The sequence below is a fragment of the Microcaecilia unicolor genome, chromosome 13 (genome assembly GCF_901765095.1).
Source record: "Microcaecilia unicolor chromosome 13, aMicUni1.1, whole genome shotgun sequence".
NCBI lineage: Eukaryota > Metazoa > Chordata > Amphibia > Gymnophiona > Siphonopidae > Microcaecilia > Microcaecilia unicolor.
Genome location: NC_044043.1, coordinates 48,510,381 through 48,754,173, shown reverse-complemented (window position 1 = coordinate 48,754,173; position 243,793 = coordinate 48,510,381). Strand labels below are relative to the sequence as shown.

Sequence of the window (243,793 nt, the reverse complement as noted above, 5' to 3'; positions counted from 1 at the left end):
TGCCTCTACGGTTTGATGTAAGCCACATTGAGCCTGCAAGTAGGTGGGAAAATGTGATGAATAAAATAAATAAATCTGCTATTGTTTTGGGTGTACTAAAATGGTGGCAAGCACTGCCTTACTGGCTTTAGCTTCCATAGTAGGCTTCTGCCGCCTCCTGTTCTCTAACCTTGAGCACCAAGGAGGTTGGATGAAAACAGGAGACCAGGTACGCCTATCTAGTCCATTATATGGGCTGGTCAGTAGGTGGAGCTTGCTACCGTTTGGTTTAGTATACCCAAAGCAGTCCAAAATAAGTAAAGTTAGAAACAACAGTTTATACCTAATTATTCAACCACTCTTATGATTCACCTTTGGGTTTAAGAAGCAAAACCATGTGCAGGTAAGGACTGGATAAATGAATTAAAACAAAGTTTAAAGAAAATTTCCTTAATATGTAATACTGGGGAGCAATAATGAAACAGAGATAGAATATTCACAAAACAAGCAGTCTCTGCCAACAGCTTTATTTTCTATTGAACATAATTAACTTTGAATGAACTTGGTGCTGATCTGGACAATGTTGGAACGTTTAGACTGACTGGACATTTTTCTTCTGATCTAGGCACAGGGAATTTTTTTTTTTTAATGCTCCGCCTCCCAGGTTTCAACCTCATTCATGTTTGATGTGAGACATAAGTGTCATAAATAAAAAGAAATTCTAAATGTTAAGCACCTGACTCACAAGATGATGTCTGTTGTAGTGGCCCTTTACAAGGAGAAAAAAAAAAATCTTTGCACGAATATATCACGTGCTATAATCAACCCCTCCACATGACAAACTGATTATGATTTATAACAAAAAGTTATTCCGTTATATTTCCTCTGTGTACCTCTAGCATGTTTGAAAATGTAAGATTAAAAAAAAATTGCTACCATAAGAAAGAACAACAACGTGGATGCAGCAGCTCGGTCAGGTAACTTTGCTTTGTTATAAGTCACTCTGGAAATGGAAAGACGGATGGACTGACCTAATTGGCTTCAACTTTTTGATGTCATCCTACTCCTGTTTGCATCCAACCTCCGTCCTTGTTGAGCACCACAGCGAGTCCACAGAGTACAGTACAGCAGGGGGTGGAGAAAGGGAAGGAGCATGCTGGACATATTGGAGTAGGGGTGGCTACTAGGCAAGGGGAGGTGCACGATACCTTGTTGTGGGAGGGGGAGAGTAAAGCAGAAAGATGCTAGCTATAGGGGTGGGCTGGGGGAACCTTGAGCGTACATTGAAGTTTCGTCGTTATGTTTGCGCCACTCCTACCGTGCTTTCACAATACATATCACACGAGCGGACGCGCCTCGTTTTCAGAAAACATCTGCAAAACGCATGCGCAGTACTATGACTTCGGAACTAGAAGCGTGGTGGTTGGGCTTGCAGGAGGTGACGTCTTGTGTCGATGCGCATGTGCGCAAGAGCGGTAATATTCCCAATTCTCTGGCAGTCGCGGGAAAATCAAATAAAATTTATATTTCTGTTGTCAAATTAATGCACAGTACAACAGATATGAATCACGTACCTTTTGAATACATATGAGTATTACATACTAAAAAAGACGAAAATGGTTTCCACATTGTCAGAATACACCGTTGGTGGGGTGAAGATTATGTTCCCTTGTAAAGCTTATCCGTCCCAGCTTTCTATGATGAATGCCGTAAGTATTACTTATAAAGGAGCAAGTTTGGTTGTACAGGACATTTAGCTCATTTTCACAGCACATAAGGAGGCATATTTTCAAAGCACTTAGCCTTCCAAAGTTCCATAATTTTCTATGGAACTTTGGAAGACTATCTATGTTCTGAGACTGCTGCTAACATAACGATTATATTGCTCATCATCACCTCTCCTTAGCATATTGCTGTAGCGCCGGCAGTGCGAGGTCGGGGTCGCTATCGCTGTCCCTGTGTCCACTTTACAGGGGTCATTGTTCTAAACGTCTCCACGATTTTGAACACTTCTGCCTACCGTAGTGTTTAATAATATATTTTAAACATTATTGAACAGAGAGCCCGCAATAATACTGAAAAAAGCTGAAACACTTAGAAGTCGAAATAAATGTTGTAAAGGTAGGAACTGTAGTTGTAGGATTCAACATGCCACATACTGTTATCAGAAACAGTGTTATTGAATGATGTAAACATGCCTCTGTAGTCTGATATTTATACATTTATGTTAAGTGTTTAGCATATTAGTCCAGTGAGCACTCCATAATATAAATTGCTTTGGTTTTTTTGTCTCTGTTTTAGTTGAAACATTAGCTCCTCCAAAATAAGTTAGAAAAATATATGCATGCTCTATCAGTCTGTAACACTGATATTTTACTTTGTAGATTGTAAAGGGATTGAATAATGGCCAGCATTGTCTCCTGGAGAGCCCCACAGGCAGTGGAAAAACTTTAGCACTCTTGTGCTCTGCACTGGCTTGGCAGCGATCTTTAAGGGGTAAGTAGCAGATAGCTTCTCATATCATTAAGTCTGATGGCAAAAGTCACTTTGAGGTTATACCTGCTTGGTTTATTAATTTGATTCCAGTTGATGGAAAAAATGGGACTCCTTATCTGTGGACATTGACCATAGGTGCTTAGTTTTGACTAATTCTCACAGGTTTAGAAGATAATATTGCCGAGTATATATCCGCTGATACAACTGAAAATCTTCCCATTAGAACAAAATTCTTATACCTCCTTCTTTGGTCTTTCTCTCCTCTTATGGTTTTGCTGTGGATAATACACCTTACCTTTGGACAAGTGTTCAATTATTTGTCCAACAGCAATTTAATAGCTTGTTTTCACATGTAAATTTCTTTTCTGTACTCTTTCTGCATATGTTAGAATAAGAAACTCAGAATTTACTCCAGAATCTGCGCCCTTATTCCAAATCTTTCTTTCAATTGAAAGACTTATCTACTACTACTACTACTATTTAGCATTTCTATAGCGCTACAAGGCGTACGCAGCGCTGCACAAACATAGAAGAAAGACAGTCCCTGCTCAAAGAGCTTACAATCTAATGGGAATATCTGGTGGGGATGGGAATATCTCTTTCAGTAATTCATTCTCCTGGAGTATAGGTTGTAGATCTACAACCTATACTCCAGGAGGATGAATTACTGAAAGAGATATTCCCATCCCCACCAGAACTGGCCTTCCGACAGCCACCCAACTTAAAATATAAGCTAATCAGAAGTAAACTTCCATCAGACTGAAAAGGAACAGAAGGGCACATTTCCCTGTAATTTATCCAGTTGCAAACTATGCCAAAATATTTCACAGGACCCCACAGTCATCCACAAAGGAAAGATATTCAACATAAAGGAATCTTTCACTTGCTCATCTTCCAATGTGGTATATATCATTCAGTGTAAAAAATGTAACGAAGGATGCTATATTGGAGAAACAGGCCAGAAGCTTAAGACAAGATTCAATTTACATAGACATCACATGAACAATACTGGTGCCAGTAGGGCTCCCACCCTTGTTGGTCAGCATTTTACAGGACCAGGACACTTTACCAGTGACTTCACAGTGAGAATCCTGAAAGGTAACTTTAAAACCATACAAGAACGTAAGACCTTTGAAGTCAGAATGATTGAATATTTTAACACCCAACAGAAAGGACTTAACAAGGATCTGGGGTTCCTAGCCCATTATAAACCATAAAGCTGTATTTCTCTGTTGATCACCCCACCCCACCCCTCACCTATCCACACCCATCCTGTTAGAATATCAATGATATGCTTTGATGTCCCCATGCATACCTCCTACCCACCCCCATCCTCCCACAGTCATAGTAATGCTTGAATGTTTTCACTTATATACACTGTCAGCTAGCACATTTGCTTATTTCCGATCTGCCGAAGAAGGGCAACCTTCGAAAGCTAATCAAGAAATGTATTAAGTTATGTCCAATAAAAAAGGTATCATCTTATTTTCTTTTCCATGTTTTATTTTGTTTGATTTCTATACAAATAAATGATAAACACAGTAATAATTATTAACCCATTTGGAGAAATTGCCCCCGAGAAAACCATTGTATCTGTCAAAATTACATATGCATTACAGCCAGTTTTCAGTTCTTTGCACCAAGGAATCCTTTCTTTGTAGTTAAGAAACTGTATATGCAAAGATGTTAGTTGACAAAAATTGTCCATATCTGCAAAAATCTGCACTATATTAAGGAAAAATAGTGCACATGATCTTCTGCAGATGTAGTGTTCTCATTTAGCTAGTTGGGGCTTTGGTTTCGTAGACAATGGGATGATTTTCCAAGAGGCACTGAGTGGTGATGGTGTCCATCTGTCAAGGAAGGGAAGGAGTGTCTTCAGCAACAAGCTGGCTAAAGTACTAAAGAGAGCTTTAACTAAAATTGATGGGGATGGGTATAAAAGGCGACGAAGCCATAATTAACCCCAAGGAAGGTGAGACATCTAATGCCTCTATAGAAGGAAATAAGAGTAAAATCTGGAGAGCCTTGTGTACCAATACCCTTAGTATGGGAAACAAACTTCTAGAACTTGAGGCTACAATGATGGAAGTGGACTTGGATTTAGTGGTGGTCACGGAGACGTGGTTCACGGAGAACCATGACTGGGATGTTGCTATACCTGGCTATAATCTATTCAGGAAGGACAGAGTAGGAAAAAAATGATATCCAAGTGACAGAACTGCAGGACATGTGGGGTATGGAAGAAGCGCTGTGGGTTAAACTGGAAAGAGGGAAAGGAAAACGTATCTATATCGGATTGATATACAGACCTCCCTCACTGTCGGAGGAAATGGACAGACTTAATTGAAGTCATCCTCAAGATAGCTAGGAAAGGGGAAGTATTACTGCTAGGTGACTTCAATATGCCGGATGTTGATTGGGGTGTTCCGGCTGTGGGGTAGTCTAGAAGCAAAGAGATCTTAGATTCCCTACAGGAAGAATTGTTCCGACAGTGGGTATCGGAACCAATGCAAGATGCAGCTGTTCTGGACCTGGTGCTTACGAATGGAGAGTACGTTTCTAACGTCAAGGTGGCAAACCATTTAGCATCTAGTGATCATCATATGGTATGGTTCAATATTAAAACAGAAGAGAGGGCTCACTCAAGATTGAAGGTCCTGGATTTCAAAGGAACTAACTTTGCCGAGATGGGGGAATTTCTCAAGGAACAGCGGGATGGGAACAGCTGAAGGATGTAGAACAGCAATGGACAAAACCGAAAGGAGCTATATTAAAGGCAACTAACCTTTATGTTAGAAAATTAAATAAAAGTAAGAGGAAAATAAGGCCTCTCTGGTACTCGACTGTAGTAGCTGAAAAGATAAGGGAAAGAAGGCTAGCCTTTGCACGTTATAAGACGACTCAGAAAGATGAAGACAGGAGAGAATACCTAAATAAGTGAAGAGAAGTTGGAAAAGCTATCAGGAAAGCGAAGCGGCAAATGGAGGAAAAGATAGCTAATACGGTAAAATTGGGGGACAAGACCTTTTTCAGATATGTAAGTGACAAGAGGAAGTGCCATAATAGCATTGTGAGGCTCAAAGCTGAGGGAGAGAAATATGTGGAAGATGATAAGGAAAAAGCTGAACTGCTTAATGATTATTTTAGCTCGGTGTTCACAAATGAAAGACCAGGGGTAAGGCTGCAGAAAACAAAGGCTAAAGGGGATGGATGTATGGTAGACCAAGACCCGTTTACGGAGGACTGTGTTCGTGAGGAGCTTGCCAAACTAAAAGTAGACAGAGCGATGGGGCCTGATGGGATACACCCGAGGTTGCTTAAGGAACTCGGAGAAGTTCTGTTGGCTCCGCTGACGGACTTCTTCAATGCTTCCTTAGAAACTGGAGTGGTTCCGGTGGACTGGAGAAGGGCCGATGTGGTTCCTTTGCACAAAAGTGGAAGTAAGGAAGAGGTTGGGAATTACAGACCTGTCAGTCTGACCTCGGTGGTGAGTAAGCTAATGGAAACGCTTCTAAAAAGGAAGATTATGACATTTCTTGAACTACATGAAATGCGAGACCCGAGGCAGCATGGCTTCACTAGTGGCAGGTCGTGTCAGACGAATCTGACTGTCTTCTTCGACTGGGTGACCAAACAGTTGGATGTGGGAGGGGCGCTTGATATGGTATACTTGAATTTCAGCAAAGCCTTTGACACGGTTCTGCTCAGGTGACTGATAAATAAATTGAGTGCCCTCGGTGCGGGACCTAGAGTAACTGATTGGGTAAAAAATTGGTTCAATGGTAGGAGACAGAGGGTGATGGTAAATGGAGCTTGCTCTGAGGAAAAGGAGGTCATCAGTGGAATACCGCAGGGATCGGTCCTGGGGCCGGCTCTTTTTAACGTCTGTGTGAGAGATATTGCGGAAGGGCTGTCTGGTAAGGTTTGTCTCTTTGCGGATGATACTAAACTCTGCAACAGGGTGGACACCCTGCAGGGTGTGAATTACATGAGGAAGGACCTAGCGAAGCTAGAGGATTGGACCTATATTTGGCAACTAAGGTTTAATCCCAAAAAATGCAGGGTCATGCACTTGGGTCGCAAAAATCTGAGGGAACGGTACAGTATAGGGGGTATAGTGCTTCAGTGTGCGAAGGAAGAGCGGGACTTGGGGGTGATTATGTCTGATGACCTTAAAGCTTTCAAACAGGTAGAAAAAGCGATGGCCAAAGCCAGAAGGATGCTTGGGTGCATAAAGAGAAGCATGACCAGCAGGAAAAAGGAGGTGATAGTGCCGTTGTATAAGTCTCTGGTGAGGCCTCATTTGGAGTACTGCATGCAGTTCTGGAGACCGCACCTACGGAAAGATATGAACAGGATGGAGTCGGTCCAGAGGGTGGCTACGAAATTAGTAAGCGGTCTTGAATGCAAAAATTATAGGGACAGGCTTATGAACCTCAACATGTATATGCTGGAAGAGAGGAGACATGATAGAAACATTTAAATATCTCAAGGGCATTAATGTACAGGAAGAGACCCTTTTTCAAATGGAGAGCTCTGGAATGAGAGGGCATATGACAAAGTTAAGAGGGAATATGCTTAGGAGTAACCTAAGGATTATTTCACAGAAAGGGTGGTGGAGTCGAGGACTGTTCCAGAATTTAAAAAGGCATGGGATAAGCATGTGGGATCGCTTAGGAACAGGAAGAATTAGGGGTTACAGAGGATGGGCAGACTGGATGGGTCATATGGCCTTTATCTGCCGTCATGTTTCTATGATAATGGTTTGAGTGGTATGTTACATTTTTCTAAATAAATATTCCATTACATAACTTCCCACTATTCCAGAACCTGTGGGATAGTTATGTCCATCAACCAGCATGTGTAAACTGAAAACTGAGCTGAGATAAGTACATAAGTACATAAGTAGTGCCATACTGGGAAAGACCAAAGGTCCATCTAGCCCAGCATCCTGTCACCGACAGTGGCCAATCCAGGTCAAGGGCACCTGGCACGCTCCCCAAACGTAAAAACATTCCAGACACGTTATACCTAAAAATGCGGAATTTTTCCAAGTCCATTTAATAGCGGTCTATGGACTTGTCCTTTAGGAATCTATCTAACCCCTTTTTAAACTCCGTCAAGCTAACCGCCCGTACCACGTTCTCCGGCAACGAATTCCAGAGTCTAATTACACGTTGGGTGAAGAAAAATTTTCTCCGGTTCGTTTTAAATTTACCACACTGTAGCTTCAACTCATGCCCTCTAGTCCTATTATTTTTGGATAGCGTGAACAGTCGCTTCACATCCACCCGATCCATTCCACTCATTATTTTATACACTTCTATCATATCTCCCCTCAGCCGTCTCTTCTCCAAGCTGAAAAGCCCTAGCCTTCTCAGCCTCTCTTCATAGGAAAGTCGTCCCATCCCCACTATCATTTTCGTCGCCCTTCGCTGTACCTTTTCCAATTCTACTATATCTTTTTTGAGATACGGAGACCAGTACTGAACACAATACTCCAGGTGCGGTCGCACCATGGAGCGATACAACGGCATTATAACATCCGCACACCTGGACTCCATACCCTTCCTAATAACACCCAACATTCTATTTGCTTTCCTAGCCGCAGCAGCACACTGAGCAGAAGGTTTCAGCGTATCATCGACGACGACACCCAGATCCCTTTCTTGATCCGTAACTCCTAACGCGGAACCTTGCAAGACGTAGCTATAATTCGGGTTCCTCTTACCCACATGCATCACTTTGCACTTGTCAACATTGAACTTCATCTGCCACTTGCACGCCCATTCTCCCAGTCTCGCAAGGTCCTCCTGTAATCGTTCACATTCCTCCTGCGACTTGACGACCCTGAATAATTTTGTGTCATCGGCGAATTTAATTACCTCACTAGTTATTCCCATCTCTAGGTCATTTATAAATACATTAAAAAGCAACGGACCCAGCACAGACCCCTGCGGGACCCCACTAACTACCCTCCTCCACTGAGAATACTGGCCACGCAATCCTACTCTCTGCTTCCTATCTTTCAACCAGTTCTTAATCCATAATAATACCCTACCTCCGATTCCATGACTCTGCAATTTCTTCAGGAGTCTTTCGTGCGGCACTTTGTCAAACGCCTTCTGAAAATCCAGATATACAATATCAACCGGCTCCCCATTGTCCACATGTTTGCTTACCCCCTCAAAAAAATGCATTAGATTGGTGAGGCAAGACTTCCCTTCACTAAATCCGTGCTGACTTTGTCTCATCAGTCCATGTTTTTGTATATGCTCTGCAATTTTATTCTTAATAATAGCCTCCACCATCTTGCCCGGCACCGACGTCAGACTCACCGGTCTATAATTTCCCGGATCTCCTCTGGAACCCTTCTTAAAAATCGGAGTAACATTGGCTACCCTCCAGTCTTCCGGTACTACACTCGATTTTAGGGACAGATTGCATATTTCTAACAGTAGCTCCGCAAGTTCATTTTTTAGTTCTATTAATACTCTGGGATGAATACCATCAGGTCCCGGTGATTTACTACTCTTCAGCTTGCTGAACTGACCCATTACATCCTCCAAGGTTACAGAGAATTTGTTTAGTTTCTCCGACTCCCCCGCTTCAAATATTCTTTCCGGCACCGGTGTCCCCCCCCAAATCCTCCTCGGTGAAGACCGAAGCAAAGAATTCATTTAATTTCTCCGCTACGGCTTTGTCCTCCTTGATCGCCCCTTTAACACCATTTTCGTCCAGCGGCCCAACCGACTCTTTGGCCGGTTTCCTGTTTTTAATGTATCTAAAAAAATACATCTCTCTTGGGATCCATTGAGTATGTTCTGCCTCCAGCAGGTGAATGGACACACTTTTCAGCCTCTGGATCTGAGTGATTTGCTCCTGTTCCAGTTGGACAGTTGAGCTTTGTGGGTGGCTTGCATCTGCAGAGTCATATCTGGATGTCTTCAGATCCTTGTCTCTGGTGTCCCATGAACTTACTTCTTCCTTCCCTTCACCTCTCACCTGTTTCCTGTGGAGCTCTCCTTTTCCAGCACAACAACCTTAAAAAACAAAAAGAGGTTTTCTGGAGTGTGTAGGACAGAGTATCAGTCTTGACCCTTTCTCATCTGTGGTAAGACTTATGGAGACTGTGAGCTTTGGGGGAGCAGCTAGCAATGATAAGTCTGACTCCAAACCGCTTGGTGGGCTGCAGGTTGTACTTGCTGCATGTGAGGATCCTGACACACTACTTGAGACATGCTGTGCTGGTGACAGTTGGGAGGCATGGAGGCAGCTAAGCATGTTCCCACCACGAAACCCGTCAGCCGGCATCTGGGTGTTGCAGTGCATGGAAGCTAGGAATCCCGCAGGACGCAGAGAAAACTTGGACAGTAGTTGGGACTAGCCCAAACTTGACAATGGTTTGAGTGGTGTGTTAAATTTTTGGAAATAAATATTCCATTATATAGCGTCCCACTATACCACAACCTGTGGGATGGTTGTTCCATCAATCAGCAGGTGGCAGCACATCTTCAGATTTGGAGTAGCATCCAACTATGCCAGGATCTTCAGGCTCTCTGGTAGGGCTGGTGCGCAGTTTGATGCAGGAGAGCGCAGGAACGGGTGCCATTTTGTTGGGTCCTGGCAGTGAAGAGCAGCCTCTGGCTGATCATGCATGGAGCACATCTGCCATTTTACAGCCTCGGGGCCCAGCAGAGTATTCAGCTCCATTGAACACCAGACCTGTTTACTGAAGCAGGAGCAGTCAGAGTTGTTGCAAGGTGCTTCAGTTTCTTGATCCACTGCCCCTACGGCTCCTAAGGGATCTCATTTAGACTTCAAGACTAGGTAGATGAGGCAAACTCTGCTTCTCCCTACTTATTTGGTGAGGTCTCGGTCTATTCAGAGGAGCCATCATTGAAGGAGCTCCCTCCTGAGGAAGGGGATGATTCAAAAGTAAGAACATAAGAATAGCCATGCTGGGTCAGACCAATGGTCCATCAATCCCAGTATCCTGCTTCCAACAGAGGCCAATCCAGGTCACAAGTACCTGGCAGAAACCCAATTAGTAGCAACATGCCATGCTACCAATCCCAATGCAAGCAATGGCTTGGCTCATGTCCATCTCGATAACATACTATGGACCTTCCCTCCAGGAACTTGTCCAAACCTTTTAAAACCCAGATATGCTAACCGCAGAGCCGTAGCGAGGGGAGCTGACACCCGGGGCGGGTCGCCGCTGCGCACCCCCCCCCCCCCCGGGTGCAGCACGGCACACCCTCCTCCCGCTGGAGCGCACCCCCCCCCCCCCCCCGGAGCGCATACCTGCGGCGAGGGACGGGCGGGAGGGCCGATCCGCCCCGACTGCACGTTGCTGGGGTGTGTCAGCTCCGCGCTGGTTCACTGCTCTCTCTGTCCCGGAACAGGAAGTAACCTGTTCCGGGGCAGAGAGGGCAGTGCACCAGCGCGGAGCTGACACCCCCCCAGCGGCGTGCACCCGGGGCGGACCCGCCCCCCCCCTCCTACGCCACTGGCTAACCGCTGTTACCACATCCTCCGGGAGCAAGTTCCAGAGCTTATTCTTTGCGTGAAAAATTATTTCCTCATTTGTTTTAAAAGTATTTCCATGTAACTTCATTGAGTGACTCCTGATCTTTGTACTTTTTGAAAAAGAGTGAAAATCTCCTCTCAGTTGTCTCTTTTCCAAGCAATAGAGCCCTAACCTCTTTAGCTTTTCCTGATACGGGAGGAGTTCCATCCCCTTTATCTTTCTGGTCGCTATATCTTTTTTGAGATACAGTGACTAGAATTGAATGCAATAGTCAAGGTGAGGTCACAACATAGAGCAATACAGAGGCATTATAATAATCTTGTTCTTATTTTGCATCCCTTTCCTAATAATTCCTAGCATCCTGTTTGCTTTTTTCATCCACCGCTGCACACTGGGCAGAAGATTCCAGCTGTCTACAATGACACCTAGATCTTTTTCTTGAGTCATGACCCCTAAGGTGGATCTTAGCATCAGGTAACTATGATTCGGATTATTCTTCCCAATGTGCATCACTTTCCATTTGTTTACATTAAATTTCATCTGTCATTTGGATGCTCAGTCTTCCAGTTTCCTAAGGTCTTCCTGCAATTTTTCACAATCAGCATGTGTTTTGACAACTTTGAATAGTTTTGTGTCATCTACAAATTTAATTACCTTAATCGTTGTTCCGATTTCTAGGTCATGTATACCAGCTTCATTTACCTTTATTTTGACATAAACTGAATGGATCTTGTTGAGTCTGCACCGATTAGTTGCGTGCTGGGTGTAGGGTGATTCATTTATAGCACTTATGTTTCCTGTTTCTGCACTGGTGCACACTTGTGTAAGCATCATCTCCAATCCGATCGTGTCAGAAATCTGTCTGTCCTCATACAATTTACACACATGAAAGCAAAATCGTAGCACGTCTGCTTTTTTACATGTATTCTTTTATTCTCTAGAGAACCCAGGGGAATGTGAAAAGGAGGCTAAAGGAACAGCAACTCCCATAGCATGTCTTTGTGGATGCCACTGTTGGACACCAAGTCATCACGCCTCTGGAGAGCCAAATCCTGGTAGTTCATCATCGTCAAATAATAACAGAGCATCATCTTCCATGAAAGCTGAATCCTCACTCGGAGGAAATGGTAACTTATAGTCTGTCTCCTAAAAAGTGTGTGCTGTTTGAGAAGAATTTTGGCAAGAATTTATGCAGTTTTACCAGAACACAATTGATGACACCTGTTAAAAATTCTAAACTTTGCCTGTTGAAGTAGACATTTTAGTACTAGTCCCAGGAAAAATATAAATTGCTGTTAAATTTATTACTGTTATTGAAATGAGGAAGTCTTGGTGTGTTTTGAGGACTTGGGACCTCAAAGCTAATTGGAGTGCGTTAAACATTTTAACAGTATCCTCTCTCAATTTTATAAATGGCGCACCCAATATGTGTGCACAGTTTAATTGAATAAGAAGCGAGGGGAGGGGACTGTTAGAACCTGTTTGTCTTCTTTTGAATTGCGCTCATCAGTATCCAAGTTGTTCAAATTGGTTATATATAGCTGTTATCAATAAAAAGGTGAAACATAGGGGCGGGGGTTGGGGTGGGGGAAGAAGAAATATAAAATATTGATGAAGAGAATGTTACTTTGCTCCTACGTGGTTGTTCTGGTTCCATTGCTTGGTACATTGAGCTTGTTGGCTGTTTAACTTGTTGCATCATCAATAAAAATTGTTGAAACATAATTGAATAAGAAGCAAATTAGCGCTGATAATTGGGCCCAATCGATTATCGGTGCTAATTTGCATTAACATTTACGTGTGATTCCAAAAAGGGGGCATGGCTATGGGAGTTTCATGGGCATATCGGGGGGGGGGGGGGAGATGTTCCCACAATTTATATGCATTGTTATGGAATAAAGGGGATCTGCGCCTAATTTAGGCCAGGGGAGATTTACACCAGGGTTTTGTTGGTACAAATGTTCTCATCGAAAAGTACTCGCTGTTCCCAGCATTAAGCACCATTCTATACACGACTCCTAACTATGAGCACTAAGTGCTATTTGGTTTTTTTTAGGCACCATTTATTGAACTTAGTCCTATATGTGGGACACACTTTCAGTTGGGGTAAACCGCTAAATCATGCAACCAGTCAAAGGCCCTAATCAACACCTATCCTAGCTGCTTTGATGACCATGGAGATTGCACTTTGATGCCATAAGCATCCAGAATTCCTTTACTTTTTTCTCTTTCCCTCTGATTATGAGGTCCTTGTGGATTGAGAAATTTTATCCTTTAACTGCATGTCGGGGAATGAGTCTGCATCATGCTGTCTTCTGAAAAGTAGTTGGAACCAAATTACATTAAAATATAGCATAACATTTCAAGCTGAATCTTTTGTTTTCAAGCCTGTCCGTTTTTTAGGTAATATCTGAATGGGGAACATTTATTCTGTTCATTTTAAATTTTGTTTTTTTTTCCTGCGGCAGACATGTCGTATGCACAGACTTTAGCATCAAAATTATTTGCCAAGAAACAGGCATCTGTACTCAGTGGAGACGATGATGATGATGATTTTCAAACAGAAAGGAAAAGGGTCCGTGTATTAGGATCTGATCAACAGGTGAGTGAAGGGTCAATAAATTAACATCTGGCTGTTTGCATCTACTTCATTTTTATGAGTAGGGAAAGGTTGTATAGAAAGTGAAATGAACTGAATTAAACTAAAATGAAAACTTTTTAATACTCGGTACAGAAGATGAAAAAATCCCATCACTTGTGCTTTTATTTTGATAGGACATTTTAAAAGCATCTAGGCATAGATGTTTAAAAATACCATCTTGGAAGCCTAGACCAGATGCATTCTATGTGTTTACAAAGGTGGAAAGAAGAGAAAATAGCCAGCCAGCATGATTAAAAGGTGAAGTGAAAGAGGGTATTAGAGCCAAAAAGAATGTCCTTCAAAGAATGGAAAAAGGACTCAAATGAAGAAAATAAGAAGCAACATAAGCAATGATAAGCTATATTCAAAAGTATTGATAAAGAATGCTAAAAGAGAATATGAAGAGAAACTTGCCGCAGAGGGAAAAACTCACAGTAACAACTTTTTCAGGTACATCAGAAGCAGAAAACCTGCGAGGGAATCTGTAGGACTGTTAAATCATGAAGGAGCAAAACGGGCACTTAGGGAGGACAAGGCCGTAGCTGAGAAATTTAATGAATTCTTTGCTTCAACCTTTACGGAAAAAGATGAAAGAGATCTACCTGTACCTTTCAAGGCTGATGATGCGGAGGAACCAAAATAAATTTTGGTGAACTTTGAAGACTTAGACAAATTAAAGAGTAGTAAATTACCTGGACCGGATGGCATGCATCCAAGGGTACTGAAAGAACTCAGACATGAAATTGCTAATTTGTAACCTTTGCCTGAATAATTTGAAGAGTAACAAAGGGACTTAGCAAAACAGAAACATACGGTTTGACTCCTGAGGAAGAACTGAAACAGAGACGCTCTGTTGAGCAAACCGACACTGAAGTTAAAGAAAATGAAAGCTAAGTAACTGAAACCTTGATATTGTGAATATATGCATAGACATGACGATATATCCTTCACGATTTCAAATAAAAACAGCAAAAACTGAAAAGAACATGTAAAAAAAGAGAGGCAGGAGGTTTTTTAAAAGGCTGATTTTTATTTTTGTTACATTTGTACCCCGCGCTTTCCCACTCATGGCAGGCTCAGTGCAGCTTACATGGGGCAATGGAGGGTTAAGTGACTTGCCCAGAGTCACAAGGAGCTGCCTGTGCCTGAAGTGAGAATTGAACTCAGTTCCCCAGGACCAAAGTCCACCACCCTAACCACTAGGCCACTCCTCCACTTCTGCCCGGTACAAGCAAAGTACATTTTGCAAAAAGTAAACAGAGCATCTGAAGCCTTTCTTCCTCTACTTAAGAGAGATCTCTATACAAAGCATACCACATTTAAGCAACTTGTTGACCAGTATTCGGATTAGATTTGTTCCTATTAAGTTGCAGCCATTTTAAGAAATCGTATAATCTGTAACCTATGAAAGTCGTCCATAGTACCTGAAGACTGGAGGGTGGCCAATGTGATTCCGATTTTTTAAAAGGGTTCCAGGGATGATCCGGGAAATTACAGACCGGTAAAGTGCTGTTTAAAATTAAGGAACACATAAATAAGCATGGTTTCAGCTAAGGGAAATCTTGTCTCACCAATTTGCTTCATTTCTTTGAAGACGGGAATTAACATGTGGATAAAGATGAGCCGGTTAGTGTAATGTATCTAGATTTTCAGAACGCTTTTGACAAAGTTCCCCATGAGAGACTCCTGAGAAAATTAAAGAGTCACGGGATAGGAGGCAATGTTCTGTTGTGGATTAGGAATTAGTTATTGGACAGAAAGCGGAGGATAGGGTTAAATGGCCATTTCTCTCAATGGAGGAGGATGACTAGTGGAGTGCCGCAGAGATATTTGTAAATGTTTTGGAAATTGGAACAACAATTGAGGTGATGAAATTTGCACACAAAACTAGTCAAGGTTGTTAAAATACGTGTGGACTGGGAAAAATTGCAGGAAGACCTTAGGAAATTGGAAGACTGGGCATCCAAATGTCAGATGAAATTTAATGTAGACAAATGCAAAGTGAGGCATATTGGTAAGAATAATCTGAATCATAGTTTTCTGATGCTAGGTCCCACCTTGGGGATCAGCACCCAAGAAAAAGATCAAAGTGTTGTAGACATACACTGAAATCTTCTGTCCAATGTGTGATGGCGGCCAAAAAAAGCAAACAGGATGCTTGGAATTATTAGGAAAGGGATGGTAAATAGATTGGGAATACTATAATGCCTCTATATCTCTCCATGGTGTGACCTCACCTTGAGTATTGTGTTCAGTTCTGCTCGCCGTATCTCATAAAAGAGATAGTGGAATTAGAAAAGATTCAAAGAAGTGTGACCAAAAAATTTCGAGACTACTGCTTTGTGTGTGTGTGTGTGTGGGGGGGGGGGGGGGTCAGAGGCACCATTTTGGACGTGGACTGAGAGAGGCCAGGAGCAACTGGGAATTGCTGCTGTCCTTTACTTGACACCCTTGATAAAAGGCTTGGTGGGATTTACTACAGATAGTGGGTCCAATTAGGGCTGCTGTCTATATCTTTGCAGGCAAGAACCTGCAGTTTTCTGGCTGCAGCAAAGCTACTTTAAGAGCTCAGAACATTCTCCTCTTGTATGTGTCTTTTGTAAAACATAGGGAAAATTGAGCACTTTCTGACCTGGACTTCTCGATTTCCCTCTCAAAAATGTATCTAAAATGGGCCTTTTTGTGTAGGTTTATACTGCTGTTTTAATTCAGTATATTTTTTTATTCATGTTTTGTTCATTCAGCTCTGCCTTATTGGTAGAAGCTTTTGGGGCTTCATAGTGAAGGAGGCAATTAAGGCTTCCAGCCTTTCTGCTGGATTTCTACACAACATTTTTGAGGACTTGCAGCAATTTCCTGTTCTCAGAGTTTTAACAAGTAACTTGCATTTGAATTTGCTTGCATCTCTGCAGTGTATACTCCTCTGTGAGTCATCTGTAGCCTGAGCTGTTTTATTGTTTATATAAGTTTCTCTTTTATTTTTACAGAGCAAAATGATTAACATTAAATAAAGCAAAAATATCTAATAGGCCTTTTTTAATGGCTAGATTCTGCTTCAGTGCTTCTCAATTTAGGAAACGCTTGGACATACATTTTTGGTGAGAAAAAGGCAATTTTCTCTTGTGTCATTTCTTGGCAAGTATTTAAAAACATAAAAGGGGTGGCTTTTTTTTTTTTTTTAATTGAATAGCAGGGTCATTTTTTTTCCAGGCGTGTCCATAGTGCTGGAAGGCAGACCTGACCTGGCTCACAAATATTAATCATTTCTCAGTGTCGCACTAATTTGTTGGGTCATGCCATTGTGCTGTTTTTATCTGAATTTTACTGTTCCTTGTTACAAATGAGTCCATTATTATTCACAATATATACACAATGAAATGCCACAATGATAAATCACTTGTTAAACAAACACTGGGGGAGGCCTTGTACCTTGTATCCTTACAGAGTAATTAAGAGCAAGGTTTTCATGTTTTGTTTTTTATTTGAGGGGGGGGTTCACTAGCAATTCCTAGGAAATCATGGAGAGGGGAGATCTGAATACATTTTATCAACAAACTAGAGAGATGCACAGGGACACAAATTTCAGCCGTTCCTGCCCGCCCCTACTGGAATTTAACCCATCCTTGCCCATCCCCACCCGACTTGTGGTAAAATAACCCAACTTAACAGTAGCCCATGTTGATAACTTCTCCTCTCACTGCTTATGGGGATTTCAATGCTATCAACCATACACATTAATTTTTTTAGTGATACTATGATTGCTAAGCTTGCTAAGAAAAACACGGAATGGATAGGTAGGTTGGTCTGGCACTACTCTTCCATGAGAACCCTGCAAGACGTGCGTCCATTCCCACAGACTTGGAGGGAAACCCTACTAACCCTGTTCTTGTGCAGCTCTCTACAAACTGAGCAGAGATTCATTTTTAAGTTTGGAATCTTAACGCCTGGTGGTCTTAATATGAAAACAAACTTATCAGTGTTTTTATAATTAATGTATTTATTCTGCTTTTATTTGTTGTTTTTGAATATCCATTTATTTATTGATCTATTTATCATGATGAATATCTGTTTATATTTCATGATTTTATGACTGTAATGGCTTCTCTGTTAATATGGTTTTTTATATTTGGATTTTATGCATAGCTTTTGGTTTGAGGTGGACTGTGCCTTCACTATCCTGCTTTTAGTTAGTTTTTTTTAGTTGACCACTATTTTTATGGGTTCTTAAGAGATTTTGAGGAGTTTTAAAGGTGTCCCAGCCATTATCTATTTTTCTAGTGCTCAATGTTTTGTTTTTAGAAGTTCCTTATGGTTTTTACACCATTCTTAGATTCTATTATGTGGTTTTTAGAGGTAGTCTAGGTATCACCTTATTTATCTTTCCCTGAGCTTTAAGTGCGCTCAGATGACAACCTAAGGACAGGCCTTTTGTTGACCACTCTATCTTTTGAAGTTTATAAATTTTATGTACAGCTATTTGCTTGCTTTCCCACATGCACAGATTTGACCACATCTCACCTCTTCTGGCCCAGCACCAGTGGCTTCTTGTCCCTTTCTGCATACAATTCAAGATCCTTACCTTGGTTCACCGAGAACTCCTCTTATTTGTCGGCTTTGATCTTGCCCCATACCTCATCCAGACCTCAGTGCTCTGTTCTAACTTTCTGTCTGTCTTCCTCCCATCCATTGCTCCTGTCTTGAGTGCACCCAGTGCTTCATATTGAATAATCTAACTGGAATCCTTCTACCTATTCTCTCAGGCCTTCTCCTCTCTCGTCTCTGTGTGATGTCTAGTCATTTTGCGCTGGAAGAATAATTTTTTTCCTACTCTGTGCTATCCCTGACTATGTTCTTTAATGGAGTTCCTTTCCATCTTCATGTGATTTTTTTTTTTCATTGTACACTGCTCTGATATATATTGAAGTGCGGTTTGTAAAGACCTTAATAAACTAAACAAAATGCTGTTTTTAGAAGTTCCTCCTGGATCTACATCTGTTTTTGTGTGGTTTTGCAGAGTCTTGGGGGTATCCCAGCAATCATCTACCTTTTCCTATGCCTTGTTGTTATTGTCCTCCTAAGTGCTGTTTTTAGAAGTTCCTCTTGGCTCCTACATCTGTGTTAACTGTTTGAGTGGTTTTGAGGAGTTTTATAGGTATCACAGCCATCTATCTACTTTTTCCTGTGCCCAGAGTGTCTGATTCATTGGAATGAATAGAATTGGAAAGCATGTGATTTTTAGCATTTTTAACATTTTTGGGGTAATTTGAGCATGGACAAATTGCATTTTGATGTGATTTTATTCAGCATGAGAAGATCTTTCCAAATGAGACCATCGGTTTTGAAAATGGTGCAGGTTTATAAGTTTTAGCATTTTTGAGCCAGCATGAGTGTTTTTACTCAAAATGGAATTTTTTAAAGCAAATGTAATGTTTAAATGCTTTCTGCATGAGAATCTTTTAGTTTTGAGCTGTTGCTTATGTTTTTATTCCAGTTTTTTAGGTTGTTTTAATTTAGTGACCTCTCATCTTTCTGGCAGCTGAGATATATGTGTGTGAGATAGCATGTGCAGCTTCACCATGTTCATATGCTGAGTGCTTGTAGGTATTTTCTTTAGAGATTTTTATCTGACCCACATATTAAGTATGGATGGCTAGTAGTTTCATGGTTTAAAGATGATATTCATCTGAGCACTTGAAAAGTATGGCTTATTGTCTATGTTATTTATTAGTTTTGAACTAAGTAGGTGATACCTCTAAGAAACACTGCATAGGTATGTTGGCTCTTCATTCCACCTCTTGGTCATATCATTTTTATGTGGAAGCATTTTATTTTGCATTCTAATTGATTTGGAATATATATATGTGCTATTGTCATTGGTTTTATTTATTATTTGTTTGATTTTATGATTTTGCTAAAGTGTTTGTTTATTAAGTTATTATTGAGCAGCCCAGAAGTGGGCGAAACATGCTTTGTTGGGCTATTTATGTGGTGAATAAATGTTTGTGGTGATGGACAATCTTCTGTTCCCTGCTGCTTTTTGGTGACTGATATCTTGTATTGATCTGTTTTCTTCTTTCTTTTACACACATATGACTTTTATAAAATTACCCTCCAGGTTGATACCGTACTATGGCTTCTACTCAGGAACTTGCCCATTAAGGACTAGATTCAGTAAATTATAGAATACCACTCAATGTATAATCACAAAGGATCCTAATCCACGCCTAACTTAAGTTGGCTGCATTTTGCTTGCTGAAAGCAGGTGTAAATACTGGTGACTAACTTAGGCACAGATTGGGCGTATTCTGTAAGAATGCGCGTAATTCATAGGAACACCCACCCCTCCCAAAATACGCATTCTAGGATTTAACGATCCCAATTAAGGACATTTAATGCCAATAATTGGTGCTGATTGGCTCAATCAATTAAGTTTTAATCAACTAAGGTTTAATCCCAAAAAATGCAGGGTCATGCACTTGGGTCGCAAAAATCTGAGGGAACGATACAGTATAGGGGGTGAAGTGCTTCAGTGTGCAAAAGAAGAGCGGGACTTGGGGGTGATTGTGTCTGATGACCTTAAAGCGTTCAAACAAAAAGCGACAGCCAAAGCAGGAAAAAGGAGGTGATAGTGCCGTTGTATAAGTCTCTGGTGAGGCCTCATTTGGAGTACTGCTTGCAGTTCTGGAGACCGCACCTAAGGAAAGATATGAACAGGATGGAGTCGGTCCAGAGGGCGGCTAAGAAATTAGTAAACGGTCTTGAATGCAAAAATTATAGGGACAGGCTTATGAACCTCAACATGTATATATGCTGGAAGAGAGGAGAGAGAGAGGAGACATGATAGAAACGTTTAAATAGCTCAAGGGCATTTTTGTATAGGAAGAGAGCCTTTTTCAAATGGAGAGCTCTGGAATGAGGGGGCATATGACAAACTTAAGAGGGAATAGGCTTAGGAGTAACCTAAGAAAGTATTATTTCACAGAAAGGGTGGTGGAGGCGTGGAATGGCCTTTTGGTGGAGGTGGTGGAGTCTAGGACTGTTCCAGAATTTAATGGCATGCACATTACCACCTGTTAAAAAGTGTACACTGTCAGAAAAAAAGAGCATACACCACAGCAATAATATTTATTTTAAAGCTATACTGCATAGGCCAAGAACTGGCTTCAAAGCAGTTTATAAAACAGGGAGGCTGCCAGAGAGAGACAACAACACAAACAAAAAAACCCAGAGCAACAGACGAGTCAGGCAGAGTTTAAGAAGGTGAGGGGAAGATGAGAGTGAAAAGATATGTTTTTATAGCCATCTTAAACTTAGGATGAGAAGATTCAGACCTAATGCATGCAGGCAAAGAATTCCGTAGCTTTGGACCAGTATAGCTTATAGCAGTGGCAGAAGAGGGAAAAAAAACCTACCCCCTTCCTGTCACTGCATGAGCAGTGATTATCTCGCACACTGAGACATTTAAAAAACAAAGCCTGTTGCCATGCAAGGGTTGCCTTCACCCCACCCAAACAAATATCTAGACCCCCCTCAAAAGTAGATTCCAGATATGCTAGTGGATCTCCTCCCACCTTTTTCCCAGTATGGTGGTACCTGACTCTGTATGGTGCATCCTGTGACAGACGATGTGGAGTCAGTCTGCCAAATAGCAGAGTTCTCCCTTATTTGGTAGTCTCCACCCAGACTGTCAAATAAGGGAAATATTTCCTTATTTGGCAGACTAACTCTGCGTGGTGTGTCCCAGGATTTACCACATGGTGTTAAGTGCTGCCATTTTGGAAGATGGCAGCATGGAGGCAAGAACAAGTAGAGTTTGCTCTTACCTCTTCAAGGTATGCGGGGGGAGGGGGTCCACTAAACTACCAGGGATCTACTTGTTGGGGTTTGGGGGGGGGGGAGGGGCAGGTTTCTCCATTTTTCATCTCTGATCTGCAAAACGCCAGTATGTTTGCACCATATCAACCACCAGTGGATGGCAAACCTGTTTGTATTCATTCCTTGGCCTCCAGATTCATAAAAGGATTCTTATACACCAAACCACCTATCCAACCTCCTCCTCCCCCCACAGTTCTTCCTTAGCATCTCAACATTTTTCTTATACAGATGACTCGAGACCCCTTTGAATCAATGTCCAAATAACATTTTTCTTGGAAGCTGCTTTTTATTATTGCCATCAACTTGGTCAGGTGAGTGAGAGAACGTTAGGCTCTCATCCACTATTTTCCATATACACATAGTTTTTTCCTGCTTGGCTCGTGCTACAGAAGTATCCTTCCTTCCTGCCGAAGGAGGTGTTTAGAGTTCCACCTTAACCAACTTATAGTCCTCCTAGCTTTTTCTTCCCCCAAAGCCACACCCCCACCCAAATGAAGCTACACTACACACACTAGATTGGAAAAAAAACCTCTCTTATAATCCTGACTGGAAACAAACAGTTGCTTTCCAGATGGTTTGCGGACCGTATTGACTTCTGCTATTGTTAGGCAAAACTGCCTCTAACAGAATGCATCTCCATTCGCTGACTGTTCAGAGTCAACAAGTGTGGCCAGTCTCAGATCAACTTCACTTATTGATGTGTATAAGGCAACTACGTGGTCTTCTGTTCACACCTTTGTGAATCACTGCTGCTTAGGTGTATTTCCCAGTGTCAGCATTTTTAGACAATCTCTCATCTATAATCTTTTTGCATGACTGCTACCATCCTTTACTACGCCAGGTCACTAAGCAATAAAACCAAGCAACCTTCAGCTTTAAAATCACCCACTATCCTGTCTTCATTGAGCCCTGCTTATCCACAGAGAAAGTGAGATTGTTTACGTGTAATGGACAGCAGGGGAATGGAGCCATGATGTATTCTCACCCTTCTTCCCCACTATTGAATATATCTTGAGCTATCAGAGCTATGTTATGAACTGACAGCGAGTTGGTACTTTTATAAGCATGGTAACATCTGCACATGCTCAGGATCATCCTTGGGGTTCTCCTTAGCTTTTGAAGAGAGCAATAAACTGACAAAGGTGCCAATGGATGATATTGCCCACTATCCTGGCTCCATTCCCCTGCTGTCTGCGAATAATTCCCATTATAGGTGAGCAGTTTCTCTTTTATTGTTTACAGATCTGTACAATAAATGTAAAGTAGTAGCTCACTATGCCAAAGAAAGCAGTGTCATTTAGCCCTCATGGCAATAATTATTAATAGTTTCTTTGTTGGTTGTAAGTACAAATGTCCCATTGTTTGTGTAAAATTAAGAAAATAGTTTTAAAAAGCTTATGTATCATGATTAAGGTATTCTAGCGCCAATACAAACTGCATTCTGTACCCTTCAGTGGTGGGGATGTGTGGAATTCTAGTATTTGGGAATTTTTTTTGAGTGGATGTTTTAGATGGGAGTCCAATGTCTTCATTGGGTTGTATGTTTTCAAATATGCATAAATTTTGTACCTCACTTAGGGCCCTATTTACTAAGCCACACTAGCATTTTTAGCACATTCTAAAATTAGCACATGCTAAACACTAGCGTCGCCCATATGTTCCTATGGGAGACTTAGCATTTAGCACTTCCTGATAGCGCGTGCTAAAAACGCTAACACGCCCTTAGCACTTGTATATAAGTTAAAGAAAAAGAAATCATGAGTTCTGGAAAAGAACAAGTTTGGCAATGGTGCAATAATGTCTGGTGATAAGATAAGAGTCATGAACATGTGAAAACAATGAACAACCCAAATGATTAACAGGGTGATGGAAAATAGAGATAGGATGGCTGTGAAAGGTGGAAAGAATGTAGCTGACATTTGCAAATTTAGCAAAAGAAGCCTTAAAGGATTATGAGAAATGACGTACAGAAACTAGGTGCAGGTAGCAAAAGTAGACTATATAAGAGGTATGACTGAGAATGTAACTTAAGCAAAATGAGCTAGCTTTCCTTCTGTGTATGCTGTTATTGTAAATATATACTTTGCTTCCTGTATAATGTTCTTATACAGCCTCTGTCCAAGGGAGGACAGTTGAAAAAAAAATAAAAGTTTTTTTATTCTTTCTTGCTGAATATTGTGAATGTGATTTGTATAACCTAAGAGAATAAGGAGGTTTTAAACAATTGGCGACCGCGGCAGGACGCTGCCAGCGGTGATATTTGCTTGCGGTGAATTGATAACTGATATTATATGATTTGACTCTCTTCCCTATGATCTCCAGAAATGACCAGTCTGGAATGAGTAGGTGTTAGGGTGTCGTTTAGAGTACTTTGTAAGTAGGTGATTAATAAATATGAAGATGAATATATTATCTGTTCTATAAACATGTTGTACTTGTTAGCCAAATATTTTTTAAAGTTATTAAAATAAGTCTGATCTCGACATTTAATATGTACAGCAACATAAAGCCCAAACTACTGGTAAGAACTGCAACTTGATCAAGATAATTTGAACAGTGATTTGAGGACTTTTATTTACGCCACATTTTGGCTAAATTCTCTCATTGCGTTTTCAGATTTTTTTTTTTTAAATACATTCTGCCATTTTCCTTGTCAAGCTCACTTTGAGCAGGACCTCTGATATAACAGTGTCCTCTTCATAGTCCTGGTTTCATAATGGTTCGCTTCCTTTCACAGGCTAAGAAGCGACCTTGTCTTGGCAGAGGAGTGCATTTTATTGATGATGATTCGGACATAGATTTAGAAGCTACAGAACAGCAGCAAAGAAAAGAAGAAGGGATATGCCAGTCAGAAAATTTCATTCCTCTCACACTGAAAACAGTGAGTACTGTCTGTTAATCACGTATTGCAACGCACAGTCTGCTGTATAGCAGGGAACGCTATCATAGCTCATTTAAAAAGAGCTGTGGCATGAGGGAAAGGTATCTGCTATTGAGGATAGTCTCTTCTTGCGTCGCAAAATAGTCAATGGAAAATATTGCAAGGAAAAAGAACTTGAGGTTCCTTAATTTCTCAATAACTCATTACCTTTCAGCAGAGATACTTACAAGGAAATATTTTAAAGAAATACTGGAATTATCAAATGCAGATTCTTTGGTCTTGGTTAAATGTTATTATATTCCTACTAAGAAGATATCCTTGGAAGGTCAGCAGGGTGATCTTACAGAGTTGGGTCCAGCAGAGAGGGCAGATTTAACTGCTCTTCTGGAGGATTCCACTGATCTTATCACTGAAAGATCTACCCTTCTGATTACATTCTTACATGAAAGGGAACATTTTTCAGTTTTAAAAGCTTATTTCAAGAAATCGATGATGATCTGCAGTAAAACTATTCAGATATTTCCAGATCTGTCATGTAGTACACAACTTCAGAGGAAGACTTTTTTTTAGTTCTGAAAGGCCAGATTTTGACCTTAGGGACTTCTTTTTTTTTTTCTTGCGGTTCTCTTGTAGGTGTTGAATCACTTAACAGGGGAGTCCAATATGTATTTTTTTGATACGTCACATCTCAAAGTTCTTGCAAGAGCATAACTCTAAATAATTTAGGTATGGAGGTGTAAAGAGTTCATACAGTTTATCTAGTTTCATTGATTAAGACTGTATTCTTGATTTTCCTAGCTTTTGTATTTTTATTTTCAATTTGTTCTTTATTCTCCTGTTGATGTGGGCTGAAATCATCTCTATTTCTTTGTATTGTTATTTGCTGCCTCACTTTGAGGATTTTCTAATTTATTTATTGGCATTTGTTAACCATCTTTATGAAGAGATTCATCCAATACGGGGTGTACAGCAGTAAGTGTTTAATATTTGAATGTCTTTGTAAGTGTTTAATGTTTGAATTTGAACACGTATATTTTAAACCTTCAATAAAAAAAAAATAGCTGTGGCACATCTAACACATTGTATAATGTAGTGAGGGCTGTGATGTAATAGGCGAACCCTATTTTTCCTTTTTCATCACACTCCTGACCTAAAGTTTGTCACTTCAGAATCAGTGTATTGCAAAAACTTCTGGTGATTCTAAGTGGCTGATTCTCTGCAGTGTGGTGTCTTCAGTGTGGAGAAATCTTATATTTCAACTTTTTCAAGAAAATTATGGAAATGAAGATATGTATAGGTAAAGAAACACTTGAGAGAGTTGTAAAATCTGAGGTCAAAACTAGTCTTTCGTGCATATGATAGTCGTATAAACAGAAAGGGACGTGACATTTAAAAAAAAATAGCAATTTTTGCTTCATCAGAACATGTTACAACTGAATGCCTCTAAGTTGGAGTTTCTTTGAATTGGGAAAGCACAAATGGACAAGAATTTAATGATTTGGGTGGATGGTGAGTCCTTGCCAGTTATTAAGACAAAGGTACAAAATTTAGGAATCTGGGCAATTTCTGCATTGATTATATTTATATTGCTAAACTTAGCTTTTTTTTTTTTTTTTTACCAGTTGAGGTTGATTAAGCAACTGAGATCATATTTGTCAGTTGATAATTTGAGACTAGCGGTTCAAGCCCAAGTCGTGACTAGGCTAAACTATGGAAATCCAGTGTTTCAGAGGGTTCTTTTTCTAGAAGAACCACAATGCATCCAGCTTCAAAATGCATTGACTTAATTGATCCAAGGATTGACTTTCAGGAATCACATCGCGCCAGCACTCCAAACGCTTCAAGTTTATTATAAGTCTACTACCCCGCCCTTTGGAATGCCTTCAGGGCGGTTTACAAAATATAAGTAAAAGGAGACAAAGTAAACAAAGAAGAAATTCAGATAGGACTATTAGGACAAGCGGGGGAACTACAATAATTGATAGGACAGCAAGGGAAGGAAAAAATCGAGAGGGAGAGCTACAGGTATCTTCATTAGCTCCAAATGAATGATATCTTACAGATTTGGTGCTAGTGCTTTAACAGTACTATCTATTAGAGTGGTTCACTTGAGGTTTTCAAGAACTAGGGCTTTATCTGTGACTGCCATTTTTCCTGAAGTGCATTGTAAGAAAGTTAAGGCATGGCTCTGGGGGCAGGTTTATGGGTGATTTGATAGTGTAGTGAGGATGACCTGCCTATATTAGTAAGTTTTAATTTTCTAATAAACTTGTATATTTTGTGTGTATGTTGTTGCAAATTTCTGTGATAATGTGATTAATAAAAAAATATGGTAATAATGGTATGAGGTAGCTTGATGCTTTCAGCTTATAGGAAGATGGAAAGTGAGAAACTGGTGAAGGAGACAATAATTGTATTTTTTAAAGAAAATTTGGACAGTCTCTTTGGTATTGAATCACAAGAAGGCAGCAGTGGAAAACGGATATAATAGTATGAGTGCTTGTGATGCTTAGGCCAAGCTGGTAGAATCTTAAAGTAGAGGCCGATCAAATTTCGGTTTTGGATTTGGTATCACAAAAGAACCAAAATCCGGGTTCAGGTTTCCTCAATAAATGCTTGTGCGTTTTTGACTGAAACTCAAAACTCCCCCCCCCCCCCCCCCCCCCCCCCGGCAATCATTTGCCCTCACCTGGCCTGCCTTAGGAATGCTTGGTGGTCTAGTGAAGTCTTCAGGGGAGCAGGAACAAACCCCATTAGCTCCTGCCTGTGCTGGTTCTCCAATCATAAAATGGCTGCTTGTACCTCCCATGGCAGTCTTGGCAACCATTGCAAATGGAGCAGCAGCATGGGGCAAGAGCGAATAGGGTTCGTTCCTACCCCCAAAGACTTCACTAGACCACCAGGCCTTGTTCCAGTTCTCATATTTTGGGATGTCAAAAATATTTAGTTGATTAGAGAATTTACTATACCACCATTACATATATGAGGGATTCTGTAGGGTGCTGCCATGTTCTCTTAAGGACATTCCCTCAAACTGTCAGAGCCACCTTAAAACCCCTAGTCCTGTCCCAGGAGGAAGTAACAGGAGGGGTGGAGCCTGGGCATGGTCCAGGAACTATAAAAGTTTGGGCCAGAATTAAGTTAAGGGGGGCCCAGAGGGAAGCAATGACACCCACTGCAGATGCTTTTACTTCAAAGCTGCAACCAGGTAAGCAGGTTCAACTCGGAACCTTGAACAGTTCTTTTGTTTTGACATGGCCGGCTGCAGGCCAGCCTCGTATATCTGCTAGAGTCTGTACTGTGGATCCGGGAACCAGACCAGAGACGAGGTAGAGTACTTGCTGAGTGGAGAAGAATCTATCTCCCCTCCTATGACGTGAACAGGAGCACTTCCTCAACACCTTTAATAGAATATTATTTGTTTTCACTGTAACTTGTAGAGTGTGTTTGGCTTGTCGAGCTCCATCGCCTGCCTTCGCTCATGGTACCACAACATCCTTAAAAAAAAAAAAAAAAAATCTGTAGCATAATGGTTCCAGCTTTGAGAGCCATAGCCTGAATTCCATTCTGGTCTAAAGTTGGTTTACTTCCCCTGATATGTGAGGGGCAGTAGCACTCCACTGCATGTTCTCATCTATTAATGGTGTTGCTTTGTCTGATGTCTCCCAGGCTGCCTTCCTCCCAGTCTGTTGTCCAGGACTGCCTGAGAATTATACAGCTGACTTTGGGGCCAATGCAGAAAGCTACTGTGGGCTTCAGCACACCCTTATAGAGCAGTTTACCTGCTCGTTAATAACTGCTCAATGTTAAAAGGGGTTCTGCGCTGAGGTGTACTCCCAAGGTAGACATCAGCGAACGGCATATTAAAATGGATGCTAAAGAGGCTATTATGTAGCCCACAACAATACAGGGCTGTGTGCTGCCGTCTAGCAGGAGCTGAATGCCAGAAATCTACCACCAGGTCTGAGGCTGGCATAGAGCCTCTGCAGTCAGCATTAACCCTCATCTCGCTCCACCCTTTGCCCCACTCTGGGCACCCTCCAGTCCCCTGACATCAGTGGCAACCCCCCCCCCCCCCCCCCCCCCACCACCACCACCAGGGATGGCTCCCTGACATGACTGCCACCAGCCCTACCCGACCTGATCTGACCTCACTTGAATTATTAAAAAAAGAAAAACACCCAATCTCTGCTAAGCTTCTGTGGATCCATTCCTTCTGAACAGGATTCCTTTGTTACCATTTTCATCTTCACCACCTCCCGCGGGAGGGCAGTATCCACTACCCTCTCTGTGAAAAAAAATATTTTTCCTGAGTCTGCCACTCTTCAACCTCAATTCATGTCCTCTAGTTCTACTGCTTTCCCATTTCCAGAAAAGGTTTGTTTACGGATTGATACCTTTCAAATATTTGAACGTCTGTATCATATCAACCCTGTTTCTCCTTTCCTCCAGGATATACATGTTCAGGTCAGTAAGTCTCTCCTTGTACGTCTTGTAATGCAAATCCCATACCGTTTTTGTAGCTTTTCTTCGTACCGCTTCAAGTCTTTTTACATCCTTGGCAAGATACGGCCTCCAAAACTGAACACAATACTCCAGGTGGGGCCTCACCAGCGACTTGTACAAGGGCATCAACACCTCCTTCTGCTGGTTACAACTCTTTCTATACAGCCTAGCATCCTTCTGGCTACAGCCACCGCCTTGTTGCACTGTTTCATTGCCTTCAGATCCTCAGATGTTATCACCCCAAGATCCCTCTCCCTGTCTGTGCATATCAGACTCTCACCGCACAATAAATACATCTCCCGTGGATTTCTACTTCCTAAGTGCATTACTTTGCACTTCTTTTCATTGAATTTTAATTGCCAAACATTAGACCATTCTTGTAGCTTCCTTTTTCATGTTTTCCACTCCTTCCAGGTTGTCCACTCTGTTACAAATCTTGGTATCATCCGCAAAAAGGCAAACTTTACCTTCTAACCCTTCGGCAATGTCACTCACAAATTTGTTGAACAGAGTCAGCCCCAGTACCGAACCTTGAGGCACTCTTCTACTCATCTTTTGCTCCTGCGAGTGAATTCCATTAACCTCCACCCTCTGGCATTTGTCCGTCAACACAGTTCCTAATCTTCAGCCTGTTGCTTATTCAAGAGCTTCCTATGAGGAACCATGTCAAGGCTTTGCTGAAATCTAAGTGGATTACATCTATTGCACGTTCTTTATCCAGTTCTCTGGTCACCCAGTCAAAGAATTCAATGAGATTTGTTTGGCACGATTTACCTTTGGTAAAACCATGTTGTCTCGGATCTTATAACTTATTGGATTCCAGGAAATTCACTTTCCTTTCCTTCAGCATCGCTTCCATTACTTTTCCAATAACTGAAATGAGGCTTACTGGTGTTTAGTTTACAGCTTCTTCTCTGTCACCACTTTTGTGAAGAGGGACCACATCTGCTCTTCTCCAATCCCAAGGAACCTCCCCCGTCTCCAAGGATTTATTAAACAAAACTTTAAGAGGACATGCCAGAACCTCTCTGCAATCTGTCAATATCCTGGGATGGATACCGTCCGGTCCCATGGCTTTGTCCACCTTTAGATTTTCAAGTTATTCATAAACACTCTCTTCTGTGAACAGTGCTATATCCACTCCATTCTCATATGTACTTTTGCCAGTCAATTGTGGTCCTTCTCCAGGATTTTCTTCCATGAAAACAGAAGTATTTGTTTAGCACATTTTCTTTTTCTTCATCATTTTCCACATAGTGGTTCACAGCATCTTTCAGTCTCACAGTTCCATTTTTAGTCTTCCTCCTTTCACTAATATACCTGAAAAAAAATTTTGTTGCCTCTTCTTACATTTCTAGCCACGTGTTCTGCTTGCACTTTCACCAGACGTATATCTCTCTTTGCTTCTTTCAGTTTCATCCTGTATTCCTCTCTGGGTTCCTCTTGAGTTTTTCTGTATTTCATGAACACCAACTCTTTAGCCTTTATTTTCTCAGCCACTTGCTTGGAGAACCATATCAGTTTCCTTTTTCTCTTGCTTTTATTTACTCTCCTTACATAAAGGTTTGTAGCCATATTTATAGCTTTTTTCAGCCTGGACCACTGCCTTTCCACTTCTCGTATGTCCTCCCAGCCCATCAGCTCTTTCTTCAGCTATTCCCCCATTTTACTAAAGTCAGCATGTTTGAAATCCAGGACTTTTGAGTTTTGAGTGGCTGCCCTCCACTTCAGCTGTTATATAAAACCAAACTATTTGATGGTCTCTGCTGCCCAGGTGAGCACCCACTCAGACATTAGACACACTTTCCCCATTTGTGAGCACCAGATATAGCATCGCTTCCTCCCTTGTGGGTTCTGTCATCATTTTTCTGAGCAGAGCACTTTGAAAAGCATCCACGATCTTTCTACTACTTTCCGATTCCGCAGATGGAACTTTCCAATCCACATCTGGCAGGTTGAAATGTCCCAGCAACAGCACCTCTCTTTTCTTTCCTAACTTTTGGATATCTGTAACCAGATCTTTATGTAGTTCCTTTGATTGTGTCGGAGGTTTGTAGACAACACTTCTTCTGTTCCCCAGGCCCCTGTCATTTCAGTCTCTGCAATATCATTTATCACATACAGAGCTACTCCTCCACCTTTATGACCATCTCTATCCTTCCTAAATAGATTATAGCCTGGTATGTTTGCATCCTATTCATGGGAATCATTGAACCATGTCTCTTTGATTGCAACAATGTCTAAGTCTGCCTCTAACTTCAGGGCTTGCAGATCATGAACTTTGTTGCTTAGACTTCGAGCATTTGTTGTCTGAAATTACATGAAAATACTTTTAAAACAAAATAGGAGGCAATATTTTTTCACTCAAAAAATAGTTAAGCTCTGGAACTTGCTGCTAGAGGATGTGGTAACATGTATTTCCTCCTATTTGTTTTAAAAGTTTTTCCATGTAATTTCATTGTCTGAAATTACATGGAAATACTTTTAAAACAAAATAGAAGGAAATATTTTTTCACTCAAAAAATAGTTAAGCTCTAGAACTTGCTGCCGGAAGATGTGGTAACAGCGGTTAGCTTATCTGGATTTAAAATTTGTACAAGTTCCTGGAGGAAAAGTTCATAGTCTGTTATTGAGTTGAGCATGGGGAAAGCCACTGCTTGCCCCAGGGTTGGTAGCATGGAATGTTTCTACTAATTAGGTTTCTTTTTGAAAGAGTGAAAAATTAATTCACTTCTACCTGTTCTACACTATTCCAGGATTTTGTGGACCTCAATCATATTCCTCCTCAGCCATCGCTTTTGAAGAGCCCTAACCTCTTTAGCCTTTCCTCATATGGGAAGAGTTCCATCTCCTTTATTATTATTATTATTACATTTGTACCCCGCGCTTTCCCACATAATGCAGGCTCAATGCGGCTTACATAGTAATTTGAAATACAAAGTTAATAGAATTTTAATAAAACAGTAGGAAACAATGTAAAGTTGGGCTTAGTAGTGTATGATAAGTTGAGCTAGATAATATATGACTAGGATAAAAGAGGGTAGACAGGATAGGATAGTGTAATTTGGGAGAAAGGGTAAGGAGGGTAAAATTAAGGAGAGATGGAAAGAGAAAGATGGGAGGTTGGTATTTAAGTCAGAACAGAACTGGGGGTGAACTGAGCTATCATTTTGGTAGCTCTTCTTTGAACCCTTTCTAATTATCTTTTTTTTTTAGATTTGCTGGCTACCTAAACCTGAGAAGCTGAACAACAGGAAGGGATGGTTGTGAAAGCTAACTAGGAGGGACTCTGAATTTAGGCTAATTACTTCTGGCGATAGGGAAATCAGGCAATATAGACTTCTTTAGAGGCTCCTATACTTTGTAACTGTTAAAAAAAAATAATGGGCTCTTAAAGTTTATTTCTAGGGAGGATTTGGTAATGCTTCCGGCTACCACTGGAGACGAAGTAATGCTGTGGTATCCGTAAACCACTAGAGGGTGATGTTGGTTTTAAAATTAAAATATTTTTGTTCTGTCACACTTGCTTCATCGAGTTTTTTTAAATTATGGATTTTTCTGATTTGTGAATTATCATTCATAAGTGTATTATGATTGTTAAAAATTATAAATAAAGAATTTAAAAAAATTATGGATTTAATAAACAAAAGCCACAGTAAGGCTTACAAAGTATAGGGTCTGTTTACTAAAGGAATGTAGATCAGCATTTTACTCATTCTGATAGGTGTCTATAAAATTGTCCTTGTGTATAAACATATCAATGCAGACACTATGAAAATACAGTTCTTACTTTTATGTGTCCTGGGGACAGAGAATAAGCAGAGTGGGGGTGGTATCAACACTTATGTGTATTCTATAACAGTGCTGCTTCAAATTTCTTCTGGAGGCATAACTAGACAGTCTAATTTTTGAGATTACCACAATAAATATTCATGAGATAGATTTGCATACATTAGGAGTATCACTGGCTAGGTGAGCCTTCAGGAAAGAGTTGAGAAGTACTGTTATAGAATACATACAAGTGCCAATTCTTGCTGGTGCATGCACGCAAAATATTGTGTCCGATTTGGAATAGGTGTAAGTTTGGCAACTTTGCACAGAGAAGGAAGATTTATTTTATAAATTCAGATAGGGTATATGTTGCCTTTTTATAAAAAATACTTTTGCACAGAAAGGGTAGTGGAGGCTGGAATGCTCTTCTGCAAGAGGTGGTGGAAACAAAAACAGTGAGAGAATTACAGAAGGCGTGGGATAAACGCAGGGGATCTCTATATGATAATAGGGTGGAATAAAAGTAGAGCATTTCCACTCTAAGCAAAATTTAAATGACTTTCACACTTTAAAAAATAAATGGCATAGAGTGGGGTAACCTGGGCAGACTGGATAGGCCATGCTGGTCTTTATCTACCGTGATTTACTGATTTACTAGGTTTCAATTAAAAAAATTTAATCAGTAAATATTTTTTTTTAATTATGTATTCTGACCAGTTGTAAAGATGATCAAAGGATCTGGCAGCAATGGAACCATGCTTCCTCAGATTTTGCAACTTGTTGGATTCTAGAAACTTCATTGTCCTTTCCTACAACAGTGTCTCCATTATGTTTCCAATAATACTTGCTACATAAGAAGTAATCCACTATCCTGGGACCGTCGGGGACTTCATTTGTAAAACTTGGCAGTCAAAAATTACTTCATAGAGAACAAAAGTAAAAGTGGGGGTTTTTTACCCATAGTTTGACTTTTTGAAGGTTCATCATAAATTTATTTTGCTACTCCAGGATGACTGAGCATCTGCCAGCTTGGATCCAGTGAATGGGAGGCCTCTGCTGCTATCTTTAGCCCAGGAGAAAGATGATGTGAGGCTGGAAAGAGGCACGGGAAGGGAATAGGCAGAGAGGTTTGAGAGGAGGCGATAAGGAAAATAAAGGCATGAAATTAAAAACTAAAATGATCAAAACAAAAAAGGCAAAAATTATTATTTTTTAAAAAATGTAGGGCCCTGTTTACTAAGAAGCACCCATAGGAATATAATGGGTGTCTCTATTGTTAACGTGCACTAAAAAGTTTGTGCTCCTACAACAGGGCTAAGTAAACAGGGTCTTCAGTCAAAACAAACTAATAGTGAAAAAACCTGTTTGTCGACTTCTCAGTAGGGGGTGAAGCTAGCTGTGGAGAACCAACACAAAGGATTTTGATGTGGCTGTTACTTTAAGTAGGGGGGAAAAACAGTAAAATAGTCAAATCAGTAGACTAAAAGGTAAAATAAAGGGTCCTAATGGATTTTTTTTCAGGGGGGGGGGGGGGGGGTGACAACTTGAGGCCTAAACTGGAGCAACTCAAAAGAGGCAAAAGGCACATGATGATCATATTTTCAAGTTCAATTTATTTGTTATACTTCCTATATAGTTAAAATCTAGGGGCAGGGGAGTGAAACGAACCAAATCACAGAAAGATGACAATACATGTAAACAATAAAGAAAAGGGGGGAAAAGAGAGGTTACAATATAATATACATGGAAAATATGGTGGAGGGAAAGCACAAAAGGAGAATGAAGACCGCTCTTGTGCAATCACAGTTGGCTAATCAAAGCAAAGAGTCAAGGATGAGAAATTCAATTGAATAATTCATTTTGAAAAGCTACTGAGAAGTAGTAAGCTTTGAGCAAAGATTTGAAATTGTTCAGAGAAAGTTCAGATATGATGTAGAGAGGTAGATTGTTTTACAGTGTGGGCGCTGAAATACTAAAACAAGAATGCCTAATAGTATCAAGATGGATTTGACGGAAGGAGGAGATGGCCAATAGATGATGCTGGAAGGATCTTGGGAGGAAAATAGGGTATGAGCTGATTAGCCAAGAATGCAAAAAAAAATCAGTGGACTGAATCTGATTTTGGGAAGACCAATAAGAAGGAAATTAGAATAATCCAGCTTGGAGATCACTAATGGTTTATTTTATGTAATATACCGCCTTTTATAAACTTACATTAAAGTGGTTTATATAAAATTTAAAATTTTTTACATTAAACACAAATGAATGCTATGGAGTAAAATAGAAAAGTAAGAGTTAAAAAGATGATTAATAATAAATTATAGTTACCCTGTGGCCTAGAACATCTGCGACTACTGAAAATTCTGTTGAAAGATGTAGATTTTAAGTGCTGCCTTGAATTTAATAAAGGATAGTTCTATACAAAGGGCTACTGGAAGAGTATTCCAAAGAAGGGCTTCACAAAAAGAAAAGCAGAATGATGGGTAGACTCCTGATCTTTAAACAAACTGTAAAATTAGACCAGGAGTACTCAACCCAATCCATAAGGACACACCAATCCAGTTGGGTTTTTAGGATATCCATAATGAATATGCATGAACGATTTGCATACAGTGGGTCCACTGCATGCAGATCTCTCATATGCATATTTATTGTGGCTATTCTGAAAACCTGACTGGCTTGGAGTGTTTCTAATTGGGTTTCTGCCGGGTACTTGTGACTTGGATTGGCCACTGTTGGAAGCAGGATATTGGGCTAGATGGAGCATTGGTCTGACCCAGTATGGCTATTCTTATGTCCTGAAGACTGAGTTAAGAACATCTTGTTTTAGACAAAGGGAACCTGAGTAAACACACAACAGTTTTCAAGTTACTGTTACATTTATTTATGGAACACCCATATCACCCTTGTAACTGCCCCTTAAACTTACTAACTGGTTGCACCACCTTAAGCAGCAATAATTGCAACCAAACACTTCCTATAATTTGATGTCAATTTTTCACATCACTGTTGGGGAATCTTAGCCCACTTTCCCTTGTGCTTTAATTCAAACACATTCATAGGTTTTCATGCATGAATTCATTTAAAATCCTGCCAGAGAATTTCTATTGGGTTCAAGTCAGGACTTTTGCTTAGATCAGTCCAAAACTTTAATTTTGTTTTTCCTCAGCCATTCAGATATAGACTTGCTTTTGTGTTTGGATCATTTTCTTGCTGCATAACCCAATTGTGCTTCTGCTTCAGCTCATGGACAGATGATCAGACAATTCTCTCTTATAGTGGAGTCATGAAAACTGACCTTAGCTGAGACTAGAGAGGCCTGCAGTTTTTTGTGTGATGATCTGGGATTTTTTGTGACTTGATGAGTTTTCGCTGTGCTCTTGAAGTAATTTTGACAGGCCAGCTACTCCTGTGAAGATTCAACACTGTTCCTGGTCTTCTCCATTTAGGGGTAATGGCTTTCACTGTGGTTCGGTGGCGTCCCAGAGCTTTAGGAATGGTTTTGCAACTCTTTCTAGATGTATTTAAAAAAAAGAAAATTATTTTGTGGAATTTCCTTTGATTGTAGCATTATGTTTTTGTAGAAACGTTGTGGTGAGGTTTAGATTCAGTAGAGCTGGTTGAAATAGGACGTTGCTGTTTTCAATCAGCTGAGTAATTATTAATTAAATTTGGTCGATGGAATAACTAAGGACGCAGTTACTTTTTCACATGGGTGTTTGCATAACTTAATTGGAATACTAAGGACGCAGTTACTTTTTCACATGGGTGTTTTTCATAACTTAATTTCATAAGTAAATGAAGTAATAATTTAAAAACTGTGTAATGTGTTTGATATACATTTTGTTTAAAGATCAGAAACCGTTCAAAGTGACATATATTCAATAATAGGGGAAATCGGGGGTGTGGGGCTGACCAAACTAAAAGCATCTGATAAACTGAGGGAAAGAGGCAACATCATCATCCCCCACCCAATCTAGAAGGTTGACATAATTTGTAAGACCAAGTAGGGTGTTCTAGGTTGAGTGATGGGCACAGAATCTAGTTTGGCTTGGTATAAAGCATTTGTTTGATCAAAGTAGTCAGGTAGCTGAGTTGTAATAATCTTCTCAATAATTTTAGACGCAGAAGGTAGGTTGGAAATGGGTCTATAATTATTATTATATTTTTATTGGTCAGAATGGGGAGGTCCCAGGTAATCGTTAAGCCTCTTCATTGTCCATAATTCTTGTTAGTGCTTTTCTGCTGCAGTGATGTAATGATTACAGAATTTCCAGTGAATGAGACATGCCATCTTATGCGTTTCTGTATAGAAATTCTCTACCATCAGAACTTTGCAGCCAACTATGAGATGAGTGACCATTTCCAGCTCTTTCTTATAAAACTGACAGATGTCTGTTGTACCAGTTTTTTCTGCACTTGCTGTAAAACCATCTTGTCCGTAATCTGCTGTCCTGAGATGTGAAAATTAATTGCTCATTCTTTAACCATTCATGTGTCCAGTTTGATCAATGAATGGTTCCTGGAGTTAACAGTTTGTATTTCCTGCTGCCCTATCTACTGCAAAAGGATTTATCCCAATATTGCAAAAAGAGTTCTAGGTGCTTTTTGCTTGAGCTAGAGCTCTCAACTTTTATTTATTTGACTTGAGCTCAGCCTTTTCAATAGTTACTCAAAGTAAGTTAAATTTGGGTACAATAGGTATTTCCCCTATCCCCAGAGGGCTTGCAGTCCATTTATACCTGAGGCAATGAAGAATTAAGTGACCAAGAAGCCTCCGTGGAATTTGAGGCCTGTTTTGCTCTGGTTCTTTGCCCCTGCTGTAACCACTTGATTACTTCTCTGCTCTAGTAGAACTGCTTCTACCCATGACAGTTGCTGGACAAAATAGTGCCAAGGGCAAGGATTGCTTTCAGTCCTCCCTTTCTTTTCAGGTTCGCTTACTTGTACACCAGCTCTTAAAAAAGGTGGTATGGCATACCATCCAGTTCTGCCCCCCAGCCTTGGCTTGGCGCTGAGAGAAGTTGTTTTTCTTGCCCATCTCTAGCATCAGCCTTGCTTTTACCCTAGGCCTTGAATAGATTCTTCATCTGCCATTTGTGTAATTTAACATCCTAGATCCTGAGGATCACAGCTGGTTCTTGAATTGCCAGCTCTTGAAAATGAGTATAGTTTTAGTTTAAATCTGGATGTAAAAGTGCAACATATCTTTTATTTTTCTGTAACAGGGTCAGTTAAAAAAAAAAAAAAAGTGGCGCAGCAGTGTCCAGTCATCCCAACTGACATCAGGAAAGCAAGTAAACAGTAAATGCAGAATAGTGTAACAAACACTTGCAGTATCAAAAAAACAGCTGTGAAAAGAATCTGTCTTAATGTGCGAGCCCAGTGCAGGTTTAACATATTGCTTACAACCTTCACAATAGGGTTTGAATAACTTCTCTTACACATTCCAGGAGACTGGCAGTCTGTTAGAATCAGAGTCCCAGCTCCAGAGCAGGGCTAATTTACAGCAATGGGATGAAGAAAGTTACGGATTTGTGTTACATACTCTCACCTGACACTGTATCTGATCCTATTCTTGCTGATTGACATCTTGAATAAGCTCTTTGAAGCAAGTTCCAGCTTAATTAAAACGTTTGCTTGGTTAGCAGTGATCTGTGAAAGGCTGTGATAAATATTGAATCGGGTTCACCTGCTGGTTACTGTGAGTGGATAAACAGCTGCTTTGTGTGGTTTAATCATGAGCCCATAGTGGTGGACTACAACAACGCCTGTTAAGAGTTTCAAGAAAGAGCAGTTGAAAAGCTTTAGCAATGTCACTTCTCATATCTCTGTAGGCCATGCTTGTGTGAGATTTCACACAACAGCTATTCAGTGTAGCACTGTGACAACGTTTATAAAGTTTTATACTGTTGTTATGGTAGTAATTTCTTAGCCTTTATTTTATTTTGTTTTGGCTATTATAGTCCCACTCCTAAATTGAAGGATTTTTGGGGTTTTTTTTTAATTTGGTGCTGTGTGTTTTGGTTCTCCTTCTGTGGTTTTTCTTATATTTACTGTAAGAGTTTCCTAAGTCAATCCTGGAGTACCCCCTTGCCAGTCAGGTTTTCAGGATATCTACATTGAATATGTATGAAGAGATTTACATACAATGGAGGCAGTGTATGCAAATCAATCTCACGCATATTCATTGTGGATTATCTGAAAACCTGACTGGCAAGGGGGTACTCCAGGCAGCAGCAGCGGCTAAGAAAGAAAATAGAATGTTGGGTATTATTAGGAAGGGAATGGAAAACAAAAGTGAGGACGTTATAATGCCTTTGTATCGGTCAATGGTGAGACCACAACTTGAATATTGTGTTCAATTCTGGTCGCCGCATCTCAAAAAAGATATAGTGGAACGACTTCCCTATGAGGAAAGGCTGAATTGGTTAGGGCTCTTCAGCTTGGAGAAAAGACAGCTGAGGGGAGATATGATAGAGGTCTATAAAATAATGAGTGGAGTGGAATGGGTAGACGTTAATTTTATTTACTCTTTCCAAAAATACTTATAGCTCTAGGCGGCATGCGATGAAGCTACAAAGTAGTAAATTTTTCTTCAACTCTGTAATTCGTTGCCATAGAATTTGGTAAAGGCAGTTAGCTTAGCAGGGTTTAAAAAAGGTCTGGACGGCTTCCTAAAAGAAAAGTCCATAGACTATTATTAAATTGACTTGGGGAAAATCCACTGCTTATTTCTGGGATAAGCAGTATAAAATGTATTGAAGTTTTCCGGACCTTGCCAGGTATTTGTGACCTGGACTGGCATCCTGTTTCCAACAGTGGCCAATTTAGATCACAAATACTTGGAGTGGAGGAGTGGCCTAGTGGTTAGGGTGGTGGACTTTGGTCCTGGGGAACTGAGGAACTGAGTTCAATTCCCACTTCAGGCACAGGCAGCTCCTTGTGACTCTGGGCAAGTCACTTAACCCTCCATTGCCCCAGGTACAACTAAGTACCTGTATACAATATGTAAGCCGCATTGAGCCTGCCATGAGTGGGAAAGCGCGGTGTACAAATGTAACAACAACAACAACAACAAAAAAGATCCCAAAAAGTACAAAACATTTTATACTGCTTATCCCAGAAATAGTGGATTTTCCCCAAGTCCATTTAATAACGGCCTATGGACTTTTCCTTGAGGAAGCCGTCCAAACCTTTTTTTAAAGTCCGCTAAGCTAACCGCCTTTACCACATTCTCTGGCTCTGGCAACGAATTCCAGAGTTTAATTACACGTTGAGTGAAGAAAAAGTTTCTCCGATTCGTTTTAAATTTACTACATTGTAGTTGCATTGCATGCCCGCTAGTCCTAGTATTTTTGAAAAGTGAACAGACGCTTCACATCTACCCGTTCAAGGAGGATGGTAAGCACCTAATTAGATCCAGGTGATTATATTTGATGCACCACATAGTATTTCAGCCACAGCAATTGCAACCTGGGGGCTGAGATGGTTGCATGCTTCATGACACTGCAAGGATGTACATCACAAACTGGCCAATACTTCCTATATAGGGGCTAATTTGCCAAGAAAGTCAGAGAAACACTAAAAAACAAAATGTGTCTGTCTGACAAGCTCTCAGCAGCAGCTGTGGTGGAGCAGATTCCAGTACACTTTGTACAAGCAGCAGTATCTATTGGCAAAGGGATAAATAGGCACAAAGGCAGGAAGCTCGAAATATGCCAAAGCAATATTGTCTTTTTGACTTACTACTGGTGAGCACAGTCACATCTTCTAGCTCAGAGCGATTTGTCCTGTCGGCAATCAGTTAACATTTTTTTTTTCAAGGAAAAGAGCCGAATCACCACAGAAGCAGAAGCAATAGAAGCTATTCCAGTTACTTTCCCCGAAGCTTGTAAGGTTGGAGATGTTCCCAGAATTGATCACTCAAAAACCACAGAGTACTGTTTCTTCCCAATTTGTGGAGTTTGGCTCTGATGGTGTAGATGTTGAGCACACCATGATAATGTGGATTTCGGTTTCAACAACAGAGCCTTCAACTAGAAGAACTTATGTTTTTAAATGGAGGAGATTGGAATAAAAATCCCTTTACCTATTTACTGATTGTTAATTCTACCTTTCCCAGCAAATTCTTGAGATTTTCTTAGTTAAAAGTGCTATTATGACTTATGATGAAGCCGTCAATGAGACCCCAATTGCAAAATATCCCATCACTGTAAGAATTAGGAGAGGTCTTAGTAAATGATCAGTTCCATGGGACCTCAAATGTGGTTTTAATGCAGTTGATGGAAATACCATCCAAATCAATGGAGTCAATGCTTTTAAACACCTTTCTTTTAAATTCTCTTTTCTAATAGCAGTTGCCTCAGCAAGAAGGGTGAGAGCTTCAAACACTTGGTCTCACCCATCTTATATGCATTTTTTAAAACAAAGTTACTCTAAGAACCCACCCTAAATTTCCTTCAAAAGTAGAATTGTCATTTTATCTGTCAGTTAATAAATTTACCAGTCTTCATTCCTAAACTCCATCTTCATATAAGAGAAAAGGCTCTTTATAAACTAGATGACAAAAGGTTCCTCAAATTTTATCTAACACATGCAGAGCCCAATAAGAATCTACTCAGCTCTGAAGAAGCCCAAGGTACAGCCTGTGGAACCATTGTGTATGGCTTCCATTTTGTCCTTGTATTTCCTCTTTCATCTCTCTCTTATAATAATTACTCTTACCTCTTTCTTAGTCTCTCCTCTGACCCAAGGATTGGTGCTACTATCTCTAGAACTGCTTCTGATCGCCTTATGAATATGATTTCTGTCCCCAATGTACTTCGAGTGGTTCTTGAAAACTTCAAATGCAGACAGGCTGAATAACCAGGAACCTTTTCTTGATCTAACTATTGTCTTATGTTTATTACCTGGGAACACAGTATGGCAGCTATAGAATTGTTTTGATAGTTGCTGTATACAATAATTTACTTGGGTTTCCTTCCTGTTAACTGTCAAGGCTTCTGTTAGATATGTTTATTTTGATTTATTTGGCAGCTCTCTTAATTCTCACCCTTCAATAATCCAAAAGTAAATGAGTTCCTAAAAACTGTTGTTTTAACACATGTACGATATTGGTGTTAATTTTCACCCACTAGTGTAAACTAACACAGTATGCTTGCCTCTCCTTTGCTGCTCATAAATTTTGCTATGATTTGTATATATTCTAGAGCCATAAGAGACTTGTCCCTCATTGTCACATTGCATCATACATCAACATTGCATTGTTAAGCCTTTTGAATGTGAAAGTTGGCATTTCTGTACTGTGGTGGTGGGCCCCTGAGAGTGCAGGTGTGCAGCCCTGTGTGTTCCCGATCTAGTTATCAGTGCATGTCATAGCCATGGATGATTCAGATTTATGGCAGAGAGTGCTGGAGTAAGCAGTACTGTATCATGTATGTTCGCTGCAGGAAGAGTACGGAGGCATTTAAAGAGCATGGGCTATATCTGACACCCACCGCATGTGCATACGATGCCTGGGGTGTCTCTCTCTCTCATCTTTTTTTTTTTTTACATTTGTACCCCGCGCTTTCCCACTCATGGCAGGCTCAATGCAGCTTACATATTGTATACAGGTACTTATTTGTACCTGGGGCAATGGAGGGTTAAGTGACTTGCCCAGAGTCACAAGGAGCTGCCTGTGCCTGAAGTGGGAATCGAACCCAGTTCCCAGGACCAAAGTCCACCACTCTAACCACGAGGCCACTCCTCCTTTAGCTTTTCTTTTGGTTTCTTTGAATTTTTGTCACTGGTCATGGTGAAAGTTGGTGGAGCAGAATCCATCTGGTAAGCACGAGCAGGTGAAGACAACTGGCAGGTGTATGTAACAATGGCAGTTACCTCTAGGTGGGCACACTGTGTTCAAGACTTTTCTGGATTTTAGAGAGCAAGACTGGGCTGGTGCTGTCATGTGATAACATCACCATGTATGGCTTTCTTATCCTGCTTGTACACAGAGAACTCTTTTTCTATCTTTAAAATGTTCGTAATTTAGAAGGTACTGTTATAGTTGAATGACAAATGTTTACAATTGTGTATATGAGTAAAACAAATATTTAGGATTTAAAAAAATGTTTTGAGTCCTATAAAGGATGTGCCTCTTACTACTGGGTTGGGGGCCCCCATTTGCGGTATTACTTTTGCAATGTGATCAAACATTGATTACAATGGCTTACTTTATTTTGAGGTCAGTACATTCCAATACAATACTAAAATTAAAGAAACCATGTAATAATACAGTGAAACAAATTGGAAAATGAAATAGTTATCCTTTCTAGCCTACATCATTGGGGAAAGATGAAGTGAATAGATTACTTTCTAAGGCAATCAATTAGATTCTTCATCAGTTTTCTTACTGATTGCTGTTAGCATGAAAAGGTCACATTTAATTCCAGTAAATATTACAAGAAGTTAGACGAAAGCTTAAAAGCATTACTTATTAGGGTTGAAATGAGAAGGGAGAGCTATAAAATTTATGCTCTGTTAATATTTATGTACTACAGAGATGTGATGGATTTTTTAAAATTAGTTTAACAAGGAAATCCGTATTAAGGCAAACCTTGAACTTTTATCTCTGATTTCTGCAGCCCAGTTCAATGCTCTAAATAAAAATAATAGGTACTGAATTATATACTATTAGTCACACAATGACATTGATGACATTTGGCCAACCCTTCCTCCTGTGGTATAATTTTGAAAAGCAAAGGTGGGCAGAATGGGTGATCATGTCACACACCAACCAAGGTTAAGAGTGATTAAAGAGCCTAGTGTCTGAAAGGTTTTGCAAGGAATTGTTTGATGGGAGTTCATGATCCCAGACCTTTATTATTCACAAAGAATATGTGATGCTGTAGCTGCTCGTCTCTGTGGTGTTACAAATGGATGTGGAGGCAGAGTTACATCATCTCCCTTTAGACCACCGGGTAGATCACTGAATGTATCTGTTCATTCTTCTGCCCTGGAAGACAGTAGAGGAGGTTGTTTCATTCAAGATGCCCTGACTGGAATGTGTTCAGTTTAGAGCCAGGGTAGGATAATAGGCTGGACTTGAGCATGTGATGATAGCTTGTGTGACCGGAAGAAAAAGGTTTAGTAGCAAAGCTGCTAATTTGCTTAATTTTACAAATCAAGTATAGCATATTTTATTTCTTTTAAAATCTTCTCAAGAGCTATGACATACAGTCTGCCGATTTCATAAATGCCATGTCTCCTGTTGTCCTTTGTTGATATTTCACAACTAGTTAAAATCCAGCCTAATTTACAGCTTTATGTTTTAAGTATAATACTAAGGTACATTTTGAAATGCAGTCGTAAACAAAATTCCTCTTCATGCTAAAAGAAAACAAGTTTATAGTTACCTGTAAATAAATATTTCTTCCTCACCTCTATGTTATTTTGTGGAAGGAGACCAACATTTTAACCTTTTTGTGTACACTGATGTGTCTGTATGTTCATGCACTATAGTTTTGTCATGGTGTGGAAGAAATATTAGCAAGCAAAGTGAATATATGCCATCAAAGTCCAGAGGAAGCAAATATTGTTTCAAATATATATATATATATATTAACTTTTGTTGATATTTTTTTCCTATTTAATCCCAGGCAAAAATTCATAATTTGTTTTTGAAAATAATAAAATTGAAACTTCAATCCCAGTACAAAACTGAACAGTTTGTATAATTGGTGAAAACATCAGATCTTATTAGGATGGTAAAAGCTCTACTGACACGTGAATTGTGAATTCTCTAATCAGTGTTATTGCTTATTGTTTTTTGTTAAAATACGGTGGTTAAATTGATGTGATCATTTGAGAAGTTGCAGAGGTTCTGTCGTATTCACATACAAACCCCCACAATGTTGCAAGAACTATATAATTTTTGTGTGCTTAGGGACAATTTTGTATGCTTGGTAGTAAAAGACTATTTTGTTGAACCAGGAGTACCATTTAATGAATGATAATGGTAGGCTTCTTAAATGTTATGTAGATTTCAGTGAAACAATTCTGTATTTTCAATTTTAAAAAGTATTGATTGTCTGTCACTACTAAAGCATCAGTTTAAGAAAATGAAAATAATGTGCTATAATTTACATTCCAGTTCTCCATGTGACTTTATAGCACGTTAGATATTGCCGTATATGTAACACACACCTTTATGTCAGCTGTTTCCTGACTAACCACTGACAAGAGCTCCATTCATAACTCTCTTTTTTATCCTTTCAGCAAATAAGTAATTATTCAATATAGAAGGCAGGATATTCAGAACTAGCTATTTAATGTGGCAGCACCTTGTAATAAAATCTTCCTGGACTGGCAACCTGAGAAGGGGGACTGTAACAATTTCAGTGTGGGCTGTAACCTTATCAGCTTAGAGGGTTGTTTATTTTGGCACATCAGTGAACCTTTTATCCTTGTGACTGACAGCTCCAAGAGGGTCACATTTACCTTCATTCTATCCTGTATTGTAATATTTAATGGCGGGCAAGGTTGAGTGGGACTGAGGGTAATTTGAACTTGGTTTTCCACAGCGCGGAAGCCAGGAGACAGCTTGATCCCTGCAGTTGTTCTGTAACACATGCCATGACTTAGCATTTGTTTATGGAGGATAGTCTTACTGATTACAATTATATATAAAAGGATAGCAAAAAAAAGTTGTACTGTCATGTGGAGTATGTGGCTGAATGTATCATTTGGCACAAAACTTTTAAAATATGTTCTTAAAATTATTTTTCTTGGTAATTAACTGAGGTTCAATGCATAATATTGATGGCCATGAGACATCTGAGATACATATTTTGAGCAAAAAGAACAGTGTTAGACTTATCTATCATTTCCGTATATGCATTCCAGCACTTTGTTCTTCCAGTTCAGTCAGAACTGGATCCTAGTTTGACTTAAGTTTAATTATTGCATTAATAGTGCTTGATCTTAGATTACTGATCTCTCTGGAACTCCTTATGCATGCACCATGAGTTTGGTCACTGGTGGTCTTGTTTACTAAGGTGTGCTAACTTATTTAGCATGTGCTAAACATTAGCACGAGCTAACTGTGTAGATGTCCATAGGAATACTATGGGCATCTACATGGTTATGCTAAAAATACTAACGCACCTCTAGCGCAGCTTAGTAAACAGGGCCCTACGTGTTGCTGTTTTGCAATTAATACAATCCTCTTTTTCATCAGTGACTGTGAATGCTTCTTCCAGACAACCGCAACCCTGCCTTACTGACCTCAGTAACTGACAAGTTCAGAAATCAACCCATATCTCTTGTATGACAGCTTGTAGCACTACTATTGTACCAGTGGATGATACATAGTTTAAATACAAAAAATTTTTATTTATTAGACTTGATACCCTATTCTACCAGAAACAGCCTTGGACAGCTTACAAATAAAAACGAAATAATATAAAACACAATCAACATTTCTAGAAGGCTCAACCTTGGACCTCATGTTAAAATATACTCACCTCAAAACTCAGCTATCTTGAAATGCTTGACTAAGCAGCCAAGCCGTCACATTTTTCTCCTAAATGACAGATAAATCTTATTGACCACAGCTTTAGTGGAACTAAATTCCTCTTTTGTACCCACATAAAAAAATGAATGTTCCCCATCCTTGTTGATTCTAACAGTCCCCTTTCCTGCCCCTTAAACATATCTGTTCTCTACTTGGCCACATTGCTTGCTTCCTAGCTCCTCTTTGAATTTAGAAATGTGTGAAAGATGTAGAAGGAGAGAGAATATAAGTTGGAAGGCTGTTTTTGTTATATAGTTCTGATGCTGAATTAAATTGATGGTTTGATGATTGCCAGCCAAAGAAGGTTTCATACAGGGTATCCTTGTTTAATGTTGTTTAGGAAGTTGAAAGAACCATTCCATCTTGCTTGATTTTTATAAACTTCTATCATATCCCCTTTGTCGTTCATCTCCTTTCCCATCTGAATTATTATTTTAAATCACTTATATCCTGCACTATCTCCAAATCTGACAGGTTGCAGAACATGCACAATCAAAATAAAACAATAATCACATAAAATCAAAATCTAAAATAAATGTAAGACATAATTTATACCAGTGTTTCCCAAGTTTGTCCTGGAGTACTCCCTTGCCAGTCAGGTTTTCAGGATATCCATAATGAATATGCATGAAAGAGATTTGCATACAATGGAGGCAGCATGATGGTAATCTCATTTTTGTTCTTCGTTCCTTTTTGAAAATCTCTATGTATTTGCTCTTTTTGCAGCCACAGCACATTCAACTGAAAATTTTCAGTGTGTTAGCCATGTCTCTGAGATGTTTTTCTTTGGTGGTGATTTCTGACTTGGCACCCACCAATTTTGTAACTGTTGTTGGGATTAATTTCCCTATGTTCATCACATTGCAGTGTCCACATTAAATTTGCCATTTAGATGTCCAGTCTCCTAATCTCACAAAATCAATTTGCAGTTTCTCACATTCCCCTGCCATTTTAATTACTTTGAATAATGTTGTGCTGTCTGCAAATTCAATCACCCTACTCGTTGCTCCTTTTTCTGAATCATTCATCAAGGTTGAACAACACAGATCCCAGTATAGACCCTTCAGGCATTTTACTACTGAGCCTTTTCCGTTTGGAAAACTGACCATTTAATCTTACCATTTTCTGTCTTTTAATCAGTTTCCAATACACAAAATAGGGCATTCCATCCTGTGACTTTTTAAATTTTCTGAGGAATCTCTCATGAGAGAGATTGTGAAATGTCTTCTAAAATTCTAAATACACTATATGAACCAGAGCACTTTTGTCTATATACAGCTGAACCCCATTATAACACAGTGCTTGGGGTCCAAAGAATCAGATCATGGTATAAGCGGATTGCGTTAGAAGTCTCAACCCAGTTTTCTGCATTCAACTTATACAGTACTATAGAATAAAATTAAAAAGAAAAGGGAAAACATAATGCACTCCGTATTTATCAAGGGTTGATTATTTTATTGCGTCTCTTTGCTTATTTTTGATGATCTCAATCAAGCGTTTTAATTGTGAAACTGAAAGAGAAACTACAGTACCTTATCTGTTTCAAGAAATTTAAATCCCGTTGCAAGTGCCTATGTGATCTTAGGTAGCAGTTCAGGTTCCTTATCTTCATCTTCTGTTGCATCCAAATCATGATTTTCGCCAGTATTGTTTTCGATTATCTCCAGATCGGTCATGTGACCCTACTCTCCTATCAGTGTACGCTTCCAGCAGTTATTCTGCATTGGTCATGTCATTTTTGGAGAGGCGTTCAGAAGTGTATCTTTCTCAGACCTGTTTGGCGGTGGTGACATCTTCCCCTTCAAAGCATTCAAAGTCACTCTCTTCATCGCTGTCACTGGCTACCTGTGAGTTGTCCAGGACTATACTTGCAACCAGTTAGGTTTCTCCAACATTTGAAAATGTAGATTTTTGTGATCGCATCCCAGGCTTCACTACCAATGTAAAAAAAAACCAAACTTGTTTTAGGTTTAGTTTCTTTTAAAAATGCAGTGACTGAATCCTCAGTTGTGATTATTAGCAGTATCTGCCTCTTTTGGAAGTTCAACTTGTTGCTTGAAGTTTTATAAAATGGTGGAAGTATCCATGCATTTTTGCTAAACTCATGGGGAAATGCATAGAAGTCATGTTCACATGGTGGAAGCCCAGAATAAATTCTAGTCCAGGGGTGTTCAACCTTGGCACTTGCCAGGTTGTGTTTTCAGGATTTCCCCAATGAATATGCATGAGATCTATTTGCATGCAGTGGAGGCAGTGCATACAAATAGATCTCATGCATATTCATTGGGATATCCTGAAAACCTGACTGGATTGCAGCCCTCGAGGACCAAAGTTGGACAACCCTGCTCTAGTCTATGCTATGGCCTGCTGGTTAGTACCTGACTGGTTGCTACTGTGACACAACAGACATATGTGTAATAATTCATTTTCTTTCATTGCTGTAAATATGTAGATATGAAGCATCTGTTTGCACATCTTCCAAGACCCTCAGCCATGATGCAAGGGAGCATGCAGAACAGAGAGTAAAGTATAGTCTAGGCACTGCCTATACGTACCAGATTGATATCTAGTGTGAGACAACACACCTCTCTACCCACTTGGGTTTGCTAGACTTCAGGTTTGATCCTATTGTCGTCTCCTGTTAATCAAATCGGGAGTCACACTTGCATTGTGTTAAAAGCAGATTCGCATTGTAACGGATCGCATTATAAAGGGGTTGAGCTGTATGTGTTTACACCTTCTAAAACAATTCAATAAATTAGTAAGACAAGACTTGCCTTTACTAAATGCGCACTGTGTCCATATTGTCAGTAATTTTGTTTTTTAGAGTAACGTCTACCAATTTTCCCTGTCTATAGCTTCCCAAATCACTGCAGGAGCCCTTTAAAAAAAAACTAATTGCCTTAGTCCTTAGGTATTATAGCCATTTAAAGCTGGGGTGAACAAACTAGGACCCAGGTCACATCTAGCCTGTGGTGGTGAGAGCAAGTCATGACAGGAAGTGTGTCTGTCCTTCACATATAACTCTGGGGAGTCCCTCTCATCCATTTGTCAACTCGAAACACCAGGGGAGGCCCTTCATTGTTCCCATCTCCTGAGTCAGCCTCCTAACATTGCATTTCAGACCAAATGTTTGCCCACACCTGGTTTAAATATGATTTCTTTGGAGGTTGAGTGGGCAAAATGGCTGTCTTGTTTTCAATCTGGAGAGCCAGTTATACATAAAGTATTTAGGAATGATTATAGTGGAATATGTGTATTAAGGCTGTGATTATTGGTTCCTACAGCACTGTTGACTCGTTACTGCTTTATTGGAAAATCTTTGTTAAACAAAGAAGCTGAGAATATTAAGGGTATTATCTCAGGCTGTGTATGTGGGGAAGAACCATTGATAAATCAGGTAATTTGTGTGTGATAGGTACAGTTATCTTTTTAGTCACTCTACAGTGTTTTTTTTTCATTTATACTGCTCATGATAGCCTAGCCAATAAGTGTATGAACCATTGCAGTATACAACATGGAGAATACTACTGTTGACTTTTCTGTCCAAAAATGAGTTCCTGACGTTTTTCATTTTTATCTTTTTGAGAGGGAAGGGGGATATAAATAGCAAGGAAGTTTATGACCGGAGACAGCATGAACCTATCTGGCCCATTCTGTGGGCTGAAGCCAGTAGGCTGAACTTGTCGCCATATTGTGTGACCCCAAATATTTGCAGATGCTATTGAAAACAATAGCAAACTTGTGAGGTTTATGATTGTGCCTATGTGTGGATTTTTTTTAATTTGAAAGCTTCCCATACTTAATGAGGTTTTTTTTTTTTAATTCTGGGGGGGCCTGGGGTGTGAGCCGCGGTCCATAGGTACGGGCGCTCGGGAGCGGCAGACTAGATTTTGGAGCTGCAGGGCCAAGTTGTGGGGATCCCCTATAGGTTAAAAAAAAGCAAACAAAAAAAAAATAACTGTGGGTTGCTTATGGGAAGCTGGCTGGCTGGGTTCACATCAGGCTCTGCAACTTAGACTATATAACTACATTTTCTGCTTATTTACAACCCAAACGTTTACTGACTTCTGCTCAGTCTGTGTTGAGGTACCAGTCCTCAATTTTACTCGGAACTTCTTCCATTTATTTTTGGCTAGAGAAAGGAAATTTTTATCTCCCCTAAATAACTCTCCTCATGCTCTGAGATTGGAGCTGGATCTTTACTTACATCTATCCTTCCTCTAGAACAATAAAGAAAAAGCCTACAGCAACCTGCATCAATTGGACCATCCAAGGATATCAGAACCAGAAACTCTAAAGTTCATACCTACAATTCGTGAGTTAAAAAAAAAAAGTATTTTAACTACATAATCTACTTCTATAACTCTGAATCTTTGTTTCTCTATTTGATGGAAGACTTTGATCTCACAGGCGTGGTCTGAATTTACAACTTTAAAAGGTCTGTTCTTTCAGCTATTAAAGCCTTAACCCTGCATTGCCAACTAGGAAGACTGCTGATCTACAGGGTGTACTCCAAAGAGTGGATTGCAGCGCCACCAAGTGAAATTTTGCCTAACTAGCTTCTGACACAAAAATGTGTCATGAAAGCATCCCAGTGGTGTGTGGGAGAAGGCAAAAGTGCAAGAGGTCAAACACCTACATAACAGTAGTTAAAAGATCACCTCATTGTCACACCAAAGCTACCCACAGCACCCCCAGACCACTCTTGGGAACTATAGGATTGGTGAATGCCAGATCAGCTGCAAAGAAATCCTTGGTGATCCATGATGCCATAATTGAACAGCATCTTGACATCCTAGGAGTAAGTGAAACCTGGCTAGATGAAAGTGGGGGTTTACCACTGGCTGAACTATGCCCAACAGGTTTCAATATCCAACATCAACCAAGACCAGGAAGACAGGGTGGAGGGGTAGCAGTATTGATTTGGGACACAATCAAACTGCGCAGAATATCCATCCCCCAGCTACATGGATCAGAATCTCTTTTAATCTAACTTGAAGAGGAGAAGCCAATCTGGCTGCTCATGATTTACAGAGCACCTCGTAACAACACATTATCTGTGCAAGAACTCCTAGACCTGATTACTCAAGTGACCCTGAATTACCCTAGGTTGGTGATCATGGGAGACTTCAATCTACACATCAAAACCCCAGATACCACCACAGCTGCCTTTCTGGACACGATGACAGCACTAGGATTTATAGAGGTGATCAATTCTCCAACCCACAAAAAGGGTCACATACTAGACCTGGTATTCTACAAAGGGGTGGATATCCCAGAATTCTGGGATAACAGTATTGAAATAACACCCCTATCATGGTCAGACCATTTTCTAATTAAATTCTCCCTAAGTGACCACCTGAAACAAATGGCACCTCCCAGAGTTTGGAAGGAGATCAGAGACAAAAAAAAAGCTGACTGCTGAGAATTTCCTAGAGGCCTTGGACTATCCGCATATAGATGAAAAGACAACAGTGGCAGAACAAGTTGACATCTGGAATACACACCTAGCCAAGACCTTAGAGAAAACAGCACCACTAAAATAGGTCTTATGCCCCACTCACAAACGCTCACCTTGATTTTCTCCAGAACTTCGGATCCTTAAATGTGAAGGATGAAAACTGGAAAGGAGATGGCGCAAATCTCACCTGGATGAAGACAGGTTAAACTGCAGGAAGCACATGGCAAAGAACCACCAAGCCTTAACAGCAACCAAAAAACAGTATTTCTCTCAATGCATTACACAGACTGCCAATTCAACCAAGCAGCTGTTCAGTATAGTAAACTGCCTACTGCAACCCCACAACAAAACCAGCGTGCCCAGTCTAAACTGAGCAATGATTTTGCTGCATACTTTGCCAACAAAATTAAAAGTCTCCACCAGGATTTACAGGCAATCCCACCCAGTGCCCAACCAGTCAACGAGGGGTGCACAAACTCGCCCCCTCCTAACAGAGACAGATGGAACACTTTTAATCTAATGACAGAGGAGAGCCTTGACAAATCCTAAGAGACCTTCAACCAACTACCTGCTCCCTCGATCCCTGCCCATCAAAGATAGTGCAGCAGGCAAGTAGGGCCTTATAGAAGGCGCCCTCTGATGAAGAAAAACAACCTTGACCAGGACAAACTTGAAAGTTACAGGCCAGTATCCAACATCCCGTTTCTAGGGAAACTCATAGAACAAACAGTCTGTGCTCAACTTAATGAATGGCTAGAAAAGAGTAACTGGCTAGATCCATGTCAATCTGGATTCAGACCTGGTTATGGAACAGAAACGGTCCTCGTATCCCTGCTAGATGATCTTCACAGAAACCGAGACAAGGGATTTGCCTCGATGTTAGTACTGCTAGATTTCTCAGCAGCTTTTGACACTGTGGATTATGATATCTTGCTAGTACGACTGACAGAAACAGGTATCAATGGAACAGTACTTGCCTGGTTCAGATCCTATCTATCAGACAGGCAGCAATCCATAATGATTGGCAGCAACTCATCACCACCATGGACACTGACTGACCTGCGGGGTACCACAAGGATCGATACTGTCACCTATTCTGTTCAATACCTACCTCAAGCCACTAGGATATCCACAATGAATATTGTTGGTGCAGGAGATAGATTTGCAAGCACTGCCTCCATGGTATGCAAATCTATCTCCTGCATATTCATTGTGGATATCCTGAAAACCTGACCTGCCTGCGGCTCTTGAGGACTGGAGTTGCCTACCCCTGTTCTAGTACATATTGTATCATTGCAAGTAGTATACCATGCCATACTTGTATTGTTGTTCGAATATTTTTACTTCTCTGCCTCCTGCTCATGTTTTGATCTATTGTTACTGTACACCGCCTTTAGTGAATTCCTTCAAAAAGGCGGTAAATAAATCCTAATTAATAAATAAATAAGCTATCAGCTAAAAAAAGAAAAACCCATGCATAGGCAGTCATAAACCTCACAAGTTTACTGTTGTTTTCAATTGCATCTGCAAATATTTGCGTTCACACAATATAGCAGCTCGACAGGAGAGATGGCTTCAACCTTTTGACATCATGCCATCTCCTGTCATAAAACTTCCTTGATAAATAGAAACTGTTTTGCGATTTGTAGTTTTGGGTCTGTGTATATTTCTCTACTCTCTACTTAAATGTGTTTACCTAATATTCTTCGCTGTTTTTATATATAATTTTTAGTTCCATAGTATGTGACCTGGATGTTTGTGCACATAAGTGACTGGGCTTTTTTTCAAAATCTGTAAGGCTATGCTGTGATCAGTGGTGTGATGGCTGATACGTTTGTTTTCTTTTTATTCTAGCAATCACCGGGTCCCTGCAGCCTATGTTACTGTGGCAGTAATAGTGGCAAGGATGGTGACCAAACAATGAAAAAGGAAAATGGAGAGAAGCTGCCTATTCCCAAAATATATTTTGGTACCAGAACACATAAGCAGATAGCTCAGATTACAAAGGAGCTTCGAAGAACAGCTTATTCCAGTGTCCCAATGACAATTCTTTCCAGCAGAGATCACACCTGTATCAATCCAGCCATATCCAGTCACAAGAATGAAAAATGCAGAGAACTGCTAGAAGAAAAAGATGTGAGTAATTGTGGTTGAGAATAAATATACTTCACCAAAAATAGTTATTTTTTCTGATTAGTAAATGACTAGTATTCAGGGGGCAGCCTGGTCACTAAAGTCCCTGGTTTGATTCCTGAATTGGGTCTTGCATTCCATGGATCAGCAGGGGATTCATTTTCTGTTCTGGAATATCTGCTGAGGACACCCAAGGAACTGTGAGTTCAGCCCCCCCCCCCCCCCCTATTTTATACTAAGACTCATTGCCTGAGTTTAGGTCATGAGGGTTTTTGGAAGGAAACGGGAGTTGGTGGCTAGTTTCTTTGCCATCTGAAAATGTGTTCGTTTAGATGGAATAGAAGGATTTAGAAGAGGGTATGGAAGGAATGTTAGGAAGGACGGTAAGTGTTTATTCATTAACATTCCAGTGCTTAAGAATTTGTTCGTCCATGGAACTTGGGACTATAAAGGAAGGGGGAAATAGGAGGAAATTGTTTTGGAAAGCAAGGTGTGAACCTTTTGATATTGTACATTTTACACCTCTGTAATAAATTGAAATGACATTGGTGTGATGTTTGATTTACTGCATTTGTGTTAGGGTTGCAAGATGTCTGTACATCAAGGTGTTGACCTTAATAAATAGTAAGTTAAAATAAAATTGGAAATCATCATGCACATTGAGTAATGTCTGATCTGCTAGAATTAATATAGTATTTCTGGATGTGATCATCTTGGTAGAACGATGCAGATACTGTTTCATTGAATCAGTTGTGCTCTATGGGTTTTATTGAGTTGAATAGAGTGGGGCAGTTTTTGATTGTGAGTAGTGCTAGTATTCTTTATTGTCCTTGGCAGGCTGTCCATAACCAGAATGTTATGTCTGACAACCAGCAGATAGACCAATCACTTATGAGCTCTGCCCTATAAAGAGCACTGAGCAGTCCTAGCTCAGCAGTATTTCCCCGTCTCCAGCAGATGGTGACGAGCATACCATGCAGTGATTCCTGGACTGGTGTCAACTTCTGAGCCAGTTGGAGAACAAATTGACTGGTAGATGTTGGAGGATGGGGTCAGAATATAGGGTCCACAGTGAGGGCAGCAGGTATGAAGATACCAAGAGGAGTCTTGAGTTCCTTTTTCCTGCAAATTTGGCTAGTGGTCTCAGGTTTGACTTTTCTTCGCTCCACCTCCCCTTCCCCTCCCCTTTCCTTTAAGTGATATTTGATTAAAAAGCATATATAGAAAAAGAGATCAAGAAGAGCACAGACGGAATGGAGGAGATTCAGGCTGAAAGCAGCTTGCAGTGTGAGGGTGATGATTTTGACTAGTGCTGGCCTGGAACCAGTGGAGCTTGGGTAGACAGCCGAGTAGTGAAGAGCTGGTGTTTGATTCATGCAGGCTGTGATGGTTGCAGCAGTAGCCTAATCAGAAGGCAATGCGATGATAGAAGCACCACTAGAAAAAGCAAAGCTCTGTTCCCCATCCACCTTTCTCCAGCTCACCACCCATGACACACACTGCATCCACCTGCCACTCTCCTATAGCACACACTGCATCCAGCCTTCTGCCAGTTCCCCATGGCACACATCCCATCCACTTTTCTCTTGCCACCCTCCATTGGGTTCAGCAAGAGGAAGAGGTGTGTGACTGTCCATTGGGCCACATACTCCTCCTTTGCTGTCCTGGGCCCAACTATTTCTTTGAACTGAGTGGGCCTCCGTATAGCCACATGGTGTTTATGAAAAACATTGTTATTGGCAATAAAACCATCAAGGAATATACCTTGCCAAAATATACAAAATCAAGTAGAACCATGATCTTACAGGCAATAAATACAAACAGGCAAAAGTGTCTTACCATAATTTTTGAAGTAACCCCCCCCCCCCCCCAATTAAATCACCAACCAAAGAGAAATATCCATCACCTTCTTTTGGCGTCCGGTGACCAAGAAAGTATGGTATAGCAATATAAGAAATGAGGCATTGTAAGCAGAAGAACAAAGCACCATTGATCCCTAAAGCAGATAGACTATAAGGTATTCAAGATAAGACTTCCCCGTGGTGTCGTGCTGAATATAACTATCCAAAACCATGAGAAAACAAGCAATTGATAGACCTGACCCCTCCGTTTGCAATATGTAGGCGGCTCAGCAACTGTCCATGACTGTAAAATACATTTGGAAGCCTCTTGGCATAGCTTCCGAATGAGTAGTGTATCACCCTTAGAATGTCCTCTATTAGTCCGCGCCTTATCCAAAATAAGATTCACTGGTGAATTCAATAGAGGTATACTGAATGATGGCAATCCAAAACTGGACATGCCCAAAAGGCATGTAATGTATGAAACTAACATTCCCTAAGATCAGCATTGGTTGTTAAACCCAGAATACCTTTAATATTATTAAGCATCTCCCAAGCCCTGGCCAATATCACATTCCCACCTGTGTGGTATCTCTTCCAGATTTTTAGCTACCTCCAATTTAGTAAGTGTTTTATGTAAACCTGAGATTGAAACCTTCTCCTCTGAGAGATCATGAAAAAAAGCCTGTACTTTATCTGTCATTCGGAGGTTGAGAGTGCCAGTCCAAAGAGAATACATAATGTTTGAGTTGGCAATATGCAGATCTGTTCCCCCACTGTTCTCCTATATGTACTTTAGGTCTTCAAAAGGGAGATTTATCTCCTAAAATTATATGTTCCAACAAGATAAGGCCTGCAGCTTCCCAGGCTAAGAAAGCTGTATTGTCTAGACCCAGATCAAAGGTGACATTACCTCTGATGGAGAGCAAATCAGTTATGGATGGTTCCTTTCTAGATGTGAGATCGAAACCTTCCAATCCTCTCTTAATAGGCATAACAGAAGATTGTTAAGCAAATGAGAGGGTAGTTTCTTAAGCGAAGCATGTAAAAAGGAAAATAAATTGTAAGGAGTATAATAAACTTGTTCAATATCTAGAGGGGTATAGCACTCATTCTCCAAGGACAAGCAGGCCAATAATTCTCACATGTGGGTGATGTGTCTCGCGTCGCCCAGTTCAGAACTTGAAAAAAGCTTTGTATAACTTTAAGAATGCACACAGTGCTCCTGTCACACATGTGCAATTACCTTCCCACCTGCTGCCAGAGCGCAGGTCCTCCAGTTCTCTTTTTTTCCGCGATGAGGAGAGGATGCCATTTTCATTGTTCTTCACAGCTCAGTTTGAGAGTTTTTTTTTTTTTTTTTCTGAGTGCCTGTTTTGTGCCTTCCCATCTTTGCCTTGTTTTATTTTGGGGCTGTTTTTTTGTCCCTTACCCTTGAGGTTTTAGTTTCTTTTTTTCCTCTTAAGTTTCCTTTATTTTTAATTTATCTTTAAAATCAAGCATGGTACCGGAAGCTTGGAGGGTGGCCAATGTAACACCGATTTTTTTTTCTTTTAACACTGTTGCTTTTAACATATTTATAAATGATCTAGAGATGGGAGTAACTAGTGAGGTAATTAAATTTGCTGACTACACAAAGTTATTCAAAGTTATTAAATCGCAAGAGAATTGTGAAAAATTACAAGAGGACCTTGGGAGACTGGGCGTCCAAATGGCAGATGACGTTTAATGTGAGCAAGTGCAAAGTGATTCATGTGGGAAAAAGGAACCCAAACTATCCTATATAATAAAACGCACCTCCAACATTCTGAAGCTGACTGCATGGCTGAGGCATTCCTGCTCTCTCTATCCATCTCCTCAAATTGACATCACGTACTTCCGGGTTCATCACAAGCAGAAGTGACCAACCACACGAGGTTTCTCGGCTTCAGAATGTTGGAGCTCAGCGTCCTGCATAGTAACGCTCAGACACCAGAGAGAGAGAGAGGGGGGGGGGCTGACACCAGAGAGAGGAGGGGAGGTATCTCTGTCACACACACTCTCTCTCTCTCTCACAGTCAATGTCTTTCTCTCTCTCACTCTCACACACTGTCTCTCACACACTCTATGTCTCACACTGTATAACATTCACTCTCTATGTGTCACACAGTCACTCACACACTCTCTTGGTCTCATACACTCAGTCTCACAGAGAGTCTGTGTCTCACACACACTCTCTCTCTCGCACACACTGTATCTGTGTGAAACACACTCTCTCTCACACTGTGTCTCACATACGCACTTGCACACACTCTCATTCTCACACTCACTCGCACCCAGACTCATTCACTCTCTCTCTCACATACACTCTCTCAAACATACACACTCTGAGGATAACCTTGCTAGCGCCCATTTCATTTGTGTCAGAAATGGGCCTTTTTTTACTAGTAGCTATATATTGCACGATTCCACATTAGGAGTCACCTACCAGGAAAGGGATCTAGGTGTCATCGTCGATGATACGTTGAAACCCTCTGCTCAGTGTGTGGCAGCGGCGGCTAAGAAAGCAAATAGAATGTTAGGTATCATTAGGAAAGGAATGGAAAACAAAAATGAGGGTGTAATATGCCTTTGTACGACTGTACATCGAATATTTTCAATTCTGGTACAGAGAAGGGTGACAAAAATGATAAAGGGGATGGGATGGCTTCACGATGAGGAAAGGCTAAAGCGGCTAGGGCTCTTTAGCTTGGAGAAGAGACCGCTGAGGAGAAAGACGCCAGAGGGTGGTGGTGAATGGAATTCGCTCGGAGGAGGGAAAGGTGAGTAGTGGAGTGCCTCAGGGATCGGTGCTGGGGCCGATTCTGTTCAATATATTTGTGAGTGACATTGCCGAAGTTTTAGAAGGTAAAGTTTGCCTATTTGCGGATGATAATAAGATCTGTAACAGAGTGGACACCCGGGAGTAATTTGCGGATGATACTAAGATCTGTAACAGAGTGGACACCTGGGAGGGAGTGGAAAACATGAAAAAGGATCTGAGGAAGCTAGAAGAATGGTCTAAGGTTTGGCAATTAAAATTCAATGCGAAGAAATGCAAAGTGATGCACTTAGGGAATAGAAATCCATGGGAGACGTATGTGTTAGGCGGGGAGAGTCTGATAGGTACGGACGGGGAGAGGGATCTTGGGGTGATAGTATCTGAGGATTTGAAGGCGACGAAACAGTGTGACAAGGCGGTGGCCGTAGCTAGAAGGTTGTTAGGCTGTATAGAGAGAGGTATGACCAGCAGAAGAAAGGGGGTGTTGATGCCCCTGTATAAGTCGTTGGTGAGGCCCCACCTGGAGTATTGTGTTCAGTTTTGGAGGCCGTATCTTGCTAAGGATGTAAAAAGAATTGAAGCGGTGCAAAGAAAAGCTACGAGAATGGTATGGGATTTGCGTTACAAGACGTATGAGGAGAGACTTGCTGAACTAAACATGTATACTCTGGAGGAAAGGAGAAACGGGTGATATGATACAGACGTTCAAATATTTGAAAGGTATTAATCCGCAAACGAACCTTTTGCGGAGATGCGAAGGCGGTAGAACGAGAGGACATGAAATGAGGTTGAAGGGGGGCAGACTCAAGAAAAATGTCAGGAAGTATTTTTTCACGGAGAGAGTAGTGGATGCTTGGAATGGCCTCCCGCGGGAGGTGGTGGAAATGAAAACGGTAACGGAATTCAAACATGCGTGGGATAAGCATAAAGGAATCCTGTGCAGAAGGAATGGATCCTCAGGAGCTTAGTCGAGATCGGGAGGCAGGGCTGGTGGTTGGGAGGCGGGGATAGTGCTGGGCAGACTTATACGGTCTGTGCCAGAGCCGGTGGTGGGAGGCGGGACTGGTGGGAGGCAGGGATAGTGCTGGGCAGACATACGGTCTGTGCCAGAGCCGGTGGTGGGAGGCAGGGATAGTGCTGGGCAGACATACGGTCTGTGCCAGAGCCGGTGGTGGGAGGCAGGGATAGTGCTGGGCAGACTTATACAGTCTGTGCCAGAGCCGGTGGTGGAAGGCGGGGCTGGTGGTTGGGAGGTGGGGATAGTGCGGGGCAGACTTATACAGTCTGTGCCAGAGCCGGTGGTTGGGAGACGGGGCTGGTGGTTGGGAGGCGGGGATTGTGCTGGGCAGACTTATACGGTCTGTACCCTGAAAGAGCATAGGTACAAATCAAAGTAGGGTATACACAAAAAGTAGCACATATGAGTTGTCTTGTTGGGCAGACTGGATGGACCGTGCAGGTCTTTTTCTGCTGTCATCTACTATGTTACTATGTTATATGATAGAGGTCTATAAAACGAATGGAATGGAACGGGTAGATATGAATCGCTTGTTTACTCTTTCCAAAAATACTAGGAATGGAAAACAGAAATGAGGGTGTTATTTATATGACTTTGTACGACTGTACCTCGAATATTGTTTTCAATTCTAGTACAGAGAAGGGCGACAAAATGATGATGGGGATGACTTCACGATGAGGAAAGGCTAAAGCGGCTAGGGCTCTTTAGCTTGGAAAAGAGACTGCTGAGGAGAAATATGATAGAGGTCTATAAAATGAATGGAATGGAACAGGTAGACATGAATCGCTTGTTTACTCTTTCCAAAAATACTAGGACTAGGAGGCTACAAAATAGTAAATTTAAAACGAATCGGAGAAAATATTTCTTCATTCAACATGTAATTAAACTCTGGAATTTGTTGTCAGAGAATGTAGTAAAAGCAGTTAGCGGGGTTTAAAAAAGGTTTGGATAACTTCCTAAAAGAAAAGTTCATAAACCATTATTAAAATGGACTTGGGGAAATTCACTGCTTATTTAAGCAGCATAAAATGTGTTGTACTGTTTTGGGATCTTGCCAGGTACTTGTGGCCTGGATTGGCCACTATGTATGCTCTTAAACCTATAAAAAGCTTTTTTCAAGTTCCAAACCAGGCAACGCAGGACATGTCACCAACATGTGAGAATACATGGCCTGCTCTTCTCGGAGAATACCTGCTACAGGTAAGTATCTTTGCTCTATCAAAAAGCCAATCTTTAATATGTCTGAGAAAGCAGGTGTTGTTGTAGGCGCTTAAATTGGGAAGACCCAATCCTCCTTGTCTCCAATCCCCTAGTATAAAAAATAATTTTATTTTAGGTGTCCTGTTAGCCCAGCAAAACTTAGAAAATAAAAGTTTATACGTCTCAAATCTTTCTACAGCAGTCGCAAAGGTAATGTCTGCAGTACATATATTCATTTAGGTAAAATAATCAGCTGGATACGATTTATTCTGCCTGTTAGAGATATTGATAGGTCCATCCACTGAATTAATTGGCGGTCCTTAGTAGTAAGTAATTTGGTAATATTTAAATTATAAAGGTTGCTGGTGGATATTGATAACTGAATACCCAAATATTTGAAAAATTGCTGTGTCCATTGTAAAGGGAAGACCCCCTCCCATTCCCGTTTCAGTGAAGTAGAAGAAGATAGTGCCTCTGATTTTTGAAGGTTTAATCGAAAACCCACATATTCATCGTATTCCTGAAAAAGTCTACAAACGCAGCCAATGAGCATTGTAGATTAGTTAAACGAACAAGAATGTTATCTGCGAAAGCCACCACTTTGAATTTTTCGGAACCTGTATCAAGTCCTCCAATCTCTGGGTGTAAATAAATCTCCCTAATCAAAGGATCTAATGTTAAAATAAAAAGTAGAGGTGAAAGTGGACAGCCCTACCACGTCCCTCTGCCTATGAAAACAGTAGCCGATCTTAAAACTCTTTACCAGAATTCTGGCCTGTGGCGATGTATAAAGTGTTTGAATCATGGAGACAAAACAGCCAGTAATACCATATTGAGAACAACATAAGTATAGCCGTACTGGATCAGACCAATAGTCCATCAAGCCCAGTATCCTGTTTCCAACAGTGGCCAATCCAGGTCACAAGTATCTGGCAGAAACCCAAATAGTAGCAGCATTCCATGCTACCAATCCCAGAGTTGTCTCAATAGCAAACTATGGCCTTTTCCTCCAGGTACTTGTCCAAACATTTTTTAACACAGATATGCAAACCTCTGTTACTACATCTTCCAGCAGAGAGTTCCAGAGCTTAACTATTCATTGAGTGAAAAAATATTTCCTCCTTTTTGTTTTAAAAGTATTTCCATGTAACTTCATTGAGTGTCCCCTAGTCTTTGTACTTTTTGAAAGAGTAATTGATTCACTTCTACTTGTTCTACACCAATCAGGATTTTGTAGACCTCAATCATATCTGCCCTCAGCTGTCTCTTTTCCAAGCTGAAGAGCCCTATCCTCTTTAGCTTTTCCTCATACAAGAGGAGTTCCATCCCCTTTATCATTTTGGTTGCTCTTCTTTGAACCTTTCTAATTCCACTATACTCAAGGTGAGGTCACACCATGAAGTGATACAGAGGCATTATAGTAATCTCAATCCTATTTACCATCCCTTTCCTAATAATTCCTAGCATCCTGTTTGCTTTTTTGGTCACCGCTGCACACTGGGCACGAGATTTCAGCGTATTGTGTACAACGATACCGAGTTCTTTCTTGGGTACTGACTTCCAAGGTGGACCCTAGCATCAGGTAACTATGATTCAGATTATTCTTCCCAATGTGCACCACTTTGCATTTGTTCACATTAAATTTCATCTGCCATTTGGATGCCCAGCCTTCCAGTTTCCTAAGGTCTTCCTGCAATTTTTCATAATCCGCTTGTTTTAAAAACCTTGAATAGTTTTGTGTCATCTGCAAATTTAATCACCTCACTTGTCGTTCCAATTTCCAGATCATTTATAAATATGTTAAATAGCACCGGTCCCAGTACATAGCTCTGTGGCACTCCATTATTCATCCTCTGTTTTCTGTCCAATGTAAAACAGCATACATAAAATCCCAGTGTACATAATCAAATGTTTTTTCTGCATTGAAACTGATTTATAGTGAGGGGCAGCCAGTGCAATGTCTATATTTCAGGGAGAAAAGTATTCTTCACTGATTTTTTGATATAGTGCAACCTTTGACAAAACCCACTAGAATCATGAATAGGTGAAGGTAAAATTTTCACCAGTCAATTGGTCATAACCTTAGCCAAAAGTTTAACCTCAAAATTCAAAAGAGAGATCGGAAGCTAGGACTCCAGGATGGCAGGGTCTCAACCCGATTTAGGTAGTACAATGATTTAGGCTGTATTGAGGTGGTTCAGCAACAATTTTGTGTCTACCACAGTGTCAGCCACATGGTTTAAAGAAACAGTGAGACCAAGATGGTAGAGGAATAGAATGTGCAGCTATGTGTCTTTTCTCGAATAATGGTAGAAGGGAGGGAGGCTGAGCTGTGCAGAGCCACTGAGCCAACGCCATTACCATTTACTTGTTTAAAATTCTGCAGGGGAAATGCAGGTTTCTGCATGGGTGGGGAATTCTGTGCAAATTCTACATTGTGCAGGAGTGCAGAATTCTCCCAGTAATAAGAACAGTGAATTGAGATTTGGGAGGTACTTGAGGGTGGGAGGGGGTGACTTTTTCCTTAGGATTGAGAAGTGGAAAGAAGGTGGTAAAGCTGATAATCAAATGTCTGCTGGTATGGGAGTTAGATTGTTATTTGTATTGTCATTTATTGCCATGTTGTTTGGTTTTGTTCTTAAGTTTTTAGATTTTTTTTTCCATTAGCTTGCTATGCATTCCACTTTGGATTGTCAGTTTCTGATTGGAGAAGTGGATTTAAACCTATTAAATTAAATTCATGTTTTTTTCTTGTTTCAGGGCATGTCCTGTTGTTATTACCATGGTGCTCATAAAGTACGTGAGCAGAGCTCCTGTTTAAATCAGGCTTGGGATATAGAAGAGCTGGTGAGGTTAGGGAGGAGGTTGAAGGCCTGTCCTTATTATGCAGCCCGAGATCTGATGCAGGATGCCTATATCATTTTCTGTCCCTACAACTACCTTCTGGACAAACAAATCAGAGAAAGTGTAAGTATTCCATTCATTAGATTGCTCTGTCTAAGTGGACTCAAACTGAAGAAGAAAACAGTACATATTTTTCAAATTCAATAGAGTTTAACTTCTAGATTTTTCTGAATCTTCAGTGCCAGAGACCTAATTAAATCAATTTGGTTACATAGCACCTAGTGACTCATACCTTGGGAGGAGGGGCAATTAAGAACATAAAACCAAGGACCAAGGGTCCATCAAGCCCAGCATCCTGTCTCCGACAGTGACCAATCCAGGCTGCAACTGTGTAGTTAGAGAAAAAAAAACCCCAGAACTTCACTTTACCTTGGGAGCTGTGAGCTACGCTGGGCTTTTTCAGAATTGGTTTGATTGGTAACTGAGGTTACCTGTGTCCTAAAATCTTTCTGATAAAACTGTTGACTCTATTATATCTCATCTAACAAAAAACAAACAAAAAAAAAACCTGTCCTTTCACTTGTTGAGGGTCTGGCCTCTCTAAACCTTTCAATCCTATTGCCTATAATTTACAATTATTGTTGCATTGTGATTTCATACTTTTATGCTGGTAGTTTCTTATTGAACTCTTTTGCACTTCTGTGCCAGTGATTTCATATTTTTATGCTGCAGTTGTCTTAAAGGTGCTCTCTAGAACTGTGTTTTGTGCCTGTGCCAAGTGACTCAATCCAATTAACTTGGTTACACAAGGTTTGGTGACTGGTTCTGGTATCTGTCTTAAAGTTGTGTTTGTTAGAATTGGGTTTTCAATCTTTTGTGAGACCTAATTAAATCAATTTGGTTACATAGCACCTAGTGACTCATACCTTGGGAGGAGGGGCAATTTGTGTACAACTGTGTAGTTAGAGAAAAAACCCACAGAACTTCACTTTACCTTGGGAGCTGTGAGCTACGCTGGGCTTTTTCAGAATTGGTTTGATTTGTAACTGAGGTTACCTGTGACCTAGTCCCCCCTCTCCCACCCTCCCCTAGGTGAACTCCCTTTTTATATAGGGCAATCAAGGGACAAGTATCTTCATTACACCATAATTGGTCAATCTTATACCTTGTTACCCCTAAACATTTTTTTACACTTGTGAATCACATCAATATGTCCTTTATTCAGTGCAATACATGTTCTGCTTTAATCCTAAGGCAAACTATCTGGAACCTTAGAGCTTGTCCTATCTGTCTCCAGTTATCAGCTTTGAAAGATGAGATCAACAAACTCAAGAAAGAATTAGCTTCAATTAAAAAAGCATCCATTCCCTAACAATTTACCACCACTGCCACAGAGAATTCAACAACAGAGGAATAGATGGGTCACAATATGCTCAGGTAGACTAAGATCTGTGACACAGAAGTTCCCACCTTCCCAACCTTTGCCCCTGTCAAATTCTTTTGCTGCGCTGCATCATTATGGAACCAGAGGCTATGAAAGTAGCATAACCCAAGAGTCATCCCCCCAAAAAATGGCAGATTGGTGAAAAGCAGAAAACTCTTACTGATCGGAGACTCCATTATCAAAGGCATTAACTTAGGAACATAGTTCAAGGGTTCCAACCTAGTGAAATGCCTTCCAGGATCTTCAGCTACGAGATGTACCGACCAGTTTTGGAGGCCATATCTGGCTAGAGATTTAAAAAGACTGGAAGCGGTGCAAAGCAAAGCTACAAAAATGGTATGGGATTTGCGTTGCAAACCGTATGAGGAGAGGCTTGCCGACCTGAACATGTATACCTTGGAGGAAAGGAGAAACAACAGACGTTCAAATATTTGAAAGGTATTAATCCGCATACGAACCTTTTCCGGAGACGGGAAGGTGGTTGAACTAGAGGATATGAATTGAGGTTGCAGGGGGGCAGACTCAGGAGTAATGTCGGGAAGGATTTTTTCACGGAGAGGGTGGTGGATACGTGGAATGTCCTCCCGCGGGAGGTGGTGGAGATGAAAACGGTAATGGAATTCAAACATGCGTGGGATAAACCCAAAGGAATCCTGTTTAGAAGGAATGGATCTATGGAATCTTAGCGGACATTGGGTGGCGACGCCAGTATTTGGAGAATAAAACCAGTGCAGGGCGGACTTCTACGGTCTGTGCTCTGAGAAAGGCAGGGACAAATCAAACTCGGATATACATATAAAGTATTACATACCATGTAAAATGAGTTTGTCTTGTTGGGCAGACTGGATGGGCTGTTCAGGTCTTTATCTGTCGTCATTTACTATGTTACTATGTTTTCAAACAAGAAATACTTTTTCTTTAACTTAAATTTTCATGTGGTGTCTTACTTTGCATAACTGTCAGATTTTGATTTCACAAATATTTTGCTAGACTTATTAAACAGCATACATCATAAATCTCATGTTAATACATTACTGCTCCAGGCCACTTCAGTGCAGTATTGTCCCCAGAGATTTTTGCTAACTGAGTATTAAGAAGGAGTAGCCAGGTAGTGGGGGGGGGGGGGGGGAATACTGCACAGTTATCCGTTCATCAGGTTGTTAGCTGGGCGGACAGTAAAATCCGCCGTTCAGTAGGTCCTTGGAAGAAAACTGCACTGAATTAGTGATTGATCACTATGTGGTAAGTCTAAACTTAAAAGTATACTGTATTTGCCACTGACTTTTGGCTTCTGTCTACTATGTTGCTATGATTTTGTTTTATAAAACTTATAAACTGCCTCCAAACTATACCACATTCAACGTAGTGTACAATACAAAATACTCAAAATATATAAATTCTGAGATTTGTGGTGCAGATGCTATTTTGCTTTGCCTGCATCCGGGCTCTGGCATTTATCCAGTTGCTTTGGAGTGCCTTTGAAAAACAGTTGTGTGAGCTGTCTTTTTATTTCAAGTTCAGTCTGCTCTACTAACCAAGGGTCTGGCATGTCTAATCTGTCAACCATTGTCCCAGTATTCAAAGGCACTGTGTATAGCAGCTGCCACTGTACAGTTAAGCACCCTAGCCATGAATTTTCAATGGCATTATATGCATAGTGTCCTTGAAAATTTTACTTACTCCTCTGACACTATCCATATAAAGGGAAATTCTATAAACCAGGAGCCCATATTTATGTGCCCCTTGCACACGTACATATATACTTGCCTGTGAGTGCCAGCAGGGCACCTGTGCAATATTCTGTAGTTCATAAATACAAGGAGGGCATAAAAGGGCAGGGCTCCCAGTTATGCACATAACTTATAGAATACTTTCCCTGCTGCATTTACATGCCTGTTGTTAATGCCAGGCCTATGGCTGGTGTAATTGCAGGTGTGTAAATGTTAAGCACATCAATACCCAGCTTATGCTAGCATTCTATAAAAGAATCTGGGCAGACAAGTACCATTATAGAATAGGCTCCCACCACGTGTCCTTGGAGTGCCTAAATGGAGGAGCCCAGCTGTAGAATTGCCCCTATAATGCCAGGTTGGAGTGAAGGTATTCAACTACTTGGCATAGTATAGCAGTTTAAGTTAGGACAGTGAAAAAGCTGCCTTAAACCACTTAGCTATTCAGATAATGGCTGAACATTGCTGCTTATATGTATGTATGTGTGTGTATATATATATATATATATATATATATATATATATATATATATATATATATATGTATATTTGTATGTATATATACACACATTAGCTTGATATTTAAATACTGTAGCTGGACACTTTAAAGAGTTGTTCCTTTAGGAAGACATAATAAGAAAATGACAAAAAAGCAGTAAATTACCTAGACCAGATGGTATAAACCCCAGACTACTGAAAGAATTCAAAAAATGAAATTACAAATCTATTGTTATTATTATTATTTGTTGCATTTGTATCCCACATTTTCCCACCTTTTTGCAGGCTCAATGTGCTTTGTATTATTAAAATCATCTACCTGAGGAATGGAGAGTGGCCAAGATAATTTTTAAGATGGGCTCTGGTGTGATCCAGAAAATGACAGAAATGTGAGCTAATATTTATAATGGGCAGAATGATAGAAATTGCTGAGCACATAGTCATGTGGTTTAATTGGACAAAACATGGATTTAGCCAAGGGAAATTTTTCTTTAGCGTGTTACATATTTTGAAGTCGTGAATATGGGGTATCTGAATTTTCAAAAAGCGTTTGACAAAGTCTCCCATGAGAGACAAATTGTGAAATTAAAAAGCCATGGGACAGGAGGCAGTGTTGTCTTGTGATTAGAAACTGGTTAAAAGAAAAGAAAGAGTAAGGTTAAGTGATCAATTTTCTCAGTAGAGAAAGATGAGTATTGAAGTGCTCCAGGATACTGGGTCTTGTGCTTTTTAGATTTAGAAATGATTTGGAGTTGAGAACAATGAGTAAAAAATATTCAAAAATTGTTAAATCGAATGCAGGTTATAAGAAATTGCTGGAAGATCTTGCAAGATTAGGAGACTGGGCTTCTAAAGGGTAGATTAAATTTAATGTGAACAAGTGCAAAGTGATGCACATAGGTAAGAATAACTCAAATTATAGCTATATGATTCTAGGTGACACACTAGAGGACACCATCTAGGAAAGGATCTAAGCTTCACTGGGGGAACACCTTGAAATCTTCTGATCAGCGCATAGCAACAGCCAAAAAGCAAACATAATGTTAGGCATTGTTAGGAAAGGAATAAAGTGACCAGAATTACACACAAATAGACCTTGAGTACTGTATGTAATTCTGGTCACTGCTTCTCAAAAGATATAACAAAATTAGAAAAGTACAGAGAAGAGGGTTGAATGACTCTCCTATGACAAAAGTCTAAAGAGGCTAGGGCTCTTTAGCTTAGAGAAGAACTGACTGAAGAGGGATGTGATTATAGAGGTCTCTACAACCCTGAGAGAGGTGAAACAGGTAAACATGAATCTATTGTTTACTCTTTCAAAAAGTACAGACTAGGAGACATGCAATGAAGTTACTAAGTAGTATATTTTAAACAAATAGAAAATATTTTTTCCCTCAGTGCTTAGTTAAGCTCTGGAATTTGTTTTTGGAGGATGTGGTAAAAGAACTTAGTGTAGGTGCAAGTTTCTGAGACAGTCTATAATAAACAATTATTAAGATAGACCTGAGTGAATGCTACTGCTTATCCCTGGGGGTGGCAGCATGGAGTCTTAATGCCTTTTGGGATTCTGTGAGGTGCTTGTGACCTGGATTGGCTTCTTTTGGAATAGAACACTAGGTTTGATAGACCTTTGGTCTGACCCAGTATGCCAATTCTTATGTTCTTGACACCCACTATACCAAGCAAACATACAGTTACACAGGGGATTGGAAAGCTGCATTGTGATAGGTTGAGAAGACCCTTTCCATGCAACCTATAATTTCATTGTTTAAAAACAAAACAAAAAAAACCCCTGTTTTTAAACTCTTTACAGTTTGTTCAAGTATAGTAGCAGTAACACAGCAAATGATGGCAAATAGACCTGCATAGTCCATACAGCCTGCCCAACAATTTGGCCAGAGCCACACCTGCCACTCTGTACAGGTTATAATCATTCATGCTTAAAACACTGGTTGGCAATTTGCCATCATGCCAGATATAGACAGATATGATGCAGTCTTGGGACAATATATGTGATACTGTTAGCAATACTTTTTGCTAATTTCAACATTAACATGTCTTCCCTTCCCCCTTGAAATGCACAGCACACTCGCTCGTAACATATGATAATTAGGTGACAATACAATATGCAGACTTGACCTTCATCTGTCTTTTGCCATTTGCAGAACACAGACTGTAGAGGTTCATCTGGCAGATAAGCATCTACCCCAGATCAAACATATTGATTTGATAGAGCTTCATTCAAGCCTTGCTTCTCTCTCCACTTTGTCACCTTCTTTGGTATTAGCCACCCAAAAATACTGCTCCCAGTTAATTGTTGTGTACTCAGTGACCTTTTTATGCATTTAGGACCAAATTCTGTAAACCGCCCCCCAAAAAATAATGCTCTAATTGCTGTTGTACAAATGGCACTGAAATATAGATGGTATTTATAGAATACGCTTAGTTCTTAACTTTAGACATGAGGATGTACACCAGGTAAATCCTGGTGTAAATCTTTGTGTCTAAATTAGGTGCAGATCCCCCTTATTTTGTAACAGTGTGCATAAATTCTAGGAATGCCCCTGATCCGCCCATGGACCCTCCCATGGCCGTGCACCTTTTTTGGAGCCACACTACTAAAAATGCCTCTGTATATTTCAATTAAGGCCAATTTATACCGATAATTATCACCCAATTATTGATGCTAATTGGCCCATTCAATTAAATTGCATTTGCAAATTGGGTGCTCGCCTCAATTTGTACACACAAGTTTAAGCACCATTTATAGAATTTTGGGGTTAGAGTGAAATTGAAACCCAGGTAATTCATGTAGCCATTCCATTGCAGACATATAAATGCCTTCTTTCCTATAGCCATGTGTGTTTGAAAATCATTCAAGACATTTTATGTAGCTGAGGCCTCCCATCTTGCTGGAAAGTTCTTTTCTTTTCCAGATGGATATTAATTTGAAAGACCAGGTGGTTATTTTGGACGAAGCTCACAATATTGAGGACTGTTGTCGGGAGTCAGCTAGTTTCACTGTGACAGAAGAACAGCTGAAGTCAGCTCGAGATGAAATTGATTACATGATACAGTGTGACATTAGGCGTGAGGACCACGAACCTTTATGGAGTATATGCTGCAGTTTGACAAAGTAAGTGCCCCAGTCTATTTCACCATCAGCAACTGGATATTTTTATAGATTTTGTTACTTTTTTATTGAAAATATAATTTTAAAAATTGGTGTCCCAACATTCGTAGAACAACATTTATTAAAGCTCAAACCCACAAATTCCAATAATCAAAACCCTGTACATCATACATTCAATTCACATTCAAAACAAGTGATGTGTATAGTTTTAATTGTTGGGATTTGTGGTTTTAATAAATCTTGTTTATGAACGTTGGGACACTATTTTTAAAATATATTTTCCTATTTCATATTGGTGGTTGGTTAGCCATTTGTTTGGTTCTGGCTTTTACTGATCCAGCATGATTATGGATGAGGGTTTCTTCTAAGCATTGGAGCTCCATTGGATAACTGTATGTTGTTAGAATTTAAAGTGAAATAAAAGTGGATGTGTGTGGCTTTTCCTGCAAGTCTTCTAAGAAGTGCTTGTTGTCATCCATAGGATGCTAAAGCCAATCAGTATCAGCAGTTCAGAGCTTTGTAACTGCTGATTAGTAGGCCACATTATCCACCAGTAGTCTCTCTCCAAGTTTTTCTGGTACTCATGTATATTAGTCATAAAAGCTGCCTTCCTGGTCTAAAGAACTGCCCGAAGCAATGAACAGAGAATTAGTCAATAAAAAATCATCCACATAAAATACAAAGCCAACGATTAAACTACCATCTTAAATTACCTGCTGACCACTCCTTTGTCCTATTCTGTTTCTCTTCCCTTTTGTGTCCCGTAGGTCTCAATTTAATAGATTTCTATTGTTATCATATACATTCTGGCCTTTTTAGTGTTAGTCATGTCTTTAGTTTTTAGTTTGGATTCTCTTTTGTGGTTTTGTTTTGCTCTCTTTGTTAGTTATTTTAGTTGAAATTGTATACTGCCATGATGTACCTCGCATGTGCAATCTATAAATCATGCAAATAAAAACAATACTCGCATATCAAACCATTACACAAATTTGCTAATTCAGAGCACATTGAATCTTGAAACCAATGAGAACCTCAAGGGTCCCTTTACGTGTTTCGGATAATCAGGTCCTTAACTTTATCTGAAACTGTAAATAGTTCATTACCAGTCTAATATCTTGTGGTAACTTGCTCCACAGTGAGGGGGCAATCACTGAAAACGTTTTTCCTCACAGCTTGAGCTTCTATACCTCTCTCACTGTAGGGACGTAATGCCTCCTGACTTGAAAGCAAGGTCTTCATTGCCATAACGTCTGTCCCTGAAACAGAGGGGACCAGCATCTCAGAGAACTAAAAAAAAAAACATGTGTTGGGATCTTAAATTGCACCCAAACTAATGGGCAACTTAGTGATGTAAGCCCAATAATGGTGCTGATGTGAGACCAAACTTCACCTGGGCAGCTGCATTTTGGATTACTTGTATTCTATCTATCAGTCTTTCTGGGAAACCCAAGAAGATGACATTACCATAATCCAAATGCAGTACCACAAATTCCTGAATACCTGTAATTCATAAAATACTGTCCATATCTAAAGACAGGGTACAATCAAAGTATTACCCTAGATCTCTACCTACATTGGCCACCAATATTGTTCACCAGTTTAGCTTTTAATTCTTTTGGGGGAGGGAGAGAACAGCAGTATTCGGATAGCCAGGTTTTGCTGTCTCACTTGTAAAGTTTCTGTCTTAATCATTTTAAGCACCAGGCTGGAACAGTTATTAAAGCCTGAGTCAATATAGATAATGCATTTGACAAATCTTTGCCTAGAGAGAGCACAATTTGTATGCCATATGCATACAGGAAACCCTTCAAATCCAACTGATATAATAAGTACCGCAATGGTTGTATTAAAATACTTAATATTAATAGTGAAATACAGGATCGTTGGGGGACCTCCATTTCATTGCTATTGGCTGCAAAATAGAATCACCGTTTCTTGCAGTAGCCTTATCAGTTAAAGAGAGTTAAATCATTTCTGCACTATGCTACCCAAACTTGACACTCTTTGCTTTTTGCATGGCAGTTAGCGATAGGTTAATGCACATTAAACCCAAATTGCTCTTTGATTGTATGGAATCGGATCTGTGTAGTAGTTCTCATGTGAAGCTTGTACATGGGTTAACTTAACGTCAATGTGATATTTTGTATGCAGTTGGATAAGAGAAAGCTCTGAGCTGCTTGTAGAACGGGCATATGAATCCTCCTCTAAAGTGTGGGAAGGAAAGGAGATGTTAACCATTTTGCATAGGATGGGCATCACTAATGCCTCATTTATTATTCTCCAGGTAAGTTAAGGCATTGATGGTTCATTGTAAATAATAATAAATTATTATCGAAATGAAAATGCACTGGGGACACTATGTAATTCACAGGATTGATGGAGGGTCTTTCATTTCTCTTTTAGTCAGTGCAGCTTTGATTTGGATTGCTGCAACCCTATGACTGTTTGGTGGCCATTATAAAGTATGTTGATAGGCTTATTCCATTCCTAGAAGATGACTGTCTACGTCGGGAAAACTGGCACCTCTGTCAATTATGGGCACTGAGTTGTTGCCATTTTATTGTTTTGAAAATGTAAAAATAAAAGTATGAATTTTGTTTTCAAAAGCTGGCTTGGTGATTTGGGAGCAGTAAGATGCACTGCCATATGAAAGATCACCAGTTGTATCGTCTGTTGGGTTTTTCCAGTCCTCAGGTCAGCTGAAGGATATAAAATAGGAGAGTATTCCCAGATAGTTGTGAATTGAAGGGTCATGGAAAAAGTCCCCAGTCCTAGTTTTAACTGAGCTGGAGAAAAAGCTGTTATGTATAGAATCCAAAAATGTTATTCTTTATAGACGTTAAGGAGGAATCTGCTTGCCTAACACTGGATTCCAAAGTTCTTCATTTATACACAAAATGCAACAGCATGAGTAGATATATACACGGTACAAATGTTCTCTACCATGCAGTACACTTCCATCCTGATTTTACACTTCAACCCACATACCCTACCCTCTCTGTCAGTAACAGGAAGGTAGATACTGGGCCAGTGTTCAGCTCTACACAGATTCAGTAAGACGGATCTAGTCACAGACTCCATGCCCTTCATTTATGATAGGAGTTTCCCATGCAACCATTGGTTAAAAGATTTCTAAATACTCTCAAATTTGCCCAAACCCTTCTGTCGTATTGCTGTCAACTAACTCTGAGGAGTGGCCTAGTGGTTGGGGTGGTGGACTTTGGTCCTGGGGAACTGAGGAACTGAGTTCGATTCCCAATTCAGGCACAGGCAGCTCCTTGTGACTCTGGGCAAGTCACTTAACCCTCCATTGCCCCATGTAAGCCGCATTGAGCCTGCCATGAGTGGGAAAGCACGGGGTACAAATGTAACAAAAATAAAATAGATACTATTGGAGATTCTACATGGAATGTTGCTACTATTGGAGGTTCTACATGGAATGTTGCTACTATTGGAGGGTCTACATGGAATGTTGCTATTCCACTAGCAACATTCCATGTAGAAGGCTGCGCAGGCTTCTGTTTCTGTGAGTCTGACGTCCTGCATGTATGTGCAGGACGTCAGACTCACAGAAGCAGAAGCCTGCGCGGCCACATTGGTGATCTGCAAGGGCCGACTTCTAAATGGAATGTTGCTAGTGGAATAGCAACATTCCATGTAGAATCTCAAATAGTAGCAACAGTGGAGGAGTGGCCTAGTGGTTAGGGTGGTGGACTTTGGTCCTGGGGAACTGAGTTCAATTCCCACTTCAGGCACAGGCAGCTCCTTGTGACTCTGGGCAAGTCACTTAACCCTCCATTGCCCCATGTAAGCCGCATTGAGCCTGCCATGAGTGGGAAAGCGCGGGGTACAAATGTAACAAAAACAAAAAAAAATAAATAAGTAGATAAAACCAGATTTTCAAGTGATGAGTGCTCGTGGAAGGTATATTAGGCTGCCTCATCAGCTTTGCATTCTCACATCTGGCTGCAGTCACATAACAGAATAATAATAATGCAGTTGTTTTGCTATCCATACCCTGTGCGCTTATAGTACCATAATAAAGACAATGGGTCTTTCTCTGTATGAGTGATGTTTCTCTAAAAAAAAATTAAAAAAAAAGTTGGAGGTGATGGCTGTGGTGAATGAAAGTGTTGAGTAGTATATATTTTATTTTGCTTGCTATTTTGTTTTGAGTTCTTCTCTAACATGAACTTTGAATTTTACAGAAACATCTTACTACAGTGGTTGAAAAGGAAGAAAAACTGACCTGGCGACACGGCAGAGAGCTAACAATTGAGTTGCCTACTGTCAGCCCCCAAACACAGTTCATGCTGAAAGGGCTCTTTATGGTGTTCACGTATCTCTTTAAAGAGAACAGTAGGTCAGTGGAAGAGCATATATTGTTACACTTAGGAAACTGCATCTGGTTCTAAATCTTCTTAGGTGCCGAGGCACATCCATCATTATCAGGCCACTTTCTGGAGCTAAAGTCGTGCTGCGGTTTTTTGCATTTGTGTGACCCCACAGTAGCAGGAGTAGCCTAATGGTTAGAACAGTGGGCTGAGATCAGTAGAAGCCAGAATTTAAATTCTGCTTCTCCCACTGATGATCGTTATGACCTTGGGCAAGTCACTCACCCTTCATTGCTTCACTTACAAACTTAGGGGCCCTTTGACTAAATGGTTTCTGCGGAGCAACCCAGAACTACCGTCGACCCAACATGGCCACCAGCGGTAGTTCCGCCTTGAGCGCGTGCCATTTCTGGTGCTACAGAAAATAATTCTGTAATTTCTAGCACAGAGGTAACCTAGTGGTAATCAGGCAGTTCCGGGTTACCACACGAACCTTTACCGCCACCTCAGTGGGTGGTGGTAAGTGTTCCCCACACACATGGCCACGCAGTAAGAATAATCTTACTGCATGGCCTTGTCTTTTTTTAGGGGCTTTTTACCTGCTGTGGTAAAAAGGGCCCTGGCGAGCAGCAAAAACAGCCCCCGCCGCTACCGTAAGGACCTTTTTACCACAACTTGGTAAAAGGACCCCTTAGATTGTAAGCCTTCTGGGGGCAGAGAAATATCTACTATACCTCAGTGTAATTTGCCTTGAGCTAGCACTGAGAAGGTGTAAGATAGTCCCCCCCCCCCCCCCCCCCCCCAAAAGAAAAGAAAAACAATTGCAGGCCTACAAGTTGTAATGGTTCCACTGCTTGCTTTGGTTCCCAAGGTAACAAGTCTATGCAAGAGGCAAGGCCATTCTAGGGTCCATTCGTGTATTATGCCCTTTGTGCTGAATTAATAAGTTGCAATTATTGCAAAATACTACAGCTAAATTGATTTATGTTTTGGCATCACTGTTTAGATGATAGCATTGGTTACCAGTTTCTGCTCGGATGGTTTTCAAGATTGACTGTATTGTGTTTAACATATTGCTGGGAAATTGTTCCTCATTGCTTCCGCAGTTGATAGTTAATCCAGTATTGCGAAGTAGCTCTCGTTTCTATTCTACTTTATTGTTGGGGTTTCCATCTGTTAGGAAAATTCACTGTAAAAGAATCCATGACAATTCTTTTTCTTTTCAGGCTCGTAAGTTATGGAATTCTCTACCTGTACAAGTTAGCAAGAGATTGAAAACTTCTCTTTGATAAATATTTGAATGACTAATTTTTGTAAGCTTTCCTAACTTTCCAGTTTGTTTTATACTTATGTATCCCGCTTAGACTCTTTATTGATTTTAGTGGGATATAAAAACCCTGAATAGAATAGAAAATATGGGTTAGAATTACAGGATATGAGGTAATGCTAAACACTTTTTGGTCATGTTAGGTTTGCAGATGACTACAGAGTTGCCTTACAGCAGTCCTACACCTGGACAAATCAAAAAGAGATTCCTGATAAAAATGGATTCTTTGCTCGACCTAAAAACAGAAAAAGTATCCGACAAAGAGCTGCAGTCCTGATGCTGAACTTCTGGTGTTTAAACCCAGCAGTGGTAAGTCAGGTTGTATAGCCAATATACAATGAGATGGTGGCCCTTAAGACATTCCTGGAAAAGAAACACTTTGTCACTATAAAAAAAAAAAATGTCTCCACACTACAGAACACAAACACATAAAATAACAAGTAAAGAGTCTTAATGTTTGTAAGTGCCTTGTTAAATGCTTATGTGAGAGGGTTTTATCTTAGTGTCTGGTCAGTTAAAACTGCCTAGTTTCACAGTTACACTTGTGGTTTGAGATGGCACCTTTTATGTCACAAAATGCAATGCTAGCTACAGTCAGTGGTGTGCTGGAGCCGGCTCGCTAGAGCCGGTTGTTAATCTTTCAACCGACTTGCGAGCTGGTTGTTAAATATAGCGAGCTGGCTCTGGCTCTCCTCCCTCCCTCCGGATCCTCACCGACGCCGTTCTTCTAATTCTTCAGGGCAGGCAGTCTTGCCTGCCCGCTGCCAGCTCACTCTCCCCCGCTGCCGATTCGTGCTTTAAAAATGGCCGCCGAGACTTCCAGAGGCGGCCTTGCGAGACTTCTGAAGTCTTGGCGGCCATTTTGAAACGCGAATCGGATGGCAGCGGGGGAGAGTCAGCTGGCAGCGGGCAGGCAAGACTGCCTGCCCCGAAGAATTAGAAGGACGAGGCAGGTAGACCCGAAGCATACTTGGGGTGAGAGTGAGGGTGCTGTCTATGTTTGGGGGGGGGGAAGTTGGGTGGAGGAATTGGAAGGGATTTTTGTGACATTTGGAGGGTAGGGGGGATTAGAAGGGGTTTGCATGATGTTTCTGGGTGTGGGAGAGAGGGAGATTGGAATCTTGGGGGAGGGGGACGTTGGGACCCAGCCAGATACTCTTAACAGGTCCCGACTGAATATCAGATGGTCAGTATTTAAAAAATAAAGTGCTAACTGCTGCAGGCTCAATATTGACTTTGAGCTTTTGGAAGTAGAAGTAAATAGCAGAGAGAGTGATCTCAGGGGCCTATGGAGGGCATGGGAGAGGAGGGTCGCTGGGTATGGGTGCATGCAGGGCAGGGGAGAGAAGGGTCCCTGGACATGGGTGGATGGAGGGCAGGGGAGAGGAGTTGAGAGAGAAGAAATGCTGGACATAGATGGAGGGAAGAGTGAGGAAGGAGATGAGTTGAGGGGAAAGGAAGAGAGGAGAAAAACTGCACATGGATGAAGAAAATAGGCAGAAGCTGAGGACCAGAAATGAAGAAGAAAGGAAAGGAAGCCCTGGAAACGGAGTTAAGAGGACAGATAGCAGCAGAATCGGATACTGGGCCAGCATGATCAGAAAAAGAGTCACCAGACAAAAAAGGTAGAAAAAAAATCATTTTATTTTCATTATAGTGTTTGGAATATGTTCACTTTGAGAATCAGGTGCTCAACATTAAAAGTTTATATTTATTTATGGCATTTTATCGCACATTAAACATGAATTAGATTGGAACCTGGGATAATTTAATTTTTTTTCCTGGAGGAATGCATTGCCACCCCCCCCCCCCCCCCCCCCCCCCGGCTCTCTCCCTGGCTATAGCCAGCTCTGCAATTTGGGGGGGGGGGGGCGCAGAGGGGGACCGGGGAGAGAGCCTGTTGTTAAACATTTACCAGCACACCACTGGCTACAGTCATTCACTTAGAATCTTGTTTTTATTCTGTCTGCAAAGATGGAAAGTGGTCATGGTGAAACTTGCAGTTGCATGTGTTTATTTGTCTGCCTCTGATCATTGTTCAGCTTGCAAATGTTTCCTAAAGCCCACTATTTGTATAATTTAAAATGTGCTTTTATAGCACTAAAATACTGTTGTCTTTAAAAGTTGGATCTATGAAGTTTTTCTAAAAAGAATCCAGAGTAAAAATAATTATACTAAGTATCTTCTTTGTCATATTGTTTCTGTTTTAAAATGACTTACTTCTCTGTCTTCCTGTCCATTTTTTCAAGGCTTTTTCTGAGGTTAGTGGTAATTTACGCTCGATTGTTCTGACATCTGGCACTCTGTCACCAATGGAGTCATTTTCTTCTGAACTTGGTGTAAAGTTTTCTATCCAGCTGGAAGCAAATCATGTCATTAATAAATCACAGGTAAGTGCTACAAGGCATAATATTCCTCTTATGCATCCTCATGATCAGCAGGCTTTTTAAAATGTTTATTTCCGTTAACATTTTCAGTTCGTCCAAGTTTGTGAGTACCTGTTAACCATGGTTTTTGTGTATAACTTTTCATCTTGAGACTTGTTGTGGATAGATGGTGGACTTTTGCACCTTTGTGTATATACTTTCTCTGTAAAAAAAAACAAAAAAATAACAACAACATGCATAGATTTCAAAATACAATCTGTATGCATTGTTACCCTCCACCAAAGTAAACATATCTCCAGGAATAACACTTCTAAATGTAGCTAAAAGTACAGGTGTTGTGGGACAACTTTCTCTGGAATGAAGTACATACTTTTATTGAGGGAGGACAATTTTCAGGTGACCAGTTTACAAAGGTAAATTGCTCTTTATCCTGTCAAGCCAATTCAACAAGTGGGTTTTGTCCCCCTTCCAGCAGATGGAGGCAGAGAAGACCACCTCTTTCCTAGTGGTTCAGGCACTGGTCTAACCAGTGATACAGTTGAGCAAGTCTGCTGGTACTCTCACCTGAAGATGGTGGACGAACTGTATTGGTGCAGCAGAATTTGGCCTTAGACCCTCTGAGCAGTCACAGTTAAGCTCTTCTGGTTGAGGCAGGTACAGGCAGAGAGGAAACAGGAGTAGATTCTTCAGCCCTCAAACCACCAGAACTTTTGACTAAGTAAACTATTTTTCCACTAGGGCATTCTCCTTCCCCTCTTTCTACATAACTTCTTTCTGTCCCTCCCTGTCTGACAGGAGAGAGATTAAGAACACCCAGGACAACAGGTTTGGTTGGTTGGTTTGCTTGCTTTCTTTGGGTGTGCATTACTGCAATGACTGTCACAGTCAGTGTTGTCAAATGGCAAAATGTTTTCCAGCCCAATATAAATATTAATAAGGTAAATATGAATATTAATAAAGTAAATATGACCATGAATGAGGTCAATATGAATATTAATAATGAAATCATCACAAACAGAATCATAATCAGCATAATTAGCACAATCAGCACCATAATCTGCAGCACCATTGTAATTAACACAAATTCATAATCCATCCATCCACAAAACAAAAGGAGCAAAGTTCCCACCTCAAACCATCTCTTTTGATTTAGGCAGAGGGAAAAAAAAAGATTTTACTTCTCCCCCAGGATTCAACCTAAATCATGTTTAATGTGGGATATAAATGTTGTAAATAAATAGATAGAAACTCTGAATGTTGAGGACCTGATTCTCATAACATGTCTGTTTTAGTGGCCCTTGACCAGGAGAAAAAAAAAATCTCTTCAAGATACAACACGTGCTAGCCTGGTGTCCCTATAACCACCCCCTCCGAATGCCACACTGATAACGATTTAAAACAAATTACTATATTACTATATTTCCTCTGTGAACATCTGTATTCTGCACAAGCCGGATGGTTTGGTGCTGGGGGAACCCCTCCCCTGAGTTCGTCCTCTTGCACCAGGCTTATTTTCTTAAGCGTTGTGGCACTAGCTCCTCACATTCATTAAAGAGGACGAGTGGGCCTGTGGAGTCTTGGAGCAGAACTCAGAATTGCCCATAGGGGAGGATCCTTTACTTGTCCAGCTTTTTTGCCAGCAGAAGCTCCCCTGGTTACCTTCCCAGGTGTTGCTCCATCTGGTGTTGTAGGTGGAGCAACCTGTGGTTACCGGCAATGGGGATCTGGTTCTCAAGGGTACCCGCCATCCTCCTAAGGTGTTCCCGTACAATGAAGATCTTAAGGAGCTCATGGAGGCTCAGTGGCAGCAGCCAGGTTCTCCGTTGTGCACAGCATGGGTGATGGCTCACTTGTATCACTTGCCAGTGGAGGAGCAAAGCCATTTTCGAGTACCCAAGAAGATGGCAGTGCCTGTGGGAAGCAGAAAGACTCTCAAGGATCCGGAAGATCGGTGCTTGGAAGCACTTCTTGAGGTGTCTGCCTTGGCTTTGTGGCGGTTATGTGGTGAGGGCCGGATCTCCAGCCCCTATGTCGCTGTCGGGGGGGGGGGGGCACTAGATCACCAGGGCCCTGATGGCGGGGGTCCCATGGACCTCCATCACCTGTGTTTGACAGGTACAGGCTTTTGATAGCCTGGAACTGTGAAACTAGCGCGGGATGATTGTGCCTGAGCGCATGCCTGCATTTTCATGCTATTAGCTCTGATCATAGGGGTGTTATTGCCCTGGACTGTTATGGTGCTAATGTTAGAGCACTGTTTGGAACAGCATGGGGCTTCTGATCATCGGTGCATCAGTTCTGCTCGTCAACAGAAAAAGCATTGTTGCTCACCTATAATAAATGCTTTTTGTAGACAATAGCATTGATCAAGCACACAATCCATCTCACCTTCCCAGTAGTTGCTTCAGTGTTTTAAACTTTAGGTCTAACTAGGGAGCTGAGGAGGAGACTGCAAATGCTCAGAGCTGTTCCATCCTGATGACATCCAATGACATTACACTCTTCTGTCATATGCCTGATCAATCCTGCTGTCTGTGGAAAGCATCTGTTCGAGGTGAGCAACAGTGCTTTCACACTGAAAGTATAGAATATGTTGTGTAGATTAATGAATCAATATCTTGAATGCATTTTGAATTCTGCTTTTTAGACTTCAAAAAATGTGCAATGGTGTATTTAATTTTATTTACGTGGATTTTTCTCTTGCCTTTTTAGTAGTAACTCAAGGTGAGTTACATTTGGGAACAGTAGGGTATTTCCTTGTCCCTAGAGGGCTTACAATGTAAATTTGTACCCGAGGCAAACAGATTAAGTGACAGAAGAGTTTAGCTTCTCTGGTTCTCAGTTTGCAGCTCTAACCATTAAAGATACTCCTGTACTCCAGTTGTGACTACTTTTACAGTGCACTGTAACTTTCACCTTTGCCTTCAGAAATGTTTTTGAAAATTATTCTCCCTGTTCTTATTAGAAGCAGGCTTCATTTTTGAGGAGTTAGTGATTTATTTTAGTCTCTTCTGTTATGTATAGTTCCTTTACCATTTGTAATGTTGAATAATAATTTTTCCTCTTTTTTTTTCCATTTATTACCTTATCTTTGCCAGGTCTATGGTCAAAAAGAACTTCTAGGATCTAAATAACCTATTTATTTTATGAGTTCATTGTAAGCTGCTTTGGGGCTGCACAACTGCGGCAAAAGGCGGGGTATAAATGACCTTAAATAAATAAATGGCAACTGTACTTCCATTGCATAGCTTCCCACTATTCCAGAACCTGTGAGATAGTGGCATCCATCAAAGAGTATGTATTTATTTGTTACATTTGTATCCCACATTTTCCCACCTATTTGAAGGCTCAGTGTGGCTTTCATAGTACCGTAGAGGCTCTGAAGTCTCCGGTGAACAAATACAAGGTAATGTATAGAGAACTGAGAGATATCTCTCTTGGGATCCATTCCAGTTCCTCAGTATTTTCTGTCTTCAGCAGGTGGATGGACACACTTTTCAACCTCTGGTTTTGAGTGATTTGCTCCTGGTCCAGTTGGTCAGCTGGTCCCCAGTTGAGCTTTGCTGGTGGCTTGAGTTTGCAGAGTCATATCTGGAGATTTTCAGATCCCTGTCTTTGGTGTCCTACAAATATACTTCTTTCCTCCCTTCCCTGTTTCCTATGGAGCTCTTTTTTTCCAACACAACAACCTTAAGAAAAAAGAAAGAGGGAGGAGCAGGAAGATAGGTTTATTGGAGAGTGTGGTCCAGAGTATTCTTTCTCATCTGTGGTAAGACTTATGGAGACTATGAACTTGGGGGGACTAGCCAACAGTGGTAATTCCAACTAAAGTTTGAGTCAAAACTGCTTGGAGGGCTGCAAGCTCTAATTTAGAGGAGGGATCCTGACTCACCACTTGGGACTGCATTGTGCTGCTCTTGTGCCAGTCAGGGTGAATGGCAACTCCCACGGAGGCAGTTAAGTGGTTTGTTTTCCAACTGTGGAACCCACTGGTGTTTGGGCATTTGAGGTATTTGCAAGCGGGACGTGGTGGAAATGTTTGGTATTAGCATGTTTTTTGATTTGGCGCAGCATCCGAATATGCCGGGGACTTAGAGCTCTCGCAGGAGCAGTGCGCAGTTTGATACAGGGGTGCACAGTATGATGCAGATGAGCGTGGCAATGAGTGCCATTTTGTTGAGACTGACTGGCAGTGAGGAACAGCTTCTGATCACATGCGGAGAACAGATGCCATTTTACAGTCTTGGGGCCCAACAGAGCACTCGGCTGCATTGGGATCTTTGTTTTCTCTGGAGTTTATATTGCTCTTACATCTGGCCTGCTTACTGAAGCAGAGGCAGAGTTCTCACAAGGTGCTTCAGTTTCTCGCTCAGTTTAGCCTCATCTGTCCACTCTTGGAGGTCTGTCTTTGCTTCTCCCTCCTTATCTGATGTGGCCTCTGTCTATTCAGAGGAGCCATCATTGAATGAGCTTTTAGAGCAAGGAGAGCTCCCTCCTCAGGAGAGAATGACACAAAAGTACTGAGGTTGTTTCATAAAGAGGAACTCAGTGCCTTTATTTCTTTATTTCTGAGGCATTGGCAGTGCTTTCCATTGAGGAGCCTTCTGCTTTTGCGTTGGGAGTTCCGGGGGTTAGAGGTCCTTCTTAGGCCTTTCCAGTACATCCAGATATTCAAGACCTGATGAGAGCAGAATGGGTCTCACCGGACGTGGGACTGAGAGTGGGAAAAGCCATGGCTTACTTCTACCCATTGGTTTGGAGGAGAAGGAGAAATTGCGGATTCCCAGGGTGAACTCCCTTATTACAGCAGTGACTAAGACAACCACCTTGCCGTTGGAGGGGGGCATTGCCTTAAACGACTTACATGATAGGAAGTTAGAATGCTTACTGAAACATGCCTTTGAAGTGGCCTCTTTGGGCTTTCAAGCGACAGTGTACATCAGAAGTCCGCAACACAAGACAGGTGCCGTAACGGCCAGCTGGAAGCGGGGTTGGCCTGCTTGGCAGATGCTGTTTATGACAGTGCAGGTCTTAACCTGTAACATATGTCTTTGTCACAGCACGTTGGCAACTCTGGCTGTGGCATTGGGCAGCGGATGCAGCATCAGTCATGTCTAGTTAAATTGCCCTTTTGGGGCATGTGGCTATTTGGCGAAAGAACTGGGGGAAACTAAGCCACAGCAGTTGCTGGACGATAAGCCAGAAGCCTCTGGTCATCCATTTTCAGCGGCTCTCAATCTCGATTTTGAGACAGCAGATGGTACTGGCCTGGTTGTCAGAAATATGGTCAGAAGTCCCGCTTTCAGGCACGCCAATCTTCCTTTCGTGTGGACAGGAAGTCCTCCTCTCAGTCAGCTCGAGTGCCCAATGCCTCCCGAGCTTCATAATGATGCGAGGCTAGTCCACTTTTCTTTTCCTCCATTGGGAGGATGTCTTCAAGAGTTTCTGGAGGAGTGGGCCAAATTCACACCAGACCATTGGGTTCTAGATATTCTTACAGAAGTTACAAGTTGGAGTTCTCTCACTCCTTTTTTTTCTTGAAGTTTCTTTGTCGAAAGGGAACCAAGGTGGGCTAGGTTCAGGCCACCATAGATTCCTTGCTGGCGCTGCCGGCCATTGTTCCAGATATTCTGTCTACATCATTGTCCCAAAGAAGTAAGGCACCTTTTGTCCGGTCATAAACTCAAAGGTCTAAGCCACTGCCTTCAAGTGTCCCACTTTTGCATGGAAACACTAAGAGTAGTGATGGCCTTGGTTCAAGCGAGAGAATTTCTTACCACTCCCTTGATCTGAAGGAGACATACTTGCATATGCCCTTATGGCCATTGCTTCAGAGGTTTCTATGTTTTGGGTGCTGGGCTGTCACTTCCAGTTCAGGGCTTTGCCCTTTGGTCTCACCATGGCTCCAAGAACGTTTACCAAGGTTATGGTGGTGATGATGGCCTTCAGTGCCAGGGAATCAGAGTTCACCCATATCTCAATGACTGGTTCATTCGTGCTTTATCCTATTTGAATAGCATAGCAGCAGCGCACAAAGTTGTCCATTTTCTGCAGTCATCGGGTTGGGTGATCAATTTGGAAAAGAGCAGACACTGGAGTATCTGGGCGTTCAGTTCGACATGGCACGGGAGAGGATCTTCCTCACAGAAAGCAGAAAGTCGAAGCCTCGGTCAAGGCAGGCCCAGGGTCTGGTACTACGCCCAGGTTTGGGGAAAATGACGGCGGTGATGGAAATGATGCCATGGTCAAGGGCTTGTATGCAGCCACAGGAATCTCTTCTCAGCCACTGGTCTCTGGTGTCGTAGAAGTATGACCTTCATCTTCTTTGGATGCAGTTTGCCACACGGAGTACGCAGTAATGGTTGTTGCCCAAGAATTTGACCAGAGCACCCTTTCCGATAACACAATGGGAGGTGGTGACAACGGACACCAGTAAGTTGGGTTGGGGAGCTCATTACAAGTTTCAACTGGCACAGGGCACCTGGACAGAGCAGGAGTCTCAGTGGTTGATAAATCTCTTGGAGCTCAGGGCAGTGTGGAATGCCTTATGGAACTTCGATCCCTTTCTGGCGGTGGCCCCAGTCTGAGTTTTCTCTGACAGTGCAATGATGGGCTATATCAACAAGCAAGGTGGGACACACAGCTGTTTGATGGCGATGGAGGCGGCCTCCCTCATGAGTTGGGTGAAGAAAAAATCTTCTCTGCTTGTCAGTAGCTCACATCGCTGACTCCTTGAATCTGGAGGTGAACTTTCTTAGCAGATGCTCCTTGGACCCACGAGAATGTGAGCTGTCCAGCCAGGGTTTTTCAGCAGGTAGTTGACTGATGGGGTTCTCTGCTTTTGAACTTGATGGTGACAAAAAGCAATGCCAAAGTGCCCAAGTTCTTCAGCTTTTGGAAACAGCTGGGCTCGATGAGGATCGATGCCTTACAGCAGCCCTGGGCGGAGACACATCTACTGTATGTCTTCCCTCCTTGCCCATGGTAGGCCATGTGTTGAAAAGGATTGCATTGCACCAGGGCTGAATAATTCTCATAGCCCCATATTGGCCAAAGAGACTGTGGTATCAACAAGCAGGGTCCCACCTTGCTTGTTGATATAACCCATCATTGCACTGTCAGAGAAAACTCAGACTGGGGCCACCGCCAGAAAGGGATCGAAGTTCCATAAGGCATTCCACACTGCCTGATTCAACTCTGGACTTGAATCCTCTCCCTCTTCTTCATGTACATGGCCTACTGAAACAAGGTCCAGTGCTCATGGAGGATCAGTGCCCCTTTGGTCTTACAGCTTGGTCATTGAAAGGGCTCAGTTGAGCTGAAAAGTTTATTCTGATTCCATCATTGCTACTATGCTTCAGGCTTGGAACAACTCTAAATCCATGGCTAATGTGAAGGCGTGGAGGACGTTTGAGGGTTGGTGTTCTGAGCGTGTACTTTCTCCCTTTTCGGATTGTACTCATCCTAGCACTCTCCAGGTAGTTATTCAGAAAAGATTGGCATTGGATTCTCTAAAAGTTCAGGTTGCAGCTTTGACTTGTTTCAGGGGCCTACTCAAGACGTCTCTTGCACCTCACCTGGTTATTGTTCGATTCTTGCGGGAAGTGAGCCTCTTGTGGCCTCCCTTTTGTACACTGTGTCCAGAGTGGAAACTTAATTTTGTCCTTTGGGCTCTTCAGAAGGCTCCTTTTGAGCACTCTGAAGGCCTAATTGAAAGATCTTACGCTAAAGATAGTGTTCTTGGTGGCTGCTGCATCAGCACCTAGGGTTTTGGAGCTTCAGGCTCTCTCTTGTCGGGATCCCTTTCTGTTTTTTGGAGGCATGGCTCTCCCTGTGCACGGTTCCTTCCTTCCGAAAGTGGTATCAGCTTTTCATCTCAACCAATCTGTAGAGCTTCTGTCCTTTCGCAGAGCAGATGAAGAGGCTCAGTATTCTTCTTTGAAGCTTCTTGATGTGCATAGAGTCCTCATTAAATATCTGGAATTCACAAATGAGTTTCTTAAATTGGATAGACTGTGCTTTTTGGTAAACAGAGGCTTGGCCACATGGCTTCCAAGCAAACAATTGTTAGGTAGCTGAAGAAGGTTATCACATCAGCTTATTTGCTTGTGAGGAAGCAGGTTCCTCAGGCCTTGTGGGCTCATTCTACAAGGCGTATAGCGAAATCCTGGGCGGAGACTACCTTACTGTCTCCGGTTGATATTTGCAAGGCAGCGATGCGGTCAACGCTGCATGCCTTTGCCAAGCACTACAGTCTGAATGTTGCAACATGCTTGGAAGCCAGTTTTGGGGCTTCAGTCCTTATGGCTGAAGTGCAAGGATCCTACCCACTCTGGAATGTTTAAAAGCAATCCCTAGGTTTTCTTTTCATTAGTCTTACCACTGTTCCAGAGACCCACCCGAGGTTTCAGAGATGGTTAGTCAGTGCAAAGTAATGGGTCAATAACGACTGTCATCTTGCATGGTGCTTTCTGCATATCTCTTGTTCTCTACAAGTTGTCTAGAGATGAGAGGTCCACACATGCTAGTGAGTTGTTTAAGGTTATTGTGTGTGTTATGTTCATCTTTATTGCTTGTCTACATAAATACTGAGGAACTGGACTGAATGCCAAGAGAAATATGTCTCAGCTCAGTTTTCAGTTCTCTCTCTTCATCTGCTGGTTGATGGACGCAGCTATCCCACAGGTTCTGGATTAGTAGGAAGGACTAGTGGAAAGAAAATGATCTCAGGTAAGACCTAATTTCTGTTTATATCTGGCAGGTTTGGGTTGGCACCATAGGGGCAGGCCCTAATGGTCGGAAACTTTGTGCTACGTTCCAGTATACAGAGACGTTTGAATTCCAGGATGAATTGGGAGAACTTTTGCTTTCTGTATGCCGTACTGTAAGCCGTGGGGTGCTCTGTTTTATGCCTTCATACAAGGTAAGGGAAGTCTCATGCAGACAATCAATCTTCCATCAGATACATGGTAAAAAATATTTTCCAGGTGTCAGATTGGGTTTTAAGTGAGCACTGAATATCTGGCTGTTAATTTGTCAGTGCTATTTAACATATTTATAAATGATCTAGAAAACAGAATGACGAGTGAGGTGATTAAATTTGTAGATGACACAAAACTATTCAAAGTTGTCAAAACACATGCGGATTGTGCAGGAAGACCTTAGGAAACCGGAAGACTGGGCATCCAAATGGCAGTTAACAAATGCAAAGTGATGCATATTGGGAAGCATAATCCGAATTAGTTACCTGATGCTAGGGTCCACCTTAGGAGTCAGCACTCAAGAAAACGATCTAGGTGTCATTGTAGATAGTACGCTGAAATCTTCTGCCCAGTGTGCAGCAGCAGCCAAAAAAGCAAACAGGATGCTGGGAATTATTGAATTATTAGGAAAGGGATGTAAAATAAGACCAAGAATATTATAATGCCTCTATATCACTTTGTGGTGTGACATCACCTTGAGTATTGCAATCAATTCTGGTTGCAGAATCTCAAAAAAGATATAGTGAAATTAGAAAAAGGAGTGACCAAAATAGTAAAGGGTATGGAACTCCTCTCATATGAAGAAAGGCTAAAGAGGTTAGGGCTCTTCAGCTTGGAAAAGAGACGGCTGAGGGGGGATACGATTGAGGTGTATAAAATCCTGAGTGGTGGTAGAAGGGGTAAAGTGAATCAATTTTTCACTCTTTCAAAAAGTACAAAGACTATGGGACACTCAATGAAATGACATGGAAATACTTTTAAGACAAATAGGAGGAAATATTTTTTCACTCAAAGAATAGTTAACATCTGAAACTTGCTGTCTGAGGATTTCGTATCAGTGGTTAGTGTATCTGAGTTTAAAAAAAGGTTTGGACAAGTTCCTGAAGGAAAGGTCCATAGTCTGTTATTGATAATGGACATGGGGGAAGCCCCTGCTTGCCCCAGGATTGGTAGCATGGAATATTGCTACTAATTGAGTTTCTGCCAGGTACTTGTGACCTCGATTGGCCACTATTGGAAGCAGGATACTGGGCTAGATGGACCATTGGTCTGACCCAGTATGGTTGTTTTTAATTTGAAGAGATCTACATACTTTAGAAGGAGCAACATCCAGAAAGCCATCTCCAGGAGAGCTTCCACCATATTGCACAATCTCCTATGCAAATATACTGCTATCATTCCCACCATGTGCTGGTTCTGTCACATTCCAGCATGTAGTCTCTTAGGACCAGCAGAGATTGTAAAGTATATTCCTGAAATCACACATCTGTTATCAAAGCCTGCAGCTTATTTTAAACATTTTCTGGATTTCTGCATTTCATCTTGAAAAACTTTAGCAGCTTAAAGAACATGGTTTGTGCCGATGATCAGTTTTATAGTATTTTAAAAATATTTTCCTCAGTAAAACTCTGCTGTATTATTTTTCTGTGACAGTCACTTTGCCTTCACATGTAAATTGCTTGTATGAGCCAGCACACTTCCAGTTTCATGGCCCTGATTTTATATTAAGTGGGAGGAAATTTGGCTGTCCTGTTTTTCGCAGTGTAGTTACAGACTGTGACCATTGGGTGACTATCCAGACCAGAATGGAGACTTGACAGAGTAATCACAAATGCTTTTTGATGGCCTGTTTCGTCCTTTATCTTAAGTTCTAGTTATCATTTAATTAATATACATAGGCAATAAACTTGTACTAAGATATATTCCAGAGTAGCAAGGATTACTAAGACTACTACCTTCAAATGTTGGTCTTGTCAGGAGACGGATGGATCCTTGGCGCATATGGTTTTTTTCTGCAAAAACGTTAGAGCATACTGGGGACTTATTTGGGCGAAATTGTGTATTATTTTTCATCTGCCTGAGACTGCAGCAATCTCCTATGAGGTTGTGATACTGCGTGCCTCTTCCCCTACTATTACCCTTCTTGAGCCAGATAAGAAACTGTTTAATATTCTGTTAGCTGTCGCTTTGCATTAATTGTTGCTCATCTGAATTATAACGAATGGTGGAGTTACGTATGTGTGATCCGAAAATATGAAGCACTTCTTGCCCATAAGCATCATAGAGTGCAGTCTGTCTTGAAGACCTGGGCTCGCCTAGACTTATTTTTTCAGGCATCTCGTAGCACTACTTGGAAGCCATGGTGTTTTGTTTTGTTTTTTTTCCCCCATTCTTTTTGTTATGTGTTGTTTGCTTTTGTGTATACTTTTCTGTTGTATTTTGAAAACCTTTAATAAAATGTGATACAAAAAAAAAAGAAATGTATTAAGTTATGTCCAATAAAAAAGGTATCATCTTAAAAAAAAGAAATATTCCAGTATTCAACAAATTTATTTATTTATTTATTTATTTGTTTGTTTGTTACTTATATCCCACATTTTCCCACTCATGCAGGCGCAATGTGGCTTACAGAGAATTAAATAAGAGTACAAACTTAAAAGCTTAGGCAAGCATAAAAGAAGCAAGTAGGAGGGGAGAAACTAACAGCGTGAACTAGGCAGGGTAAGGGACAAGGGATGCATCAATCAACATGGTAAGTTGAGGGGTAAGTCTTAGCAAAGAGGAATGTCTTTAACAACTTCTTAAAAAGGGCATGGTCCACTTGAGCTTTAAGGTGACGAGGTAACGTGTTCCAGTGTTTGGGACTCCAATAACGAAGGACGAGGCGAAGATTTTCTTGTACTTGACACCCTTACAATTCGGAAAATGGAGGTGGGAGATAGGACCGAGCAGCAGGGTTGGCATTTCTAGGCGGAAAGGTCGATCAAGGGGAGCATGTAATCCGGGGCAGCCCCATAGATGATTTTATGTGTTAGGGAGCAGATCTTAAAAGCAATGCGCTCCTGTACAGGCAGCCAATGAAGTTTAAAGCGCAGGGGTTCGGCGTGTGCAAAACGCCTTTCTCTAAGGATGAGCCTCGCCGCAGTGTTCTGAGCCGTTTGGAACGTTTTCAATAAGGAGGCCTGGCAACCCACATAAATACCACTACAATAATCCAGATGGGATAGGACAAGCCAGTGGACAAGGGTACACTTTAAATAAAGCTCAATTTCAGTTTCCCCAGGTTCTTATATTTGTTTGTATTTGCTGCTTGTAGGTTTTGTATATTTATAAACCATAACTAGTATTCAAGAAATGCAAGTTACATTTTCTATCACTAAGTCCAAATGTTTACTAAAATGATAAAAAAAAAGTAGTTAAAAGACTTCAAAAGCTCAGCAACTGCCCTATTATGAGTATTGGACTTTCGGCTGAGAGGATTCCTCATCAGTCTCAAAAAAACCTCCCTATAATATTTTAATCTTTATGTTCGTGATTTCAAATAAAACATCCATATATTTAATATTTTCATATTTTCTTTCTTAAAAACACTATCAGACACATTATCAGTTCTTCTGATCTAAAGCAATGAAGTTGGGCACATTGAAGATTCCTTCGAACCAATCTTCAATTTTCAGATAAGTATCATAAGTACATAAGTCTTGCCACGCTGGGACAGACCAAAGGTCCATCAAGCCCAGCATCCTGTTTCCAACAGTGGCCAATCCAGGTCACAAATACCTGGCAAGATCCCAAAAAAGTTCAATATATTTTATGCTGCTTATCCCAGAAATAAGCAGTGCATTTTCCCCAAGTAATTTTATGTTTCAACAATTTTTATTGATGATCAACAAATAAACAAAGACTTAACATTTCTATTAGCAACATTTGAGTGATTTCTCATTTGTATACACCTCGATACAAGTCTTCTGCTTTATCATCAAGAGTTTACATTTTCTCCCTCCCACCTCTGTACCTTTATATTTCTACATTTTTAATGAGGAAATTGTAGATAAGTACACAACAGATTTTTTGTCATGCGTTTAGTACAAATCTTGATTGTCAAACATGAACATTGAAACCAGCTGAACATCAACCATTTAACATTTTATTCCCCATCATACCCTACTACTCCCCCCCCCCCCCCCCCGGGGAGTGTAATCCTCCCAACTGAGTGTAAGTAGTAATGCTCTGCGTGTCCAGTCTTTAGTAGCCCATTGTTCTTCCCCATTGCTCCATTTATCTTCTACCCTCCCCTCCTCCCCTATTCCTTCGTCTTTTTCCCCAAGTAATTTTAATAATGGTCTATGGACTTTTCCTTTAGGATGCCGCCCAAACCTTTTTTAAACCCCGCTAAGCTAACTGCCTTTACCACATTCTCTGGCAACGAGTTCCAGAGTTTAATTACACATTGAGTGAAGAAAAACTTTCTCCGATTCATTTAAAATTTACTACTTTGCAGCTTCATCGCATGCCCCCTAGTCCTAGTATTTTTGGAAAGATTCATGTCTACCCGTTCCACTCCGCTCATTATTTTTTAGACCTCTATCATATCTCCCCTCAGCCATCTTTTCTCCAAGCTGACGAGCCCTAATTGTGTCAACCTTTCCTCATAGGGAAGTTGTCCCATCCCCTTCATCATTTTCGTCACCCTTCTCTGTACCTCTTCTAATTCCACTATATCTTTTTTGAGATGTGGTGACCAGAATTGAACTCAATATTCGAGGTGAGGTCACACCTTGGACCGATGCAAAGGCATAACATCCTCATTTTTGTTTTCCATTCCTTTCCTAATAATACTTAACATTCTAGTTACTTTCTTAGCCGCAGCAGCACACTGAGCAGAGGGTTTCAACGTATCATCGACGATGACACCTAGATCCCTTTCCTGGTAGGTGACTCCTAACGTGGAACCTTGCATTGCGTAGCTGTAATTCGGATTCCTCTTTCCCACATGCATCACTTTGCACTTGCTCACATTCAATGTCATCTTCCATTTAGACTCCCAGTCTCATAATTTTTCACAATCCTTTTGCGATTTAACAACTTTAAATAACTTTGTGTCATCAGCAAATTTAATTACCTCACTAGTTACTCCCATCTCTAGATCATTTATAAATGTTAAAAAGCAGCGGCCCCAGCACAGACCCCTGGAGAACCCCACTATCTACTCTTCTCCATTGAGAATACTAACCATTTAATCCTACTGTCTGTTTTCTATCTTTTAACCAGTTTTTAATCCACAATAGGACACTACCTCCTATCCCATGACTCTCCAATTTCCTGTGGAGTCTTTCATGAGGTACTTTGTCAAACGCCTTTTCAAAATCTAAATACATAATATCAATCGGCTCGATTCCATCAGCGATTAACACACATTTAGGATGATGGAGAATTAGAGGATGCAGGTGGGCTTGGAGGGGGAGGGGGCGAGGGAGAGTGTCCCAAAGAACCAAGGGGCATTCTCATATTGTGAAGGGGCTGGGAGAGGGGATGGTGCATAATATTGGCGCACAGTTTACTTGGGGTGTGGAAGTTGTTTGTAGGACTATTATAAACACATATACTTTAGAGGAGCTTATGTAGCTGATAAGCTTGTACAAGATGTCTTAGTCCAGTAATTGTTGGCCCCTGCGTGGGCTAGAGTGAGCAAGTTGTGTTCTTTGTGAAAGTTCACTGGTACAAAACTATTATAATAAAAAATTTAAAGTGGAAAAAAAATTACATATTACTAACAATAAATCCGCAAGTTTAATTTTCAATTCTATCGGTATTCTGGGATGAATGCCATCCGGTCCAGGAGATTTGCTACTCTTCAGTTTGTCAAATTGCCCCATTACATCCTCCAGGATTATGGAGATTTCAGTTTCTCCGACTCGTCAGCTTTGAGTACCATTTCTGGCACCGGCATCTCCCAAATCTTCCTCGGTGAAGACAGAAGCAAAGAATTCATTTAATCTCTCTGCTATGGCTTTGTCTTCCCTGATTGCCCCTTTACCCCTCTGTCATCTAGCGGTCAAATCGCTTCTTTTGCCGGCTTCTTGCTTTTAATATACCTAAAAAAAATTTACTATGTGTTTTTGCCTCCAGTGCAATCTTTTTTTCAAAGTCCCTCTTTGCCTTCCTTATCAGCACTTTGCATTTGGCTTGACATTCCTTATGCAGTTTCTTATTATTTTCAGTCTGTTCTTTCTTCCATTTTCTGAAGGATTTTCTTTTAGCTGTAATAGCTTCCTTCACCAAATTCATTTTAAGGCTGGTTCTATCCCACTTATTGAAAAAAAAATGTTAGTGCTTAGTATTGTTGTCTTAATCCATCATTCTATAGGAAATAGCTGATCTATCTTACACCATTCATGGTTTGTTGACCCGATCGAGAGTGAAACATGCCTTGATAGAACAGCTTGTGAAACCTTTAGTGCTTGTCAGTGATAGTACCTAGATTCATAATTTCATGTCTGCCTCATTCTCTGCCTTTCCTGCTTTCTGCATAGTATAATGCTCACCATTGACCTGACTTGCAGAAGATCATAAATGACTATGTTGCTAAAGTAAAGTTTTATTAATATTTTACATACAGCTTGCCAGGCGTGACATTCTTACTTAGCATTTCCTGTATAATATTTCCTTGTAAGTAGGTTTATAGGATCTGTTTGATGAATATTTTGCTGTCTGTATATGTTATGCATTTCATATGAATAATTTATTTGTTCAAGCTGTCCTTGGTCAGTAGCCTCTGTAGATTCTATTAACTTTCTCAAATAACTAATATGAATCTAATTTTACTTGCTCCCAGATGCAATGACATAAAAGGGAGGACTTATTAAATAGAAAACATATTTCCTAAGTATGCTATTCTATATTACAGTGAACATTATGTTTGACTTGTCATTTTATTTTATTAATGTTTTTGCTCCAATTTGTAACTGTGCAGAAGCTGTAGTAGGGACTAAGAATATTTATTTATTTATTTACTAAGACTATGAGTAAAATCTTTGAAATCTTTTCTCAAGAAGGAATGCTGCATGTTGGGGAAAGCTGAGAATTTGTAGCATTTCCTTTACTTTAATATTTGTTGATATTGCAAGCATTTACAAAGATGTCATTACTTGTCATTGCATCCAAGACTTTTCTCAGCTAACACTTTGAGATGACTTGGGACCTGCAGTAAATATTATTTCCTCTTTCTAATCAGGAACTAGATTGCAGCTCCCTCTTGCCATTGCTCCAGACAGAAGATCTTGGTTCATGTTCATTGTAAAGTAGATATGAAGTTGGGCAGATATGATACCAGGAAATTTTAAAATTATATTTAATGTTAAATGCTTAGTCATATACACTCACAAATTAGTTTTTTTGTCAGCTATATATTAAAGTTGAAAAAAATATAAACAAGCCATCTTATCAATGTACAGTATTTATATTTGACTATATAAGTATCTTTTTTATGTATTGAGAAGTACATTTTTCAAATTACTTTACATCTATAGCATTACTTAATGGATACTGCATGTCATAGGTAACAAGATTTAACATTACAATGCTTTCACAACATAACAAAACAGGAATAGAATATCAGTTTTATATTTGGAAATCAATTTTTTAACTCATTGTCTCGTTGCTGTGACAAAATGCAAGATTACAAATTATTTTGAGGTTTAGTAAATGACTTGGAAACAAACTGATGATCTGATGCAGTATCCGTGCATTTATGGTAAAATCAGTAGCTACTTCTAGCAAAAACACCTTATAAAAGAGGATGTCACAAAGTGAAAAAAGATTACTTGGAAATCTAAGATGCTTTTAAAGAAGATTAAGATAAGGACCATTAAGAGTCCATGTCGCCAACCTGTCTGCATTAAGATATATCTTCCCTGGCGTCTGAAACCTAGATGATTTGTTCAATACATGTCATATCAAAGTCAAAGTATTCAGTAAGGAAGACCATTCTACAGCCTATAACTTCTTGTGCTGATCCATCTAATTTTATTACTGCTTTTCATGAACTGTTACAGTTCTTAGACCTCCTTACCAATGCTTTGAGGTTGCTGTGCTATCTCCAGGAGCCATGCTGGTTAGTGCATTTACTGTTAAAACAAAATAGTAAAATTCAGTTGAACAGGAGAACATGAACTACCAAAGGAGGAAGTATTTTGAAGTTCAAAACTCCACTAGTAAAGAGGGGAAGTATATGTCTCACCATTAGTTGACAGGCCCACATCTTCACTTTGTTTCTCTTTCTCTCCCATTTATGATGAGTATTTTACCCTATTTCAGTGCAAATACTTTTTGCAGAATGCCTGAGTATCAGTTGCAGGCTTGAGAGGACACTTTTGGCACCATCCTTGTAATATATTTATGATAGAACATGTTTAAAATAGGACTCGGTAAAAATAGGTCTAATATTTTAAGGAAGATAATTGAATATGGCTCTTTGAACTGTGACTCATTGAGTTCTAAAGGTGCTGTGATTTTTAAAATAAACATAAAATTATGGCAGTGGAGAAAAATGGTCATAATTTGAGTATTGTTTGCTGTTGTGGTTGCCCCATGTCTGACGCATATAGCAGAACTAGAAAAGATTCAGAGAAGGGCAACAAAATGATAAAGGAAAAAGAAAACGTCCCTTATGAAACAGGATACAGTTCCTTAATCTGGAAAAAAGGACTGCTAGGAGGGGATACAATAGAAGTTTATAAAACCATGAGTGAGATGGACCCGTTAAATAGAGAACTAAAACAAGAGGACGCTCTATGAAACTACAAATCTGCAAATTGAAAACAAATCATACAAAGTATTTTTTCACACAGTATATAATTAAACTGTGAAATCTGTTGATGAAAGACATGGTCAAGGCAACTAATATAGCAGTATTCAAAAGAAGCTTAGACAGTTTACTGGAGGAAAGGTCTATTGAAATGATTAATCAAGTAGTCTTGGTAAAGCCATCGCTTTTACATGGAATGAGCAATAAGAAATAAATCTTTTTGGAATCCACCAGGTGCTTGTCACCTATACTGACCATTGTTAGAGAGAGGATGCTGAACTCGATAGATCTTGGTTTCAGCATGGCTTTGCTTCTATTCTCATGTTCCCATGTTCTATTAATCCAATAGGACTAACAATCTATAAAATGAAACTCAGAAAAATTTAAATCATAAAACTTCAAAGCTCATAATTATTGCTATTTTAAAGCCTTCTATAGATTTTTTAGTTTTGATATATTGTAGAGCCTGATTCAGAAGTATCTCCTTTAACTTGGAATGGGAAAACAGCCTTAAGGGGGCCCTTTTATAAAGCCGCGGAAGGGCAAACATGCGGTTAGCGCGCATCAAACCGGCACTACCGCCGGGGTAGTGTGTGCACCTGGCGGTAATTCCTAGTTTGGCATTCACAGAATCCTGTGGTAGAAAATATTTTTCTATTTTCTACCGCGGGGGGTGTTCCCGGCAGTAATCTGCAGCGTGTGTAGCGCATGAGCCTTTACTGCTAGGTTATTGTCTGGCGGTAAGGGCTCAGGCCATAAATAGGCATGCGCTAGTTTTAATTTTTGTGCACGCCCATTTCCCGGCCCATTAAAAAATGGCCTTTTCCCCAGCTGCGGTAAAAAGTGGTCCAGCACACACCAAAAAGACGCGCCCACACTACCGCAGGCCACTTTTTACTGCAGCTTTGTAAAAGGACTCCTTAGTGATTTGGCCCATTAATTTTCCAAATGTATTTTGTAATGGTCACAGAGTGGTTATGGTGAGGTACACATATGTGCACAGTAGTAAGCTTTTATGCAAAATTCATTATATTCAGCTGAGTCCATTACCCTTTTCTTTGGTTATTTTCACAGTGAAGAGTTCTGTAAAGTTACTAATGTTTATAGTTTAAAGTTCAATAAAAAATATTTAAAAATAAGTACTTCCCAGAAGATGATCTTAAGATAACTTGTAAGAGCTGCTGGCCACAACCACAGACTTGTCATTTTTTTGTGTTCTAGGTCATGGGATGGTGGTTAGGTATTAAAATGATAATCTGCTCTACAGATAGTTACTCTGAGATTTCTGAGCCACATGCAACTCTTTAGAATCACAGAATTTGTTTGGTCAAGCAGCTTTCTCTTACATCTTGGGCTTCTGGCTTAACTGGACCCAGGCAACACACCAAGTGAGGATGCCCAATTAAAGGTGGATCATGTAACCAAAGTTGTTTATAAAACAAATCTTTATTGTGAAAGAAGCACTAATTCTCAAAACAAAGACCAGGCACAACAATGTTTCAGCAAATATCTGCATTGTGAACAAAAACCAAAATATGAACTGGGTATCAAATATCAATTCATAAAATTTTACACAAACTAAGCTTGTATGTGGAAGACCTTGTAGAGAGATAACTGTAAATTTAAAATCAAGTGGACAACATTCTCTCATAAAAATAATTAAATATAAGCAGACTAAAGTTACTCAACTTTAATCCCCCCCAAAAATCATAAGATCAAGGGTGCTACATAAATCGCTTTACTTGCCTGCACACCTCATTGTCACTGGGATGACAAACTTTGAGGCAGCTTCTCCATCAACTTCCCTTCTAAATATGATGTTGACACACTGATTTTCAGTTTCATTTTCAGTTTTTCATTAGGTAATAATGACAGGCCTTTCTATTCATCATTAGCGTAAGTGTTACCTGATGTTCACAAATTCTTGGAACTAATAAGCTCCTGGATGTGGAAGTATAAACTAAAATTGAATGCCAAGAAAACTACATTATTGTTATTGGACTACAATCTAGATCCATTGGTTGATCATCTTGCCATAGGCCAATCAAAATACCCGCTATTACCTGTCGTCAAAATATTACATGTTCAAGTTGACCAATCTCTATCTTTGGACACTCATTAATTAAGAGTTCTTTTTTTCTTGCTGAGGAATCTCAGAAAAATTAGAAAGTTTTTTTTTTTTTTTTTGAAACTGTTCAGTTTAGACTTTTGGTGCAGTCATTACTGCTATCCAAGTTAGATTATTGCAGTCTTCTATTTTAAGTTGCAGTCTGTTCAGAATATTGCTGTTAGGTTAGTTTTTGGGGGTTTTTTTTTCTTTACCTAAATTTGATCACATCTCGAAATATGAAGAATTTCACTGGCTGCCTACTGAGACCATGGTGCTGTTTGAATTTTCTTGTGTATTATATAAGGTTCTGAATGGAGAATGCCCTTGATATCTTTTGGACTACTTGGTTTATACTACTTTTGCTAGACATAGGAAATTGCATAGCTATCAACCTTTTTTTATCACCATCTCCTAAGAGTGAAGAGATTTAATCTCTTTGAAAAATTGCTGACTTTTCAAGCTTCTAAAGTTTGGAAAAGTGTACTGATTGGTGTGGATGTGATGACTGATTATTTGTAGGGCTGCATTTGGATTAAAATTTTTAATTGATTGCACGATAATTTTAATCTTGCGATTAATCACACAATTAAAACAGAAAAGGAAGCTGTGAGCCGCTGGTTGTGGGAAGTGGGAACTAGGAAGGAATTTTGGAGGACTAGGGGGAGGACTGGATGGGAAAACAGATAGTCACTCACAGCCAGCCTGTGTGACTGCATCTGTCTTCCCCCTCCCCAGACTGTCACAGATCAGGCATGCAGCACACAGTCTAGGGAGGAGAGCCTGGAGGGAGACAGGTGCAGTTACACAGGCTCAGATTAGGCAGGCAGACACTCTGCAGGGGGGTGGAGGGTGGAGAAAGGACAGGAGGGAATAGATGCAGTCACACAGCTTGCAAGTGACTGAATCTCTTCCATCCTGTCCTTTCTCCACCCTCCCCCCTCCTCAACAGACTGCATGCCTGATATTGGTCACAGATCAGGCCGGAAGCAGTTGGGGGGGAGGGGGACCTGGACCGACGGCAGGTCCTTATGGGGGAGGAGGGAGGTCCGACCTCATATGGGGAAGCGGAGGAAGAGGACCGAGACTGCTGGACCATGTGGGGAAGAGGACCGGGACTGCTGGGCCATATTGAGGGAGGGAAGGGGACCAGGACTGTTGGGCCTCAGGGGAGGGGAGGAGAAGGGAACAGAGATCACTTACCAGTGGCGGCAGCAACAGATGGGCAGGTGGCCAGAAGCAGGACAGCAAACCAGGCAGCAGAAAGGTCTCAGAGACTGGAAACATGGCATACTGATATCCATCTGACTGCCCAATAGCGGCCCTCCTCATTGGTTCCTCAGCAGAGAGCCAATGAGGAGATCCCGGTAGACAACCAATCAGGGGATGGGATTGAGAGAAGCAGACAGTGGATGAAAGGGATAGAAAGGGCAGACAGTGAATGGAAGGGGGAGAGGGCAGACAGGGGCAGATGTGGATGGAAGGGGCAGGGAGAGAGGGCAGACATTGGATGGAGGGGGGACAGCAGAGAGGGCAGACACTGGATGGCAGAGAGAGACCGAAGACAGATGCTGGATGGAAGGAAGACAGTGAAAAGAAGTTGAGGAAAGCAGAAACCAGAGACAACAAACTGTAAATAAAATATATATTTTTATTTTTTTGCTTCAGGATAAAGTAGTATTTTAGCTGTGTTAATAAAGCGAATGCTACATACCTGTAGAAGGTATTCTCCGAGGACAGCAGGCTGATTGTTCTCACTGATGATGGGTGACGTTCACAGCAGCCCTTCCAATCGGAACTTCTCTAGCAAAGGCCTTTGCTAGTCCTCGCGCGCCGATGCGCACCGCGCATGCGCAGCCGTCTTCCCACCCGAACCGGCTCATGTTCGTCAGTCCCATATATAGCAAAACAAAGACAAGGGAAGACACAACTCCAAAGGGGAGGCGGGCGGGTTTGTGAGAACAATCAGCCTGTTGTCCTCGGAGAATACCTTCTACAGGTATGTAGCATTCGCTTTCTCCGAGGACAAGCAGGCTGCTTGTTCTCACTGATGGGGTATCCCTAGCCCCCAGGCTCACGCAAAACAACAAACATGGTCAATTGGGCCTCGCAACGGCGAGGACATAACTGAGATTGACCTAACAATTTTTCCAACTAACTGAGAGTGTAGCCTGGAACAGAATAAAACATGGGCCTAGGGGGGTGGAGTTGGATCCTAAACCCCGAACAGATTCTGAAGCACTGACTGCCCGAACCGACTGTCGCGTCGGGTATCCTGCTGCAGGCAGTAATGAGATGTGAATGTGTGGACAGATGACCACGTCGCAGCTTTGCAAATCTCTTCAATAGTGGCTGACTTCAAGTGGGCCACCGACGCTGCCATGGCTCTAACATTATGAGCCGTGACATGACCCTCAAGAGCCAGCCCATCCTGGGCGTAAGTGAAGGAAATGCAATCTGCTAGCCAATTGGATATGGTGCGTTTCCCCACAGCCACTCCCCTCCTGTTGGGATCAAAAGAAACAAACAATTGGGCGGACTGTCTGTTGGGCTGTGTCCGCTCCAGATAGAAGGCCAATGCTCTTTTGCAGTCCAATGTGTGCAGCTGACGTTCAGCAGGGCAGGAATGAGGACGGGGAAAGAATGTTGGCAAGACAATTGACTGGTTCAGATGGAACTCCGACACAACCTTTGGCAAGAACTTAGGGTGAGTACGGAGGACTACTCTGTTATGATGAAATTTGGTGTAAGGGGCCTGGGCTACCAGGGCCTGAAGCTCACTGACTCTACGAGCTGAAGTAACTGCCACCAAGAAAATGACCTTCCAGGTCAAGTACTTCAGATGGCAGGAGTTCAGTGGCTCAAAAGGAGGTTTCATCAGCTGGGTGAGAATGACATTGAGATCCCATGACACTGTAGGAGGTTTGACGGGGGGCTTTGACAAAAGCAAACCTCTCATGAAGCGAACAACTAAAGGCTGTCCTGAGATCGGCTTACCTTCCACACGGTAATGGTATGCACTGATTGCGCTAAGGTGAACCCTTACAGAGTTGGTCTTGAGACCAGACTCAGACAAGTGCAGAAGGTATTCAAGCAGGGTCTGTGTAGGACAAGAGTGAGGATCTAGGGCCTTGCTGTCACACCAGACGGCAAACCTCCTCCATAGAAAGAAGTAACTCCTCTTAGTGGAATCTTTCCTGGAAGCAAGCAAGATGCGGGAGACACCCTCTGACAGACCCAAAGAGGCAAAGTCTACGCTCTCAACATCCAGGCCATGAGAGCCAGAGACCGGAGGTTGGGATGCAGAAGCGCCCCTTCGTCCTGTGTGATGAGGGTCGGAAAACACTCCAATCTCCACGGTTCTTCGGTGGACAACTCCAGAAGAAGAGGAAACCAGATCTGACGCGGCCAAAACGGAGCAATCAGAATCATGGTGCCTCGGTCTTGCTTGAGTTTCAACAAAGTCTTCCCGACCAGAGGTATGGGAGGATAAGCATACAGGAGACCCTCCCCCCAGTCCAGGAGGAAGGCATCCGGTGCCAGTCTGCCGTTGGCCTGAAGCCTGGAACAGAACTGAGGGACCTTGTGGTTGGCTCGAGGTGCAAAGAGATCTACCAAGGGAGTGCCCCACACCTGGAAGATCTGTTGCACTACTCGGGAGTTGAGCGACCACTCGTGAGGTTGCATAATCCTGCTCAACCTGTTGGCCAGACTGTTGCTTACGCCTGCCAGGTATGTGGCTTGGAGCACCATGCCGTGACGGCGAGCCCAAAGCCACATGCTGACGGCTTCCTGACACAGGGGGCGAGATCCGGTGCCCCCCTGCTTGTTGATGTAATACATGGCAACCTGGTGTCTGTCCTGAATTTGGATGATTGGTGGGACAACCAATTTCTGAAGCCTTCAGAGCGTTTCCAGACTGCTCGTACTCCAGGAGATTGAATCTGCAGATCGCGTTCCTGGAGGACCAGCTTCCTTGGGTGTGAAGCCCATCGACATGAGCTCCCCACCCCAGGAGAGACGCATCCGTAGTCAGCACTTTTTGTGGCTGAGGAATTTGGAAGGACGTCCCAGAGTCAAATTGGACCAATTCGTCCACCAATACAGGGATTTGAGAAAACTCGGGGACAGGTGGATCACGTCTTCTAGATCCCCAGCAGCCTGAAAACCACTGGGAAGCTAGGTCCATTGAGCAGACTCGCATGTGAAGGCGGGCCATGGGATGTCACATGAACTGTGGAGGCCATGTGGCCCAGCAATCTCAACATCTGCCGAGCTGTGATTGCTGGACGCTCGCACCCGCGAGACGAGGGACAACAAGTTGTTGGCCTCGCCTCTGGGGATAGGCCGAGCCGTCCGAGAATCAGCAGAGCTCCTATGAATTCGAGTCTCTGTACTGGGAGAAGATGGGACTTTGGATAATTTATCACAAACCCCAGTAGCTCCAGGAGGCGAATAGTCATCTGCATGGACTGTAGAGCTCCTGCCTCGGATTGTTGTTCTTCACCAGCCAATCGTCGAGATAGGGGAACACGTGCACATCCCAGCCTGCGAAGGCCGCTGTTACTACAGCCAAGCACTTCGTGAACACTCTGGGCGCAGAGGCGAGCCCCAAAGGGGGTAGCCACACAGTACTGGAAGTGACGTGTGCCCAGCTGAAATCGTGAGATACTGTCTGTGAGCTGGCAGTATCGGGATGTGCGTGTAGGCGTCCTTCAAGTCCAGAGAGCATAGCCAGTCGTTTTCCTGAATCATGGGAAAAGGGTGCCCAGGGAAAGCTCCTGAACTTTCCTTGACCAGATATTTGTTCAGGGCCCTTAGGTCTAGGATGGGACGCACTCCCCCCTGTTTTCTTTTCCACAAGGAAGTACCTGGAATAGAATCCCAGCCCTTTCTTGCCCAGATGGCACGGGCTCGACCGCATTGGCGCTGAGAAGGGCGGAGAGTTCCTCTGCAAGTACCAGCTTGTGCTGGAAGCTGTAGGATTGAGCTCCGGTGGACATTGGAGTTTCAAGGCCAAATTGAGGGGTATCCTGCCGGACTATTTGAGAACCCACTGGTCGGAGGGTTAGTGAGAGGCCACCTTTGGTGAAAAAACTTTCAACCCTCCCCGACCGGCAGATCGCCCGGCACTGCCCACATTGATGTCGGCTATGCTCTGCTGGAAGCCAGTCAAAAGCTCGTCCCTTGCTTTTGCTGGGGAGCCGAGGGGCCTTGCAGAGGCGCACGCTGCTGACGAGCAGCGCGCACGCTGGGGCTTAGCCTGGGCCGCAGGCTGTCGAGAAGGAGGATTGTACCTACGCTTACCAGAGAGTAGGACAGTTCTTCCTTCCCCATAAAACGCTTACCTGTGGAGTAAAGCTGAAGGCTGCTGGGGGGAGAACTTGTCGAAAGCGGTATCCGCTGGTGGAGCGCTCTACCACCTGTTCGACCTTCCTCTACAAAAATATTTCCACTCAGCAAGGCGAGGTCGCAATCCGCTGCTGGATCCTATTCTCCAGGTCGGAGGCACCAAGCCATGAGAGTCTGCGCATCACACACCTTGAGCAGCGGCCCTGGACGCAACATCAAGGTTCATACATCCCTCTGGCCAGGAATTTTCTGCAACGCCCTTCAGCTGCCTGACCACCTCCTGAAATGGCTTGGCTTGCTCAGGAGGGAGCTTGTCCACCCAGCCCGCCACCTGCCGCACATTGTTCCGCATATGTATGCTCGTGTAGAGCTGGTAAGACTGGATTTTGGCCACGAGCATAGAAGAATGGTAGGCCTTCCTCCCAAAGGAGTCTAAGGTTTCTAGAGTCCTTGCCGGGGGGCGCCGAAGCATGCTCCCTAGAACTCTTAGCCTTCTTTAGGGCCAAATCCACAACTCCAGTCGTGAGGCAACTGAGTGCGCATCAGCTCTGGGTCCCCATGGATCCGGTACTGGGACTCGATCTTCTTGGGAATGTGGGGATTACTTAGAGGCTTGGTCCAGTTCGCCAGCAATGTCTTTTTTAGGACATGATGCATGGGTACTGTGGACGCTTCCTTAGGTGGAGAAGGATAGTCCAGGAGCTCAAACATTTCAGCCCTGGGCTCGTCCTCCACAGCCACCGGGAAGGGGATGGCCGTAGACATCTCCCGGACAAAGGCCGCAAAAGACAGACTCTCGGGAGAAGAAAGCTGCCTTTCAGGGGAGGGAGTGGGATCAGAAGGAAGGCCATCAGACTCCTCGTCAGAGAAATATTGAGTCCTCCTCCTCCTCCACGAGGCCTCACCATCGGTATCAGACACAAGTTCATGAACCTGTGTCTGAAGCCGTGTCCGGCTCGACTCCGTGGAAACACGGCCACGGTGTGAGCGTCGAGAGGTAGACTCCCGCGCCAGCACCGGCGAAGCTCCCTCCGCCGACGTCGTCGGGGAGCCTTCCTGGGAGGCGACCGCAGTCGGTACCGCAAGTGGCACCGATGCTGGAGACCTCACCCCGGGTAAGGGGCCAGCCGGCGCCTCACTCGACAGTACCGGTGGCACAAGCACCCCCGGTACCGGAGGGGAAGGGCGCAACAGCTCTCCCAGGATCTCTGGAAGGACGGCCCGGAGACTCTTGTGCAGGGCGGCTGTGGAGAAAGACATAGAAGCCGATGCAGGTGTCGAAGTCAGAGTCTGTTCCGGGCTGTCCAAGGTGGAGCACATCGACACCTCCTGAACAGAGGGTGAGTGGTCCTCCCGGTGCCGATGCCTACTGGGTGCCGACTCCCTCGGCGACCCAGAGCTCTCGGTACCGAGGCGGGAAGGAGACCGTTGTCGATGCTTCTTTGACTTTTTCAAACGAAGCATGTCACCGGAACTTTCCCGGTACCGGACGAGGAGGACGTAGAATCCAGCGTCGCTTCCGCGGGGCTGAGGCCGACGAAGAAGGTCGGTCTCGGGGGGGCTGTACCGCAGGAGCCTCAGGGTAGGGGGAGACCCACCCGAAGGCTCACGCCACCAGCAGGGGAATGGACAGCCCTCACCTGCACTCTGGTCGAAGCACCACCGTCCGACCGACATCAGCACTAGTGAGATCCCGGTACCACGACGCCGACGCAGCCTTCCGATGTCTCGGTACGACGATGCAGAGGGTCGATGCCTCGATGCAGCCGATTCCGCCGAGGTCGGAGGAGTCTTGACGCTGTCGACGTCGATGCACTCGATACCCCCGGTGCTGTTGCCGACGAAGAGCCCGAGAACAACACGTTCCACTGGGCCAATTTTGCTACCTGTCCTTTTCTGTAAAAGGGCGCAAAGACTACAGGCCTGCGGGCGGTTGCCCAGCCCCCAGACAATGAAGACACGAGCGTGCCTATCAGTGAGCGAGATTACCCTGGCGCACTGGGTGCACTTCTTGAAGCCGCTGGGAGACTTCGATGACATGGGCGGAAAAAATCACGCCGGCGAAATCAAAACTACCGTAATTGCGGTAAAGCACCAAAAAGAGGGTGAGAAAAAACTCGAACCGAGGCCTCAAAAGGGCCTACCCCGAAAATGAAGAAAACTTAACGGGGCAAAAAATGGAAATATGGGAAGGGAAAAAAGACTGAAAAGGTCCTCTCCAATTCCCTTTTTTTTTTTTTTTTTTTCTCGATAGCGAATGTCCAAAGACGCGCGAGGGTCAACTAAAGGAGCGCGAACGGCGTAAAATACGACTGTCCCGAGCGCGGACAAAAGAAGACTGACGAACACGAGCCGGTTCTGGGCGGAAGACGGCTGCGCAATGCGCGGTGCGCATCGGCGCGCGCGAGAACTAGCAAAGGCCTTTGCTAGTGAAGTTCCGATTGGAGGGGCTGCCGTGGACGTCATCCATCATCAGTGAGAACAAGCAGCCTGCTTGTCCTCGGAGAATAAATGTTTATAATAGAACATTGTAAACAAGGTAATCTTTTTATTGGACTCATTTTAATACATTTTGGCTAACTTTCGGAGAACAAAACCCCCTTCCTCAGGTCAGGATAGGATACTGTAACAGTACTATACTGTATTGACCTGAGGAAGGATGTTTTGTCCTCTGAAAGCTAAATGTATTTAGTCCAATAAAATGGTATTTTATTTTCTATATTTGTTTTATTTCTATTTGTTAATTTGTAAAGTGGTGATTGGTATTTCTTAGTTTTTTTCAAATTTACATCTGCTGTCTTTATATTTTGCACAGTACTAGGGACATTTTCTGTTTCTGTGTGTTGCATTGTATGCAGAGTCTGACATCTTGGGGGTTCAGTTTAATTTTGTCTAAATAGAAAGTTATTATTACTTATTCTATAGTGGATTAGGGTGTATCTGTGTGTTGTGAAAAAGACATGGCTTTCAGTTGGCATGACTGTGCAGGATCGACAAGCCCTGGAGCTGGGGGCCTTGGAGCTCGGAGGGAGGGGTGGCCGGCCCTGGAGCTAGGGTGGGGGTGGAGCGGAGTTAGGTGGGGGCGGGGCTAGGGTGGGCCCCATCAAATTGGTCTGCATAGGGCCCAGCACTTGCTAAGACCGGCCCTGTAATAGAATGCACCTCCAACATTCTGAAGCCGAGAAACCTCATGTGGTTGGTCACTTCTGCTTGTGACGAACCCGGAAGTACGTGATGTCAATTCAGGAGATGGATACAGAGAGCAGGAATGCCTCAGCCAAGCAGCCAGCTTCAGAACGTTGGAGGTGCGTTTAATTGTATAGGATTATATATATATATATATATATATATATATATATATAATTTTTTTTTTAATTTACAATAGAATGATGGGGAGCATATAAGATGTCATTTCTTATAAGAAAAAACAACAGTATTTACCCTGCTATATAAATTACAATAAAAAGACTACTAGTCTAGATGATAGTCTGTTTAGCTAGGCCTAATAAAAACATTAAGATGAGTATCTGGCTGTTAAACTAAGCAACAATATTAAAAAGTATTTTTTTTTTTTAAAGTTAAATACTAAAAAAACATTTTCCATAAGTATAGGAATGTTGCAATGCCATTAACGAGAGCAAAGAGGTTTTAATGTAATTTGCACATTCTAGAGTTTCAAAAAGAGGTTTTCAGTTAGTGCACTAATAATGTACGGAACATCTGGAACTGTGTACAAGCCATGGACATTGAGCAAGTGCAGGGTTTCCCCACAGGTACTGATGTGAACTGGCTTCCTCTATGGTGAAATGCTTCAAGAAGTCTGAGTCACTATACTGAAAATATCCAGATAGGATATAAACATTCCACAAAGTGTGTTTTGTTGGGAGAGATGTAAAAATTCTGTACTTTAAATAAGACTGAAGTGAAAGCTAAAGAGCAAGTTAAAGTTATTAAGACCTTTCCCTAAATATTTGCAAGCTGAGGAGTAATAATTAAACTTGTGGAGCTCATGGCTGTGGGATATACAATTCACTTTTTTCTGTATGATTTGTCTTGTCCATGTTTGATTTATTTCTGTTGTAAGCTTCTTTCTTCTTACTCTCCCTCAACATCCAAGCAGATATGTTTGTGCATTTTGCATACAACAAGATAGTCTTGCATAACTGGAGTTTTCATGAACAAAATGTAGCTGACATAATTTTGGTTGGGGTCTAAATATTTCCCAGTGGTTTAAAAATTGAAAAAATAATTATAAAACCTCAAAATCTGTGGTTCTCTTGCTTGTTTAGCTAGGGAAATTAAGGTTTTGTTTCTACAGCTTTGTTTTTAGTCAGAAAAATTAGGTGCGAATATCTGTAGGTACTTTTTCTTTAGTCGTTTTCTAAGTGAAAGTACTAGGGATATGCATCTGTTTGAAACAAACATGGAAGATATTCCATGTTGTTTTTAACCTGAATCTGTCATTAATAGTGCACACAGCTGAGCAATACGGCACTCTATTGATATTGCCCCAAAACAACAAAAAAATTTACAAGTCCAAACAAAAAGAAGAGTCTGATAAATGGCATGGAAAACTAAACAAAACAAAAAATTTTGGCCTAGAAAGTGCATGGAAAATCTTTGGGTAAAAAGTATCCACAAACAATTTGCCTCATAATTGATATGGGAGGCAGCAGTAAATGTATGTCTCTGTGCATTATCTGAAAATTGTGAAGATGCACCAAGCTCTTTTCTTTATTTGTGCTTCCTTTTTCTCCTGTTTGCCTTTGTGACTTGGAGTACCATCAATGCAATATTGTGTTTCCATTCATATGAACTGGCTGTGTAAAGGAAGTTTGCATCTGTTGAGGAAATTTTGCCCTTCAGGCAAGCATTGTTGAAATGGAAAATATTTCTGTGCTTACCACATCTTCACTGTGGATAAAGCTTTCTTGGAGTCCTTTTTATTTTTAATCTTAAAGAAGTTATGCTATTTAGGTGGGGGATAGAGTTATCAGTATTGGCTAATATTAAGACATGTTGTTTTACTTTTAACACCAGTTATTAGTAACTAGTTCTCATTGCATAAAATCAGACCAGTGCTAAAAGAGCACATGTTATGGTAAAATAACACTTTTTAATGGTAACCCACATTGATAGCTATGTCCCTTTTACTCCTGTCATTAAGTATAATGTCACAGTTTTTCCATTTTTTTTTTTTTTTTTGAAAAAAGCTAAAAATGAGATTAATAAAGCTGTGTTAATTCTCTTTAGAAAGTATTTTATATAACTAGTAAAATATATATATAAAAATATATATTTTTTTATGTATATAAATAAAGTGTATAGTTCTAAACGTATTTTAATCCTTTAGATGTTAGACAAATTAAAGGATCGGTGGATGCATACAGGCTTATGGGAAACGATCGAGAGCATTAAGATGGTTGTTGTGGAACCAAAAGGAGGAGACAAAACTGACTTTGATAAATTGTTGCAGCTGTACTACGATGGAGTGAGAAACAAAGGAGAAAAAGGTAAATGTGAAAGTCACTAAAGTATGGGTATTATTAGGAAAGGTATAGAAAACAGGTGTGAGGATGTTATAATGCCGTTGTATCGTTCCATGGTGCGACCGCACCTTGAGTATTGTGTCCAATTCTGGTCGCCGCATCTCAAGAAAGATATAGTGGAATTGGAAAAGGTGCAGCGAAGGGCGACTAAAATGATAGTGGGGATGGGACGACTTCCCTATGAAGAAAGGTTAAGGAGGCTAGGGCTATTCAGCTTGGAGAAGAGACGGCTGAGGGGAGACATGATAGAGGTATATAAAATAATGAGTGGAGTGGAACAGGTGGATGTGAAGTGTCTGTTCACGCTTTCCAAAAATACTAGGACTAGGGGGCATGTGATGAAACTACAGTGTAGTACGTTTAAAACAAATAGGAGAAATGTTTCTTCACCCAACACGTAATTAAACTCTGGAATTCGTTGTCGGAGAACGTGGTGAAGGCGGTTAGCTTGGCAGAGTTTTAAAAGGGTTTGGACGGTTTCCTAAAGGACAAGTCCATAGACCGCTTCTAAATGGACTTGGGAAAAATCCACAATTTCGGGAATAACGTATAGAATGTTTGTACGTTTGGGAAGCTGCCAGGTGCCCTTGACATGGATTGGCCACTGTCGGGGACAGGATGCTGGACTTGATGGGCCTTTGGTCTTTTCCCAGTATGGCATTACTTATGTACTTATGGAAGTCATTGACTGTTGCAGGCTAAAGAGCAAACCAGCAAGTGCAAAACTCAGTATTGTCTCATTCGATTCTCAATGAATTTCCTATGACAAAATTCCCAAGTTTGTCCCTTTCTCCTGCCCCTGGAAAGTGCTCCCCAAGTTTTGTACTTCTGCGCACAAAAGAGGGGCGGGACTTGGGTGTGATCATGTGTGATGATTTTGAGGTGGCCAAATACAAAAGGTGATGGAAATGCCAAAAGTATGCTTGGGTGCATAGGGAAAGGAATGGCCTGTAGGAAAATGGAGGTGCTGATGTCTCTGGTGAGACCTCATTTAGAGTACAGTTCTAGAGACTACAACTTCAGAAAGATATAAATAGGATGGAGTCAGTCCAGGTCTAATTTATTTCCAGTTCTATAAGTTTTGTTGCAATAGATCCAGCCATTCAAAAATTATGAGGAGGACTCATATACACAGTCTTCCACAAATAAGCCTTATGATGATTGCATTTAATTTGGAATTTATATTCTGTTTAAGCAGAAGTTCAAGGCAGATAATACATAAAGTTACAAAAATAAATTCAGGCTTTACAAGTGAAATAATAAACGTATCATTAAAGCAGTTATTATATAACAAGTCAAACTTGGAAAACAAACTTATATATTCATAAAATCAGCTTAATATTAATGGAAATGCCTTACTTTCAACCTCTGGAACTCAAAATCAAGTTCCAGGGTTAAAAAACAAGCCATGTCTTTTTTTTGAAATGCTTAATGAATGGATTGCATTCATAGTCCCAAAGGGAACTGAATCCAGTCTAAAAATGAACATGATATGTTAAACCTGACCTCTTTAACAGGGAATTTTTAGAGGAAGATCCCAGGTTGTCTCAATAGTGGTTTGGCTGTCCAAAGAATTTGAAACACTATAATGAGAAGCTTAAAATTGATTTAGTGAACAACCAATGTTGCTGAACAGGAAAAGTGGTCTTTCTGTCCTATCTCTTGCCTCTCAGGATTTACCTTAGCTGTTATATTGTATAATTCTGCAGGTGAGCTAGTGCTTTCATTGGCAATTCCAGGTAGATGATATCTCAGTAGTTCAGGTGGGAGTTCATGGTGGTTCGCACCCCACTTCTAAGATCACATTTCAATCAACAGGTCTAGGCCTTATACACCAAACAAAGGCCCATAAATTACTTTTTTACAATTGAGGATACGTGGGCTTCCATTCTCAAAGTGGAGTCAGTAATCACGCCCAAATAGTTCATGCTGGTACCCAGGGGAATAAAAATCCCCTCAAGGCATTTTGGATCATGGTAGCACCAAAGGCAGGTCCAGGGAGAGGAGAGGAGTATACTAGGGATTTTTTGTTAATGATGGGGAGGGGGGGGGGGGGACTGCAAGATTACCAGAGTTGTGTAGTGTTGGGGAATGCAGGCTTGATGACTTCAGTAAAATGACTCCTTCCTGTCCATGTAGGAGCCAATCACTGCTCATGCACTGACGATTAAAAAAAATATGTAATGGCTCAAATAGTCCACTATCTTCTACAGACAGTCACAACTCTAAAGTAGACTTATTATTCACTTGAACGTGTGATAACGGGGGAAAAGATCTCATTTGTCACTGGCATAGGTTACTAAATAGTAACGTCTGAAGCAAGAGAAATCCCATTTGTGACTCAAATCATGATTAACCAAAAAAAACTCTCCTACCTAAAAATGTGATCTGTGCAGACAATTTTTATTTAACTTTTTTTGTCCAATTTTAGCAGTGTCAATACTTTGTAGGATCTTAACAGAATTATCGGCAGTAAGGCATATAATGTTCTAAAGCAGTGTCACTTAACTGAAAGCTCAGCTGGTCACGAAAGGCACCCATTTCACTGCCGGCTCCTCAAGGGACCTGAGCCAGTGAATACTTCCTGCTCGTGTCCCTTTGATTCAGTGTCAGGAACCAAAAGCATATGAGCAGGAAGTATTCACTGGCTCAGGTCCCTTGAGAAAGTTGCAGCAAAACAGGTGCCTGAGCTGCATCAGCGCTGGAAGTTGGGGCTCCCTTCTCTGCATGGCCAAGGAGCAGAGTCTGGGAGTACAACTCACGGGAGCTGCTCAGCTCAATCACATGACCGCAGCTGGCAGAAATGGTCTCCACCCCCAAAACCTGCTCAAAAAGATTTGGATGCCCTATAACAGCAGGGTTGTCAGTGCATCACATGGCACAGAGGAGGTGAGTGAGGCCAGCTGCTGGAATACTATTACCATTAGCATTACCAAAGCCTAAGTAATTAACTATAATATTGCTGTTACTATAGGTAATTAGTAGTTAACAGATTAATTATTGGGAAAAAGTAGTTAACTACTATAATGCATTACTTGTAACGTGATACTGCACATCACTGAGTACATCACCTTTACTTTGTGTTAAACTGGTTGCCAGTGGAGGCTAGAATCTTATTTAAAATCTTGTCTTTATCATTTGAACTAATTCATGGATTAGGCCTAGATTATTTGGAATTTAAATAAGTACGAATATAGGCACTTTCCAGATACAGTCTCAGGGCTCTGGAATAAGCTCCCTGTTGATTTAAAGAACTTAAAGGATTATGGGAATTTTAGGAAAGAAATGAAAACTTGTATTTTGAAAATATTTTATTGTACCTTATTTAAAGGGTTAATTCATTTTAAATGAAATGGGTTAAGGGAAAGCTTATGGAGGTTGATTTTAAGTTGTATCCTACTTTATATAATTTTTATAATCTGTAACCTGCTCTGTACAGTACTTCAGCTGAAAGTGATGGGCTATAAGAAGTTGTATTAAATTAAGTTTGATATTAGTGCTAAGGCAGTGGTTCCTATTGCATGCAAATCTCTCTCATAAATATTTATTGTGGATATCCTGAAAACCTGACTGGCTAGGGTGCCTCCAGGACCAGGTTGGGAACCACAGTGCTAAGGCTATGAAACATTTTATTTTGTGCTATGTTGCCTTGACTGGTTTGTTTGCCAGGTAGACTTCTATGCTCTATGTCCCGTATATAACAAGATAGATCAGGATGGGCTGGAGTGGGTTTCAACAGCAACTCCAGCAGTTGAGAAGTACGGCCAGTGCAGGACAGAGATGGTCTGAGCCCTGAAAATGGCAAGGATGGCTCAGGATCATTCATACCATATTCTATGAGAGTGGGTGCTGTATATCGCATTGGGGGAGGGGAAGACATCATAAAATGAAACTTAGCGAGTAAAATGTTGTAATAGTACTATTGGATGTTGGTTCAATAATAACTTGATAATGAATGTGACTGTTCGGCACACTACATGGACCATGTATGTCTTTATTGGCCATCATTTACTATGTTGCATATTTTGTTTTATGCAGTTTCTTCTTTACTTACTTACCCCAAGAAACCCAAAACTGTTAAATGCTACCTTTATCTGGTTATTGCCTACCTTCTTGATCCAACCAAAAAATGTTACAAAGGGGAAATAATGGCGCAGAGAAGCCCAGGCAACCAACCCTATCTGTGAAGATGCTTAGGTTGCATTAGTTTTAAAGGGGCCCTTTTACTGAAGTTATTCTTTGCTAACAGACATTAGCATGCACAAAATGCCATGTGGCCCATAGGTATAAAATAAGATTTGCAGCATTTAGTGTGCACTAATGCCTGTTATCGCATGTAAGCTTTAGTAAAAGTGCCTTAGTGTTCAGTCATTCTAATTTCAAACGCTAGTCCAATAAAAATATACTACCTACAACTTGCTTGTTGACCCTTATTTCCGCATGTTCATCTGAATTAACATGGCAATCATAATTCTCTGCTCAAGACAAAACAGATATTGAAATATGGCTTGATAGTGTAGATTTTCTTTTCTGAAATAGTTGTACTGATGTATGCTCTATCTTGTTGCAGATGGTGCACTACTTATAGCAGTGTGCAGAGGGAAAGTGAGCGAAGGGCTGGACTTTTCCGATGACAATGCCCGGGCTGTTTTGACTATAGGCATTCCATTTCCAAATGTGAAAGATCTCCAGGTAGGATCTGAAGACTATTAAATGGGAGTTTTGCAGGTTGACAAGTTTATGATAGCTCAGTCCATTACACAGTAGTTTAGCCACATAGGAATAAGTGTGACCAGCCTATTTAACTGAGCTATAAAAATGAAATTTGGGTGTTAAAAATATATATGGGGAAAAGGTTTTCAGTTCTTTGTTTTTGAATATCACTTTTTCAAAATCAAGATGTTGTAGGTCAAATGCAAATGATAGTGGTAAATTTGTGGCATGCACATTTGCTTTCTTTTGACTCCGGCAGCTCATGAAAATGTGGGTTAAAGCCAAAAAAATGACTCTTTGATTGTAGCCAGGATTTCCTCTGTCCACTTTTGGGACCTGAAAACAGTGATAGGAAAACTTTTTTTTTAGATACGAGCATGACTTATTTCATTCACTTCGTAATTACTTTTGCCCACCACCGGGGGCTAAAAAAAATAGAAATTTGCTATGAAAAGTTGCTGATCACTGGCATCTCAAAAGTACTGACATGAAACTTACTTATGCAGAGAGGATTTCATGGTGACCCCTCCTGTGACTGAGTTTTCTTTAGCTTTCTTTACATTTTTAAATTATTTTCATTTGAAAACTGACATGGTCCGTCTGTTTCATGTGGTGATAGATAAGCAAGATATTGTGCAGCAACCAGTCAAAACCCAGAAGTCCCAGTCCATAGACCTTTACTAGGCAGGTTATAATTTGGGGGGGTGCAAGGGCAGGGCATTAAGTGATTATATGAATGTATTTGTATAGTGCTTGAATGTCCCCTCATGTTTTTATTCAAAGAAAATAAAGACAATCCTTCTATTTGCATAGACCTTTCAACTTGGTGGTAGGGGCTGTTTTTCCCGTGCACCAGGGTCCTTTTTACCGCAGTGGGTAAAAGAACCCACAGCACACATGGCCATGTGGTAAGAGAACGCCTACCACATGGCCACACGATGGGGAGCCCTTACTGCCACCCACTGAAGTGGCGATAAGGGCTCCTGCGCTAACCCAGCGGAAACTGGTCAGCTTGATGTGATGCCCAATTACTGCCGGGTTACTGCCGTGCATGCCATTTCTAGGGGTTTTCTTTTTCCCCCAGAAATGGTGCGCGCTTGGGGCGAGACTAGTGGCAGTCCTTAGTGCTGGTATAGCCCCTTAGTGCTGGTATAGCAAATATAATAAAACTTTACATATTTGAATCTGTTTTTAGATGTTGGGATTTCAAAAGTGAGCCCCTGAATACAAATATAGCTTAGTGAGGTCCAAGCCCCTTTTCTCTAATATCTATAGATATAGATCCAGCCCTCAGTGCTGCTACTTTTTGTACAGATTCTAAATGTATTTTTAATTAATTTTCTCTTATCAATCTAGAATCTTGCCTTCTACCCTACCCTAGTACTGCAAATCAAAATTCTTTTCTAGTACTTTTTTAAATTTACTTTTTATTATCCTGGAATATTCCACAGCAGATGTATTTATGTTTACTGCCAGAGTATGTAAAAGGTTGTAAATATGAAGCAATCCCTTAAGGGATTTATAAAGATAACTGACTCATCAGTTCACCTTAGTCGTCGCTGGCACAAAATGTATGTAGTGTAACTGTACCTAAAGGGAAACACTTTTATTTTTTTTCACTTCCGTTTTACTGCATGTGGATTTAATTTTCAGTAGTGTGTTTTCATTGCATTAGTTTTTAATCAAGTCACTTGTTCACAATTTTTCAAAGCCTATAAGGGCTTAGATGAATAGATGGGCTTCGAGTTATGATACAGCATTTGTCAAAATGTAAAACTTCAGAATCTCTAAGATGTCACATACTTGTTTGGCACAACTCTCAAGTGCTCAGCAGTTGCAATGTTATATAAGCTTTGCATGCTTTTTATTTTATTACTGGGATTAGGAGTGAAAGTGCTAGGGATGAACAAAGTTCTTTCAGTAATAAAAGCACTTTGCTGGCCTAACAATATTAGGGGAAATCTGTTATGCCTTTGTATATGGTTGATGTATACTGTTAAATTCTGGTAGAAAAATTATAAGCATGTGTGTTAACCTTCTGGAGAATATTTTCTTTCTTTTCTTTATCTCATGACATATTGTCCGTATTGGACAATTTATTTTTGACAAATAAATAACTGCTGAACACATACATTCAGTACATATTTCTAAATACAAAATGTTTGCCTTCTTTTATACTATATGTTTCTTTTAAACAATTCTAGTTTTAAAAAGCAAAAGTAGAGAGGTGTGGTAGCCGTGTTAGTCCACTTTTAAAGGTAATCAATAGAAATAAAACATGGAAATGAAAATAAGATGATACCTTTTTTATTGGACATATTTCCGATCTGACGAAGAAGGGCAACCATTGAAAGCTAATCAAGAAATGTATTAAGTTATGTCCAATAAAAAAGGTATCATCTTATTTTCTTTTCCATGTTTTAAAAAGCAGAAGGAATCTTAAACAGCAAAGATAACTTGTGAAGAATTGAAGGCCAATGATGAGATTTACCCACTGTAAACTGGATTTTTACCAGAAATGCAAGGTTGATAGGATGCTTGAGAGATGACTAGGATAGACACATTCTGACCATGCTCCTGCCACAGTGTTTTAAGATGTAGGTGATGTAATTGTATCAGTCTGAATCCCTGCCCAGGATATGCAGCACATATACTCACTGTCAAACATGTCAGGCATGATGAATAACAACGGAGAGGCTGTTCTGACCATCCATTCAGCATTTAAAAGGTCTAAACATGACCCATCAACCCCTGAAAAAGGTACATGTAAGGCCTTCGATGCAGCCATGGATGCAATGCTTATGAAACTGCAATCTCAGAGAAGTGATGCAAGCAAGTCCATTGTTGAGATTAAAGCAGAGGTTGGAGGACTTTTACAGCAACTCAAATGAAACAATGGCTCAAGAGAATTGAAGGACAGCTCAGTGTGCAGGATCAACGATTGGTAGGTGCTTTCTCATTCGCTACAAGAACCTAGATTTCCATCTCCAGTGGTGACAAAGTTCTCCGATACCCTCAGGTTGTAGAAATTTTATAATAGGCTAGATTGAGAGTTAGGCTAGATTAAGAGTGCCTATTTTATATGTTTGAAAGTAAAAAAGCTGCTATTTATGTCTGATCTTGCCAAGACTACACCTCTGCACAGGAAACAATTGTTATAACTTTCAACCTGAAGTGAAAGCTCTTGGAGCAAAGTATGGATGTTTATAGTTTATTAAAACTTGATATAACACCAGGCTTTTTACAGGTCACAGTGGTTTACAATAAATAAAATAGTTAAGAAAGGAGCTCCATGGAAATGATAGAAAGTATCTAACAGATATACAACAAGAGTAATCAATCAGTAAAAGCGTCTGTATACACAGATACCCCTGTAACAACTCTCTGCCATCATCCTAGAAACGCCACTCCAAATACATTCTGAAAGAAAGTTTAAATAATACTTCAAATTTCTTCAGGAAACTCAGCTCTAATAATAAATGGCAATTGGTTCCATAACATTGGTACAAGCCAAAAGAGGGCTTATCACATGGGACTACCGCATGTACGAGTTCTAAGAGCCAGGCCAGTGATTGCTAAAATCTTGAATTGGGCTGGCAAGGAGCGTCTAATGTGGGCATATCATTGTCACAGGCCATTGGATTACAGTGGCCATAAGATTTTGCTCTTTAATGATTATTCACCCCTTGTGGCACAGCAGCGCAAGGCCATGGCACCCATAAGTGTGGAACTTCACAATAGGAAAATTCCTTTCTCACTGTTTTCTGCCAAATTGCGGGTTCACCATGAGGGCAAAGTTCTATACTTGAACATAATAGAGGATTTCCTTCAATTAATGGAAAACATTTCTCTCCCCCACATATGTGGAGAATCTGTTGGAGTGTTTTTTTCCCCCTTGCTTCACTCCGGTCATCCTGGTTGGGAGTATTCTCTTTGCAGTGAGCAGCAAGTAGTATTAAATACTTAGGTGTACATCTTCCTGTGTGCTTGTCCCAATTATATTCCCTCAACAGTAACCCTTTATTGGAGGATACCAGGTCCAGGCTGAACAGCTGGAGGGATTATCCCCTCTCCTTGTTGGGGAGAATTAGCTTGTTTAATATGTTCCTTTCCCCGAGATGGTTGTATGTATTTCAAATGTTACCGTTATAATTGAGAATAAAAGAAGAAAAACTGTTAAACAACTTATGTCTAATGATTGTGTCCTGACTGAGGTAAGCCACTTTTGTTTCCTGATTTGAGACTAACAAGCCTTGTTCTGAGGTCTGGCTGGAGCCAGACCTGGAACTCGGATAGAACCGAGAAGAACTTGTGTTTTGGGCCTGCCAGCCAGAGGCCTGCTTGAGACTGTATTTACTTAACTACAGAGGCTTTTCACCTTGTGTTCCTAGCTCTGTAATGTAACAGGCCTCAGGATTCAGTTAGTAAACCACTTATTTTCATTTATATACCTTTGTCCAGCTGTGTTATTTTGCAGACCCACCGTCAAACCCCCGCTCGGGGTATCACACTGACTATCAGTTGTGGTATGAGACATATAAACAATTGGTTCCAGAAAACTGAATATTTTACTTCACAGCCTTGGAGTCTGAGATTCAGGGACCAGTTCATCTTAGCTATTACCTAAATGCACCTCCGACAGCTTTGTCTGAGATCCCTAAAGTATATGTCCATTATAGGCCATTAGGGGCGATGTGGCTCTGCTTTTGTTGACTTCATCAAATAGACCCTACTGCAACACCATTACTGCCTTTGTGACACAAGAAAGCTTTTCCTTCGGGCACCGACTCTAAGCTATTTGCAGTTTGGGACTCCAAGGGCATATACTTCCTGCACCAGGTTCTACAGGATGATGGCACGCTCAAAGGGATTGATTCTCTGCGGGAAGAGTTTCACTTGCCTAGTACAGCAACTTTTTCCTGCCTGCAACTTCAACATTATTGGACTACTTTAAATAAGGCCCATCTCACAAGCGACAAGTATGAGAGACTGGTTGAGGCTTTAACTCTGGAATCTCATCATAAAGTACCCCTGACATTCCATCACCGCCATTTAAAGGACTCTGCTGCTCCACTTTTTTGCTTGGTTGGAAAGGGCCTAGGCTTTCCCATTCCGGAGAGCAGCCTACTGTCAGGATTCAACACAGTTCCGGGGCCTTATGTACCATTTCTGCTGCATTTCTTTGAAGGGGTAAACAAACATGTGGACAAAGGTGAGCCGGTTGATATTGAGGCATATTTTCAAAGCACTTAGCCTTCCAAAGTTCCATAGGTTTCTATGGAACTTTGGAAGGCTAAGTGCTTTGAAAATATGCCTCATTGTGTATCTAGATTTTCAGAAGGCGTTTGATAAGGTCCCTCATGAAAGACTACAGAGGAAATTAGAGGGACAAGGGATTGGCGGTAGTGTGTTACTGTGGATTAAAAACTGGTTGAAAGATAGGAAACAGGGAGTAGGATTAAAAGGTCAATATTCGCAATGGAGAAGGGTAGTTAACGGGGTCCCTCAGGGATCAGTGCTGGGACCTCTGCTTTTTAACTTATTTATAAATGACCTAGAGATGGGGGTAACTAGTGAAGTAATCAAATTTGCCGATGACACAAAGTTATTCAAAGTAGTCAAATCGCGGGACAATTGTGGAAAAACTACAAGAGGACCTTACGAGACTGGGAGACTGGGCGTCTGAATGGCAGATGACGTTTAATGTGACCAAGTGCAAAGTGATGCATGTGGGAAAGAGGAACCCAAACTATAACTATGTCATGCAAGGTTCAGTGTTGGGAGTCACGGACCGAGAAAGGGATCTAGGAGTCGTCGTTGATGATATGTTGAAAACTTCTGCTCAATGTGCTGCTGCGGCTAAGAAGCAATAGAATGTTTGGGTATCAGGAAAGGGATGGAAAACAAAAATAAGGATATTATTCTGCCGTTGTATCGCTCCATGGTGCAACCGCACCTCGAGTATTGTGTTCAATTCTGGTCACCGCACCTCAAAAAAGACATAGTGGAATTGGAAAAGGTGCAGAGAAGGGCGACAAAGATGATACAAGGGATGGGACGACTTCCCTATCAGGATAGGCTGAAGAGGCTGGGGCTCTTCAGCTTGGAGAAAAGGCGGCTGAGGGGTGATATGATAGAGGTCTATAAGATAATGAGTGGAATGGAACGGGTCGATGTGGAGCGTCTGTTTACGCTTTCCAAAAATACTTGGACAAGGGGGCATGCGATGAAGCTGCAGTGTGGTAAATTTAAAACGAATCGGAGGAAAGTTTTCTTCACTCAACACGTAGTTAAACTCTGGAATTCACTGCCGGAAAAGGTGGTTAAGGCGGTTAACTTAGCGGACTTCAAAAAAGGGTTGTATGGCATCCTGGAGGAAAAAGCCATAGAATGTTATTGAATGGACGAGAGAATAATACAGTATTTCTAGGATGGGCTGGACAAATTGCTTGTTCTTTTGGCCGCTGTCTGTGACAGGGTGCTGGGCTCGATGGACCCTTCGTTTGTCCCAGCATGGCGATGCTTATGTACTTATGTTCCTTATTGGGAATTACAATATAAAATCAATTTCAGGCTCTATTATTCTCCCAAGCGTGCTTGTTTAATGAAAATCTTCTCAACTTCTGCTTGCCTTAAATGTGGTCTTTTTTTTTTTAATTAAATTTTTATTACTTATACAACTCAAAGAGAGATGAATGACTGGAAATTTGTAATATTAAATTCAGATAGTTCCCTTTACATACGGTGAAATAATCTAAATCTCATCAACCACAACATAGGAAAACAACCCTACCAGATCCAAGAAAGGAAAATAAAATAAAATCATATAATTATACAATTTTATTTTACAATTATATAATACTAGTAAAAAAAAGGCCCGTTTCTGACACAAATGAAAAGGGCGCTAGCAAGGTTTTCTTCGGCTCCCACCTATGTCCAGCGACCCTCCTCTCTCCCCTGTCACCCCTCCAGCCACCCATGTCCAGCAACCCTCCTCTGGACATGGTTCAGCTGTGAGGCATGTTTTTTTTCCCCCCCTTGGGTTCTGTAGTTGACATCATAATGGCTATGGTGATGTCAGCCTGATCTACAGAGCCTAGCAGACCAACTCGGAATGAGCCATGGTCCCAGGCAAGTCAGAACGTTGGAGGTGAGAATTATTATATAGGATATATAGTTAGACTAGTCTACACGGGAATTGCCACCACCCTATTTCATTCCTCCAAGCTACCTTATGCAGTGGCCTTTCTGTTAATCACATATTCATATTTACATTTACTTCTTCTTTAGAAACCAAAAATTCCTCAAGCTGTCTCAGGTCAAAGAATTGAAAATGTTTGGATTGATATAATAGTCGACATATACATGGAAATTTAAGGACAAAATTAGTTCCTAAAGCTAAAGTCCATTGATGCAATGCCAAAAAAGCCTTGCGCCTGTTCTGCGTCTCCCTAGATAGATCTGAGTAAATTTTTATCTTAGCACAAAAGAACAGCGAGTCCAAATATCTGAAGAATAGTCTCATACCGGCATCTCTATCCATCTCCAGGGCAAAAGTCACTACAGCAGTACTTCTTTGAGTAATAACTTCTATTGACGATTCCAAAAAGGATGTTAAGTTCATACCATCTCCCATTTGAGGTATATCTATTCCTTTTCCAGATTTTACATTCTGAAGATAATATACATGAACTATAGGAGGCAGTGATTCTCTCGACATCCCCAGGACCTCAACCATATATCTTTTAACCATATCCACAGGTGATATCAATGGAGATCTTGGAAAATTAGTTAGTCTCAAATTAAGTTTCCTTGATTGGTTTTCTAGATATTCTATCCTACGTAAGGTAAAGTTCTTTTCCTTAATTGAGACTTGACTTAAATTTTCCAATTTACAAAGCTTTTCCCCAATCTGTTTAACTTCAGAGTACTGTTGGGTGTTTATTCGTTCCTGGGTCAGGATTGCCTCAGACAAAACTTTAATTTCCAATGTATTTTTTTAAATCAGAGTTTGCAAAGAAGAATGCAAGTTGAATGTTAGATCCCAGAGTGACTCCATTGTCACTACGGCTGGTTTACTTGTTAAGCCCAATGTAAAGTCAGGAGGGGGGGGTTTTGAGGATCTGGGTCAAATTATTAACTATCATAGTAGAAAAATTAGAAAATTGTTGTCCTGCCAGACCCTCTCTCCACCTGTATACCAGGCATAGTCAGGTTCCCCCCCTGCTCAGTTGGCTCCTCTTCTTCTGAGAGCTGAACGGCAGGCTCTCCGATACCATGCCGCCTCCTGGCTGTGGGGGAGCCACACGTTCGACAGGGCTCAGAGAAACCCCATCTACAATGCCAGCTGACTCGACCAGGTCAGCACTAATAGCAGGGGAAGAGGTCAAAACAGGTTCGGTCGTCACTCTGAATCATTCCAGTGTTGACTGCTGTGAAGGGTGAGTCCCAGCAGGGGTTGAGGGAAACCCCCTTACTTTTCCTCTCCTCTTCCCCATTTCTCAATGGGGTTCTGGCATCCTCCCCAGCTCGAATTCCAGAGCGAATCTGAGGGCATCCGGTGTAGCAATTCACAACGACGCCATCTTGGATCTGTGATACCTTTTTTATCAATATATCTAAATGTGGTAAGTTGAATGCCTCCCTGGGTCATGTGCTTTGGCAGTTCTCATCTGTACAATCTCTCTGGCAATGGGTTCTGGCCTTTATCACCAAAATCTGACCCTTGTCGGTCCCCTTACATCCAAGTCTTCTTTTCGGTTTCTTCGCTGGGCAACCCTGATGATACTGAAAGTGAGCCTGCCTTCATGGTTGTCAGAGAAAGCCCCTTCAGAGCAATCATGGAGAGCAGCTATGATTCTTGCTCTCACGATGGAGCAGTGACAGGTGCAGAGCTTGGACTCACCGGAGGCCATATGGGAACCCTTTTGGTCTACCTTGACTCATCATGCAAGAACAGGATTTTGAATTGTTGTTTGGGGTTTTTTTTCTCTTTCTCTGTTCTTGGACAGCTCCCAGGGTAACATGGGGGGGGGGGGGGTGAGAAGAATGGGGGAAGAAATATCATAGAAAATGCTAACTTTATGATTTTCTTTTTATCACCTGTTGTATGATTTTCTTGGAATCATCCCACTCAGTTGTACTTGTTCTGTTGGTTTTTCCTGTTAACACACACTTGATAAAAATGATTTTCAAATAATGTGATGTGGACAAGATGTTGGAATGCATTAGCCAGTTGGTCGCATTCTTACTGTCATGGTGGAGACAGTTGAGCACCATTAATATTGGTGGCTCCTAAAATTACTTATATTTTGAGTGTGCTTCCCATTCAATTCCCCAGTTTCTTTTTGGCTAAAGTTGGTCTTTTCACTGACTTTTTATGATTTAGGTTAGTAAACTGAAAGCTAATAAAAATAATGTAAGTAAACCTTTCCAGATTTCACCCTACAACTTCAAGCTTTTATTATTCAGAAGGAATGCTGTTGGCTATTAATTGTAATACAAGCAAAAATAGAAGGCTATTAATTGTATACATTATCTTGTATTCTGCATAGCTTTTATGCTGAATCTAAGTGCAGTAAATAAATAAATCTTGTGACCAGAGAGTCTACAGCCCCAGCTGGTTAGATTTAGAATGGGCTTTGGTGGATGCAGTACCTCTATGGAAGTAGTTTGGAATTCAGCTGTCACCATCCCTAATGAATTAATGACTATACAGCATTAACACAAGTATTGTAGAAGTTTTGATAACAAACTCAAAGTTCTATGGGAAAAAAAATCATTAAAATTTAGTTTATGGAACAACCCCTTATTAACAATGAATAGTAAACAGGTCAGTTGGACAGATTAGGAAAACAAAGGTTTATGGGGGCTAGAGGATATTAGAGTATTCTCATTTGATTATTTTCACCAAGGCTGTGAGAAATTGAATATCCCCATAGCATAGTAACATAAAATATGATGGCAGATAAAGAAGCCTGACATCCATTTTCATGAAGTTATGGACGCAGACCGCGAGAGCATCACGGGTCCCTGAAGCAGAGATTGAAACAGGGCACTTCATCGGACTGTCGCTATTTGCTCCGCTTTGAGATAAGTTTTTCTTGACATCTCTACAATTTGTAAATGTTGGGTAATTCATTGTGGAGTATACATGTGAACTGAAACAGTTGGAAGTTTTAGAAATTTGAACTTGGAATTTTATACGGTGTGGACACGTGTTAAAGTAGCATTGAATCCCTCTTGGCACCCAATTAGGTTTTCACTATAGGAAGACTATGATGTGGTGTTTATATTAGACAAGTTTCTGTGTTTCCAGCCATTGTCAACATTCATATGCTGTCAGTTAAGATTTTGAGAAAAATAGGGTGAGAGCGTGGAGTCTTCCCCATTATAATTAAAAAAAAATCTTTTTTTAAAAAGTCAAATTTCAAAAACATTTTATAAATTTCTAAATGTGAAGTTAATTGAATAGCGCTAATTTTCAATGGTTGCCACAAGTGTTTTACTAAACCACGAGAGAGCTTTTTTTTTTATTTAGGTTGGGCAGATAAAGACCAGCATGATCCAAATAACACACAATCTACAAAGTCTCAAGCTCATTACAAACTTCCCAAAATCTTCATTTGGTTTGCAAGATGGTGAGGAAAATGGGCTATGATGCATCCAAACTTTCGAATCCAAGGTTTTGTTGTTGTTACATTTGTACCCCGCGCTTTCCCACTCATGGCAGGCTCAATGCGGCTTACATGGGGCAATGGAAGGTTAAGTGACTTGCCCAGAGTCACAAGGAGCTGCCTGTGCCTGAATTGGGAATCGAACTCAGTTCCCCAGGAACCAAGTCCACCACCCTAACCACTAGGCCACTCCTCCACTGTTGCTACTATTTGAGATTCTACATGGAATGTTGCTATTCCACTAGCATCATTCCATGTAGAAGTCGGCCCTTGCAGATCACCAATGTGGCCGCGCAGGCTTCTACATGGAATGTTGCTAGTGGAATAGCAACATTCCATGTAGAACCTCCAATAGTATCTATTTTATTTTTGTTACATTTGTACCCTGCACTTTCCCACTCATGGCAGGCTCAATGCGGCTTACCATGGGTCAATGGAGGGTTAAGTGACTTGCCCAGAGTCACAAGGAGCTGCCCTGTGCCTGAAGTGGGAATCGAACTCAGTTCCCCAGGACCAAAGTCCACCACCCTAACCACTAGGCCACTCCTCCACTGTTGCTACTATTTGAGATTCTACATGGAATGTTGCTAGTCCACTAGCATCATTCCATGTAGAAGTCGGCCCTTGCAGATCACCAATGTGGCCGCGCAGGCTTCTGCTTCTGCGAGTCTGACATCCTGCACGTATGTGCAGGACGTCAGACTCACAGAAACAGAAGCCTGCGCAGCCTTCTACATGGAATGTTGCTAGTGGAATAGCAACATTCCATGTAGAATGTCCAATAGTAGCAACATTCCATGTAGAATCTCCAATAGTAGCAACATTCCATGTAGAATCTCCAATAGTATCTATTTTATTTTTGTTACATTTGTACCCCGTGCTTTCCCACTCATGGCAGGCTCAATGCGGCTTACATGGGGCAATGGAGGGTTAAGTGACTTGCCCAGAGTCACAAGGAGCTGCCTGTGCCTGAAGTGGGAATCGAACTCAGTTCCTCAGTTCCCCAGGACCAAAGTCCACCACCCTAACCACTAGGCCACTCCTCCCATTGTATGTAGTTGACGGACTTTCAACTACATACAATGGGAGGAAGATTTAGATTGTCCTGATAGATCTGTAAATTGACTCCTTTCTCAGTGAGACCTATCCAGATGTCCAAAGCAGCAGGATTAGGCTTTCGATATATTTTTTGGCACACTGAGCTAGCTGGATCCTGGTTAAGCTTCACAAAATTGAAGATCATCAGCCTTATACTAAGCAAGTGGAGTGGAGAAACAAATAGTCAAACATATATTGTTTCTAACAATGTCCATTATTAGAATGAATATGGAGTCAAGAGTGGGATACGATTAAAGGCATATTTCAGTTAAAAAATGAAGTGTCACTGCATATAATGATATTGAAATCTCTTGCCTTTTCCCTCTTGAAGCAAAAAAGTTGAAAGCTGTCACACATTTTTTTAGCACTGGCTGTTGAAACTATCATGGAAAATTGGTGGAATACTGTGTGGTTAATTTATAACTATGAAATGGCAGCTGCTATTAAGGATAAGAAAGTGGAGAGGTTTATTTGCTTATTTATTTTCAGTATTTATATACCGCCTAGACCTAAGCGGTTTACAATTTTCTTTTGACACACACTTGGCATTTATTTGAAGCATTCTTAAATTCTAATTAGGTGGGTAGACATTTTTGGAATAGGTGATGGCAGTCTGTACCATAGCCTGTAGTATGTAGGTGGTCTGTTTTGTTTATTGACATGTTTCGTAAAAATTTGATGATCCAATGAATAAACTTGGAATAAAAAAAATCATGATTGATCAAAACATTTGCTAAAGTGTGTGTGTTCAGATTTAACCTTTGTACAATAAAGCTACATAATATATTTATGCAATTAATAGATATGTGCATATATAAGCTTTAATTGAAACTTTGCAGAAGGGGCTGTTGGGATTAATTGCCCAGATTCTGTCAAACATAGTAGTGAAATCCTTGTAAATATTTATGTTTTGAAAGGTAAAATTACGCCTTGTTGGTTACATTTATTTTTCTAAAATAGAAAAGAAGAGCTTAAATGAAACCCGATTGTGGATGTGCAAGAGAGAGTGCATGAATATAATCACTGGCATTTTGATGAGCAGTAAGTCTCAGAAATGAACTTATTAGAAAGCATTACTTTATATGATGTATTACGAGGTCAGACATTCTTTCCCCTTATTCGTATCTTCTGCTGTTGAATTAAAGAACCGAGCCGTGTTAAAATGTACCATATATTTCTGTGTCAGTCCAGAGAAATTGTGAACAATTGAAAAATAGGCTTTCGAATTCTGTTGGATGTAAACATCAGCACAGACTTGTTAACCCTTGGCGGCAGTAGCTTAATTTTATTGTTTATGGTTGAAGTGTGGTCTCTCTATATAGAAGAAAAGATTCCTTGAAAATCTGCCAGACAAAATACAAACTGCCTTGTTCTTTTTATCTCTTGAAATGATTTAAGGTACAAGCCCTTGTACTGTAGTCTAAGCCTTTAACTGCTGGAATTTATATTGTGATTCACACACTGATAAATGTGTTTACAGTATAATAATACTGGGCAGTAAATGCCCCTAATGCACATTCTCGCTTTCTTTCCAGTTTGACTTTGCTGTAAATTGTTTAGGTTTCATGCTCTGTCCTTTGGCTGAAGATTAAAAGTCCTTACTGAGTGTCTGCTGGAAAGTGTGTTTATCTCTGAGCAGCATTTTCTTAATAAAGACTTAGCAGATTTCTTGTTCTTTTTATGTTTTGTTAACTTTGTGACTCTAAGAGGTAGTCCTATGTTTTAATATGTGCCACATACATGAAACAGATTGTTCTAAAAATATCTTTTACATATTCTTCTGTGAGATGAAAAATCTGTTGTTCTTGCCTTAGTTCTTCATTCTAGTTCCCTCGTCATCAAAAGTGTTTTATGGTATTAACTCTTAAATGCACAAGATTTGAACCAATAAGATTTTGGAAGCACTAGTGGGAGGCTCAGATTGGATTCTTGGTTCTGGTTTCTTTTAGTAGGCTGATTTAGGTTAGGGTACCAAGAGGCAACCTCTAAGGTGGCATATGATGCCATGTTTGTACCAAGATACATCCCTACAGACTTGATAACAGTAACCAAGGGAAGCTGTTTCTCCATAATTCAGCCATAGTAAGTATCTTTCAGCTGTGTGGGTGATAGTAAGCACTAGAAGAAAAGTGTGAAGACCTAACAAAGTCTGTTGCCAATCAGTCTATAGGTGTTTCCTACCAGGCAAGGCTTGGATAATCCAAGATCGTCTGGAAGAAGTGGTAGAGGCTGCAATGAGTATTAGAAGGCAAACAAGGCAAAAAAAAATTGTGCCTTTTAAATGTATTGTTAACATCCTGAGTAAATTTTGATAGATTTTTTAAATGAAACTTGCAAACAAGCTGGGTTAATGCACATAATCTTAAATATCAGTGGTTCTCATCTCCCTCTCCCTTCTCTGGTTTTCAGCATACCATAATAAATATGCATGAGAGATTTGCAGGCATTGCTTTCAATGTGTGTAAATCTATCGCATACATATTCATTGTAGATATGCTAAAAACCTGATTGAGGGCTCAGTGTGTCCCCTGGACAAGTTTGAGAACCCCTGATTATATATTGGCTTAAAACAACCTCTGCAGCTTCTGCACAGCATAGTATTCTTATATATGGTGAAATGTATTTAAAATGTTATACCGCATAAGACAGCTTAACCTAAAATACTGTTTTTTAATTAATCGCTCTGATGTTTCTCTTAGTAAATATTTTTCTCTTGCACATGGTTACAGTCTCTGTAAAGAAATAATATTTTGTCTAAGCATTAAGAGAAATTATGGTTAACAGGCATTATGTTAGACTTCAGTCAATGTGAATGTGACTGACCTATCAGACAGAACAAAGACTAAACCTCTCCAATAGCTGCAAAATGGTTGTGTTTACCACATGCCCTACTGCTACCGCTGCTTGTCTGGAAAATATGTTGAACAGCAAAGAATATATTTTGAATGAAGATCAGGTACAAAGTTTTTATATAACTTGCCAAGTCCAGCCTATAGCATTGCACACATGTATGGTATTTGCTAGCAGGAGAAACTGACTTTCACAAATGCAGCATGTCATTTTGAATTGGTTATTGATTGGGTTCCCGGCATTGCAGATTTACACAATGAAATGCAATCTGATTATATCAAAATAACATAAAACGCCCTGATGAATGCTCAGTGCTCTTAAGTATTCTTATCATATATGAATTTGAATTATATTTGTTGGCATCTATTGCATCCTTTAGAATCTTAAGAGCATCAGTAATCTTAATGGAAACAGACCTGCTGTTTATCAGTATTTTCACAACTTTAACTGTTAATTTAATTTTTAACCAAAGCATATATCTATCCCCTTTGTCTATCGTAGTCAATTTGCCTCAGCCTGGCACGGTGCATTTTTTTTTACTTGCTACCTTCTCTTTGGAATTTCCTCCCACTGAATCTTTGAACTGAACTCTCATCCTAAATTCAAGGTGGGATTGAAGACCCACCTTTTAAATCAGGCTTTTCCAGGCTCTGCCAGTAGATGACTCTGTTTACTTCACTAAGGGCTCCTTTTACAAAGTGGCACTAATGATTAGTGACTTTGCATTCATCGTACGCTAATCAGTAGCGCCACTTTGTGAAAACAGTGCTAAATTCTTTCCTTTCCTTTTTGAAGAATTGTAGTTCTTTTCCTTTTCTGTGTTTAGTACGTACATTGCTTTGATGCCCCATTTGAAATGCGGTATAACAAGTACCTAAATAAACATAAACATATTATATTTAGGGCTTCTGTTTTATGTGTTTATTTTCTAACTATCTAAAAGTTCTTTCAGGGCTCAAAATAATCGTGTTTGGTGTTTTTGATGCATAGATGCTATTGCTAAATACCTTTTCTGGTTCAATCAAATATGTACTAGGGATGGGCAATCATTTGAAATGACTGTCATTTGCTGACAAGAATGCACACTTATTTTTTTTTTTAAAAGAGAATGCGTTGTTTGTATATAGTGCACATTTTTTCCAATAGTATGTGCCTAATATCTGGAAAGAGTGCACACTATGTGCAAATAGCATTCACTCTTTAAGAAAAGTTAATGTGTCTATAGTGTACATTCTTAATGACATTCATTCCCAACCAAAAAAAAAAAAGACATGAAACAAATTTCTGGATGCCCATCCCTAATATGTACACTTGTGCAACTGACAAGTCTGCAGTGCAAAAAAATGCACAAACACAAAGTGGAGGATCTAAGGCAGGCAAGGGGAAAGGTGATTAGACTATTAGAGAAAGTGGTGTTTTTCCACTGTTATGCATTGCTGGTAGATCATACCTTTTTTTCACATTAATATGACAGGAATGCACTGGGTATCATGATTATTCTTAGATATTTTGTGAAAGAAAAGTGAGTGGTGTGGGATTACACAAGCGTCGGCTCTGTCACTGGGAGCAAAAATCATGTAGCACTCGTGATCTCATTATGTTTAAAATTCAGTCTTGTTCCTCTAAAAAGGCATTACAGGAGACAAAAAAGAAGATTTTTCCGACTCCAATTGAAAAAGCACCTCACTCAGGGAAATTATAGAGCCTTTTAAGACAGTTTACTAATCTTCCCAAAATTGCTCTAATTCCTAGTTTGCACAAATACTTTGGCAGAGTTCATATTACAGCCCACTTTCAGTATATTATCTCTTTTGAGTCCAGCTTTTATTTATTTATTTATTTATTTATTTATTGCATTTGTATCCCACATTTTCCCACCTCTTTGCAGGCTCGATGTGGCTTACAATACATTATGAATGGTGGAAATATATAAGAGAATATACATTTAGTATTACATAAGGATATTGGGTAACATGATGATGATGAAACATGATAGTAGTGTAGCAAGCAAATATTATAAGACAAATTTTTTTGTTTTTGTTTTTTTTTGTTACATTTGAACCCCGCGCTTTCCCACTCATGGCAGGCTCAATGCAGCTTACATGGGGCAATGGAGGGTTAAGTGACTTGCCCAGAGTCACAAGGAGCTGCCTGTGCCTGAGGTGGGAATCGAACTCAGTTCCCCAGGACCAAAGTCCACCACCCTAACCATATATGTGTAGGACTTCACATTTGTTGATCTTTGTGGTATGCCTTGTTGAAGAGATGGGTCTTCAGTTGTTTGCGGAAGTTAGTTAATTCATAGTTAATTCAAATCTGAAAATGACATTGCATCTGCCATCTCTAATCTTAATTCAGTAAAAACTGTTTGGCTAACAACTGCCCTACGTGTTCCAAATGCCTTAATTATAACTGGAGTGGTAAAATTCGTACAGTTTGAAGTAATAGGATAATGTGGAAGGGGTATTGTTCATTTCTTAGTTCGATAGATGTGATGCATTGTTCATGAATTAGTTCGGGTCTGCTGGGTAGGCTTTCCGGAAGAGGTGAGTCTTGAGGTCTTTTTGGAATTTTAGATGGGTATTCACAGTTCTAATGTTTCTAGGTAATGCGTTCCAGAGCTGGGTGCAAATGTAGGACAATGAATATTCATGAGAGACATTTGCATGCACTGCCTCCATTGCATTCAAATCTCCCTCATGAATATTTCTTGTGGATATCCTGAAAACCTGACTGGCTGGGGTGCCTCCAGGACCAGGTTTGGGAACCACTGCTCTAGATGATGATTTTTCATTTAAGCAACATGTTTCTTACATATCTAAAAAATGCTTTTTCAAATTATAAGAAGTGTTGCCATACTGGAACAGACCGAAGGGGCATTAAGCCCAGTATCCTGTTTCCATCAGTGGCCAATTCAAGTCACAAGTATCTGGCAAGATCCCAAAACAGTACAATACATTTTATGCTGCTTATCCTAGAAATAAGTAGTGGATTTTCTCAAGTTCATCTTAAATCTTGTTGGGCAGACTGGATGGACCGTTCAGGTCTTTATCTGCCGTCATTTACTATGTTAATAATGGCTTATGGACTTTTCTTTTAGGAAATTATCTAAAGCTTTTTAAAAATACTTTTAAGCTTTTACCACATTCTCTGGCAATGAATTCCAGAGTTTAATTGCACATTGAGTGAAGAAATATTTTCTCTGATTTTCTTTTACATTTACTACTTATTAGCTTCATTGCGTGCCCCTAAGTCCCCTTGTATGTTTGGAAAGAGTAAACAAGCGATTCACATTTACCCGTTCCGTTCCACTCCACTCATTGTTTGATAGACCTCTGTCTTATCTTCTCTCAGCCATCTCTTCTCCATGTTGAAGAGCTGTAGTCTCTTTAGCCTTTCATCATAGGGAATTTGTCCCATTCCCTGTATCATTTTCATTGCTCTTCTCTGTAACTTTTCTAATTCCTCTATATCGCTTTTGAGATGTGGTGACCCGAATTGCACCATGGAGCAATGCAAGGCATTGCGATATTCTCATCTTTGTTCTCCATTCATTTCCTAGTAATTCCTACCATTCTATTTGCTTTCTTAGCCGTCACTGCACACCGAGCAGAGGGTTTCAACGATCTTTTTCCTAATATGGAACCTTGCATCATGATCCTCTCAGTCAAATCTTTATTTTCTGAAGGAACACTAAGGATATTAATTCATTCTACAGTTATTTATTTACTGGAATTTATGAGCAGCATAGATTTACTATAATTTATTACTGAAAGTAATTTGTTTGACTGAATATAGGTGCTTTCAAATTCTACAAAACACAATGATAAACCTTATTAAAGGCACACAAAAAGGAATCACTTCACTCCTTGATGTTTGGTGCTTTTATCACATTTGAACCTGAAAGGTTTATCCACCACACTTATACACATTCCAGAAATATTGGTTGGCAACCGAAGTATATGAATTTAAGTATGTCATAGAAAGCAAATCCATCACCTTTGGTATCTAATAACTTCTGTATCATTTATGTCAAGATGGCTGGCCACACTGATGTCCTCATTGTCTTTTATCATTGTGATTTGTTTGCCAAATAGCTTTTAGCAATCTAAAGTATATGACAAATGTCAGAAATAATGGGATAGTTTTCAAGTTTTCTGTCAAGTGTCCAACATTTTTCTTTTAGGTTGAGTTGAAAAGGAAATACAATGATCAGCATACAAAGATCCGGGGACTTTTACCAGGAAGCCAGTGGTATGAAATTCAAGCTTACAGGGCTCTCAACCAGGCACTGGGCAGGTAAGAACAATTCATGAAGTAATATATTTAAAAGCACTGGTGCGTCCAGTTTGATTCTTTGAAAGTGACTTCTCATGGGGAACCAAGCTGTCATTTCTATTGACTGTCATTGGTGGTTGTTTTTTTTTCCTGTTGTTCTGTACAGTGAAAGAATCAATATATTTATTTATTTTATTTTTGTTACATTTGTACCCCACACTTTCCCACTCATGGCAGGCTCAATGCGGCTTACATGGGGCAATGGAGGGTTAAGTGATTTGCCTAGAGTCACAAGGAGCTGCCTGTGCCTGAAGTGGGAATCGAACTCAGTTCCTCAGTTCCCCAGGACCAGAGTCCACCACCCTAACCACTAGGCCACTCCTTCACTCCACTCCACTCTATTTTTATTGTTCTCCTTTAACTGCAGTTTGAGTTGTTTTCATTAGTTGTAATTTTGCAAATATCTTTGGATTTGGTTTAGCTGGAGTGGTCTCATGATTATATTTTGTTGTATTAACTTTATAATACTTCACCAATTACAAAACCTTGAACATAAAACTAATATAGAAACTAAAATAAGAAAAACAGCAATACCTTCACTGCATTACAGGTAAAATAATAAATCTCCACGTCTACTATAAAAGAGTGGCAAGAGAAGAAAAAAATGGGGACAACAAAAGAAAATAATTAAAAAAGGAAACGTTAGCTCAACAATACCATTACAATGACCACTTACTAGTCCCACTAAAACCATCCCCACTCTAACTCAACCCAACTGTATGTGAATCCAAAAAAGAATGAAGATGTATAGGTTCATAGAAGACAAATGACAAATTTGCAAGGAATTTGCAAAAGAAAATATGCACTGAGAGCCAAAGCTTCTTGGTGCGTAGCAATAATTTTTTTCTCCACTCTTGAGAGGCCTTGCAGAGATCATGGAAAATCCAGATGTTTTGTCTAAAAGAAATTACAAGTTCTTCTCTGGAAATAGTCTCAAAATATGATCTCTATCAGAAAGAAGCATGAAGGACCCACGTAAGTAACATTGCTCTTCTAGACTTTTTTTTTTTTTTTTTTTTACAAGAGTCTTCCAAAAAGCCAGAAAGATCCAAACTATCCACAGAGACTTCTCCTGGTAGGGGAGAGCTTCCACAACCAGCCTTCTTCATTCTTGAGAGTGTTGAGAGTAACAAATAAGCCATACTAATAGATGGAATCATCTGCTTGGTCTCCAGAACCTCTTGAATATATTAAATCTCAGCCGGTTGTACCAATGAACTCTTTGGAAAATTCAGCACTCTCAAATATAAGGCGCTTGAATGAATTTCTAATCAACTATTAACATCTTGAATTAAACCAGTTTACACAGATGATACCTTTTCAATCTTATGGTCCAAAATCTGTACTTGTGCCTTACAATCCTCAAGTCCTTTCTCTTGATATTGTAAGTCAGTATGAGTCTCTGAGCGATCTTTAACTAAAGCATAAACAGAGGCATCCAAAGATGCCAATACAGTTCAGAAAGAGTCAAGTGTAAAGTGAGCAGGCTTTACCTATAGAGGGCTATCTACTCATAAGAGCCAGATCATACGAAGCTGCAGATGAAACAGCAAAACTTACCCCAGCTTGGGGCTCAATTGTGCCCTCAACTACCTCCTTCTGAGGCACAGCCATAATTGTTGTCAATTCTCTCTAAATCAGACTTAATATACTAGTGTCACCATCTCTTTAGGAACCAAGGGACCAGCAGGAGTCGCAGCACTGCTGTGACCATTTGGCTGGGGCGCTGTAATCCTTTCATCTCATGATTAAGTATTGAATTAATTCAGAAGTTCTGGGATACAAGTTTTAGATGTCCCTCTTCCATAATCTTTGGGCAACTCACTTTGTTTTCATGTGCTTCCAGGACTCTGTAGTCTAAATGTAGCTTTCTTTGTCAACAAATTAAAAGAAAAAATAAAGCTCTGAATTTGCAGAAATTTAACATTCAAATGTTTTTTTTTCTGTATTAAATATTTAGTAGTATCTTTAATGGATAGAAGCTTTCAATATCTAAAGTTAGTTTTGGGGAGTGGAAGGAATATGTGTATAGAGCTACAATACAACTTATCAGTGTTTAGCCAGAGAAAACAGAGCCTCACAGACAAATGTAACAAAATAAAAAATAAATTTTAGTTTTATATAGAAACACATTTTCAGATTTCTTTACTTTCAGGCCAGATTTTTATTGAATGTTTTATGCAGGGCTTTAGAATAATAAATCCACACAAGGGGGTTTTCACTGCATTTCTTCATAAAAGTGTTGTATACTTACCTCTTTCAAAGAGTGACTTTAAATAATATTAGCTTAAAAATTCATTTAAAATGCTTTGAAAGGAACCTTACTATGGCATTTAAATGGTTAAAATGACACATATGTTACTGGTCTGTAATGACAGAGTGACCTATTACTTGAATATAATGTATTGTGGCAGTGAGAGAAAGTGGTCCGTACATTTAGGGAATGACTTCTGGAAGGACAGGCTCCGTGGGGATCTAAGTGATTATGTGACACTGCCTTGTTCAGACAACACTTCTTTACTCTGCTCTACTCTAGAAACGTTATGTGATACTTTGTTCATGTAATTTGTTTCCACTGTGGCTCTCTGGTCCTTTGCCACTAGCATTTCTATTGTAGGGAGGCAGGCAAACATCTATTATAACTTTGGATCTTTCCCGTGCTTACAGCAATCCACTCATATACAGCAAAATATTTAACACTGCATGTTAGAACTAGATATATTTGTTTTTTGTTGTTTCCATTCTTTTATAGGTGTATTCGACACAAGAATGATTGGGGTGCAATCATTTTGGTTGATGACCGTTTCAGAAGCAACCCTAACAAATACATAGCTGGTAAGGTCCCTTTATAGAGTATAGGAAGAGACAGAATTTGTTATGGAATCCCCTATTCATGTTTTAGTTTTCTTTTGCATGGTAGTTTTCTCCTCCCAGTGGCAGAATTTCAAATTCAAGAAAATGTCAGAAAGGGGCCCCACAGTGGGAGGTTCCAGCTCAGAAGATCCAGAGGCAGCTGCAACCGGGCCCTCTGCACCCTTGGACCCAGCTGCACTGCAGGGACTACTTAGGCAGAATTTATGCTACTGTCTGCTCATTTGGGCTTTCAGCTCAACTGGAACTAGGTTTTGTTGGGCATCGGTTCCCTGAGCCTGAGCCTGCATTTGCAATTATTTAGGGCGTTTGCTTCTATTTTTATATCCCCCTTCCAATTCAGTTAAATCACTGCAGCAACTGTCCCTGGCCAGGAACCACAAACTGGGCTCCCTTTGTAACCTGACTATTATGACCCCTACGTCTGGGCATTAGGTGTCTTAAGTGACAGCCGAAGCTGTCTTCCTCCTCCAGTATCTCCAGCAGAAGCTTGGTCTAGTAATCAAGTCCAGATAGTCCACAGTAGCTGTGCATATTAACACTACTGATAAGTCACCTGCTGGCCTGCCTGCCTTCTTTCTCTCTCTCTAAACTCCAGTGTGTGATGAAAGGCTAGCTATGTGGTCTGATGTTTCACGTTCTAGGATTCCAATTAAAAACCCTTTAGTGTCCAGTGTTCCCATATGGCTTATTACGGGAACATTGGACACTAAAGGGTTGAGACATGCCAATTTTGAGGCCTAGCTTTGACTCCACTGATGCTCAGTATGAGCAGTTCTGGGAATGGACAGAGGAGCTGCACCTGGTGCCTCTTCCTGTAGTGAATAATTAGTGGATAGATTACACACGGAATCAGAGCAAGCTGCTCATCAAATGTTGATTTTGTGTGTTTCCCCATTAAGGGACCCTTTTACAAAGTGCCAAAATATTTCTATTTTTGTAGTGCCAGTGTGTACCCAGCAGTAATCAGGCAGTGCCACTCACTGCCCAGTTAGTACAGGAGCCCTTACCATCACCTCAATGGGTGGTGGTGATAAGGGCTCCCCCCTCCCCCCCTGAAATGGCCATGTGCAGGCCCACTTTTGCCACAGATTGGTAAAAGGGGCCCTAAGTCACTGCAGTGCAAACTGATACTGATTTACAATAACTATACCATTTCAAAATATCTCTGAACAAATTCATGCTGCAAAAACATTAGTCACCCATCCCAGACCATGACAGCAGACCTTGAAGTCTATATATTGCTTAGTAATTATTACATAACACATATATTACATGACAATTAGCCACAACTTAAAATACTTGAAATAGTTGATATCTGGGCTACAAGTGTGGGGGGGGGGAGAACTGTTACTTGGGCTCCTGTTCTTTGTATACTTTTTAAAATCTGTAATACACTTTAGCTATTGAGCTCAGAGTGAGGAGTAACCTCTACAATACTTTGTGATTCTGAGGATAGAAAACTAAAATGGTAATGACATTCAGGTAACCTGTAATAGCTGCTAGTTAGCCAGTAGGGGGAGCTCAGATTCTTTCTTAGAAACAGAGATGTGTGTCTTTGAAGCCAGGAAGGAAATAGAGCAGAGACACAAGTATTCAGATCATCTACTCTCAAGGAGCTGAACATTTTGAAATAAGCCTTCTAGGTATTAATTGTGGAAGAAAGAAGTATCTCCTGAGAGAGGAAAAAATATATAGGGCCCTATATTTAGCCCTTATACACAAGTATTCAGGTCATCTACTCTCAAGGAGCTGAACATTTTGAAATAAGCCTTCTAGGTATTAATTGTGGAAGAAAGAAGTATCTCCTGAGAGAGGAAAAAATATATAGGGCCCTATATTTAGCCCACAGCAATAAGGGACTTGTAAGTCATGGGCTGAATCAGCTCTGGATATTTAAAGTTGTGACATGTCCAGCCCCCCAGCATTGAATATCCGAGAGAGTACGGCAACAGCCAATATTCAGACCAGTGCCCGGTTAACTTGGCAGATAGGACAGCATTTTTACTGTTGTATCTTTATCTGCTTACTTAGCCAGTTAGCAGACTAAATATCGCTACTAAACAGCTAAGTAGCAGCTCTACCTAAACTCTAGACCAGTGGTTCCCAAACCTGGTCCTGGAGGCACCCCAGCCAGTCAGGTTTTCAGGATATCCACAATTAATATTCATGAGAGAGATTTGCATGCACTGCCTCCACTGCATGCAAATCTCACTCATGAATATTCATTGTAGATATCCTAAAAACCTGACTGGCTAGGGTGCCTCCAGGACCAGGTTTGGGAATCACTGCACTAGACAAATAAGGGAATGATCAGTTGTAAGCGATATTCAGCGGCACTAATGTTTAAGTGGCCACTGAATATTGGCAGCTGGCCAACTCAGTAGGGTAACTGACCTCATAAGCTTTAATGTACTTCAATGTTGAAATGGATAAAGTATTGTTTTGTAGTAGAATGTAATTACAAATCTAGCAGTTTTTGCAAAATAAAACTATTAGGCTGAATAGATGTAACCTTTATGCAATAGCACATAATTATTTCTACTTTCACTTTTTAATGTGAACATTTAGGGAGGAATTTTGTAAAGAACTTTCTGTAAAGAGTGTTTTACATGTGGGAAAGGCATTTGGTAGAATTGCAAAGCTGTATATGTACATAAAAATATGTACCAAAAGATTTTGCTTGCTTTTACATCGGTCATGCAAAGGTATTTCCAGGACCGTGTCCTCACACAAAATAAACCCAAATTTACACAATCTTCAGAGCAGGTGTAAATTTGTTCATGTGAATTTGTATACTGTTGAGGCTGGCTCTGGATGCCTATTGTATAAAGGCACAGAAGTGCCTTTGTTGCCGTTAGGACGTCACTTAGATGCCATGTTATAAAATTACCCTTCTTAGGGCTTTATGCTAGAAGAGTACACTAAGCTTCAGCCCACAGCATTTTAAGGCTTTCACAAAAAAAAATCTTTCACTCCTCATGTAGTAAACTAATGGCATGCAAATTACCTTAGCATTAAAAAAAAAACTTGCTCTGACAGTAAATACAGCACCCACCGCTGCGATAATATACAGCAATTTGCTGCCTCATGAGTAAAATTTCGCCCTTCCTCTCAATGAATGAGCTGAAAGAGGCTCATATGCATACAGGAAAGGAAACATTGAACAATTTTTTTTAACCCCAACTGGGATCCCTGATTTTCACCCATAAAGAGTCCTTGAACTTATATTCTCCATCCCCATCCCAGACTATTTGATCTAGGGATCCCAACACAGATAAGCTCACACTCCTTGAAACAAATACTTACCTGTTCTCAAGACTCATAATCCTTGTCCTGCCATCAACTTGAGAAATGACACCTGACCCCTAGAGATGAGTTGGGATGTGTCTCTAAGGGCTAGCCCCCCCCCCCCAAAAAAAAAATAAGGTATTGCCTCCATATTTGGCAAACAACCCTTAACAACGCATCCTGATGCACTGCTAGGAGTCAGATACTACCATTTTTCAAAGTGGCTGTAGGACATAGTAGATGCCACTGGATGTCTCCCTGGACAAGCTAAGTATTAGTCCAAGGATATTTGTGGGGGGGGGGGGGGTCAAGGTGCATTGTGAACCTCTCTAGTTTGAAGGCCTCCTGGTAACTTGATGAGGTGCTTTTCTTTCTTTTGGATTTGTTAATGTTCCCCCTACCCATTTATGGGAGGTCTGACTTCTCTTATGAGCAGGTGCGGTAGAAAACCCTTTCAGGGAGCTGTGCTTGTATGTACCCTTGCCTTTTAGAGCAGTGTCCATAAAATGGCACGGTGGGGAAATGAAGGCTACAGTAAAATGGTTGTTTTTGGAAGAAATATTTAACTGTAGTTATGAGAGATTTATCTATGTCTATGCACACTGGTACTTGAAAGTTAAATAAAAATTTAAATGACACAAAATAAAAGTGAGTTCAGTATTCAACAAACATTGTTTTCAAAGTGTTGAAGAGGGAATCAGATCCAAACAAAATGAACAGAGGGTAAACTTTGCATGGAAATATTTTCATGCTATTCTCTAATTAATCTGTTCAATATAACGCAACTACCAGCTGTTGGATGAATTGTTTCATAGCACTTCAGTTATTTCATTTTTTTTTCTAGGATTGTCGAAATGGGTTAGGCAACACGTTCAGCACCATGCAACCTTTTCTAAAGCATTACAGTCTTTAGATGGTTTTGCTAAGCGCTATCAGAAAAGCATTGACTCTGCACTGCATTGCAATGGTGATTCTCTGCATGAGCAGTCAAGTTTGAGAGACCTGTCACTAACTACTTCTGTACTGGAGGCAACCATTCACCCAACTCCTGATAATCAGCCTGATGCCCCTGTGGAATGTGAAATTTCTCAGGAAACTCCAGCTGCCCAGTCTTCTGCTGTCCCTACTGTGTCTTCATCTACATGCAGCCAAAGTCAAATCACCAGACCAAATAGCAAATGTATGTATTCTGCCAATTATTACAGCTGACTGGTAATTCTCTGTACAGTTCCCATATGGTGTTACAAAATAGAAGCACAGAACTTTGAAAGATGCTGCCTACAATTGTTTTTCAATTAATGTATTGTTTTAACTTAAACTTTGAGGGATGTACATTTTAAAACGCTTGTCCCCTCTTTTTACAACTTGGCACCTATTATTAGGTACCAACCCCCAGATTCTATATATGGTGCCTAAAATGGCACACCCAGCTTAATTGGTTAACAAGCCAGTTGGGGCTGATAATTGCCCACTAACAAGAAATTGTTTACACTAATTAGAATTTACGCTTGCAGCTTTCTAAATGTATTCTGTAAAGTGGTGCACATAAATTCTAATGTGAATGTGCGGATCTCAAAAGGGGGCGTGGCCACGGGAGGGTCATGAGCGGGTCTACACGCACTGTTATAGAATATGCCCGATCCGCACCTAAGTTAGGTGTGGGTATTTACACCAAGTTTTAGTTGGTGTAATGGTCGCACCTAAATTTTAGTTGCAGGAACGGGTGTTATGTGTATTTTATAAACAACGCGTAACTTTCAGCGAGGTTTATAGCGGTTTTTTCCTGAGCTGATTTTTTTTGGTGCCATATATAGAATTTATCCCCAAGTACATACATAGTTTATAAAATAGTAGCACTTAACGTGCGTCAGAGGCACCAATAGTTGCATTTACATCCATAAGTGCTGGGCTCTATTCTATAAAGTCAGCGCCAAAGTTGCTTAGCATGTAATTGCAAGGGGGGGGTTATAAATGTAGGCGGAGCATGGGCAAGCCATGGGCATGTTGCCAAGTGATGTGTGAAGAAACTTATAGAATACTATCAGTATTCTAGATTCTAGTATTATAGATACTATCAGTATCACTTTGGTGCACCAATTTACACCAGCCATTGAGCTGCCAGAAGTGGGTGCACCTATGCACTAGTATTTTATAACAGTTTAGGTATGCTTAAGTGCAGTTACAGAATTGGTACCAAGCACGTCCCATTGTGGCGTTTACATCTTGGTACCAAATTATAGAGTTGCCCCCTTGGTACATGCTTGGTTTATTGAAATTCAAATGCATGGTATCTGTAATTGCTATGTAAAGGAGCGAATGGTGTGGAGGAAAGTGAAGATGCAATGTGGAATTTGTTGTTTCAGGCATTCCTTTTTTTAAATTGTATGACAATATTACATCCATTCATGCAAGTAAGAAGAAATAATCCAAAAGTCACATACAAATAATATCTTCCCTGAAATCCACAATCCTAAGGAGAAAAAAAAAAAGGAGACCAAAGCAAACATAGCAACTAAGATATCAACCTAGAAATAAGAAAAAAGAAACCTTCCCAAAAGAGAGAATGGCTTCTTGTCACATTAAATCCACTACAACAAGATCATTTCTAAGGGCAGAAGTAAAAGATATGCGAGCTATACTTTTACTATCTAAGACATCATAAAGTAGAATACATTCTTGTGGGGGGAATCCGGTCTACCACCGGAGGAGGCTTGCTTCTAAAATATTCCCTGGTGGTCCAAGTGCACCCTCCTCTCCCCACCCATTTGCCTCCCCCTCTCCCCACCCATTTGCCTCCCCCTCTCCCCACCCATTTGCCTCCCCCTTTCCCCACCCATTTGCCTCTAATTGGGAGGAAGGAGTGATGCCTACTCGCTCCTGCCTCGTGTCATCATCTTCTAAAATGACACGGGACCTCTAGTGGGAAGCACTGCCTTATTTAATAGACTGATGCACTGCTACAGTTGTGGAGGAGTAGCCTAGTGGTTAGTGCAGCGGGCTTTGATCATGGGGAACTAAGTTTGATTCCCACTGCAGCTCCTTGTGACCCTGGACAAGTCACTTAACCCTCCATTGCCCCAGGTACAAAATACCCTATATAATATGTAAACCGCTTTGATTGTAACCACAGAAAGGAAGTATATCAAGTCCCATTTCCCCCCCCCCCCCCCCCCTCCCTTTACAATTCAGCTGCTGCCTTGTGGAAGATGGTGGTGCCAGAGGGATGAGCAAGTGGGTATCACTCCAGCCTCCCAACATTTAGTGGTTGGGGGTCCACTTGGACCACCAGGGACTATTTTTGTGGGGTTGGGGGGGATGGGGCTAGTGGCCTCTCTTGGGTCCACCATGGATCTTGCATGATCTAAGGTATAAAGTGCAGTACTTCAGCTTGGTTTACTTTTTTGCTCCCACACTATATCTTGACTCCAGCCCTGAGCTGGCATAAAGAAACAGCACTAGAAGTGTTAAATACCGCACTAGATTTTTTTGCATTGGAAGCAATTTCTTATTGAGCAGTGTGCATGCTCACTGTGGTAAACTTTAATGCAGTCATTTAATGCTGATTTCTTGCACTAAAATGTCTTATTGCATAGAGAATAAGAATACTGCAGGAAAATCAGGAATAAACCGCTACACTAAAGGCTAGCACAGCATACTGTACAGGAGCCCAATATGCTATGCCACATTTTGACTGTATAGAATTCTGCTTACCTAATAACTGTGCTAATTGTCTGGTTTAATATGTTAATAAAAGGAATAGATCACAACAGTGAAAAGGTAAAAATGTGTATCAAAACCCCCGACGTGGCCATGTTTCACCCACTACTGGGCTGCATCAGGGAATAAAAACTAACATAGTAAAGACTTAAAATCATAAATAAACATAAGAATATATACCATTAAAAATCAATAAATACATAATTAAAAAATAAAATGACACAATTAAAATACAGTTAACTTAGTTTTGTAACTGATAAAAAAAACCTATATTTATTCATTATTGATTTTTAATGGTATATATTTTTTTATCCCCTGATGCAGCCCAGTAGTGGGAAAAAATGTGACCACATCGGGCATTTTAATAAACCTTTTTACCCTTGTGATCCACTCCTTTTATTGATATTGACTGTAGATTTTTTGAGCCTCTCTTGTATTGGCATGTTTAATATATCAACAGGCCTTTTCTGTCTTCTGTGCATTTTCTCTTTCTGATTACAGATGGCCAGAAAATTGGTGCACAAATTATTTCCCTTTCCCACCCCAGAAGTTCAGCCATTAAAGGTTCCACTACCAAATATGAGAAGAAGAAAGGAAACAATCTGACAAATTGTAACTCCATAAAAAACTACTTAATCCATAAGCCTCTCACCTCCACCCCTCTGTCTTTTTCAGCAAGTAGTAGGAACCAAGATGACTGTTTTGCTGAAATTCCTTATGATGATGGGTGCCAAGAATCAACCTTAACCTCACAGACAGTAAATCCACTGCAGAACTCAGTAATTGATTTGACCATAGAGATGGACAGAGCCATCGACCATTCAGAAGCAACACCGGAGAAGAGGACATTTCCTCCCACACATGAAGTCATAGAGGCGGACATTGATCTTACTATGGTGAGGGAAAAAGCTGAAATGTTGGTAACTGTTGAAGACAAAACTGAAGATGAAATCATGTATTTCACACCTGAACTTTATGATGATGATTCTGAAAATGGGCTGGATTCAGAGACCGAAAAGAATGAATCAGTACTTCAGAATGTTACTGGAAAAGAATGGGCTGGAGAGGATAAGAATGCAGTTGGAGGCTCTGTTCTCTCAGAAGATCTTTCTGAAGCCTGTTCCTTAAATGTTATACACTCGGATAAAGAGCTGGAAACGTGTAATGCCAACATGAATGCAGGAATGGATAAACTGGTGATTTGTGAAGAAATTCAGAGGGGCTTAGGTAGCCATAATGGCAGTGATTCTACTGCAGTTGAACCAGATCAAACACAACTTCAGAAAAAGGAGACCACAAAGAAATGTAGCCTTTCCAGATCAAAAAACAAAGGTGTGTCTTCCATCCTGTTTAAGTAATGATAACCATATACAACTTCATGAGGGATCAAATTGAAAATAATTATGGCAAGAACTTTTTTTGTCTATTTGGGAGGAGTTTCTGAGATCAGCCAGGGTGTACTGATCTTTGGGCACTTGTTCAGTTCAAAGTGTTCATGGTTGTTTGGTTGCTTTAGTTCTGCACTGCCTAGAAGATATCCAAGTGTGTCCTACCCAAATAATTTGAATTGTAGTTTGTTTTTAATGAGGGTCTTCAATATTGGCGCACAATACTCAAATAATAAGAAAACTAAATGAATCACCTGCTTTTGGGTAAACAATGCTCTTCTGTACCTCAAAGTGTTTTGTTTTAACATACAGTACGGCTTTAATTTTCCTTTCTAAAATAGAACCCAGGGCAATAAAAACAACACTGCACAGTTTAACATTTTAGCATATTTTGAGCACATTAGGGGGTCTTTTACTAAAGCTTTAGCCCAAGTTATCTGCAGCAGGACCTATAGGAATAAAATGGGCCCTGCTGCAGATAACTTGAGCTAAGCTTTAGTAAAAGACCCCCTCAAATACAAAAACACACATTATCATTATACCAACAGTGATTTCATTGGGATAAAATTCTTTTAAAAAGTTATCAAGTCTTTCAATAACTTTTAAGACTTTTTATCTTGGAATAGTGTGTTTTCACCTTCAAATTTTAAAATAGGGAACCTTCTTAGCATCTTGTGATTACATAGCCTGGGCATTCTAAATAGGTTAAGGAAGCAGTCCCTTGAGGACATATCAAAGTAAACATCTCTACCATACTGGAGAAGGAGAGTTATTAATTTCTAGATCCATGCTGACAGGTTATTATGTGTTTTGAATCAGTTTTGTATGGAACTTAAAGTTTTGAGCATATTAATGACGTTTCTGTTAACATGTAATAATTGTGTTGAAATATTTCCTTACATATGGTGGCAGGTACTGTATTTGCTTTTTATCATGACGGTTCGTTTGTAGTACTATTTTTGGCCATATTTTTCTTCCCTTAAACAATGGTGTTTCAAATTGTACAAACCACTTGAGGCAGCAGTTCTTCCAAATCGTGCTGTATTTTTTTTTTAATATCAAAAATCTTTCATAAAACTAAATCCGTTATTCTCAGTTTGCTTCCTTTTAATTCTCCGCTCGGTGTGTGTTTCTGCATGGTTTACAGCAGGTTAGTTGGAAAGAGACCTAGGGTTGGATTGCAGAACATTTTCACCACAGGCATAAAATGAAAGAAACCCATTTATTAGCTTAACCTATAGGTTTCTTCAAATGCAAAAGAAATCTTTTGGCACAGAAGACTTGTGGCTTTCAAGTCTTTTGGTAAAAGGAATCGATGTACTTTTGTAAAAGTTTATTCTGTAAATAGATGAGAGAAATGTTGGTATCATCAGCATCGTTTCTTATGTTTTCTTTCTGTTTGCAGAATGGTTAGGTCTAGAGTCCAACCAATAAGGACAGTAAAAGAATAAACTGTTCAGAGAGGCCAAAGAAACAGCAGAAACCAATCAGTATGTCAAAAATATTTTATTCACTAATCAATGTTTGAAGTTACTGCTTGCATCAGGGGTACAACATCCAGCATACTTGGAAGATGATATGCATTACTGTGAATCCAATATTCAATCTGGGTGTGTAAAGCAACAAAATTCAAGCTAAAAATAGGTACCCCTGATGCAGGCAGTTGCTGAAATGTGCCTGCATCAGGCATCTCTTTGTGACTAATTTATTTTTGCCATACTAGTTAGTTTCCGTTATTTATTTGACCTCTCTGGTGTCTGCTGACCAGGTTGTTCTTTTACTATCCCTAGAGATCTCAGTGACAGAGTGGACAAATAAGTTTTAAGAAGTACAAGGTCTCATAGAGTGTATTTTTCTCCACTTTGGTTTTAAGATGATTGTTGTAAATATAAAGTATAGACATGGATGATAATGTGATAGCTATAACATTCCTTGGCTTTCTATGTATATCTATACCAAAAGCAAAGGGAACCAATCCCCACTTCACAAAACTTGTGTACTAACAACCAAAAACAGAAAGCGGAAAAGCTGTCACTTTATACAAAAAGAATCTAAGTGGAGTTAAAACCTCATATGCCCGAGCAGTGATGTTGCAAAACCATTTCTGACACTGCTTATATCATCTGGGCTGTAGCATAATCATTGGTCTTTTTTGGGGGGGGCTCAAAAAGAACTACGGGGAAGAGGTTTTGTTATAATTGAAACAACACTGATACAATGATCCCCTGATGAAACCGATGGTGAAACGAGCTCCCGTTGGGATCTTCTTCATATAAGTGCAGTTTCACACCATTCATGAATGTTGAGTGCCTGTAAAATTTATATACACACATTTTTCATGGTTGCATTGTTCTCTTAGTGCAGGTTTTTTGACCAATGATTATGCTAAAACCCAGATGATATAAGCAGTGTCAACAATTGTTTTGCAACATCACTGCTCGGGCATATGAGGTTTTTCCTCCTTTTAGATTATTTTTGTATAAAGTGACAGCTTTCCCACTTTTTCTTTTTGGTATCTAAGTGAATTGCCCATAAACACTTCCTCATCCAAACCTGATTGGCTTTAGGGGCATCCAACCTACAAAAGCTACTTTGTGCTTTTGTGTATATACTTTTAATAGCCAGTCCTGATCTGAATCATAAACAAAATCACCAATAGTGTCTCCTTTTCTGATCCTTAAAACTACTTGATCACTCACTGTTTAATAAAGATTCTCTTTTGATTGTGTTGTTTTCATCAGACTAGCATAAGAATTATGCAATGATGGTTTTATATGCCAGCTCTAAAGACCACATCTGTCCCTCCTTCCTTCTCCAGCTGCACTTTATGATATATTAGTTATTTTATTATTTGTTTTTTCCCTTTGAACTATACCAAATAATCAACACAAAAATATGGTGTCACTTTTTTTCACTATAACAAATTTAAACATTACTGACTTACAATGAGGCTTGAAGAATTCTGGAAATTATTAAAGTTTAACTGTGTGGTTTTTATAGCAAATAAAATATTTACAAAACTTTAAAAACTAAAAATGATATAAAATTAGTAGTGTGGTTATTACAGTAATTTTATTCCAAATTCTTTGCTTTTCTTCATATTTTTGAATGTTGTATTTTGTTTTTATTCATTTTAATTTGTTTTAATCTATATGTATAGCAAATATCATGTAGATCTTGGCATTGGTATTTTAAAATAAGTTTTTCTTTATCCTAAATGCACTGAAGGATTGAAAGTCCGGAGAGTGTATAAAAGAAGAGGAACCAGGAAAGCTAGTAATTAAGAAAATAACATCAATATAGGAGACAGGTAATATGCATTGTATAAGCATAGAGAATGTCTTAATATTTGTTAATGACATTAAAGTACTGGGACTAGCCCAGTACAGGAGAGTCAAGGTTTATCTTTAAAGCAATCTCCTGCTCAGGGCTTTGTTGAACACCAACATCCAGAAATCACTAAAAAGTAACCTATTCAAAAAGGCATACCCTACTGATCCAACTTAAATGGCCGAACACAGTAACACAACAAAACCAAAGCTCATACTAGACATAACCTAATCTATTCTCCCCTACAATTCCCTAATGTGTCTGTTACAATGATCTTTATTCTACCACTAAATCACTTTGTATTTGTTCATACCGGAATTGATGATCGCCTTTACGGTACTATGTAAGCCACATTGAGCCTGCAATTAGGTGGGAAAATGTGGGATACAAATGTAATAAATAAATAAATAAGTCTCTTGGAAAATCACAGGTATTTGGGTCTGCTATAAGAAGTTATAAGTGTGAGAGAAAAGGAACATAGAGCTATATATGAATAAAGGCCCACAACACCTTGGCTTTTTCCCCCCTCTCATCTAGGCTCTCATTAAGGCTGGAGAAGGCTACAGCTGAGCTAGAAGTTTAGGAATTGAAGATTAGCTATTCTAAAGGATGCCACAGCATTTCAGTACTTGTCATTTCTTTTAGGTATGTAAATATTTATATGTCCTATGGGTTAAAAAAAGACACTATTGTAATCAGTTTCTAATCTAACTTTGTTTACACTGGATGTTTTAAACAGTAGAGGCATGAAGCATGACAGAATATGTGAATGCTCATGCCTCAGTTGTGCTTGAGGCATGAGACTGGGTGACTTTAACCACTTGAGAATAATATGGGCCCTGGAATGAGCATGGTTCTCTTTATAAAATGGATTTTAATTGTTAAAAGTCTTTGTTTACCCAATGTGATGTGTAAACTCTGACAGTCCAGCTGTTTAAAACAAAAAAAAAAGCCTTCTGGTCATAAAAATCCCTTTGTGAAAGTGAGACATAGGATCTTCAGTTTAGAGACGTTTCATTAAAAAAAAATAAAAGGCTGTACAATATTTCAAAGATTAAAAAAAATGACTTGATGTAACGTCTATAGTTACTTTACTTGCAGATTTAGTACCAAGTATAAAAGACAAAGTATGCATTAAGGGGCTCTTCTACTAAAATCCATCAAGTTTGGGGCTTAATATGCTATAACAGAATTTTAGTGCCCAACAAGCCCAAAATTAATGTTGCATCAAAAAGGGTCGTTCCCAGTATTCTTTTTTATTTTTTTTATTGCAGATTGTATGTTAACATTCAGATTAACATGGAAGCACTTAATGCCTATTTAGAAGAGAATTAATGGTCCCATGTTAACTCGGCATTAGCACACAGTAAGTGCAGCATGGTAACTGCCAAATGCCTTCCATGTTCATTCTCCGCCCATGCTATGCGCAGTAACAGGCAAACTACTACAAAACGCCTAATGTGGTCATGCAGTAACTTGTTTCCACACATTAAGTACTTAACACTCTTTAGTAAAAGGGCCTTTTAATTTTCCTTTTGAAAATTGCCACAAGTACAAAGTACCCATGGGCATTTGACCCTGATTTTAGTGTGTGCAGAACTGTGCTTGAAAATAATGGTTAGGTTTGAAATTTCATACCGTGTACATTATTTTTGGAATCTGCTCCTGAGGATGACTCCCTCCAGTCAAACTGCGGAACCCTGCATATACTGTCAAGCAAATACAAGAAGACATTTTTCAGATGCCCCGTTTAACTGGGAAAATGACTTTGAAATTTCCCTGTAAGAACAATTTTCTTTAAAACATTGGAATTTGACCTTTTGTTTTGCAATAATATGAAACTGCTTTCAAGTTTATATATATATATATATTTTTTTTTTTTACTTCCAGATATAAGTTTATAATCCCATCTTGTGTTTCACCACTTTTAAAAATAAAATCAGTTCTTATATGGTGACGGACAAAGCTCTGGGTCAGGGGTTCTCAACCCAGTCTTCAGGACACACCTAGCCAGTCAGGCTTTCAGGATACCAGCACAATGAAAATGCATGAAATAGATTTGTATGCCCTACCCACAATGAAATATGCAAATTTATCTCATGCATATTCATTGAGAGTATCCTGAAACCCTGACTGGTTAGATGTGTCCCAAGGACTGGGTTGAGAATCTGCTGTGGATAATGCCATTTGACAGTGATTGGATTGTTGCTGCCTAGTGCCATAAGGAAATTGTATGACAACTGGAGAGAGAACACCATCTTGAAACAAGAGCTGAATGTTTTAGCTAGAGATTTCTATCCAGAATTACCTGCTGTTAAATGCAGTTGTTGGAAGCTGAAATAAGAATATAAGAATAGCCATACTGGGCCAGACCAGTAGTTCATCTAGCCCAGTTCCTGCTTCCAGCAATGGCCAATCCAGGTCACAAGTACCTGAGTAGCTACATTCCCAAAACTTGGATATTTTTCTGCCATTATGGAATAAAACAAAAATATCCTGGTTTGGTCTAGACCTGTTTCAGTCATGACTAAGTCACAAAAAGGTGCCCTTGATCACCAAATGACTTTAAGGCATGAACCCCCCCTACTCCCCCAGTGGTCACTAGCCCCCCCCCCTCCCACCCCACCCCCAAAAGATGTGAATGAAGCAGTACATACCAGCCTCATGACAACTTCAGATGTTATGGCCAGTCCTATTAGAGCAGCAAGCAGGTCCCTGGAGTAACCTAGTGGTCGGTTCAGTGGACTGTAGAAAAGGGGGGACCCAAGCCCATATCTTACTCAACTGGCACACTTGTGGAAAGTGTGAGCTCTCTAATACCCGCCAAAAACCTGTTGTACACCACTGCAATAGCCCTTATGTCTGCAGGTGAAAACATACACAAACATTAAGTGCCTTCATCTTTTGCTATTTTTTTTTTTTGCATGAAGTCTGTGAACAAAGAATAAAGTGCACTTTTGTGAAATTATTTTTCATTTTAGTACATAGAGCACTTTGAAATTACTTTGCAGCTGGATATAGGAGGGGGCACTGGATGTGGTGTACTTGGATTTTAGCAAAGCCTTTGACACAGTTCTGCACAGACAACTGATAAACTGAGTGACCTCGGTATGGGTCCTAAAGTGAATGACTGGGTTAAAAACTGGTTAAGTGGAAAAAGAGAGAGGGTAGTAGTAAATGGAGCTTTCTCCGAGAAAAAGGATGTTATCAGTGGTGTAGCACAGGGATTGATCCTTGGGCTGGTTCTTTTTAACATCTTTGTGAGTGATATTGCAGAAGGACTGTCTGGTAAGGTTTGTCTCTTTGTAAATGATATCAAACTCTGTAATAGGGTAGACACCCCGGAGGGTGTGGATAACATGCGGAGGGATCTAGCGAAGCTTGACAATGGTCAATTGGTAAATCAGATTTAATGCTACAAAAAAAAAAGCAGGGTCATACACTTAGGTTGCAAAAATCCAGGGGAATAGTATAGTATAGGGGGTGAAGTACTTCTGTGTACGAAAAAAGAGCGAGACTTGGGGGTGATTATGTCTGATGATCTCAAGGTCACCAAACAGAAAAGGTGACTGTCAAAGCCAGAAGGATACTCAGGTGCATAGGGAGAGGAATGGCCAGCAGAAGAAAAGAGGTTATAGTGCCCTTGTATTTAAGTCCCTGGTGAGGCCCCATTTAGAATACTGTGCAATTCTGGAGCCCACATCTACAAAAAGATACAGGATGGAGTCAGTCCAGAGGGCGGCTACAAAATTGGTCAATGGTTTCTGTCGTAAAGCGTATGAGGACAGACTTAAGGCTCTCAATATGTATACATTGGAAGAAAGGTGGGATAGAGGGGATATGATAGAGATGTTTAAATACCTCTGTGGATTAATGTACAGAGGTGAGCATCTTTCAAATGGAGGAAAAGTCTGGAATGAGAGGGCCTAGGATGAAGTTAAGAGGTTATAGGCTCAGGAGTAATCTAAGGACATACATTTTCACAGAAAGGGTGGCGGATGTGTGGAATCGCCTCCCATGAAGGTGGTGGAGACAAGGACTGTGAATGTAAGAAAGAATGGCATCTCTTAGGGAAAGGAGGAGATAGTTATTGCTGTGGATGGACCATTTGGTTCTTATCTGCTGTTATGTTTCTATGTTTCTAAAGTACACTTTGTAGCTGTAAAGTTTTGTATGAAGCATGTGCCATGCAAAGTTTTAAGAAATTTTACATTAATGAGCTGTTGTGATGCAAAATAATGCAAAGCAGCTCACTATTAAAAAAAAAAGTGAAAACAAGCATGCAAAAAAGCACTTGATCAGAAAAGAACCATGCATCTCTGTTTTGCTAGTATGACTTATTTAGCAAAACTACTAGTGAAGATCCGCTTTACATAGAATGTACAGATCAAAATTAAGATGTCCAGGTTGGGATGCAGAACCTTTTGTAAAATACCTGTAAGGACGTTCCGGAATGCATGCATGCATTTACCTGCACATAGAGCAGGAGAAGCCATTTTACAAATATACATGTGGAAAAAATAAGTGGCATGACCCTGGCAGCTTCAACATGGATGTGTCAGCACTGCCACATGGAAATGTTGATTTTGCAACTTCTACTACGTGTAGCTTCCAACACTTACAGATGTAGCTGTCGTGGTTTGCAAACCTAGAGCCCTGTTTACTAAGGTGCACAAAATTAGGAATATGGGCGCCTACACAGCACACGCTAAAAATGCTAACGCGCCTCTAGCACGTCTTAGTAAACTAGGCCCCTAGAAATGTAAGCACCAGTAATTAAGTAGTGAGGCTGCAATTTTTCTTCCTTTGGGAGGTAGAATAGACAATTGAGGGACTAGAAAGAATTATTCCTTAATCCCCTGTGTAAAGACCAGGCCAAATCAAGCACTTTTTTCAAAAATGTATGCATGCCTTTCAGCTGCTGCAAGATCCAATGGAGAAATATTTTTCTCATAAACGTGTATTCCCTTTGTAAAGTGGGGAATACAAGTGTACATTTTTGGCCCAGCCATACCAGATCCCCTTGAAATCTCTGTGTGGTGTGATCTCCATGTGTTTTAAAAGTGGCTTTCTGAAATCACCCTTAAAACGTGTATGTGATCTACATATGTAAATACTACCATTTATACCTGGAGGTGCTTCTAAAATAACCCCACTCTAATTTTATATATTTTGAAAAGACACTTGTAGCCAGCAGCCTTGCAAGCCTAGACTATATTTTATGGGTTGTGGAAATGAATTATTACCAAGAGCACAAGGTAAGGGTTACATTGGTAATGTGAGACAGAAGTCAAATGCATTCTGCTTTTCAGTCCAGATCATAAATCCACTACTCCTGCAAAGCTTCTCTGGTAGAACTTCCAAATACCAGTCATAGATCTGGAGATGTGACATTGACCATTACTTCAGATCATTTTGAGTTCTATTACTATCTGTGTCTTGTATTCTGTATTTTGTTCCTAATACATTGATGTATGTTACATAGAATAGCCAATAATCATATTCTTATGATAGCCTCAAAGCCAAAGTAAGGAAATTTGGTGCTAGACCCCAGATCTGGTTCAACCAGGATCTTGCATAACATTTGTTGTCAGAGGATATGGTAAAAGCAGTTATTGCTAGATTTAAAAAAAAAAAGGTTTGGACTAGAAGAAACGTCCTTAATTCACTATTAACCTGGTAGACTTAGGGAAAGCCACTGTTTATCCCTGGGTGTAAGCAGCATGGGAGCTGTCTACTTTTTGGGATACTGCCAAGTACTTTTGATTTAGATTGGGCCGTTTGCTAAGGTACACTAGCATTTTTAGCATTCTTTAAACACTAGAGACACCCATATATTCCTATGGGTGTCTAGAGTTAGCGCATGCTAAAAATGCTAGCTCAGCTTAGTAAACAGGGCCCTTGGTGTGATGGACCTTTGGTCTCAGTATCACTTATGAATTTCCACTTGCTGATGTGTGCTATTTAATGATAATTGTAGTTGGGCTAAATTAAACTTTTAAGTAATGATTAATTTAGGTGGAGAGCCAGCCTTGCAAGTTTTTTTTTAATCAAGATGGAAAAAAATTAGGTTTTGTTATAGAGATCAATAAACAAATAAGTTTGTAGACTAAACGAATGCATTCAATAAAGTGAGCCTTTGCCTCTTGTTTGTTGATCTTTATTTCTGTCCAAGTGCATTTTTTATTGTGTAAAATGTAAACAGTCACGCAGACTGTGTCCCTATGTCATTTAATGGGAGCTGAAACAACTGGTTTGAGAACTCGTGCTAAGCCTTGGATAAGTGGTGTGTCAGGCAAGACTCATTGTACGAGGACATATATGTTAGAATCTAGAACTATAAGCTGATAGATATCATGGAATAAAGCTAGTCATCACTCTGCCTGTCTCATATAGTGTAGAGCTGGTTGATTAATGTAGTATGAATAGACCTGCTGGACAAGTTACTTGATCTCACTGGACTTAAGTTTGCCAGTGCTTCTGGTTGTCCACAATGCCACAGGAAGGCTGCAAAGTCCATTCCTTCTCTGGAATTCTTGTAGGACTGTTGTTTTGGTTTAAGCAGCACTGGTTATGGTGACCATACACATTTGACACCATCAGATCTTCTTTAAACAGAGAGCTTAATAGCAGTGCTGTTTCTTGGGCAGCTTCCTCTTCTGTGCAGGACTGAAGTGTCACTCTTTGAATTGTGTAACACTATGGTGTCCCTAGCAAGTCAAAGTGTGCACTCCAACCAGCGTTCTATAAAGTGACCTGAGCTACAATATTGTTCTTAATATTTTACACTTAAGAAAACACAAGCATGCTATGGGGGTGGGGAGAGAAATTAAATATCGATGCAAGTGAGGTGATCGTAGGGAACATGGAGGCGAGAATGATGGAGGGATGAGTAGATCGGTAAGGGGGGAGGGGAATGGAATAAGGGAGAAAATTGTGGAGGTGTGAAAACCTGGCTTTTGGGCAAGTATTTTGTTGAATATAATGTGCATCTGCTGAAGAGGAAGAAGGAAAGTGAACCTGCTTGAACACTACAAGAGGAGGAGGAGTGAGATTTGCTGTCCAACTAGGCCTGTGTTCATTGTTATGATTTTACATAGGTGCGATGTCAATGCAGGCACATGCACAACGGCCCCTTTGGAGCCTCTTCAGGGTAACTTTGGCCCCTCCCTACCCATCTTCAAATCTTTGCTGACAGCCCACCTCTTCAATGTTGCTTTCGGCACCTAACCTTTATACCTTTCAGGAAATCTAGACTGCCCCTATTTCACTGACTGTACATTTGTCCTTTAGATTGTAAGCTTCTTTGAGCAGGGACTGTCCTATGTTAAATTGTACAGCGCTGCGTAACCCTAGTAGTGCTTTAGAAATGTCTAGTAGTAGTAAATTCGGAGCTCTCTTGATGGAATATTTAGAAGGCCCTTTAGTATGGTTAACTGGAAATATTGGGCTGGGGCCTGAATGCTGGTGAGAGTTCCCTTTTATCTCTTGTTTTTACAATGGACGAGCAAAGTTAAATCTAACGTTTTAGTGTCTTCTACATTAGCGATTGGCACTATGGTCAAACAGATAACTGTTGTGAAATCTAATTGGGATAGTTGTTTCTAGAGCCTCCCTCAGTTCAAGCGGTAGAACTCCCCCCCCCCCCCCCCCCAACTTTAGGTTTTGAATTCTGGCCAGTCGTCTTTGTGATTTCATCTCCTTCCTTGGATGCAAGTAAGCCTGGCCAGGTATTTGAGTCTTCTGAAGTGTTTGCATCTGTTGGGCTGCCTAGGATTGTAGCTATACCCCCATTGGGAGAGGGGGCTCAGTGGGAAGTTTCTGCTGACTGATGTTTTCATCCTGGATATACGGCAAGTGGTAATAAGAACTGAGGTACTGCTGCAAGATGTAGTAATGCAAGTATGTGGGTTTACTTCATAAGCTGTGGAGGATTTTAAGGAACTAGACCAGAAGACTGATGTTAAGGAATGCCTTATGTTGAAACCCCAAGTTCAGTCCCTTCAGGCTATTGGGATATCTGGAAGTAAAGATATCGTTAATATCTATTTTAAAGTGGAACATTCTTTGAGGTAGAAGAATCTGTGGTTTCTTAATTTCCCTATGAGATATCAGCTCTCAACAGATATTCGCATGAAAAAAAAACATTTCTGAAATGAAGTATTCTTAACTCTGATGCTGTTAACATGTCTAATTTTTAGTATTTACCAAGGTTGGCTCGTATGGAGGTTGAGGCTCATTTATTAAATCTGTTAAAAGAACCAGTCCCAGTACAGATCTCTGTGGCACTCCATTGTTTACCTTTCCTCAGTGAAAAAAACTGAAAATTTGGTCCTCCGTTTCTTATCTTTTAACCAGTTTTCAGGCCATAAGAGGCAGGACTGACTTTAGGTGGGATCAAACAGGGCAATTATCCTGAGCCCCCCATGCTATAGTGACCTACAGCCCCCCTAAACTGAAAAAGGCACAGTCTGCTGGTAGGCTTTGGGGCCCCCAGCATGTCTAACATCATCCCTGACAAGAGGACATTGCCTCCTGTCCTATACACTATTTCAGCTGGCTCAACTTGTAGGCATATTTACTAACCCCTTAAAAATATATAATAAGAAGATTGGTAAGATAGGATGCAATTTTGCTAATTCGGTGTTGGTTCTGCCCCATTAAGCTACGTCTGTTCATAAGACTAATACTGTAGTTTTGGTTTTCACAATTACTTCTAGCATTTTGGTTAGCACTGATCTGTTGTCAGGCTCGCTGGTCTGTAGTTTCCCAGATCAACTGGAGCCCTTTTAAAAAATTGGCATTACATTGGCCACCCTCCAATCCTTAGGTGCTATAACTGATCCTTTCCGCCCTCCTCACCCCTCCAAAAAAAGAACAAACCAAAATAATATTTTGGAACCACATGAAATATACTGTACAAAACAGGAGTTTTTTTTTTTCTAATAACACAACATGATTTAATATGCATAGCTATGCAAATGTACCAGCTACGTACTTCAGGGTTTTGAAAAATCGGCTACAGGGAACTGGGGCTGATTAATATAATGTTGCCTAACTAAACAGAAATTCTTTGCATGGCTCATAATCAATAGAGAAATAATTTCTGTCCTGATGCCTTTAGTTATTTTGGGGTCTAGGCTAGATAGTTTCCTCCAAAGATCACTGGAAAACAATGTCTGTGTTGTCTAGAAAGGGTGTGCTTTGATCGGGGCAGTCTGCTTTGAATTTATGCTTGTTTTCAAACAAGTCATTTGCAAACTTGGGAAGTTCCTTCACAGGAAATATGAAGGACTGCGTGCAAATGAAAGTGGCTGTTTTATCCATGTATTATGTGGAGCCCGTGTTTCGTTTATCCAGCTAATGTCAGAGTCTCATTGAAGATGGAAAATAAAGTAGGTGAGCTCAGGAGGTGTTGATTGTTGTTCCACCAGGTGCATCATGCCTCACTGTTTAATCAGCTGCTGCTAGATTTACATACTTATTTTTCTGGCTGTGTAAAATAAGCAAACCAGGCATTCTTGTCTCCCAGTAGGTCTTAAGCTTTACCTTTTAAATGCAAAAGCATTTATTATTATTATTTTATTTTCAATATAAATATAGATTAATGTCCTCAATTTAATTCCTAAATAATATACATTGGCACTGGAACGATAATGTACCATTAGTACTATGGCCAGCAAGGTGAAGACCTGTATAGCCTTCCCAGCTCAGCACCTGCCCTCGGAATTCGTTGGAATACGGAGTACTGATGTAGGAGAAGATGGGAAAAAAAAGAGATCTTTCTGAGGTCAGTGGTGAATGGAAACTCAGGGATCCTTTTACAAAGCGTGTACAGCACGCAACAAATGGGCACTACCACCTGGAATTTGGCACGCGCCAAATCCCACGGTAGAAAATAATTTTCTAACGCGGGACATTTGCTCGGTGATAAACTGCAGTTGGTACGTGCTGCATGCTTACTGCATGGGTAGCGCATGAGACCTTACCGCTAGGTCAGTGGGTGGCGGTAAGGTCTCAGGCTGAAAATGGACATGCACTGGTTTCAATTTTAGCGCACGTCCATTTTACGGCCCCTTAAAAAAAAGGCCCTTTTTCCTAGATGCAGTAAAAATTGTGCTCCCAAAAGATGCACTTGCCCTACTGCAGGCCACTTTTTACCACGGCTTAGTAAAAGGACCCCTCAGTGCGACAAATTTTCACCATGATGAAGGGAAGCACTGCCCATAAAAGTCTTTTTCATAGTAAGGTTATTGGTGTCTAAAAATACTTCCATTTACAAATGACATTAACTATTTTGCTATTTTTTTACTTCCTTCTGCAACAAGGTAGTATCTTCATTTTATAAGTCTGACACAGTTGATGATTCCTTCTTTCTTTTTCAACTTTAACTTTTTATTGAAAATATTAATACTGTGCAGCAAAACAAACAAATAACAGTCCATTGACTCAAATTGTCCTCAGCTGCCCCCAATGGAGTCATCTCTTACAACAGCCCATAACAGACTCGCAGTATCCAATAATAGTAACAGTAACAATACACATAACCCAATCTCTCTCCGAAGCTTAATACAGTTGCAAACTTTAAATAAGATGCATTTCACACATAAGAAGAAAACACATTTGCATACATTCAGTTAGGTCAGTTTTCACTGGTCCGTGAACAGTGTAGTTTTACACATTTAAGATATCCTTTTAAGTTATGGGGATTTTCACAGTTGCTGTCTGTCCTAGTAGTGCTGCTAAAAATTCATATATAGTTTGAAATGGATTATCTTATCCATTTAAACACTACAGTCATTGTTTGTGTTAAACGCCAATCACAGCATTTGGCGCTGAATATTTTCAGCGCAGGCTACACCATCATTATCAAGATGGGGGCAATATCTAGATTTATTTATTTGTTACATTTGTACCCCACGTTTTCCCACCTATGTTCAGGCTCAATGAGGCTTACATAGTACCGTAGAGGCGTTTGCCAATTCGGTTGATAACAGATACAAAGTTAAATTGTGGTCAGATGAGGTAGGTGTGGATCAGGCATCAAGGGGTCGAAGGAAGTGAAGATTATAAATTGTCCAGTACGATCATTAGTTATGCTGTGTTGCTGGGTGCTGGGATTTATGTTGGATCGGTGGGATAGGCCTTTTTGAAGAGGTATGTTTTAAGTGATTTCCTGAAGTTTAAGTTTGATCTCACAGCATTTGGGAGTCCGTTCCATAGTTGTGCGCTTATGTGGGAGAAACTGGATGCGTAAGTTGTTTCGTATTTTAGTCCTTTACAATTTGGATAATGTAGGTTTAGGTATGATCGTGATGATCTGATTCTGTTTCTGGTTGGTAGATCTATTAGGTCTGTCATGTATCCTGGTACTATGCCGTAGATGATTTTGTGTACCAAGGTGCAGATTTTTAAGATGGTCCGTTCTTTGATTGGGAGCCAGTGCAACTTTTCTCGTAGGGGTTTTGCTATCCAGATAAACTTATGACAGCGTTTTTACCCATTCTAAATTTATTCCATTGGTTACCTGGCTAGCAAGCTGAATATCACCACTATCTGAATAATTTGCAGCACTAAACAGGTAACAGGCAATTCTATAAATTGGGTGCTATCATTGATGTACCCACTGTACATATAACTACTAGCATATGTGCACATATATACCAGTATACCATGAAGATGCATATTTTCAAAGCACTTTAGACTTACAAAGTTACAGAGAGGGGCATTTTTGATAGTCCATCTAAGTCGGACTTTAGATGTTTTGCACTAAATGAATCAAATCTGAATAGGAAATACACCTTTTTTTTTTTAAGTCTATCTTTTTTTTCAAAAATACCATTTTGAATAAGGTTTTGTACTTTGTGTGTTTACCTTTTAGGCCATTAAAAAAAACACACACAAATTACAAATGTACAAAATCAAGCCATTGGGAGATAGGAGGGGCCAGCATTTGTAGGAGACTGGTCCCCCAGCCATTCCCAGGAGAGCAATGGAGCACCCTAGGAGGCACTGCTATGGACTTCAAATAAATGCTCCCAGGTACACATCTCACCATGGCTCCCTTATCTGCTGAGGCCCTCCAAAACCTACAACCCCCACCTGTACACCACTACAGTCACCCTTATGGGTGAAGTGGACACCTATATAGCAAGGCAAGATAGATGACAGGTGGGAACAGTGAGTTGTTGGTGAATTTTGGAGGGCTCATAGTTTCCACCACAAGTATAACAGGTAAGAGGACGTTTGTGCCTGGGTCCACCTGGCTATGGTGCACTGCACCACCATTACAGTACTCCAAGGACCTTCATCCTGCTCTTTTGGACTTGTCTATAACATCAGAGGCTGTCATAGAGGCTGATGAGTACTACTTTTATTCATTTTTGGGGGGTGGGATGGGGATCAGCGACAACTGGGCGAGTAAAGGGGGGTCATCCCTGAATCCCTCCAGTAGTAATTTAGGGCATCTTTTTGTGTATTATTTGTTAGAAAAACAGGTCTAGACCAAAACGTTGAAGTTTTCACCCTAGATGTTTTGTTTTTTCCCATCATGGCTGTAAAACATCCAAGTGTTAGGCACACACTATTCCCACCTTCAAAATGCCCCCTTGTGATTTGAACAAATGAAATGCATAGACATCTGCAAAATAGGCTTTGAAAATACGAATTTGGACATTTTGAGAGAAATCTGTCCAAATGGTGCTTTATGACACTTTTTAACGATTTGCTCTTTTGAAAATGAGCCCCATGGTGTTGTAGTCCATGACTTGTATAGTGCATATTTGCAAGGGGGTGGAGCGTGGATGGGACATAGGTGGGCTCCCAACTAAGTTGCCCTTGATGGTAAATCCTAATAATTAAAGCTGTGTGATTTGAACTGCTGTCCTCCATGCTGCAGAAGGATGCAAACTCTGAGAAAAACATCTTGTTTATAACGATAGATACTTTGTTTGCTTTGACCAGTGAACAGGAGAGTTGTAAGTGAAGTTTAGCTAAGTGAGAACACAGCAGAGAACCCCCACCCCCACACATCTTATTTCAATGCTTAACCACAGATCTGTAGATTGACTGGCTTGGATGAACTGGTTGACTGGGTAGACTTGACTGACTTGGTGAACTAGATTGACTTGGTTGACTAAGTTCACTCAGCTAATTCAGCTGACTGCGTTGGCTCTGCTGACTGACTTGACTGCTGAATCAGCTGACTGAGTTCATTTAACTGCCTGGGTTAACTGGATTTATTATGATGACTGGGTTGACAGGATTGACTGGGATAATTTGCCTGACTTAGCTGACTGGGTTGATTCAGCAAACTGGGTTTGACTTGGCTGACTGGGTTCACTTGACTGACTCAACTGACTGGGTTGACTTGGCTTATTGGGTTGATTCGGCTAACTGGGTTGACTATCAAATGAGAGGGTGTAATACGGAGTGGGTCTCCATTGGGTTGATCCTGTTCCAGAGACAAAAGCTACAAGAAAGATTTATTGCCAGGGAGGTACGATGAGTTTGAGACATGAAAAATCCCTCAGAATCTTCTGGATGATCTTGGATGCCAAGGGAAAAGGAGCAAATGCATACATGAGACCTGGCTTCCAAGCTATGGAGAAAGCATCTGGAGCTAAAGTTCTCACTGATGCTCATTTCTACCTCAAACCCCACTACCTGAGTTGATTTGATTGATGGATACTCAGTTCTACATTTACGTGGATGACGTACAACTACTCAAATCCATTGAACCAGACTAACCTACCAACCTGAATCGTCTGACTACCTTTTTAACAGCAATTCAAGAACGGACTAAAAACAACAAACTTTGCCTGAACCCAAGTAAAACTGAGCTGCTGTGAGTCCATTACACAAATGGGCATATATCTGACATCAAAATCTCTTTTGGGAGATCTGAACTTGTTAAATCACAAGTCAGGAACCTTGGGTTATGGCTAGATGCAACACTAATACTAATCCCCCAAATCCAAGTAACCTTCAGGAGCTGTTTTTATCATCTGTGTCAACTACGAAGTCTTTCTTTCTACATTGAGAAGGCAAGTCTTGTCACAGTGGTCCATGCCATAATAACAGCAAGGCTGGATTGCTGTAATGCACCCTACATTAGTCTAACAACAAAGGGTTTGTACCAGCCCCATTTCATTCAGAATGCTGCAGCAAGACCCATAGAAGGTTGTTGACATGCTCACACCACACTATTTGCAAAAATGTCACTGGCTATCAATACAATACAGGGCTAAATTTACAACTCTGGCTGACCTTCAAGGCCTTTAAAGGAAAAGGGCCAGAGTACTTGAAGGACAGGATCTCTACACACATCTAAGGTTGCTAAGGTCCTTCTAAGGGGTATCCCTAACCACACCCTTTCCAAAGGACATCACTCAATATGACACCCACCAACAGGTTCTCTGGAGTATCCCTCACACTCTGGGTTGGCTCAGCTGACTGGGTTGGAGCAATGGATGCTTTTGATGACAAATTTATCACTGTAGAAAGGTATGGTTTCTCTGAAATTAAAGCAAGCTATTTATTTGGATTTATTAACTGCCTGTATGAAGAGATTCACCTAAGGCAGTGTACAGCAGGTACAGTTTAACAAAAACTTACATTGTATTCACAGCATAACAATAGTAAAAATGACCAAATATAAAAACACTAAGAACGGAACTAGGAAGGGGGTGTGGGGATGGTTACAGGCAGTAGGTGAATGGATCTCTCTAGTAATCGTACCTACAACAGAATCTAATGGTATCTGAGGTGAGGTCAGGAAATGGCCACAGGTAAAGTAATCTGTGAAAAAGAAATTATCCTTGATGCTCTGCGGATGTGGGGAGCTTCTATCTGTTCGGCCCCGTGCACCCTCCACTGGGAGCAGGAGGAACGAGTCTGTCAGATAAACCCCAGGGAGGGTGTGATGAGGGGGAGAGGGATAACTCAGCCTCAATAAGCATCAAATTACATAGTGAAACATAAAAAATCCCTCATGCTGCCAGTCACACAACCCCCACTCTCACTAGCTACTTCGTACCTAGCTATTTGAATACTAATTTCTTTACGGCATAATCTGAATAGTCATTTTTTTTAACGTGGTTGGATAAAATTTGAGTTAACTGTTTTACTGTGAAAGTGTCATGATGCAAACAAGTACCAAAACATCTTTAAAACAATAATACAATTAAAACAAAGATAACAGGAGCAGGTCTGCAACATGGTAGGTTAAAATTGTAATTTGGCATCTCCTGTGCTGATGCTTGAAATTTTAAATTTGTCCTAAGTAGAGGAGTGTGGTAGCCGTGTTGGTCCACTCTTAAGGTTATCAATAGAAATCAAACAAAATAAAACATGGAAAAGAAAATAAGATGATACCTTTTTTATTGGACATAACTTAATACATTTCTTGATTAGCTTTCGAAGGTCGCCCTTCGTCAGATTGGAAATAAGCAAATGTGCTAGCTGACAGTGTATATAAGTGAAAACATTCAAGCGTTACTATGACAGTCTGGCAGGGTGGGAGGATGGGGTGGGTAGGAGGTATGCATGGGGACATCAAAGCATATCATTGATATTCTAACAGGATGGGTGTGGATAGGTGAGGGGTGGAGAGAAATACAGCTTTATGGTTTATAAATGACCACAAGTCACTCAAAGGGCTCAATCACTTGTCCATTATAAGGGGCTTCATGCAGTATACAATATAAATCATATTCTAAAATTTCAAAATTTAGGAAAACAAAATGATAAAATCACAATACTATATCATAATAAAACATACACAATAAAAATATCTACATAGTAGGATAATAAAAACAACATTCCAGAGTGATCACATTTTACTTCGCTAAAAGCTAAGTAATCACTAATTAATCTCATTTTCAGGAAGAGCCAGATGAGTAAATTGGATTGAGTACAGCTTTATCATTGGAAACGCCTTTATTTATGGCCAGTAAGCTAGTGTTAAATTTTGCCCCTCTGTTTGTTGTGACGCAATTGGATTAGAAGAACCCAATCAAAATTCAGTGTCAGTTCTGGTTCCAAAATTGACTCAAAAAGCTGTTTTCAGCAAGTTTCTGTTTCTGCAAAAAAAAACCACAACCTTTCTGCAGGGTATCTGTTACTGCCGAAACTGGTCTCTTGCAAGGTTGCCAGGTGGAAAATTTTTTTCCCACCCAAAACAGCCTAAATCCAGGCCAAAACCCGCCCAAACTCAAACCCCGCCCCCGACACCCCCGCCCCCGCCGTCATCAACCCCGCCCCTGCCGTCATCGGCCCCGCCTCCCATGTCATCGGCCCCGCCTCCACCATCATCGGCCCCGCCCAGAACGTCATCGGCCCCGTCTCCCACGTCATCGGCCCCGCCCAGAATGTCATCGGCCCCGCCCAAAACGTCACTAACCCCGCCCCCCGTGGCCGAAAAAACCGCCAAAAAAACCGCCCAAGAACCAAAAAAGAAGCCCAAAAAACCGCAACCCGCCGCGGGCAAAAATTTCCCGCTGCGGGTCGCGGAAAACCACCCAATTGGGCGGTAAAACCGCCCACCTGGCAACACTGGTCTCTTGTTTACTGTGGTTGCTGAAACCCCGCCCCAGCCCCGAAAGAGGAGCTCACTTCCGGCAGTAAAAAGAAAAGCAGAGCCACCACACCTGCTCTTGTAGCAGGGCAGCTCAACTCCAGTTGGAAAAGAAGCTCACTCTGGATGGAAGCAAAAAAAAAAAGTGTGCTTTAACTGCTGCTATGGGTAAGACACTAACTTTTAGTAAATGGCCCCTAGAGTGTAATCAGTATATCGGATTAATACCAAATAGAGCTCGGATCCAAAGAGATTCAGGTTCTATTTACTAGCAAATGTTTGCACATGTGAACAACTTAAGGCTCTGAGACTGCATTAAAATAGCATGCATAGTATAACTTCCCTTCAAGCAGCCTATTTATCTTGGCAGTCTCTCCAATGCATTTCAGCTTCAAGCAGTTAATTTGTGCTCTAACTGCTGCTGCTATGGGTAATAGGGGTAGTATTAATAAATTTGTTCACATCCACACAATTGACAACAATTCTTAAGAAAGCTGGTGTTGATGCAACCAGGAAGGATAGTTACTGACGGCTTCCTATAGTAAAAGTCCATAGACCATTATTAAATTGACTTGCTTATTTCAGAGATACCGTAGTAGTGGCCTCACTCAGGTATAGACATATAGAATAATCATGTGCAAGGTATGAGACTCTAATCCACCTAGTTATTTCAACAGCTCTTATTTTAAGGTTACTCATCTATATACACTCAGTGTCATTTTTTTTGTGATATATTTCAGAGATAAGCAGCATAAAATATATTGAACTTTTTCAGGATCTTGCCAAGTATTTGTGACCTGGCACTGTTGGAAACAAGATGCTGGGCTTGATGGACCTTTGGTCTGTCCCAGTGTGGCAATACTTATGTACTTATCATCTGATATTAGGACTTCATGACAATATTCAGACATTTCATCCTTACCAGTTGATTTTGTTCAGCCCATGGGACAAAATCAATGTTATTGGCTCTTACAGGAGAAGCATGAAGCCAGTTGGATAGAGGTCAAGATATTTTTCTTGTGCTTGGGTGTAATCTGTCATTCTTATGCAGATGACATTCGAGTAATCATTCCTATATTAGCATCAATTATGCAGACTTCAAATTTACTGGAATGTTGTTTTCTGGTAATTCATAATTGGATATTAGAAAATTGTTTAAAAATTAACCCAGAATAAACAAAAATGCTTTGATGACGGGGGAGGGGGAGGAAGCTAAAGACCGTCATCTCACTATTAATTACTCCACCCACCAGCAGATTATCTTGGTGTCCAGGAGCATTCAAAACAGTGGGAGTTATCTGAGTAGAAGCTATTCCTACCCAGTTAAGTCCTGCTGAATACTGACGCCAATGGGTTTTATTTTACTCACTTATTACCTGATTAGGTTATTAAATAATGTAGCCTATTAATTTATTGTACTATTACTATTTATATTTAACTTTAGCAATTCCACTGATCAATGTGGATTACACATAAGCACATTATTCATCGACAAACAATATTAAAAGAACAAATAAGAGTTCATCAAGAATGTTGACAATATTCCATTAAACAGTGGCACGACCCCTCAACCATGTTTGGTTATCCTTTGTAATAACTTTGATGTAGTTTTATTTTAAAGGATTAATTTAGGGGCTCTTTTACTGAGGTATGCTAGTGGGTTTAAGAAGCCTATTTTATACCTATGGGCTTCTAAGCATTTAGCGTGCACTAAACCTGTTAGCGCACCTTAGTAAAATGACCCCTGTTAGATAATATCATCATAAAAAAATTAATATTTCTTATTTTATTTTGCTTTGCATATGTATTATTTTCTCCTTATTTAATGTATTACGCTTAAAAATAAACCACTTTGGGGTCCTTTTACTAAGACAGCAGATTTAGCACAGTAAGTGCTGCCTCCCAAAAAACAATGGCCGCGCAGCATGTGCTTTACTTGCCGCAAGGCCATTTCTTTAAAAGAAACCCAGCTTTTTACCTCCTTACTGTGTGCTAAATCTGTTAGCGTGGCTTAGTAAAAGGACCCCTTTGTGATTTTATGCGTGAGGACGTATATAAAGTTTGAAAAATAAAATAAATAGGTTTTTAGCATAGAGCTTCATTATATGCTTGAAAAATCTCATTCTGGGAAATACATAATCTGGGGGGGGGGGGGGGGTCAATAAAAGTTCAGTGGCATCCAGCAGAATGTCAGTGTGCAGTAATTCATCTTGGACTTTTAACAGTTAAACAACACAGTTTCTATTAGCTCTATTTCATCTAAAATTGAATCCTAAATATAAATTAGGGGTGCAATCTAATTTCCCAGCCTTAGTTTCTTTTATTCTGTGTTTTATGTTCAAAAGTCAAGATGCTACAGTAATTCAAGGTCTGATGCTCAAGTTATGTGGTTACTGTTGAACTAGAAACCTTTATATATTTCCACAGGTTGAAATGACTTCACAGTTATTGTTGCAGAAAGTTTAATTGACTGAAAGTGTTCCAAAGAACTTCTTTCATAAAGTAGGCAAATGTTTAAAAGATAGGTGTTCTTGAAAGCACACTGGAAATCTCCTAATAACCTAAGTGTGGAGCAAATCATGTTTCCTGCATTGAGGTCCAGTCCAGCTAATGTAATACATTATTTTTTCTCTATAATTAAATGTTAAACGAAGCTTCTTTAATTTAGAGAACTTTGTCTTAAAATAAAATGATTATATAGTATGGTTGTTACCATAACCAATCAGACAGCTCTGTAGCTTTCATATAAGAGGATGTTGTGTTAGCTCTTCATGTTACTCCATTTGGCAAACTTTTGTCTTAATGTGCCTTTTGAAATTCCAGTGACCATGAGGGTTCCTTGCAGGAGGTAGCAGCAGCACAGTCGTACCCGTTATATATTTGTCATCACATGTTAATCAGAGTTGTCATTGTATTTAGTAAAGATTTCATCTGCATGTATAATCAGCTATGTCTGGGTGACTGTCTTTGTCTTGAGCAGATTGCCAAAACTGCATTGTAATTAAGAAAAATGATGCCCTTTTGAATTTATCCTTAATGTGTTTTCTGGCAGATTGGATCTCATAATGATGCAAGCACAGTACACGAAGTAGCTCAATAATGTTTTAATTCCCAAGTGCACAGAAGACTTGTATTGTGAAGCCTTCATGAAATAATTAGTAATTACTGTATCTGCATCAGATTGTACAATGGGAGATTTTTTTAATTTTTTTACTGCTTTTTTTTCCCTTTTTAGTAGAATAATACTGTTGAAAAGCTGGGAGTTTTCAGACTGTTTTGCAGAAGATGTTAGAAACTCATTTACACACACACACATTCAAACTCTTTATTCTCCAACGTTTTTTTTTATTAGTAGTAACAAGAAAAATATACAGCCTGTTGGCTAAATGCATAAGTGGTATGTTGTTTGTTGCTTTATTGCCTTCAACACCTGCCATTTGTCTGCTTAAGGTAAATAGGTACTCATTACTTCAGGTATCAAAGCACCTTCACAAGAAACCTCCATGAGTAGGTAAACACAGGCATGCCTGTGTAAACTCAGAGCTGGATCATACTTCAGGAAGGTATCGATCTGGTTAAAAACAATTCTTCGTTTTTTAACATACAGAATGTCACAGTAATACATGCAACCTCATGGTTATATTACTTTTTCAGGCTTGATTATAGTTCCTTACCCTGAAACTACTACTAACAAACATTTCTAAAGCGCTACTAGGGTTACACAGCGCTGTACAATTTAAACATAGAAGGACAGAAGGACTGCATGTACTTAGATCTTGATAGCACTAAATATAATTTGATCACTTTGAATCCTTGAAAAACTAGTTATTTGGGAGGTTTTCACATAAGAACTGGATTGATGCACTGAAAGCATCTCCACTTACAAGCCCTCAGCTATAGATCCCAAAGTGTGGTGGTTAATTGGGGGTGTGCAGGCCATTTTCATTTTGCTTAGTTTCCCATATTTATAGGATTTTTTCAGTAATGTTTGTGTCCTATTACTCAAATAGTGAGCACCATTGCACAGTAGGGAAAGCTTGACATAAAGTTTAAAATTTTGTTAACAGCATAGCAATAATAAAATGACTAAGTATAAATGCAATCAAGTAAAATTGGAGTGAGGCAAACTGAATCTTAATAATAGGACTAAATGATACAGTGTCAGAAATATACACATTAAAACAGCCCAGTAGAGCAATCATATAACAGAAATATGATAAATGTCGGCAGAATGCAAATGATACATCATAACAGGCAGCATGGAGGAACATTCATGGAGGTGCCCGGATTGGGATCTTTTGTATTTGCATTTGGATTTGATTCTGATTTTATCTTTGAATTTTTACTCTGATTTTGATTTTGAGTTTGGTTTTTGTTTTTGATATGGAAAGCGTGGGCGTTTGGCATCGTATGATGTCATGACGCTACGATCCGCTCCTTCGGGATTGTTGGAGCGTTAAATAGCAGAGGCGCCATTTTGCCCGTCGGCTTCATGTTAATTTGTATTTGCAGCTCCTAGGGTACAGGAGGATTTTTTTTTTTTGCACCGTACTACTGTGTTCTAGTTTCAGAGTGCTGATTGTGTTTTTTGTTTTTCCAGCTCCCAAGGTCAGATGGTGAGGACCCTTGAAAAAGCAGCAGCAAAACGGATCCGTCGGGACCTCACTCTCACAGAGTATCTATGGAGCAACGAAGCACTGACAAAATACAGATCATGTAAAGATAAGTGGTTTTGGATTATTACACCACATCGACAGATGAGATAAATGAGAGTTTTTTTCACCCATAATTACTTTTTCACTGTGGGCCAACAGTATTTTTTCGGTTAAAGGTAACCAAGTGGGGCCACAGTAGTATGAGGTTTTTCCTAAAAGTATAAGTGCAGACACAGTGGTTGCGAGTGTGCATGTGAGATTCACTGAGTGGATAGTTTTGGAATATTCATATAACACAGATGATATCTTCATTTGCATTATGAGCAATTGAGTATACTATTGACGACACATGAAAACAAATCTGAAATTTCATTTTTCCTGTTGTTTTGGCTTAAAAATGACATAAACAGAATTTCCATGTTATTTTGTATTTCCCATGTCATTTCAAATGATTGCATATCCCTAGTAGTTAATGATTGTTAATATGTCAAATGGAGTATAACTTCCTAGCAATTGTCCCTTTTAAAGAATTTGAAAAATGAAGGATTCTGTGTAACATACTGCTGTTGTGTGGGGTATAAGGAGAGTCGATGTAAGTAGAAAGAGAGAGAAAATGTTGAATGTAAAGCTTATAGTGAAATATGTTTATAGACATGGATTGTAATAGGAATCGCCGCATATCATGCTGTTTTATGTTACAGTTCTTAAAACCAATATCAAAGCATTCACTTTTCTATTGTTTTCATAGCATCAGAAGTTTTTCATTTAATTGTGTATGTGATTAAGTTGGCTCCTCTGAACATGCATATTTGTCAATGTGGAGGAAATTGCATCTTTGATTTATGGCATTTGTCTTTTGCTTATCAACTTTGTACTGAACATCCATTTGTTGTAACCAAAGGCACTTTATACTGATCATTTGCAGTTCTGTAATCTGTCTACCACTGCAGTTGATAAGTCTTGGCTCCAGCTGAAGATTTTGCAGAGCTAGGGGAAAAAAAACCCTGGTCCATTAAGGGTTTAGAAATTTGAGTAGTCAAGAAGGAAAGGAGGAATGGGCTAGTGGTTAGAACATCAGTCTTGACATCCAGAGGTGGCCAGCAAATCCCGCTGCTGCTCCTTGTGATCTTGGGCAAGTCACTTAACCCTCCATTGCCTCAGGTACAAAATTAGATTGTGAGCCTCCCAGGGACAGTGTACCTGAATGTAACTCACCTTGAGCTACTACTGAAAAAGATGTGAGCAAAATCCAATAAATAATTTCTTACTAATCTCTCTTTGCCTGGAGAACATTTTATATTTAGAACTCTCATTACAAAAGTTCAAAGTTGATTTGAAGACATTCTTATTCCAGGGTACCTTCAAATGGAAAATTGTAGAAAGTTTGATAGATCCCATGGTTGTGTTGACTCCACAGGACTAAATCTGGAGGCACACCTACTGAACCTGTGATGTATTTTATCTTTGAAACTTACTTTACTATGTGAGAATGTCTTTCTTATTTCTAATTTTCTTTTAGATGACTCATGTACACCTCTCAGATTTATAATTGGCAGTTAAATAAGCACCAAATAAACTTGAAACTTTGTAGAAATAACAAGTATTCTATTCTCTTATACCATTACTTTTAAGTAAACTCATCAGAAGTGAGGTTATGTTCTCGTATATAATTTATAAAAGGTCAACTCAGTTTGACCTGAAATATTGTGCACTGACCATGTTAATGTTTTGTAATGTTGCAAAAGGTATCCAAACAAGCCACAATGTGCAAAATGACCAAAGTTTATTCTTGAATCAGAAAATGATGACAGAATAACCCAACACATGGTAACTAAAGACTCGACATGGCACCTAATAGTAAAGACTATTTCATCGTTGCCCTTTTTGACATTTCCCTTGTGAGACTCCTGAGGCAGGCACGTTTAGCCGAAACACGGTGCTATGTCGAGTCTTTAGTTACCATCAATAAAGAAGTGTTGTTCTAATATTTTGATGTTCAATGGTTTGTCCGTGAAGAGCTGTCATCTGTTTCCCGCTTCTTCTTTCTATTATGCATATGCACTGGCATTTAGGCGTGAATACTTATAAGTGTTTACACCCTGCTGCACCCTGAGCCTTTAGAGAGGCGGATTTTTTTAGTTCTTCTACAGAACTATTGGAGCAGCAATCGTCAGCCAGGTTTTTGGCATCCTTATCCCTTGAAGAAGCCCCATGGCGAAATGGGTCCGTCGGGTGCAGATGCCTGCCCAAGACGCTGCATACAATTTTGCCTAGCCAGCTAAGTTGCTTTTTTCTCTTTTTTTTCATACTGCAATTTATCTTGCAACTATGGTTTTTAAGCACACTTAAAGCAAATGTAAAAAAGAAATAAAAAGTAGTAACGCTGTTAAATTCACACATAGGTTGGATCGGGGGGTTTTCAGACCAATGATTAAAGAATTTGTATCGTGACGTCCAAGTTTGGAGGAATTCCAGCAATGTTGCTGTGTGTCACGTTTTTCTGAGGTCGTTTCCCCCGTTTTTTCCCTTTTTTTTTTGCCGAACCTCTACTGTTAATAGGCTCGTTTCTGGACTATTGTGCAACTTTCTAAACAAATTCTTATACCTCTTGAGTTCTATAAAGTGGTGCATATTTCTAACACGCAGATCTCAAAAGGGGAATGGGTGGGCTGTGGGCTTTTCTAAAAATTACATGTACTGTTATAGAATATGTTCGATCCATGCCTCAGCTAGGCGTGGACATTTACACCAGGTTTTAGTTGGCATAATTGGTCGTGCCTAAATTTTAGTCATGGGAATGGGTGCTAAATGTATTCATAAAACGTGCCTAAATTTAGGTGAGGTTTATAGAATAGTGCTCGTTGTGGAGTTTTTTGGCGTCATATATAGAGTTCACTACATAGTGCTTATATGCGCCAGGTGCCATTAGCATTGATGTAACTTCTTCAGCACAATGTCTCATGGAAAAAACGTCATCTTCTATGGGGCAGGGCTTTAGGCTGTCATTTCCTCAAACGCACCTCAGACTTTGAAGTTTGTAAATACAAAACCACAAAACCACTTGTAGTTATGGTGGCAGATGAATCTTCCCCATCAATGTTACTACCTTTACTGGGACTCACACAATAAAAAATCTGACCAAATTCACCCAATCAACACAACCCCATTAATGTAAGATTGAATTGTAAGAAAGATGCAGTCACAGAATCTTTTTCAGTATGTGCAGGAACTGCCTGTACTGCTCGGAGGGAAGCTTATGGCTACTAGGTAAAAGGTGAAGACAGAAAGACACTGAAAAAATATCAAGCATTGTTAAAAAAAACCACTAAGTTTATCCACAGGCAGGTTTCAGTTTATTCCTGAAACTAAGAATCTATTAACGAGTGGAAGATTTAAACTACTGCTCACGCATCCATTTTCATACTGTGAAATGTTATATGCTGGAACCTTTTTCATGTCAAATTTCAACATTGTTTCATAATCTTAAATTACACCAGCCAACTGAAATAAAGGTTTAGATACAAGAATGACATTTTTATGGCTTTGATGAACCATGTTACTAAAATAACAACGGATGAATGCCAACTGTGGCTCTTTCCAAAATAAGAACAAAAGCTAGTGTTGGTGCCTTTATTATCATCTCTACACTTACATGCTGCTTTTCTAGTCCAAAAGGACTGGGGCTCAGTCAAGGTCAAGAAGCTTGTGACAAATTAAAACATAGACTGTTTGAAACGATTCCAAGAGCTTTCCAGTAATTTAAGGATTAAAATGTTTGGTCATCTTCTTCCCAGTTGGAAAAGGATACTTTGGAAGTTGTAGAGAATATATTTATTGGGATTTATTAGCCTCCTTTATGAAGAGATTCATTCAAGGCGGTGTGAAGCAGGTACAGCTTGACATAAAACTTACAATATAACAATAGTAAAATGATCAAACAAGCAGAAATACAATCAATGAGCTAATTGAACCCTAGTAATAGACCAACATTATACAGTATCAGAAATATAAACATTTAACAACACCGTAAGAAATCATATAACAGAAATATGATAAATATCAGCAGAATGTGAAAACATTTATAAAATATACAGATGATACTCATATCAGCTCAATATAAATTTTACACCTTAATAGGCACACATTAGAACATTCAAATAACAGAGATATAATGCTAATGATGCTTGCACAATACAATGACACATCTTAAAGATGGCTGAGGGGGGCAAGTGCAGTGGAGATAGGACTAGATGTGTAGTACAAAGTAGTTGGCATAAATGGGTGGATAAACTGAAAGCAAATTATACGCACAGTTGAATAATATATGAGGAGAGGGTATATAGCAAGCAAGTTCAGGAGCAGAGTGAGTGGATAGTCAGTTGTCACACATATTAAAGTCTTGGGAGAAGAGCCAGGCTTTCACCTGCGTCTTGAAATAGAGCTAGTCTTGAGTTAGACATAGCCCCTCTGGGAGCAAGTTCCAGAGTGTGGGGGCTACTCCTAAGAAGGCTCACTGGTGCATATACATTTTGCGATTTCTTTGACGAGGGTACAGATAGTGATGAGAAGATCTTATAGGCCTCAAACATGTGCAGAGGACTAACATATTCTTTAAATATACTGGGCCATTCTGTCTCAAAACCTTGAAAATCAAAGATAGAGTTTTAAATTTGGCCTTGTAAGGTACTGGTGGTCAATATAGTTTTTGCAGGAAGAGTGTAATGTGGTCGCACTGCTTGTAGGTCTCTTATCAGTCGTGCTGCAACATTCTGAATTAGCTATTGCTGGTGCAAACTCTTTTTGGTTTGACCACTGTACAGGCTATTAAAATAGCCCAGTCATGACATTTTTACAGCTTGTACCACTGTAGTCAGATTCGTCTTTTCAATATATGGAGAGAGATTTCATAGTTACCGCAGATGATAGAAACGGTTTTTAACGGTGTAACATGATATGAGTTTAATCGTAATTAAATGTGTGGCATAATATTGATTATGCTGAATCAGATATAAAAATGCAGCTTTTAAAAGACATATTGAAACTGCAACAGAGAAACTGGCTTTCATTTCAAGTCCCTCTTTCTCCCCCCCCCTTTCCTGGGAACTTCTGATAGCAGGGCTAGTCAATTACAAACACTTAACAGAGACAAAAGGTACTGGGATATAGCTTCCTTCTCCTCCCACTTGAAGGACTAGTAACAAAAGCATGACTAAGGTGGGTACCTGAAGGCTCATCAAGACATCTCCACCAGCAGACAGAGAATCTGGAAAAGTGTAAATCCAGATACTGAAAACAAAGGAAAACATAAACAAGGCATTTGCTTGTCAAACCATTTGCTAGTTACCTCAGATATGTATATCTGCCCCCTCCCATCAGCTATCAGACATTAAGACGCCAGGACATGTGCAAAAAGGAAAGACTTATAATGTGATCGTGTGAACAGACTACAATAACCATAATGCCTTGCATAATATCCAATGCAAACCAGGAAGCAAATTATCCAGGACATGCACCCACCATGCTTCTCTGCTAACTATAAAAAGCCTGGAAATAGCCAGCTCACGCTCTTGGGACCTGCCTCTTTCTTTGGGATCTGCTGCTCTGGGAACCTGCAGCTTGTCTCCCTGCTGGGAAGACATCCCTGCAACCATGTGCTCATCAATCTGCTGGACCACAGCATGCTCTGTAACAAAGACTCTCCTGTAAGTTAAATTATAACCTTAACTTTTAAACCGGCTACCTTACTTAAGCCCAGATTCTCTGTAAGATCTCTTAAGACTCTTATCTTGCTGCAACATTAATCGCTAAAATTGTAACTTAATAAACCCTTTTGAATCTAAATATAGTGCTCCTGTTCTTTCTTAAACCTGGTAATGCAGGTTAATGTAATCCAATAACTGTACTTAATGCTTAATTCATTGCAATTGTGAATCTTGTTGCTTTAATCGGCAACTGGTGGAGAATTTAAAAAAAGAATATATATATATAAACATTAGTGAGTGCTCTAGAGCTATTCCCAAGTATAAGGATCAAAGTGACTAATCTAGCAGTATCCCAAGATTCCTGACCTGTGATTTTAGGGAAAGTCCATACTTCCAAAATGGTATTTTGAAGTGAGGTACCAGTCCATTTGTCTTAGGAACCAATAGACTATCTGTTTTGCTTGGGTTCAGGTAAAGATGGTTGTTTGTTTGCCCATTCCTGAGTTGTTCTTAGGCAGGCAGTCAATTTACTCACAGCTATGGGTAGATCTTTTTCAATGGGTATAAATAGTTGCACATCATTGGCATAAATATAGAATTTTGTGTCCGTCAATTGAAGAAGCTCATCTAAATTTGCAATTTAGGGGCAGATCTACTAAAGGGTGATAGGAAATGAGCTTAGTGCATGCTAATATGAGAATTTCCTATGTGCTAAGCCCCATTCTAGCACACCCAGGAAATAGGGCATTTCCAAGTATTTCTTTTTCAGGTCATTTGCTAATATTCACACTAGCATATGTTCTGATGTGCTGACCAGTTAACGCACAGAAATGTTGAGCCGTTAGCTGAAGCACACATTCATGCCTATTCTCCTCCCCTGATGCTCCCTCCAAAAAATAAGTACAAAAATGAAAATAATGCATGCTTAGTGCGTGTCACTTATAGAAAAATACTTTGCCGTAAGTACTTTCTTGTGCAGGAAGCATAAGTTAGGGCTTAACGCCTTTTAGTAGAAATTCCCCTTAGCCACTGTGATAGGACTTGTGTTTATTCTATAATCAATGTTCCCTCTACGTTTTGCTGGCCCATAAGCACCGTTTATAAAAATGCACTAAGTGCTGTTTTTTTAGGCGCCGTTTATTGAACTTAGAGGCTCTTTGACTAAACTGCAGTAAAGGGGGCCTTGCACTAGCAGTGGTGGCCATTTTTGCCATGCGTCAGGGCTCCTTTTACCACATTGGGGTGAAAATAACCAAAAATGAAATGGCCATGCGGTAAGTTCCCACTTGCCATGTGGCCATTTTGGGGAGAGGAGGGCGCATTTACCGCCACACATTGAGGTGGTAAGGGTTCCCACATTAACCCAGTGGTTACCAGGCAGCACGCGATGCTGCCCGATTACTGCCAGTTAATCCCATGTGGAAATATCTATATAAATAATTCTAACCTCTTAAGCTCACTCCGTGCCACTGAAGCAAGCCCCCCTGAAGCCTGCCCCTGAAGCCCCCCCCCCCGTAGTGTTCGTTGGGTGCCCCGCCCTCAGTCCCGCCCACCCCCGCCAAAATTCGCAACTCCAACGTTCTGAAGCTCACTCCGTGGCTTCAGTACAGGTACCAGGGTTCGTGGGGTTCGTCGTGGTGTAGATTTCCGACTCTGGCCATCTGTCTCAGCCCCGCCCTCGCGTCACAACGTCATGACATCAAGGGCGGGCCCCGCCCCCGCGTTACAATGTTATGACGTCGTGGGCGGGCCGGGTAAGCAGACGACCCGAGAATCGCTGGTGCTAGACGGACTATGCTTCAGGGCTGCCAAAACGCCAGACTGGGAGGTGGGGGGGGGGAAGAGGGAGGGAGTGGGGCCCCCTGGAACTGCGAGGGAGGGAGGGAAGGAAGGAGGGAAAACCTTACTAGCACCCATTTCGTTTGTGTCTGAAACGGGCCTTTTCTTCCTAGTTTTTCAATATTTCTGCTAGTGCCAGAAATGCTGTGTTCTGGGGGGTGGAACTACCGCTGGCATCCATGTTGGGCTGGCAACAGTTCCAGGTTGCCGCACTGCAAGCCTGTTGCTATTCAGCAACCCTTTAGTAAAGGCTTTTAGTCCTTTGTGCACAAGTTTTCAGCCTTGTCTCGATGTGTGTGGTATAGCCAATGTTCTCAATAAAGAAAGCCAGCAAAACATTTATGTGCGCAGTTATGTTTAAATCATTTTTTATTATCAAATACCGTTATGTTTGTAACATATCTCTCGTCTCATTAACGTAATAACACATATTCTTTTACAATAGTAGCCACTTTCAGGTTTCATTTTTCCCCCCCCCCCCCTCTATCGCTCCCCCTTTCCCCCCCCTTTCCCCCCCCTTTCCCCCCCCCCTTCCCCCCCCCCTTTTTCTCTTCTAACTTATCATGGTCTTAGTAGTGTCCAGAACAGTCTGTTTTGTCTGAAATCCATATTTCTCCAGCTTTCTTAGTCTGATGTGTAGCCGCTGATAAATCCTCTTTTGGGTGCTTGGATGCAAAGTACACAAAAATCTTCTCCATATCTTTTTAAAAAGATTGATCTCTTGTGCTGTAGCCTCCATCAGCCCACATATTTCAGTGTGCATGAGTTCTATCATCTTAGACCTCCATAAGTCTTTAGTTGGAGAATTCGCCTCTCTCCATAGTAGTAATATTACTTTCTTCCCAGTCATGGAGGCTCTCTGTAAAAACCCAGATAAGCCCGCTGGGGCAGGTTGTTGTATACTAAATGTATCAAATAGAATTAGGGGTTCTGCCACTATCTGTCTACTCAAGTGTCGCGTAATTTCTTTTAGAATTAAAGTCCAAAAGTGACAAATGTGAGGACATGTCCAGAACATATGGCCTAGAGTAGCTTTGGCAGCACCACATTTCATACATTCTCCCGTACCAAATCCAGCTTTCTTTGCCCGGGCTGGCGCAATGTAAAATCGCACCGCAAACTTATATTGTTGTTCCCAGTCTCTAACATATTTTGATCTATGTAAGATTGAATTAAGATAGCCCTGTATTGTGTCTGCTGTAATCTCTCCTCCAATCTCATTCTGCCATTTACTGGCTAGGCCACCATAGTCTATATCCTCCGTGGAGTCAAGTAGGTATCTGTGATGGTAGCGTAGGGGTACCACATTCTGTGACCCTAGCGTTAATGCCGTGGCTAAAACCTCCTGGACATCTTCACATAAGTTTACTGCTCCTAGAGACGCCGCATAGTGCCGTACCTGTAAATAGGCATAGAAGTCTTTTTGTGTCCACTTGAATTCTTGTTGTAATTCCATAAACGTCTTTATTTGTCCTTCCTCATTTAAAAGTTGCGAAAGATAATGTATCTCCTGCTGTCTCCACCGTACAAAGGTCTTTTGCAGTGTTCCTGCTGGAAAGTCTGGGTTCAAGTTTAAAGACAAATAGGGAGTGGCTCTCGCCGAGAATCCGTGCCTACGGCACAACCATCTCCACATTGCCCGAAGCGAGTTTACAAACAGGTTGTTTCTTGGGCGTTTATCAGGTTTTGTTCCGGTTGTGTGCAGCAACCAGCTGGGGTGTACATTAGGATGCATGGAGTTCTCAAGCTGTACATTTGTAAATTGTTGGCTTCCTACCAACCAGTCCCTCGCATGGCGCATGGCACATGCCACAGTCAGATATCTTAAATTAAGCAGTCCCATTCCTCCATGTGTTTTTGGTTTATACATAATGTTTAAAGCTAGTCGGGGGCGTCTATTGTTCCAAAAAAATTTCCTTAGCACAGCCTGTAGCTTCCTCTCTTCCCGTTTTCCCAAGTAGATAGGCAACATTTGAAATTTGTATAGCCACTTGGGCACCACCACCATATTATAAAGTGCTATTCTCCCTGTTAGGGACAACAGGCTGGATTCCCACAAACCCAATATCCTCGCCGTTTCTGCCAACAGGGGAGTCACATTTTCTTCATATATTTTATTTAACTGAGTCGTTATTATGACTCCTAGATATTTTATTTTCCCTGCGGCCCACTCAAATGGAAACAATCCTTTCCATTGTGTCTTTGTGTTGTCCGATATTGGGAGTGCCAGAGACTTGTTATAATTTAGTTTAAACCCCGATATTCCACCATATCTTTTTATTTCATTTAGCAAATGTCTTACCGATACCTGTGGCTTATCTACTAATAGTAACAGATCATCTGCATAGGCCAATATTTTCAGTATCTCTTTTCCCGTCCCTATGCCCTGGATACCCGGGTGTTCTCTTATTATGTTTATTAAGGGTTCTAGTGTTATCACAAACAGCAAAGGGGACAGTGGGCACCCCTGTCTCGTGCCTCTTTCTATTTTAAAGCCTTGTGTTTTTATCCCATTTACCAACAGGCACGCTATCGGGTCTGAATAAAGTATCTGCACTGCATTTAAATACCATCCCTTCAAGCCAATCCAGTTTAGTGTTTCCCACATGAAAGACCATAGCACCCTGTCAAATGCGCGCTCCGCATCCAAGCTTACCACCATACCCACGGGCGCTCTATAGGGAGCTTCTGTTAAGGCCGCCACTAATCTTCTCACATTCATCACGGATTGTCTACCACGGACAAATCCCACTTGTTCCGCCCCCACTATAGACGGCAGTATCTGCGCCAAGCGTTCCGCCAAAATCCGTGATAGTATCTTGACATCTGTGTTTATGAGCGATATGGGCCTGTACGAGGCTGGGTCTAATATATCCCTCCCTGGTTTTGGTATCAAGCTAATCATTGCTTCATTGGTATATCTAGGGAATCTGCCTTCTTCCACCGCCCCTTCATAGAGATTTACCAAGGGTCCCACTATTTTATCTTTTAGGATCTTATAAAACTCACTAGAAAACCCATCTGGGCCGGGCGCCGAGTGTAGTTTTAAATTCTGTATTGCCACCCCCACCTCTTTCGCCTTTAAAGGTAGATTAATTTCTTGCAGTTGTGCCTCTGTGAACTTTGGCATTTTGGATTTTGATAAGTACCTCCTAATTTCTTCTGTCAAATCTCTTTCAGATTCTCCCTTGTACAACTCCTCAAAATGTTTCCTAAACACTTCTGCTATGTCTGCTGGGCGGGTGACCTTCGTTCCCGCCCTCTCCCGAATTTGTGTTATGTAATGTGTTTTCCGGGCTCCTTTCACCATGCGTGCCAGCATTCCCCCAGGCCTATCTCCGTATCGCTTTAGGGCATATTTCCTCATTATTGTGGATCTCATAGTTCGTTCATGCAGTAAACTATTTAACTCAGTTCTTGCACTCATTAGATTTTCAAATGACCCCTGTTGGGAATCCCTACTATATTGTCTTCTCAGGAACCTAACCCGTCTTTCTAATACTATAATTTTTTGCGCCATTTTCCTATTCCTGAAACTAGTGTAGGCTATCACGTCCCCTCTAATCACTGCCTTTGCCGTCGACCAAAATAGGCCAGGCTCTTCCTCATGTTGTATATGTGCGCAGTTATTAGACATGTGCACTCCCTTTCTGGCCCGGGTGCGCATGCATAAATGCACAGTTTAGAGGGAGCACTGACTATAACGTGTGCAGAGAAAAGGGTTCATTGTTGAAGAGCTGTTCACTAGTTATTAGGACGCTACAGTTCTGAGGACTACCAGGACAGTTGTATAGTATGACTATCATAATAATTATGAGAATTTGCTGCCTTCTTATTTCATAAGCACAATACAAATACAACACATGTTCCTGGAGTGCATATTTCAATTGTCTCTGTGGTGCACGGACAATTTGTGATGTGCAGAACAATTAAACGTTTGTGTTCTTTTCTTTTGTTTTTATACAGTGGGGTATATTGAAGCCACTATGAAAAAAATGACTTCTCTGTTCCCCTGTCCTCCCCTTTCCTTTTCCATTCCTTTTACTGTTCTCCATCCTATTCCCTCCCCTTTCCTCCTTTTTTTTGTCCCTTGTTTTTCTTCTCCTCCCCTTCTTCAAAACAGAAGCCTGAAACAGCTTTACATATTTTTCCCAAACATGGTTTCTCAGGAAAGGTTAGAGCCCCTGGAAATTCTGTATCATGTGAGATTAGTTTTTCCTGCTTTTTGTCCTTTTAGGATTTTATTGTTAAAAGCCATTTTAGCTGTAGTATTGCTACATAATGAAGGATCCAGTTAATCTGTAATCCAGTATTTTTTATGGCCGAGCGTGCTTCATTTTATAAAAAGATATCAGGAGAATGCATTTTTCTTAAAATATCGTATGGAAATTCTCTTAAAAACCACTCTGAAATGTTATTGTTTGATACCAATACTTACAGAATGTTCTTGTAAAGAGACCTAACTCACATGTGTTTTCTATTTTCAGATGCTTGACTGCCGTGGTTTTGCACAATGCTGTATTTAGTGTCTCTCTTGTAAATTATATTATACTCTTCCAGCAAAGATTTTTTTTCTGTGACGATTAACTGTTACATTCAAGGTGGTAAATACGAGTGTAATATCCCTATTTGTACACACATTTACAAGGATTTTGCATGTAAGCAGACAACAGGGCAAGAAAACCCTCATTAAATCTCTAATTACTGCTAAATGCTGATGTTATATGTCTTTACTGGAACTCATTAAGAGACTGGAAAAACCAGGAAGGTTGGAAAAGAGGCAGACAGTATAGTTGTATCTTTAATTATTGCTGTTATTATTACTACAGTCTTATAAACCACAAAACATCACAAAGTTCGTTGCAACTAACAACAGACAAAAACAGAACAAATATCAGGAATTAAAATACAATACTTTCCAAAAGAACCTCGGGGGTCCTTTTACTAAGGTGTACCGAAAAATGGCCTGCACTGTTGTAGGCTAACCTTTAGCGCACGCTAAAAATGCTGGCGTGCCTATAGCACGGCTTCGTAAACAGGGCCCATAGCTTGGAGTTAGGGTCCATATTTTGTAATGTTTCAAGTATCAAATTAGTTTGCTTTAGATCCTTATGTGACTTTTTGGTTTTAATTATTTATTGTTTTACTGATAATGCATGTATATTTTGTGATCTACCAAGAATTTTAGGGATTTAGCAGAATAGAAAATGTTTTTTTCAATAAATAAACTGGGACTTCCCATTCATTTTGCAACTGCGACACCTAGTGGCTGGGTTTTAGGCCCATGATTGCACGGCCACCAGGCCTGGACTGTCACTGAACTGATTGGACTAAAGTAACTTGAATAGGACGTAAAATATAAGGAAAAATTTCTGGTTAGCTGTGAAAATGAAGGATCATGGTACTACATCCCAGCCTCAGTTCTAAAGTAGGATGAAACTCTGGGCCTATTCATACTCCTCCTTACCTCCACCCCCCCCCCCCCTCCCAAAAGAGCAATCAATCTGTTATGTTTTAATTTAACTTTTCTGCCTTAATGTGGTCTGGGTTTAGCTGTGTTCATTCTTTACTGCTACTAATATCTTCTGGGATAAGCAGTATAAAATGTTTTGTACTTTTTGGGGATCTTGCCAGGTATTTGTGACCTGGATTGGCCACTGTTGGAAACAGGAAGCTGGGCTTGATGGACCTTTGGTCTGTCCCAGTATGGCAATACTTATGTACTTATGTACAATAACTTGTATAGCCTGGGTCCACTGAGGGTGGCAGTTTAGGCTGCCAAACTCATGGGGTGCACAAAAAGATTTATAAAACTGGGTTCTGATATGCAGAGTGAGTCACAACTGCCCCAAGATCCTCGCTAGGAGCAGACCAAGAGAGCAGCAGATGCCGGAAGGTAACGGGGCAGGGGGGCCAGTGGCCTGAGTGGGAGTAGCAGCAGAGGCCCGGGGGGGGGGGGGGCGGTGGCAGCTGCGGCGGCCCTGCACCAGGCCCAACTCTGTCTCTCTGTGGCCCTGGGTGGAGGCAGTGTGGCCTAACAATCTCAACATCTGCCAAACTGATATCTGCTGACTCTGACAAACCTCCCAAACCACAAAGGTGAGAGCCTCTATTTGTTGGGTTGGGGGGGGGGGGGAAGTTCTGGCTCAAGTTGTGTGTAGCAGGGCTTCAATGAACTCCACTTGCTGGGACAGGCTGAAGTTGGACTTGGGATAGTATGAGGCAGACCGATATTCTGCCAGGGCCATACAACTAATTGGTTGAATTTAAGACAGCTTTGACATTGTCCTAAATTCGCCCAGTTAGCTATGTGGGTGCCGGCACTGAATAATGTTGCTTCCTCTGCCCTCTGTACCACCTCTGACTCACCCAACTTTAAACATGGCTGGTCAGAGTCAGTATTCATAAGCACATAAGCACTGTCACGCTGGGAAAAGACCAAAGGTCCATCAAGCCCAGCACTCTGTCCCCGACAGCGGTCAATCCAGGCCCCAAGAACCTGGCAAAAACCCAAAATTTAATAATGATCAATGGACTTTTCCTTCAGGAATCTGTCCAGACCCCCTTTAAACTCAGCAAGGCCAGCTGCCGTCACTACCTTCTCCGGCAATTCAACACCTCTGCTTGGTTAAATGCCGCTGAATATCAGTGGTTGAGCAGCCCCAAGCGATTTAAGAGGGCAGCGTGATTGTAAATCAATGTTTAGTAACTATAGCTTTTCAGCAAACTGTTTTGCATGTACCCGACCATTTCTATTATTCTGTCTTTTCAGTAGGACATGGTCATTGTTGTTTTAATATTCATGTATGATAAAATTATCTAAACATTGCAACTTCCTTTCCTCTGATTCATTAAAATATCAAATCAATATTTGGTCACCGGGTCAGCGTTTTTAAAAATGCTGGCTGCAGAGGTAAAAAAAATATCTAAATATTCAGCACCACTCTCCTGATAGTGGCAGTGCTGCATATCTGAATATTGAAGTCAGTGCAGAACTTACCTGGACAGTGGCAATATTCAATCTGCAACATGGATTTATTTTTGTTACATTTGTACCCCACGCTTTCCCACTCATGGCAGGCTCGCGGCTTACATGGGGCAATGGAGGGTTAAGTGACTTGCCCAGAGTCACAAGGAGCTGCCTGTGCCTGAAGTGGGAATTGAACTCAGTTTCTCAGGACCAAAGTCCACCACCCTAACCACTAGGCCACTCCTCCACTAACTTAGGACTGCCTTGCATCTGTTCCAAATTATCCAGAGAGCAGACGATATTGCTATTACTTGGATATGTTCAGGAACTTTCCTGGTTCTGCCCACGCTCTGCCCCAGCACTATCCACATAGGGCCAGATTCTATAAAATGGCACCGCAGATCTATAAAGGTCATGAAGAACACTTTTTATAGAATAGCGTTGAATGCCAAATTCAGCACTTAGCTTTGGGCACTGCATTTGACCTTAACTTTGGGCACGAGGAATTATGCCAGCTGAAATCTGGTGTAAATTCTGGTGCGCAAATTGGGCACAGATCCCCACTATTCTGTTACCCTGCACGCATCTTTTGTGAACTCCCCTGACCCACCCATGCCCATCCTATGGCCATGCCCACTTTTCGGTTGCACACATTCCAGTTTAGGTGCCCATTGTTACAGAATGTCGCATAGCCAGATCAGCGCCCAAATCATAATTAGTGCCAATTAAGTGCTTCCTAGCTCCAATAATTAAGGAGCACTTTTACTAAGGCGTGCTGAAAAATGGCCTGCACTAGTGTAGGCATATGTTTTGGACGCACTCTGGTCCATTTGTCAGCGCACCTGCAAAATAGGCCTTTGGGGGGGGGGGCAAAAATGGACATACGGCAAAATTAAAACCAGTGCGCGTCCATTTTCAGCCTGAGACCTTAGCACTACATGACTTAGCAGTAAGGTCTCATGCGTTAACAGGCGGTAATCATCAGTGCGCGTTGTGACATGGCAAGCCCCAGAGACTCCCCAGTGAAGCAGTTGAGCCCAGAACTACGGGCCCCAGAAGTCTTTGCAAGGATGAGTGAGGAGAGTAGTCCTAAAAAGATGGAATGGATTCCCAGGCCCAGCAGGGGGAGCAATGGATCGAGGCAGGGTCAGCCTGTTACTCCCTTCCCCACTAGAGGGTGAGGGAAGGATGAAGCTCAGTTTCCCTGGCTTCACCATCAGTATATAATTCCCCCCAGCTGTGAGAAGGGAAGAGCAGATTTCCTGGAGGCTCTCAGTCACCAGGGAGAAGGAGAGACGAAGGGAGAGAGAGATTCCATGGAGTATGTGGAGGAAGGAAGTAGCCTGCCACTAGAGCTGCCCAAGGGAGAGGAGCCAGCTACCATGGAGTGGGAGAATTCAAAGGTTGCCCTGCCCAGCACATGAAGGCAGTGGAGGAGGCCACACCGGGCGTGGTGCTGAGAGGTGGGAGAAACTTCCAACCCTGCTCCTTACAGGGTTCCCCCTGTGCTGTGTAAAAGCAGGTGATTTGTGGCATTGATTTGATGTGCAAAGATTGTCAATGAAGAGTTTTTCTGAACTATTGTGCCCTATTGGAAGTATGCTGGACTCTTACTGAACCCTTCTGAAGGAGGGGGGGGAAGAAGGGAAACTAAGGCCTAGTAGAGGACCTGAACTCAGGAGGAGCTGAACATTTGCGGAGGAATTTTGGGACCTGGACTGTACTGTTTTCTTTTGAAAATTCTTATGAGGACTGTACCTTTTTCTTTTGAGGCTTATCTTACGAGGACTGTACCTTTTGTTTTCAGGAATATATTATGATTTTTCGTATCAGTGAAATTGCCTTGATAATAAAATACTTTGGCCCAGTATCAGCAGTATTCTGTCCTGGAACCCTGGGAGCCCGCAGGCTTGCCGGCTCCACCCAAGAGGAGGAAGCAGACCCCCATTACAGTGTACACTGCCGATCACTGCTAATCTATGATCCACACCCAATTTTGTGCACCCAAATTAGAATCCGGGGGATAATGCAGAGGTGGTCTATAAGGATATTCAGAGACATTACCCAGACAGTTACCTCTGAATGCCCCAGTCAGTAGCACTTACCAAGAAAGCAGGTTCTGTTAACCCAGAGACGTTCTTTTGAATATGGGGGGGGGGGGGGGGGGGGGGGGGGAGGAGAGGCTTTGGCTTGGTCAAAATGTTCTGTTAGAATACTTTTCAAAAACTCATGAAATAGAATAATTTTCAACTCTAAACAATTGTGAAGATCAAAAATCAATTCACTGACAGTGAGTGTAGCCCAGGCTTGCAGGTCTTGCTGGTCTTGTTGTTTACTTAGCCCAGATGTTTGTTAAATGGGAAGAACATCTAGGATGTGATGAGAGATATAGTTTGCCTGGAGCTGGTTTGACAAGCCCCAAACTGAGCTGCTTTGTTTTGTTATAAACCTTCACTTACAAATGTTTTAAGTGGCAGCTTTGAGAGTTTCTACTGATTTCCCTCCATGATGAACACCAAGGAAGAACTCAGCATAAACAATTCAGATACAGAGATGCCAAGTTACCCCTTCCAGGAAGGAGACTTTTTGGCTGGTCTTGGTTTTAAACTTACATCCCAAAGCAATGTAGTAATTGTAGTCCATGAGTTCTATCCATTGAAATCAGTGCTGCAGATCCCATAATGCACCAGGATTAGGGTAGAAATCCAGGACCAGCCAAAAAGTCTCCCTCCTGGAATGGGTAACTTAGCAGCTGTGCGGATAGGTAGAGGATTTTTAGATCACAATTGACCCATATTTTGTAACTGCCGTGCCAAAGCCAGAATGCTAGGAGGAAAAAAAAAAAAAGCCATAGATGCACTTTGTCAAGACTGTTTTTATGTCTTGTAGAATGAGTTTTTCTACATCTTTGGAGATTAAAAAATACAGCAGGTTTCTTAAATCTGCTTCTGTTGTCATAATCACTGTGATGAAAATACTGTTTTTTTAAGAAAAAAAGGGTATGTGTGTTGAGAGATCAATTCTATGCAAAAATTACCAAAGTCGGAGTGAAATCATTTGTGAGCAGATGGGAAATCATTGCCATGATAGGCCATACATTGCCATTGTAAATATTGAAATATCCTCTCAAAGCATAGAAATGCCCTTGACGTTTCTTGCTTGCCTGGGGAAATTTGGTGAAACATGGACCCTGTACCCTATGGACAAAAAAGGCAGCTGCCCTGGGCCCCTGCATAACAAATGCCATACAATCAGCTGGCTTCTTGATAGATCTTGCACCTATGCATTTTATATCAATAAAAGGGGGCCTATCTGCATAGGTTTGCTCAGGGTCCTGTCACTAGTTAAAGCAGTCTTCCTCAAATCTTCAACACAAGCAATACATATTTTACCAGAGAGGCACACCATCATATATTCATATTGTTATAAAAGAAAATATGGCGTTTTATAAGGGTGAAAATAGAAAGTATGAAACTGGCAGGACAGATGTATCATGCAGATCTGCCTACCAACTGAAAGTACACTTACTGTTTCCAACTTTTATTGTTTCCTTTTTTTTTTTCTTTTGTTTCTTGTTTCCCCACCCACCCCCCTTCAGTTCAAATATGTTTTTAATGCTCATTCTCCAGTTCAAACATTTTTTTAATGCTGATTCTATTCAGAAAAACCCAAGTTGCATACCTGTAACAGGTGTTTTCCATCAACAAGCAGGATTGAATCAGGCACCTAAGTAGGTGAATCCCAAGGTTAGGGCTGCTCAGTCTTACATCGTCTTGGTCTTTTGAGTCACCTACTGTGAAGTACAAAAGTTTGCAGCTCATGGAGACAGATTGGCAAGTACCACTTGACCAAAGACACTGTCCTTGGGCCATACAATAATGTTAAAGTAGGAAGAAGGACCATGAACATGCTTTTTACATTACAGATCATATGCAGCAAGGCAGACTTCAAGAGGGCCACCTTAGCTGCAGTAGCTTTAATTTGCTGAGACCAGAACTGAGAGGAGTATCCACGTCATTGCAGAATTGTGTACAAGAAGCCAGCCCACTTGCATGAGTTCCGTTTGCAACAGACATACTAGTATTATTAGAATTGATGGGATGCAAAGTTGATCTATAGAAACAAGGAGCCAACCTACCATGACATTCCTTCAAAAAGGAGGGAAAAGGGATTAGCATACAGTAGGCTCAAGGATTTGAAATAGCTTTGTGCTATAGGAGATCCAATAGCCTAGCCACTGACATATGATGTGTCCATGTCCTTTTTCCTTCCTTTTTTGAAGAAATGTCACAGTAGATTTGGCTCCTTGTTTCTATAAATCTATTTCAGTGGAGCTTTGTTGTTTACATTAATTTCCCCTTTGCATTTTTGTGGGATGAAAAGTTGAGTCATTTTACAGTTCCGTTCTTTTAAATAGAAGGCAAGATGCTACACACAATCTAAAGTACGGAGGGCTTTATCATGAGAATTTGAATGCAGGTTTAAGTTGTAAGTAGAAAACAGTTTCCTCATTCTTTTCGGATGTGTTAGAAGAACAGGCTTGAAAGTATTCTTATTTACGGGATGCTTACAATTGTTGGGCCTGCTGTCTCGCTGCCCTGGGACGGCCAGTCTTGGATGGCACTGTCTTGCAGATTTTATTTATCTGTCTTATAATATGATGTAAAATGTCCTTTTTATTTCTATTTTATAATATTCATTTTATACTGTAATGTGTATTTTTCTTTTTACCTCCTATATACATGTAATCATTTTTTTTTTCTAAATTGCTCTGAAAGTTTACTATGGGGTATATCAAGTCTCAATAAAACTTGAAACTTGAATTACATGTAGGGTTCATATGTTATCATTGCCTGAAGACCATTTACTGCCCTAGCTGAAATGATTACTACTAGGGAGAGAGCTTTCCAAGTTAAGAATCTTATAGCCTTCATTAGCAAAGCTGTAGCACACACACTACAAAAAAAAACCCTCTACGTATCTGTATTTTTATGCTGAGTTCTTCCTTGGTGCTCTTCATGGAGTGAAATCAGTAGAAAGTCTTAAAGCTTCCTCTTAAAGCATTTGTAGGTCAAGTTTTATAACAAAACAAAGCAGTTGAGTGCCACCTCCACAGCAAACTACATCTCTCATCATGGCACTGGGGCTTCCATAATGGGAGCTGTATATGAAGAAGACCTTTCATGAAATGAGCCACTATATAGGCTCATTAAGAGAGCGGTTTCCAATAAGTTTTTAATAAACAAATCAGGATGTCCTGGATGCACTGTGGAACTTGGGAGCAGAAAGTAGAGACTATTTAATTTGTAGGCTATAAGAGCTAAAGACCAGGTGTGGATGAAGAAAACCACCATCCTGTTAAATGAGGAGTGCTTGGAGATGGAGCAGCGGGTAGAACTGAGACGAGAGAACCAGTTTGTCAAGGCCAGTAAGGCAACATTCCCTGAATTCTATAAAGAGCACTACAAATTTTGTGTGCAAATTTGGGCATGTGCCCAATTTGCACATGCAATGTAATTGAATCATGAGCTAATTAGCACCAATAATTGTCTTTTTAACAATTAAAATGTACATGTGTAAATTTATGTGCAGGATCCTCACCTAAAGTTTATATGCAAGTCAAAAAAGGGGGTGTGGAAATGGGAGGGTCTTAGGCAGATTGGGGACTTTCAGTTGCATACATAATTATAGAATAAGGTGGGATCTATGTCTAATGTAGGCATGAGCATTTGCTTCATGTTTCCATTATTATAAATGGCCATGTGGTCATGGTTCCCAGGCATAAGCACTATTCTATAATCTGCAGCTGCCTTTAAGCGCAGTTTATAGAACAGCGCTGAGCAGGATTTTTTGCACCAATTGTTTAGGTGCCATATATAGAATTAAGTCCTATGGGGGTAAGTCAGTTGAATGGGCACTATTTGCATACTGATCATGCATGTAAATGATTAGAATAATGACATATATGCATATAAATGCCAAAATGTTACCTTAGTGGTATTCTGAAAATATGTGCATATCTTACATAGTTCGTATTTTACAGGTATACGTACACATAGGTGAAGTCTGGGCAGGGAATTGCGATAAGTTACACACTTGTGTCCAGCAGTTAGGCATGAGCAGTTGCACCAACTGTATTACTCTAGTATTCAATAAAGGAAAGACAGATGTAGACACACTCTTTTTATGACCCCTCATATTCCTTCCTCGTCCCTCAAGTCATCACAAGAAAATCGGTTGACAATCCCCTTTTTCCACATCATACATTTTGAGACTATTCGAGCTCAAGTCTTTAGTGTGACTACAATCTTTCCATTCTACATTCAAATCAGAATTGAAAACCTTTGTGTTTCGTGATGCATATCATGACTGACCAATAGTCAGTGTGAGCATGATTATAACAGCTCTCCCGCCGTTGCTCCTCCTGGAGAGTGGGCTCTAGGTCACTACTGATGCGATCTTTTAACCCTGCCTATAGTGGGGGGGTTTTCTCTATTCTTCCTCTTTCTTTTCTCTCTGTCTCTTTCCTGTCGATATTTGTAGTTTCTTTCCACACTGTAATAGTAGTATTTATTGCAAACTGCCTAGATAGTATGCTCAGAGGCAGTGTATCAAGATATAAATAAACTTAAAATGGTTGTAGAATTACAACTGCCCCTCCCACACACCCCCCCCCCCCCAAGAGAATCATGGTGCTTTGGCCTTGCTGAAACTTCTACAGAACATTTGGGTTAAGAGGAACTGGAGGACAAGTCTAGAGGAACAGCCAGGTCTGTAGAGTTGCCAGGGAATCCGGAGCTAGACTTTAGGGAGAAGAAAGAATCAAACAGTAGAGAAGAATTTTTGCATTTTCTTCACTAGCAAAGAAGTTGATCTGAGACATTCCCCATTCCTAAAAGAGGAAATTCAAAAGAATTCCATGCAGGTATCATTTGTGAGGACAAAGCCCTCCGCTGAGTTTGTCAGGTAACTGATTCTGTGGCCTGCATATATAAGTGGCCTGTATCTGTATGTGGTTGGCTACAGAGAGCATGTGTCCTCTTGTACTGATGGTCTGGAAAATCTGTCTGAGACATTGCTGCTTGATTGTCCATCTGAATAAGTATAGAGAAAGTGTGAACAAGGAGAAGGAACACTCATAAAGCACAGAATAATGCCTTGAGTTCCAAATGGTTGATGTGAAGAGTTGTCTCATATCTTAACCACATTCCCTGTGATGGTTGATTGTCAACAAGTGCTCTCCATACTTCGGTCAAAGCATCTGTAGTCACAACTGACTCATGTTGACAATGCAAAAGAGCACCCACTGCTAGATTGGGTCAGTGAGTCAACCAATGTAACATAAGTGAAGTAGAGAAGGTAGGTAAAGTAGTTAGAAAAGAGCTTGGGAGTGCTGATCCCTTTGGAGTTTGAGATTCCACTTAGGATATTGTTGTTCAAATGGATAAGGGAGCAATATGAACTGCCATACCTAAATACACTAGCACTGGCAAGTACGCTCTGGGCACTGCCTGTATAGTACGAACATAACAGGACCTATGAAAGTCTGGACTGGATAGTGGTCTAGACTACCCCTAGAACCAAGATGATGTTAGTTGGATGCAGTGTGGAATTTTGAAAGTTGAGAAGATATCTGAGAGACTGAAGATTGATTATTTTGTTCCAGGAGAGTTAAGGCCTGAGATTCTCACTGACTCATGTGGTCAGTCATCAAGGTATAGTAATTCTAAATATAATTTTTTGTTAAGGTGTGCAGCTGCCTCTACAGGGGAGGATTTTGTACTGGTAGTAGTTAGATTTAAAGGGTAAATCTGAGAGATTTCTTCTAAAAAAGATGGATTGAAATATGTGTATATGCATCTTTGAGATCCAATCTCCTTTGCCGAGCAGAGGAAGAATGGATGGGACAGTGGGCATTTTGAATTTCTCCTTGAGAAGGAAACTGTTGAGATCTCTGAAAATAAGTATAGGTCACAAGCCTCCTGTCTTTTTTTTTTTTCCTGAAACATAAGGTTGAGTAGAAACCTTAGTTCATCTTCTGGGGCAGAACATGTCATATGGCTTCGCTCTGGGAAAGAAGATGAACTGCCTCCTGCAACAAAATGTCATGATCAGCTGAGTTGTAGCTCATGAGCTGAACTCCGCTATTTTCTTTTGAAAGTCCATTTACCTGTACCTTATGTCTAAAAGGAGGGCAAAGCAGTGTGTCTTGCCCACGGAGACTGATGCTTCTGTTGTTGGCCTGATGGATTGCTTCACAGTATTGGGCATATTTGGGCTGGAAGCCTTGCTGCAGGATGGTGTGAAGAGCAGTTAGCTACCCCTCCCCCTTGAGGCAGACGTCAACCAGAGCCCAGGGGTGTGGATCCCACCTTTGATGCTGGCATCGAGAGACCAAGAGCAAGAGGGTCTCTCTCCTCCCATAAAGGGTTGTAGGAGCTCTGGATTGGGTCATGCAATGGTCAAAAGCAACAATAGCCATGTTGCCAGCTGCGGCACAACCTGAAGTCCAGGGGATAGAAGCAGCACATTAAGGCAACTGATGTACACACTGACAACGTTCCCCAAATTTAAAGTGGAATTAAGTCAGTCTGTTTTTCTTGTTAAGCCTGTGGTCTTCACATTAGAAACACTATGGGATGCTATGGTGAGATTTAAGTCTTCTTATAGCCATAAATTCCTTGCTTTGTGTTCACAAATTCAAGGATTTTAATACTCAAATGAATATTCTAGAACGGAAAGTGAAAGCTTCAGATCAACTGGTACAGGCCTTGAACATGCACACATTTTCAAGCCTGCCAAGTCCCATCCCCTTCAAAATGGAAAGTTTGGAGAGAGGCAGAACTTGGCAGGCCTTGCGCATGTGCAGGTTTTACTTGCATAAGCATCTCCTATATTTCTTCTTTGTTTTCATTGTTTTAAATGGGTTTTTTTCCAGCAACATATCAATAAAGTTACAAAGAAACCAGGCCTGGACTTGAATTTTATAAGGAAGGAGCTGAATTCTTATAAGGCCTGAGAGGTGTTGGCAGCTCCCTCCCTTCAGCCCTAACTACGGCTCCCTGACTTTCTTTCCTCAGTAAACACTGTGACTTCCCTCACCTCAGGGGCGTAGCCAGACACCCAATTTTGGGTGGGCCTGGGCCCAAGATGGGTGGGCAGAAGAACCCCACCCAGTCCTATAGGTGATTTGGTGTCTCCTTCTCTCGCCTGCATGCCATATGGTCTCAAACATCCCCCTCTCCCGCATACCTTTTAAATAGCAGATTTTCACTGGCAGTGAGAAGCAACTAAGACACACTGGTCATGTTGGCCCTACAGCCTTCCCACTGCTGCAACTTCCTGTTTCCACATAGGCAGGAAATACATCAGAGGGGAGGCTATGGGTCCGGTGTGAGCAGTATGTATCAGTCACTGCTTGCTGCAGGTGAAGATCTGCTATTTACAAGGTATAGGGACAGTTATTGGGAGTTTTCAGCTAGTGGGGCTTCGGAATCCCTGCCAACTACATCATAGATGTGCTGCTACTGGGTGGGCCTGAGTCCAAAGTGGGTGGGCCTAGGCCCACCCAGGCCCACCCTTGGCTACGCCACTGCCTCACCTGCAGAGAGTTGCTGCCATTGTTGTCTCTAGAGCATCTGTTCTGTTTTCATTTGGTCCCACACAGCTCAGTTCGTGAGATTGAAAACAGTACAAGAGTTCAGGCATCTTGCTGCTCAAACTGGAAACAATCTTAACATCCATTCTGGAGGTGGCACTGGCAGCAAGACTCTGGAGTGTGATTATCAAACTCTAGGTGTGGACAATTAGGAGTACAATGAGGGCAATTGCCCTGGCCTCCATGACTAAACCTGCCCAAAGCTGAAGAAGACACAGCAGACTTTGGAGTTCTCCTTCCAAATTTCTGTCCTGGGCCTCAAACTCTGTAACACTAATTCTGGCTGAAGAAAAAGCCAGCTTGTAGGAATGAGGCTGAATACCGGATGATGGCGACTGACCACTAGGAGAAACGTGTGGTTTGAAATTGGCCGGGATGGAGCTTAGGGAGATTATGCATTGGGGAAACAGTGCATTTGTGAGCAGGCCTGAGGTAGAAGATATTGTTGAGAGGAAGAGTGTGTTGGGGGGCAAGATGAGGGAAGATGGAATAAAGAGAGCAGGATGAAGATGGCTTAAGGGGGAAAAAATGAGTGTGGGAAGAGCAAACTCCGTTTTAGTTACATAAGTAACTCTGAGTATATCTGAGCAGCCAGGTCAACCACATCAGAAGGGAATCTCTCTGGGCTGGCTCTGCTTTGAGGGTGTCTCTTCTTAACCATGGTGCCAGACTCTTTGCCACCAACATTCTTGGCTCTCACATCGAAGATTTTTTTGCCAAAGTGGTTCCTGCTTGTAAATTAGTGAGTATCACGGACAGAAAGCATTAGCTTGTTTGCCCATTATTCCAGCTCCCATCAGACTGGTTAAGTATTCCATTGTTCAATGCAGAAAATGCAACTATTGTAGGTCAAACGTTTGAGCAGTGTAATGCCTGAACTGTAATGCAAGGACTGTAAAATACAGACCCTTCCCTCTATCCAATTTACTGTACATTTTTTAAACACTATTCAAAAGTAATTTGATAATTACATTTTCATCTCCTGTGTTTTTGATCATATTTTAACACCTCATAGCCACATCCTGCAAGGAAAGACACATGAGTAAATACATGTAATCCATTTGCATCTTGCTATATGAAAGCCTCTTAACTTATTGATTTCAGATTTAAATAAAGTCTGCTTTCAATTCCTCTTTATGTGATTGTTGTGTGCTTAAGTGCTGTAAAAATGGAAAAAAAAAAAAGGTAATTGCTAGTAATTGGATCCCTGTGCATTAGAACTTTGTGTGCCATTCATTTAGAAGGGATTATGGTAGGTATGAGCTCCCAGAGCAGAAGGTACTACACAATATAAGAGCAAATATAATTATTGATAGGACAGACAATAGGGGGTTTAAGTGTGTCTGTGCTGAAAATGGGAATTGGTTATTCACACACCAACCAGGGAGGGACCAACTATTTTGTAAAGAGTGACCTAGTTGAAATACAGAACAAAACCAATGATCAAATGCCACACCAGCCTAGGGATTAGCACAAGTGTTTACTTTCAGCAGTCTTTATGTTGGGGTGGGGTGTGGGGGTCAGAATGAATGGCATGTTTGAAGCTACAAAAGTAAATGTGTGTATAAAGAACAAAAAAAACAACAACTTAGTGTTTCTAAGTCGCCACATAAATCTTAGCCAAACTAAAAACACATCTATTCCTTACTCAAGATCTATGTTGCACTTAAATCATGAGTAGGGCGAAGGGGTGGCAAAAGTAATACCTATCAAGCAAAATGTGACCTTGCATGCTTAGGTTACGGTTGAGGAAACACTTATTGCTTGAGTCATGGGTTTCAAGACTGTGTTAGAGGTCAAAAGCAGTTATCACAGAATTCATTACCAAGTGGACTGTTGCTTTCATGTAACTATAACTTTCAAACAAATACCTTTTCATTTTTCTCATTTGTTTTATTTAATTTCTGTTTATCTGCAAATTCCAGGGGACTTCTGTATAGCACTATATACACCTTTTAGCACTATATAGATGTGTAGTAATAGTTGCATGATAGTTTGGGTGTGTTCTTTGGTTGAGATTTAGTAATGCAGTTTTATTCTTTCGAAAACTGAACTGTTACTTTGTAGCTCCATTAAAATAAATCAGATAGCTAGAATGAAAAAGTTCCAGTTTTTGGTTAATAGTTAAACATTAAGGTTCAAATTTTATAAATGGCACCTAAAAAAGTGGCGCCAAAAACCCCATGCTTAGCGCTATTCTATAAACCTCACCTAAAGTTAGGTGCAGTTCATAGAATATGCATAGTACCCGTCCCCACAACTAAAATGTAGGTACAACCATTTACACCAACTAAAACCTGGTGTAAATGCCCCCCCCCCCGCCTAACTTAGGCATAGATCGTGCATATTCTATAACAGTGCGCATAATTTTAGGAACACCCATGACTCCCCCATGCCTCTCCTATGGCTATACCCCCTTTTGTGATCCATGCATTAGAATTTACACACACCACTTTACTGAATACGCTTAGAAAGTTACACGCATAAATCCTAATTAGTGCCAATTAGTACTGATAATTGTTTGCTATAGTGGCCAATTATCAGTGCTGATTAGCTTCTTAAGCAATTAAGTTGTGTGTGCAAATCAGATACATGCGCTGATTTGCGCATGCAACTTCATTTGCTATTTATAGAATCAGGGGGTAATTGTCAAAAGGATGCTTAAAGTTAGGCAATGGGATAGATTCCGTTCATTGTTCAGCATTCTTTGCCCTTAACCGTATTTGTTCACTTCGCTTTTACCTGGACTCTACACTCTTGTGCACTCTTCTCCTCTTCATTGTTATATCCCGGCTTGACTACTGCAACTTGCTGTATGCAGGCCTTCCTCTTTACTCTATATAGCGCCTCCAACTAATTCAAGCCACCGCCATAAAATTCCTTTACTCCGCTCATTGTTTTCATCATGTGACTCTGCTCCTATGCTCTGAACATTGGTTTCCTATCACCTCATGCATAAAGTTCAACATTCTTTGCTTAGTATTCAAGTCATGTCTCTCTTCTGCTCCTTCCTACCTTCAATAGTTCTTCTCCCTTACAATCCTACTTCTCTCTTCGTTGTTTGGGGACCAGTCTTCTAGTTGTACCCTCTCTTCCTGCATTTCACCTGACAATTTCACATGAATCTTCCTTCAGCTTCCTTGGCCCCTCCTTCTGGAATTCGCTTCCTTCAGTTCTTCACTTAGAAACTTCCTACTCAAAGTTCTTGCTTAAGACTCATTTCTTCACTGAAGCCTTTGGCTAATCTGTATTGTGTTGTCTAACCCCCTTCCTTCTGTCTCACCTCCCTAGTCTGATTTTATTGTAAACCGCGTAATTACCATGTTTGGACCCTGTGCAGTATATCAAGCACCTGAAAAACAAATGTGCTAAGTGTGAATTCTATATCGGCAATTTGCACGTGCAATTGCCATTATAGAATACTAGCGTAAGAACGCATTTGCATGCCTAACTTTAGGCATGAGCATTTATGCTAACTCAATAGCTGGTGTAAATACTTGTGCCCTAACTGATATAGAATATCCCACCCATGCCCTTCCAGGTCCTGCCCTTTGCTGTTGTGCATGATAGATTTTGCACTTGCAGTTTATAGAATACCAACTAATGGTAGTTACATGCGTAACTGCTAATTAGTGGCAATTAGTGCTGATCAACACTAGTTTTAGCCAATAATTGGTTGTTAATGCTGATTAGCAATGCTGAACACAGAAAAAAAACAAGCCTGTTGTTGATTAACAAATCAGGAGGGCCTATGAAGTCCAGTATTGTAATTGGTCAACAAGTTTATTCTTGTTCTCACCTTAGTGAGGGATTTTGGGGGTGATGCTGGACTCTACGGGCACTTTGGACCCTCAGATTAATAAAGTGGTGCAAAAATACTTTTTTCTTATGCGAAAATTACATTGTATTTGTAAATTTTTTTCATGACTATCAGTTTTAGCTACTGGTTCAGTCTTTGTTGTTGAGCACATTAGATTATAGTAATGTTATTTACCAAGGCTGTTCTCAAGTCTTAATGCGTAAGTTACAGATAATTCAAAATACTGCGCTAAGGTTGATATTTTCTTTAAAACACTCTGATCATTTGTCAGAGTATTATTCTAAAGTTCACTGGTTGCCAGTAGCTGCAAGGATCATATTCAAATTATCCTGTTCGATGTATGAGGTTTCTTATGGTCTAGCTCCAGTTTATCTGATTTGATGTTTTGCTTTGTTAAACCCTGCTTGTGCTTCCAGGTTTAGAAATTCATTTTCCTTTCTATAAATGAAGGGTAAAGTTAGAAAGAAATGTATAGATTCTCTGTTTTCTTATCAAGCAGCTAAATTAGGCAGAGAAGTTTCCCTTTTGATAGTTCAGGTGTCGAATTATGTACATTTTTGACAATTGCTTAAGACTTATTTGTTTAGGAACTATGGAAGGAGATGAATGTATTAGACTTTTTTGATTAATTACTTTTGTTAATTTATTTCCTGGATGTCCAGTCTCTTTATTTGTAATTCATATTGAACTGCAAGGTATTGCAGGCTATAAGAATAAAACGTTATGTTAATTATGCATGCAACTAACAGTATTCTATAACTTGCATGTAGTGGTGTTTCTATGGCGGCAACCACCCGGGACGGATTGCTACTGTGCACCTCCCCTGGCGCATCACCCCCCCCCCCCCCCCGGTGCATCACCTCCATTCCCCCGGCGCATCACCTCCTGGGGGTGCAGGGAGCAGTTGCATGGCTGTTGGCTTCATCGGTTCCCTGCCCCGGAACAGGAAGTAACGTCAGAGGGAGCAGGGAACCATTGGAGCTGGCAGACATGTAGCTGCTCCCTGCACCTCCTTGCAGCATGCACCTGGGGTGGACCGTGCCCACTGCCCAGCCCTTGATATGCCACTGCTTGCATGCACAACTCAGCATGTTAAACATAAATTGGACATGCAAGTTTGTAGAATTATTTTCCCTGCAGTAAGCCCTAGATCAAGTTTCTTGCAAGAATGGAGGAAAACAAACATTGTTTTTTTTTCCTTTTTAATTGATTAGAGTTTTATTTTTGTAAGATTCTAAGGCTGCTTTTGTTCTCTGAATCCTCCCTCCTGACCCCATCCCCAGCTGCCTTCTTTGGTTTCTGGACAATAAAACTATAATGCAAGAAACATTTATTTTTGTAAAACAGATTTCCATGGAGTGCAGTTATCACTGAAGCCAGTCAGTTTGTACCCTCCATATTTAAAATGTATTCGTTCTCCTGTTTATCTTCCACGTCCATTTCGGCAACAAAATAAATACATATCTTAATGCCAAAGGTACATCTAGATATATGCTTTTGTTTATTAGTAGATAAATTTAAAAACATAAAAGAAAAGAACTCTAAGATAGGAAAGCAAGCATATATCATAGAACCAAACACACCTCAACACAGTGCAGAACAAAACTCAGAGACAAGCACAAACAATAGTATCTTAAGGTAAAGGCACGTAGAGTATGTATTTATTTATTTATTTATTAAGCTATACTGACTGACTTAATGAAGAAATCTGGAGGTGTGGCACAGGGGAATAGTTCATAGTCACTGAAGCAAAGCTCCTTGCAATATTCTGTAATGGAAGGCAAGTGGCTTCATTGGTTGAGTAAGCAAATAATGTCAGAACACAGGATATAAATGAGTAGTGATATCAGAACTTAATCTATAAACAAACATACTCCTAATTTGTGGTCACAATTGAAATATGGCAATTTACCACATAGTGAAGTTATATACCATGTGTTACGATTAGGGCTGAGGAGTCAGGGGCGGAAGCAATCTTGGGTGGAGCTTGAGTCGGTAGAAATGTACCGACTCGGAATCTAGCTTCAAAATAAAAAAACTTTATAATATATGGTAAACTTATCATTTTATGCTTGTATATACATATCTTTGTCCTGGATCTGTAGTTTTATTCATCAGTGCTTTAGATCCAGAACAAACATTTTAAAGCCTAATATTAGTAGGAGTTGGTGTCAGAGCTGGAGTCAGACAGTAGAAAAATAGAGGAATTGGAGTTGGAGCCGAAGGTTTAGTGTAACGACTCCACAGCCCTGCTTAAAATCACTGTTCCCTCTAGGTGAAGCAGGAGTCCTACATCTACAGTCCTTCCAGTTGGGGGTGCTGTTTCACTATCAGTAATGAAGGACAGTCAGGCTCTGCAGGACTCCAAGGAACCTGCCTGACCCTAGCAATTGAAAACACAATATTGAAGCACCCCCCCCCCCCACCAATAGCTGCAATGCAGTTGGAGGACTCCTGTTCAGCTTAGAGGGAACAGTGGTATGATTATTCATAGTTACACAAGTGGAGGTGTTACATGTGGCTGTGCTGACTGTACAAGTGATAGCACACAGTAAATGCTAAGCACTAACTGCAGTGTGCATTCTATGCTCATTTTCCACCTACAAGCCGCCCAGTTTCCAAACCTTAGCATAGTATGCAGTTAAAATTGTATTTATTTAGGTTTTGCTCAGACCTTTTTCAGTAGTAGCTCAGGGAGAGTTACGTTCAGGTACACTGGGTATTTCCCTGTTCCTGGAGGGCTCACAATCTAAGTTTGTACCTGAGGCAATGGAGGGTTAAGTGACTTGCCCAAGATCACAAGGAGGAGCAGCAGCGGGATTTGAACCGGCTACCTCTGGATTGCAAGACTGGTGCTCTAACCACTAGGCTACCCCTCCACTAGCAACATTCCATGTAGAAGCCTGCCCTTGCAGATCAGCAACGCGGCTGCGCAGGCTTCTGTTTCTGTGAGTCTGACGTCCTGCCTCGGAATCAGCTGTCACCCCCCTGCGCTACGGCCCCCTCGACCCCTCCCCTCCGCGAACCCATCACCCCCCCCCCCGTGAACCCGTCGCCCCCCCCCGACTGCCGAAAACCACCCCCCCACCGCCATTGTATACTACCTGTGCTGATAGGGGACCCAAACCCCGACAGCCGAAGTGTTGTTCTGCCCTTTGCATTCCTTCCTCATCTTCTCTGGAAGTTCCTCTGCGTGCATCTGACGTCAGACGCACGCACAGGAACTTCCAGAGAAGATGAGGAAGGAACGCAAAGGGCACAACAACACTTCAGCTGTCGGGGGTTTGGGTCCCCCGTCAGCACAGGTAGTACACAACGGTGGCAGGGGGGCGGTTTACGGCGGTCCTGGGGGGGTAACAGGTTCGCTGAAGGGGGGTGAGGGGGCCGTAGCGCGGGGGGGGGGGGGGGGAATTGCCTGCCTAGGGCCCGCTTCCTTGCCTACAGAAATGGGCCTTTTTTACTAGTATTTTATATTTCCTACCACACGTGGCATTTCTGGTGTTAATCGGCAGTTGCCAGATGCCGACTGGTCATCGCGCATGTAGCAAGTGAGCCCTTGCTGCTAGCTCAATGGGTGGCATTAAGGGCTCAGGTCGTAAATAGGCATGCACTGATTTCAATTTTAGCGCAGGCCCTTTTCTCGATCCGTTGAAAAAAAGCCCTTTTCCCAGATGCGGTAAAAACTGGCCCAGCACATGCCCAAAAGACACGCTCACACTACTGCAGGCCACTTTTTACTGTGGCTTAGTAAAAGGACCCCTGAAACTTTAAACCAGGGGTGGGCAACCTTTATAAACAGAGGGCCACATGAATGTCAGTACTGGCAGGCCACAACATTACATAATGTCAGAACCAGAAATGCACAGAGCTACTTCTGTGATAAGTAAGTAAAAGTGTAATTTAAAATGATGGGAACAAACTGCTAGAGTGACTTTTCTGAAAATGTTTGCAAAATACAGAATTTAAAATCGCCAAAACTCTGGTTATTGATGTTTTCTGTGTGTACTTCCAATAGTCTCGCAGGCTGTATAAAATTCAATGACAGGCCACTCACCCCTGCTTGAAACCATTAGAAATGAACTAAGTCTAAGGAAGGCCTGTTCTGTGGTCTCGACTATGTCTTCAGTTATTTCAACATTCTTATTGAAAAAAAATTATTTCTTGATCAATAATGAATGAAAAAGTCTGAAAACAGCATGTATGGGGCCCATTTATTAAAAGTATGTTTTAACACCATAATAGTGCAATTCCTACCTCGGGTACATTTTATTCCTATGGGCCCTGGGACAGGTAATGCATGGTTATGCTGTTAGCATGCATTATTAGTAAACAAGCCCTGTAATACTTAAGAGTAGTTGTTTTAAATCTTTTACATTATTAAAAAAAAAAAAAGAAAGCACTGACTTTGGAATCTTGATGCAATTAGATCTTTAGAAAAAAGTCAGTAGGAAAATGATTGGAGCAGGCAGGAAGCAGCAGAGGTTAAAAAGGTGGATAACCCTTCTTACCAAGAACTGGTGGCTCTCTATGGTAACAGTGATTTATAGTTTCTAAAAATATTTTGCATAGTTTGTGGTGACAAGAAAACCATTAGCAACTGTGACAAGTGCGTTTGCAGTGTTATTAGAAGCATGAACAAGATTTATGCTGACAGGTTGAATAGATTGCGTGGTCAGGAAAAGCTGGCACTAAGAGCAAGTAGCTGGTGTAATTTTTCATTTGAATCAATTTCCATGGTGTTAATAGCTGTAAACTTAATATATTTGCTCATGCTTAGTTTCTCTGTTTGCTCATCTTGTGGTGGTATTTAATATGCACTGAGGAAAATAAAATTCAGTTCACAGAAAATCCATTTATATTTACCACTCACATTGTAATGTGCCTGTGTTCATTTTAAAAGTTTCACTATCTGAACATTGTGCATTTTTATTGCTGGTACTGTACTTTAACATAATACTGTTTGCATGCACACAGTAATCAAGGAAATTAGAAAACAGAATATTAAAACAGAACTTGTTTATATTTCTATATATTTTTTTCTCTTAATCTTCTGCAACTGGTGTCATGGGTTCTACAGCTGTCTGGGTGGTACTGCATCCAAGTTTGCTTGATCGATGTTTCAGCCATCTTCCTGTCACTTTCTTCAGGTTGAAGCTTTGTGGTAGGTAGGTTTGTTTGCTGGTTATTCTTATCCAGATTGGTTGATGCCTGTCCAAACACATTTAAACACTTGAAAGTTGGAAAAGTCAGTCATTGGTCTCTGTCTAATCAATTTTTAAATGTATCAAAATGGGATACAACACACCCAGAAACTATTACATACACTAGCAAAGTGAAGGATCTGCTCCCCCCCCCCCCCCTCTTCCCCTCCAAGCTGCTGGGGTCTACATAATACCTTGCAGCTTTGGCCCCTAATTCATCGGTGAAACCAGCTGCACCATGGAAAAAAGACTGTAAGAATATGAGGCACCATGAACACAACACAGACAAATTAGCTATTGCTCTCCATGCAATGAAAACTGGTCATACTATCAGATTTGACAACACAAGGATCCTGGAAAAAGAAGACCATTGGTGGCCCAGCAAGATTTGAAAAAGCAGTAGAAATAGCAAGATATCCCCACAACCTCAACAGAGACAAAGGCCTCCCTCACCATAAACAAATTTGGCAACCGCTCATTCAAGGTAAATTTAGCTTCCAAAACATCGGCACTGTGGAGCAATTACTTTTTTCACTTTCAAGAATTTAAATTGGTTGGACAGACAGACATCAACTAATCTGGGTTGATATTGCATTTGGGGGCCAATGCCCAAAACCACGGCTGTCGATAACATGTGGTTAATGCCAGGTTTGCATGCACATTGTGCAGGGAATGCACAAATGTTTTCAGTGTGGGTGCTGAAACCATTACTGCAGACTGCATTAAAATGCAGTTAAATGCATGTTAATGTCATTAAGCAGCCTGCAGCCATGCACAAAAAGAAAGTTTCTCACGCATTTAGCACAGGAAACGTTACGCCAGGACTGGGGCAGTGTTGAAAGGTTGGGAGAAGCGAGTGTCTAGTAACACCCCATCTCTCCCTCTAACCTGACTGCCCTGCCCTGGATTGCTTCCTGCTTCACCCCCCCCCCCCCCCCCCAGAGCCCAGCCTGACCTTGAACCAACATGACCAGCCCCTCCTCCCTCCCGATATAAGATGAAAAATATTCCCAGGTGCTATATTGGCCCCCAGGTCCTTCCACCCACCCACCAACACAGAAATCCCTGGTAGTGTAGTAGTAGTCTTTCTCCCCAGCAAGTTCTATAAAAATCCTCCCTGGTACTCTAGTGCTCCCCCTCATTCCCTAATAAAAACTCACTGGTAGTCTAGTGCCTCCCTACCCGCGATCCCAACCAAAGATCTCCCCTGATTCTGTACCTGAAAGAGAACAGGAGTGATGCTCACTCGCTCCTGCCTCCAGGTGCTGTCATCTTGAAAATGGTGGCTCATCACTCTGCACAGTGCATCCTGGGATGCACTGGGTGGGGCCTATCTACCATACAAGTAGAAGTCATGACGCTGCTGGTAAACTGACATGAGTGGATCAGGTCGAGTTGCAGTGGCGTTCCTAGGGGGGGCGGGTCCTTCCTGTTACTTCCTGTTCTGGGGCAGAGGGAGCATGGAACGAACGACGGACAGGCGCGCGCGGCCCCCCCCGCAGCGGTGTGCACCTGGGCGGGTGGGTTCTTTCGCGGGGGGGGGGGGTGTCCTTTCGCCGGGGGGGGAGTGTCGTACTGCACCCGGGGGGCAGGGCGCATCGGCGATCCGCCCCGGGTGTCAGCCCCCCTAGGAACGCCACTGTCGAGTTGAGAAGTGTGTTAAGTGGAAGTGTGTTAAGTGGTTTGATATGTTAAAGATAAGGGGTATGCCTAATTTTAACCGCTTTTAGTTTTTTTTTACCCCTGACACAGCCTGAGGACAAAACGTGGCCACATCGGGTAACTGTTTGAATAAAGCCACTTCTCTTTTATTTATTTGTTTTTGTTTTTTTACTTGATCTGCTTTTATATTATTTTATTTTAGCAGGCAGATCGGTGCCTCTTGTTTTGTTGTTCTAATCATTAGCATATACTCTACAGAGCTGCCCTCCACATGCTTTCAGGATAGCACAGTTTGTTAACAAATGGTCTAGGAGGATTACAATCAGAAACTGAGAACACAACAAGGCAAGTGGTCCACAAAGTCCAATGTGGAGAATAAAAGAGGCGCAGACCATATGAAAAACACAATCTTTATGTTTAGGGTTACCATATGGCTCCAGAAAAAGGAGGACAGATTGATCCAGTCCAGGTTTTGCTTCCATTGAATGCAATGGAAGTAAAACCTAGACTGCCTCAATCTGTCCTCTGTTTTTTTCTGGAGCCATATGGTAACCCTATTTATGTACCACTTTCCCACTCTCAGGTCTACACTAGGTTAACCGCCCAACAAGGCCATGTTGTGCCAAACGGCTGCCTCGGGGCGGATGAATACCAGCTGGTGTGAAATCTAAGCCTCACCAAATTGATAAAAAACAGTGGGCCCGATATTCAGCCAGTGAAGAGCAGAGCTTTTGTTGTCCGCCACCAGTGTTAAACCTGGATATTCAATGCAGGGCCACTGGCATTGAATATCTGTTGTTGTGTTTTGTTTTGTTTTTTGTTGTAACTGCTATAAAAGTTAAGTGGAGGAGTAACCTAGTGGTTAGTGCAGCAGACTTGGTGGGAGGGTGAGGGGGGGAATGAGTTCAATTCCCATTGCAAGTCTCTTAACCTTCATTGCCCCAGGTACAAATAAGTATCTGTATATACTATGTAAACCACTTTGACTATAGTTGCAAAATAAAATAAAAACACAGGCAGTAAATCAATTCCTTTTCCTTAACCAGCTATGACATATTCAGCACTAACCACTAACTTTTTAGTGGTTAAACATAGGACCTTACAGTTACCTTTTTAGCGGTTAATATTTGGTCCTATTTGACTGCTAAACTTATCCGGTTAGTTACTGAATATCGGCCCTAACCAGGTAAGTTGCATGTAGTCATTACCGTCTTGGTTACCATGTGAGACTTTACCACTAGGTCAATGGCTGGTGGTAAGATCTCAGACACCAAATGGGCGCACAGCAATTTTGTTTTTGCCGCATGTCCATTTTCGGCAAAAATTTAAAATTTTTTTACTGGCACGCTGAGAAATGGATTGGCATGTGTCCAAAACCCACGCCTACACTACTGCAATCCATTTTCAGCACACCTTAGTAAAAGGACCCTTAGTTTTTCATGTGGTCTGCTACTCTTTTGTTCTTACTATTAGACATGTCAGTAATATGTCAGTAATAAGAACATAAATCTGATTACATCGGAATGTGTAGAACTAGGTGTATTTTTACTTTATCCAAGTGAGCCAACAAGACAGCCTCACTGCTTTATTCATAAATTGCTTAAAACTGTCTGTAGATGGCAGCAGAATCCTAAACCTAGCATTTTGTATGACTAGAAAAAGACATGTTATGAATACAATAGGTCAGAAATGATTGTATTTTAGATCTGTGAAGGACCCTTTTACTAAAGTGTGGTAAGTTTTGAACTTACTGTATGTTTAACACACAAATGTATGTGCACTGAGTTCAAAACTTGCATCTGCCCTGCATTACCAAAAAGTAACATGCAATGCCAGATAATGCAGGAGTATCCGCATTTGTTTATTTATTTGAAACATTTCTATCCTGCTCTATCCAACATGTGGGCACAGACTTGAAATAAACATACAAAGAGCGGCAAGCTGCAATGGCATAACTCTCCTGCACATATTCCATCTTCCTGATTGCCCCATGAGGTCATATTATCCCTGCCCCGCATCCCCCCTCTCAATCCATATTCCATATAAGGAAGGACCTAGTCATAGCATGAGAGACTCCTGCTTGGGGCAGGTGCCATTTTGGAGGCTGGGACCACTGCTTCACCAGTGATAACCCCTGGGTGCGGGGAGGGGAGGACTCAGGAGGCATGATGTTTCTATCAGGGGTGAGATTTCTATTGGAACAGAGCTTTTATTTTGGGGGGGGGGGCTGGATGATGGCATCAGGGTGGCTCTTGGGTGATCAGGGGGTTAAATGATAGCTTAAGGAAGTCTGTCTGATGATGATGGGGAGGGGGCAGGCGTCTGTTGAGATGATGGATATCAGGGATTGGAGGAAGGGAGCTGTGAACCACTGTCATTTTGTTTGTGGCTACCTTAACAGACTACCAGTAACGCAGCTACATTTACTGCCTCGTCTTGAGGGGTGGTAATTTCAGCTGCACTATGGGCAGTTATGAAGCTAGTACACAGTACCAATGCATGCACTATAGCGCAGTTTTGTAAAAAGGGGGGGGGGGGGATTTGTTAGCAAACAGCATGTTCTGTGCTCTTTAACACCTGACCTAATTTTATAAAATATCCTTAAAGTACATGCCATGGCATATAGTGTAGTGTTGATGAGAGCTTGGTTTGGGTGGACCATGAGTAGATTCACTTTAGTATGCGTGTTGATTATAACTTGCATTAATCTGCATGCATGCTTCTGAACTTTACACACAAATATTTATACCTGCTCCAGAGCAGCTGTACATGTGTGCACTCCATTCAAGGCACAGGTTCTGCCACTTGTGCTAGTATTGTATAAAGACATGTGGAAGGGCTTTTTTGAAAGGATGTCCAAGTCAGAATATCACAAATGGATGTCCATCTTGCACGTATTTTCAAACAGCATGTTCTAAAATACATATGAGATGGACGTCCATGCGCTAGTAATGTCCAGCATGAACATCCATTTTACAAACTTAAATGTCCAAATTGTGAAGAATGAAAACAAGGGACATGGACGTCTGTATAGCAGCAATCTTAGAATATGGCCACACAGGCATCCACGCAGAGCACAGGGTCAGTCTGGTGTTTTGTGCAGTGGATTGTAAAGCTTCAAATCCCATTTTTTTGTAATTGTCAGCCCTCTGGGAACAGAAAAATATGTACAATACCTGAATACACATCATTTGAATAGCCTTCAGGTTTGTAGGTGTCTTATATATTTAGATACTTGTAGGTATTTTTCTGTTTGTTTAAAAAAACAAAAGAAGTTTTGAAGTGGGATTTGAACCTGAGTCCCTTGGTGCCTAATCCACTGCACTAACCACTAGGCTACTACTCCCTAGACTTGTTTCTTCCTTTGCTAAGAAAGCCCAAAATACCTGAAGCAGTCATAGAACCTGGTATCTCCTTCTGGTTTCAATTTCAGGTGAGTGGGAGGGGGACAGCAATCACTGGGGGATTCAGGAGCTGTCATGCCTTAATCCCTCCAATGGACAGCTGCTCAATCAGAGCTCCTTTCTGTAACCTGGATGTTTCTGAAACACATCTAAAAAAAAAAAGACATGGACGTTTCTTCTCCTTCTGTAATTGCTGTTGGACTTCCAGATTTCAGGCCCCCTCTAGTCCCGCCCAAAACATGCTCAGAACATGCCTCCTTGCTATTTGGATGTACTGTACTGTTGGACATCCCTAATCTGCTTTTGCAAAATTGGGATTTGGACATTTCAAGCACATGGATGTCCATTTTGGCCTTTTGAGACATCCATAAGCTTTGAAAACATAACATACGAACATAAGAATAGCCATACTGGGTCAGACCAATGGTCCATTTAGCCCAGTATCCTGCTTCCAACTGTGGCCAATCCAGGTCACAAGTACTTGCCAGAAACCCTGTTAGTAGCAACATTCCATGCTACCAATCCTGGGGCAAGCAGTGGCTTCCTCTATGTCCATCTCAATAAGACTATGGATTTTTCCTCCAGAAACTTGTCCAAATTTTTTAAAACCCAGATACGCTGACAGCTGTTACTACATCCTCTGGCAGTGAGTTCCAGAGCGTAACTATTTGTTGAGTGAAAAATATTTCCTCCTTTTTGTTTTAAAATATTTCCATGTAACTTCTTTGAGCACCATAGAACCTATGTGCCTTTTTAAAATAGCATCTAACTAGGCACCTACAGTACTTGGCTTCTCAATCTAGGCACCCTATTATAAAATTACCCTCTTTAAAGGTAATGCAATAAAGGGACACATGCATTAAGTGGTAAAACACGCACCCATTTTGTCGTATTTTAGCATATTTACATGTCAATGTGGTCACATATGCACCTGAATTACCTCTATAATACCCAGTGTACCTGAATGTAAGTCACCTTGAGCTACTACTGAATAAGGTGTGAGCAAATTCCAAGTATAAAAGAGCAACTAATGAAAAAGTGCACGCCATGCCATGATTGGCTTGCACATTGCTGCTGAGTGTGCACAGGGGTGAAGTTTGGGTACATAAGTACATAAGTAATGCCACACTGGGAAAAGACCAAGGGTCCATCGAGCCCAGCATCCTGTCCACGACAGCGGCCAATCCAGGCCAAGGGCACCTGGCAAGCTTCCCAAACGTACAAACATTCTATACATGTTATTCCTGGGATTTTGGATTTTTCCAAGTCCGTTTAGTAGCAGTTTATGGACTTGTCCTTTAGGAAACCGTCCAACCCCTTTTTAAACTCTGCTAAGCTAACCGCCTTCACCACATTTTCCGGCAATGAATTCCAGAGTTTAATTACACGTTGGGTGAAGAAAATTTTCTCTGATTTGTTTTAAATGTACTACACTGTAGTTTCACGCATGCCCCCTAGTCCTAGTATTTTTGGAAAGCGTGAACAGACGCTTCACATCCACCTGTTCCACTCCACTCATTATTTTATATACCTCTATCATGTCTCCCCTCAGCCGTCTCTTCTCCAAGCTGTATAGCCCTAGCCTCCTTAGTCTTTCTTCATAGGGAAGTCGTCCCATCCCCGCTATCATTTTAGTCGCCCTTCGCTGCACCTTTTCCAATTCTACTATATCTTTCTTGAGATGCGGCGACCAGAATTGAACACAAAGGTGAAACACGCAAGTGTGTATGTAGATTATAACATACTATTATTTATGTGCAAACGTGACTGGTGTAAATGTCTGCATTTGCCACTTACACTAGTATTTTATCTAGAAAAGCGTGTACCCGTTTGTATTTGTAAAATAAACTGAACATGGCTGCCGTAAATGGTGCTTTTGCTAGGTGCCCACTTCTAGGATTTACCCTCATTGTGTGTTCCTGACTGACATGTGAATTGTGTGGGAGATGTTAGCAATGAAAGGAACTGAAAACTGGTTTTTGTGGGTAAATCCAGATAGTTCACAGTTCACCTACTGTACGTGCGAGGATGAACAAGCAGTGTTGACTTTTGTCCCAGTTTTCGCTCTTTTTTTGCTAGCATTGTTATCACTTCAGTGAACAGATAAATGATTTTAGCTTTATGATACCTTGATCTTTAAAGGGTTTTCTCAGTTTGAGCTGAAAACTCTTGATGTGTATTCAATCTATTTATACAATGCAGTCATAATACATAAAAGCAAGTATTCATCCACCCTATTTGCAGGTACACCCATTAACATAAAAGTTGTAATGTTTTTTTGAGTTACTTCCATTTAATCACCAGCTCTGTTGAACTTTTCACAGCTTGAATCATTAGTACATTACTAACAACACAGACATTGCCTATCACAAAACCGAACAATAGGCCAAAACCCAAGCACAGATCAATAGGCGAACGTTGAATCTTCAAACAGCACAAATAAAATATTCCTTTGTCTGTGTGCCTTTTGAGGAGGTTCCAGGTTTCCAGCAAACAATAGAGAAGCAATATTATTTCTGCAGGTGTGCTTGTTTCTGTTCAAGTGACTTCCTTCTTTTCACTGGTAACCTCTATTGCACAGTTTATCTGTTCAAAATGGTGGAAATGTAGCTTGTTCGGACGCTCTATTCTATTCATTAGTCTTATACACCCAGTTCGCTTTTTCTGGCAAAAAAAGGTGTCAGTACTCAAATGCTAGGCCACCCTTCAAGGGTATGTTGATCACTGAGGGACCCCACCCCACAATAGCCAGCCCCCCTGTGACCAGTCACAGAACCTATGACAAGGCAGAATTGGTGTGTAGAGCCTGAGCTCTTTCATTAAAACTTGGGGTCCATGGGTCAATTTTAGCAGACAATGGAAAAGGTGCCGGTACTCAGTACCCCCAAGTACCCCCTAAAAAAAAGCCCTGTATATACCACTTCTACCCTTAAAAAATGGTCCTGAAGTGGGTTACAAAAAAAATAGACTATACAATATCTAAAGAACCAGAAAGAAAAGAGAGAAATACTCATGTATCAGTGAAATGGAGCCATTGTTTTCCAGGGTCTTGGTTTTGTTTTGCTTATAAATGTCCAATGTACTCCTTTAAGTTTGAAGGCTTTTTTTTTCTTACATCATAATAGGACTTCTTTTATTGAGCAGGTTGCTTCCAAAACAATGTGAACCTACAGCTTCTCCATGGTCAAATAGTCAGCACATCTTAAAGACAAAATGTTATTTCTTACACCAACTCTTAGAAAGTAGTGGATGCTTTTTATATGCTAAAGTGCCACCACACCTTCTGTTTCAGGTGTTGAGAAATTTGTAACTTGGTGGCACAGATATTAAAGAATTTTTCTTATTTTGGGGTTGATACTCAAAGCGATTTAAGTGGCCAGGAGAGGCTCCTGGCCGCTTAAATAGCCTGTCCAGGGCTAACTGGGGATATTCGGCGGCACTTAACTGGGCAGTGCTGCTGAAAATCTCCTCTGATTGCCCATGCTGAAACCGGCTAGTTTGTTGGTAGTGCGGAGGCGGAGTTAGGGCGGAGACAGGGCAGTGCGGAAAGCTAGTTGGTTAGCAGAGATGTTCAATCTGCTAACCGGCTGAGCAACCATATAAAGTTAGGATAAAAAAAAGGCTGTCATAACTTTATAGGGTAAAAGCAACTGGACACTGGTCTGAATATTGGCCAATGCCTGGTTACCTTTGCAGGGTCATTAGCAACTATCGAAGCCCCCTCGAGCCTCCCTCCATCCTTCCCCCTTCCCCTGGCCTGCAAACATAGGTACCTTCCTTCATTCCCCCCACAAGGACCCCACCCCCATCTCAGTAGGTTCCCCTCCCCTGTCTACTTTTAAGTCCTGGTGGTCTAGTGGAGGCAATGGGGGTAGGAGTGAACCCCTCCTGTTCCTGCCTCTAGCTGCAGCATCCAGAAAATTGGTGTTGTACCTCTCGCTCCTGTCCCCATTGCCTCCACTAAACCACCAGAACTTGACGGTAGGTCCAGGGAGGGCCTACCAAGACGGCAGATGGGGAGTTGTTGCGGGAGGGAGGGAGGTACTTATCTTCAAAGGCTGGGGGGAAGGGGAAGGATGCAGGGGGCTTTTTTGAGGGGGCCCATGGAAGCTCAGATGGCTGCTAATGGCCCTGCAAAGGTATGCGAATCCCAGCCGATATTCAGTCGGGAATAAGCTCTTGTGTCCAGTGTGGCAACATTTAGCTTTGGATATTCAGTACCAGGGCCCACATATGACCCGACTCTGAATATTAGGGGCTAATCTAATATAAGAACATAAGAATAGCTATTTATTTATTTGTTACATTTGTATCCCACATGTTCCCACCTATTTGCAGGCTCAATGTGGCTTACATAGTACCGGAGAGGCGTTCGCCAACTCCAGTATGAACAAATACAAAGTGATGTTGTGGTAGAATAAGGTTCATGTGGAACAGACACATTAGGGAATCGTAGAGCGGAAGAGTTATGTTAAGTCCATTATGTGCTTTGGTTTTGTTGTGTTGCGGGGTTCAGGCATTTAAGTTGGGTCGGTAGGGTATGCCTTTTTGAACAGGTTAGTTTTTATTAATTTCCGGAAGTTTAGGTGGTTATATGTTGTTCTCACGGCTTTTGGTAGTGCGTTCCACAGTTGTGTGCTTATGTAGAAAAAGCTGGATGCATATGTTGATTTATATTTGAGGCCTTTGCAGCTTGGGTAGTGGAGATTTAGATATGTTCGTGTTGATCTGGATGTGTTTCTGGTTGGTAGGTCTATGAGGTCTGTCATGTATCCAGGGGCTTCGCCATAGATAATTTTATGAACCAGGGTGCAGATTTTGAAAGCAATATGTTCTTTGATTGGGAGGCAGTGCAGTTTTTCATGGAGGGGTTTGGCGCTTTCGAATCACGTTTTTCCAAATATAAGCCTGGCTGCCATGTTTTGAGCCGTCTGAAGTTTCTTTATGATTTGTTCTTTGCATCCTGCATAAATTCCGTTGCAGTAGTCTACATGGCTTAGTACCATTGATTTGTATTAAGTTGTGAAATGTTTCCCTCAGGAAGAATGGTTTCACGCATTTGAGTTTCCACATTGAGTGGAACATTTTATTTGTTGTGGATTTCACTTGGCTCTCTAATGTAAGCTATACTGGGTCAGACCAGTATCCTGCTTCCAGCAGTGGCCAATCCAGGTCACAAGTACCTAGCAGAAACCCAGCTGAATATCGACCGGTTTGTGTCTAAGAAGAGAAAAGGCTCAGTCCCTCTGGCAGATTGTTGATAAACCTGCTTAGTTAAGGGCATAGTTATCAATGTGGGCGACCATTAAGTTGCGTTATTTTACCACGAAATACTGCTATTTTAGCACAAGGCCCATTTTATGCAATGAGATCTAGTTACTAACAACTGGGGTTAACAGTAAAATAATGTGTTAATTAAGTAATTAATTTATAGTGTTTATACCCCACATTATCCCAAACAAGTTTGAGTTTAGTGTGGCTTACATCAAACTTTAAAGCAAAGTACAATAAGGATTAAACAAAAGTACAAGACAATAAGAGGTATGACATCATAGTAGCAGAATGACTCATTTGAAAATTAACTAGCTAAGAGAATTACAATGGTCAACAGTGGCAAGCAATTCACTAAATAAAAATGCTTTCAACAATTTACGAAATTTTAGGTAATCAGGAACACACCTAATTAACTTTGGGAGGGAATTCCATTGGTAATCCATGTTGATAACTTCCCCCTGAAGTGATGCACTTGCCTCTTAAATTCAGTTCACCTATGTAATTTTTTTGTCTTAAGTCATGTCCCATTTCATGGTGATTTTTCTCATTTTCTGTTTAAGAAACAGAATGGCAGGACTTCTGTCCCACCCCACTTCATGTGGGTGATTTTTGACTCACTCATCATACTTGTGGTTATAGCTTTATTCCTTTCTGATTACGTTTCTGAAAATATTTTAGCCTCTCTGATCTGTGTTCTCAAAATTAATTTCTCTCTCTTTATTTTTTTCTGGAATATGCAAGCTTTTGGATTTTGTACCTGCATTGTAGTGATCCTGCCAAGACATGTGGATGTAAAAGATTCTTTTGTATCCACGAAGCTAGAAATTGAATACCCATGAATTGTACAGAATGAAATTACTGAAAAAGATGGATACTTTAGAAGGAAATTGGTCTTCTGGGAGTTAAAAATGAGCCTTCAAATTTAGCCCTCTCCAATGAAATGAAGGTTTAAATTTTTATTTATGGAGATAGAAAATGCTCTTTCTGAGCCTTGCTTGAGTGTACAATGAAATACCACTGCAGGTTTATGATTAATCCAGAATTGCACATAAGATATACATACACTTAAACCATACAGTCAGAGTATGGTTACTTGCCTTAGACAAGTCAAGGTACTGAATAAAGGAAGTAATGTAATTTATTAGATACATTGCAGCAGCTGTTCATGTTTTGTGAAGTTTTGGTCAGTGACTCTCTAGTTGATGGATCCTTCTGCCTGATTAGGATTGTAGAAATCAGACTGAGCTTTTCCAGACTCAAGAGCAGTCTCATTTTTCTTAGCTTAGCTATAAATCATTTTTCTGTGAGAAGATTTGGAGACAGGCAGAGGAGCTAAATCTTGTAACTTGCATCCTTAACTGTGGCTAGCTGAAGTTGCCAGCCTAGGCCTACAGGACTAGATCAAAGGTTTGGTAAAGTTCACCAAGGTCCTGATGGACTAAGGTCCCCCTCTTATTCTGCGTCTGTGGGAAAAAGCTTCAGTGAATCGGATCCTTGGACGAATGCCACTGCAGTTATACTTGAAACCTGTCCTGGAGTGATTCATGTAGCATTTAGCCAGAAAGAAGAGGAAACCCTGCAGGGTAATGCATGTACAGCTTTTCTTTCATAGGCAAATGTAAATTATTCAGGTAATGCTGCATGCACAAATAAAAAGTACATACACAGCATCATTCTGTGCAGATTTTCAAAGTGAAAGTACACACGCTCTTCCAGTTTGAAAATTACTCCAGGGAAACTATGCCCTTGCTTTTTTTTACACCTCCTGTTTGAGGTGAGCTATTTTTCTGGGTTAATTTGTGTGCATATGCTTTAATTTTCAGAAGTGTGCTTATAAATGCATACTTTGTCCCCGTGATCGCCTTGCATGTACAGGCTGCATGTGTGCACTTTTACTTGCTTATAGGGTGGGCAAGCTCATTTCCGCAGATAAAGCGCCGATAGAGCTAAAGAGTCTTTGTTAAAGTGACATGTCTCCTACAATATAATCTGTACTTTTCCAGAGCTTCTGAACTGTAGCTGAGTTTCATTATATTGATTTCATATACAGCAAATGGAAGGTGAGAACATGTAGAGAGCATCACCGTTACAGGGGCGGGCACTTTTACTAAGGTGCGCTACAAAATGGCCTGCGCCGGTGTAGACATGTGGATTGTACGCTTGCAGGTCCATTTTTCAGCGGGCCTGCAAAAAGGCCTTTTTTGCAAAAAATGGACGTGTGGCAAAATTAAAATCAACTGCGTCCATTTTAGGCCTGAGACCTTACCGCCACCCATTGACTTAGTGGTAAGGTCTCACGCGTTGACCGGGCGGTAATCGGCAGTGTGTGTACACTGCTGATTACCGCCCGGTTAGCGCCATGTGGTAGAAAATAGAACTTATTTTCTGCTGCACATTTTGGACGCACGTCAAAATTAGAATTGCCTCCCAGGCCACTCGGTAGCCAGGTGGTAGTTCTGATTTGACATGTGTTGTATGCACGTAGGTGCCTACGCGTCTTAGTAAAAGGGCCCCATAGTGAACAGCATGAAGGTTATGTTAGTGTGCCAGAACTGAAATGTTAAATGTGATGTCCTAGTTGAAATTCTGAAGAGAGGATTTTTAGATGCCAAAGACATTGGATTGGGAACACTGTTCCCTCTAAGCTGAGCGGGAGTCCTCCAAATTCATTGCTGCCAATAGGTGGTGGTGCTTCAATATTGTGCTTTCAATTGCTAGGGACAGGTAGGTTCCCTGGAGTCCTGCAGCGCTTGCCTGTCCTTCAGTATTGACAATGTGATAGTGAAACAGCACCACCCACTGGCAGGACTGTAGGTGGATGACTCCCACTCAGCTTAGAGAGGATACACATTATATATATTAAACTTAAAATGTGTTCATTTGTCCCTCCTCCCCCCCCCCCCCCCCTCAACCTGGTTAGTGTTCAATGGTCACATGAGGGAGGCTAGACAGGTTCCACAGCTGAATCTTTTGTCATATACAGTGGTGGAAATAAGTATTTGATCCCTTGCTGATTTTGTAAGTTTGCCCACTGACAAAGACATGAGCAGCCCATAATTGAAGGGTAGGTTATTGGTAACAGTGAGAGATAGCACAACACAAATTAAATCCGGAAAATCACATTGTGGAAAGTATATGAATTTATTTGCATTCTGTAGAGGGAAATAAGTATTTAATCCCTCTGGCAAACAAGACCTAATACTTGGTGGCAAAACCCTTGTTGGCAAGCACAGCGGTCAGACGTCTTCTGTAGTTGATGATGAGGTTTGCACACATGTCAGGAGGAATTTTGGTCCACTCCTCTTTGCAGATCATCTCTAAATCATTAAGAGTTCTGGGCTGTCGCTTGGCAACTCGCAGCTTCAGCTCCCTCCATAAGTTTTCAATGGATTAAGGTCTGGTGACTGGCTAGGGCCACTCCATGACCTATTGCTTCTTCCTGATCCACTCCTTTGTGCCTTGGCTGTATGTTTTGGGTCATTGTCGTGCTGGAAGACCCCAGCCACGACCCATTTTTAAGGGCCCTGGCGGAGGGAAGGAGGTTGTCACTCAGAATTGTACGGTACATGGCCCCATCCATTCTCCCATTGATGCGGTGAAGTAGTCCTGTGCCCTTAGCAGAGAAACACCCCCAAAACATAACATTTTCCACCTCCATGGCTTGACAGTGGGGACGGTGTTCTTTGGGTCATAGGCAGCATTTCTCTTCCTCCAAACACGGCGAGTTGAGTTCATGCCAAAGAGCTCAATTTTTGTCTCATCTGACCACAGCACCTTCTCCCCAATCACTCTCGGCATCATCCAGGTGTTCACTGGCAAACTTCAGACGGGCCGTCACATGTGCCTTCCGGAGCAGGGGGACCTTGCGGGCACTGCAGGATTGCAATCCGTTATGTCGTAATGTGTTACCAATGGTTTTCGTGGTGACAGTGGTCCCAGCTGCCTTGAGATCATTGACAAGTTCCCCCCTTGTAGTTGTAGGCTGATTTCTAACCTTCCTCATGATCAAGGATACCCCACGAGGTGAGATTTTGCGTGGAGCCCCAGATCTTTGTCGATTGACAGTCATTTTGTACTTCTTCCATTTTCTTACTATGGCACCAACAGTTGTCTCCTTCTCGCCCAGCGTCTTACTGATGGTTTTGTAGCCATTCCAGCCTTGTGCAGGTGTATGATCTTGTCCCTGACATCCTAGACAGCTCCTTGCTCTTGGCCATTTTGTAGAGGTTAGAGTCTGACTGATTCACTGAGTCTGTGGACAGGTGTCTTTCATACAGGTGACCATTGCCGACAGCTGTCTGTCATGCAGGTAACGAGTTGATTTGGAGCATCTACCTGGTCTGTAGGGGCCAGATCTCTTACTGGTTGGTGGGGGATCAAATACTTATTTCCCTCTGCAGAATGCAAATAAATTCATATACTTTCCACAATGTGATTTTCCGGATTTAATTTGTGATGTGCTATCTCTCACTGTTACCAATAACCTACCCTTCAATTATGGGCTGCTCATGTCTTTGTCAGTGGGCAAACTTACAAAATCAGCAAGGGATCAAATACTTATTTCCACCACTGTAGCAGCTCCCAGCTGTAGCTTTGAATTCCAAGTTACCATATATTGTTTGAGTAAAGGGAAGTGTTTGGGAAGAAGTCACATTTTCACTGTGTTTATTCTTTCCATCTGCTTCTCTTAATTTTGCTTTATGTGCTTTTGTTGCCTTTTTGGAACAGGGACACATCAGCCCTCATGTGGTATCCTGGGTGAGTGTGCAGTGTTTCTAGAAATTAAAGGGGAAGTAGCATGGCAAAATCAAGAAATGACTGCTGATTCAGTAACACAACAATGAACAGTTCTCCCTCTCTCTCCCCATGAATGCAAAGCTCCCCCTACCATGGGGAGAGGGAAGAGGTGAGAGCAGCCATACCGGTTAGGCCTGACCTCATCTCTTTTCCTGTATATTTTTTGTTTGTTTTTTGTCTTCTTGTTACTTTCAATACTATTTTGTAAGAGTAAAGAGTTTCCTTTCTACAAACAGCCTAGGTATTTTTGATACCATTGGCTGTATATTAAAATTATTTTTAAAGTAAATTACATTTTATGCTAGGAGTCTGTGCTTTACTTTACACATGCAGCAGAAATGTTTCTCTCTAATTGATTTCACAAAGCTCCTGTGATGTCATTTATGACATTTGCCAGCATGGCTTCTGCAGAAAAACTCCTGAAAGAAATAATGAAGTTCCTTATTTTGGAAAGGTATTTTTTGTCTGAACGTCAGAAAACACTGGCCTAGTTTTCTTTAGAGATGTTTAAAAAATGACCTTTACTGCACCTCATTGCCATTATATGGTACTTCCAGCTTTATCTAAGAGCTCAGTTTTATCTCCAAATGTTTCATTGATTGATTGCTTGAATGCTTTCTACATCTGGTCTGAATGTTGAAAATGTCATCCTCTAGAATAAATTAATATGTTCTGTTGAGATGTCTCTTATAGAAGTAAGAGAAGCATCTTGTGTAGCTTGGGCAAGACCGCTGGTTCTGTTTGGCTCCAATTCTGATATGAGACATCTTGACATCCCGTATTAACTAATGATGGTAACTCCCTGGAGCCTGCCCTTCCCACTAGGCCTAGTACCTTTTGCAAGCCATAAAATTATAACTAAAAAGCACCAATCAGGAAAAGTACAACAGCAATGAATCTTTGCATTTGTGGTTGTTTTATGCTTGTTATCGTTAGCAAAACAAAATCATTTAAATAACATCAACTTGTCAGAGAGCAGTAAAACGATTCGCCGCTAGCTTAGCCTGTGTGAGATTGTAGTGTAACAAGGTAGTTCACTGAAGCCATCATCCTATTGTAATAAGAAACATGGAATGAACTAGTCACTGACTTTGGGCTACTGTGGGTTTTATACATGGTAGAGCTGGAGGATCCCCGTCCAGCAATACTTACATTTACAATAGATTTGGTTTCAAGCTAAGGCTAAAATATAGAGTGAGGTATTATTTGATGTTCTATGGTATTAATTGTAGCCTTTGATGATGGAATCCTGGCCTAGGTGGACAAGAGCTACAAAGTACAAACACTTGATCTTACCCCAGGGGCGTAGCCAGACTTCAGTGGGAGGGGGGGTCCAGAGCCCGAGGTGAGGGGGCACATTTTAGCACCTCCGACCCCCCCCCCATTTTAGCCCCCGCCGCCGCCACCACCTTTGACCCCCCCCCCCCGGCGCTAACCCTTTCGACCCTCCTTCCTGCTGCCACCAACCCTCCCCCGTTGTCGCCGTCGGGTACCTTTGCTGGTGGTGGTCCCCAACCCCCGCCAGCCGAAGTCATCTTCTCCGGCACGGCCGTGTTGCTGATCTGCAAGGCTTCTGATTCTGTGAGCTAATTTCTACCGTGAGCTAAAAATGCTACTGCAGCTTAGGGGGAAAAAAAAACCCTAAACCAGAAACCGTTTTTCAGTAGAATAACTTAAAAGAAATGTTGTAGATTTATTGTCATAATTTATTCTCTTGGCACCTATCTAGGCACCTTCTCCCTAAGCAAATATGGCAGTGTAATGTGTTTGAAAGCAGCTTTTGTTTTATTTTTGATAGTACGGAAGCTCTTAGTCTTATGAGTTTTGTCTGATTAAGTGTGTGCAATGACAAACAAGTTTGCCCTGTGCTCATAATCTCCCTCCTCTAGGCAGATAATCACCTTTTAGGAGCCTAGATCCCTTCAGCTATTCTCAGTCAGCAATACCCAGATCCCAATTAACCGCATTTATCATCTGTATCAGCACATCATCTGGAGGCAAGGTCTAAGACCCGAGATGAAAGTTGCAGTTAGGATTTAGAAGGACACTTTATTATGTGAGATTTGATATAGATTTTCTTAGCTAATCCTAACATTTTCCACCCTGATATTTTGATAGAGTCCTTCTGCTTATGTTTGTCAGCTTAAGTGGGAACTGTGATGGATATTGCAAGGATCTAGTGCCTGAAGAGTATAAGCTGGTCAAGGGCAGGGCATCTTTAGGATACTAATAAAGAAAAATGTTCAACCAATACTGGCAATAATATTCCTAAAGTGTTCCTGCTAAACTTAGCATTTTTTTTTCTGGCAACTAGACTTGTTCAGAATTTTTGTATGTTTATGTGTGAATGATCACCAGTCTCTTTGTCCCATTTGAAACTATTTCTGTTTTTATTCATGTTTACATTTTTGTTAAATCACAATACGATTCAAAGCAGTATATTATCTCCTCTGAGTACCACATAGTAACATAGTAGGTGACGGCAGAAAAAGACCTGTATGGTCCATCCAGTCTGCCCAACAAGATAAACTCATATGTGCTATTTTATATGTATACCTGACCTTGATTTGTACCTACCATTTTCAGGGCACAGACCGTAGAAGTCTACCCTGTACTAGCCCCGCCTCCCAACCACCGGGTGCTGCCACCCAATCTCCGCTAAGCTTCTGGGAATCCATTCCTGCTGAACAGGATTCCAGTAAGTTTATCCCACACATTTTTGAATTCCATTACCGTTTTCATCTCCACCACCTCCTGCGGGAGGACATTCCAAGTATTCACCACTCTCTCCGTGAAAAATTACTTCCTGACGTTTTTCTTCAGTCTGCCCTCCTTCAACCTCATTTCATGTCCTCTAGTTCTACTGCCTTCCCGTCTCCAGAACAGGTTCATTTGCATGTGTAGAGCCAATATAGAAGACAGTTATTTCTGTACTTACAAACCAATAAACAAAAGAGAGAGAATCTAAGCAATTCTGTGCTGTTAAACGTGTATATTTTTTGATACTGTTTCATGGTAGTTCTATTATTAGGTTTCAATCTACTTTTTTCAAATTTACCTAATTTATTGTATTTATATTTATTCTTGGTTATTTTACTATTGTTATGCTGTTAACAATAGTACACCTGCTATACAGTACCTTGGGTGAATCTCTTCATAAAGGCGGTTAATAAATCCCAATAAATAAAAGTTTCTCATTCATGGTTAGATTCGTCTGTACGCCTGGTATAAAGGGAACTGTAGTTTCTTCAAGAAGAAACAGGATATGTTCCCTATTACCACAGTCCATATTAATACAGTCGGGGACGAGCAAATCTCAACATTTAGGTCGACCTTAGAGATGGTCATCCTTGGAGATGGTCGTCCCCGGTTTTCAGCGATAATGGAAACAAAGGACACACATCTCAGAAAACGACCAATCCAGGCATTTGGTCGTGGGAGGAGCCAGCATTCATAGTGCATTGGTCCCCCTGACATGCCAGAACACCAACCGGGCACTCTAGTGGGCACTGCAGTGGACTTCACAAATTGCTCCCAGGTGCATAACTCCCTTACCTTATGTGCTGAGCCCCCCCAAAACCCACTCCCCACAACTGTACACCACTACCATAGCCCTAAGGGGTGAAGTGGGGCACCTACATGTGGGTACATTAGGTTTGTGGTGGGTTTTGAAGGCTCACATTTACCACCACAAGTGTAACAGGTAGGGGGGGATGGGGCTGGGTCCACCTGCCTGAAGTGCACTGCACCCGCTAAAACTGCTCCAGGGACCTGCATACTGCTGTCATGGAGCTGGGTATGACATTTGAGGCTGGCCAAAAAAAATTTTAAGTTTTTTTTTTTTTTAGGATGGGAGGGGGTTGGTGACCACTGGGGGAGTAAGGGGAGGTCATCCCTGATTCCCTGCAGTGGTCATCTGGTCAGTTCGGGCACCTTTTTGAGGGTTGGTTTGCAAGAAAACAGTGGACCAAGTAAAGTCGACCAAGTGCTTGTCAGGGACGCCCTTCTCTTTTCCATTATCGCCGAGGATGCCCATCTCTTAAGCACGCCCAGTGCCGCCTTCGCTATGCTGCCGACACGCCCCCGTGAACTTAGGTCGTCCCCGCGACAGAAAGCAGTTCAGGGCGCCTAAAATCGGCTTTCGATTATGCCGATTTGGGCGACCCTGAGAGAAGGACTCCCATCTCCCGATTTGTGTCTGAAGATGGGCGCCTTTCTCTTTCAAAAATAAGCCTGATAGTAACTTATGGAACTTTGTAATGAGCCTCATAGTATTTGTAGTAATCAACTTAATAAACCTGGTGAGTGAATGGTGGTCAAGAAGCAAACTACTAAACAGCATTTAAACAGTGCTCTTGAAATCAGTTAGTCTCTTTACCAATGTGACAGCTTTTAAACGTACCTCCCTGCTCTTTCATTAGGTGGCAGTATTACCTATGTCCCCCTTGCTCCTTCACTTTCTCCTTGTCCATTCCCATTACCAGATCTCCCAGATCTCACCCTCCTGCTGGAGCCTGCTGGCCAGTGGCTGCTGGATGTTCTCAAGGAGCTGAGTCAGTCTCTGCTGCTGAGCTCTGAACACCAATTACGCTCCCAGGATCCTCTGCCTCCTCTGGGCTCTGAACACTGATTGTGCTTCCGGGAGCCACTCAGCCAATGGGCCTTGGAGACTGAGGCCTTCTACCTCTTCTTGAGCTTGTTCCCAAAAGCCACTCTGCTGCTGGGCCTCGGACACTGACTGTGTTCCCAGTGGCTTTTCACCTTGCCTTGAAGCTTACTCCCAAGGACCTCCCTGCCATGAGCCTGCTCCAAAGGGCTGCTCTGCTGCTGGGTCTCGGACTCCAACTGCTTCACTCTGAGCCTACTTCCAAGGCATAGGTGCCCTATATAAAGGCCTCAACCACTACTTTCCCTTCCCTACTTTTTTTTTTAGCTACCGTTCTGTATATGGTACCTAAAGTGAAGCTTGAGACAGTCAGAGATCCCATATCATCTGAAAGAGAATTAACTACCTCTGCCTTTGGGCTGGTAGTCCTATTGCTTTCTGTATATACATACATATATCACTTTAGGTACCATATACAGAGCAGTGGCTAAAAAATAGTCTTGTGATCCCTGAAGCAGGTGGCCAGTCTGCCGAAACACAGCCCTGTGTCTGGTCTTACTTTGGTGCCTTAATAAAGACTTTTCATCTGCTACTCCCATCTTAAGTCATGAGTCACCCTCTACTCTGTGTTGCATCTTGATTCTTTATAGAGGTTTCTCCCTGTTTTCCTTGTGGATTCAGTTTTACAGTGCAAATATTTCTGAGCACATGAAAATCGCTGGGTGGTCACACTAAAAAGTCTGTAACTTTGCCATGTTTAAAGATAACCTCATTTCACTTGGCACATAACTGTAGATAGTAACAGCAAATATAGCTGTAAAATTTTACTTTGAAATTTCAAGCAGTTGCTGAGAAAACAGCAAAAACCTCTGGGGGGGGGTACTTTTTTTTGCCTCACCCTGTACATAGAGATTTCAAAGGGACATGGTTTGGGCCTGGGTGGGACTAAAATCTGGGCCTGATATTCAACTGGTGGTGATCAGCATTTAGTTGACTGCTGCTGGCGTTATCCCCAGAAATTCAATGCCGGGCACTGTCTGGGATCTGGCATTGAATTTCTGGGCACATGGAGCCAGCAAAAGCATAGCCGGATAAGTATAGCTATGGTAAATCATATAAAGATATTACTGACTTCTATGCAATTCTATTTATGTGGTTACGTTGGCTGGTTAAGTGCCGACCAAGTACTGACTCCATCTCTGGAATGCCCCAAGATAGCTGATTTAGAGTTGAGCGTTAACTGGACATTTTCAGTGGCACTATCCTGATATGTGCCACTGATGTCACAGGTCAAACCAAAAAGAGTTTGTATCAGCTCCAACTAATTCAGAATGCTACAGCACGACTGATAGAAGGCTGCAAATGGCATGACCACATCACTACACTGGCTACTAGTACCTTACAGGACTAAATTTGAAACTCTATGTTTGATTTTCAAGGCCCTCAGACAAAATGGGCCACCTTCTCACGGATCACCACTATCTGTCCCCTCATCAAAAGAAATTGTACGACGTGATACCTGCCAGCAAGCCTTCTCAGGAGTATCCCCCACGCTCTGGAATTTACTCTCAGAAAGGCTATGTATAACTCGAGACTACCTGTACTTCAGGAAGCAGGTAAAAGCCTGGCTTTTCTCCCAAGCCTTTAATACTTAGGGTGACTGACTATACACCCATTCTGTACCTGGACTAGCTTAGACCAGTTCCTTATATCCAGTGCATTTTATTTAGCGAGAAAGGTGCCGGTACTCAAATGCCAGGCCACCCTTCAGGGGTGGGGTGATCACTGAGGGACCCTCCCCACAATAGCCAGGCCCCCTGCAACCACTCACAGAATCTGTGAGAAGGCAGAATTGGTGTGTAGAGCCTGAGGTTTTTCATTAAAACTTGGGGACCTGGGGTCAATTTTAGCAGACAATGGAAAAGGTGCCGGTACTCAGTACCCCCAAGTACCCCCTCAAAAAAAGCCCTGCTTATATCTTGATTAACTATAAAAACAACTTGCCTTTAGTTTAGCCACCCATTTATTTATCCCAACTGACTCAGTACCACGCATCTTCTCCCCATGTACATATTTGCATTTTGGCCCCTATCTGGTAAGCTGTATTGTAAAAAAGCATTAGTATCATAGCAATGTTATTTGAATGTTCTAATTGTGTGCTTATTAGATACTCCATCATTGTTATGCTTACATCATATTATATCTCTGTTATTTGAATGTCAGTACTGTTAAATGTGTATATTTTTGATCCTGTTTCGTGGTAATCCTATTATTAGGTCTCAATTTGCTGCTTTTAAGTTTTCCTCTTTCATTCTGTCTATGTCTTTACTTGTTCATTTTACTATTGTTATGCTGTTAACAAAATTGTAAATTTGATGTTAAAGTGTACCTACTGTACACCACCTTGGGTGAATCTCTTCATACAGGCAGTTAATAAATCCCAAACAGCTGATTTAACCAGCTAGGAGCTGTTGTTTCTGCCAGTTTAAATTGCATATGTGCATTCCCTGTTTCACAAAGAGAATACATAATACATGTGTAAGGGGAAAACCTTTCCACATTTTACGCCTGATCAATGGCACACACATAAGTTTAACAAATGTGTTAATTTCAGCTAGGGATCTACAAGAGGGGATTACAGGAGTCATTCTCCTTAATCCCCTATAGTTTATGTCTATCTGCAAAATGAAACCATTTAGTCGGATTTTGCTCACACCTTTTTCAGTAGTAGCTCAAAGTGAGTTATATTCAGGTACACTGGGTATTTTCCTGTACCTGGAGGGCTCACAATCTAAGGGGCCCTTTTACTAAGCCGCATAAGCATCTACGTGCGCCCAACGTGCGCCAAAATGGAGTTACTGCATGGCTACCACATAACTCTTATGGTAATTTAATTTTTGGCACATGTCCAATACGTGCAGCCAAAAAAATAATTTTTATTTTTTGCCACGTGTATCAGATGCGCGTCAAATGCCATTTGGCGCATGTAGGTCATTACTGCCCAGTTACAGTGTGAGACTTTACTGCTAGGTCAATGGCTGGCGGTAAGGTCTCAGACCCAAAATGGATGAGTGGCAATTTTGATTTTGCCGCATATTCGTTTTCGGCAAAAATTTTTAAAAAGGCCTTTTTTACAGGTGCACTGAAAAATGATTCTACGCGAGCCCAAAACCCGCACCTACACTACCGCAGGCCATTTTTCAGTGCACCTTAGTAAATGGATGTCTAAGTTTGTACCTGAAGCAATGGAAGGTTAAATGACTTGTCCAAGATCACAAGGAGCAGCAGTGGCATTTGAACCGGACACCTCTGGATTTCAAGACCGTTGCTCTAACCACTAGGTCACAAAATCACATTAAAACTGTAGCTTCACTACTTAATTGGCAGCACTTTCACATATAGGTTTGTAAAATGGGGCAACTACATGTGGAAGCTGCCTGATCTGTGCATTCATTGGCTGTGCATTCAAAATGGTTGCTCTGGCTGCACATGCAGGCAAATACATGTGCACTTCTGCAGGTATTTCAGGTAGTGGCGTCGCGAGGGCAGCTGACACCCGGGGCGAGTCGCTGCTGCGCCCCCCCCGGGTGCAGCGCGGTGCAACCCCCCCCCCGAGAACATACCTGGAAGGTGGTGAGGGGCGGGCGGGAGAGCCAATCCGCCGAGTGCACGCCGCTGGGGGGGTGTCGGCGCCTCACTGGTTCCCTGCTCTTTCTGCCCCGGAACAGGAAGTAACCTGTTCTAGGGCACAGAGAGCAAGGAACCAGTGAGGCGCCGACACCCCCCAGTGGCGTGCACCCGGGGCGGACCGCCCCACCGCCCCCCCTTCCTACGCCACTGATTTCAGGAAAGGCTCTGAGTCAGTAAATCCTTTTCTATGATACCATCAGAATTGAACACATCCAGATCTGGGTATCTCAATTCTGATCTAAAAGAAATTCAGATTGTTGAGTGTGTCAGGTACTTTCTGAAATACTAACACTAACACAGTTCTTTCAGCAACTCTACAGGAAATTCACAATGCAAATTTAATCTGATAAGACTGCTAAAATGGACTACATATTTAAATATTTTCTGATTAGTATTAAAGCAGGCCCACTGATCACTCTTACCTCGAACGAGTTGAATTTTACTTCTGTTGATTCAAACCCATTTATGTATATATCTCCCTAGTGGGAAATTTCTCTCATTTGCTGCAGTCTACAATCTGAACACTAGAGGTCCTCAAGACCCTAATTCTTCATCAGGGATGCCAAATGATTTGATCTCAGAAAAATCTAACAGTATGTTCTGTATTACAATACATTGGGGGTGAAGCATGGGATTTATATTGATTCTAATTCAATGAATTCCCTGCTTATATTAGTACAGTGCATAATTTAAGTGTTTTCTGTGGTAAAGATATAAATCCTGTTCTGTATATGTATTTTTGAGTGTGTCTTTTACCCATAGGTGTAGTTTGGGGTGGGCATGAGGTGGCAGCATCCCCAAAATGTTGTATGGGTTGATGCTGAATTGGTTCTCCTCCAACCCCCAGCCAATATGACATCTTTACCCTTTGCTCCTCCAAACATAGTAACATAGGAAATGACGGCAGATAAAGACCTGTTCGGTCCATCCAGTCTACCCAACAAGATAAACTCATTTTAAAAGCAGGCTCACAAGCTGCACCTATGCTTGTACTTTTCCACTGAAGGTCAGGTCATGTCATGCCATCCCATGGATAAAATCACTTTTATCAGGGAAGAATGCTCAGCTGAACTCCCATTAATGCAGTGTTGCAAAAAATAAAAAATTGAATGCTATCCATAATGGAGGTAATTTTGTGAATCATTTTCCACATTTTTAAACATTAAAATTGCTTGTATAAAATTATGGGGCATGACCTTACTAGATGGTGCATACAGGTTTCTGAAGGTTGATTTTTGGCAAAGTTGCAACGTATACATATATTTTATAATATATCTTTGTACACCCTTAATACACACAAACCCCTTTTTTGGAACAGGTGAATTTTGCACTGCTGGGTACCTCTGTAGCCCTTGTAAAATATGCATCTTTTTGGAACTTTGACATAAACACTCTAAATTACCCCCATATACAATTATTTTGCCCTCATACCGCAGGTGTGCAGAGGAAATAGAATGTATGTTCTTAAGGTTGCTGAATTTCTATATTGCCAGTTATCTGTATGCACGAATTACATTGATATACATAGCAGCTGAGAGCATATGTTAATTTGTAAACTGTGGTGGCAGTTAGCAGACTAATTTAAATGCCAAATGCAGCATTTTAATTAATATATATGGGTCCAATATTGAAAATGATTTAACCAGGAAGGAGAAGCTCCTGCCCGGTTAAATCAAGCTGACTGGCTGCTGAATATCTACTCTAACCACTGCAACAATATCCGGGTAGTGGTGGTTGGGTGTGGAGTTGGATTGGACCCAGAAGTTTTACGGTAACCATCCGAATAACTCTCTCCGGATAGTGGCAGTTGGGTGTGGAGTTGGAGTGGACCCAGAAATTTTATGTTAACCATCCAAATAACTCTCTGGACAAGTAGGACTACAGAAATAGCAGTCCTAACTTGCCTGGGTAGTTATCCGGGTACTGGCATTGAAAATGGGCTGACATCTGGATAGCTTCCAGCAGCCAGACAAGACTTGGATATTAAGTGCCAGTGCCTGGATAAGTTCCGGCATTGAATATCTGAGTCAAACTCCACCCAGTGACCACCACAGGCTGAAAATCAGACCCTATATAATGGGGTTAATTCTATGAAGAAGGCACCAAGAACTCACCTAAATGATCAGAATGCCAAGATTTACAAAAATTAGAAGAATGGTCAAATGTTTGGCACTTAAAATTTAATGTAAAGAAGTACAAAGTGATGCACTTGGGGTATAGAAATCCAGAAGAGCAGCATGTGCTAGGCTAGGGGATGAGAGACTGACACACATGAATCAGGAGAGAGACCTTGGAGTGATAGTGTCTGAGGGGTCTCAAGGTGTTGAAACAATGTGACAGGGTGGTGGCTGTTGCCCGAAAATGGGATCTACATGAGGCATAACCAGCAGAAGAAGGAAGGTGTTGATGCCCCTGTACAACTGATTGGTGAGGCCCCACTTGGAGTATTGTGTCCAGTTTTGGAGGCTGTATCTCTTCAAGGACATAAGACTTGAGGCGGTTCAGAGGAAGGTGACAAAAATGGTTCAGGTTTTGTGCTAGAAGACGTATGAGAAGAGACTGGAGGACTTGAATGTGTATGTGCTAGAGAAAAGGAGTGAGAGGTGATATGATACAGACATTTAAGTACTTGAAAGGTATTAATATACAAACAAACCTCTTTCAGAGAGTAGGGGTGGTAAAACTAGAGGATATCAATGGAGGTTGCAAGGAGGTAGACTTAGGAATAATGTCAGGAAATACTGGACACCTGGATCTCCCTTCCAAAAGAGGTGGTAGAGACAAAAATGGTGAGAAAATTTAAAAAGTGTGTTGGATAGACACAGGGGATGCCTAAATAGAAAGAGGATGGAAATGCAACATGGCTATTGAGGTGTTGTGTTAGGCAAGAGTAGTGGGAACTAATGTTGATGCTAGACAGACTTCTAAGGTCTGTGTTCTGCAAAAAGCAAAAGACTAAAAGAAGATTCATCAAATTCAGTGTGGGGGAACTAAGGCCAATACTGGACAGACTTCTACGATCTGTGTTTCACAAATAGCAAAAGACTGAAAGAAGATGTTATGATTGGGGTCTGAACCCCTCTCAAACTTACCTCTTTCCTGGGGGTCAGCTTCTTAGCTGGCTTCTGTTTCTTTTCTCTTTCCTTTCTGAGCTGGCTCTGTCTCTCTGTGCTGGCAGCTTCCAGCAGCATGGGGTTAATTGTCTCACTTCACTACAGCTGTGTGTGTGTTGCCTGAGTTGCTCTAACTCTCTTTGGGTGTACTGGCTTCAAGTGTTTCACGGTTTTGCATTGGTGTGGGTTGGGCCTCTCTGGGTCAGTGTGCTTTTGCCTAGGTCTAGGGAGTGTGACATCATCAGGGAGGGCCTTGATAAGGAAGTGGTGTTGTTTCCTTCAGAGCCTTTGCAACAGTTGTGTTTGCTTTAGGTAGGGTGGTGCAGTGTGCACTTCTGACATTGTGTCTAGGGTCCCTGCTTGCTTTTGCTAAGGTCCAGGTTAGTGTTAGTGCAGTGTGCACTGGTGACTGTGTGTTTAGCTTTCCTGTTTTTCCCTTATGGTTCCCCTGCTTTTCCCTCTTGGGTTTGGAAGCATTGCTTGTGTAGGGCTTTGGAAGCTCTATTGCTGATAGAAGTACTTCAGGGTTTGGTGTTGTTAGGAACACTGCAGAGTTTGCTGTTAGAAGTACTTCTGGTGTTTGTGCTATTAGGAGCATTGCAGTCTTTGCTGTTGGTGTTTGGTGCTTTAGAAGCACTTTTGGCTTATGTGTTAGCTTCCCTCCTTGTGGCTCCCCTGTCTTCCCTTTTAGTGCTAGGAGCTCTTCTGGTTGCTTGCCAGAGTAGTGCTTAGGAAGCACCTTGTTAGTTGTATCTAGCTTGCTAGAGCAGTGCTTAGGTAGCTGCTTTAGTTTTGTGTTTAGCTTATTAGTGTAAAGCTCTGCTTGTAGCTTGGTGCTTAGTAGCACCTGTGTTAGCTTTGTATTTAGTACCCTGCTCTGTTAGTTTAGGGCTTAGGAAGTCCCTTTCTTGAGCAGGGCTTAGGAGCTCCTGTTTAGTATAGGGCTTAGGAAGTCCTTTTGTCAGTTTACTGTTAGGAACACTCCTGCTGGTTTAGGGCTTGGGAGCAAGTAGATCAGTTTAGGTTTAGGAGCACTTCTGTTTCCAGTCCTGGTCCCTATGTCATCCGGTATCCAGTAAGTCCTGTCGGCTACTCGAACCCAGGAGCTCAACTTCTGGGGGGCTTAGTAGCTAAGTGCAGGTGAAGCTGTGTGGACCAGTCCAGTGTGCTCCAGTCCCATGTTCCAGTCCTGTGTCCTCCAGTCCGGGGGACCAGTCCAGTGTGTTCCGGTCCGGTGTGTGTTCCAGTCTGGTGTGCTCCAGTCCAGTGTGTTCCGGTCCGGTGTGTGTTCCAGTCCGAGGGATTGCAGTCCAGTGTTCCAGTCCTGTGTCCTCCAGTCCGGGGGATTCCAGTCCATGTGTGCCTGCAGTCCCTGCTGGTGTGCTTACCCAGTGTTGGTTGGTGGGTTTTGCCTGCTGCTGTCGCTCCTCGGCAGCAGCCCAAGGGCTCACGTTTGCTCCAGAGCCCGGCCCCGCGGGCTCTGAACCTGAGAACCTGACAGAAGATTTGCCAAATTCAGCATGGGGGAAATAAGGCTGATGGTGTACAGACTTCTATTGTCTGTGTACTGCAAATGACAAAAACCTGAAAGAAAATTCGCCACATCTAGTGTGGGGGAACGAAGGTTGATGACAGACTTCTATGGTCTGTGTCCCACAAATGGCAAAATTCAGGTAAATTTTGGCAACTCCAGTGTTGTAGATCACTTTATTATCATGTGCTGTGAGTGAGGGTGCTGTGCACCTCGCGGGGGGGGGGGGGGGGGGGGGAGGGAGCAGACATCTTGGCTAGTAAGTTGAATACTATCAACAATACTTGGGGATGATATGTGGTTATAACCAAGACTACATCATGTTTGGCTGCCTATATGGTTGGCATGGTGGAGACTTGACAATCAGTGTTTAAATATGGGAGACTGGGGCCCACGCAGAGTGGCAGACGCAGCTCTGGCCACCTTGGGCAAACTGGATTAATCCATATGGTTCTTTATATACCATTATTTACTGTGTTAATGTGTTACATATATAATACCAATGTAACCCTATTGGTTAAATTTTAAAAGATTGCCTGGCTCCTTCTAGATCTGGTGTAGAGATAGTGAGCAGTGTAGTGAAACTGAGTAGTCTGTGTGCATGTGCTGAGTGTTCCGCATGCTGATGGAACTCTCAGGAGAGTGACAAACAGCTCAGGCTGGGAGTTGGAAGAGAGCGCTATTGATGAGAACATGTTACTAGGAAAAGACTGGAAGAAAGTTGACGCTGGAGATCATCACCTGAAAGAAAAGGCACCCACCGTTCAAGAGAGCCAGAGAGAAAACAAAGAGAGCAGCTAAGTGACTGAAACTATTTAAAAAAGTGCACATAAGAGAAAATAGTAAAGGAAACCTGAACAATAAGTGAGAGATAACTAAAAGAAGAAAAAAAAAAGAGCAGAGGAAAACTTACATGTTGGGATCCTTGGGGGTCTCCGGGGGTCTGAGGGACAGGAGAGGGGAGACTTTGGTGTTTTATGGAATTGAATGTACCTAAATGATTTATGTAACTAATATTTATACTTATCTGAGGATGCTCTCAATGTTTCTAGAGACTAAACTGATTTGTGTTGCAAACCTGTAATTGAAGTACATATGTTAAATTTGCAAGTTGGTAAAATTTCATTAGCATTTAAATATAATTCAAATAATAAAAAAAAATATTTTCTTTTTATTGTTAAACTCCCTGGTTGGTGTTGTCATTTTGGGGAAACACTGTGACATATTTGGTACCATCATTGTAATACCTTGCTCTGCCACCAGGGGGTTTACACCAATATTCTGATGATGAGTTATTCTAGTTTCAAGTTTTAGATTTCTTTAATATACCACCTTATGTGAGCCACAGTGGTGTTTCTACCCTCGACGGCACCCGGGGCGGATCGCCGATGCGCCCCCCCCCCCCGCGAAATGACACCCCCCCGGGTGCACGCCGCTGGGGGGGGGTGCCGCAGCGCGCGCCTGTCTGCTCCCAGTTCGCTACGCTCGCTAAATTCTCTCATTTGCTGTAGCTCCCTCCCTCTGCCCCGGAACAGGAAGTAACCTGTTCCGGGGCAGAAGGAGGGAGCTGCAGCGAACGAGAGAATTTAGCGAGCGTAGCGAACTGGGAGCACACAGGCGCGCACTGCAGCACCCCCCTCAGCGGCGTGCACCCGGGGCGGACCGCCCCCACCGCCCCCCCTTGGTATGCCACTGGTGAGCCATCAAGATGTTTTGCGATATTCTCTAAAATAGCACCTAAATGCAATGGCGCATGGATTGAAGGTAGGCATACAAATGGACACAGTGCACGGAATACTATAATTTCTGTGCATTTTGTAACAATCTAGGTGCGAACATTGCTAGTGTTCTACAACGAGGAGTAGTTGCCTATATATCTTTATATAGAAAGGCTCCAGATAGGCGCCCTCTAGCAGTTCAAATGTAGGTGTCCCTTTATAGAACCATGGACCTGAATAGATGTACACTGTGGTCAAGCTCGGTCTGTTTAATTTAGACCTGAGCAGCTGAAGGTTGCTGCTACATGGATAATCTTTGGTTGTCACTTTACTCTGCACCTTTGCTATAGAAATAGAAATAGTACTGGGAGTAAGACGTATTCTCAGCCTTGCACTATCCGTATGAGTTACATGCTTACCAGCCACTGATAAAGGTATAAAGATATAACTGCATTTGAAAATTGACCCCTGTGTGTGTGTGTATATATATATATATATATATATATATATGTATGTATGTGTGTGTATATATGTGTATGTATGTATGTATATATACACACATACAGAGAGAGAGAGAAAGACAGATACAGAGATCAAAAGCTATTCAGGCATGCAAGCAAGAAGAAAACAGTTGCACATTTACATGTTAAATCTAGTCAGCCAACTAGATAAGCCAATTAAAGATTAATCCAGTCTATTAACAGGGGGAATGAGACTAGGGGCTAGGAGCCCAGTTCTCAGAATGAAACTGGACATTGCCCTAACAACACTCCACCATAATAACGGGAGTTTAAATTCTGGCATAGACCTCCATGCCAGATCAGAAAGCCATGGACCGGTGATATTGAGGCCCTGTTCTAAAGGACCTCCTTTAGCTCACGTAACCCCCCACCACCACCACCACCACCAAGGGGACACAACCTATGTGGACCCCCTACCCCCAGCAAAAAATGAACCTGTTAGTCTCAGAACTTGCCCCCTGAAAGTCATTGAGGAAAAGCTCTGACCCCAGGTCTGATAGGTGTAACACATCGCAACCATAGAAATCAACTCAGTACACGACCCTGGACCACCTCATATCCTTGAGCTAGCAAGGTCAAAGAACAATGTTAGCCCATAAGACTGCAGTAAAAGGAAATCATTCGAAGACCAATTTCAGATTGTGCTTGAACAGGTGAATGAGCTGTTTACAGGTCAAAGAGCTGATATTGTTTCTTCCAAGGTGAAGCAGAAGCAAGTCTGGCCACTTGATCTGAGTTTGAAGTATAGCAGTAGAGGGATCAAGTCAGACCAGTGCATGCCTCAATTGCCCCACCATGAGATGCACGTTCTTTGTGGGGCCTGACCCAGATGAGGGCCATATGGCCTTGCAGAAGTTCATCGCCCCTACAGTGGACAAAGGATAATCCATATTGTGTAAGGGTCATGACCAATACCTGTAAGGAATAAAAAAACATTGGAGAGGCAACCATGAAAACCAGTCAAAAGAGGGAGAACCAGGGACAAAGAAAATAGCCTGAATGAAGTACTGCAGAATCCCATAGGTATAATGTTCTTCTTATTCAACCTTTAAAAGCCCCAGATTTCCATCTCCTATGCGTTGAATCACTGTCCTGCTTTGGCCCACAGACTCAGCACTCATGGCCACACCAATGCAGAAGGAATGAGGGCTGAAATGGGATGGATCAAGTCCCAGGTAAGTAACAGCTTTCTTGAGAACTGCCACTAAATGGTGTCTCATCAGAAGCTTCCTGTCCTCATAGAAGAAAAGAGGGGCTCAGCTCTGGAGGATGCAACTGAAGTAGGCAGATAAGCGCCTTTGAGGGCAAGTCACTACACTATCGACTCAGCAAAAAGTCAAATCTTGTCCTTTGCCAGTCTGGACCATTTTTGATCTAGTAATTGTCACATGCACCACGTTACAAACAAAGAAACACAATTGATAAGGAAGCCCTCCCAAGAGAAAGGTAGGGGACTGAGTGACCAGCACACCAACCCTGAGGGCTACAAAGAAAGGTAACAGAAGGCCGCCTTGAAGAGCAGCACCCCAAAAGCAGTCCACAGAGACAAAAAAGTGTGTGTAATAGGATGGAGAGAGTCAGACTCGTCCTGTCCCAACCTTTGAATATGATTTGAACCAGTAAGCCAGTAGACAAATTTTTCAACCGAAAACCGTAGCGAAAAAGGCGAACTAGGTACATGTCAGACAACAGCGCCCTTGAAGAAGACATGGGCTTTTGCATGAAAAACCACCCTGTCGATACCACCACACTCTTGAAGGAAGGCCATAAGCTTATTGAAACCATTCCAGTAGGACAGCCGTTTTGCAGGGGCCACAAACTATTTCAACATTCTCCGGATCTCGTCCCATCCAGAAACTAGAGATGCAGTGGCATCAGAGACCTCTGCATCCACCCCAGAGGCAAGGGATTGGAACAGATCAAACAGGAAAATGAGATAGAGAGTCCACAATTAAATTATCGACCCCAGGTACATTTCAAGCCTGGAAATACATGTTAAGTGTTAAACATTTTAAAACCAATTCCTGTAGCAAAGAGTGACTTGATTTAGCTTAAACTTAGCATAAACCTAGCTTTTAAGCGTCCTAACTGCAGATCCGCTGCCTACACGGACCATGCTTCGCTAGGCTGTAAACCCAAGCTGATCGCCAAAGCCTTCCGCTACTCTCAACATTTGACATAGCAGATCTTCTAAAACTGACCATAACCTGGAAGTTAACTGGGCACCAACGGATATTTAGACCATGCCTGTTAACTTGCAGCTGTTTTGCTATCTTAACTTTATGGCTTACTTAGCCAGTTAGCAGACTGAAAATCACTGCTAACTGGATACGTTTCAGCTCCACCTTAACTCTGACCCCGGACTGCCCATAGGCGGTTAGAGGAGATATTCAGTGGCACCATCTGGTTTAAATGCCGCTTGATATCCCTGGATAGCCCCGTACACTTGATTTAAGTGACCAGCAGCTTCTCCTGGCCATTTGAATTACTTTGAATATCGACCCCCAGGAAGTTTTGCATTAACCATATAGGTAATCTACAGGCTTACTGTGCCATTTTGGGCTGTGCTGCCCCCCCCCCCCCCCCCCAAAGAAAATCTGGCATAGAGTCATCTTGCAGGAGCATAGGTTGAGCGTAGTATCACTGGGCTGCATTTTTAGTAAAAAAAAATAAATAATAAACAACTACATAAAAAAATGTCCCCTGGCCATTGATGGAAGCAGAAAAAGAAGGCACAGTGCAAAACATTTGGTTTAAGTAGTTATGTTTTCTGGTCAATGTCACCATTGTCACTTTGGCTAGCTGGAATGACATTAAGATTGCTCTTAAATTTTGCTTGGATTAAGTTTGAAATGAACATAAAAGAATAAGAATGTGAATCAAATTGATCAAAGTGGAAGTGTCACTAATTATTTAAACAGTACACTTAGTGCAGAAGTTTAAAGGGAAAGCTGCAGATTTTCCCTGCATGTGGATCAAATCAGGACGATCTTATAACTGACTAATGGACTAGATATTAAAGGTCCAAGGATTTAAAGGCAGTTTCCATCTTTCTCTGAAAAGCCCACCACTAAGAGCTATTTTATAAGTTGGACATATTAGTTCCACTGCTGTGAAATCACTGAGCTCTGACTCCTGCCAGCCAACATTTTCAAGTGTTTTTCAATAATTAAATGGTGTGAAATCTGCAGTGCTTAACCTGTGAGAAACCGTCAGTAATCTGATTTATAGAAATCCCACACAGAATCTTTTCAATGGTAATGCCAGGGCGGGACAGTACAAGGATAGGTATGCAAAACCAGGAGTGTACCTGGTATATCTGGAGCCGGATCATTTTTTAACACTTCCCTCCTCTGTACAATAAAATTATTTTCAGTATTATTAAACTCAGCCATGACTGCAGCAATTGTTTAGAACTTTTTCAGGGAGGCTAGAATTGCCTGTGTATACTGATAATAAGAAGCAGACTGACTTTTAGACATTTTTATTATTGTTTTAAAATTCTTTACAGACAGTGCACCCCCTTATTTCCTGCACATGGGGCCCACCGCCCTCACTGCCCCAACTGCCTCACCTTTGGTACACCGCTTTGCAAAACACAAAATATTCTTCCAAAATTGAATTTCTTTTTTTTCCGGCTCCTTTCTTGTGATCCTTGATTAATACATTTTTAAATATATATTTCACATTTTTAGTGATCTGGTGCTTTCAAAACATCAACTAACCAGTACAGTAAAGGAAGTTTTCCTTGTAACTGGAAAGTTTTGGGGACCAGACTGCAGCATCAGTTGGGCAACTCTTAAGCACAGAGACCGTGGATGCCTGTCAAAGTGCTTTGCTCAGACAAATGGTGACGGAACCCACGAGACAAGGGGTGATTCTGGATCTAGAGATCACAAATGGAGGAAGTGTTTCCAACGCCCTGGTGGGTGTCCCACCTAGGCAATAGTGATCATCGCACGGTGTGGTTTGATATAACTGCAAAAGCAGAGTGCAGACACACAAAGCCCAAAGAGAAACAGGAAGTCTATGTAGTTCTCCAAACAAGTGGCCAAAAAAATAAGGGCAAAAGAAGCTGCATACCAGAAATACAGAAGAACGCAACAAGACGACCACAGTAAAAATTACTGGATTACACTCAAAGAAGCAAAGAGGGAAATATGGTTAGCGAAAGCACAGGCAGAAGAAAAAAAATGTCTAAAGATGTAAAGAGAGGTGACGACCTCTTTCAGGTATGTTGGAGAAAGGGGAAAGGAGATTGGCTAGGAATGGAATTGTAAGACAGAAAGATGCTGAGAACAGCTATGTGGAGAGTGATGAGGTTAAAGTGAATGTGTTAAACACTTCTCCTTTGTGTTCACGGAAGAACATCTTGGAGAAGGACTACAGTCAGCTGCTGAAGGGATATCTGGGAATGGAGTGGATATTACACTGTTCATGTTGGAAAGCGTTTATAAGCAATTTGAAAATCTGAAAGTTGACAAAACTATGGGACTGGATGGGATACATCCAGAATACTGAGGGAGCTCTTAAGGATTTATTTAATAGATCTTTAGAAACAGAAGAGGTTCTGTGGGATTGGAGATGAACGGACGTGGTCCCTCTTCACAAAAGTGGGAAACTAAGGCCGGCAAGCCTCATGTCGGTGATAGGAAAAATAATGGAGTTGTTGCTGAAGGAAAAGATAGCTAACTTTCTAGAATTCAGTGGCTTGCAAGATCCGAGGTAACATGGTTTTACCAAAGGAAAATCCTGCCAAATGAATCTGATTGATTCCTTTGACTGGGTGGCCAAAGAACTGGATAAAGAACATGTGCTAGATGTAAGCTACTTGGATTTCAACAAAGCCTTTGATATGGTTCCTCACAGAAGACTCCTGAGTAAGCTGAGAGGGCTGAACTTAGGATCCAAAGTGGTGAACTGGATTGGAAACTGGTTGACTGACAGGTAACACAGGGTGGTGGTAAATGGAATTCACTCAAAGGAAAGGAGGATGAGTAGTGGAGTGCCTCAGGGGTCGATACTGGGACTGATTCTGTTTAATATATTTGTGAGAGACATTGCTGAAGAATTAGAAAGAAATGTTTGTCTTTTTGCGGATGACACAAAGATAGCCAATAGAGTGGATATCCTGGAGGAAGTAGAAACCATGAGAAGAGATCTCCAAAAATTAGAAGAATGGTAAAAGGTCTGGCAGTTAAAATTTAATGTGAAGAAGTATAGAGTGATGCACTTGGAGTGCAGAAATCTGTAGGAGATGTACGAGATAGGAGGCAAGAAGTTGATAAGCACAGCTCAGAAGAGGGACCTTGGGGTGATGGTATCTGAGGATCTCATGATGATGAAAAAATGTGACAAGGCAGTGGCCAAGACCAGAAGGATGCTAGGCTGCATAGAGATGGGTATAACTAGCAGAAGAAAGGAGGTGTTGATGCCCCAGTACAAGTTATTGGTGAGGCCCCACTTTTCAGTTTTGGAGGACATATCTTGCTAAGAACGTAAGAAGACTTGAAGCGGTTCAGAGAAAAGTGATGAAAATGGTATGGGGTTTGCACTACAAGATGTATGAGGAAAGACTTGATGACCTGAAGATGTATACCTTGGAGGAACAGAGAGACAAGGGTTATATGATACAGACATTCAAAAATTTGAAAGGTATTATTATACATACAAACCTTTTCCAGAGACTGGAAGGTGGTAGAACTAGAGGACATGAATTTAGGTTGCAGTGGGGATGACTCAGGAATAACATCAGGAAGTACTTTATCATGGAGAGGGGTGGTAGATATCTGGAATGCCCTCCCATGGGAGGTGGTGGAGATGAAAACAGAAATGGAATCTTGTATGGAAAGAATGGAACCAAACAAACTTAGCAGTGATTAAATGGCAACACCAGTAATTGGGAAGCAAAGCCAGTGCCAGGCAGACTTCTATGGTCTGTGCCCTGATAGTGGCTGTACAGATTTGGATGGCTGGAGTGGGGCTTCATTGACAGCTTCAGTAGTTGGGGAACAAGGCCAATGCTGGGCAGACTTCTACATTCTGTGCCCTGAAAATGTTAAGGACAAATCAAGATCAAGTATGCATATTGTGATAAAGTCACATCCAGGATAGTTGGGTTAAGGCAGTGTCAGTTTGAAATACAAGTCCCAGAAGGCATTGCAGGCAAGGAGCCAGGGGGTGAGATGAGGAACCCGGCCTGGACTCCTAGCTGCAATGGGGGAAGACATGGGTGTAAGCTGGCAGGACGTGTAGATGGGCTGCCACTAGGGGGAAAGAGAGTTAGGAAACCTTGTGTGCAGGAGCTCATCATTAGTCTAATGCTTAACTCAGCTGGTATGGGTGTGGGGGAAGCTAATGGAAGGAGAATGATTGGTTGTGAGAGCAGAAGCCAGGGATTGATTAGGCAGAGGGGAGAAGCAGTTGCAGGCTGAAAACCCTTGGGTAAGAGAGGTCCCTAAAGTACCGAAGCAGGCTGAAATCCCTTGGGTGTGAGGAAGTCCCAAAAGTATTTGCAGGCTGAAAATCCTTGGGTAAGAGAGGTCCCTAAAGTATAGAATTTACCAGTGAAGCTGATGCAGGGTGAAATCCCTTGGGTATGAGGAGTCCCTAAAGTATTGAACCCTCCTGAAGGTAAAGAGAGTAGAAGGTAGAAACTGCTGCTTTGTGATATAACTGTAATGATGAATTTGGAATTGAATTACTGCTTATTGTGCACTGGATAAAGAGCCCAAACTGGAGCTGACTGTGAGCCTGTATTGAATCCTGATATGTGCTGATAGCCTACTGCTTAAAGGGGACTATTTGCCACACCCTTTCAGGTGGCTTATATGTGCTTAAGATTGAAGGTGAATGCTGCTGTTGGAACTGTGTATCAGGTCTACTAGAAACCTGCAGGGAATAAAGTCCTTAAGATTGAAGTTGCTGGTGGACATTTATTTCTTGACTGTACCGGGAGCCCGTGGCTGAAGGAGATTGTTCTATCCTTGGCTGCACCTAGAGGTACCTGGTTACAATATGTAGTATCACATCATACATTACGCTATGAGTTTATCTTGTTGGGCAGACTGGATGGACCATACAGGTCTTTATATGCCATCATCCACTATATTACTGTGTTATGTTACTATGTTATGTACTTATGTTCTAATCATCAGGATATATGGTCCTATAACAGGGCACCTACTACAAGTGCTATTTCAATCATTTATTCTACAAAGAAAATTAAACACCTACTTTTCTTTATAAAATACTATCACAAGTGGCAGAGAATACACCTTATTTTGAGGTATGATCACTTACACCAACCCTAGAACCCATGTCTACATTTTGCAAGTACATATGTCAATTTTCAGATTGTTGTGGTTCTCTGGGTCTTGCTGTGTCCAAGTGAAACCAATATTTCAGCCATCGTGGCTGAAATGGCAAATTCCACTGTTGTGGCTTAAATATTGGTTCCACTTGCTCAGATGTGGCAAGACCGAAACCACTGCAACAATCATGATGCCAGCAGTGGAAGTATAAAAGAACATGTAAATTATATTTCATAATCATAAGAACATAAGACTAGCAATACTAGTCCAATGGTCTAACTAACCCAGTATCTTGCTTCCAGCAGTGGCCAATCCAGGTCACTGGCAGAATCCCAATTAGTACAACATTTCATGCTAGCAGTGGCTTCCTCCATGTCCATCTCAATACTACACTATGGACTTTTCCTCCAGGAACTTATCCAAACATTTTTTAAACCCAGATACGCTAACCAGCAACGCGTTCCAGAGCTTATACTTCTACCACCCAATCTTCCCAAACACCACCCATTTCCACGTCCACAGCGTGGACAAAGCAAACAAAACTGACCAGCACTTTATAAATGGCCACTTACGTGTGAATTACTAAAACACTGCAATGTGCGCTTGTTTAGTCCCTTATAAAATTAATCCATGAAAAGGGAAATTCAAAACTATGCAGGGAGTTAAGACATTTGAATTTAAAAGGATCAAACATCTCACAACTAACATAACACAATTTAACAGAAACATGAATTTTCTAAACTCACTGCCAGACAGAAATTTGCTGCCTCTCTGTCATCTTATCACTCTACTAACACATCAACCATCCTCCTCCTTTCTCCTTCCCCTTCACACTGCTGCTGTAATATAATCTGTAATTCACTTATATTTTCTGGCAATGTTATCTTTTTCTCTGACCTGCTCATTCTGTTTGAACCCGAGGAAAGGAAAGTTAGCTCGTAAAAGCTATTGAAGTAGTATATAGAATTAGTCTAATAAAAAGGTATCACCTTATATTGTTTTATTGACTTTGCACATATATCTGGGAAAGCGTCCTCCCACATTGTCTTGCCAATGTGTCTCCGAAGCTGTTGTCTCCTGCAGGAGAGAAACGACTTCATGTTCCTTGTCCTAGTAGACTTTCCAGCTTATAATCAAAAGACAAAAACGCCTATATTGTGACCTAAATCGGGAGATGGACGTTTATCTCCCAAAAACGAATAACGCGGTATAATCGAAAGCCGAACTTGGACGTTTTCAACTGCACTCCATCGCGGAAGCGTACAAAGTTGACGGGGACATGTCGGAGGTGTGGTGAAGGCGGGACCGGGGTGTGGTTATCACCCGAACAGAGATGGGCGCCTTTCGCCGATAATGGAAGAAAAGTATGCGTTTGTAACTAGAATTTAGGGCACTTTTCCTGGACCCTGTTTTTTCACGAATAAGGCCCCAAAAAGTGCTCTAAATGACCAGATTACCCCAGAGGGAATCGGGGATGACCTCCCCTGACTCCCCCAGTGGTCACTAACCCCCTCCCACCACAAAAAATGATGTTTCACAACTTTTTATTTTCACCCTCAAATGTCATACCCACCTCCCTGGCAGCAGTATGCAGGTCCCTGGAGCAGTGGTTAGGGGGTGCAGTGGACTTCAGGCAGGTGGACCCAGGCCCATCCCCCCCCTACCTGTTACAATTGTGCTGCTTAATGCTTAGTCATCCAACCCCCCCAAACCCACTGTACCCACATGTAGGTGCCCCCCTTCACCCCTTAGGGCTATAGTAATGGTGTAGACGAGGGCAGTGGGTTTTGAGGGGGATTTGGGGGGCTCAACACACAAGGGAAGGGTGCTATGCACCTGGGAGCTCTTTTACCTTTTTTTTGTTTTTGTAAAAGTGCCCCCTAGGGTGCCCGGTTGGTGTCCTGGCATGTGAGGGGGACCAGTGCACTACGAATCCTGGCCCCTCCCACGAACAAATGCCTTGGATTTATTCGTTTTTGAGCTGGGCGCTTTCATTTTCCATTATCGCTGAAAAACAAAAATGCCCAGCTCATAAATTGTCGAATAAAACATGGACGTCTATTTTTTGCAAAAATATGTTTCGGTCCGCCCCTTCATGGACCCGTTCTCGGAGATAGACGTTTTCGTTCGATTATGCCCCTCTTTGGCTTCTGCTTACACTATTAGGCAGCTCTTAGTTTCATGTAGACACCTGGACTAAGACCATAAAATAATTGATATGATACTGGCCACAATCTGATGATGTGGCTTTTCATCACTACCCAAAATGTTCTGTGTCGTTGCAATAGTCCATTTAGTCAAGCCACTTGGTAGCAGGCTAAATTCATTTTTTGTGCATAGTTAGTTTACTTAGCATTTCCCTTTGTGCTATTAGAAATAACAGGCCACCAGTGGAGCTGATGCATTCACAAAAATTGTGAAAAAGGCCTGCTGTGAAACAGTAAGGTCCCGATGCTCAAAAGGAATCGCAGGTGCAAGAGGCCATTAGCACCATATTAGCTCCTGCATTTACCTGCGCAGAATGTTCAGAAGCCCAGAGTGCGGCAACAGACAAGCGCGCAGATTAACAACACAGGTAGCATGCTAATATAATCAAGCTTATGTTTTTGAGGTCATTTTGCATTCCTCTCCAATGCTCAGAAAAGAGCTCCTGAAATAAAACTGCCTTAGCGCTGCAAAAAATAAAGCCAGGTTGGAGCAGTTGTTAGGGTGTTGGAAGAGAGGATTTCTTATGCTTCTGTCATGATTCTTTCTGCAAACTCTGCCGGTTGTGACTGCTTTTGGAAGCAGAAGGAATCCCGTGCAAGCCCTTAAGCGCTGGTTGTGAGAAACAGCAGATCCAAGCGAAAGCACATGTTGGCGTTGTTTTCTGCATCTAAATTTAAAACGTCCATTCTAAAAAAAAAAATGTTAAAGCACCCAAAACTGAGTACACACATTGCCGTCTGTTTCTTGAGTCTAAATATAAGAATCCAAGCTAAAAATTAAAAACGCCTATAATTAGGCCGCAGAAAATATATGGCAAATGTGTGCTTCACATTTGGGTTTTACCAGGCGCATGCACACAGGAGCTGAGCTTACCGTGGAAATCTGCGCATACGTGAAGCACAATCCTCCCACTGAACTCCCTAATGCTCAATGCTGTGAGTGTGCCTATATTTGCATCTCATTAGCATTGAGCATTAGGATATTTTTCTTCTGCACTGTTCTGGTGGTAGTTTTACAGTGCCAGATTTGAGCATTGGGGCCTCTGAGACTCTTTTTTTGGAGGAGGTGTGTCGGGGTGGAGAGTGGGTGTTCCTTTGCTAAAAAGAGTATCCACATTAGTACACACTAACTAGTTAGTGCAGGATTATCCTGTGAGCCCTTAATGCCTATAAAATGGGTGGTGGTAAATGCTCACGCCATAATTTGTTTTAAATGGCTGTGCACTAATGGCAAAAACAAAAAGCCCAAATGGACCTTCAGGAACAGGACAAAGGAAATTGTTTATTGAGTGGACCCGACACGGTCTGTGTTTCATAAGTACATAAGTATTGCTATACTGGGACATATCAAAGGTCCATCAAGCCCAGCATCCTGTGTCCAACAGTGGCCAATCCAGGTCACAAGTAGCTGGCAAGATCCTAAAACAGTACAATACATTTTATACCGTTTATTCTAGAAATAAGCAGTGGATTTCCCCAAGTCCATTTTAATAATGGTCTATGGACTTTTAGGAAGCCATCCAAACCTTTTTTAAACCCCGCTAAGCTAACCACTTTACTATATTCTCTGGCAACAGATTCCAGAGTTTAATTACACCAAGCGCCTGCATCAGGGTCACGATGCTGTTGAATATTGGTGTGTGTTTAGTCAGTAATATAATGTAATGGATTCCTTGCCATAGGACTGTAGGAATCATCACATCCAAGAGTGGTTTTACCTCCTGACGTAGAGCAGGATTGTTTCAGAGTTGTGCTATGTCTTAGCATTGTAAGGCGTTACATTTTTACACACACCAATATTGAACAGCATTGTGAACCCTGACGCAGGAGCTTGGTCGCCGAAACACAGACCGTGTCGGGTCCACTCTATAAAGAATTTCCTTTGTCCTGTTCCTGAAGGTCCACTTGAGCTTTTTATTTTGGTTCTTGACTGTACTTGGAACCCTCTCTTTTCTACTTTCTGCTCTAATGGCAACATTAACACATTTGAGGGGGAAATGGGCACATCGCGTAGTGAGTGTAAAGATCCTCACTGCTTGAAGATCGGATCCTCCCTAATACTGGATTACAAACCGAGATATTCATAGTGCTGTAAAGTTTTCACGAAGTGAAAAGTAACACTGCAGTGCACCTACAGTTAAGTGTGTTTTTCAGTTTTTTTGATACACTGTGTTCGTTTGGTGGATATTATTGAAGAGATTTGAAATTTTGATATTATTGATAAGATTTTTTGACATTATTAAAGTTATCAAGAAGTATTGGGAGGTTTTTCAGACCTGTGATTACTTTTTG

General features: G+C 41.2%; 1 protein-coding gene across 4 annotated transcripts; it reads left to right on the top strand.

Annotated features, from left to right (window-relative positions):
- The first annotated feature begins 1,451 nt into the window (after positions 1-1,451).
- On the top strand, positions 1,452-147,888 carry BRIP1 (BRCA1 interacting protein C-terminal helicase 1). Of its 4 annotated transcripts, XM_030185690.1 has the most exons (21): positions 1,452-1,688; positions 2,364-2,475; positions 11,953-12,138; positions 13,480-13,613; positions 24,265-24,408; positions 53,562-53,843; positions 63,460-63,666; positions 70,152-70,351; positions 72,500-72,632; positions 74,557-74,711; positions 76,153-76,318; positions 78,259-78,399; positions 87,158-87,319; positions 108,777-108,936; positions 113,543-113,664; positions 132,496-132,608; positions 135,400-135,482; positions 139,654-139,989; positions 143,028-143,858; positions 147,143-147,224; positions 147,782-147,815. In XM_030185690.1, the coding sequence occupies exons 1-20, from the start codon at positions 1,596-1,598 to the stop codon at positions 147,196-147,198; spliced, it is 3,816 nt and encodes a 1,271-aa protein (XP_030041550.1). In that variant the 5' UTR covers positions 1,452-1,595; the 3' UTR covers positions 147,199-147,224; positions 147,782-147,815. The 4 variants fall into 4 exon arrangements, with proteins under 4 accessions (XP_030041550.1, XP_030041552.1, XP_030041553.1 ...); XM_030185692.1 differs by lacking the exon at positions 147,143-147,224 and having other exon boundaries at positions 147,782-147,888; XM_030185693.1 differs by lacking the exon at positions 87,158-87,319.
- The last annotated feature ends 95,905 nt before the right edge of the window (positions 147,889-243,793 follow it).

Excerpts from the sequence above, each read along its gene's own strand:
- BRIP1 (XM_030185690.1), top strand. The coding sequence starts at position 1,596 with ATGGTTTCCACATTGTCAGAATACACCGTTGGTGGGGTGAAGATTATG. Across the intron at positions 53,844-63,459 it reads AACTGCTAGAAGAAAAAGAT|GGCATGTCCTGTTGTTATTA; the intron begins GTGAGTAATTGT and ends TTCTTGTTTCAG. Across the intron at positions 70,352-72,499 it reads ATATGCTGCAGTTTGACAAA|TTGGATAAGAGAAAGCTCTG; the intron begins GTAAGTGCCCCA and ends TTTTGTATGCAG.